A 243,793-nucleotide genomic window follows, 5' to 3' on the forward strand; every position below is an offset into this window, starting at 1 on the left:
GAGCAGTCACCCCTCTGCCTGTGAGCCTCAGAGAGTTTTGCAGCAGAAGGGTGATACAAGGATGCTTTGCTGTTTCCAAGCTCTGATTTGTTCCACCTAGTTCTGAATCACTGAGGGGTCTTGTTTAAAAGGATGCAATAAGGTTTAGGAAAAAAAAAAAAAAAACCAACTTGAAAACCTTAAGGGTTCTATGCAAATTTAATCATAACAGATTTAGGAACATCATGTTGCTTTGGTAGAAGCCCTAGCAGAGACACCAAACAGGTGTCAAGTACCACAGAATCATTTTGGTTGGACAAGACCTCTGAGGTCATTGAGTCTAAACTTTAAAAGTTGGAATACAGTAAGTATTAAAATGCTATTATTTTAAGTATTTGATGGACATGCAAACATTTTGCTTTTTTAGAGCATATAAGCACTCAGTCCAAACATCACTAAAAGACTTGATATAATTTTGCCTCTATAAAAGTGTTCCAAGTGAATTTGAAGCTGGGCAGGGGAATGTTGTGACCATAATCTGCTTTCCTTAAGAGGGAGTAGGTATTTTCAGGAGGAGAGGGATGCACTACAGAGTTCAAAGGAATGCCACAAAACTGATCCTTGGGTTGGAAAACAAGCTCTGCAATATCAGGCTTAAGGAGCTCAACTCAGATTATCAAAGGGAGAGGGGAGAGGTGAGATGATCACTGCATAAGGTACTTAGAAATGTTTGATAGCAGGGAGCTTGTCATCCCTGCTAACAAGGGCATAACAACATCCAATGTCTGCAAGATGAAGTTTACATAAATGCAGTTTATTTAAATAAGTTGGAATTTCCTGGCACTGAGAGGATGTAGCTTATTGGCACCTGATTGGTGCAGATGCACTTGGCTTATGGATTTATTTTTTTTTTAAGTATAATTTGATTTCTGTTTAGCCATATATTTTGATTTAGGTGTTGGAATAATTATTTGGTCTGTGTCTGCAGCAGCAGCAGGAAGAATCCAAATACCTCATTTCAAGTACCTGGAAGTGATCCATGGTGATATGTCTTTTGCACATTCAGGAAGAGCACAGTCTATATTTAGGCAATGCTTACAATTCCAATTCATGTTTCTGAATTTTAGCCTGGTATTTGTTGTGAGAGAATTTTTTTTCAGGGAATATCTTGACTGTTGATGTTTTCCCTTCCTCTGAAATGTAATAGGTTGTTTGCAACTGGAAATGGGATATAAAAAAAAAATTATTTTGATTTCTGTTCTCTACATACTTGCCATCTACACCGAGCTGGATGTTTTGAGTGAGCTTTGTTCAGTTCTTATCAGTTCTTCAAGGATCTGACCTCCCTCAAGTCTGTGGGGTTTTTTAGCACTTAAACTCTTCTCCCAACACATTTTGTCTTCCGCTTGTCTGTGTTGAATTTCATCTGCCATTGTGTTGCCCAATTACCTACAGCAGTTTAGTCAGGTCCACCTGGAGTTCCCACCAATCCTCCTGGGCCCGGATAACCTAAATAATTTTATGTCTGTGTCATAATAGCCATAAAATAATTCTGTGTCAAAACAATTTTGTAAATTGGTGTTTCAACATTTGTCCTGAGTGCAGCTGAACAAAACCCTTTGTGTATAGCTGCAGTCTTTGCGCCTCAAGGACTCCCCTATTATACACCTGTTCTTGACAGATTGAGGCCTAAAACAGGAGAGCTTAGTCACATATTAACCAGCAGGAAGAAAGTCTCTCCTTTTTATTAATGCCTGCCTACCAGTTCAGTGTTTGGAATTCAGTCCTACCTATAAATCAACATCAGAGACTACAACCCAGTGTGTTCAAGAGCTTTGTTTAAACATCAAAAGAAGAACACAGACAAGCACTATGGTAGAAATATAACTAATCACTTGCAAATACATCTTTCCTGTCAGTAGGAGCTTAACCTTTTTGTTTAATGTTACTGCAGGAAAATGCACTTATTTACAGTCTATCTATTTTCTTTAAAGCAATAGACGGGTTTGCTGTGAAAAATGATGATATTTATTATTGCACTGACACAAAGAGGATTTTAGAAGTGTTCAGTTGCAGGAAGATTTATAGAATCTTGGGAATTTCAAGGCTTCAAAGTGTATAATAAGAAGAGGAATTACTGCGATCACTCAACATGTTTGGCCAGCCCATCACTTGATAAAAGGACAGTTTACTAAAAAGAAGAAATACATGTAGGGCTTTTGCTTGTTTGTTGACTAGTAATGAACACAACATGATTGCATGTGGCACATTGATTAGATCAAATTAACTTCACACTCTTCTCCTGGATTTCTTATCTCGTAGGGGACTCCACTAGGATTTAGCCATAGTGTGCAGAAAATCCTAGAATCTATAGACCATTCCCTTTAATTTGAATGCTGCAGATTATGGATAAAAGATTGGTCACTTCTAGGATTTACAACTTCAAAGGAAAGGAAAATAAAGAGAGACACAGAGGGGAAAAATACAAACAAAGAACTCCTGTGAGAAAGAAGTGGAAATGCAGACTCCTACAAGATGTGGGGTTGGGTTCAATAGAGATCCTGAGTCTGATTTTCCACTTACTCATACAAACTACACTGAACTCAATGGTATTACTCCTTTTTTACACATTGGGAAGAGAAAGCAGAATCAACCCCAATTTTTTACTGTTCATTGCCAGCGAACACAAAAAAAAATTAAAAAAATAAAATAAAATAAAAAATGAAAAAAAAAAAGAAGATCACAACATTCCTGGCTTGCTTTCATCTTTTGGGCTTGATGGTGTTTCAGTCAATACAAGTTTGCCATTGATCAGCAGCACGTGCTTTGTCAGTGGGATCAGGACCTCTGTATCCCTTGTAATCTATTTTGTAGATAACAAAAAGTCCTCTTCCCAAAGGTGTGGGTTCTAATGCAAAAATAATTTTTTTTTAAAAATGCTAGTAAATTTGATATAGGACCTTCCTTCAGATGATAAAAGTTTTCTTAGCTCTGCTCAGATACAAACCTTCCAGTGGGATTGGTCAGCTCCAGAGTATTCAGCCCCAAGTGGGAAACTCTGGATTGCACTGCATTGCACTGCCCACCATGGAATCCAAGATTTCACCATCTGCTGTGGTTTAACCCCTGTAGCAAATTGCTCACTCACCTCCCCCTGGTTCAAAAAGAATCAGAGGGGTAAAAATGATACCTCTTGCTGGACAAAATAAAACAGTTTTATAGGTAAAGTAAAATCTGTGGGGAAAAGCAAAGCAAAACAAGGAATTCATTCCCCACTTTCTGTGGGCAGACAGGTGTTCAGCCACATCCAGGGAAACAAGGCTCCATCACATGTAATGCCTGCTTGAGAAGACAAATGCCATAAAGCTGAACATTCCCCACCCTCCCTCCTTCTCCCTGGCAGCTTTTATTGCCAACCATGACACCATCTGCTCTGGAATACCCCTCTGGTCAGTTGGGGACATCTTTGCCCCCTTCCAACTCCTTGTGCACCCCCAGCCTCCTTCCTGGTGGGGTGAGGAACAGAAAGACCCTGACTCTGTGTAAGCCCTGTTTAGCACAGCAAAAACATCCTTGTTCTATCAACACAATTTCCAGCACAAAACCCAAACACAGCCCCAGCTACTGTGAGGAACTTTACCCCAGCCAAAAGGGGAAATGGAGCCCAAATGTTTCTGCTGATGGCAGAAACCCCAGCTTCCCCTTGAACTGAAGGAAAGGACTTCAGAGAGTTCTGCACAACTAAATTAGGCAACAGCCATATTCCTAAATAAATTAGTCTATATTTTCCATTCTCTAAGCCTTTATTTTTCAAGTTTTATTCTTTCTACTCTTTCCTACATTTTTCTCTCCATTCTTAATACCATCAGGTAACAGAGATCTCTTCTTTCACTCACTAATTTCTGACTCTTCATATCCTTCCACCTCTGCTCCACTGTGCATCTCAAAAATGAACTGAAAAGCAAAATTATGACCTTCTATGGTCCTTCATTTCCCAATCTGAGTTTCTCCTAGCATTCTGGCCTAGTAGCTGTTTATTCCCTCTTCCTGTAGACCACTTCAGGCTCCAACTTAAATGAAAGCTGCCCTGACAAATAAGACTGCCATGAATTGCCCCTGTCCTAATGTGAGCTGCAGTGCTTTCATTTCCTGGAGTGCTAATGGTAAAAACACAGCACTAGTGAGCATCACAGGCTGTACAATGCATTATAAATAAAGGTACATGCACTGCAGTATTCAAGATAAAAGGTATTAAGCTTACTGTAGGGGTACTGTAAAATTTAGTGCTCTGTAGAATATGCTAGTAGTCCCTAAAACAGCAGTCAGACACTCACCAGGCACAAAGACAAAGCAAATCCAGGAAAGAAACTGTCAATAGCACAAGCTCTAGAAACTTTCAAAGGGTTCAGGTCTGATCTATTTGCTCTTATTCAGTTACATTTTTTTTTCTTGGGTGGTTTTTTGGTGTTTTTTGGTTTTGGTAGCTTTTTTGTGGGGTTGTTTTGTTTTGTTTTGTTTTTTGAGGTTTTTTTTTTTTTTTCTTTTTTTTTCTTTTTTTTGTGAGCTGCTCCATTGAAATCACGGTGTGGAAAAAAAAAATATTGTGCAATGTGGAAAAAGTCAGCACCTGCAAACTCTGCAAAAGAGGTTGTGCCAAAACTATGCTGTTTGAGACCCCATCAGGCGCAATAATTCTCAATAAACACACACCCTCCTTGGGCTGTGACCCCTCTGGCAGTTTTTGCTCTGGGTTGACGCAGTAACTCACCCTCCAGGATCTTGGGGAACCCAGTTTTCCAAGCTGCTACAGAAAACAAGACTTGTCTGTGGCTTCACTTTATTGACTGCAAATTTTATGAAGAACATCAAGGCCAACCTGGGTTGCAACAGTCCCATGCAGGGCTGCAGGCTGGGACAGAGTGGCTGGAAAACTGGAAAAGGAGCTTGGGAAAAGCAGCTGAACATGAGCCAGGTGTGCTTGGGTGGCCAAGAAGGGCAATGGCACCTGGGCTGTGCCAGCCATGGTGGGGCAGCAGGGCCAGGCAGGGACTGTCCCCTGTGCTGGGCATGGCTGAGGCCACTCCTCAAATCCTGGGATCAGTTCTGGGCTTCTCATGACAAAACAAACATTGAGGGGCTGGAGCGTGTCCAAGGAAAGGAACAGAGCTGGGGAAGGGTCTGAGCACAGGGATGATGAGGAGCAGCTGGGAGAGCTCAGCCTGGAGAAAAGGAGGCTCAGGGGGAACCTTGTGGCTCTGCACAACTCCTGACAGGAGGGTGGATTCAGAGGGGAACTGATCTCTCCTTCCAGGTGCCAAGGGACAGGACAGGAGGAAATGGCCTCAAGTGGTATGAGGAGAAGTTTAGATTGGATAATCTCATTACTTGTGTGGGTTTTTACTGCAGAAAACAAAGTCCAGATGCAGAGAACTTTTTTCCAACAAATGTACTTTGTTATTGGTTTCTGATGTTCAGGTCCATAGCACTACATGAACTACATAGCACACATGAACAAAGCACTTGCTTTTGAATTCCCATCCATGTAGCCTCCTAGAATTTGGTTTTTCCAAAATATCAAGAGTTGCTGACCACTATCTGGACCCTCATATGCCATTACTTAACTCCAAATTTCCTTTAAGTTACTGGAAATCTGCTATTTGCTCTTCACTTCTCTGCACCCTTCCTGCCATGCCATTAAATCTTCAGGCTTATTCAGATGTATTATTCATACACTCATTGCTTCCAAATACAGAATATCAGATATAACTCAGCTGGGCCTCCCTCCTGCAAAAAAAGATACCTGTGTTATTGTCAGCACCCAAGCAGAGAGGAAAAGCTGGAGAGAGCCCTTTGTCTTAAATTGTGCATATCTGCTTGTAGGATCATGGCTCCTGTCAGTAAGGGCTGAAATAGAAAAGTATCTTGATCTAATTTATCACTTTATTATTCCCTTTAAAAACGTAAGTTGATTTTAAAATAAAACATCCTTCTGAAGTGGAAAGTTCAAACATTTAACTTGAAAAAGAAAAGTCTATGCCAAGTCATTTAAATGTTTCATCTTTTCTAAAGCTCTATTTCAATAAAACTATTAAAAAAATGTGATTGAATTTGGGTGTATTTTTGCTCCTTCCAGGAAAATGGAGAATTGAATAATTCCTGCCTCTGAACTGCTCAACTACAAACTTACAAAGTCTGGGGGTTTATAATAGAAAAATAAGTATAAAATAAGGGCAAAAATAGGCTAAGTACAGTGGGGTTCAGTGTTACTTGAGAGCCCTCAGGACATCCAGGTCACCTGGAAGGATGACCAAGTGAGAAATGGGGTTACAGATACTCCCTTCTGGAGCAGCAGGTCAGCAGTTGGCATTTCAAGTGTCATCAAACACCCCTGAGCTGTGGCCAGCATATCTGCATGAGCATCACTGTGCTGGTTAACCAGCTCACAACACTCAGCTTGCAGAGCAGCATCTGCTCATGAGGTCATAGAATAGAATCATTTAGGCTGGAAAAGACCTTAAAGATCATTAGGTCCTCATAGATGTGGATATTAGGTCACCTGCTGGGAAGGACCCATGTTGAAAGTGAAGGTTTCCATTAATTTGTTCTCTATGGCTGCTTGACCACCACTGTCTCCAACCCATTCCCCAGATTCCACTGGCTTTTGGCTAAAAGAAACAGTGCCAGGGAGGTCACACAGTGGAAGAAGTGGTTGAAAACTGAGGTGGAATTCTATACGACCAAATAAATACAGACAAATTATGGAACATGACAGACCTGAGCACATAGTGATCCTCAAAGCTTGGGAGAAAGGATGGAACTCCAGATCCCTGATGGCTTTCAACATATATACATAGATGCTCTGTGCCTCGATTTTATTGATTAAGGGAAATTTCTACTCTTTTATTTATGTCCTTGGAGTTTTCCAATAACCAGTTCAGGAGCTGTGAGCTAACCATGCTTTCCAATGGCCTGTGTGCAGTGAGCCAAGCTCCAGCTGAAAGCTGTGTGCTCAGACACTGATCAGATTAAGGACCTGCCCCCCTCCAGCTGGAGCCCTTCGAGTGCAGACAGCGTGTTCAGAGGCAGGGGCCTCGTGAACAATATGTGCCTGTGCATAAATCCACCTCCCACTTCTGCCTGGCCGTGGGGCAATTGCCCATCCAGTGAGAACAGGGCATTCCCTGCCACTCTGATTACCTCCTGCCCCTGCAGCCACTGGGGCTCTGGTGGATGCTGGAAAGGAGGTGCTGGTTTTATGTGAATCAGAGCTGATGGTCAGAGCCCTTTGGGAAATAATCAGTTACTGTGCTGGAGCAGCGCCTGGTGCTGATGGAGATCTCTGCTGACAAAAGCCCTGCCCTCACAAGGTGCTCAGTGCTGGGTCCTCACTTTGCCTTTCACACCTTTCAGGACAGGGCATCCTGATGCAAACAGACCCAGCAGAGGCTACAGCTGATCTGGCCTTCAGTGCCTTGATTTACTCTTGCTATAACAGGACTTGGCATCAGGACCTTAAGCTGATTTTTTTGGAAATTATCTGGGCACAACATGCTTTAATAGACTCTGTTATAAGGAAATCTATGCAATTGCTCATAATTGCTTCTTATGCAGATTTAGCCATTGTTATAGTTTTCTTTTGTTTTGTTTTAATTGCTGATGATTCTCTTATTTGTGTTTCTTTAGCTGAACTCCCTGATTGGAATATAAGGGCACTCTGGTGAGGCTTTAACACGAAATCCGCAGTGGAGCAACAACAATTCAGCCCTGAGCCCTTTCCCATTAGTGCTAATAAACAGCAGCTAATCCTCAGCAGCACTGAAGGATCGCAGACTGTCACATCCTCTCAAGGTGCTCTCCAGGAGACGGCGAGGGGGATAACGGCACAGCGCATCTCCTCCTAGTGGCAGCGCCGGGGACATCACAAATCCACGGCATTCTACCACTGTGACAGGATGTCATTTCAATTGCCTTATTAACCATATGAAAAAATATATCACAACAGCGAGAAAACTTCTCAGTTATCTATATCTTACCCCTAAGGCTATTGTCATGAGCCAGTGGCATACTAAGGGAAGAGTACTAATTCAGTTGTCAGCTGCCTTGCCTATTAAACAGGAGGAAAAAAATACCAGCAACAAAATTGAAACAAGTAATAAGGGTAAGAGAAAGGTCTGGATACCCTTGTCCACTCGATTTCTTGAATTAAACAAATACAATTACTTCTCCTGTTTGCCCTGTCACATAGCATTGTACTCGGAGTATTATGCTGCCTTCTAATTGAGTATTTTCCCTGCTTAAAATGGTACATGGATTGCACTTTAAAAACGTAAGTGCTGGAATATTATACTCCAAGTTCACGACCTGCATTGTAAACCATAAGAGGATGAGCAATGATCAGCTGAACTAAAGCATGTTCAGGGGCTGGAAAGAGCAGGCTCATTGCTAAGGATTAAGGAAATCTGTTGGTTTCTCTGTAGATAATCTGGGTTGTTTGATTAACCATAGACAAACTCTTCATGGCAGGAGGTGAACAGTCTCCAGGTGCTTGTTCTATAGAGATCAGAGAGTTTTCTAAGGAAAAGGCAATGAGATGATTGTCTGTGTCCCTGCTCTTTGTAGGGGCACTGCAGACAGGCTCAATTTCCTTATTTTGGTGTCACTTGGGAGGACTCTGCAGCTCCACAAGGACACAGATCTCCTGCAAACCCAGTGCCAGACCAGACCACTCTGTGCACATACCACAAATGTCCCTACATGACCATATTGAACCAACTGGAACCTACCATAAAACCCAAACATATAAACATTAAATTTGTTAATATTAGTGACTGGTACTGTTACATTCCAGTTTAGGAGCACCATGCTGGTGTCAGGAGTGGTGCTGGAGGAGGTGTAAATCTTAAAAGTGTTATTTTCAGAAGATATGAATTTTTTCTTCGCAATTTTGGTGGTTGATCTGGTTTGAGACATTTGGGGAAGGTTCAATTTAAGACTAAGCCACCCAGTGTGCAATGTATCTGCTGAGCCAAGAGGAACTGTGGATGTAGAAATGTCTTGAATATTTTCCCAGACAAGCTGTGGCTACCCCATCCCTGGAAGTGTCCAAGGCCAGGTTGGATGGGGCTTGGACCAACCTGGGATAGTGGAAGGTGTCCCTGCCCATGGCAAAGTAATTGGAATGAAATTATTTTTAAGCTCTCTTTCAACATGAGCTGTTCTATGATTCAGTGATCCCTCCTTGCCTTGAGGCACATCTCCAGAAGAATTCAGGAATCCTGTAAGCTCATGGTCCGTAGGATAAGGCAGCTGAGATGTGTTGCTTCCCCATCTTCTTCTCTGAACCCACTTTACCATCACCTTTATTGTATTTTGTCATTTGCAGCTCTGCCAAGGATATGTGCAATTCTACACCTTTGCTGGGGTAAGTGACTACAAATGAAGGGTAGATAGTCCTTTCAGATGACTGAATAAGGTCACTCCATGCCTACAGGAAAGGGAACTATTTCTGGTGATGTGAGCAGGACTTCTGTTCTTTCCTGGGTACCAGCTACTTGCAGAAAGTGCACTGTAAGTTATGCAGGATGATAACTGGGGGAGGAAGATGTTCCAGTGAAGGTTTTTGAGTCTGTAACCATCAGAGGGCTGTTAATTAAAGTCCAGCTATGGAAAGAAGATATTATTTCTCCAGATGGAGATGTGGTCCTGGGTGATCTGCTCTAGGTGGCCCTGCTTGAGCAGGGGGGAGAGGGACCAGGTGGCTCCCAGAGGTCACTTCAGTCTCAACCATTCTCTGATGGAGCAGCAGCTGGCTTGGAGGCCTCTGGCAGGAACTCAGTTCTAGGGCTCTTGTACCTTCTCCACCTCCTGAATCCCATAAGAGTCTCATTTTTACTGAGCATTCTCTGCACCAACTGTCCCTTTGTCTCATTTCTTTGCAAGATGTTTTGGGTCCATCAAGCATCACAGAGACCCCTCTGCCATCACCCAGCTGGTTTTCCCAGGGCACACCTTGGCAGGGGTCCCAGGAGAAATCAGGATGGTCCCTGCTGCAGCTGGCCCCAGGGGCAGAGAAAAGGCCCTCACAAAATTTGTCCTACCAGTAGGAATATCACCTTTAGCCTTCACTGTGTTGTCATCTTTAATATAACCATAACAAATAAAAATATGGCACACATGCCACTCACTAGATTGAAGATATTGGGAGGGAGGATAATTGGTATTTCCAGGGAGCAGGAAGCCAGGCTGGATGGTTCTGTTCACATTATACCATGGTAATGTTGATATCTTTCAGAGTACTGATACCCAGTAACATCAGCCTGAACAAACTCACAGCTCTGGAAACAAGTTTAAAACAACTTCATGGAGATATTTCACTGTATTGTTCTTAGTATTCATGAGGAGAAATATTTATTTGGGTGAAAACATAGATTCAGTTCCTTTCAGTAAATTAGTAACAGACAATACAGAGTCAAAAGGGTATCTTTATTCTCCTTTTTTCTAAAATTTTATTTGTAGCAAGCCTTCAGCAATATGTAATTAGATCTTTCATGCTGAGAGGAAAAAAAAAGAGATAGAAAGAGAGGGAGAGAGACCCATATTTCTGCAAAATCATTAGTACTTTTGGCAGCAGAAGGCTGGATCCTCAGCTGGTGTAAATTGGAGGTAGCTGCAGGGGAGGCAGCAGGGAGATGCTGATTGACACCATGGATGTAATTCCCACAGGACCCAAGGTTGGAGCAGCAGCAAAGGGTGGGGAGCCTGTGTTAGATCAGACATTGGAATGCTGGAGAAGAGGAAGGAGATGAGAGATAAGATAAGCAGAGCAGGGTGCAAACTTGTGGGGTCCTGGAGAATTCAGGCCTGTGGAAAGGCAGGAGAAAATGGAGAGGAAGGGAAGGACTGAGAAATCTGATAGTCACAAAAGCTGCTAGAAATCTAAATGAAGGGGCAGGAGGGTATTGGAAGAGGAAATTTAATTTTTCAAGCGACTCAGATTTTAATAATGGGTGCTTGAAAGAATACTGGGGAGAAAGATATCATTTCAAGCCTTCCAATAATCAATTACTGAGGAGTTAATTTAACAAGCTACCAATAGACTTGGCTAAAAGACCCTTTTTAGATTTGTTGTATTGATATAGTATCTTCTGGCAGTTCTGGTTTTATCCATAAAACTGAGTCAGAAAAAACACTCCAACAATTTCTCTCAACCTCCCAAGTGGGACTGAGAAGGGATGAAATTATTTAGATGCTGAAATCTTTGGGGGGAAAATGGTCCTTGACTACAGTGTTGCTGAAGAATGTCTCATATCTATATATTTATATACATATTTATCTACAGAACAGTTTGTGAAGCAAGACCATTGGACTGTCCCATGCACTGGAACTCAATGAAAGTTGAGTGAATGAATCATGTCCTGGTTCTGCTATAAGTCTGCATTTTTCATGACAAAGACTCATCCACAGCCAGGTATTAATGAAATGCTCCAGTTTCTGTACAACAGAACCATCACTGTTTATTTCTGTTTCTTCAGGACAAATGACCTACTTGGTACCATTCCCAGGAAAGTTAGATTAATTTATATTGTCTTTCATCTCTGTCCCTGTGCTTTGCTTCACACTTCACTGAGACTTCAGCAGCATAAGTGCTTTTCTTTTAAGAGAGGGCTCTACAGCTTGCTAAAGACTGTATCCCAAGACTGCTAAAACTGCCCTTGACCAGTTGACTTGGCAGTCTTTTACTAGGATCTGGTAAAAGATAATCCTTCACCCCAGTTAGTCATCTGGATTTTCCACCATGGTCTGTGGAGGCAAATCTCTCCAGAGGGTGCTTCATCTTCCTGTTGATGTTCCTGTTATTCAGTGTGTCTCAGGCTCATCTATATTTACCTCACAGTTAAAATCCTTGTTTTTCAGGGGGAAAAGGGAACTTTGCTTTTGAGAAATAAGCCTTTGTGTGTCACACACACATTTACTTCCCAGCCTACACAAGCCTGTCTTGGAATGCCCCATTCCCACTTTGAACTCTTCCCATTTACAAGCTGCAGTCTCTGTTCTCTAAACATCCTTCTTCATTTTCTACAAGTAAACTATTTCTGCATATCAAACTATCAGTCCTTCTGTCCATCTGGCTCTTTTCTTCCCAGGTTATTTTTTTGGGGGGGTTCTTTATACTTTTGCATCCCCGTGCTTTTCTCAAGGAAAAAAAAAAAAAAACAAGCCAAACTGCCTGCAGGTTAAATTGCCTGGAATACTTGGGTGAAGAACAGGTCTGAGAACACATGGAAAACATTTTTTTGCTTTAAAATATCGAGTGAATGTCTGTGGGAAAATTCTGCTGGTGTGACCATCTGTGTATTGACATATGCTTGCTGTGGAAGGCTGAATCCAGCACTCAGGGCTTCAGTGGGAATCTTGAGTGCCCAGAGAGTGGAGGGCTCAGCCCTTTGTGCCTTGCACATTTCTGAGTCACACAGCATGACCTAAACATCTGCACAGGTGGGTCAGAAACTCCAGAGGATGTGGAGTGAGTTCTGCTTGGAGCAATCTGTGATTCCTCAAAAAAAAAAAAAAAAAAAAAAAAAAAAGAAAAGAAAAACTTCAACCAGGTAAAAAAACCCTAAACCCAGTGATTATCCTATAATACCAGTAATAAAAACATCACAATCTGAATTGAAGAGTGAAAAGTCTCATTTTGCCCATGAAAGAAGATTGCAGCTTCCTTCAGAACATTATGAAGCATTGAAATTTAGAGTCAACACTTTCTTTTCATTGAGCAACCACTTTAAATCAGCTTGACGTGTAATCCAACAGAATTTATGAGTTTGAGAGGGGCAGGAAAACGAAGGTTCTGCTTTTATGTGTCTGGGGAAAGTCATGGACTGTGTAGCTGCATCTTTGAAAGACTGCACATCACCATTAAAACAAAAGGAGTTACTTAATTTTTCTTCATCCAATTACTGTTTTATGCTGCTCTGTGGCATGAAACTTTCCAAGTCATTGTGCCAGAATTAACATCTTTCTCACAGCCAGTTTTGCCTCAGTGGTTATAACAAAAGGAAGTGGGCTTTGTGAAGTCCCAGGTTACCCCTAAAACACTGGAGTTTGATACAAGGAGCATCAAGAATTGTGTCTTTCACTGTAATGTGTGTCTTTGCCTGTCTGAGATTGGAATTACAGCAGGTGAAACTGCCCAGTGAAACCATGTATTAATGAGTAATAATCATATATAATGATATATTATTTTATTATATTATATATTGTCTGCATATATTATATAATGATATTATATATTATATATTTTATAATGAGATTGTATGTTATATACATATGTTATATATATATATGTTATATTATATATATGTTAAATAATATATTATTAATATAATATATTAATATAAATATATTATATATAAAATTATATATAATATATATTATATAAAATTATTATATAAAATAATATATAATATATAATATATAATATATAATATATAATATATAATATATAATATATAACATATTATGTGATATTAGATATTACATATTATATATTATAATAATTTATTATTAATAATAAATTATTATTATTATTATTATTATTATTATTATTATTATTATTATTATTATTATTAATTATTAATTATTAATTATTAACAATTATTAACAATTATTAACAATTGTTAAACAATTTATTCCAAATCTGGGGTCCCCAGAAAAGGAAGGCTATGGACCTGTTGGGGCAAATCTAGAGGAGTCCACAAGTAGATAGAGAACTGGAGAATTTCTGCTATGAAGAAAGGCTGAGAGAATCCAGTCCTTCCAACCCAAACCATTCTATAATTCTATAAGTCACTGAATTTTCTCTACCAATTTGATAGGTATTTGCTCTGAATGCAAAAGGAAATAACATTAAAAGAGGAAAAAAAGATGTCTTGGTCTGTGGTTTGTTGGGTTTTTTTTAACTCCTATATGTATTTTTAATTATCTGTGTTGAAACAATCATAGAGATATTCCTAATTTTAGCTTTCAATTGTAATAAATAAAAGCATTTTTTCATCATGGTTCTTTGCAAACACCACCATTTACCAAAGTATTTTATTGAAAATGTGGGTATGAAAATTAATGGGAAGGAGGTTCAAAGGCAGGGGATGGAATGGGTGGAAGTCCTTTTTTGAAAAATCAAAGAAAATTTTTTTAAAAATTCACATTCCAGCTAGAAGTTTTCCAGAGAGTATGGCATTTTTCAGGATTGTTCCAACTGGAACAATCTGAATTGATATAATCAGTGATCTGGTTGCCTTACCCTGTTCCAGGATGTCTGACTGGGCTCATGTGCCTAATTTCAGTCTTAAATTTCCTCACTGGGGCTCCTCCTTGGGAATTCTATTGAGAGTGTAGGAGGTAAATCACACAGGAGCCACAAATGCTCTGTGCAAAGCTCTGTTTTTTTCATCTGGTAGTTTGGAGTCATTCATTTTGGAATTAGAAAGGAAAAGGAAGCTCTGGATGTTGATGGGGTTTTTTATTTTTCTGTCACTTCCCTGTGATCCATGAGACCAGATCAGGGATATTTTGGTATCTGGAAGAGGAGGATCATTTCAAAAAGGCTTGAAATTTTTGCCACATATTTCAGCATCCAACAAGCTCTGGAAATTCCCAGTAAGGCATGTAATGAGAAAAAGGGATCATCCAAACACAGCTGATTTCAGTATGTGTTAAATCAATTCTTCTCATATCCTTGTCCTGGTCAAAGGGATTTATTGACTGAGCACAGCAGCATGGAGAACCTTTTGGCAAGAATATACTTTTGCAAACTTGCTGATATGTTTTCTCAGAGGGAATTAAGGGGAGATAAACCTGTTTGGGAAGGGGGATGGTGGACAAAACTTTAATTGTTATAGCTGATACTTTGCAAAATGTTACGTCCGGTCTGTTCTTTGGGCACCATATTTTTTCCCTGACATTACAATTTTTTTTTCAAAAAATTTGCATCAAAAAAGAAAAAGAACAAGTGTGTTCTGCTGGTCTAGGCAATTTGCTGTGCCAGAAGCTAATGAGACATGAATAAGGCCAGAAATGCATATCCTTTCACTTCTTTAAACTTTCCACCTTATAGCTGCTTCTGATTTTTCTTCAGATATCAGCACAACTTCACTGTGCTATCAAAGCCTGTGGAGGATCACATGGCTAAAACCCAGCAAAAATCCTTTATTTCTTTTCTGTCTTTATCCTGGTCTAAATGGATGGCACTGAGTCTGAAAGAGAAACTGCTCTTTCTATAATAGCAATAAAACCTTTTCTTGTTTCCCTTCCCATCTTCTAATGACATATTAAGGCAAAAAACAAAATCCAAACCCACAAAATTCCTCAGGACTAGCAGCTACTTTTTAGATGTTATATATTTACTCATTTGTTTGGTTGATTTCATGAAGTATATTTCCTCACTCACCCACCAGACCATGCACTTCTCCCAACAAACAAGAAAAAATTTCCCTGCTTTGACACCCTGTAGGAGAGTTCAGTGGTAAGAGAGGGGAAGAAAAAGGTGATCAGGTAAGCCATGGAAAAAGCAGAAATCCTTTTGAGGCAGCTCATGTTTATATCATTTGTGAAATCAGGATTGATGAGCTGCTCCAGAGAGAAAACCAATTCCACCCAGAGTAGCTAAATGTACATGCTTGTGGAAAATATTCCAAATGGATTTTGTTGAGGAAAATAATATATATAAATGGGAGAATTAAAAAAGGAAATGTACTTGTCTTTTAGGTAAGCAGCACTACTCATTCTTTCCTACTAGAAAATTTCTAGAAAGTCTAAATTTAGCATTTTGAGTATAAATGCATGAAACAACCTCACATATTTGGCTGCTTATACTCATGCAAAACTCTTACAAGTCCATGGATGTGCATCCATTAATTTTATTTATTTTTACTTAGCCTTACATTTGGAATAGAATCATAGATTCACTAAAGTTGGAAAAGGCTTCTAAGATCATCAAGTCCAACCATCATATAAAATACTTACAACTATAAAGGTGTTTTAAGACCAAAATAGTGACAAATGAATCCTCCTCAGCCTGGGACATGAGGAGGGGTTTTCTGTGCTGAGACAGTTTTGCTATCAACAGGATTTCCATAAAAATAAATAAAAACAAGTTTCTGTAGTGATGGGATAAATTCAGACCAGGACAGTTCCTTATTCTGCTGGTATCCATAGATGCAATTCAAAGAGTTTATGATGATGGTAAATTATATGAATTTAAATGGATTAAAATAAATACTGGAAGTTTGGAGAGGCCTCTCAAAATCATTCCTTGATAATACTGATTAATTGTATTAAATTTTATTGGACTCAATTAAACACAGATTTCTGGCTGTACTGTATTGAACTGGCAGCTGCAGAACAATTGCACTGACTATTTTGTCTTCAAAAGCATTTATTTTAGCAAAAGCTGTCCACATTCAAGACTTCATATCAGGAATATTGTCTTTGATTTCACTGCAAGTAGTACATACAGAAAGGGGAAGCACAAGTGAAGAACTTTTATCATCTCACCCACATTATTAGGATCAGGCTTGAGTTTTCACTTTCCCCAGTGAGATAGTTGAACCCTAGCCTGGTAGGACTGTCAGCTCATTCCTGAGTGTTCCTCATTCAAAATTTGCCATTCAATATTCCCTGGAACCACTGGAAATTATATGGGGAAGACCAAACTTGTGCTAAATGTCAGGTCATCATCTTTGCTTCATATTGGAAGTGGAAACAAATCAACCACTTACTCCTCATTCAGAACAAGCTTGGGCAAGCAAAACCACAGAATCAAGGAATCATTTAGGCTGGAAAAGGTCTCTAAGGCCAAGTTAAACTAGCACTGCCAAGGCCTCCACTGAGCCATGTCCCCAAGTGCCACATCCACACACCCTTTAAATGCCTCCAGGGATGGTGGTTCCAAATCTTCCCTGGGCAGCCTCTTCAGATGCTTAACAACCCTTTTCATGGAGAACTTTTTTCTAATAATCAGCTCTAATTTTTTCTAATTATCAGTTGTGCCCCTGGAAGAACTTTGGGGCGTTTCTTTTGTCCAACACCTATTTGGCTGCAATCTCCTGTCAGGGAGTTGTGCAGAGCCACAAGGTTCCCCCTGATCCCCCTTTTCTCCAGGCTGAGCCCCTTTCCAGCTCCCTCAGCCTCTCCTGGGGCTCCAGCCCCTTCCCCAGCTCTGTTCCCATCCCTGCACACGCTCCAGCCCCTCAGTGTCCTTCTTCCATGGGGAGCCCAGAACTGAGCTCAGGGTTTGAGCTGTGTCCCCACCAGTGCCCAGCACAGGGGGACAATCACACCCATGTCCTAGAGCCCCTGAGAAGTGGTGCCAGCTCCCTGAGCCTGTGCAGTGTGGTTGGGATGGCTGTGCTCTAGGGAGCTGCTGCAGTTTTCTCTGTAACAGCATTGCCACCTAGTGCTCCTGCTGCACACTTCAGCCAGGCCTGGAAATGAAGTGTTTTTGCAACCAAAACAAGCACAAAACTAGTTTGTCTTAAAGGGTGCTTATATTTCAAAGGAATGGACAGGCTGCAAGAAGTACAGTGGGGTTTGGGGGTGATCCAACTTGGTTAAAGTGTGTGTAAAGTGATCCCAAGGATGAGAAACTGACGTAACAACTGCATGTAATAACTGCACACTTCTGAAAAAAAACCCTGGAGTTCATCATGTTGAAACCTGTCTGCTCTAAAGCTATAAATAAAATCCAAACTGGTCATCTAGACTGCTTTTGTAAATATAGACAGGACAAAATACATCCAACCTATATGAGAATTTATTTATTAAAATATTGATTTATTAATAAACATGTTATAAATACAATAATACAACACAACAACTTTGTAATAAATGCAACAAATATCCTCTCTGTGTTTTCATTCTCTCTGCTCATTGTCCAGGGAGCCACAGGGACTCTGACTGCATGCCTGACATACAGGTGGGTAATTTTGGGTGAGGTGAGTAATTCTAGCCTCAAAGTGTAGATTACAGCAAAGCTGGGAAAAGAATCAGAATCTTTATAACCCTGTGTTTTAGCCAGGTTAACACCTCTCCTGTACAGCTAACTTTTAGTGAGAGTGAAGGAGCACTCCACTTCTGAAATAAATCAAAGCTTGCTTGTTTTTGCAGTGATGTGTGAGGAGTATTTTCACACTGCCTTTTGAGGAATTCAGGGTTTTGAACATTTTAAATTGGATCCCAGTAACTATGCTACCATAAAGAGAGAAAGGATACCTGCAGGGGAGAGATAGGATTTTATTCCCAAAAGAAAACAGCATAAGAACATCTATGCTAGACAGTCTTGGGGACAAGGTTAAAAGTTTAGCTCACTGTAACTCTGTTGATTTGAGTTTTTTCCAAGTGAAATCTCTGCCTTTTCTGCATATGTCCAAGTCCTCTGCAGGAGGGAGATTCCTGGCAGGAAAGATGTGGAGATGAGATTGAACAGACTGGCTGCAGCCCCTGCTCTTGAATTGTTCCTACACAGAAATATTTTAAAAGTCACTTAAATCACCTGTACATTTTCATACAACATCTAATTTTGGGACTGTCACGTTGTTTTTGACTCATAGAATTTTAACCAACCAAAGACAAGGTGCTTTAGCTAAAGTCATGTGGGTCTAGAAAGGGTCTGTGAGAATGTAGGTGTCTGGTGCTAAAAAAATGGGATATCACATCTTATTGTCTCATTGGTACCAAGCTGGGGACAATATTTTGTGGAATATCTCTACCACAAAATTACGTAAAATACAATCATCTTTCCCTTGTGTATGCTTTCCCACTGAACAATTATATTAATTGCAACACCAGCATGGATATATTAGATAACTCTCTTGGACTGGTTACCCTTACTGCTACCATTATCCTAACAAAAGTACACACAAAACTATGTTTCTTGCTTCTCTGAGGCAAGATGTGTCTGTACAATGATAACAAACACAAATCATTAGAGTTCTTGTTCAAAATCTCCTGTAAAAGTTGTTCCTTCAGAACCTCTAGGCAACTCAGATTTGGATGAATCCAAATGCAGCTCTATCTGTCAACATGAGATTTCAGGATTGCTCTATTGGCAGTGCCCAAGTTACATGGGAGCAGTTCAGATAGGAGCTGCCTGGCTCAATAATCCCTGGAGACAAAAGTTCTGATATTTGTGATGCTGTACAGTGACATGCTCAGTATCCTATAGCTGTACCTGGAAACTTAAAGAGTTTAGCAAATCTGCAAATTTTCCTTCTGGGCCTTCTTGTTCTTGAACCAGAGGAGTATTCCTCTGTGCCTCAGCTGTCATCACATGCTTGACAGATTTTGGAATGGGATGTAACAAGGTATCCAAAACCATCGGAGACAGATTTTGGTCCTGTACTAAATATACAGTAAGTAGCAACTTGGTCTCTTCAGAAAGCATCATGTGCCTTGGAAAACTGGCAAGGGGAGCCTCCAGCTCTACATATGACTTCTAGATACTTATAGAAGGAGTTTCTACTCCTTTTAATGCTTTTACAATGTGTTTTCCTTTCTTTGAAAAGTGAGAGATGCAATTACACAGAGACTAACCCCTGGTAAAATGTGACTTCTCTGAAATACAGCTGGTGTTCTAAAATTTACTGTTATGTATATAACTGTATATAACTGTATATATATGTATATATACTTCTCTGATACTGGTTCTCTCTGTCATATGGAGGTGATATTTGTCATTATACCATAATCTCCATTTGTGTAAATTACAGATGAACAAAGCTTTGTTTTTCAAGTGGGAAAAATCTGTGTTTAAAGCTAAACTGGAGCATTCCAGTACATTGCATTCATTCTTTCCATCAAACTATGCAGAGTAGGCCTTATCTCAACCAATCTTTGACTTCTAGATTTGAAATCAAGGAAATGTAGAGAAGATATCAGATTGGGATTCATCACTGCTAAATGAAGAGATTTATTTCAAAGACATGGCAGGAGGTTGGAACTACACAATCTTTAGGGTCTCTTCCAATCCCAACCATTCTATAATTTTATAATCCTCTAAATGATGGAAATGTAACCAGATCAGTCCCACTCATAGCAGGTATTGCTGTGAATGGCTTCCTGCAAAGTAAGATAAGGATGAGCTCATCCAATTTATTTCCAAGGCTCATCCTGAAACTCAGAACCATATTCAAACCATTTTCTGACCTCAGAATTATGATTAAAAATTCCTTCATGTCAATGTGCTGACTGTCCATTAAGTTCAGCCACCTCAGTCCTGGTAGCACAGGGCTGTTCAGAAGGAAGATGTCAGATACAATGACAGTGACCATTAATTGTGTCCTCATTTCATAGAATAGAATGAATAACCTGAATTAGACTGTTACAGTTCTAGCCAAAAGTGGAAGTGTTAGAATACCAGTATATGGGAAGTCTTGCTAAACTAAGAAAGAAGTCATGAAAATCTTAATCAGTGCAATTGTTATTGCTGTTCAAAATGTTGCCTTTTTATAGCAGATTCACTGAGACTCTGCTATAAAGATTTGCAGAAATGCCCTGACCATTAGAAAAAGGCTGAATAAAATTCCAAGCTGTCAGTCCCTTCACTCAAAGCCATTTCTTGATCACAGTCACCAAACAAACACAGCACAGACTGCCAGCTCTGAGGTCTCATGTGCAGAGCTGTGGTCTGTGGGGTACCAGAGATTTGGGTTATCCATCATTTGGGGTGCTGTTGGGATCAGTTTACCACATAATATGAGGTGTGCTTCTCCACAGGGAAAGGCAGAAACCAAACTCATTGGAATGAATTTTAAATTGATATTTTACTGAAGCTGGTAAACAGTAGGGTTCCTCCAAGATCCCTAATTCCCAAATTAAGAAGCACAACAGACTGTCATTATGCAAACCTGCTTAAATTCAACTCCAAATGAGTTAGTGACTAAAGGAAATAAAGCAAATCTTAGCTTTGACTGCAAATAACATATTTACCAATCTAATGTTGAAAAAGAAAAGCAAAATAAAAGTCATCTTGGATCAATCAGAACAAAACAAATTTGGGTTTTTTTTTCCTTCTTGTTTTTAAATTTTGTGGGGAAAAAAAATCTTGTTAGGGAGTTTAAGATTGGAAGACAAAATATTGCAGATTGTAAGACCAAGTGAAATGTGCTGATATTTAAGAACCAAAAAATTACTGTACTGGATCAGACCAATATCTTGTCTCCAGTAGGAGCCAAAAATTAATATCTATTTACAATATTTCTTCAGGATTCTCTCCCAGACTGCACTATCTTATTGCTCAGGGGTTTCATGAGCTTGAAATCCTTCTTTTTACATAACACCATAAACTTCTTGTCTACAAAGCTGTATGGGCAACACTTGAAATTATCAGAAGATTTAGCTCTTGCAATATCTGCTATCAGTGTCTGGGAAGAGGGAATTCCATGGGCTGGCTGCCTGTTCTGTGATGAGACACTTACTCTTAGTTGTTTTAAATCTCTGACTGCTCTTTCACTGGGTGCACCTCCCTGTTGCACCAAGACCATGATCAGTGCAGCCCTTCTCCAGTGTGTCCATTTCTCTTGAATTAAAAGAAGAACATTCCCAAACATTGCTAAATAAGTGTGACTCATTTCTTGCTGTGAAATGGAGAAAAAAAATGCTTGTCTCAAAACCACTCTTCCCTCCAGCTGCTGGAAGATATATAAAACTGGGGACCCCTATATTTACCATTGCTCTTGTATGTAGAGAGGAACATTTTTGAACAGAAATCCCCACTGTGAGCTGAAAACTGCTTTGGCATCACAGCAGATAGAGAGCAGGATTCTGGTCATGGCAGCTGTTGCTGGATGGGCAAAAAAAGAAGTTTTTTTAACAAAACCTGTCTCTGACATAATTTTATGGACAATGATGCCAAAGTAGGGGAAAACTGCCTCTGTGACTGAAGTCTTCCTGCATATTTCCTCTGACTTTGCCCTCTTATTTCCTTTCAAATGTCACTGTTTTTATTATGTGTTTACAATTGGTGCTGTATTTCCTATCTGAACCTAACTGGGGACACTGATATTATTTCCATAGCATTGATGTTCTTCCCAGCTCAGATTTGGTAGGTGATGACATGCAAAAATGACAGGAAATATTTCTTAAGAAATTTTTATCTCCCAGCCATTCAAAACCTGTGTGCCAGGTCACACACATGCACACACTGCTGAGTCCTAAATAAGATCTCTAAACTGTAGAATCACAGAATCACAGAATGGTTTGTGTTTGGAGAAACCTTAAAGTTCATCCAGTTCCACCTCTGCCATGGGCAGGGACACCTTCCACTGCCCCAGGTTGCTCCAAACCCCAATGTCCAGCCTGGCCTTGGACACTGCCAGGGATCCAGGGGCAGCCACAGCTTCTCTGGGCACCCTGTTCAAATGTCTCACCACCCTCACAGGGAAGAATTTCTTCCTAATATCTAATCTGAATCTCTCCTCTTTCAGTTTAAAACCATTCCCCCTTGTCCTTGTCTTTTCTGAAGCATAAATTTTCTTACCAATCTGGATTCAGATGTCAATGATTAGATTGAGGTAAGAAGTTCCTCTGAGCATCAGTGTTGATCCTTGTTCATTTTGAAGAGCAAGGAATACTCAGAAAGAAATGAGCTTCTTGGTTTGCAGATCTCACTGGGTGGAGAGAAACTTCATTTAGAAGGTGTTAATTAAGTTCTATTGAACATTCTGGATAAACTGAGACATTAATTCTGGATTTGCAGATTTTAGGAAGGTAAACCAACCTTTTTTTGGTCTGATTTCCAGCAGGTAATCCTCCTGCCTCTGAGGCTCCTGGCCACTGTGTGGACATGGTGCTAGCTCACAGTAGGAGCAGGGCAGTGGAGGGGGTGCAGAAGAACAAACTCCCACCTGGCCATGGATCCCCCCAGTGTTCAGAACATCCCCAAGGCTCAGCCCCAGCGTTGACTAAAACCATCAGCAAGGAGCTCTGTCATGTGAATTTACACAAAGCATATTTCTTGGGTCAGGCACAAAATCAAAATTCCTTTAAGGAAGACGAGACTTTAAACACTTGCTGTGAGGGAAAAAAACCTAAATCTCCAAAGGCCTTATCTCGTGCATGGTACAGCCACAAACATCTGCTTCCGTTTCAGTTTTTCCTTCTGTTAAAAACTAAAGAGAGTGTTTCCAGATCCCTGGAGCAGCTGTCCCTTTTAAGCCACATACACAGCAATACGACACACACTGTTGGCCTGTGGATGGGAAAATGCTGTATTTTATCAAAACAGACATTTTTTATCTCTTTTTTTTGGACAATTGTAAGGCAAAGAAGTGGAATTCTATTACCAGATTTTTTTTCATACAGTATTTTGAATTCTGAATTAGAAGCTGGCAAGTGTATCCAGTGTATTTCAGGAGGGTCTCATCAATAGAAAATGTGAGATGCAAATTCAACTAAAGCCTACAGTTTAATCCTCATTAAGGGACTCATTGGTGTCCACTTTATCAGGATAATGAGATAGAAAACAGGAGTCCTGAGGGAGGCCTTAATTAGGAGTTTTGGCAGGTCTGTTAAAATGAGTGTGTGGTGACTGATTCAGGGGGTTTGCTGTCACTGCATTTTCCTGCTAATATGCTTTTGCAAATATACCTTATATTCTTGTGCCTTAAAATGCATTTGGGGTCTAGTTCAAGTAGCTCCCCTCATTCTGTGATTTTTCAAATCTTTCCTCCAAATTCCTGCAGACCTTCAGTGCCCCTGCCCAGTCAGACTTCAGGACACAGGCTTCATTTGCAGGGCTCCTTACAAATTGGCATGTGTTGATGGCCAATGTGGGAAGCAATAAGCTGAATCTTACAAATCTGATTGAAGGAAATCTAAGGCAAACACAGAGGAAAAAGTTCCTGCTCAGGACACACATATCCTGTTCAAGCTGGGGCAAATCATTTAATCTCTTTATGCCTCTGATCACTGCCTAGAAACAGGAACAGAATATTATTTGCTTGCTTGTGTGACTTTTCTTATTGTTTCCTATTTTAACCTTCCTCAGACAAAACCTTATTTTTATTGTGTGTGCACAGACCCCAAACTCCCAGTGCTGATTGTGGCTGTTAGCTGCTCCTGCAGCAAATCCTCACACATCACTTTCCTGCTGGACTGCAGCACATCTCCCTCCTCTGCTTTCCCCACAGCTCAAGCACTGCCTGGCATCAGACCTGGCTGCTTCTTTGGCCAGTTAAATGCTATTTCATGGGCAGGCAAATTTCCAGAAGCTGAGTGGCTCTGCAGAGCTCTGATCCCATAAGCAAGGAAGGGTTTCCAATACATCAGACTGTGGGAGTCTTTGTGTCAGGACAGACAAAACTCATTCATTCTGTATTAACTGGAAGTTACTGCTATATTTATTGAAAGAGTACATATTGAAAGTACATATTGAAAGTACAAAGAGTCCTACTGAGTGTTGCTAGCTGCAGCACAGAGTAGGACAAGGAGTGAGAGGGGGTTAGAGAAAGAGCAATGGGATAAAAGGGTGATGGGGTAAGAGAAGGGAGAGAGTAAGAGGAAGAGGTAATAGAGGTAAGAGAGGAGCAAGAGAGAGTAAAGAGAGAGAGAGAGAGGGAGAGAGAGCAAGAGGGAGGTAAGAGAGGGGTGGTAGAAGTAAGAGTAAGAGAGGAGAGAAGAAAGCAATTTCCCATTTACAATACAATAAATTTTCTTCTATGATGAATATTCTAATTTCCAAGAAACAATCCAACACAAGATACAAATTCTGTAGCATTTACATACAGCCTATGGGAATCCTTACATTACCATAGTGTATTACACTTTAAAAACTACTACTAGCAAAATCTTCCCTGACCTTTGGGCTTGCTCTCCAGCAGAAGGCATTGTTCTATCAGGAGGGGACTACCCCTAGCTGGCTATCCCATTGCTTCATGGTAATTCAGTAACTAAGGCTTGGCATCTCAAAAGTGGCTTTCACTTCAATCTCCTTCATGGTTTCAGAATCTGAGCATTCATATTTGTATAGTTTCCCTGTTTCCTCTTCCCCAACATCAGACAATCAGTGGGTCAGGATTTCCCCACTGCTGCTGGAGTCTGGAATTTCTGCAGAAATATCTGCCTGTACCAGCCTTGTTCTGCCTTTCTCATGACTCTTTTACTACCCATCAACAGCTATATTTCCAGGCTTTTGTTCTGAATATAGAAGTAATAAATTAAGTTTAACTTGTTATGATTATGCTAGCAATTAAATTTAATAACAATTTATTACTCTACTATAATTTTATGACTATAAAATTAGCCAGTAACTTCTCCCCAAACCAAGATAGAATTGACATCCACACAGATCAGCTTTCTCACCCTTCACAACCAACAACTGCACTTGAATTTCCCCCAGCCATGATTCCTGTGTGCAAACCCCAAGGTGCTCTGTGGTTGCTGCTGTTTGGAATGGGCCAAAAACGAGTCCAGGAATCATTCCAGCAATGAACAGTGCAGTTTTACCACAAGGCAGTGCTTGGGCCAGGGGCTGGCTCTGCCTTGGGAGCACAGCTGCATCTTGAGAACTTTCCCAGTGAAACTTCTTTGAAATCCATTATTCCAACTGCCCTTCTTGCTGTACTGTAATCAAAGTGCTCCAGCAAAGTTGTTCTTTTTTCTTTCTTTTGCAACATAAAACAAAGAAAACTGAGAAAACTCAAGCAACTGGTTGAAAATCTAGAAGATAAAACAGTTACTTTAGCATTTTTACTGTAACTAGACTGAAAATTAGTTTCATTTCCTCTGTGTAGATCCATATAGTACTTAGTACTTACTGTTGTGTATTCTCCTTGATGTAAACAATAAAATGTGTGCAAAAAGTGAAAGAAGTTCACACAATATTTAACCTTTACTTTTAAAAAGTGTAGGATTTTATTCAAGTTCTACTCCTGACTTTTGGACTACTGTCATATTTACAACACCAACAATCTTCAGAGAATTTTTTTCTGGAGAGAACAGAGGAACATGATTGGCATAATTGTTCTCAGGGGAACTAGAACTGACTTGGAAGAGGGTCTGTTAAAATATTTGCAATAAGAATGTAGAGAAAAGTAAGTTATTTTATTGGAGATGCTTGATATGGAGCAGTCAAAAGGACTTAACCCAATACAGACACTTTCTTTATGGGAGAATTTTTATCCTTAATAAAAACAGAGAGAGATGTTCAAACTCCAAAACATTTTGTCTGGAGAGGCTCCTGCTGTTGTTGACACAACTATGGGTTGCTCAGGACCCAAAGGGGCATCTGGAAGAGAGGAAAGTGATCCCATTGGGATTAGGTGAGAGTTTATGCAACCACAGGCAAGGATCTGACCTTGTACCTCCACCTCCTGTCAAGGCTTCTCCATGTAGAAAAGTTTCTTCCCATTAATGCTGTTATTCATAATAGAAATATTAAAAGAAAAAAAAAAAGTAAAACTCCAGCAGTGAGTTTTTCCAGGGAAGGTTTATTGGATAATAGGAAAAAATAATTCACAGAAACAGTGGTCAAGCCTTGGAAGAGGCTGCCCAGGGAAGTGGTGAAATCACCATTCCCAGGGGGATTTCAGAGATGTGCAGATGTAGAGTTGGAGACAGGGTTTAGTGGTGGGCTTGGCTGGGGAACTGCTGGACCCAACAATTTTAGGGGTCTTTTCCAACCTTATAGATTCTGTGATTACCAATCCATGGTTGAAAAAAGTCCCAAAACCACATTGTTTTCATTGGATTTTTTGTTTTGGTTGGCTAAAATAATTCAGCAAAAATAATCCTTTTGTAAGATAACACAACTTGCCTTCTGGATAGGAGATGGGGGGTCCCAGTCCTGGCTGGGCAAGACCTATGGCCCTGCTGGGAGCAGGAAATATTGTGTTATCAATCCCAATTTGCAAAGCAGTGCTGTGGGTGAGATGTTGCATAAGGCCATCCTAAATGTTTTTTTCTTGAAATGAAAAAGTTTGAAATAGCAAACAAAGACAGCGAGGTTGTCCCACTTTTCTGGCAAGGCTCCAGTTTGATAATTACAATTTCACCTTTGCACATTCCCTGTGCAATTTTAATTGCCAAAACTTACATGTGTGTCCCCCCCTTGAATTCATGGGGTGTTGTCAGCTGTGATTCACGTTTGCCACACCAACTCCCAAAATAAAGATAATTTTTCTGGCAGAGCAGAAGGATGTGTGCTAAGGTTCTTTAACTCTGAAATTCCATACACTGGAAAAATGCTTTGTCCACATGTGCCACCTTCAGGAAAAGATGATCTGAGATCACAAGAAATATCTTATATAAATATCTTCTAAGATATTTACATCAGCTTAATCACATCAAATGGAGGTGTAGCTTTTATAACAATACCCAGTTGTCATGATGGGTAATACAAGTCTCTATTAAATTCCATTTAAAATAATTTATAATTCCATATTCTATTTTTCTTATTATTTATGTGTCTGAATGAAGAGAAAAAAATGTTTTATTTTTCTTAATGTCAACTTGCCTTACATTCAATTTCAGGCAGTGTCATGAACATTTCTCTATGAGACAGAAGATTCCTGTGGCTCCTGATAAGGTTCTGTGCATGTGAAATAAAAACTCAGGGTTGTCACTGTTTAGCCTTGGAGATGCATTAAAAGAGGTGGAACTCCCTGAGTTTTCCACCACAAGGATTTCAGTGCTGGCAGCAGCTTTCCACACGATTTTCAGTTTTCCAACATCCTTTTTTAATGTCTAGAGACCCGAACTCAATAAAGTATTGATCTCTCCAGTGATGTTCTTGGAGACAAATTCACTGCTATTTATTACTGACCCTATGCTACATATGTAAGAACATTATTAATTCTCATCCCTTCTAAATTTTTTTGCTTGCAGATGATGAACCAAGGCTTCAAACAGAGCCTTCATATTTAGAGATATTACTTTTCTTCTAGTATTATTTATTTTTAGTATTATTTAATTAACGTTCTCTAATTTTGTATCATTGCTTGGTATTTATTACATCTAATGAAACAGTGTTAATTAGAAACCAAACATTTTAAACATGATGATACTAAATATTTCAAGTCACTGTATTTGCACCAGCCAAGTTATTTTACCTCTGAACAATTTACAGAATTCTTTATGGTGTATCTTTGCTTCCCACTCAGGAACTTGCTGGAATTGTGGTTCTGCTTGCTTACAGGTTTGAGGATTTATTGGTTAATTTGGTACTTCTGGGCAAGCAGCAGGTAGTTAGTCAAGTGTAACAGCTCCTGAATCCCAGCTATGCCTACTAAGCACATTGAAACCTGAGAACATTGGATCTGCTGCAGACATTTATCCCAAAAAAAATCCCTTATCAGAAATCCCTGTGCTACACTGCACCTCTGAAAAACTATTTGTAGCAGAAGAGTTTTATTCAGACCAAGCTAGTTTTCCTCTGCCCTACAAGCCACCTCTTGCCATAAGCAGTTTCTCTCCCTCTTTAAGCATCCCCATTTGAGGGACAATATTGATAAGGTTATGGAAAATCAAGTGTGGAATCACCCAGACATTTCAGATTTCCTGGAGGGTTTCCAGCAATGCTCTGCCTGTCTGCACCACGTTTGACTCCATGGTACCTGCACACCAAGCTGAGTCAGAGGGACTGCAGTGGCTGATGTTTTTTATCTCTGAGAAAATACACTGTAGATGATTTCAGAATTGCCTCAGGGTCTTATTCGTGAAGTTTTAGTGTGCAGCAGTTACAAGGGGAAAACAGTATTAACTAGAAACCAAACAGAAAATAACTAAACTGGGTCATTCCACAGCCAGTTATTAGAAGGGCTTTCTAATCTCTCAAAGGCTTTCCTACTTCTGTCCAGACACTGGTTTTATAAAGTGTCCCTTTGGAGAGACAACTTGCATCTTCATTTTCCACTGCTGTCTTTCACACTTGTGTGGAAACCTTTGCAGTCATTAATCACCAGTTTGCAGCAAAACAAGCAGAACCTCTGAACCTGTCTCACACCAGAGTGCCATTAAGAAAAACAATTTGTCATTTAGCTCAGTGTTGTTCACATGTGAAGTTTATCTCTCCTAATGAGACGTTGTTCTCCATGGGTATTCCCCTCCCTATTTCATTATTACAGCTCCCTTTAGGCAGGTTTCCCTTGAGTTTTAATTATGAAAACAACACCTGTTTTCAATGCCACTGTTGGAGTTTTCATCTGCTCCAGAGAAAGCATTTGCCTCTCTGTTATCTCCCATGTCTTCCACTCTCTGCACTGATTTCCCAGAAAATGCTTTATCAATTTCATCTTGGCATTTCAGTGAATGCTTATCTTCCTCATTCTTCCTGCTTCTGAATTTTAGAAAGAGCTGCTTACCCTCTCTCTGGGCTTCCAATGAGGGGATATTTGTGATTTTCCTTTTGGGTTAAACCCCTGTGTGATCAGACCTTTTTCTGCTGTGCCCTGTGCTTTTTGAACATGCTCTCCAGGACACGAGGGGAATTGAAGGATTTGTTTTTTTCTCTTGGTCTTTAGTCAAACCTTAAGACACATTACAATATTTCTATCATTTTCTCTGCTTTTAAGCTTGACTTTAAGAGTTGTTTTCATCCCTCATATTTATGTTGGTTTGGATTGAAAAGCCTGGTGTTGTGCCATGTCCAGTACATCCATCTAATCATTAAATTATGCTGGTGTTGGCTTCAAAATCTTGGGCAAAATTTTCTCTTAAATTATTCTATATTTGGAGTGTTATTGTTATGTTAGTCTCAGTCTCCTATTAAACAGGAAATAATAAATAGTGGTGAATAATAAAACAGTTCTCACCCTCACTGTCTTCTGCCTTTAGTTTATATCCAATCTTTCATCACTGCTGAGGGGCAAATAAGGCAAAAAAAATAGTTTTCACTATGTAAAAAAAAATTAATAATAATAATAATAATAATAACAATAATTATCCAGTTCCCATCCTGCAGCTTACAGTGAAAGAACAAAGAAAGTTAGTCTTAGAACACTGCTAGGCTTGTAAAATATTACTCTAAGGAGATGGACAGACCTGAGAACTAGAAAAAAAGAAGTATGCAGCAATTTCTGGATTGTCCTTAAAGAATTGGCAGCCACTGTCTCAGAGCTAAGCAATGTCCTGAGTCACAGATCTGGATAAAGCAAAGATCTGGGTAAGTTTGATATCCCAAAGCACAGCTGTGGGTACAGGGAGTTTGGGATCTATTTTGTCCAGCACTAACCTAAAGACCAGGTGACTACTTTAAACCAAAGGCTCAGCTTTCTCCTAGAGCTTATTAAAAAAAATAATTGAAGTATCAAGACACTTGTTCTTAGAAAAAGTTGGATCATCCCCAGATCTGCTCTCTCAGCCTGATATCAGAAGACTCAGACTCAGACTGAAAGTTTATTTTCTTTAGTCAGAGAAAGGTATTTTCCACCATAAATCTTACTAACAAAAGTAGTTTCAGGTGTCATATTCATGTTCCAAATCAGATCTCCCAGCCTGGCACAATAAAATCATCCCTGCAATGTTAATGGAACACTCATCATCACCCCTCCTTCCACGCCTCATTTAACTGTGTGATTTCCCAGTTAACTCCCTGTCCTCCCACTCTCAGAAATCCAAATGTAAGTAAAACAAGAAGCTCAAGCAAACAATGTTAGCAATGTTTAGTTTGGCCATTTTTAGGGTGTTTCCAGATGAAAAGGTTTAAAATAATGTCATGTCTGTTTATTTCTTTCTTCCCTAGTAGTGGGGAGTCAAACCAATTTAATTTTCATCTTGAATTTTTAGGATCAGTGTTACCTCACTGATAAGCATTCCATAAGCATTTCTCACCCCAACTGAAAATAAGCAAGTGATTGAAATTAATCCACTCTTACATTAAAAATAAATAGTTGAATAGATAGAAAAGCATTGGAAGAACGTTATAATAGAAAATTTGCATTAACATCCCTCCTTCCCTATTCTCCACCTTCTCTTCTTCCTTCCAGATCTTGTTTCTCTTGAAATACATACAAATTTCTTGAGGACAGATCTTTAATTTTGGGTTTATTTGCAAAAAACTTCCCTTTGAATGTATGCATATGCATATTTGTGAATGTATATATCTACATATATCTATATATCCCATGATTTCTGGGACAAGCTAAAAATATTTTTGGTTTAATTAGATCTCCATGTCATTAAAATATTCTGCTTCTAAAAATGATGGTTTATTTTTTTCATTTTCTTATTTTGAAGACCAAGAGGAACAAAGGTGAGCTTAAAGAAGAGGAATTCTCACTATAGATAATTCACAGATCATATTTTAAAATTAGTAATGGAAAAAAATAAGTCAAATGGAGAAAAGCATATTTAAATGATCTGCAAAATACAGAATTAGCAGACTTTTCATTTTATTTAGGAATACTTTGTCCCAAGTCTTCTTTGCCATCCCAACTGCAGATGGAAATGTCATTTTAGAGATGGTCATGAGCAGCATCTTTGTATCTTTCCTGCCACTTGAAAGAAATGTGGAAAATTCCCATCCAAGGATATGAATATAGATTTAAGCCTGCATTCTGATTTTTGTCACAGCTTCTGAGGTCTTAAATTCAGGTCAGCAAAAGTAGAATGAGATTTTCCTCACCCACACAGGACTTTCTGAGCAGCCATCACAATTCCTATACTGGTCTGTTTCAGAATTGTCCCAGTTTTCCAAGTCCCATCACAGGTCAACATGTTTCCCCACCATGGTGATTAGGTGTCAAAATTAATTTGGTACCCGAGTTTTTTCTCCTTTGTGTTGTATTTAGCCATTAGTGCTCCCCATCAATGATATTTTTGGGGTAAATGTGTGGTTATCACTAATAGAGAGGTGGTTTAGTGTTACTACTGAAAAAAAAGAGTTTTCAGGGTAAAAAGAAGCCTTAATTACAGCAGAAAATTTTAAATACAGTGAAAAGGCAATGAGGAGTCATAAGGGCCATCTATTGTGGTAATTGTAAGAGTGGATTATGTGGGAGAGGAGTTTGTGTAGCTGCATGATAAAAAAGGAGATGAAGGATCTCACAGTGGAAATTTGTTTTATGGGAAGGTCTGCAAGTTTTGGCATTAGGAGTAATATTTTTCCCCAGGGGGTTCAAAATATGTTCTGTGGCCCGTGGTTGAGGCTTTTCCTAGAACCTGAAAAATGGGGATGTAGTAAAAACAGAAGAGAGACAGAAAGCAATACAGGGAGAAGATTTCTTAGTCTTCCAGAAGTTTTATAAGTTCTGAGCAACTCACTATAAATTCACTTATTCTATTAATATGAATATGACCCTGATCTAGTGGAAGGTGTCCCTGGTCGTGGCAGGGGGGTGGAATGAGACTTTCAAGTTCCCTTCCAACCCAGAAACCCAAACCATTTTGTGATTCTGTGATTATAGGAACAGTCTATTTTGTTGCAGAGAAAACCCCACAGATTCCTATTTGACATGTATTAGTGTAATCTGGCCTTTAACACGTTGTGAATTTGATTTTTATCTTTACCTTATTTTTTAATATGAAAAGAAAAATTCCTATTAAAGTCTGAACAAGGAGATTCCAATGGGTTTGCTTTGGATTTTTTACTTTGCAGCAAGAAAAAGAAAGGAATAACGTTTTCATCTCCCCATGATCCAAACAATTCAGATGACTCACATCCACAAAGTCATATCCCTTGAAGCACTGGCTTGCAGGAAACTTTGCTAAAACAACCAAACATTCATCAAGAGATAATTGCCAGCCCTGGATAAGTGTGCACAAGCCAAGGAAAGCTGAGGGACTTTTTATGTTGGCAAAGGCCATTACTCATCGGGTGGCAGTTGTAGCTTTGGAACTGCAAATGCTGCTGTGCTTTGTTAAATTTGGTATTCACAACAGAAAAATAAATCCACAAACAACACACAAGTGTAACAAAAGCCCTGCTAATGTTTAAATTTTATAGTGAGATACAGCCACCAGGCACTAGCAGAGAAGGATATTTCTGATTGGCTACCAGCTGTTGGAGCTGCACAGATGAGCTGGAAAGCAGCAATTTACAAGCTATTTCATATTTAAAACTGTTAAGTCCTGTGCAAAACAATGTTTTCTTTCTGAGAAAAACAGCAGAACAAAAAAAAAAGATCCCCACAACAAAGGAAACATCCACTAGAACAAGTTCTCCCACCACAACAAAATTCAAATTTCTCTTTATTTTTTTCAAATACTTTATTTCTTTCAAATAAATATTTTATTTCTGCAAGTGAATTAGTGCCTTTTCTTTATGTTAAAAATCAGACTTGTTCCTTAGAAACATTAATTACTGCTGTGTCGTGAAGTGTCACAGTTTGACTTGCAACTCATTTTTTAATCATTGCTGTATCAACAGAGCTATTTTAATACAAAGTCTTCCAAAATTTCTGGATGCAGCTACTTAAATTGTGATTAACTAAGAAAGATTATGGTGCTTAAACTAGAATGGAAGTACTAAGTGTTTATTTCAGGAAAATGTAAAAGATTTGTGCAAAACCATTGCATTCTATATATAGTCCTTCATTTAACAGCTCCACAAACCTGCAAAAGTTGGTTCTTGTTGAAAACTGCCAGGCTACATACAATGAAATCTGGAGTAATAACACCAGAGAGCTGTCAGTCAGCCATCCATCCATCTAATTGGCTTCTTACCATCTTTCCATCATGTTTTTTTTATAACTGGTCGCCTCTGGCTAAAATGCAAATCATGAGGAAGAGCCGTCTAGAAAAAGCTGCTGCTTTCTTAATTATCTGTCAGAGTATGGACCAGTGGACCCTGGGCCGTGGAGTGGAGTTATGCTAAGCAGAAAAGCATCCTGGGAATTGGAGTGACAGCTCATTTTCCTCCTGTGCCTTTTCCGCGTTCGAATGACAATGCAGAAATACGGGTTTTTCCCACACTTTCTCTGAACACCTGGGCCAATGCTCAGGGGAACACAAAGCCAAAACTGTCACATTTCCAGACATGGTCTTATTGCTGTCACTGTGACAGGATTGTTGACAAATGCCAGCAGTCATCTCAGCATCTTGGGAAATGTCTGCCGTGGTTGTGTCAACAGCCTGACAGAAATTGTTAATGTTTAAACTTCTTCCACTGACAGAATCCTGTCTTGCTGACAGTATTTGTCATATGAAACTCAATCTTTGTCAAACTTGCTTAAAAATTAACACTTCCTCCATTTCTTTTGCAGCTAACTGCCTGTGTGCTTTTTTTTTTTCCCTTCCTTAAGTAATAAGATTTCAACAAGGTAATATTCCACAGTCCACAATGAGTCCAAGAGCACAAGCACATTATGAACTTATGGCCAGCTTGTCCTTTTGACCTCTGCTACAATGATAATTATGCTTTTGTTCCTTGACCATTTTTTTGCCTTAGGAATCAAAGTTCTGAATTATTCAAGAGCCATAAAAATCCTATTTCTCAGTGTACAATGTGGAAAATCAATTAAACAGAGTTAGCTTAGCACTTATATAAAAATCAAGTTGCAAGTTTGTAGACATACATTAACTGAGTCCTTCTCCAACTTTGGTTTTGAAGGTCAGTCCAAATGGACAGAGAATCAGGAGCAGTTGAGTTGTACCTGGGAAACTTACCCCAGCTCTAAACCTGGAAGTTCGTCCACACAGAATCACAAAATGGCTTGGGTTGGAAGGGACCTTAAAAACCATCCAGTTCCAACCCCCTGCCATGGGCAGGGATGTTTCCTACTGGATGTGGTTCCTCAGAGCCCCATCCAACCTGGCCTAGGATGAACATGGGCTTGTACCAATGAACAGACAAGCCACATAATCCACGTTGTATATCTGCCAAAAATCTGGCACGGCAATATCACTAAAATTTACTTGTGTGCACAGGACTGTACCCAAAACCACACAAACTAATTAATCATCAATAACTCACTGGGTGCTAAGAATGAACTAACAGCAGGGAAGATTTTTATGCTTAAGGAAGAAAATTTGAAGGACAAATGTGCAGCCAGAAATGTGGAGACCTTCCAATACCATGGTCTTGGAGCTCCATTAGGAAGAATTTTGCCAATGTATCCATGCTGATACCCAACCATGTCCCCAGTGGCATTATGCAATCCATATTAGGATCTTATAAAATCAGTTAAAAACCAAATCCTGTCTGTCCACACAGATTGGAGATTTAGCAAGAGTGATGTCCTGGATACATTTTAAAGCTAGATATTTATACCTTCTCCCAGTGGTTGCCTTCACAGAAAATATTTAGTGAGCACTTCTCTCACCTTTGGGGGAGTAAACCCATTCCATTAGCAATCCTTGCAGAAGCCTGATGTTGTGTCCCAAATGTTTCATTCATATCAAATATTGCTCTAAATTTACCTTCTCAACATGATTTCTGCATGTTGTCATTTTCTGATCACTGCAAAAGAACAGAAGCAAGCCCTAGACAGGCAAAGAGTCACTCACAGGTGGCACTGATATAAAGCAATAAAATCAGAGACACTGCATGTGGGCCAGAGAGCTAAGGCTGCCTTTTTCTTCACTGACTCTGCTTTTCCAGTTTCATGGGTTGAACTGTTAAAACTTGGGTACCTGAAATCAGTTATGCAGCACCACACATAAATTAAGTAAAAGCATCTGACTCTTCCACTGTAGTCAATAGGCTAAAGGTTTTCAGCAACTCTGTGAGACAGGTATTTCCTTAAGCACTGGGTTCCTAAATAACATGGCATTTGGTCTAAAGGTTGAGTTTGGACTTCTTATTGTCACATCTTTCTTCTGCTTCTAGATGGTTTCCTGTACAGGGTATGAGAACAGCTGGATACCTAAGGATGAGCCCTGGAGAAGCCAACAGCAAAGGACTGCCTGTAAGAACAAGAAATGTGAGAGGAAAATGAATCTGTTTTCACAGTTCTTAATCATATGAACATTTATACACTTGGTGCCACCCAGAGCTCTTTCACTTTGAATTCGACTGACAAGAGAGAATAGGCAGTGCATTCTCTGTGAAATACTGGGATTTTAGGTGAAGAGCTATCCAGCATGATATAAGTAGCTCATAATTACTGGAAAAATGAGGTTTTCCTGGAGAACAATCAAGATATCAAGGAGAAGTGGACTCCCATTAAGAAGCAGCTGGGAAAACATTCTTCATAGTCCATGATTTAGCAATTCTTACTTAAGCTTAAGAAATCATTTAAGAACAAGGCCTTATTTTGCCTCTATCTCCACTTTCACACTTACCAGACTGAGGTAATTATATTCAGCTACTCTGACATGTCTAAGAAAACAAGAACTATAAGATAATAGAAAAGTCTGGCATCATTTTGGTGGTTTTTTTTTTTTTATTTTGAAGTGATTTGGATGTTTATAACCAAAGGTTTGCTCTCTTGTGCACCCCAGAGAGTGAAATCAGTCTGAATGTCTTTGAAATCTTGAACTTTTAAAAAACTCCTCCCAAAAAATTGGAGATATTGACTACATAACCATGACCTGAAATTTAAACACTGTTAAATGGATATATATAAAGTATTGCCAAGCTTTCTTGAATTTTGCATTGTCTAATCTCACAAAGATTTGTTTATGCTGCTATATTTGAAGCTGGTTATCAGGCAGAATAAATTCTTTTCTTTGCACAGGAATGATGTCAGATGAATGCAGCAGATGGCAAAATTCAATATTGCCGATGTGATCTGTGATACTAAGAATGTTTCAGTTCAGAGATTTTAAAATTCTTCATAATGCAGTGCCACCCCTATTTACAAATAAATAAACTCAACAGACCAGCCAGAGTTACAAAGGTAAGTACACAGACAACTTGCACAAGGATATGTTTATGGGACTGTGTCAGAGCCAAGAGGTGAACTGATTTCAGACCCAAGTTCCAAATCTCATGTGCTCAGAATCTTACCCTGTGCATAATAGAAATAATCCCATATGTGTCTGTCAGAAAGAGTGCTAGAGAGTTTGAAACAAATCCATCCTGCCATTCCAGAGTTAGCTCTGGGTGAAAGTTATGTATGTCTGTATAAAACAAAACTCTGGTCATAAATTTGTTTGGCTTTTAAGCTATCTCTGTCAAAAAGAAAAGTTTGGAGGTTTAAACTTGGTTTCCAATTGTTCATTTATTAAATTTGCCTGGAGAAAGAAAGGGGTTTGAGTGCTGAAAAGTGAGGAGTGCTCAGCAGTTTCGTACCAGACACGAGCAGCAAAGACTGGAGCTGCGCAGATGGGATCCCACCAGATGCAAGATGCAAAACTCAGCCCTGCAGTGAGAGATTTTGGATCCACACAGGGTTCATCTGGAGGCTGCTGGAGCTGAAAGATAGATAGTGAAAACTTAAACTGGCTTTTTGTGTTCCCTGGCCAGCCTTGCAGCAGCCTGTTCTTCCCCAAGCGTTGGCACATCTGCGCGCAGCTTCTGGGAGTGATCACCTGCGCCGAGCGAAACTGAAAATCCTTCATTCTCCTTGACACAACCAAGATGATGTAAGGAAGAGAGCAGAGCTGGAAAGCCTGTGAGAGCAGAGCAGAGCAGAGCATCGAATATACAGCCTGAGTCCTGGGCTAAATAATTATCTCCGGGTATTGTATTATTTGCATAATTAAAAAGTTTGGCTGAATTTCCGACACGCTGCCTCCTGCATCGGGGAGGTGGTGGGGGCGAGTTAATCAGCAGGAGGAAAGAGAAGGTTAATGAATTGTTATTCAGATGGTGCAGGCCCTGTGAGATTTGTGGATAATTGATACCATTTGGGAGCTAAGGAGGAGTGGAAGACGAGAGAGGAGCTGCTGCAGCAGCTAGACTGGAAAAGAGCAAGCAAATGATAACTTAGCAATTATCATTTTGATGGGTTTGTTTGTCTTTTTTTTATAAACTTCTATCTCTGTCTCGTTCTTTTTAATGTTTTTTTGTTTGTTTTGAGTTCCCTCATAAGCTCAGTAGAATTAAGACGAATGGAAAAAATAATTTTTTTTAAAAAATTAAATATCTGGCAAAAGACAATGGCTTTAGAAATCTCATCTGGAAAATTGCCACATGGAGGGGGTGGAAAAGACAATTTAGTGTGAAGTTTGATAGCAGCATCAGGTTTCAGAGGTTCCCTTAATTTCAGTATGGGACTTTTTCAGCAGGTCAAATCCCCCTTGTGCAGAAGCCCTGTACACCATTAGCTATTGCTGATTGCTCATGCTATGAAAACATTTTGAGGACATGAACTCAAGCACCACTGCATTCAGCATTGTCCAAAAAGCTCACATCCCTCCTGTTTTAACCAAGAAACCAGCATGAGAAGAAACCCCTGAGGTGACCTGTAACACCTAAAGCCACAAAGAGGTGAGTAAAAGCAGCCACATCTGAACTGGGCTGCTGTAAATCAGGAACTTTAAACAATCCTAAACCACATTGCAAGGGGTCACCAAGCCATCAGAATTTGACAACATAAGGAATATATGAGAAACACCACTGAGAGAATTCTGTCCAGGCACAGCTTTAGGATGACTGTGATTAAAGATTGGCAAGAAGGAAGTGTTATCATTCTTGGACATGTGTCCTCTCCAAGAAAATTATTTATAATTTAACTCAGATAAAATTATTTCTAATTTAAACTATTTATTTAAAAATACTTATAATTTAAGCCAGCCAATATCCTAATAATGGAATTTTTTTATATAAAATAAAGCTCAAAGAGATCCTTGACACTGGCTGCCTACCAACATCACTTGGAGACATTTCACAGACACATTTCAAATGCTTACTTTTGGCCCACAATCAAAACCACATCAACAAACAAGTTGATTTTTTTTATCAGTACAGAGACAGAACAGAAAGTTATTTTTGCATCAGTGCTGTTCTTAGATAAAACTGGTAATTTTAATGTATAGGACTTCCTCATCTTTCAAAAAATCATTTTTTGGGGGTCCCAGGTTTCCTGAATGGAAATCTGTCCATTCTCTGCTGTTCCCACTCCAAAATCAAAAGGTTTGGATGTTGAATATTTGGCCCTCAGTGAGTGAGCATTTTGTGAAGGACTGAAATCTGAGCTCCACACAGAAAGGTGGAGAGGAAAGGTTACTCAAAGCAGAGTTGGGATAAATTGCTTCTGTTTGTTGCTTCTTGTTTAGATGGAATCACAGAACTGAGGAATGGTTTGGGTTGGAAGGAACTTTAAAGATCATTTTTTTCCAACCCCCTGCAGGGTCACCTTTCACTAGAACCAAGTTGCTCCAAGCCTGAAGTTAATGGTGAAAATTATTTGTAGAAAATAGTCTCAGAATTAATTTTCTCTACTTCTAGAACATCTCATGATTGCTGTGATAGAAATGTGAGCCCTGTAGATACAGAATTTTAGCACTAAGTTTGAGTCCAAAAGGTTTTGAGTCCATTATATTACATGTACCATATAATAAAGGAGATTATGCAATGGCTGCAATTTAAAGGACTTGGCAAAAATGGGCAAAGCATTGCTCAGACACTGGAACAAGATGCCCAGGGAAGGGTGGAGTCACCACTCCTGGAGCTGCTCAAAAGGTGTGTGGGTGTGGCTCCTGAGGATGTAATTTGGGGCTGACACTGTGATGCTGGATAAATGTTTAGAATTGGTGATCTTAGAGGTCTTTCCCAAATTTAATGATTCTGTGTTTCTGTGAAAGCATTGAAAACTCTGAGATTTGGTCTGATTTTAGGAAAAACTGATGCTGATCTGTAAGACATGCCTAATGTATTAGTAAAATCTAATATACACATCAGCTAATCCAGTACAGACGCCTCTTACTGGAAAGAAGGAGATATTTCCTTATAGTACCATTAATTAATGCCTTTCTGGAAAATCTGTATCTTGCTACCAGTGAAAAATTGTAGCATCCCCCCAAGAATTTGAATTCTCTTTCTAGGTTTTGCAGCAAACCCACACAACTTTTGCCCAAATAAATGAAATCAAGATGATATTTATTTGAACTTTAATAATACTTCCCATCCCTTCCACTGATGTGAGTCTAGAACAACTCCATTTCCCTGTCATGTCCCACAGAACAGATATTTTCCTTTCTACTTTGCCTGCCTGTCTTTGAACTCTTTTTTTTTTTCTTTTTCTTTTTTATTCTTTTTCATTCTTCTTCTTTTTTTTTTTTTTTCATATTACAAGTTCCCACACCTTTGAGACCTTAGCAACTTCAGGAAAGTTTTATTTATTTATTGAATAAAAAATTCAGTGGGAAAAGAACACACACTCACACGTACCTGTGTGGTGGGAAGGGGAGGGGGTGCAGGATCCAGGGCACAGCTTGCTGTGATGAAAAAGATGACAGGTGCCCCCCACTGCAAGCGTGGGACTGAGAGACCGTGGCTTGAATTTAAGGAGGATTTGAGTGACTTCAGGGAGAAATCTCCTACCTGCAACACTTCCTTGTAGTTAAAATACACAGCACTCTGCTGCAGCTAGTTATAGAGACAGGCAAGTGTGAAAATTAATTTAAGAGGCAGTTACACAGATTTTGGGTGAAGGTCTGAATAATGAAAATAGCACTGCTAGGGACATATTTTTGGCTGATTCCAGTGCTGAAATGCACTGTAATGTTGGCTGATCTCAATTTAATACAATCCTGCAAGCAGGTGTCCTTGATGGTGCTTCAAGACTTCTTGCAAATAACTCCTTATGTCGCCACTTTTAAAATATGTGGGCAGTATTGTTGGACAGAGCTCATAAAATACAAAATAAATGAAAAGGGGAAAAAAAAAAAAAAAAAAGAGAGACATGGCATTTTGCACTGAGGAGTGAAGAATGTGAAATAACTGGGTTATGCTCTAACAAAGAGCATGGTGGGAAATGCAGCTCTGCAAATGTATCAGGGAAACTGAAATAAGAGATAAATTAAAACATTCTGGGTTGATAAATATGCTGTGGGTCACACAGCAGTGATCAGAACAAAAGGTTGGATACACAGAGTTACTGACTCATTGATATTTCCCTGCAGTCCATCATACATAAAAAATTGCTATTTGCCCTCTGTGTCTTCTGTTCCTATTTTTTAAATTTTCTTGTCAATATTTTGGTGTTAGTGCTTTTTACTCAGGAGCTGCCTCCATCCTCATAGCAATTTTGGACACAATTTAATTGAATAACCACATCAAACCCCCACACTCAGAACCTGAAAACTGAAAAACATAAATATACAGGAAGATTTCTGAAAATCAGGCATATTAGGCAACAATACCAAAAGACAGGATGAATCCCTATTGCTTCAGCTCAGTAAATCCAGTCACACTGAAATTTTCACTTCCATGTTTAGTTTTCTAATACTTGTAATAATCAATATTTCCTCACTTTTAATAAAATGGGTCAGCTTTAGGGGAATATTCTACAGTAGATATTATGTATTGTGTTTTGATGAATAACTCACTCAGGATGGCTTTTATTTTTCCTCATTGACAACCTCCTTGTTCAGCTTAGCTATGTTATCAATATACTTTGAATTAGTAACATTCCTTCATATCTGAATTTTAGTTAATTAAAACTACACAGATAAATACTATCATTCTACCATCTTCAGTAACAGATTTATAGCTTTTGTTCCTTTCTTAATCACTCTCTATTATTTTTATGGCAAAAAATACCTGGTTTGGAAAAGAAGCAGAATTTAAACCTTGATTTCTCCCAGAAAGAACATGTGGGGTTTTGCTGCAGCAGATGCCACATCTGACCATCGAGTTAAAATCTTTCTGCTTTATGGATCTAGTTAAAAATTGAATCCAATCTGTCTGATTAGCAAAATCCAAGCAGCTGAGAAGCACATTTACCTGGAGTATTAAAACAGAAAGGATTTTAGTGTCTGGAGGAGCTGAGCTTTCCAGGAGCCACCAGGGATCTCTGTCCTTGTGACAATGGAGAGTAGATAATCTTATACCATGACAATTTCTTCTGTTCCAATTGGTGGAAAAGCAGGAGTGGAAGAGATGGGAGCCTTCACAGGCTTTCCTGCCCAGCCTAGTGCTTTACCCCAAAGAATATTTCTTCTGCATCGACAGCTGCACAGCAAAAGCAGCTCCGTCTGTTAAAATATGCAAATGACCAGCACTCATCTTTCCTCCCTCTCCTACTGGGCAGGGAATTCTGAATCTAAATTTATGGTGGAAAAAAATCCCAGAGAATCAGAGTGAAGTGATTCTCAAACCCAGGGAATGAAGCGCATTTGGTTGGATAACGATTTCAGCAGAGAGAAGGAAAAAGATGAAGAGGGACAGACATACTGGTTCTAGTAAGGAAATGCCTCTGTTTAGATGGACAAAAGATCAGTGAATCTGTGGGAAATGAACAATTAAGTCGTAACACTGAGAGCTCACTGAAAGAAAATTTAATTTTGATTTATCGATAAAAGTACACTGAAAGAGAACAAACATAAACTAGTGAAATGCTCTAAGCTGAACAAGAAAATTCAATTTGTACTAGAAGACAACAGATTTTATTTAATTATTTATTCATTCAAATAAGAGATCTACTCTCTGTTTGTTGTGTGTTCATTCTTTTTGCCTTTTGGTCTCTTTGGTTAATGTTAATGCAAGCAATGATTTAGGCAAGGTAAGGAGACCTGGTCATGACAGTTCAAGACACCCAGTGCTGGCCCTAATTGTGGTGTCTAACCTCAGCATTTATTCAAAACCATTATTCAAAGTCTTGGCTATAAATTTTAATATTTTCTGAAAGAAGTGAAGATTAAAGATTAACACATTACAACTACGGGGAACGTTTCGTCTCTCTCTAATTCAGATTGTTGTGGTACTTAGCATTACAAATTCACATCTTTATTCAAAGAATAACAAATTAACAAGCTGGAACATGTTAATGATACATCTGACCACTCAGTGTAAAGTTATATCACACTTGATTTCATAAATAAAGAAGTTCATTTTTCACTGTTCTTTATTATACCATTCAGAATTGACTTATAAACCCTCCACAAAATGAATTTGGGTCTTATTATTATCCCCTTCAGTCATATCCCAGAAACTGCTTCCCAGAGTCCTATTTCTTGAGTCTTTTTGCAGAGTTCACCAAGAAAATCCAAAATATTTTTATTAAAATCAGATTATACTCTCTTTATTTGCAGTAGTTGTCTTGTTCCAATTTCTTCCAGCCCCTCTAAGCTTTCCCTTACCATGATTTTTAGAATATTATTTTAGAATATTATTACCCTAGGTCTCAGCAGGTGAAGGGGGAAATGCCAGAGGTTTCTGGTTTTGTTTCCATGGTCATTTAGACACCTTGGTGAGAAGAAATAGAAAGAAAGAGAATATTTTTACAGCAATATTCAGTGCTTTCCTAAGACAGTGATCTTAGGCACATATTGCACCCTGGATATGTCACTCCCTGAGAGAGCTTTTCTCTGTTCCTTACAATACTGAACACACTGTAGTTCATTCTCTGTCTTTGGGGTATTTTTTTGCTTGAATCAGTAAAGTTCTAGATCAGAATAAAAGGTTCTGATCCCTACAGTAATAGGTAAACTAATGCTACTAGTTTGCACTTTATTAAATTTGTATGAAAAAAAAAAAAAAAAAATAAAAGCAGTGAAGATAACCTGAGAAAAATAATATTTAAGCACTTGTTTCAAGATATAGGTCAGGCCCTTTTTTAAATCCCCCAACAAATTTCCTTTCAACTTTAGTCCAGTCATGAAGAATTGGATTTGTGGCCCTGTTTTACTGATGGAGAAGCAGTGGCACACAGTCTATACAGCTGTGCATGCAGTACCTGGCAGAGGCTCAGCTGGTTTTTCACTTGCCAGCAAGCCACAGTTTTGGCTGGAAGAACCAAAGTTGTCCCAACTTTATTGGCCCTAATCACACCAATAGTTCTACATCACAGTGAGTGGTGCCAAAGTCATTTCACTCCCTAGCAATGACTTTGTGATCTAAATTTGTTGTCCTTAGAAATTATTATGTTCATAATGCTGACAAAAAAAAAATCTTTGCTGACATATAGCATTTTCTGTCAGCAGATCTCAAGGATCTTTGCAAAAGAGGTCAGGAGTTTTATGCCCATTAGCAAAGGGGGAAACAGACATTAGCAGGTGGAGTGTGTTTACTGAGGTTTTATTTCTTTGTAAGATATATTAAAATTAAAATTAAAAAAAAAAAAACATAGAGAAGAACAGAACCCAATTCTCCAGAGTGCATCTATGCAAACAGAAGACCAGCTCCACAGCACAGATTTGATCTGGGTCCCACAGTCTTCTCACCATTTGTTAGCAGATTCCTGAGCACAGCTTTGTCTGGAAGCAGCTACCATTCCATAATGCCACATCCTTCTGGTGAAATCCATTTTATTTGCTGGTACTGATTCACCCTTAATAGAAATAAATCCATGCCTCTCCATATGATGATCACAATTTTCTCTACATAATCAATGGATTTTTTTTTTTTTTTTGTTTGGCTTGAAATAAGCACAAGAATGTTTACAACTCTCCAGTTCATAGAATCACAGCATGGTTTGGGTTGGAAGGAACCCAAAAAATCATCCATTTCCAATATCCCTGTTTGTCTTTGATAAACATGATTTTCTGTGACAATGCTGTCACACCTTTGTATTTTTTAAACTCAGGTTTTAATCAAGAGCAATGAATTTTAGGATAAGAATACTAAAATGGAATTAAATAAAATATAAACTATTGTTCATGCCCAATGTGTAAAGCAAGAATAAAAGACTGATCAGCCCTGAAAGGGTGAGATCCCATGAAAATTCAGCTCCCTGTTTTGCTGAGGAAGCAAGAAGTGTGAATAAATCTTCCATGTGGGAAGAAGGCAGCAGGCAGATTTAGAAATGAAACTGGAATACCTGAAAACAAGAGCTAAATAGACAAAACCAAGTGTCTTCTCACTGAGAGTGGCCAAAGCAAAACTGGTGAAAAAAATAACAGGAAAAATAAGCTGCTTTCCAAACCTTTCCTGCCACCTTTCCCAACAGCCATATAGTTTTAGTCATTTTGTTCAGAAATCTTCCAATTGAAGCTTTTTATTTTTTCCCCCTCAGAAGAATATTAGAATATGCCAATTTCACAGAAACAAATTTTTCAGGGTGTGAGAAAGTACAATTTTCAAGGATTTTTCTATCTCAAGAGCATTCCAAACTGTGAGTTAACATGCCACTTAAGAATGTGTAAAAAAAAAAAAAACAAACCTGGTTTGGAAACAAAATGTTTTAAAAGGATGAAAACAAACATTGTTTTTGACCTGATCCAAAATAGTATCTATTTTGTTGTATTTTGTCTAGTAAAAATCTTTGCTGTTTCACTCTCTCATTTTGTACCAGAACTGGGAATAAAGTGTGAAAATTTAAAATTATCGTGGTTTAGAGGCATTTTTCTGCCAGTTCTGATTTTGAGTTATTCACCTCTGTCTCACTACCATCACAGAGAGCATAAAAAATCCCCAGGCAGTCTTAAATGTTCAATATATTTTATATGGATTCAATAAATTTCATATGGAATTAGGAAAGTGCAGGCCAATTCCACCTGCTGGGAACAATTCCTCCTGGGATTTCCATAGAGGTATCACTTCATAAACTGGGAGCAAAGTCCACTGAGGCTGAAGCTCTGCTCATGCCATCATCAAAATAACCCCTGAATAAGGGAGACAAATAATCCTGAATTGCTCCTTTGAGATGCTGGGGAATCTAGAGAGACCAACCAACTTTGAATATCTAATTCATTTTTTTTGCCCTACAGAACTGCATTGGATGTAAAATTAATTTTCTAAATCTGAAAGATGCCTTCAGTCTGTGATTCTTCCAAGCCTTGATTTTGTAGATAGAAAAGCTGATGATTCCTTGACCTTACCTAGAGTTGATATTTTCTATTCTAAGAAAAATATTGTCATCAGAGCTGACCTTCAATGATTGCCCAGTCCCAAGGACACCAATACAAATACAATTACAGAAGTGTTTAATTATATCTACTATAAAACCCATAATTCAAACTTAGAATTATAACAGTAAAATATTTTACCAGCTCAGTGTTAAACTAAGATTATCAAGTTTGCTTGATTAAAGTGATGCATTTAAATCTACAGAAAAAATTCTTTTAAAATATCCCTTCCATCCCTGGAAGTGCTCAGAGTTTTGTGGGACAGGGCTTGGAGCAACCTGGAATAGTGGAAGGTGTCCTGCCCATGGCAGGGAGTTGAAACTGGAGGATTTTTAAGGTCCTTTCCAGCCCTAACCATTCAGTGATTATATAATTCCATGTTCATACAGTTTATCAGCATCTTTCAAGATTCCATGGATGGTGGATAGTTTCCTGTACAACACTTCTATTTTGTTTTTGAGATATTCTTGCTGGATAAATTAAACTGTAAGCACTGTAAATTGGTTGGCTAGTATAAAAGTTTAAATGCTTGAGGATAAAGATCCAGATGCCAGCAGAAAGAAATTCTGGTGGTACCCCTAGCTTTTTATCCTGCTTCAACCTTTTGCCAACTTTGTTGATAATTGCAGGATTAAATAAAAGTCAGTTTTAGAGGCTTTAAGAAAGACAACAATCTCAATAATAGGAAAAGAACTTTCACTATTTTATACATTGATAAATACTTATTTGCATAAATCAGACACAGTGCCTTAGATGTTAGGGTTGACACCTATTTCTATTCCTCATCAGAGACATTTGTTTTAGATAGATGTGAAATGTGTGTCTAATGCTGAATCATGTCATCTCCACTTCCCAAATCATGTCAAGGTACAGATTCTTAGGCATACAAAACACTGTGTGTGGGTTTTTATTATTACTGTTGATTTAATCTCAATTTTTTGTTATCAACAGGCATCTTGCCATTGAATTTCTTGAGCATCACATCAACCCCTCAAGGAATGGGAGTGTGTGAGTCCTTTCTGAGGTTAACCCAAACCTCCCATTTCTATGGCCTATTAACCACAGGAGACATAAACAAAAATACAAATCCTTCTCACAGTTCAAAGAACTGCTTACACAGGGCTGATTTTCCAGAGTCTCAGTTGCAGCTAAATGCCCCATGAGATTAAGAAAAGTTTTTTCCCCAAGCAGTTGCTGTGCAGGTGCTTCCTCCAACTGTGACTTGGCAAACTTTGCTGTAGGTTTACACAGTCCATGGTTTTAAGTATTTCTCAAATACTGCACAGCAATAATTAGCAGCCAGAGGCAAAATAATCATTGCTAGATTCATTTAATGCTAAAGCCAAAACTAATATATTTTGTGTTGGTTGAAATGTCTGACCTTATCTGTGTTATTGTAAGATCAGGAAAAAAAAAAAGTGCTTTTAAACATGGTTCATAATAAGCCTCCAGTTTATAAATACACTAATCAGAATGTAAGGTGTGCCTTCTAGTGGATAGAGAGGGGCATCTGAAATGAGCAGGTTGAGCTACTATATCAGCATTACTGATTTATGAGGGAATGCTAATAAATAAAACAGAATTAAAATTAATAAATTGAATCAATGCTGAAGTAATTTGGGTAAACATTAATATTTTAGGTCAATTACAGTCATGGGAATTTTTTAGCAGAAAGAGGTTGATAATGCTTCTGATCAAAATTTTTTAAAGAGTAAAAATAAACCAGAGCAGATATTTTCCTAAGGCCCATGATTTCTTGTGAATTGTTTCACTTTCTAAAGCTTTCTAAAATTTAAGCCATTTTTTTGCATCTACAGAGTCTTAAAAAGTTGTGGTTTTTTTTACTGTTTTATGAAACTCAAAGTTTCATCCACACATGTTAGAGAAGCTACAAAGGAGTGGAAATCTTCCCCCAAGTGGATCCAAAAATGTGTATGACTGGTTGTCCTGCCCATCACACCACAGGAGCAATTTCATAGAATTACAGAGTCTTAGAACAATTTGGTTTGGAAAATACTTTAAAATTCACCTGTTTCAACCCCCCTGTCATGGGGAGGGACACCTTCCACTAGAATTTGCCATGTTCTACCTGGCAAGAAGACTCTCCTCTGAATTATGGTAAAAGGACACTGAAGGATGTCAAACAGCCAAATTCTGCTTGGTCACTTTTTTTGTTGGTAGATTTGGAACATTAGAAGGGGCTGAACAGCTCTAATTTTTTTTTCTTTAAATTTTGAAAAAAAAAAATAAAAAGTATGTTCATCTCAGACCTTGTATGCCACATTTCAACAAGGAGTGAATTTTTATGGTGAAATTACAAGACCCTGAAAATAGGAGTTTATAATGGAAAGGCTGATACAACCATAACTATGGTGTTGCAATTGCATCACTATAAGAAAATTGGTTTAGATAATATACCCTTCTGGAATGACTGCAGTTCTAAATGATCCTGCATCTCCATAAATCTAAGCTAACTCAGTAATTCAAAATTACTAAGATTTAAGTTTAGTACCAATAAACAATAAACTTATGGCTATTGCTATAATAACTGCTGGTCTGTGCTCCTTTATTTCACAGCAGGTGGTCTTTGGGCTGGTTTGCAGTCAGAATGAAAATACTTCCAACTAATTGAAAACTAACTCCTGAAGTTGAGCAGAGGCACATTTCCAAACTTTCACACAATTCCCTTTCCCTAACAAAAAGCTTAGTTGTTTGGAGTTGTTTTTTTTTTTTTTTACTTTCCCCTTTTCTCTTTAATCAGTGCCTAAGCATATTGTCCCTTTTTACACTGTTTTATACTAATATATTATATGATGACAGCTGACTCACTGTATTTCTGCAAACTGTCAAGGGAAATGCACTGAGGAACATGTAAGTTCCTCTAAATACACTGGGTCCCTTTACATCATCCTGCTCCCCCCTCCACATCTCCTATACACCTGAAATTCCAAATGCTAAAATCTCATGCCTGAGTCTCCTGTCAGACTGATCAGCTTCATGCAGGCATGACTTTAGTGACTGATTCAGGCCACCAGCAAATGAGAAGAAAATGAGGTTAATAAAGTCTAATTCCACAATTTAGCAGAGTTTGAAATCTCATTTTCTTTGAGCTGTGTCTGAAAGACATAGAGGGGCTGGAGCATGTCCAGGGAAGGGAAAGGAGCTGGGAAGGGGCTGGAGCACCAGGAATGGCTGAGGGAGCTGGAAAGGGGCTCAGATGGAGAAAAGGGGGATCAGGGGGAACCTTGTGGCTCTGCACAACTCCTGACAGGAGGGGACAGACAGGGAGGGGTCAATCTCTTCTCCTAGATAACAAATACCAGAATGAGAGTAAAAAGCCTCAAGCTGTGACAGGGGAGGTTTAGCTGGGATATTAGGAAAAACAAACATTCATGGAAAGTGTGGTAAAGCACTGGAGAGTGCCCAGAGAAGCTGGGGAGTTGCCATTCCTGGAAATGTGCAAAGAATAAGTGGATACAGCACTTAAGGACATGGTTTCACAGTGAACACAGTGGGCAGTTGGACTGCATGATCTTAAAGTTCTTTTCCCAACTTAATTCTAATGATTCTATGACAGAAGAACCACCCATCCTTTCATGGCAGTGAGGCATCACAGAATGGTTTGGGTTGAAAGGAACCCTACAGATCATCTCATTCCAACATCCTGCCATGAGCTGGGACACCTTCCTCTAAACCAGGTTGCTTAGAGCCACATCCAGCCTGGCCTTGAACCCTTTCAGGGGTGGGGCATCTTCTTGCTGGGATCCAGCAACAAACTTTTGATAAATTGGCTCAGCTATTTAATCCTGCAAGATTCAACAATTAAAAAAAAAAAAAAAAAGGAAACTTGTTCTTCCATTCATCAAACTGGTGTATGTTTGTTTTAAGTGCTCCTTGCTCTGCAGCCACAATACAATCCCCCAGGAAGTAAAATGTGAATCAGTGGTCTTGCCAAAAAATAATTAAAAATTGAGTTTTATTTGCTGCCAAGATTACATAGGACTCTGTGAAAGACACTTAACAAAATCCTGTTAGCTGTGTCCATCAGGCTAAGGAAGGTGATCCTGCCCCTCTGCTCAGCCTTGCTGAGGAACATCTGGGGTGCTGTGTCCAGTTCTGGGCTCCTCAGGACAAGAGAGACATGGAGCTCCTGGAGAGTGTCCAGTGCTGGGTGACAAAGGTGATGAAGGGACTGGAGCATCTCCCTGCCCAGGAAAGGCTGAGGGAGCTGGGGCTGTTCAGCCTGGAGAGGAGATCCTGAGAGGGAACCTCATCCCTGAGTGTCCCTGAGTGTCCCTGAGTGTCCCTGTGTGTCCCTGTGTGTCCCTGAGTGTCCCTGAGTGTCCCTGTGTGCAGGGAGGTCAGAGCAGTCCCAGGCTCTGCTCCAGGGCCCAGCAATGGCACCAGAGGAACGGGCAGGGACTGATCCCAGCAAGTTGCAGCTGCACAGGAGGCAGAACTTCTTTACTGTGCAGTGACTGAGCCCTGAGCAGAGACCAGAGAGGGGCTGGAGTCTCCTCACTGGGATATTCCAGAACTGTCTGTACACAATCCTGTGCCCTGAGCTCTGGGATGACCCTGCTTGAGCAGGGAGGTTGGACCAGATGGGCCCCTGTGATCCCTCCCAACCTGACCCATTCTGTGTTGGGATGAGCCAGTAACCAACTTCTGCCAGAGCTCTGCCTCTCAGCCTAGCTAGAAACCCTACAGGGTCATTATTATTTCATCTAATCATTGATTTATAGAATGTGCTGAGTTGGAAGGGACCCCCAAGGATCATTGATTCCCACTCCTGGCCTTGTGCAGGACACTCCAAATCCCACCATGTGCCTGAAAATGTTGTAAAATTGCTTCTTGAGCTCTGTCTGCCTTTGGCCATGACTACTTCCCTGGGAAGCCAATTCCAGTGCCCAACCATCCCTTAGAGTCCCTACCCAGCTCTCAAGGAGCCCTTTTAGGTACTGGAATGAGCTTTAAATTCTCTCCTAGGCATTTTCTTCTCCAGGCCTGACAACCCCAACTCTCTCAGCCTGTCCCCACAGCAGAGACAGCCCTTAAATCATATGGGTGACCTCCTCTGGCCTCCTTCCAACAAGTGAGCATCCTCCTTGTGCTTGGGCCCCAGAACTGGATGCAATATTCCAGGTGGGGTTTCACCTGGAGCTGAGCAGAGGGAAGAACTGTTGGGCTGTAAATGGAAAACCTTGTCAAACAGGGCTCATTCTCTCCATCTGCAAAGCCTTCCCTTGTTGAAGAACCACAGTAAGGCTTTATCCTTCTCTCAGAGCCTTTTTTCCCCTCCTCTAGAAGGATGAAAATGTGGGGGGGAGGAGTTTAAATAGAGAAAACACGACATAGTTTAGAAGACAAGCACAAAAACACAAGTAGGAGATTTGTGTAGAAATGAAACTAAGAGTCTGCATAAGAGCCAAGGTGAATGGCAGAGAAAGTCCTAGGCTGGTGAATCATCTTCCTGTTCTCAAAAACGAAGATATTTGCAAAGCCCAACTGTCAGTGCCTGGTTGGTGAGCAAAAGAGTCTGAATTCATCAAATAAAAGGACCAGTTCTCTACCAATGGAAAACCACCATGCTGTTGACTTCAAGTCAAACTCTGCCAACTTGTGAATTTATCCCGAACTGGTAGCTCAGTTCTCTTTGGTAATGACCTTGAACAGATTCAGATTGGTGTGAAATAGATGGAAAATGGTCTGTAGCCTGCTATCAGTGCATTTCCCTACTCCCAGCCTTTAATCCCACGAGAGTAGCAGAAGCAAAAAGGTTTCAAACTTCCTATGAAAATATTTTTCCACCATGCCTGTTCCCTAGCCCTGTCTGTTCTCCTTTCTCTCTGCATAAGCAGTTTTAGACTTTATTTAAGTGTCGCATTTCCAAGCGTTCACGACTCTGTACAAAGCTCGTCACACATCACTCATGCCTTATTTCACGGGTTGAGCTGGTAATTAGCATATTTCACAATTAGCCAGTGTATTTGCTTTGCTAATTTCATTCCATGATGAAGGTGCTAACTTGGCGTGAAGCTGTAATGTACTGGTTGATTTATTAAGCTTCCTCTGATGGATGAAAATCACATGCTGTGCCTTTACTGTCGGGGAAAGTTAACAACATCCATTTGTAAGAGATGGTATTTGAAAAGTGATGTTGGTGTGATTGAATGTGTGAATCTGTAATGAAGCCAAGTCAGATAGCTCCTTCCCCATAAAATAGTATTCAACTTCTGTGGTGGCTCCTTTTTGAAACTGGGCTTTTCTGCCCAGATTCCTCCCCTGAACTAAGCAAGTACCAAATACTCAGCAGGTATTTAGCACTCAGATTTGTTTCCAGCTCCTGTTTTCCAACAGCTGCAGAGGAGTCAAGTGCCTAAACCCTCTAAGAGTCAGAATCCTACATTGAGTGCTGACAGGACAAAGCATTTGCTGTTCTTTTCTTAACAAAGCTGCACATAAAAAGAATAATTGACCAATCAGTCAATTTATCTGTTAGACCACATGTTTTCAAGACATATTTTTGAAAGAATACTCCCTGATCCATGGCCTTTGGTTGTGAAACTTGGTATAGTTATGGCCACATAACTACATACTCTTAAATACATACTCCACATAACTCTTCACCTTTCAAAAAAAAAAATTAATTTAAAAAAAATTAAATAAATTTTGTAGTTTTAACTATAATATTAAACTAATTTTGGTGAGTCAGCTCTTTGTTCACAGAGCCAACATGGGTAGACAACATGGGAGAGGGCTGGCACAGGGAAAGCTTCTGTGTTTTCATGACCAGTGTGTGCTGTGATGTAGGAACACACGTGATGCTGGGCAGTGATGATGGGAGGAGCAGCTGAAACGGTTTTTTCTCTGATAATTCTGCATTTTGCTTTTTTTAGGATTCAAAGGATCTTTTCTTCTCCAACCTGCATGGTTAGCCAGTCTGTATGTGATAACATTTTTTGTCCATACTTTAAATATCCCCGATTTTAGCACATTCCAGAGAAGATCCACAGTCACCTGAAGTGATGTTTCCTGTAGAAGGATCCCACCTAACTTCACACTGTTCTGTGGCTTATGGTTGAGCTATATCAAGTCCATCCTCTTTTTAATATCCCAATATTTTCCTTGATTTTAACACCTCTAAAGATTGTGTTGCCTGGAGAAATGTTTTTGAGAGAGCACTTTGAAACTTCAGATGTCTGTACACCCAGACACAACAGATAAAGTTCAATCTTTCTCTTAAGCCATCACATTTTGTTTTATATCTGTATTTTCTCTGTGCATCAGATATGAACTATTGACAAATCAACATTAACCTGTCTTGTCAGCAGAGTTTAGGGTTTCAAAGAAATCAGATTGCTCTGTATCAGAATTTGCATGTGTTTCACTACAATGGGAAAGCAGAATGAAGGAGGAAAGGGAGGGTTGCTAAGGCAAGGATCACAACAATTAAGCTACATCAAAATGAGGATTAATTTAAGTGTTAAGTAAAATTCTGCAGATGAAGCCAGCATGAACTGATGATCTTCATATTTTGCTCTGATTTTTCTGGTTCTCCATTCTCTCTGTGCTGGGTTCCTCTTTGCTTTGTAAAGCTACACACATATAATATTGCAATAGTACTAACAAAAGCAAAAACTTGGATTCAGGAAAAAAATCAAAATCTAAGATCAGTGTATGCTTCTAAGGATGTGTGCACCTCCCCAGTCGAGCCTGTGCTTAACTGCTGTCCCCTTCAGCAGCTTAAAGGCAAACACAGATTTGGAGCAGGTTGTTTTCCTGAATAACATGTTTGCTCCTTCCTGAATTATATTAGCAGGTTTGGGATCCAGGGTTTGCACTGCTCTCCTGCACAAGTGAAAGCAGTTCAGCTGGGTCATATCCAACCTTTCCCAGTGAAAAGCCAGGGAAATATATTGTATTAGGAACATTGTTGTCCTTACTGATTCTGGAGCATTCTTCCACCAAAACACTTTCCTGAGTCCCTTGCTCCCCCTTACTCCTCTCTCACCACCCCACCCTTACCCCTTCCAGCTCCTTTTATTTCCTGGCTCAGGCTGATTCTGTAACTCAGCAGAAGGCAGGAGCTGCTGTTTCACACAAATGTCACCCTGGTTCACACTTCCAGCTGGGCTTAGAGACCACAGCCATTAATTACTGTTACTCATGTTGTTGTTTATGCTCCAAGACCTGCTTTTTCACCCCAAAAAGAGTTACAAGGAGATTAAGAGATGCCACTTGGCCAAGCTTATATCACCAAGGATTGTATGTGTCTCAGTACATTAAAGGTACCTTGACTGCTTTTTTCCTGATTTTTGCACTGCTGGTTAGATTTAGCTGGCCAAAAACCTAACCCACCTACCAGATATGGAGTATTACAGAAAAGAAGGAAATAATTTTCTCTAGGTTAGGGTAAATGCAACCTTTTAAAAATATATAACCAGGAGTTGCTTAATTAAATCAATCTGTTAAAGTGTTAACTATGTGCTGTTGAAATTATATAACAGTCATATGGAGAGAAATATTTTATTTAAATATTTTTAGATTTAAAACTACTCTAAATATTTTTCTGCAATTAGGAGGCAAGCAAGGTATATTTTTCCTGCATTTTATATGAAAAATAAGGACTGTTTATATTCTTAACTTACTTATTACAACTGATTTGTTATCACAATTTCAAATCACATCTCCATAAAGGAACTGACCCACTAAGGCACCCAACAGGCAAGAATCAAAATTCATGAATTGTCAGGCCTGAAGGTCATCACTACCTTTCTTAATTCTTCTTAGTTCAGTAGCTGGACATGGATTACAGAAAATAAGACATTTTTGCAGTAGAATTTCCCTGGACTGGCAAGACCAATAATTTCCATTAAATTTTGACATCTTTTGCTGAAGAAATGAAGCCCAAGCCATTGAAATGAGGCTGACTCCAAACTTCTCTGTGTGATCAGGTGAGGAATGTGCTGGATCTCTTACTGAGACTGAAAATGACTGGAAGAAAAATTTCTGGAATTACCCCACAGCTTATACTTGAAGAAGGACTTTATAACTACTCTTAGCATTCCAGCACCAAGCAAAAGTTCTTTTGCATTTCTCCTACACAAAATATAGTTCTTGAAAATGCATCAGAGAATGAGGGGGAGGATTTCTGAGATCTCATTAGTTTAATAATGGTCCCAACTGCAGGTTTGTTAAAGATTTGAAGCTGACCCTTGATGTTTCTAGTCAGCAGGAAGCAAAGAAGCTGAAGAAGGAGAGATTTAGATTAGATATTAGGAAGAAATTCTTCCCTGTGAGGGTGGTGAGGGCCTTTCACAGGTTGCCAAGAGAAGCTGTGGCTGCCTCATCTCGGGAAGGGCTCAAGGGCAGGTTGGATGGGGCTTGGGGCAACCTGGGGTATGGAAACTGTCCCTGCCCATGGCAGGGGGGTTGGAACTGGATGAACAGCTTTATTTAAGGTCCCTTCCAACCCAAACCATTCTATATGTGTTCCTAGAGAAGGAGTCTCCTGCAAGACAGGTGAATCCATAAGTCTGCTGGGGTAGAAGTGGAGGAGTTTGGTCACTCAGGCTGCCAGCTGGGGAAAGGTGCAGACCAAAGCTGAGTGCTGTGTCTGAAGATATGTCTTGCCACCAATAATAACTGTTGTTCACAGCTTCCTGTTATGAAGCCAATATGAAGGTTGGACCTTATGATCTTGGAAGACTTTTTCGACCTGAATTATTTTGATTTTAGGTTTTATGATCCCATGACTGAGTGAAGGCTTGTGGGATGGGATGAGGAGGGAGAGGGCACTGGTGAGTGGGCAGAAAAGAGCAGGACAATTCATTTGGCTTGAAATCTTTCCTCTCTGCAGTATCTAAGTTCTGACTGAAGGATTTACTGACAGTTTCTGGGAGAAAAGCATGAAACTGTCACCATCCTGGTTGTGAGGAGGCAGAAGAGTGGCATGGGGGACAGCAAAGGTGTAGAACCTGCAATGAAGCAGGTCTGCTCTTCTGTGCATCCTGCAAGCTTGTCTTTCATGAAAGAAGCATCCTTCAACAGCAGCCATGGAGAGAAACACCAGAGGAAGGTGATGAAACTTCTGCTGTCTCTGACTTCAATTTATGGACTGCAAATTGCATGAGATCCAACAGGGAGAAATGTCAGGTTCTGTGTTTGGGTCACAACAACCCCTGAAGCACTACAGGCTGGGACAGAGTGGCTGGAGAGCTGGAAAAGGAGCTGAGGGTGCTGGTGACAGCAGCTGAACATGAGCCAGGTGTGCTTGGGTGGCCAAGAAGGGCAATGGCACCTGGGCTGTGCCAGCCATGGTGGGGCAGCAGGGCCAGGCAGGGACTGTCCCCTGTGCTGGGCATGGCTGAGGCCACTCCTCAAATCCTGGGATCAGTTCTGGGCTTCTCATGACAAAACAAACATTGAGGGGCTGGAGCGTGTCCAGGGAAGGGAACAGAGCTGGGGAAGGGTCTGAGCACAGGGATGATGAGGAGCAGCTGAGGGAGCTGGAGCTGTTCAGCTGTGAGAAATGAAGATTTTGGGGGGATCTTCTGGCTCTGCACAGCTCCCTGACAGGAGGGTGGATCCAGGTGGGATTGGACTCTACTCCCAAGGAACAGGAGACAGAATGAGAGCAAATGGCCTCAAATTGTGCCTGGGATATTTAGATTGGAAATTGGAAGCAATTTCTTTCTTCACTGAAGGGGTGGTTAAGCATTGGACCTGACCAAGGGAAGTGTTGGAATTCCCATTTCTGGGAATAGATGTTACACTCGCTGATCTTAGAGGCCTTTTCAAACTTTGTCGGGTTAGTGTTTCCAAACGAACCAGAATTGCTCCGTTCCCCGGCAGCTCCCCCGACACCGCTAGATGGAGCTTTCAGCCTCTGCTTAAACCCGCAGCGCTCGCACAGCATCGCACAGCAACCCAGAGCTTTGGGGAACAGGGATTTTTGCAGAGCAGAAAATGTATCCCGCGTGAAGACAGACAGCCAAAAACGCAGATATATCCATAGGGAAAAAAAAAAAAAAAAAAAAAAAAAAAAAAAGGCATTGCACTGAGTTCTTTCAGCAATATTGGTACAGCCTGGAAAGGCTGCATGTGTAGATTGCCCTGGAAGTGCAGTCCCCGTGCTGTTCCAGGCTCCCAGACCATCTGGCTCCCTGCTCGGACAGCAGCCAGCGGGATGCAGGGGCTCGGGCAGCCTGGGCTCGGTGCTGCAGCTCTGGGGAGCCAGCATGGCACAGAACCACCAGGCACACACCCCGAGCAGCACAGCCATCCCTGGGGATGCATTAGGAAAAGTCCCCAGTGCTCCTGCTGTGTGTTCGGCAGTTGGCAAGGAATGTGTAAAAGCATCGCTGATTTTCCCTCAACTTTCACTTCTCTTAGTTGTGTCCTGGCCTGGCTGATGCTCCTTCTCTCACTGGGCTGAAGAGAAGATAAAATTGCAAAGCTGGTATCAGAAGGCTGATGTTTCCTACTGTGTGGGCCCAGCAGTTTTTATTCAGATTTCACATCTGAACAATATATGGCACCTTTCTTGAGAGCCATCCCTTTGCAGAGAAGAAGTCTGGATTTGTCCAGAAAGTTTAATAAACCTGGTTGTAAAACAGGGCAAGCAGATACTGTAGTCCAGTTTAATCTGATTAATGTCTCCTGGAGACAATAAGGAGCTTCTGCTGTAGCAGTGGGGCTGCATTGACTACACTGATGGAGGAACAGCTGCCTAAAGGCTTCACCCTTCTCAGCTGACACTGTCTAGCATCAGATCACCTCTGCTAAACCCAGGTAATTCTGTTAAATAATACACAGCATGGCACTGGAAGTTGTGTCTGCCCCATGCCTGGAAGTGTCCAAGGCCAGGTTGGATGGGGCTTGGAGCAACCTGGGATAGTGGAAGGTGTCCCTGCCCACAGCAGGGGATTTGGAAATAGATGATCTTTAATGTTCCCTCCAACCCAAATCATTCTCAGTTTCTGTGATTTTTGGGATTCAATGATTCCATCATGGTACACACTGGCTAATTAAGTTACTATATTTTGAAGATAATATTAATTTCCTGTTTCAGGAGTAAATATAAAAAAACACCTTCTTGGTGTTCAGTACTTTTTACTCCTTTTATTGAAGCAGTTCAGTTGCTGCAGTGATACATTGCTTTCTATTTCACATCACTTTTCTCCTTTCATAAAACCTCCCCAGACAAACTATGGAGAAAAATAACATTTCTATAAGAGGGTCACAAACAATCAGAAAGTACTGCTATTTTACAGATGTCCTGAGCACAATTCCAACAAATTAAGATCTTTACTGTTGACTCTGGAGTTTTCTAGATTTATAAAGGGATGGTCACAATTTCTGACATCTTTTGTGCAATACATCAGTAATACGTTAAATACCACTCTATTTTCCTAACCCACCCCCCCACCCCGAAGCTGCATGAGAATAGATATTTCATAAAGACAACCTGATTTAAAGGCACCAAGATGAACTGTTAGGGATGTTCATCCCTCTTTGTTAAATACATGTGCAGTGCTCTGCTGTGATTTGTCTGGCTTTGTCATGCACCCTTTATTCATTGTAATTCCTTCCTCTACTGAAGAGAAAATAAATTCCATAAAGGAACATGGAACATTCATATATTATTTATTTTTTTTATAACCGGGTTATAGACCTCACAAGATATTCAAGCCAACTTGCTAGGACAGCAACAAAGGAAGCCTGAAGGAGAGAGATATTTTCTCATGTTAGACTTTTCTACAACAGAAGAAACATTTACATGGTAAAGACAAAGCCACCATTTACATTCCAAATTCAAATAACAGTAATAATATTTTCTGGCTCCAAATTTATGTTTCCATCTGGCTGAAGTGACTTGGCAACCAAAAGCATAAGCTTTGTTTCAATTCTTGGTATCAACAAGTACCCTTAAGGCATATTAGGGAGGTATGACAAAAATCTAGTGAATGCCAAAAGCAGTGAAGCTTAGTTATTGGCTTGCCAGCATGAGAGAAATATAATCTGCATTTTGTAAGTATGAATATAGAACAAGCCCTGGCATTGCAAGCTGCTGTCACTCAGGAGGAACTTCCTACTTCTTTTCAGAATATATTTTATTTTATGCCAATTTATTTTTGCAGCATGATTTACTGAACAGAGGATTAAACACAATGGTGTGGCATGAAACAACTCCTGTGTAGGCTTTGAATACAGATTTTCTTATCCCACACCACTGCACTTAGCCCAGCATTCCTTGAGGAATGGATAACTAAGAATGAGTTAATCTCAGAGCTTTCTTGGGCATTAAATTTTTTGTCCTAAAAGAGACTTAAGAGAATTTAATTGATTACAATACCTTCATCCAGGGTGTCTGTGTATCAGAGGCCATGGAGACACAAATCTTCATTGATGCCTTTGGCAGAATTTTAATCAAAATGTGATTAAATAAGAAATGGAACCCATTACTGTGAAGTGGACAAAGGGCATTGTGCTCTGGGATGTCCCTGCTTGAGCAGGGAGGTTAAAACCTGATAAACCCACCAGTGGTCTCTTCCAACCTTACCCATTCTGTTCCTTTGTGATTCCACACTGGATCTTCTCCCTTTGTGTGGGTGTGTCTGTTATTTACACCATTCAGTTCAGTTCTGCTTCCACAACTTTCTACACCAAGTTTCCAGTGTTAAATAGGTGTGTCCTGGTTTCCAGTGTTAAATAGCTGTGTCCTGGTTTCCAGTGGCTGTGGGAGCAGGCAAGAAGTTGAACTGAGGCTGGAAGACATCAGTGGGTAGATGGAATTTGAAATATGGGTATTGCCACAAATCTTCTGAGACTTTTTAAAGAGAAACCCATCAGCTGTCTGATCTGCCACTCTGTGGCTGCTGAGCAGTGCTGGATGAAGACATCACCTGATCTGCCAGGGATTTGTGCTGGGTGAGCACTGCTGATCAATCTGGCTCTTGTGAAATGAGCCAGTGGGAGCTGCTGAAACTACCACAGCCAAATAGTCAGGAATCTGGCTGCATAGCCATGTTCTGATCCCATGATGGGAAGCTGGACCCATGAATGCTTTGGTATGTGACATGCTGGGCCTTGGAGCTTGGCTTTAAGAGAGTCAGACCTGAAATTGTTCCAGATGCTGATTTTTGTTTGGGTGTTTTTGGGTTTGTTTGTTTTTAACTTTAACTTCCTCTGAATTACAGAACTGATCTGTAGAAGGCCTTCCTTGTCTCCTGTGATTCAATGCAAGTTTTCCACGTCTTTCAGCTGAAGGCACAATAGGAAAAGCTTAATACAACCATTTGACCAAATTTTTATTTTTTTTTTCAAGATTCACCTCAAAGGACAGTGATGAGATCACCTATTACACCAGGAGCCTGAGCTATGTTTGCTGCCATTTCCAGGCTGTGGCCCTGAATGCAATGAAACTTTTGGGGGTTATTATTTTCTTATTATGCCATTTATCAAATCCCAGTGAATACAGACAAACTCCAGTCAATTTTTGAGTTCATCAGGTCTGAGCTGGTTTTCAGCCTCCTGAACTGTTTGGAGGTAGAAATTATGGAGGGAAAAAACAGAATTCAAACTCAGACAAATGTCTCTTTCTGCTGCCTTAGAGCAGAAATAGTGTTTGGAGATATTTCTGTGTCCCTCTCAGCAGTGCCATTGTCTTTGCCATGCCTTCCCCCCCTTAGCCCAGTTTCCCAGGGCTGTTCCAGGCTTTGCCTACAACCCTTCTCCCCATTCCACTGTTCTAAGTTAGGACCAGGCAGATCCTTTCCCAGCCATCCCTGGAGTGAGGGAAGCTCAGGAGTCCCAGGGAGTCAGTCCTGGCCAATGACCTTCTGGGCTACACCACAAGAAGTGTGGCCAGAGGGTCGAGGGGGAGGATGCTCCCCCTCTACCCCACTCCTGTGAGATCCACACCTGGAGTACTGCACCCAGATCTGGGTTCCCTGGTACAGGAAAGACAAGGACCTGTTGGAGTGTGCCCAGAAGACCTCTTCCTGCAAGAAAGGCAGAGAGAATCACTACACAAGGTTCTGTAGTGACAGGACAAGGAGCAGTGGACAAGGAGCAATTGTTTTACACAGAGAGGAAAGCGTTAAACAAAATATGAAAAAGACATTTTTAAAAATGAGAGTCTTGAGGCCCTGGCACAGGTTGCCCAGAGAAGCTGTGATTGCTCCATCCCTGGAAGTGTCCAAGGCCAGGCTGGATGGGGCTTGGAGCAGCCTGGGCTAGTGGAAGGTCCTGCCCAGGGCATGGGGGTTGTCACTTGATGATCTTTAAGGTCCCTTCCAGTCTCAATCATATTATGATTCTACATTCCTATAAAGGAATATTAGAGATCAAAGGTACTTTTTGGAGACAAAGACACTGCCAGAGTGTTCTATGGTCCCATTGCCACTTCACAGTGTGATCAGCTGTCAAGGGGAAGTGGAAAGGAAAGGAAAGGAAAGGAAAGGAAAGGAAAGGAAAGGAAAGGAAAGGAAAGGAAAGGAAAGGAAAGGAAAGGAAAGGAAAGGAAAGGAAAGGAAAGGAAAGGAAAGGAAAGGAAAGGAAAGGGAAAGGAAAGGGAAAGGAAAGGGAAAGGAAAAGGGAAAGGAGGGAAAGGAAAGGGAAAGGAAAGGGAAAGGAAAGGAAAGGAAAGGGAAAGGAAAGGGAAAGGAAAGGGAAAGGGACGGGAAAGGGAAAGGAAAGGGAAAGGAAAGGGAAAGGAAAGGGAAAGGAAAGGGAAAGGAAAGGGAAAGGAAAGGGAAAGGAAAGGGAAAGGAAAGGGAAAGGAAAGGGAAAGGAAAGGGAAAGGAAAGGGAAAGGGAAAGGAAAGGGAAAGGAAAGGGAAAGGAAAGGGAAAGGAAAGGGAAAGGAAAGGGAAAGGAAAGGGAAAGGAAAGGGAAAGGAAAGGGAAAGGAAAGGGAAAGGAAAGGGAAAGGAAAGGGAAAGGAAAGGGAAAGGAAAGGGAAAGGAAAGGGAAAGGAAAGGGAAAGGAAAGGGAAAGGAAAGGGAAAGGAAAGGGAAAGGAAAGGGAAAGGAAAGGGAAAGGAAAGGGAAAGGAAAGGGAAAGGAAAGGGAAAGGAAAGGGAAAGGAAAGGGAAAGGAAAGGGAAAGGAAAGGGAAAGGAAAGGGAAAGGAAAGGGAAAGGAAAGGGAAAGGAAAGGGAAAGGAAAGGGAAAGGAAAGGGAAAGGAAAGGGAAAGGAAAGGGAAAGGAAAGGGAAAGGAAAGGGAAAGGAAAGGGAAAGGAAAGGGAAAGGAAAGGGAAAGGAAAGGGAAAGGAAAGGGAAAGGAAAGGGAAAGGAAAGGGAAAGGAAAGGGAAAGGAAAGGGAAAGGAAAGGGAAAGGAAAGGGAAAGGAAAGGGAAAGGAAAGGGAAAGGAAAGGGAAAGGAAAGGGAAAGGAAAGGGAAAGGAAAGGGAAAGGAAAGGGAAAGGAAAGGGAAAGGAAAGGGAAAGGAAAGGGAAAGGAAAGGGAAAGGAAAGGGAAAGGAAAGGGAAAGGAAAGGAAAGGAAAGGAAAGGAAAGGAAAGGAAAGGAAAGGAAAGGAAAGGAAAGGAAAGGAAAGGAAAGGAAAGGAAAGGAAAGGAAAGGAAAGGAAAGGAAAGGAAAGGAAAGGAAAGGAAAGGAAAGGAAAGGAAAGGAAAGGAAAGGAAAGGAAAGGAAGGAAAGGAAAGGAAAGGAAAGGGAAAGGCAGTTTTGTTCATGAAATAATTCACCACTCTTCAAATTTTCATTATAACTTCTTGGTCTCACCCCTTAGCCCCATTTCGCATCCTTGAAACTTTCTGCAAACCCACATCTTCATTCAGAACCCCACTGATCCTTCTTGTCACCCATCATCACATCTATCTCCATAAAAACCTTCACACTTCTGTCACAGCCACAAAATGTGATTTTTCTCCTAAGACACGTCAAATCAGCTGCGTACAAGGCATAGGAAAAAGATTTAAGATGCCACAACAGCCTTAGAGAAATCACTAACAGTTGCAAACACGGGATTAGGAGTGAGTACAAGTGCTCCTGAACATCTGTATTTGTATGTGTGCACACAGTGGGGTGCATTGTGCAGCCTATGTGGTAGAGACTGACACTGCTCCAAGACTTGTCTTACCTTTCTAATTAAGTATTGAGCAGTAAAAGAATTAAATTACAATGGTTTCTGCACCTGTTTGACTTTCTTCTTTATGACAAAACCCAGATCAATGCATGTGGGTTCATTGAAAAAGGGACTGGTGTCAGTGAGGAAGAAAATATGATTGGTGAAATCAGAGTTTTCTCATTCCCTTTGTTTTCGGTCTTTCTGATGAATTTTCTGCAGCTGGACAGAGAAATACAGGAAATAAATCAGATGTGCTCCAGGAAATATTTTTTTCACAGTGATACTGCAGCCAGTCTACTGGAGCTGTTTTCTGAATGCTTGCTGAACTAAAACTGAGAGAAAAATTAAATTGATGTACATAAACTTTATTAACCATCCAGTTAGGATGAGATTAATTGCAACCAGGAGCTCTCTCTCCCTGACTGTAAAAAGAGTTTAGATGAAGAACTTAAAAGAGCTTTACAGTCCATGTCTAAAGTAGAGGAAATGAATCTTGCCTTCAGTGACCCTCCAGATGTTCAATTCTCAGTCTCTATACCAGGGATATATGCTTAAAATCATGCTCCAAAAAATATGAGCTGAAATTTAGCTATAGCATAAATATGTTAAAATGGGAGAAAAATGGGAGGGGAGAAGAAATATCACCAAAGTCATAGGATATGATTATTATTTTATTATATGATTGATTATTTTATCTTAGATTTAATAATGATGGAACTTCTAATATTCTGGTTTTTATTAATATAAAACATATTGCTTACTTTTTTTAATAGAAAGAACTATTCATTCAGACTTCATTGTGCTGAAGAAATATTTGAGTTAATTACAGTAGTTGTCAAAAACTCCCTCTCTCTTGCTCTCCCTCTTTCTCTCATATATTTATGCATACACAATAGTTTGTTGCTGTATAAAGTGATATAGGCACAGAGTATATGGCTACATGGAAGTAAAATGACATTAAAATAAAACAGCTCTTCCAGAAAGGAGAAGGTCATTACAGATTAACCAAACTTAACAATTAAATGGAAAGCCCTGGTCAATGATCCCTATTTCCCTTTCTTTCTTAACATCCACCCACTCTGCTGAGCACCTTGCTGATGTTAATTTATTCATCCTTACTAAATAGTAAATCCCCTTAACTTGAGTGGGCTCTGAGCAAGAAACAAAGGGACAAGTTTCTACAGGGACACCAGGATGAAAATGAAATCAGGAGTCAAAAGCAGAAGTTGTTTGTGCTGAGATTGAAAACATCAAACATTTGACCTTCCATTTAGGAGGAGGAGAAACACAGCCCTTCCCTACACAATTTTTTTCAATGTATTTTAGTCACTGAAGTGCCATGGGGAAGTGGAACATTGCCAGCTGCATCCAGGAGCTTCTGTTGTTGGTATTTATTGCATTAATTACACTTTATTTCATTAAAATAGCACCCAGGGTTCCCTGTGGAGTGCAGTCTCTGTGTTGCACACAAAGCATGTTCAGGGGATGATGGTGACAGGGCAAGGGAATGGCCTGTCTGTGAGTCAAACCTGAACCTAGCCAGGAATTCCAACACTGACTCTCTGTCCTTCTATGAAATGGACATTTATCTGCTTATTTGTAAAATGTATGGTGTACCAGCCTCTGGGGAATTTTATTGTTACAAAACAGAGACATCTACAGCTCTGAAATTACTTTGAGGTTAACTAGAGGAGTTGGAAAACAGAATTTTTAAAAAATAACCACTGCTTCTTTGTAAGTTCCAATTTATATATGCAAAATATCTTCTCAGTTAAACAAAGTGTGTGCCAACACCCACTGGCTTTTTCTAAAACACAAATGAGATTTTGTTATCTGTGGACCAGGATGTTATAATGGACCAATCCCTTAAAAAACCTCCTAGGGAAGTTTCAAGGAAGTTTCAGGGAAGTTTCAGGGAAGGGAAGGAAGGGAAGGGAAGGGAAGTTTCAGGGAAGTTTCAGGGAAGGGAAGGGAAGTTTCAGGGAAGTTTCAGGGAAGTTTCAGGGAAGGGAAGTTTCAGGGAAGTTTCAGGGAAGTTTCAGGGAAGTTTCAGGGAAGGGAAGTTTCAGGGAAGTTTCAGGGAAGGGAAGTTTCAGGGAAGGGAAGTTTCAGGGAAGTTTCAGGGAAGTTTCAGGGAAGTTTCAGGGAAGTTTCAGGGAAGTTTCAGGGAAGGGAAGTTTCAGGGAAGGGAAGTTTCAGGGAAGTTTCAGGGAAGTTTCAGGGAAGTTTCAGGGAAGGGAAGTTTCAGGGAAGTTTCAGGGAAGTTTCAGGGAAGGGAAGTTTCAGGGAAGTTTCAGGGAAGTTTCAGGGAAGTTTCAGGGAAGTTTCAGGGAAGGGAAGTTTCAGGGAAGGGAAGGGAAGGGAAGTTTCAGGGAAGGGAAGTTTCAGGGAAGGGAAGTTTCAGGGAAGGGAAGGGAAGTTTCAGGGAAGGGAAGTTTCAGGGAAGGGAAGTTTCAGGGAAGGGAAGGGAAGGGAAGTTTCAGGGAAGGGAAGGGAAGTTTCAGGGAAGGGAAGTTTCAGGGAAGGGAAGTTTCAGGGAAGTTTCAGGGAAGTTTCAGGGAAGTTTCAGGGAAGTTTCAGGGAAGTTTCAGGGAAGTTTCAGGGAAGTTTCAGGGAAGGGAAGTTTCAGGGAAGGGAAGTTTCAGGGAAGGGAAGTTTCAGGGAAGGGAAGGGAAGTTTCAGGGAAGGGAAGTTTCAGGGAAGGGAAGTTTCAGGGAAGGGAAGGGAAGGGAAGTTTCAGGGAAGTTTCAGGGAAGGGAAGGGAAGGGAAGGGAAGGGAAGGGAAGGGAAGGGAAGGGAAGGGAAGGGAAGGGAAGGGAAGGGTCGGGGACTTAAAGGGAAGGGAAGGGAAGGGAAGGGAAGGGAAGGGAAGGGAAGGGAAGGGAAGGGAAGGGAAGGGAAGGGAAGGGAAGGGAAGGGAAGGGAAGGGAAGGGAAGGGAAGGGAAGGGAAGGGAAGGGAAGGGAAGGGAAGGGAAGGGAAGGGAAGGGAAGGGAAGGGAAGGGAAGGGAAGGGAAGGGAAGGGAAGGGAAGGGAATCATAAAAGCTGGAAAAAACCCCCAAGATCACGAAGTCCTACCTTTGACTGAGTATCACCATGAACCATATCACATCTGCTCATTTTTCTGAACACTCCCAGGAATGGTGACTTCACCACTTCCCTGGGCAGCCTGTTCCAATCCCTAACCACTCTTTCAGTGAAGAAATTAATATTATAAAAAAATTCCATGGTCTGCAGCTGGAGAGGTTTATCCAAACAGTTTTCTGATGTGTTTAAGCAAGGAGAGATTCTGTTTTCCCTGCACTGACTTTGTAGAAACCAAGTTAATACTTAAAAATAAACACAATTTATGTTTTCCTGTCTCAAAGTCATTGACTGGTCAAAGTTGAAAGCATGCTCAACACAGAGGTGAGGTAAAGTCAATGACCAGGATAACAAGTTTTTACCATTTTTGTTATTTCCTTGAGGGTTTGAACACATTTTCACAGGTAGTGAAAGCTGTTAGCTTTGAACATAGAATAATAGGATGGTTTGGGTAGAGAAGGAACCTTTAAAAGTCATCTAGTTTATTTCCTAACATTACTGTTCTGATTATCAAACCTTGAGCTCAACCATATTTCATTTCCTACATAAAAGAACATCATAACATCTTGAGGATCTTCAGATATCAAATATGTGGATGATATTTTTGTGTATATAGAAACAGGAAAGAGTAATAATATCGTACCAAAGAAACAACTTTTTGAACAGAAACAATTAATTATTAGAAGTTTTTATAAGGCTTTATTAGAGTCAAGAACTCCAAGAGTTGGGTCAGATACTAATTTTTCTCATTGAGAAAACTTCCTGCTTAATTCCACAATGAGTAGGAGGTTGGATTATATGACTGCAGAATTCTTTCTTTGTGACAATACCTCCAGAGTTCATTCATCCAAACAAGTAGCCAGCATATCTGATGTTCCTTTTCTACCTCAGTGATTTAGTCACTGCTCCTACCTCATACTTGTTCCTGTGTCATAGAAACACCATGCTGCTGACACAGATGATATCTTCTTTTAAATTGTGTTTCCTTGTTTCATGTTTTTTATAAGAAGTGGCATTGGTAGTTCCAAAATATACCAATTTAGTGGGGATTTTAATGTTTTTTCTTTCTTCCTAGCAGCAGAATTTTAAAAAATTTAAAATCAAGAGTCTAACTCATGGTGCTTGTTCATCCAGAAATTTCCCACATCAAGAAGGTTTCTTGCCATGAGGGTGAATGACCTTTTGCTGAGTGTGTCATTGCAGTGACTGCAGCCCAATTAAAAATAAAAATTAAAAAAAGCATGTTTGGGAAGGAACTACTCTCCACATTAAGGTGATGAAGAATGGTGGTGAATCTGGAAGGAAAGAAGGTCCCTACCAAAAACAATCTTGAGGATGTGGTTTAAGAGGTTTCTGGGGTTTTTTTGGGTTTCTTTTGTGGGGAGGGAGGGTTTCAATTTTGTGGTTACATTTTATAAGAAAAAGAATGTTTGAATTAAAAGATTTGAGATTAAAAGGACAAAAAATCCCATTTAAAATGTCAGTAAAGAGGAAACTGTAAACTCCATGTATGTGTATTTACTTGAGTATATATATACACACACAACACACCAACATATTAGTGACTATATTTAATTTATAGTTAGTAGGCTGATGTTCAATGAAATTTCTCTTATAGACAAAAAGAACAGCTAGTTCTTTAAACTTCTGTCCTTTTGCTACATGATTTAGAGGAAAGCACAAGAGAGTAACTATTCTCCACTCAGATTCTACTCTGCAAGTAATTTGCTTGCACAGCAGCCCATTGAAGTAAGCCCTGAAGTGCAGTTCCTGCAGTTCTGGAGAACAACAAAGTGAAAATCCCTTTGGAAGCCCACTAGTCTTCCTATCGTGGTCAAAAGAGGAAATTGGTAATTCTGGATTTCAGTTCATCTTATCCTTCAGGAAATACTAAAATCTGCAGTAGCATTCAGGTCTTGCCACCTTTTTTTCCAATTCACTTCTAAGAGAAATCAAGCAACTACAAGGCAGGCATCTGTATTTGCAGGAATGCCATAATAATTCACTTGGGAGTTCTGTTGCTGTGTCCTGTTCCACTTCAAGTGATTTTATCCCACTCCTTTTATCCATGATGATGTCAATGTTTTTGGTGAAGTCTACAGTATTTACACAGATAAATCACAGAATTGCAGGATGTGTAAGGTTGGCACAGGGTGCCCAGAGGAGCCTCATCCCTGGAAGGGTTCAAGGCCAGGTTGGATGGGGCTTGGAGTAACCTGGGACAGTGGAAGGTGTCCCTGTCCATGGCACAAGTGATGGTCTAGATGACCTTTAAAGGTTTCTTCCAACCCAAATTATTCTATTATTATATTGTAAAATGGTATAGCCACTTAAATATGGGTGTCTTCATCTGCCATGCTTCAGTTCCACTGCTCCCAAAATTGTTTAGTAGTGAAAGTGCTGCAAGAAAAAGTTGTCAGCTAGCAGTATCACTCTCAGTTTGGAGAGATATTACAAAGGTGACAAAAACACCCTTCAGATGTCAATATAGTGTTTCCCTGCCCAACCTCCCAAGCTCCAAGTCAAGCACAAGCTACAAAAATCTAGTTGTGCTATTGCTTCATTCAGCATTAAAGCTGCAATTGATAAATCTAATTTTTATGGTTTGGATGTGTTTGCAATAATAAGCATAGTAGATTGTAATTAAGCACATTCAGTTCTGCAGGATCCAGGGGCTGTTGGTTAATGAAGTTCACTGTGATACTGTCAGTAACCAACATGATAATTGTTACAGAGAAAAGGCAATTTCAACAAATGCTCCTCATGCAGGTGGCTGGGAGAAATTGCTTTCACTCAATTATCTCCTCAATTATTTTGGATGAATGAGGCAGAATCCTTTAGCTCATTATAAGCCCAATTCCACAATAAGTAAGTAAATATTTTGACACAGTGTTGAAACTTCTGCAAAAGCATCTATAATATTTATAAGCATTGGAGTGGTCACATATTGTATTATCATCATTTGGTACATTCAGTGCCAACTAAAGGAAATTAATGGTTTCAGTAGCCAATATCACTGGAGCAATATTTTAATACTGTGAGTAGTCAGTAGGTTTCTGGAATATTGTCAGAGATTTTTATGGCTTATAAATACCCATGTCTGGTATAATTTCTAAGAATGGAGCACTAAGCAACAGGAAACATTTGTCCTTTGTTATGGGGTACCTGTATGTTATCATACACTGTGTTGGAAAAGCCATATCCATCAATTTAGGAGTAGAATTTGATATTAATTTACATCGGAGACAAGACTACATAAAAAAAAATATAATATATGAAATATCTGAAGACTCATTTGATATGGTTGAGATCCAAATTGTCATCTTCCTTTCACATCCCTGTTCATCCTGAAGCAAGAACAGGAGATTTCCACCACTCTGCTGGCTGCCCAAAAAGCCAACTGTAACATTTGACTGGAGCATTTCAGAATTAACATTCAGTCAAAAATTCTTGCCAAGATTTAGGTAATCCCTTTCTGCATTTGCATATGTTTTGTCATTCAATAAAATCACACTCTTTGATGCATTAACTCTGTGCCTTTGTCAGAGGGTTTTATGGAAGCTTCCCAGGTGATTCAACTTGCAACACATTAGGGAATTCAATTTTTTTTCCCTTTTCAGAGATGAATCTACCACCTGTGTTCATCTAGCCAGTTGCTGGATCTCTTCTACCTTGCACAGGTATAAAATTCAAATTTGAGGTACCCTCAGACAGCTCAGATTTCCTTAGAAGTTTTTGATAAGACCCAACATGTGGCCATGAGAAACACTTGTAGCAGGGAAAGGAAAGGAAAGGAAAGGAAAGGAAAGGAAAGGAAAGGAAAGGAAAGGAAAGGAAAGGAAAGGAAAGGAAAGGAAAGGAAAGGAAAGGAAAGGAAAGGAAAGGAAAGGAAAGGAAAGGAAAGGAAAGGAAAGGAAAGGAAAGGAAAGGAAAGGAAAGGAAAGGAAAGGAAAGGAAAGGAAAGGAAAGGAAAGGAAAGGAAAGGAAAGGAAAGGAAAGGAAAGGAAAGGAAAGGAAAGGAAAGGAAAGGAAAGGAAAGGAAAGGAAAGGAATACAGAACAAAAAGTTCTCAGAAACAGGGGCTCCAATTTGGATAAAAATTAAGTCCTTTTTATATCATAGAGACATAAGAAGGCACAGGACGTTACCACTTCAAGGAGCCAATTGATGTTTTTAATTTAAGTTTTTCACCTGAATCAGCCAGTAGACAATAAGTTTGGCTCTTTCAGGCCATGTTTATTTCCCCAGACTGTTTCCACTTTTTCAGCTGATAAATGGCTGTTGCAATTTCTTGTGATTATGGATGGTGTCTCAGGATGTCTCTGGTTTCTGGGAACCCCAGCTGTACTTTAAGCAGGCCAGATGCAGTTGTCAGGGATATTTGCAGTATGAAAGTTTAGTTCCCAGGCTCACAGCTGCCAGGCTGGCTGGAAATATCTCTGCCAGTATTTTCCAGCAGACATTTTCTTCTGCTCAGTAATTTTCCCTTTCTAACCAGGCCACCTTTTAGGCTGCTCACATTGAATCCTCTGCACAGAAGATCCAGTCTGATTATCCCACCTATCTGCTTTTCTTTTCCAGCTGAAAATTCAGTCCCTCCTGAAAGGATGCTGTTCTCTTAGTGTAAATATCCACCTCTTCCAGTGTGAGCACCTCCATTCCTGCCAAGGAAAAGGAAGACTTCCTGAAAAAAATCAAACTCAAATTTAAGCAGAATTTAGGCTGGCTATGCTACATATGTATGTATGATGCTGTGGAACTGAAAAAGATCAAGAATCAGAGGTTTTAAATCATCATTGATCCTTTCCATCAGAAGAAAAAATAGTTGTGGTGATGATGAAAAAAACAGAAAATCTGGAGGAAAAAAAAAAGCAAAAGGAGAGGAAGTGCAGAAATTAAGGACTGAAACTACTTTTAGCCACTGAACAAAATGTCAAGAATAGGAAAAAACAAAAAGCCTTATTTTGGACTCAGTAAAACCAATCTGCTTTCAGAGTGGTCTGAGGAATTCCAGCATTCTTTGAGTTTTTCCAACTATTAGCCTGAAAATATTTTTCTGCAATATGTATTGCACATGCACACAAGGCTCAATTTGCTCTTAGGTGCTCATGTAACAAAAGCAAGATCATTGCAAACAGCCTTGGAAAAATCTGTGCATAAAACAAGTTTCTAAGGTAAATTTTATTTTATCCTGTTAAATGTTTTGCCTCTGCTGTGAGCTGCCCTGAAGCACTGTCCTCATGATGCACAAGGGAAATCTTATCTGATATTTATGACCAGTTTTGAATTATCCACAGTGAACATGACTGCTTCCCCCACATTCCCAAGGATTATAAACCAAGAATCTGCTGCTTCATATTACTTAACTAAATGTTTAGGTGAATCAGTTCCCTTTACAGCACATGAAAATTATCTTTTTTTAGCAGCTGATTGCGAATTTTCTCTTTTTCCTGAGATTTTCTGTGCTTAGGGGTGACAAAAAGAAAAGAAAGGATTTGTGGGAGCTGCAAGAAGTCAGAAACAAGGACTTTTGGGACTGCAGCAGATCGATTTGTAGTGCTTACAGATTGCATGCCCAGATAATTTCCAAGCACATGGTATGAAGGGGTCAGATCAGCCTCGTGCCAACATTTTTTGCAGCATCAGGCAAGACTGTCACTTAAGACCCAGCCAAGAGATTTACAATGTAAAATGGTTAGTGCATATGGGCATGAGATTGCCTAAAGTCCCCAGCTGCCAGCGTAGACAAAGCCTTAATTAGCCAATAATGCTGGAAATTTGTGCTTCTGTGGAAGTTTTCTTTATTCAATAAGCAGCTCCCCAAATAGTACTGAATTGAAAACAACAACCAGCTCGACAAGGAACTGAGGAATGTGGCTTTAGGTCAGTGTATATTAACTAAAAATCCAATCATCTACTAAAGATAAAAGTTTATCGTTCTATCTCATGGGACATTTGGTACATAAGTGACTGAGAACATGTTTCTTTTCAAAGATTAGATATCTGTGTTTGGGGATCTAATTCCTCAGCAAGAAATCTGATTATGTGGCCAGTTTTATAGATCCAGAGAAATGCAGTTTCCATGAGGGATAAAAGAAACTTGTTCTGCAGACAAGAACTCTGTCCACATATCTGATCTAAGAAATTCAACAGGTTCTAGGGATTTAGACTCAGTTCCCAGTAGGTAACAAAAATAGCAGCTTCTTTATTCAACTTTAGTTAAAGCCACCAAATGAGACAAAATCCCTTCAGTGGTTTCTTTTATTGTTTGAATTAATAGTATTTGTTATCCTTTATTTTCTTGATGTATGAAATGATGCTGCTGCAAAGGATGTTAAACCTTAGGCAGAGAAGTGCACTTTATTTTGTAGTTTTAAATATGCAAGACAGTACAAATATTAGTTAGTTAGTTAGTTAGTTAGTTAGTTAGTTAGTTAGTTAGTTAGTTTGTTTGTTTGTTTGTTTGTTTGTTTGTTTGTTTGTTTGATTTCCTCAAGTACTCCCAAATGTGTCTCAGATTCTTTACATTCTTTTGCATGTAGGAAAAAGAAGAGCAGAAGTATAGAAGCATTATTTCCAAAAATACAAGAATTCTGAATTGCTTGCTGTGCTGGAGCAGAGTCAAAGTGTGTAAGGTACATATAGGGATGCAAGACAGATCAGCTTAATGCTGATAAGAATGATTGAGATATCTCCAAAATGGTACTTTGAAACACTGGCCCTCTCCCATCTGTATGCTATGCTCTTTAATTCTGGAGTGGTCTCAATGGTTTCAGAAATTTTCCTTGACAAAAGCAAGAAAACTCCCATAATATTTATCATCTGTATTTTTCATATAAGTAAAAATCCTTAGCTGCAGGTGGACACATCTCATGATCATCTTCAATCCAGGACTGGTTCTGAAACTCAAACCTTCATGTTTAATGGACAAACATCCAGGACAGTAGTGAGAAATCAATCCCAGGTATTGTATGAACTGCAAAAATTATCCTGTATTGGGAGAAAAAGCCTTTCACTGTGTCAAACCTTTTTTGATTTTACAACAGCTGTGTGCTGCTCAGTACTATTAATACCCACACTTGGTTTCAGAACTTGGTGGGTTGTGCTGTAGTTTAGCTCTCCCTACAACAGATAAGGCACAAAAATGAGTGAGACCAGAATTTCTCTTCCAGTCCCAACACTTTATGGAAGTTAGAATTCAGTCTGAAAATTAGATAAGTACTAGATACTAGTTTCTCTCTTTGGGTTACAGCTGCAGTACCAGAGAAAAAAATCACTTGTCCTCTTTGGAACAGATATGAAGAAAAGATTTTGTTCTATTTTATATCACTTCAAAATTTCAAAGGGTAACTTATGAACTATGCCCTTGAACTAATGAACACCTTGCCCCAAAAGAGCCCTCTGCAGAAACTGTCCTCACATTTGCAACAATGAACTAAGCAATAAGTGAAGAGTTGATAGGAATTTTTGTGGATATTTGATGTGGCTTTAGCAGTGATGAGCTGGTGAATCCATTACAGGTCCAGGGAAGGGGATTTGTCTTCCTGTTTGCTTTAAAAATCAAGTGTTTGTATTACCAAATGTGTTCATATTCAGTGCACAAAGAGCTACCTGACACACTGACAGAGATGGGATGTACTGTTATGGATTTTTAAACTGGAAGATATGTGAGTTTACATCTCTTTAAGGAATAGAAATGGTAAGTGGTAAATTCAATATCTGGGAGTGCAATGGCTCCCCACTGCCCAAATGTGATGGCTTTCAGCATTGGTACAAAAGCAGAGTCAAACAGCCAGTTTCAGTGGAGCAGCTGCAGACATTTTGCCAGTTATGTTGTCAGAACAGAACTTTGTGAAGTAAAACCACACCTGTGTCTGAAAACACTGTGCTGGTTCCTGTAAGTCATCACTGGTAGAAAAACACCAAGAGTGCTCTGCAACTGACATGCAGGAGGTTCATTCTTGTGGTGCAATGCAAATTATCTGCATTAAAAACTCATTTCCAAATCTATAAAAACTATGTCTGCTTTACTCTGTAGTTACACTATGACCATATTACAATCTTCCAGTTGGCTTTTCTTTTCCATTAAGTCTTGCTGCCTGTTAAGTAGAAATATGCCCCCTTCAAATCTCCTTGCCAATCTAATTCCTTACTGAAATAGCTAGACCCTTATAATATTTTTTTCTCAATGTTATTTGCCTTGACACCACTTGAGAGAACTCAAGAAGATGCTAATAACACAAAGTTGCTTCCAGCTTTTAATCACCACTGAATTCTCAGAGAATCTGCCATGTCTTGTTTTCCAGTTTTCTGAACACCTGAAGAAAATTCAAGGTATCCTCCCCAACTCCAGATTTCTAAACTTTAAGGAGATGATCCAGTGTAGCCTTTTGATTTTCCCTGGATAAAAATAATCTACTGCAGAGAAAGTTTTATCCTATTTTTCAGACATCTGCAAAGAAATGATGTAGAGCTCTCTTGCAGTTGTCCATTTCTCTTCATCTACTACATGGGGAGCCCACAGAACCTGTTAAACTGGACATTTAATGTGAGAAGATTAGGTTGGGTCAGATCAATTCTACTCTCTGCTGAACTACTGTATACTTGGATTTCAATGGAGTAATTATGAATCAGATAAAAACCAGAACAAAGAAATATGATCCAATTTCTTTAAAAAATTCTTCAAATATATAGATATAGATGATATAGATTAGATAGATATAGATATATATATAGATGATATAGATATAGATATAGATATAGATATAGATATAGATATAGATATAGATATAGATATAGATATAGATATAAAGATATAGATATAGATATAGATATAGATATAGATATAGATAGATATAGATGATGATATAGATATAGATATAGATAGATATAGATATAGATATAGATATAGATATAGATATAGATATAGATATAGATATAGATATAGATAGATATAGATATATATTAGATATAGATATAGATATAGATATAGATAGATATATATATAGATATAGATAGATATAGATAGATAGATAGATAGATAGATAGATAGATAGATAGATAGATAGATAGATATAATATCATGTTTGTAATTCTGGAGGAGCCAAATTAACCAATTTTCATACCATATAGACAAATGTTGCACAGGAGCACACTTCTAACTTTTGCTCAGGCAAAAATTCAAGGAGTTGAAGAACAGGAAAAAAGAGGAAGCCTGACATTTAAGCAAACTGACATCTGTTTCATTAACAGACAACCTGGATAACTGGGGTTTGTGTAAGAGATTTTCATTTGTCATAACTCTTCAAACTGGAGGAACTGTGTAATCAGCTTCAGCAGAGCATAATCCCTTAGCTTTGATACTTTCCCCTCACAGCACTTAGCAATGCAAACAATGTTTTGAATACCTGGAAGCATTGCAGCAGATTCACAATAGCAACCTGTCTTAGTCTGCCCATGTGAAATTGTTCCTGAGACAAAAATAAACAAACAACAACAAAATAAGGCACTACCAAGAGAAAATTACTGTCATTTGGGAAACTTATTAATTGCCTACAGTCATAGTCAATGTGAACCTACTCAGCAAGGAATATTCAACATTATGATTTGAGTAGTCCCCAGAAAATCAACTTCTCTGTTTTAAGTCAGCTGCACACTTTAACAACTGGCAGAAGAGGATTTTCACTGAGACAGTTGCTCCATTGATCTGGAAATGACAAGATTTAGGACATGCATTTACATAGAACAGAGGTGGGGACAGCTTGAAAAGTTAGCAGAGTATGGAAATTTTCAAGAATGTAAACCTGAGGTTTCCATCATGGACCAGATGTGTGCCCCCAACAGGCACTGGCAAATAGGTTATCCTGGGTAACTAAAGCTGTTTCAGGCTGGCAGTAAGAAAGTCAGAAAAATGAAAAGTAGAAAATGTTGAGAAGAAATGCAGGAGTTATTCAAGCAGATAAAGTTTTTTTTAAAAAAAAAAACTTTTACAAAAAATAAACAAAAGCAGATCTCATCCTCTGTGAACATTTCTAGAGTGCAAGAGAATCAAGTTAATCAACCTCTCCTCAAGATATCTGGGGGAAAGAGGGGCATGGAAAAAAAGCAGAATGGCCCAAATCCTTCCTATTGATCCCTGTGATCTCGGTGATTGTCATGATGCTCTGATTTCCTCAGGAAAGCCAATATATGACCAATGTATTCCTGTTGTTACTGAAGCTTTCCCTTATCAGTGTAGGGAATTGTTCTCTTCCACAATATTATTGCTGATGAAAATCTCATTTTTCTTCCTCATAAGCGTCACACAACACATAAACCATGAGATGGAACCTTTTTTTCCCACATCTCTTTGTCCCACCTCAGTTTACAACATTTTTACCTTGTGCATTTTTTCCTGTTTAACTGCATACTTGCAAGAATCAGAGGAATTGTGGTAATCAATGCAGAATCAATGGCAATTCCTGAGATTGTACTGGATTTTTAAGAAATCAGTCATCTGGAAGGGTTGTAACACCAAGAGAGTTCCCCTTGACACATCAAATCTCGTGGAGATTTATCTTACTGAAACTATGAACTATTTCTGAGCAGACCCACTGCTTCCTGAAATAATTCACTGTTACACTGCAGCTGAATGACACAAGGTTGTGCAACTACTTAAGTGCAGAAAGTGTCAGGAGCCTCAGAAGAAAAGGGGACATTTATCAGTGCTGGCAGGACTGGCATGGAAATGGTACAAACAGTAATGAGAAAAATGGTGAAAATGTTTCATTCCACCTTTAAATAACTATAAAACAATGTTGACATGACTATTTAATCATGAATGTGATTTTTCTTTGTTTCTCTGTTTATAGATTCGTTCATAACCTTGTTCAAAATTTTAATTAATTACTCAGTAAACATTTTTATGAAAAGGAGTTTCATCTGGTTTTAACAAAAACAAACAAAACTACAGACAAACAAAACCTCTCCAAACCTAAGTAGAAGGAAAAAATTTCATTCTGGAGTCAAAATTTTGAGAGTTCAGAAGAAATTATAGTTTTTTACACTGTGATCTGTGTCCAAGAGCTCTGCCGTCAATGTAGCAGTGCAAGTAATTCCAAAAGTAATAGTCTTTAGTTATCCAAATGAGTTAAATCCTGCTCCAATGATGTATCTTTCAGTCTGATCACTACAGGACATCTATATGATTATCTTAGATCAGACACCAGACCTTAAAATATGAAAACTTTATTGAAAAATTATCTCACCATTCATGCCTAAATATGGTTCTGTTATCCTTTGATATAAAAAAAGGAAAATGCCATCTGTTTTGCATAACTCTGATCAGTCATAAACCCTTGTTCTTTTCTAAATGGAGTGAAAACTAATATGAAGAAGCATTTTCAGTGCAATGTGACCTATTTCTAGGAAGGTAATTTTGGGCTGCACGTGCAGATCTGGTGAGCACAACGAACCTATTGAACGGTGGGACAACAGCAAGCGAGACTGCAAAAAATTAATAGTGAAAGAGCACACCTTTGCCTGTAATTTAATTCCAAAGTGCAGTGTTCAGTAGCAAGATTAGGGCATGGTGAATGTGCTGTGTTATTTTCTTGAGGGTGGGCTTTGAGCCAGGGAGTCATTCTGCCCGAGAGACAAAAGACACTCTGTCTGCGCAGAGATCCTGCATCTTCCCGACACGTTCCTCATGCATTTTGTGAACTGTCTCTCCCCTCCCCTCTCCCTCTGTTATGTGAGCTGTGAACTGCACTGAAAATCTGTCTGTGACAGACACTTGCAGTACTTGGTCAGCTGTCAGACAAGCATGAGGTGAAAGACTTCAAATATGGCATTGGGCTCACAAACACACACACACACATAGAGAGAGAAACAGGCATCACTGGCTACTGCTCGTGTCCAAGCATGGAAAAAACAACAACACACACCAAACCCCCCCAGAATAAACCCAAGGGACAGAGTGCTTCTATATAAGTCTGAGATCTTGCAAACAAAGAAGGCATATTTTATGATTTTCAGAGAATCACAGGCACAATGGGCCAGGTTGGAAAGGCGCACAGTGGGTCACCTGCTCCAGCCCCCCTGATCAAGCAGGGTCATTGCAGATCACTTCTTAGTTTGTGCTCAAAGTGAAATATCCTCTCTGGGCCCTGTACCTAACAAAAGGATGCTGTCTTCTCCTACAGCACCCTGCAAGCACAATGCAGAACCCAGGCAGACCAAAGGAAACATCCCAGGTGGATCCAGTCAGAGATGAGATCCTGAAAAGCCTTCTTTGTTCCAAATCTCACCAAACAGAGCATCTGGGTTGGAGTACACAAATCACACAAACTATTTGATTTCTTTTTGATTCTGAGAGAGATTCTTTAGATCCCCTGGGCTGCAGGATTCTTTCAGTGTAATTTATAAATCTAAAAAATCTGAACTACATGAGTATGTCTAATATTGAGAGATATTCCTAATGCCTCTGGATGCCTGTAGAAAAACCAAATTTTACTGCCAGGGATTACAGGGGTAAGGATATGTTCCTCAAGTGTAGACATCTGCAATTAGATGTGTAAATTTGAATCCTGCCATGGGCTCACTCCCTGTCACTGCAGAGATATAGACACCTGTAGGGGGTGGTTCACCGTTTTTAAAATTGAGAAAAAACATGTCAAATATAAATTCGAGAGAAGTGTCTGAATTTTATCTTCATTGAGCCCTAAAGTGGACTAAATGGCTACCATTGAGACAGCTGAGTGTCCATTCCTCTTCCTGAGAGTTATTCTTGGCTTTCTGAGATGCCCTGTCAAATCTGAGACAGCCACCCAGGCCACATCAGTGGGGAAAAATTTCTGAACCAGTAGCTAATGTTGAGGCAGAAGAGTTTATAGCATCTGAGGATGGAGCCAGGCACTGAAGTGGAGACAAATGAAACCAAATTTGGAGGGAAGTGACTAAATAAGTGGGCTGCACTCAGCTGCCCAAACTTTGGTGTTTTGAATCATGTACCCCCAAAAAAAGAGCAAAGCAGGCAAAAACACCAGAACAATTAGTTCCTGGATATACTCAAATAGAAAAAGGAAGCAATTGGCAGACAATGCCTGGTAAATCCCCAGAGCTGGAAGCATAGCTGAGGCCAGGTAATTTGACTTACCACACATGAAATAATGGGGATGTGATTCCTTTGCCTCCGTGGAGACATTTAGGGTTATTTTAAGTACTGCAGGATGTCCCACCTTGCCTCCATCTGACACTCCAGAAGGGGAGTCTCCCATAAGTGCTGTGTAATACCTGTTAGTACCATGCATATGTCTCAAATGTGCTGCAGCAAAATTGGCAACAGACATCCATGTTTCAGCAACAAAATCCCCTCCGAGGCGCCCGCGCTCCCAAATTCCCCGAGCATTTGGAGATCCCACCTTGCAAGTTGTCACCCAAATAGCACAGAGCAGTGTCAGCCAGTGATGGCACAGACCAGAGCAGTCTGGTGTGCAATGCAAGATACTCCCATTCCCAGCACATGGCTCTGTGAATGGAGACTTTTGTTCTTTCCTTTCCAGCCACGAGCGGGTCGGTTTCTTCTCCCGAGTAACCAGCAAAAGAACAATAGAAAATGGCTTCAAATTGTGCCAGGAGAGGCTAAGATTGGATATGAGGAAAAACATCTTCAGTGGAAGGGTGGTCAGCATTGGAACAGGCTGCCCAGAGAAGCTGTGGGGTCACCAGACCCAGAGGTATTTAAAAGATGTGCAGATGTGGCACTGAGCATTAGTGCTAATTGATGATCTGAGAGGTCTTTCCCAGCTTAAATCACATCAGTTCTGTGATTCTATGATTCTTGCAAATAATCTAAGCTTATCCAATCCAAATCTCTACATTTAATGCTGAGGACATACCCAGAGAGGATGCTCAGACCCTTTTGGTGCATGTTCAGCATTCAGGGTGAGATCTGGATCATGAAGTTCCCATAATGACATTTTTTCAAGAGAAGGTGAAAGGAAATCCTGGGATTTTTCTGTGCAGAAGTTGAGTTCCATCTATGACTGATCCACAATCTTCCTGGGTGTGACAAGCAACTCTATTTTCTTCCATCTCATCCTGTAATCAACATTACTTATTTTCTGAGATTACTTGAGTGGACACATCCATTGATGTTTATCAAATATGTCCAGAAATATCTTTACCACTGAAATTTTTAGTATCCTTGAGGGTCCTTGACAGAAAGATAATGATCAGAATTTCCTCCTGACAATGCTGAACTTTTTCACTTCACTTCACTTCTTTGTTCCTTCTTATTTTCCTTTGTGATGAATACCAAGAAGCTCCAGTTAATCTCCAAAAATTCAGCCCTCATGTAATAACAGAGTTGGCTTTCTCTTCACAATTTAGCAGTTAGTATTCTCTTCTCCAGCATGAGAAACCACACAAACCAGAGAGGAGCTACAGGATTTCTCTGTGAAGAGAATAGAAAAGATGAATTCTCCAGGGATGTTCATGAGTTATTCCCTTCCTTCACCAAAATTTCCTCTGCTTCTACTACACATTTAGCCCAACAAGGTGAACTTTTAAGTATCCTTTTCATTAATAAGTTAAATATAAATAATTAAAATTAAAAGACAGAATTAAAACTTCATGAGACTTTTATAAGGCCATTCAATAATCATAACATTATGATTACTTTGGGATATTAACTTTGGGATCAAAGGAAACATGTCCCAATGATAACTGTTAATTTTTAAAGTCTGTGAAAAGAGTCTTCCTCAAATGTAGATGCTCATGGTTATTTAAATTAAATCCATTTCAGGTGCATAAATGACCCATAGAAAGTGATCTTGATGGTCTTTTTAATATTCTTTTCTTCAGAATGTCTCATAATCTTTCCTGTAACATTTGGTTTTAGGTGTATTCAATGGAGATGTGAATATATAAGTTATCAATGCAGGATATGGCCACAGATATAATGTATAGACTTCAAATACTTCTAAAAAATCAAAATGCATGGTTTTGTAGAATTGTCTCTATTTCTTCTTTACACTGTTATCACAACTTTTGACTCAGAATTTTGACTCAGAAGCTCTTTAGATCTGTAGGTTGATAGATAATGTTTATTGCACTTTGTGTGTCTGTTAACATAGAATATCAGGTATAAAAGGTTTATTATCTTTATATGCATAGGATTTAGCCTGATAATGGAGACAATATTACTTCAAAGCCATCAGGAATTATATCCAGGCATTTGATAGCAGGATATGATTTCAAACTGTAGAGTAAAAGGGAATTAGTCCCAAATATTGTGGGATTTCTCAATAAAACTGGAAGCACATTATTCATTGAAATAATTATTAAGCTCCCCAAGGGTGGAAAACTTGTATTTTAACATTTCCTGTGCATGGTGTTAAGACAAGGTCTTTTTGTGAGAGGCAGATCAAATATTTTGGGTGTTTCCCTTCCTGTGACAGGCCACAGGGTGTAATTCTGCACTGCCATTAAGAAGGACCTAAATGTGTTCACTGCTTGGAGAACTACAAACAGTGGGGAAAAACAGATTTGCACTGTGAACAAAATTCTCCCTGTCCAGTCACTTTCTTCTCTAAGTCAAGGAGAGTTAAATAAACACACACAGGGATAAAGAAAAACAGAAATGCAGCTTGGCAACAAAATTTTCTGCCACTTAGATGCCTTAACAGAGTAAATTCTTAAAATCTATTTTTTAAAAGTCTATTTTCTTTTTTAAGCCTTTTTAATAAAGTCTACTTTCCTTATAAGCTGCATTACTACTCCTAAATACAAGACACTGCTGCTCCTGTAAGGACTCTTGTTTTAGACTACCTCAGGGTTTGATCAGGCTAAAGAGCTGAAAAATCACATCAGAAAGAAGAGAAACAAGGACTCCACCAGTCCAGTGCAGCAATCAGTGATGAAACTGAATTTTGGAACTTTTCCATGGATGCACTTCAATGATCCATGCTCAAAATAGAGTATGAAATACATATCAGGCATTTATAAAAATCCACAGGATGCTTCTGTTCTATCCTTTTTTTTTTCCCAGGCACAAAATGCTTCTCATAAACCTTGCCTTCCATGACATCTAACATTTTCTTCTTGACATTTTAAAATCAGAATTGGTAACAGCAGGCATGCTGGGAATTAACTCCACCAAAGATCTAAAGGAGACATTATAGAAAAGTGTGGTATGGTATAAGGATGTGACACAGCCTTGCTATACTGCTAAGATAGTGGCAAACAACATCTCACCCTAAACACAGCAACACTTCTTTCAGATAAATTATGCAAATTTAATTTCATATTTAGCTGCATTTCTCTTGTGATTGCCTCGTCAAGTAGATCCTTGAAACAGAATCCTAAATAAATGCACTGTTGCTAAATGCATTTGCTATGGCAGAAATCTGAAAATACTGAAAAAATTTAATTTTCAGAGTCCTGCTGGCTTAGAGCTACTAAGAAGAGCTACAGAAAGCCTGGGGTTTGTGCCCTCAGTCAAAATTAGGGATAAAAGAACCACTGACCCTTGAAAGAAGCAGTATCATTTTTAGGATGGAAGCACCAAACCTCAGTGATTGACTTTGCAATCTGTCTGCTCCTAGAGATGGACAGTGGAACCTTCAGGCTGCTGTTTTCCAAAGGTTGTGCTGATGTCACAGTGTTTCCATCAGTTTACTCAGAGAATTAAAGCCCTGGGAAACACAAAACTGAGGCATTAACTTTCTTTAAGGATTATTAATATAGTTTGGAATCTCTGTAATGGACTCAAAGTATTTATCAAGCCATGTAATCTGAGGCTGCACTGAATTAACTCCCTGAGATAAATGCATATGATACATGGAAAAAAACACACTTTTGTTCAGGCTAATAAAAAATTATACACTTTAATAATTGAGAAATTTTTTTATCATATGGAATATGAGAAAATAATGTGGCTGATTATGTCTCAAATTCCAGTGGGAAAACTGCCAAGAAAGTCTTTAAAACAATACATTTATTGACCATTCCATTAGTGTAGCAGGAGTGGAAGTCCAGCTGAGCATTTGGGTTTTCAGTTTGTGGTGGACAGAAAATGAGAGAGCTCCACCCATTTATAATGCAGGACTGAGGAGCAGAAAAGGGGTATGGGGTGGAAAATGTAAAATATCTCAAATTTTTTGACATCTTCAATTCAGGCCTCTGCTTTATTCAGTGAACAGGGATGTCACAAGGTTGGACTCAAAGTAAGATGAACCTGGAAGTTACCCACCACTTTAAAGACCTAAAAATAATATTTAGATTGATAAATTCAGTTTAGCTTAATCCTAACCTATGATAACAAGTATTTTTTCCTCCACTGGAAAAAAGCTAATTATTTCTACCTCTAATTTTCTCTCTTTAACCAAGAAGTAGAAAAACACCAGGAGAATCTAGATTATCTAGAGACTGCCTCCCACATACAAAAATAACTTAGCAGAATGGAGTTTCAGAGGCTTTTGTGACATTTATTTTAAGTCAGGGTCACTGTGTGGCCAACAAAAAGAGAACAATACTCTCAGAAGTTAATTTACTAAAATGGGAATCTAAGATAGGAAAACAGAAAGGTGTCACTGTCTATTGAATATTGAGAGAATTTGGACACCTATATTGTGCTAGATATGAATCATTTGGAATCTACAAATAGCTGAGAGAAATCTAAATTTTTATATAGTTTATTAGTACTTTTTGTTCTTGGTGAGATAGGCTCTAAGACCCTACTATGGGAACTCTAGAAGATGCTGTAGAAATCAGAATGAGTAGATGCTTTTTCTCCTAGATATTGGATGGATGGATGGATGGATGGATGGATGGATGGATGCTGGTTGATGGATGGATGTGGGTGGATGGATGGGTGGATGGATGCAAAATAAAAGAGGGGGACAAATAAATAGGGATAGTAAATGGAGAAAATAAAAACAAAATAAGTTTGATCCATATATAAGATAATATCCACAGACTAGATCTAGTTTACTGCACTGAAATATTTTGTTGGCATCAAAACAAAGAAAATCCAGAAGAAACTGCAAATGTTTATTGATCACTCTCCCATAACAAAACTAAAGATGTTGAAAATATACCAATGAACAGGTTAAATCCATCACCAGTTGCTGAAGCAGTCATGGTCAAAATCTGAAGAGTGGGTGAAATATGAATGTCAGGAGACAAAGAGGGGCTCTACACACCTGAAAAATGGAAACTGTGGCTAATGACTGATGATTTGGAGCTGGCATGAAAATTTAAAGGCAAGGCATTGAATTCTTATTAGCAATGCCAGGCATGAAGTTTCTGTAAATACCTGAGACCTATTGGGATTTGCTAGAGAAGTGAGGTTTACATGATGAGCCTGGTGCAAACCTGCAGGGAGGGGCTCCTGCACCAGGGGCTGAGCTGCTGCTCTACAGGTGCAGAAATGATCTGAGAGCCCTTCCAACCTGAGATGTTCCGTGATTCTGTGAAAATTAACTACAGGAACAACTCCTGAAGTGCCATGACAGACTGTTCACAGAAATGTTATGGGGTACAGGTTCTTGTTCTGAATCATTCTCTCAGGTTATAGGCAGCTCTTACAATTGAATGGGAAGGTGATTCACGAGGTCTCAGGGTATATTAGGCAGAGAGATGACTGAAAAACACAACAGGATGCAGTCTTTACCTTTGATCCATTGCTCACTGATCACCTGCACAAACCTTTTCATTAGTAATGGTTATGATGGTTATGCTAATAACACTTGTTTTCTCATACAGCAAAATTAGAGGTTCCCACTGTAATGTGCTGAACTGTCATATCTGTCAATAGATAAAACAAGTCTCACTTTGTTCCTCTCCAGTGCAAACAACATAAAAACCCCACAACCTTAGAACAGTTTTGGTTGCACAGGATCTCTGAAGCTCATCTGGTCCAGCCTCCAGTCTGTGCTGTAAGAGTCAAGCTCTGCCTCCTCCCTTTCCAACACAGCAGCCCTTTGCTGGGCGTACTCTAAATGCCTGCTGGGGACTCTAAAACTGGGCAAGCAGTCCCAACACCATTTCAGAATTACTCAAAAGTGGGTTTAATCACTATTTTCCATTCATGCACTATGCACTGGCTAATCCACTGAAGTTCATGGTTTGTGGTGACTCTTGTGCAGCTTCTCATAGAATCATCTACCTTGGAAAAGATGTCTCAGATCATTCCTGGCTGTGGTGGGAGGGTTGGAAAGAAATGATCTCTAAGGTCCCTTCCAACCCAAACCATGCTATGATCAAGTCCAACCCCTAATGTATTTTTGTAGAGCTTTTCCCTCAACAAGTGGTGTCTTTCAATTGTTTGCTTTCAGATCTTTTTTGTTAAATCACAGCTCCAGCTTTTTGAGACTCATCTGAATGAGATCCTTTTTATCCAGCACATGGACTGCTCCCTGCAGTTTGGTGTCAACCCCAAACTTGCTGATGATGTGCTCCTCTCCACATAATTACAAACCACCCAACCACCCAACCAGCCCACTGTCATTTCCTCTGGCAGAGCCAAGGTGCTGTTTCCCAGGTGTGGAAAAGCAAATTCCTGTTCTGAAGGCACAACATGAGGGCTCAGAGAGGAGCTGAGTGACTATGAAGAGAGGAGATCTGAATTTAAATAGAAAAACAGCAACATTTGATATAAAAGCAGACAATGACAGCTGTTCTGGTCAGCAATTACTGGAGACAACGTGGGTAGGAGCAGTCAGTGCACATGCAAAAGCCCTTCTGATCTGGCAGTGTTCCCATCCATCCCATCTCACCCCATGCACCCAGAAATGCCAGAACAAATGTGTGTTTTAATGTTAGTGCACATGGCAGTCTCTAAACTTTATTCAATATTGGTTAAAAGTATAAATTACAGAAATATCCTTGTCTCCTTCTTTGGCTTTTACTTTTTTCTGATGTAAAGAAACCACAGCAGGAACAGGAAGACTTGGTGCAAGACTTTTTAAACTCCCATGGAAAAATCAATGGACAAGATTCCATCTTGGTAACAACAATGGCAGTCTGGAGGCATTGATTATTATTATTATTATTATTATTATTATTATTATTATTATTATTATTATTATTGTTGTTGTTGTTGTTGTTGTTGTTGTTGTTGTTGTTGTTGTTGTTGTAATAATAATAATAATAATAATAATAATAATAATAATAATAGTAGAAGTAGTAGTAGTATAACAGTTCAGTAGCCAGCTGAGTTTATTTGTATTGCTGGAGATTAGGATCAAATATTACTAAAACTTCATGTGTCAATCATTAACAGAGAGCATTACACCTGGTGATCCCATGGACTGCAGATTTCAGATTTAAGATATAATACAGCCAAAAATCATTTCAGAGTATTCCACCTCTTCCAGTACAAGAATTAAGAGGAAATTAAAATGGAACACAGGCAATCCAGCTCCTTTTTGGATGAATTTGCACTTGAAAAATACGCTGCCCTATCTGGTCATTACCTGAATTTTGTAACACCTGTGACGTTGGATCACCCTGTCCTATCAGGAAACAGGAGAGCTATAAATCACCCTCCAGTGAAGAACTCCAGCCAATTCCACAACCAGAAGAAACTTCTGATCTTCCTGGAAGAACAAGGTAAGATTCGTCTTGGTTCGTTGGCTTAAAATATTGTGATTTTTTTTTTCATGTGTTAAAATTCAACCTATTGTCAGAAGACTTTGTGAAAAATTTAGGACAGTCACAGAACATTATCTCATTCACAGAACATTATCTCATTCAGTGAAAAATAAGGATTATATAGGCAATAGTGTAACACAAGCTAAAAGAAAAAGGTAGAGAACATGGATGAGAAATCAAAAATACAAGTAAAGCCACTTATATCAAGATAACAGCATCTTAGTAAATGATGTGTACATAGAGAAAGGGATGGAGAGGCAGTAGAACACATTGAATGGGATATATATTGAGCCCAGTAAGTTCTATTTCATATTTCTATCACCACCTATTTTCAGAGTGGGGAAATTGCCACCTTGTTTAATTGGCTTCTCTTCTGCAAAGTGGCTGCTAAGCAGCCTTTGTACAATAATGCTGTACAAGTGCAATGACAGAACATTATTCTGTTTCAGATCTTTTTCAAGGACAATAAAAATTAATTTGGATTTTTTTTTTTAATTTTGAAATGGTTATTCAATTAAATGAATAATTTAGGATGCACCTTTTTCATTTTTTATTTTAGAAGGAGAGACGGGGGAAAACACATTCACATGAGTTTGCCAAACTCATACAAACTAGGGATGCTAAAGCACCATCTTTCAGTGGCAGATCCTAGTATACAGATGGATTTGCAGGAAAGTCAGTAAGACTTGGCACATGTCCTGATTTATGTTTGATTGAGGGGGAGCAGGGGAGGGGGAGAGAGAGACTGATTTTAGGACCAGTGCCTAGAAATTAATGCAGAGCAATTAAATTTACATCTCATAAACTGTAAGCATTTGGTTGAAATCAGTGGGATTGCCAAAAGTATGTTAATATCTTGGAGTGGGAAACCCACTGGGTCTTAAAAAGCATTCCAATGGCATTTTGAAACTTGTATCATGTATTAAATTACCAATTATATTTAATTGTAAGTTAATTCATAGAAAATATTACAGTGAATGAATACTTCACCCATGTCTCTAAGTTAGCTTCTTCAGCTTGATTTGCAAAATAGAAAGCTTCACAATTTCAGTGAAGAGTTATTTTTCCTTTAAAAAGTGCTTTACATGCAAAAAGAGCTCTTTTTATTTGCATCTCATCATATCTTGCACTCAAAGACATATTTTTGCTTGTAACGTGAGTATAGATAAAAATAACCTCAATTCTATTTACTCTCTAGTTAGAAATTAGGTGAAAAGCATTATTTTACATTATATTGGGAGTGTAACCTTTTGTTGCTAAACACCTAAATCAAATAAAGTGCAAAGTTTTGTAATGGCTCTGAGAAATACACATTAGAGAAGTTAGTTAATAAGAAAAAGAATTCTGTGATTCTAAAGCACTTCAAAAGGCACAGGTGATGTCAAAATTAAAAATAAGGGATATAAAGCAATACTAAGAACAGGAATGACTTATTCTATTAAGTATCTGTATGTTTTCCCCTGGATTAACTAGACCTTCCCCCAAATACAAGTGCTTGGAATAAGCCACCCTGTTTTGAAGGCTGGGAGAGTTTAATTGGGCAGATGTGACCAGTCTTTCCAGTTTTTTGGCCTCTGAGCTCCAGCTGCCCATAGTCACAGTCCATGGGCTTTGCTGTTTGGCAGAGCTGGAGCAGCATCCCTGCCTAAGGCTGAGCACTTTGGGTCACCCTCAGTGCAAGGTAAGAAGCTGGTGAAAAACTGGTGCCTTGCTGTAACACCTGGAAAAAAAATAGATTTTCTTAACCACATGTTCTCCAGAGCACCCTGTGTTTTATATAAACTGCTTGCCTCAAGGTAAAGGGGCTTTGCTGAATATGAAAGGATCAGCAAATCCTACTGGATTCTCCCCAAAAATAATTTAGAACTAAAATCAGCAGCCCCTCTAAACCAAATAAGCTGAGGTAATAATACACCTCTGTAGTAACATGTCCAGAACTTTCCTCAAGTGGGAGGCTGGGAAAATTGCCAGGACAAGTAAATTCCACTCTAACCACCTGTTTGCCTGCTGGAGGTAGGGGAGCAGAAAGGAGCTGAATGTAACTTGTGTGACTGATTGCAGATACCTGAACCTTGCAGTGACCTCCTGGGTCACTGGATGGTGCTTTGAGTCCCCAGGCAAGTGGAGTCTTGGAGTCCAAGTTCTGGTGGATGCTTCTTCAATTAGAATCAGATATTTGTAGAATAACCTGAATTGGATGGGACTCCCAAGGATCATCAAAGTTCTACTCCTGGCCCTGCACAGGAAATACCAAGAATCACAATTTTAGGGAAGGCTCTAATTTTTGTTCTCATTTCTTGATACTTTCAATATAATCAAGGCTTGTCTTTAAACAGATAAAAACAAAAAAAAGCTTCCTGAAACAGGTCTTTCCCAGTTCTGCCCCAGCTCCCATGCAAGGTTTCACAGTGCTGGTCATCAAGCTTTGAAAGGGTTTTGCATCCTGACTCCCACACCTGAGTGCAGAGATCACATGGACCCAGTGCCTAATTCCCCTTTCACTCAAGCACTCCAGTCAGAGCAGCCAAAGGGGAATTTTCAGACTCACCCAGACACAGGAACGAGCCAAGAGCAGCATCCCATCCCATCCTGCAGTCTGAAAATGAGCAATAGGATTCCTGCAGGAAGGGCAGCAAAAATACCTGGGAACACCTGTGGAGATTCCATCAGGGCCACAGCAGGAAGTGTGAGATGTAAAAAGCAAAAGCAGCTGGTTCATAGAAATTTGGAAGTGAGAAGGGGGAATCAATTTTATTATTTTAGTTCTAAAAATGGATGAGGAGGGAGGGAGGGGGAGGGAGGGAGAGGAAGGAAGGAAGGAAGGAAGGAAGGAAGGAAGGAAGGAAGGAAGGAAGGAAGGAAGGAAGGAAGGAAGGAAGGAAGGAAGGAACTTGACCAAAAGCCAGCAAACACACAGGAGAAAGATGTATTTTGTATTCAGAGAAGTGAAAGCTCTATAAAAAATTAATTTCTAATTCTCACCTTTTCAGAGATGCTTCTACCAGTGGTGTTCCTGTGTTTCACAGCTCTGCTGTCTCCATTCCCTGGACAGGTAGAATATACATCTCTTATTTGTAAAATTTGAGTGAGTCCTGAGGCACTTGTAGACCAACTGAATATGGCTTTTCTTGTGCACACCAAACATGGCAGAAAGAGTCTGATGAGATATTTAGGACCTGGAAAGCATTTATCCTTGAAGTCTGCTTTATTTCAAAGCAGTTGTCTGGTTCCACATTTGCACAAAAAAATCATCTAAATATTCAGCATTGCATGTAAGTTGGGTCAGAGATAACTGTGTTTTCCAGAAGTTTCCATACACATATCCAATAATCTGGACCTCCTAAAGATCCAGCACTTTTCCCATTAATTCCACACAGGTTTACAGACATCATTTTCCTACCTCTTTTCCTTTCTCATCCTACAGTTCCTGAGGTATTGCCTCTCCCTTTCCTCACAGTCCCATCTGCTCAGCCTGTATCCCCAATTTCCCTCAAATAGCTCAATTAATTCTGGATGCACACATAGATTGATTCCTCCCAACCCAAACAGTCTGAAATCTGCAGTGTGTTACTTCTGCATCAGAAACAGTGGATGTGAGTGATGGCTTGACTGCATTTCCCCCTAATTCTTTAATTTCTCCTCCCAGTGCTGCAGTCTAGACCAGTTGAGAATAGATGTAAAGAGGAGGCTGAGTTCCTCACAATGGCTACTTTTTAATTAGAAAACATCTGAAAAGCATGAGAAATTTTATCAGTTATGACAGAATTAGAAGAAAATCTATGGCATGAAAGGTATAAACATTTTCTGTTGAGTGGGTGTCCTGATGAAGTACCACGAGAGGCCTGAGATGATCCTGTGATTAAACAACATATTTCTTCAATAGAAAAACATTGATAGGGATAAAACTACACAAAACATAAACACAATTCATATATTCAGATGATTTCTAGATCCTCTTTCCATAAAACCTCATCAGGAAATTATAATAATGTTAATAAATCTGGTTCTGTTGCCTAAGTGTACAAGTGTGCAGGCACAGAGGCATTCCAGGATATCTCAGTCCTCCAGGGAGGGTTGGAAGGCACAATACAGGAATCAGTGTTATTTTTCCAAGCTCTACACTGTGGAATCCATGGAGACACTAAGGAGACAAAGACCACAGTCCTTCCACCCCCACAGGGATCATCTCCTTGGCTGATAGTAAAATTTTGGTATTTTAACATTTCCTACACAGGATGCAGGATTTAGTAACATACAAATAAAACAGAAATACAACTTTTCTTTTTTTTTTTTTCAATTTAGGGAACTGATACTCTCAGTGCTCTGTCAAGCAGCAGAGCAGAGCAGCAAAAGCTGATTGTTGACAGACATAATGCCCTCAGGAGAGGAGTAAAACCAACTGCCAGCAACATGATGAAGATGGTAAGTTGTGTGCTGCAAATCTATTTTAATGAGTAGTGGATTCTATGAGAGATACAGGACTGCATGCAGGGTCACATTATTTTGTTTAGCTACAAATTCTTTCTCCAGACCTTTCCTAAGGATTGAGCACCACCAGCACAGAGAGAACCATAAGGCTGGGCAGGTGGAAGAAAAAAACTGGAAAATTTGGTGGTGTATCAACAGTTATGTCTCTTTTGAAGCAAAATTAAAAGGAGAAGAAAGATCCATAGCATAATTGATTTCTTTCTGATGCATTCTTCATCAGGTTTCACTATTTCTATTCCCTTGGTGCAGAGTAACTTTGCTCCTACCTACTCCTCCCCTCAACAAATGGGATGAAAAGGATTTTGCATTTGTCTTTTTTCGTATTTAAATGTAATTTCTAAATGCTGCTGCTTTATGAGGGGTTATTCATAGGTATGTGACTGATATTCTCTTCTTTTGTTAAGGAATGGAGTCCTGCAGCTGCAAAGAATGCCCAAAACTGGGCCAATCACTGTTTTTTAAGGCACAGTCCTCCTCATCTGAGGAGAACCAGTAAGTGAAGCATGAGTGGAACTGAACAAAGTCACAAGTTATTGATGTGACCAGTTTGGAGTTTTTTTTTTTTTTTTGTCATTGTGATAAAAGGAAATTTCTAGGTAGAAATCTGCCCAGTGAGTGAGAGAAGTTCAATCCCATTCTCATCCCAGTTTTACATAGGTATATCCCATTTTCTACAGCAGATGAAAAAATTAAATCATAGTGATGAAGCATATTCTCCTAAAATATCCATCAGAAAAAAAGCAAATCCAGAGATCTAGAGCCAGTTAAATGCAGAAATCAGTTTACATGTGCTGGTTTGAAATGTCTGGGAAGAAAGAGGCAAAACTGGCTGGTGGTGCTAAGCATAGTTTCTCAGACCAGACTTAGAATTTTTAAATCCCCTGGTAAATTGAACCCCAAACTGTCTTTGAGGTTCAGATTGACACTTCAGTCAGTCACTGGATATTGAATTTACAGCTGTACCATGTTAACAGCCCAGTGGGCTGCAGTCTGATTTCTGCCCACACCATATCAAAAATGTGGACAGTCCTGTCAATTTTTTTTTTTCCTAAAATCCAAATCCTCTTTTTTTTGCCAGGGTGAATCCCATTTGAGGACCAATGCAGTGGGGTTAGACCTGAATAAAAACAGTAGATAAGGGCAGTATAAACACTATATTTCTTGTGTGCCAGGAGTAAAATTTACATTATTGGAATTTTCCCAAGATTACTGGGCTGTGACCTGGGTAATGATTATGTTGGCAACTTCCAAATTACAAAAAAATTACAGTAATGAACCTGTGAGACATCTGTGCAGGTGTTTGTACAGTCACACAGAATTATGTTCTACCAACAACCACCCACCAGCCAAACAGGCCATGCTGCAAACTGGCCAAGTGACACCTTCAGTATTGACAAAGGGGGATGTCACCCAACTGAAATAAAAACCAACATCCTGCTGCCCCATTTAGGATGAGAATTTCTATGGAAATCATCCCACCTTTTTCTGGTTTGTCTTGTAGGGATTTTTTTTCTCATGCTTGTATTCTCTGTGCATTTCTCAGCACCACTCTCTTTTCAGATGTGCCATGTGGTGAGAATCTCTTCATGTCCTCTACCCCCCTCTCATGGCCAGGTGTTCTTCAGGCCTGGTACAATGAGGAGAAAAATTTTGAATATGGAACTGGGGCAAAAACAGAAGGTGCTATGTTTGGCCATTACACTCAGGTAGATGCATATATATATATATATATATATATATATATATATATATATATATATATATATATATATTCATTTATTCATTTATTCATTTATTCATTTATTTATTTATTTATTTATTTATTTATTTATTTATTTATTTATTTTTATATTTCAGGCTGAACAAATACATGTTAGCTAAGCAAGTTTTACCCTCTCATCTTTAAAGCAAATAAATACAATGGAGACATGAGAGTTATTCTAAGAAAACCAGATTAAAATTTCCAAAGAAACAGAATTAGAATGAAAATAATAGGTAAAATAGCAAAATTAAAATCAGAATAATAGCCTAAGTGCATGTAGGAGTAAAGAGTAAGGTTACTGGTATTTCAAGACTTCAGGAAGTAACAACTTATTTGTTTGTTTAACATCTGAAAATTGCCCAGACACTGGAAAAACAGGGTTATTAATGTATCAGCAAGGAAATACAAATAGGTTTGTTGCAGTCAACACAGTTCTTTTGACTCAGAGGAGTTGAACAATGGCTTACCCTAAACTTCTATGGTACCTGTACAAAACACAGGATACAAAATTTTACATCATCATTCCCATATTAACAGTTTCAATTGAATTAAGGCATAAATACAAAATCAAAGGTTTTATAAAAATGAGTCTTGAACTATCATTGTTATATTCCTAATTTTCTTTGTTTCAATAGAGGTAAAAGCAGATTTTCAGTAAAATGAGGCTCATATTTTTACTATAGAGGGTAAATAAAGTGGCTCAACGTCATTGCAAGCATTTCTATGGTGCATATTTTATTTAAATGATTTTCAAATTTCTCTTTTTCATCCTCCCATGATTTTTATCCTTATACCTACAGATGGTTTGGCACAATTCTTATAAAGTTGGATGTGGTTTGGCTTTCTGCAACAACACTAGGTACAGCTACTTCTACGTCTGCCACTACTGCCCTGCGTACGTATGGATTCTGATTTTGGCTCTTCTTACATTATCAAAATTAGCCAGGGGTTGGTGAAATTTGTAACAGGGCACATCACCAATAGCTGAGAAACAGGTCTGAAGACTGTATTAGGAATGTGAAAGGATAGAAACATACTAATGAAAAGAGTTGTCAAACAAGAAAATGCATAAAATATAGAAAAGGGACACTGGTTTTCAGATTAAGTGTCACTTGCCTAAAAATCCTAATTTTTATAATAGTTAATTAGAAATAAATATTTTGCATGTTCTATTTGAAGTCTCAATTCAGAAAGGCATAGCAATATGTACAGTACAGTGAAGACAATAATGACTACAAAAAAAGAATTAATGGGAATGCTGAGGTAAAGTGATGATTCAAATAGTACCTAAAATTAATTTCCACATTCACAAATCTTTTTGTGGGTTGACCTTGACTGACCATCAGTATGTCACCCAGCCTCTCTGACTCTTCTCCTCAACAGGATGGAGTAATTAAAAAATATGGCAAAAAGTTCATGGGTCAGGATGAGGTCAGGGGAGTTCACTCACCAGTTGCTGTCATGCGAAAAAGACACTTAGCTTGGGAAAATTTATTACTAATTTATTACTAATCAAATCAGACTAGGATAATAGGAGGTAATACCAAATCTAAAGCACATTCTACTAGCCCCTGCCTTCTTCTCAGGCTCAGCTCCTGATTTTCTCTCCCTCCTCCCCCTCAGCAGCACAGTGGGATGGGGCTGGGGGCTCTGCTCACTTCATCATGTGCCATTCCTGCCACTCCTCCCTCCCATGCTCTTCCCCATTCTGGGTTCCTCTCAGTGGCCACAGTCCCCCATGAACCTCAGTGTGGCTCCTTCCCAAGGCTGCAGTTCTTCCTGAGCTGCTCCAGCACAGATTCCTCCCACACTTCCATTCCTTCAGGACTGGGCTGCTGCAGCCTGTGTCCCCACAGGGTCACCAGTCCAGCCAGGAGCCTGGTCCAGTGAGGACTTCCCATGGGATCAGAGCCTCCTTCAGGCATCCCTCTGCTCCAGTGTGGGTCCTCCAGAGGCTGCAGGTGGATCTTTGCATCCCAAGGACATCCAGGGGCTGCAGGGGCACAGCTGCCTCTCCATGGGCTGCTCCAGTGCCTGGGCACCTCCTGCCTGGGTGTCTGCAGAGTGATTGCTCTCACATATTCTCACTCTTTTCATCTGGTTGTTGTTGCATGCATCCTTTCTTCTGCTGCTGCGTGCAGAATTCACCCTCCCTTGAATGTGTTATCACAGAGCCACTATCACCATCACATGGGTCCAGCTTGGAGCTGGCCAACACTGGCCCTGTCTGGAACAGAGACAGCCTCTGGTGTCTTCTCACAAAAGCCACCCCTCCAAATTCCTCTCCTTTCCTGCCCACTGCCAAAGCACCTCCCAATAAACTCAGCACATGTGCAAAAATTGATTGACATGTAACCAAAGACCAAGGGTAAATGTCAGCTCCATAAGTAACTGAGTGTAAATCTAAACATCTTTAGAATTTAGTTTTCCTCTCAGGTATGGTGTAGTGACTTCATAGCTGATGTTGGTAACATTGATGTTTCAGGGGAAACCTAATAAGTTCAATGAAAACACCCTACAAGGAAGGAGAGCCCTGTGGGGATTGCCCCAATGCTTGTGAGGATGGATTATGCAGTAAGTTCCAAGCATTTTAATTTTGAACTGGGAAAATTTGATGCTTAAAAAAAACCTTAAACAGCAATTAATTTATGCAAACTGATTTTTTAAAAATTATTTGCTGAAATACTAGGCCAAAAGTACTATCAGAGAATCTCATTTCACCATGCTGTTTGCTTTACCTATGTGAGATAATGCTTTTCCATGCTCAGGAGAGATAAATCTCACCCTTGAACCTAAGAAATTCTAGGGAAGGAGGGATGACTTTATTTTTCTTCTTCATGCTTTGAACAATGGTGGCAGATCAAATAGAAGTAACAACACAATTGATAAGAGCAAGTGGCAAACCTGAGTTTTTGGAATTCTAATAGGAAGTGAAAACATATGGGCTGAGTTTCACAATGCAAGATTTAATTCCTGTCTTGTGTTATGGAATTAACCAAATTCTCACCAGAGACTGCCTTTATGAGTGAGAAATCTCCTTGAAAGAGCCACTTATTTTCTATGTCTGGTCAAATTAGTGGTTGGGATGCTGCTGGGAGTAAATGGTAACAGAGAGGAAAACATTAGAGAGAAAATAACATTGATGAAATTTATTCTGAAAGGACATGCTGCAGGTTTTCACTTCCCACTCATGATTAATTTTGTGTTTCAAATCATTTTCAGCCAGCCCTTGAAAGTTTGAAGATGTACCCAGAGCTTTGTCAAGTCCACTGCTCTACTGCTCTGCTCCTGATACTGGAAAACTGGAACTACTTTTAACTTAATTGAAAATTTAAACTATTGTACAGATAACAGGACCAGAAGACAAACAAAATTGCTTGAAATATGTAATTCCTAAAAGAAATTAGGAGACCAGAGCAGTTTCCTCCAGATCTATTCTGGTTTAGAATCTGTTGCTGACATATGTTCTACTGTAAAATGCTCAGTTGTGAAAAAACACAAAAAATACCCCAAAAAACCAAACCAAATGTAGTTAATTCAAAATAAGAATCCTGTTTATAGCATAAAATTATATTTAAATACAGGTAACCAAACTTGCCTTGTAAAGCAAAATGACATCTGAGGTAAAGACTTAATGCACAATAAAGGGAGAAGGGTCAAAAGGGAGAAGGTCCCTACATAGGGAAACTTTATATTTCATAACACAGGTCTCTGTGTTTCAAAGATTTTAATATCCTATTTTGCTATATCAGTCATTAAATTACCCATTTTTACCAACCAATTCATCATAATTTTCATTCTTTCTTATTACCATGAAATAAAATTCTCTAAACTTCACCAGCATTGTGACTTTATCAGCATTAGGTGCTGAATGGAGCCTAAATATTGAGCAGCATGAGCAGAAACAGGTTATGAGAGAAGATTTCCTAGGCAAAAACAGAAGTCAGGCAAGCAACCCTCCATCAGACTCCTTTTCAGAGAGAAATAACAATTAACTAAACAACCTGCAATCCCCTCTCTGTGACCTTTGGGAAATAGGTGTTCTGTGCATTTAACAATGGGGCTGAATATTATTTCAGTCTCACCTTACAAAGGTTGCACTTTCCTGTCCTCTTTTAGTAAAAAAGCTGCTGTCATAATTAAGATTTCAAGTCCCAGAGTCCTTGGCACAGAATAATTTCATCACACATTTCTGACTCCTTCATTCCAGTGTCATTTCTTTTAGCGTGAAAGGCAAGTATTAAGTTAAAGGTTCAATTTCACAACCCAAAGTGCTTGTTATTTGGGTTGGTTTTTTTCCTTATTCATCTCCACCACTTTTTCCCTCCATGGCACACTGCCCTCTCACCTGGAGACAGGTGTAAAAGTAAATTAAGCAATGCCAGGGCATAGGTGTGAGTGCTGGAATGTGACTTACTACACTCTGAAATAATTAGCAGCAGTCCTTGCATGTCCTGAGAATGATTATATTGCAATAGTTAATCCAGTGTTGTTTTCAATAAGTAAGGAGACTCACAAAAAAACTTCTTCACCATGAATAGTGGGTCCAGAAATCACAGAACCATTAAGGCTGGAAAAGACCTCTGCAGCATTTAGCCACATAAGATATTAAGCCACTTTTTAGAGAGGTGTCATACAATGAAGAAATGAACATTGTACTAATTCTAACTGGGCTATTTTCAGATGGATTTCTTGGCTTTATGTCACTGTCCTTCTGTTCTGCTATATCAGTCTGCTGAACAGGTAAGAAGGACAACATTTAAAGAAAATAGAAATAATCTATAGATTTACATGTTTGTAGTTTATTATTTTATCATTTTGTAGCTGGAAAAGAAAACGTCAGGTCTATACCCAGGAGATGCATGTTGAGATCACAGAGATGCCTGAGAACATCTGATACAAGAAATGCTCCAGAACCTGATCTTTTGCACCGTGAAATCCAGCTGTGTCACCCAAAATCCTCTGTTTGGCACCCAGGCTGCCCACAAAAGAGAGAGAAGTGTCTCCAAATTAGATGCTAATTGCAACAAATGACTGAGCAAGAAGTGACCTATTTCAATTTAATAAGAATCAAAGTTTTAATCCTCCCCCTCTCTCCATGCTGGGGTATACACAAGGGTTAAAGATTTCCCTGGGCATGGCAGAGTGCTATCAGAGGCAGTTAGGACCACACATTTGGATTTAAGCAGCTGTATTTCTCCCTGAGCTGTCTGTAGGGATCCTTTAATCTCAGTCTCAGCCTGTCCACAAACCAGCCCTTGCTGTAATATGTTAAAAACCCTCTTACTTTCTCAGATTAAAGTGTCAGGCACTGAGACAGCCACCCACAGAAAGAAAAATAATTCAGAATAATTCATGACAAGAGGAAATGTTGTCACTTTGTGCCAGGGTAGGTTTAGATTAGATGTTGGGAAAAACTTCTTGACTGCAAGAGTGGTCAGGCATTGGAACAGATTGTCCAGGGAAAAGATGGAATCTCAAAAAATGTGAAGATGTGGTGCTTAGGGCCATGATGGTGAACACAGAGCTCCCAGGATCAGGTGCAGCCTCAGATGAGGGACAGATGGTGAGTCTTTGGGCACACAAGGCTCACACCATTACCACCAGTACTAAGATGCTCCCTTTCCCTAATCCACTCTTCTCCCTTCTTCCTCCTCATCAAATCCACCTCTGGTTGTGATGAGAAGTAACCAAAGCAGTTTTAGCCATCTTCAAGAAAAGTGTACTTGTGCCTGATGAACCCTTGCTGACATAAACCAGGACACAAACTCAGCAGAAAAATGTTCCCCTGGTTAGTTTTCTCTTAGAGAGGGTAACTGCTCTCCTCCAATCACAGTGCCAAAGCTAAAAGCAGGACCTAAAGCAGCTGAATGTGCTTGACTTTCCTGTACTGTGTGCTGCTGGAATTAAACACCCACTTTAGCACAAAGACACAACACTTGCTGAGGTATGGGGAGCAGCTAAACAAGATTGTTTCTGGTTTAAACATGCCTTAAACAGGTCAAAGAAGCACTCATTAGATGAAACCCCTCTGCAGAGCCACTGCTAGGATTTTAGTGCTGGGGGAATACTTTGCAGGGTCTGCCATGTGTTTATCTCCCAGCTTATCAGAGGAGGGTGTCAAAGGAAGCAATAAGGAAAAGATAAGTTAGTCTGAGACTGACAAGAACGTGTTGTCTGGGCTGCCTGAACAGAGACACAGCAGCGTGTTAACCAGCATGGTTAGCAAAACCAGGGACAGGAACTGCACATCTGATGGCACTTGTGAGGAGCAGCCACCATCCAATGAGTGCCACGGGTCTGTGGTTAGTGCTGTGTACATCTGTGAAACGAGGTGGGGATAAAAGGAGAGGAATCATAAAGTGGGGTGTCATTAATCTGCTTCTACAGAAGGAGTGTATCAGGGATAGCATTTAATAATGCATTGCCCCAAGCAGCTCAGGGTCTGAGCCTGATCTCATCCTCTGCACAAAGCATCTCCCCTGAGCCCCTGCTGCCTTTGCTCACTTCAGCAGCTGCAGCATCAGTCCTGCTTTGCCAGCAGTGGGTGGGAGCAAGAGGCTCATGCTGCCAGGAGGTGATGCACAATGCACAGGGTGCCCTTCTGCTCAATTTAAGGAAATAACAGCAAATAGCAATGCCATCAGGCTAAACCATAATTGCCAGTGGCCCACCCATTACCAGTTAACATGAAACAAGATTGTACAGGTTGAGCAGTGAAAGCTCTGCTTAGCCAAGATGGATCACACAGCTGCTGGGTTCAACCAAAGCAAATGGGTTTGCCCATGAAAACCTCAGGAATATCAATATGAGTGAGTCTATCAGCTCAGTTCTGGGGAAACAGCAGGCATGTTTCAAAGACAAAATTGCAGTTCTGCAGCATGCCTGAATATTCCACCCACATGGTGATTTACCAAAATAAGAGTATTGGTCTAATACCTATACTCAACTCTGACAGACAAAAGACTCTAACAATTTAAAGTTAGAAAGTGAATGTTTATTCAGTGCTGGGCAGCAGCCTGAGGTAATCCTCTAATACATACTGCAATATCACAGGTGATCACAAAATCTATTTATTGACAAAGGATTCAAATAAATACATATTCATAAAAACAGCCCCTCCCATCCCCCTCTTCCTATGGTAATTAGCTTGAATTAAGCATGTGTAATTGACTTCTTAAATTAAGTCTGGGGTAGTTTTCATGGGGAGGGGTCTTAAAAGGAGGAAGTAAGGCAAGCCTTCCTCACTCTAAACTCTCAACCTTTTCTATCACTGACAATACAAATGATTTCTGGGGATAGTCCAGTTTTCCAAAGAATGGGTTTCTGGTTGCATTGTCCATGTTCCTTTGGATCTGCTCACTGGTTTCGTCTTTTCCCATTGTAAGCCCAGCTGAGCAAACATGAAATGACAGACAATCAATTATTAAAGTTTCAGATAACTACCTCCTTCTAACTGCTAAGTTTTAATTATTTTCAGCAAGGTAACTAAAATGCTAATTCTCTAAGATTAGGTTTCAATGGAATACATATGGTGTGTGCAGTGTTGCCCCTCCTCATGACCAGAAAACACATCAACAACTGCAGTGCACACTCAGGAGAGCCCCAAGATCAGGCAGGAATGGGAGATGTGTGAACACCCGTGCCCATGAGGTAGTTGTGAGCAGCTGAAGAATGGAAAGGTGTGATTTTTGCATTGCTTTTTCAGAGGAAACATAGCCCATTTTAATCCTTCCTCCAGACCCTGTGGAGACACCATCAAACAGGCTCCAAAGCTGAGACTCTGATGAGGAGATGAATCATGTCCACTGCAGTCTAACACCTTCCTGTATTTCAGAGGATACCTACACACTGATGGTACATCACTGATGCCATTCTACAGCAGGACAAGTAAATGTTTTCTCCATGGCATGACCTGAATCTCTTTTTAAATTCAGGCCTTTTTTAATAGATTTGCCTCTGAAACCTTTCCATCCATTCTTTTTTTCATGTCTCTCTGTAGTGACAGGTTGCACAGAGCCGGAACACAGGTCTGAGCGCTGAGGAGGTTTTCTGTCCCTTTATAATCTTAGTCCTTGGCACAATTTTGGCTTAGACCAAATAGCATTACCTTTAGAAAAGCCTTGGCATGTTTGGCAGGTTAATAACACCAAGGGCCCTTCAACATCTTGGAAAATATGGCTCAAGAAGCAGAGTTCAACTCTACTGACCAGAACCAAACCTTAAGAGTGGCCTTAAGATATAAAAAGTTATCACAGACAAATTGTACCATCCATATCCTTACACCTCTTCCCCAATTGTTTTCCTCAACCTTACCAGGAGACAGTTATAGAATAGTGACTGACTTGATCCATATAATGCTTTTTAAAAAAATTCTTGGTGATGTCAAGGCAGTCATTTACCTTACCTGCTCATCCAGCCTGTCTCAGGCATCTGCTGCAAGGAGAAGAGGTGAAATGCAGACCTGAAGTACCTCCATTACCTCAGAAAGCAGCATAAGGAGAATGGCTTTGAAGCAGAGCCCTGTGAGATGAATGCCACTCCAGCAGTCTGGATCATGCTCTGGCAGGGACAGGTTTTCCTCACCTGTAGCTATAGGGAGGTTGGTTTTGATGGCAGCAGGTCTGGCTGGGGTGGAGCTGGAAGGTGAGGGGTCTGCAGAGAAAAAAGGTTCTGGATGAAAACCAGGAAGGGAATAATGGAGATGCTGTCAGCTAAAAACTGAGACATTTTCTGCAGTGGGTCTGAAGAAGTTTAAGAAATACTTTAAGATAAGTAATCACAAAACACTGCAGAGAATTGAAGTGACTGGTCCCATTGGATGAACCAGGTCCCTCACATTAAGATCCTGAAGGCACAGAGGTCATCTGCTACACCACACATCCATATTCTTGATCTCCCTTTGATTACATTAGGAATGCTGGATTTGGCCAGAGAAGACAGTGGCTGATGAATTTGCTGGAGTACAGGGGAGAGGAGTCACCACATAACCAGGCAGCCAAAGTCACCTTTATACATAGAATACAGTCATAGAATGCAGAGCTGTAAAAATCCAGGGAAAAAACAACCAAACAAACACACACACAAGAAAACAAAACAAAACAAAACAAAACAAAACAAAACAAAACAAACAAAACAAAAAAAAAAACAAAAAAAACAAAGAGACAAACAAAAAAAAAAAAAAACAGACAAAAGAAAACCAACCAAAAAAGAAGCCAAAATCAAACAAACAAACAAAACAAAAAAAAAAGAACCGTGGCAGACAGAAACTGTGCCAAAGGTGTCTATTGAAAAAATACAAGTGAGAAGAAAGATTGAAAAATGACATGTGTTTACACCTGTGTTAGCTCAGCCTGTCTCTGCCCTGAGTTGTCTCATCTGGGTGAGGTTTAACAGAGTTGTTTCCTTGGAGCAGAGCTGAGTGTGACAGTCTGATTTCAGGCTGTTCCTCCACTCTGACTTAAGAGGAAGGGCAAAGTATTTACCTGATCAGTTTATGAGTAGCTGTGAGAATCTGTCACTTTTGACATGGTGCCAGAAGAGCTAAGCTGCTCAATGCATCATAATTCCAAGCTCTGCTTACTCTGTTCATCTATTTTTTGGTCAAATTAGCAGGAAATCTTATTTCTTCTTTAAACTACCTTTTCCAACTATTGCAGTAACTAAAGAATGAACCTGATTTAATACATATTTAGGAAGTAATTCAGACTATTCAGAAATTTGGTTTGCTCTTGTGTGCATAAATAAAACAAACTACATTTTTTCTGAAACATTTTATTCAGAGCCTTGCCTTTTTTATTTTTATCTCCATAAAATCATGCTTTATCTTCTGCCATCAATAAACAAAGTGCCTGGGTTTTCTTCATTCAAGTACATTACTGAAAATCATTCTAGGTTTAAAAAGCTAAAAAAAAGGGTTTAAAAGGCCTGCAATATATGATAGGGATATATATATATACACACATAGGGATATACATATAATATATATTTCTGGCAGGGACACAGTCCAGCTAAACCAACAGATTCTTCATTTTTTTATAGATTAGGCTGCAGATAGTTGTTTTGCATTGTATTTTGATGTAAACTGCTGAGTACCAAAATTGCACAATCAACCCAAGCTGCATCAACTGTGGAAGTGATTTAATTTTGATAACTGTGCATATTTTTATTAGTAAAGATAAAACCCCAGCACTGTGTATGGAATATTCCATGGAAAATACTGAAATCTGGTGCCAGCTCTGGTGACACAGGTGGCCCTGCTGCTCTTCAGGAGGAAGACACAGATCCTTTAATTAAACAGAGCATATCAGACACTGTGTGTATGAACTGGTTATTTATTTTGTGTGCATCAGCCTGACACACACTGAGTTTTGAAGCCTGGCTGTGCCCCATCAGGTGACAGTGGAGGGTCCCAGATGTGCAGAAATTCATTCTGCTCCTGCATTTGTCCTGTCACAGCTGGAATTGCACTGCACACACAAAACTGCTCAGCCTTGTTCTGAACCTTGCTTTCATTGAAAATATAGGAGTGCCCTCTGGTGGAAAACTGAGCACTTGAGGCTCCAATATCACTAAAAATAAGCATTTCTCCTCAAATGCAAATACCAATTTCTTGCTGGTAGAGCAAAAGTTCTTAATTACATCACTGAATACTTCAGGGCCAGATTGGTCATTTTGTGGGATGGAGCAGCTACAGCTTCTCTGGGCACCCTCTGCCAACTTTGAATTTTCCTCTAAGAATGAGTTTTAAAAATCCCATTGCTCAGCAATCTGGAGCTCCATCCAGATGTGTGCCAGGGCTTGGCTGCCTGTCCCCTGATATTCAGGGCTCAAGCACTCACACTTGACTCCTACTACTGGGAAGGAGCAGATGGGAAGTTTGCAGAGGGTCAGCAAAGTAAAAACAGAGAAATGAAGTACTGTTGAGATTTGTGTATTATGAACTCAATGATTTAATAAAGGAAAATATCAACATTTAAGTGTAAAAAGGAAAAAAAAATAAAAGCCATGAAATTGGATTAGCAGCTAATTGGTAATCCCCAGGTTTTGGAGGAGCTATCAGAGCCATCTGTGTCCACAGAGCTGGTGGAAATTGGTGTCACAGCAGCACTGAAAGAGAGAAAGAGAGAAAAATGAGAGAGAGAAAGAAAGAGAGAAAGAGAGAAAGAAAGAGAGAGAGAAAGGAGAAAAAAAGAGAGAAAAAAAGAGAGAGAAAGAGAGAGAGAAAGGAAAGAAAGAAAGAAAGAAAGAAAGAAAGAAAGAAAGAAAGAAAGAAAGAAAGAAAGAAAGAAAGAAAGAAAGAGAGAAAGAGAAAGAGAAAGAAAGAGAGAAAGAGAAAGAAAGAGAGAAAGAGAGAAAGCGAGAGAAAGAAAGAAAGAAAGAAAGAAAGAAAGAAAGAAAGAAAGAAAGAAAGAAAGAAAGAAAGAAAGAAAGAAAGAAAGAAAAAGAAAAAGATCAAGAAAAGGAGTAGTAATTTGCTAAAAGACTCAGGCTCTCAGATGATGACGTTCTTTTAAGGCAAATACACGTTAACTTGATTATTTGATTAACTGAACAGAGCTTGTGATTTGTTGCTTGGCACTAAAAGTATCCTTGGAGCAGATGAAAAACTGCCCTGCTTGTACATTATGGAATATTAAAGATAAATTTGGCAAACGACAAGTTTCCTGGTAAACACTCTGTGGCTCTGTAGGAGTGGTACTTCACTGACCCAGTGTTTGCTTTCCACAGAGAAAGGACAAGCAAGAGAAAGGTCTGTGAGACTGAAATCTGCAGTTCTGTCATATGAGAATGTCACAATGTAAAAACTTTCTTATATTTGTCTTCTAAAGCCACACAGACATGGGGATAATCCAGGCAAAACCTGGATTAAACCCCTTCTTATTCACAGGGAAATGCAATAATGGTTTTGGAAAATGCAAATGGTTTTCACTACAATAAAACAGTGGGATGACAGAGGGGGAGCCAAGGCTAATGAAATTCTCCACCAATACTAAAAGAAGTAATTGAATAAATCTTTGAACCATGATCAAATTTTAAGGCAAGGTTGGATGAGGCTCTGAGCATCATGTCCTAGTGAGTCTCATCCCTGCCTATTGGAACTACAGGATCTTTGGGGTCCCTTGCAATTCTGTGATTTTAACAATCAACTTCATGAGGACAAAAGTCATTTAGAGAATTGGGACAATGGATACTGAACTTCTGCCCAAAAAGAGAACTAAAGGAGCATTTGAATCACTGACCTCATCTGATCCAGGGAAAAAAATATGAATGAAATTATTGAAAAAGTGATGTATAAAACTGTGGAAGCTATGCTGATGGCAAAACACATTTAATATTTCAAACTTCCATCAAGCAAGCCTGAGATGAAGAGGCCTTATGGTATCAAAGTCCTTAAAAGGGAACTTCTACATTTCTCTTTACATACCCAATGCAGAAATGTGAAACAAGTTACTCTGCTGCTCTAGTATGCAAACTGCTGCACAAAAAGATAAGAACTTGCTTGTGTTCAGCTGAAGGAATCAATGCTAAAATAGAATAATTATGTCAAGTGGCTGAGTATGGTAAAGTAAATACAAAAAGTATGACCTGGAAAATGGCAGAGGAGGTTTGGGTTGCAGTGACTCTCACACTTACTGTGTCAGTAATGCAATATACAGACAAGAGTGCCATGAGAATGATCAGAAGTATCATGGTCTGGACAGGCTGGAAACAAAACTAGGTTCAGAGGGGGATATGGAATTAGGAAAAGAGATAATGGGGTGAGAGGGAAGAGAGGAGATGGGCTCAAACTCAGAAAAATGAAAATGAAGTCTAGAACCAAAGAACATTAGGAAGTGAATCATCTCTCAGCAGGACATCAGTGATGTCAGTCCTGGAGAGCTGAGGGCACCCTCTGTGAAACCCAACATGCTTTCCATGAGGTCAGGATCTGGGTGAGTGCAATAGAACTGGTCACAGGATTTATATCACTCTAATTGGCAAGTGAATCTACATCTTAATTTACATTTCTGAGATACAATCAATTGCTTTGTGGTTGGACATAAATGCCTTCATGGCAGTCAATTAATATTCACAGAATTGCTAAATCACAGAATGGTTTGGTTTGGAAAGGACCTGAAAGATCAGCTCATTCCAACCCCCTGCCATGGGCAGGGACACCTCCCACTGTCCCAGGTTGCTCCAAGCTCTGTCCAGCCTGGCCTTGGACGCTTCCAGGGATCCAGGAACAGCCACAGCTTCTCTGGGCACCCTGTGCCAGGGCTCCACCACCCTCTGAGTAAAGAATTTCTTCCTAACATCTAATCCAACCCTGTCCTTAGTCAGTTTGAAGCCATCACCCCTTGTCCTGTCACTCCATGCCCTTGCCAAAAGTCCCTCTCCAGCTCCCTTGGTACTCTTTAGCTGCTGAAAGGTCTAAGGTCTCCCTGCAGCCTTCTCCTCTTCAGAGTGAACAATCCCAATTCTCTCAGCCTTTCATATTCCTGAAATCATTTAGTTCAGTTGTGGCATTCCTGACATTCCCCAGGGTAATCAGGAAGCTCCAGATATCCTGGGCTCCAGATAAAATCTCTTCCATATGCACTCACAACATCCTTAGCACCACAAAGGTGTCTTGTTTTATATGAGATTGTTATGGGCTGCTACATTGAGATTTAGGTCTTCACTAACCTCCAAGATCTCTCTCCTTCTAATGAGATAAGTTACTCAGATATAAGTAGAAAATCAATTAAAAACCTACATTTCAGGTACCCTCTTTTAGCTGGACAACTGTATAATTCAAATGTATTTTATGACTTATCTCAAAAGAGTTAATTCATTGATTTATTAAGAATTCTATTGTATTTGCATTTCCCTGACATGACCACAGGAAAGCACTAACACAAGCACACATACTGAGATATCATTGATACTCATGGGAACAACTGGATCCTTTCCAACAGCACAAAGCTGCAAAAGTTGTGTATCAGTTTCAACCAGGAAATATTTTTCTGTTAGCAATCATTTTCACTGCTGGCCATTACAGAACAGTGTGTTCTAAGTTCATCTTTCTGGACTGTGTGTACATTTTTTAATACATCACATTGCATCTCTCTAAAGGGAAAAATATTGCAGGATGCAGAGACCAGGAATCTCTGTCTGCCTTTGCAGCACCTTTTCTCAGGGCCTTTCCCAGCAAATAAATGCCTCCTCTTACCTTCCTCCCCATCCAGCAGCTCCTGGATGTCAGGCTGTGGAAAGGCTCAGCTTCAGTGAAGTGTATTGAAAGCTCCTCAGTCAAGATATGCTTTGAATGGGTATTTAAAATACCCTCTGGTTATGCAGCTTCTATTCATCTTCTATCAAGTAATTGTTGTCAAGTCTATGCCACTACCAAAAAAAGGTAAAAAGTCACTCCACAAAGAAGTTTGTCTGTAGCCAAATGCAGTTGGTTCAGGAATTATTGAGTCAAAATGCATTTAATAAACAATATAATCTCCAAGTGACTCTTCAAACTGGGATTCTGTGATTTTAAGTGGAGTCTCTACTTCTTTTCATAGCTCCAAATATTTCTCATTTACTTACTGCAACCAGTCCAATAGAATGTTCTGTGTGGGACTCACTGACTTGGAAATCAGATTTTCCTGTTTTCTAACACATTTTAACATTAATTTTTGTTGCAACAGGTTCAAGGTGTTTTCTACTGACCAGACAGCATTACAAAAGATCAACCTTCTTTCTGCACCCTCTACAACAACTGTTTTACTTTTATCTCAAATGCATGAAAAGACTAAAATGCTCATATATAAGCATTTATGGAATATAAGCATTTTAAGGAATTAATTTCACACCCACACTTTTTAAAAAAAATTCACAGTAAAAGGCCCCACATTGTTACTACTGCTAAATTACAGAAAAACTTTTTCCAGCAAATACATGCAGCAAACAAAGAGGTGTTCATAAAAAACTTCAATTTGGTAGCCTGCACTTTTCAGACAAGTATGTCTGAAGTTATTACCATGTAAATTGAACATAAAACCTGTTTTATCCATGAGTAATAAATGCCTCCAGATGATCATTACAGGTTTGAGAGATCTGTGACAGTTTGAGTCTGCACTGCTTTGTGTCTTTCACACAGACAGAAAGGGGTGTATTCTCTCTTCCTTTAAAATACAATAAAAATTAATAAATCACTTATATCAAAAGTCAGTTTAAATACTAAGAAAAGTCATTATGGTTTGTTTGCTCTGTTTCCTGCTGGCCAGATTTAGTTTAAATAAGGGATTTGTTCTAGAGGATCAGCTGGGTTTTTGTTTGGTTACACCTGACTCTCACAGAGGAAGACATATCTGAAAAAAAAAAATTGTATTGTTCTAATGGTTTCCACACAGAATTGTTCTCTGTTCAATTTCTGTGTTTCCTTCCACACTGTTGTAATTCACTTACAGCAAGCATTGGTTTATTTGGTTTATAGGAGAAATATGATTGAAGGGATCAAGGGATATGATTGAAGCTCATCTCTCTCATTGACCTGTATCTGATATTTGTTCTTATTCTAAACTAACATTTAAAATATATTAGACAGATATGTTCCTTCTCAAAGGGGACTTCAGATGTGTGATTTATCCATTTGCAAGAAAAAGTCAAGCTAAAATGTAAGGGCTTTCACTATTGGGTTGTCCCAGGAGATGGAATGAATTTTATCCCAGGATTTTTTTCTGGGGTTGGATTCTCAATGTCCCATAGCAGAGATTTAGAAAAACGTTTCTAATGACTTACTAGATCTAAAGTGAAGCTGAATTGACAATCCCTCTATGCTTTCAAAAGGACAATTATGCATTTTTACAGTGCTCAGCTTTGCCACACTTTAGCAAAGACTGAAAAGAGCACGAACACAGGCACATATTGAACTTTGATATAAGTGTATGATTGCACTGATTGAATCAATTGCTAATCCATTTTGGGCCTCATGAAAATGACTTTCACACACATAAAAAATGCAATTTTGTATATTAGACTTTAAAAGCTTTCTGGAATAGAAGTACCATACAAGAATGACATTTATCACCCAAGGAAACCATGAAATCTCCTTGCTGCAAACTTTCTAGAAACATACAGAAAAACATCTCTAAGGAACAGTCTATTTTTCACAGATCACTTTCTGGGAGCACAAGAGAAGGACTAGGTCTCTAAAAGTTTTTGGATAACATTTTCTTTTTTCCTTATTTCATTATACTGTGCTTATGTACAGTTACTCTGAAAGCAACTTTTTGATTGACTCTGCTACCTCTCTCTATAATAATAATAATAATAATAATAATAATAATAATAATAGTAGTAGTAGTAATAATAATCCAGAGTGGAAGGTGAGTTGGGTTGTGTGGAAGAAATCAATAATGTTCCTTTTTGCCAAACAAAGTTAGGTCTGCTAGGTGTTCTGACAGCCAAAAAAAAGGTCTGTGCAATGTTCTGAACCACAAGGAATTGCATGGATTTTAATCTAAAGTGCTACTTTAACTGTCATTGACTTCAGTGGAAACAAAGATTGAAGAAACTGTATTTTTGTCTTCATTATTTGGGATAAATCAGATGTCTACAATTCAGGTTTACACAAGGCCTGGAGGAGAACTTCCACAGTCAAATCACTCTAGTTGATCTTTTCATAACTTTCCATAGATCTTTAAAAATATACATACATTTGCAGAACCCCATGGAATAAATTCTCCTTTTTTTTTTTTTTTTTTATTAAATTACCCCACCCCTTCAGGTAATCCACAAGGGGAAGTGGGAATTGCTGTGCTAAATTGTTCTTTGTACCATGGTGCCGGATGTCAGCTTTATTAATCTTTTATTTCTTCCCAATTATTTCACCCACAGACCATGAATTGTAGCATATCTGACAGTCATCCTTTAGAGAACAAATGGTTTCCATTATTCAAACAGGTGGGGCAAGCTCTATAGAAATACTTGTAGTAGCATAATTTCATTTTAACAGTGCAAATAAAGCTCAGGTGACTGTAATGAATTAATGAAAATTGTTGAGTACAGTGGATGGGGTAAAAGAATGGAAGTATTTCCCAGGACACTGGTAATCTGGAGCTGCTGGACTGCTTCCTCTCACAGCCCATAAAAATATACTCTAATAACTCTGGTAGGTGTCTCATGAGGCTTTCTGATGGTGATAACCCTGGTCTCATCAAAATTGTCACAAGCACTTCAGATAAAAAAGTACCTTTGCCCTTATCTGAGAGCATGGAAGGATATGGGAGACCTTATCAGAGGCAACTTCCCCTTAGTGCTGCACACTATACAATGAAAGAACAAAGGCAGCTGTGTTTCCCAACACAGGGATTATTATACAATATTAGTATTCTGGCAACAGCAGACAGCTGCAGGAATTCTGCAGAAATCTGGAAACAGTGAGGCAATATTGACTTGCAGCATGGGCAGCAACCTCCATCCAGTGTGGTGAAAAGGGTGCTCAGTGTGCAGCACACCACAGCAAAGGAGGAGGAAGGGAACCAAGAAAGGAATAAAGAGATGTGCAGATGCTAAATGCCTTCTGATGGCAAACAGACTGCAAGAAAGGTTGTGATTGAGCAACAAGGACCTGTCAAAGCTGCATTTGTGATATTTTACCTTATAAGAGAGTGGAAACAAAGATTCTTCAAAAGGAAGGATGAGCAGAGTGGACAGGGCTTGGAGCAACCTGAACAGTGGAAGATGTCCCTGCCAATGGCAGGGGGTCAAAACTTGGAGATCTTTAAGATCTTTTCAACCCCAACAATTTTATGCTGCACTAGAGCACAGCAGATGCCAAACATCTCTCCAGACTGAAGACAGAAGACGTGAAGCTTCTGCAGCCATTCTGCAATAACTTAATCTTGAGCAACATCTGGGGTGAGTTATGGGTACAAAAATCATGGAATCACAGAAGCACAGAAGCACAGAATGGTTTGGGTTGGAAGAGACCTGAAAGATCACCTTGTTCCACACCCTGCCATGGGCAGGGGCACCTTCCACTACACCAGATTGCTCAGAGCCCCATCCAACCTTGCCTTGAACATTTCCAGGGATGGGGCAGCCACAGCTTCTCTGGGCAACCCCTTCCAGTGTCTCACCACCTCACCACACTCAAAGTCAAGGATGTCTCCCAATATCTATCCTAAACCTGTCCCCTTTCAGTTTAAAGTAATTCCCTTTTGTCCTATCACTACATGGGCTGGTAAAAAAGGATGCCCAGTGCCACATGAAATGTAAGTTTTATTCAGCAAATGAAAGTTCAGGAGCCACTTGGAAGAAAACCTTGCTGGAATGCCCACAGAACAGGTCACTTTGTGTACAGCTAAGAAGTTTATGTCTCTGCCACAAAATATTTATCCCACTCATTTGCCAGAAGCAGAAAAGAAAACCATCTGGGAGCTCAAGCTTTTATTTTGTGAACACATTAGCACTGTAGCTTGCTGATCTAGAAGTTGAAGTTCTGCAAAAGGACAGGTCTTCTGTCTTTCTCCTTACCCTGGGGACAAGGAAAAAAAAAAAAATCCAGAGCAATGCAGCTGGATTGGTTCATTTTCAGTCACCTTTTCCTCAAGAAAAGTTCTTCTTACACAATGGGCAGCCCCAAAGCTAATGTCATTTATCAGCAATAAATATTGACAAGGAAAAAAAAGGGGAAATGTATGTATATATACAAGCCTGGGCTAGGGAGAGCCTTTCACTCTGCTGCCACTTCCTCAGGTACAGGAGGATTCTGGTGGATGAAGGTAAAGTATGCAGTTCTGAATTTCAGCCTTAGAGATTTTATCCATACAGTCCCTTGTTCATTGTGCTACAAAGGTTAGTGGAGTTCATAGCTAAGTTGTACCAAATGTGATAATTGAAAGCAAATCTTTGCATATAATATCTCAGAGGAAGAATGTAAAATAATGTAATCTCTTCACACCTTCCATGAGTAGAGCTGAAAAATTGCTTCAGTGGAGTCTAATTCCTGTATTTCTTTAGATCCAAACGTAACACTTGGACCCACTTGCTTCCTTCTTGAAATATGAACATAAAAGAATCCATTCTGCATGGGGTCATCAGTCATGGGAAATGCTTTTATAATGTATTTTTAATTGTTTTGGTGTTGAATTTATTTCACTTGTCTGTTGGGATATACCAGCACAGCTGAACTCAGAATTTTGTCATCTCTAAATGTTAATTATCTGTCCAAACTTTCATGTATATATACTGCTGAAATGTCTAATATATATTATAATATGCAATAAGCTGATTGCCTTTTTTTAATGGAGAGTTAAATTATTACTACAAATAAATTTAAAGAGGTAAACTTGGAGAAAGTTAAAGGAAAAATACATCAAAATAACTGAAAAGACAAATATTCCCACTCTGCAAAACTTTAAACCTGCTATGCTGTGAAAGCTGTATCAGATGGCAGGAGAAAGGTTCTGCTGAGGAAGGAAACACCAGGATTAAACATAAAGACTGTGTTTTTCAAATAGAAATTTGTTTACAGTTTTGAAGCTATCAATGTTTATTTTATTTGTTTTTACACTCAATCAAATTTTCATCAAACCTCAGGTTTTCAAGTGGAACCTAAAGTGCATTGCTGGCATCTGTTTTTCAGAAGCTGGAAGTGATTTAGTGGATTGACAGGGAAGGATAATTGTCTGGGAATCATCAACGTTTGACTTTGAAAGTAAAGCCCAGCACACTTAGTCCAAGAGACAGATTTTATGGTAGAATCTGGAAGGTGAAGGTGTGCAGCAGTATTTAATAACTTTAACTCTGGATCTAAAAATATTTAACATTTCCTTTGCAACACTCAGTCTGGGAAATCCCAAAAAGTTTTTGTTTCTTGGAGGGAAAGACAACTCCTCCATCTCTAAAAATACTCCAGCAGCTTAAGAATTTATTATTCATTAGTATCAGTGAGATCCCTGCCTCTAACTCATGCAAATGATTTCCTTATGAAACCACAGGAAAACAAGATAAAGATCAAATTTCTTCGGCCAAAGATGATTCTAAACTAAAGGGGGAACAATTTTTTATGGGTTTTTTTTTGTTTTTTTACAATGATAGTTTCCCTGTCAAGCAGCATTTCCTAGATTTCTATTGACCTGCCCTGCTCACACCATGGATTTTCCTCAGAGGCCAGCTCTAAGGCATTTTATATTTGTTGGGTTTTGTTATCATTATTTCCCTCTTGCCTGTTTAAGGCAACCTGCAGAGCTCAAAGCTTGTCTTCCTTGGCATTTTGCCACATCTTTTTAACAGCCAAAAAGACCTTTCCCCCCATATATCCTCATCAATACAAAGATAGGTAACTTTTGCTTCTTTTGATGTGCAGAAAAAGCATCCTGTACATATGAGTGAGTTTCAGAGTGTCTGTGTGCACCTGCATGAGGTGCCTCAGAGTCAGTGCAGCAACATTATTTGTCAATAACATCATATTTTAAGGATATTTTATGTCTAGGTGTCAGATGAAACACGAGGGTGATCACCACCATTTTCCTGAGCTGATTATGATGCTGATTTAATGAGGAAACAGGGAAGTGGGAAAGAAATGGAAACAACAGTCCATGTTTTCAGTGCTCCAAAACACCAAATCTCACTGTGGATGATGCCTGAGGAGGACTCTGATGTGACAGCACTGAACCCATTAATGAGCTCCTTCTTATATACAGGGAGGCAAACATGAAGGAAATGCTGCAAATTCAAGATATCTTGAATAAAGGAATACAAATAACACAACTTTATGCTGTTTACAGTCCCTGCTCCCATGCAAGGTGCAGTCTTCTCTCTGTAGGAGGCAGTGGTGCCCATGCACAGTTTCAGCACATCCATATTCAGGATCACCTAAAATAAACTTCTTTGTGCAGGCTTGACTTTGCAACAGTTTTGTATCTTGCTCACATATCAATAATGCCATAAAATATATGCAAGAGACTGATGGATTTTGGGGGTTTGTTTTTGGGTTTTTCTCCCCTGCAGAAATGGATCTACTAACTGCAATTATTTTCCTGGCTGCTTTGCTACACCAATCTGATGGACAGGTAGGAACATTCATCTGTGCAAAACACCCATATCTGACTCCTTGTATAGAAATCTGACCTGATTTAGTCTGATCTTGTGATCTCTAGAGAATTCAGAATTTAGGATTCAGGGGTGCAAGTATAGCTAATATGTTAATGTAACACATTGAAGATGCATTCTCATTTCATACAGATGTTTGTATATTATTATTAGTAGTAGTATTAGTATTAGTATATTAGTATTACTATTATTACTATTATTACTATTATTACTATTATTATTATTGGTGTATAGTCTGGTCAAGTGGAAGGTGTCTCTGTACATGACAGGGATCTTTTGCAGCTATTGGCTCTTCAAGCTTTCAACCCAAATAATTCTGTGATTCTGCCTATAAAAATATTCTTCCTTTCTCAGAACTAATTTTAAAAAGATATTTTTCATAAATAAATAAATAAATAAATAAATAATTTAAGACTCAGAAATCTGATTCACAAATCTCCTAGAGATGATTCAGTTTGTAAGATATCTGCCATGCAGATACTTGCATGAGAGCTATTTATCAAGAACATCTCATTAATGAATGAAAAGAAACAAGTACTTTAAGAAAGAAAATTATAATTTTCCTCAATAAAACTGGGGTGAACCATGTTGTAAGTTGATGCTTTCCTTTACCTGAGTATAGCTGCAGCCTAAAACAACTGGCTGAGATGTTATTTCTATCATCTTAAATGTCTTAAGTTAAACAAGATTTATGAGACCAATTATTGGAGTAGGTTCAGCTTACCAAACTAAAGGGACAAGAAGATCATAATTTATCTTGTTTATTATAATTCTGTTAACTGGGACCTTCACTGTTGTTTTTTTATTTTTCCAGGGCTTTCCATATAAAAAAGTGAATGCTTTCTCCTTTCCTCATTTTAAGTCTCAAAATGAAAAACTGATCCTTGAGCTACACAATGAAATTCGGAGATCTGTAATTCCCACAGCCAGGAACATGCTGAAGATGGTGAGCTATGAGCCACAGCTGCTTTTCCCTTAAGGGAAATGATGGGACAAGCCCTGCATCCAGGGGAACTGTGGGATGAAGGGATTAAGAGCAGCCTGATGGGAAGGACTTGGAGGTGTTGTGGATGAGAAACTCAGCATGAGCCCCTCTGCTGGGAGAGCTGGGGGTGTTCACCTGGAGAAGAGAAGGATCCAGAGAGCTTAGAGCCCCTTCCAGTGCCTAAAGGGGGTCTATAAGAGTGAGGAAAAACACTTTATCAGGGCCACTTGCAATAGCACAAAGTAGCACAGTGGTTTTGAGGAATCAAGGGAGAATTCATTTAGATTAGATATAGGAAGAAGATTTTTATGATGAGGGTGGTGAGGCCCTGGCTGTGGCTGCCCCATCCCTGGATGTGTCCAGGCTGAACAGGGCTCTGAGAAACCTGGTCCAGTTAAAGATGTCCCTGCTCGTTGCACAGGGGTTGGACTAAATGACCCTTCAAGGTCAATTCCAACCCAAACTACTTCTGATTCTCTGAATCTAAAAAGAGAAAAAAACCCTGGATGAAGGAAAGAGCATGAAGAGCAAAGAGGGGGTGGGAGGCCAAGCAGCAGCTTCTGAATCTCACACTGCCAGGAGGGCAAAAGAGACCTGGATCTGCAAAACTTCTCCATCCCTGTCACCCCTGGCAGTCCTTGCTACCCCTGTCCCACGAGCAGATGAGCTGGTCAGTACTTTGTGGTTAATCTTGCATAGCAAGATCTGCAATTTTCCCCAGGACCAAAGCCCAGCTGATGTTAATCACCACAACTCAGCTGCACCTGGGCTGAAAATCAGCTTTATGCTGTTTAGTCCAGTGCACCCTGCAGTGCTCACTGGGACACAAAGCTGAAAGAACCCAGCAGTGTGCTATAAAAACCCTTTTAATCTGCACCATCTGGAGATCAGGGCTGTGTGATAGAACTGTGCAGAACAACCTTCTTCAACCAGAGTTGAAGGAAAGTGGTTCCTGTGGCCCAGGAGATTAAATCACCACAACTCCTCCTCTTTCTGTTGAGGGCCATGGGAGCATTCAGTGCTCAACACCAACCCACTCCCTATTTATTTTTCTCCTTCTCATGGCCTGCACTAACCTCTCTGTGACCTGGATGCTTCTTCCTTTGTGTCTTTCAGGTGTGGAGTGACAAAGCTGCCAAAAATGCTCAGAAATGGGCAAGTCAGTGTGGAATGAGAGTCAGTCCAAGAGAGAAGAGAGTTATTAACGGTACTGCCAAGGATGGAGCCTCAGCTGATGGGTTAATGACAGTTTGCAGATGACCCCTGTCAATGTGAAATAGAAATAAGGATGATTTTAATCTGTTGTAGAACATCTTTTTAGGATTATTAGATGGAAGGTGTCCCTGTACATGGCAGGGGGGTTGGAACAAGATGATCTTTAGGTCCCTTCCAACCCAAACCATTCTGTGATTCTGTGATTATTAAACACAAAAACATCATTTTTGTCAGATGAACACTCTGAAAGGCATCTTTTTACAAGTCCTTAAAATCACAGGGGAAATTGAGACGCATCAGGAATTTTTTTAGAATTTTTTTAGAATTTTTATTTTATACATTTATATATATATTATATACTTATATATTATTTATATTTATTTATATTTTTGAGAGTATAGTTACAGCCCCTCTGTCCCACCTCCCACCCTACAGTTTGCTTCTCTCCTAGTAAAATAGATTTACTTCTACTCCAGGTGTCACCTGTGGTGAGAATGTGTTACTGTCATCCTACCCCAGAACATGGGCTGACACAATTCAGGTGTGGTACAGTCAGTCCTCCAATTTCAAGTATGGATATGGAGCAACCTCAAAAAATGTCAATGTTGAGAGCTACACTCAGGTATGGACTTGAAACAAACTGCAGGGATACACCAGAATCACAGGAGTGCACTTAAGTCAGCTGGGAGCTATTTATAATCAGGAAAAAATTATCAGTGTCATTAAACTATTATCTATAATTCATACTCTGATAGAAAGATGAATGAAACTCTTTTCTATCTAATCAAGAGTCAATGAAACCAGTGTTTTGGAAGAGCTTTCCAGGAAGGAAATATTCGTCTATAGAAAAACATTTAATTTAGAAATAAATATTTTCTAAACAGGGATTGAAATATGGGATTAAGAAGTGTCAAAACAAAATACCTGTGATGAAAATATTTGAATTTCAGCTTTACTGTCCTGCCAGAAACTGTGTTCAAAAACATCTGGAAACTTGAGGACACTCACCTTTCTATGTATTCATTATGAAGTTAAACTTTAAATTTAAAGGCTGATTAGGAAAAAACAAAAAAAAACAAAAAAAAAACAAAAAAAAAAAAAAAAAAAAAAAAAAAAAAAAAAGAAGAAAAAAAATTATTTTCTGGTTCTGTTACTTTGTGAGTGTTTTTTTTAAACAAGAATTCAGTCTGAAATAACATGTGTTTTTTTAATCTGCAGCTAATCTGGTACAACAGTTACAAGGTGGGATGTGGAGTTTCCTACTGTCCCACAGGACCTTACAAGTACTTTTATGTTTGCCAATACTGCCCTGCGTACGTACTGCCTTCTTACTCAGCCATGATGATCATGGACAGGTTTCCAAAACATCCTGGGCTATGGGATAAAACAATTGCAATCTACTTTAACCATTCATACTTCTGAAAATACCAATGTGAATTGTGGGTTTAACAGCATGCTGAATATCAAGATTTGTTTTATTTCACGCTGAAAGAGATATTAGGGAAATTGTAGCAGATGAACTAGGGTTTATCTCTGTCAGAATCAGGCATCAGGCACAGATCGTGCTGTAATTTTGGCCACAAAGGAGAAAATCAGGTGTAAAGTGGAAGCCAAGAGCAAATGAATATTCACAGAGGCAAAGAGTTGTATTTCAGAAGGGATTTGCTGAGTTTGGAGCAGCCTGGTCTATGGGAGGTGTCCCTGCCCATGGCAGGGTGTTGGAACTAAGGGATTTCTAAAGTCCAACCCAAACCAGTGATTCTGTGATTGTATGATTACCTCAATCAGCTGAAATCTATTAGAGAAGTAGAGCTAGGAAGCACATGGATTTTTTTTTACCAGATAATGCTATACATGTACAATCAATCAATTAATTTTGTTTCTCTAAACCTTAGTGTCCCTCTTATTTAAAATCTTTTTTTTTTTTTTTTTTTTTTTTTTTTTTTTGTATTCTATAAATATCTGAAACTAAATCATGATTGCCTAGAAAAATATTTTTATCCAAAAAACTTTGGGATGTCTTTCACTGCAATAAATAACAAACTCCTGTTAATGGCTCACAGCTTCATGTTAATCTTGTTTTGTCTTGTAATTATTTCAAATTTCAGAGGAAATAACCCAATGCAAATAGCTATGCCTTACAGAAGTGGACCAAAATGTGCTGACTGTCCTGGCCACTGTGACAAAGGACTTTGCAGTAAGTCACTCCATTCTCTTTAAAAAAACCCACATTCTATAATATTTGGGCCATTTTAATAGCAGAGAAAAAGTACAAAGTTTATATAGGCATGAACAACAGGAATTTCTGGAAAATGCAGAAGTATCAAAGCAGAGCTCAGCTTCCAAATAATATTTCATGTGTTTTGCTTCTCTCTTTTATTTTAGCCAACCATTGCAAGTATCAAGACCTCCTTGGGAACTGCAAAAACCTGAAGATGTTGTTTGGCTGCAGCCACTCACTGGTGAAGAAGCAGTGTCCTGCAAGCTGTAAATGCACCACTGAAATCATCTAAAGTCCTGCTGGGTGTCATCACAACTGCTGAGAGATTATAAGAAAAGAGTAGAACCACTGTAAAGTGAATTCACTCTCAGTGCATCTACTCAGATTGACCTATAGGTAATGATTTTATCTGAAATCTGACCATTACTTCAGTCTTAAATTAGATTAGTAGCTCAAAATAACCTCTGATGTTATTTTAGGTTTTGTAGAAATCATGTTTAAGCTACTAATGTGTTATTTCATGTCTTTCCTTGCAGTGGATCTGCCACTGTTTTATTTCTTTTTAATGGGAAGCCCATTTTTAAAACACTTCAGGTATTTTTGCATAATTTGTTAAATGCCACTAAATTTTCTTCTGTTAATCTTTTGTTGATTATCAATGGAATGTCTTCCTCCTAAATAAACACATTATTTACCACCAGTTCACAAACAGAGCTTCTAATTAAAGTTATTTATAAATCAAATGTTGTTTTTTTTAAATTTGGAAAATTCCTTATGGATATTTTGAGGTTCTTTTTATATTTCATGTGAGTGTGGATGGGAAAGGAAAAGATGTGCAAAGCAAAAAGGAAGGTAATTTTTTGTACAGACAAAATAAGAGGCACACATTGTATCTACAACTTTTCCTCTGACCTAATCACAAAAATTCTGCTACATCTGCCTGCAGGTGATAAATGACAACTTTATTCCTGTGGCTCTTTCCCACTAACCTTGCAGCACACTGGGGTGTCCCACCAGACCTCCAGCTGCTCCTGAAAGGGTTTTCCACATCCCTGGAATCACATAAAGCAGCCCTGAGCAGGGCAGAGCTCACCACTTCCCCTTCTTGTTTCAGAACAGTAAAAATAATTTTCTCCACCAGACTGCAGTTCTAGATAAAGACACAAGAGGGTGAGCCACACCCGGACATGAACCTGCATTGCTTCTTCATTTTTCCACCTGTAGAAAGGGTATCTCTTTTTATTAAAGTTCTAGGACTAGTCCTGCCTGATTTTAACACTTGCTTGCACAAGGTTTCTTAGCTAATATTGGCTCAATAAATAATCAAAACATATAGAAACAGTTTGGCAGTGGTTTCCTCCCTTTGATTGTTTCATCCTGTTTCTGCTGGTCAAATTGCCATCATATTAAAACAATTGAGAGTGCCAAATTGGGGAAGTTTATTGTTTCCAGGATGTAAATTCCCAATTCTGGTAGCCTTGTTTTTCTACCTTCCTGAAGCTGAGTTTCACCTTCATGATCGCTGCCACTGTGCAAGGCTCCAAAGAAGCTGCAGAGAGACTTTTTACAATGGCATGGAGCAATAGGACAAGGGTGGGAGGCTTCAAATGGAGACAGGGCAGGGTTAGATTGGATATCAGGAAGAAATTTATTTCTCTGAGGGTGGTGAGACCCTGGCACAGGGTGCCCAGAGAAGCTGTGGCTCTCCTGTATCCCTGGAAGTGTCCAAGGCCAGGCTGGATGGGGCTTGGAGCAACCTGGGATGGTGGAAGGTGTCCCTGCCCATGGCAGAGAGTGGAACAAGATGATATTTTAGTTCCCTTCCAACCCAGACTTTGATTCTATGATTTGTAGAGAGTGTAATTCAAATTAAAATGGGTGAAAATTTCCTACAAAACTTATGTTTTCCTCAGAAAGCACTAACCTATAAAATCCCAATTCCCTTATGGGAGGGTGCACAATTTTGGCAAAACTCTCAGGTGTTTTCTGGGTTATTTTCCAAGCCTTTCTTCTTTCTCCCCCTTTATCTTGGCCAATGAATATTTAACAAGGAATTTGTTTGTTATCAGAGATTTCTGCTAGAACTCCCTCCCCAGAGAGCCAAGTTTCCTGCTCTGGATGTCCAGCTATGATGTGTGAGCACAGCAGGAGCTGGAAGGGATCTCCTACACCTTGAAGTGCCACCCTGGAGCACAGGCACCTGCTGGGTTCCTGCAGGGTATCCAGGCACAGCCTTTGTGCTTTTGCAGGAGATTTCAAAAGATTCTGCTTCCCTACTGATGTGGAATAGAACAAATAGGAGGTGAGATGAAATGCTGCCTGGGTGTTCCTGTTTCTCAGAGCTGGCACAAGGAGTGCTTGGGATACTTCACCTTGTTGTTCATGTCCCTGGAAAAGCTGAGATGCTGCTGAATATGGATTTATCACACACAGATGGGGTAAAAGCAACGTGACATTTGCTGAGATCCACCATGCCAAACATTCCTCTCCTTTACTTGCCTGTATTTTCACAAAGTTATTTTTCATACTGATGTCTTGACAGTGCTTTCATTTTTGATACTAGGATGTGCTTTTTGGTTTTATGCTGAATTGTGCTACCTTTTAGGTGTTAGTCCAGGCAAGAAGCAAATAACACCAGGAATTTCTTACAATTTCTATTCTGGTTCACCAGAAGTACATATGCTGAGAGAAGATAAGAGCAACTACTACAGAACAAGTCTAAGCCTTATCTGTGGAGAGGGGTGTAAGAGCTCTTCAGCTGTTAACTCACATGACAAGGGCCTTAAACACAGTTTTGAACAAAGGTTATGAACTAACTTAACAGTTTCTGAATGAAAACTGTTTTTGATATTTAAAATGCAGCCACAGCAGTAGTTTCATTACCAAGGTCATCCCTCTCAGTATCCCAATGTCTTGCTGAGTGTCATGGGCCTGTACCTCCCTTGTTTTTCTCCATCTACTGCTGGGTTTGAACAAATCTTCCACAAAACTTGCCTCACTCTGTTCTTGACAAATCCCACCAACAGGTTAACATGAAATTACAGAATCATTAAGATGGGAAAAGACCTTCACCATTAAACCATGACCTTAAGTGCCACTTCCATATGTTTTTTTAAACATTCCCAGGTTGGTGACTTTACCACTTCCCAGGGCAGCCCATTCCAATGTCAGACAACCCTTTCCATGAAGAAATTTTCCCTAATGCCCAATTTAAATCTTCCTTGGCACAACTTGAGGCTACTCCCTCAAGACATACTAAATAGAAAGCAAGGGTTGGAAACCTTCACCTGACATTAGAAATTTGTATTGTCAGAATATCCAATTTATTCCCATAAAATAAAATCATGGCAAGGTGTCTGAGCAAGCCCAAGCAGAAAAGGTCCATCAGAGCAGGGACAGCAGAGGATGTTCCCCACCCCTGGGCTGCTCCCATCTTTAGGCCAAGTGCCAAAAATGGGATTCCTCTAAATGTAAAGGCCGTGGTTAAACTGGGAAAAACAGGAGATGGACTCTTTGATTAAGAACTTTCTTGACAGCTCCTGTCTCCACTCTGGGCTCTGAGCAAGACTTTTAATCCCAAGCAAGACATTTGACCTGTGAGCTTCAGCCTCACCGACTGCGAGGCAGAGATAAACCCACGAGGAAGATTAATTAGTGAAAGAGCCCACAGAGCACCAGGTCCTGTAAATTATAACATCACATTTGATAGCCACACCTCCAGCATAATTATATCTGAGTTTAACCACAAGGCCAAGGGGACAGGGGGCACTGGGAGATAGAAGTGAGGATGGGACACTCCCTCCCAACCCACCGGTGATGTCTGAGGGTTCATGGGCTGGGCTCACCCCTCTGCTCTGGGGCTGTGCAATGCCAGCCTCAGACTGCCCCCAGGACTAGCAGATACTCTGACACCAGCATCAGCAACAATGCTGCAAGAATGGCAAATTTTAGGAAAAGTTGAGGAGGCAAACTGGCATGGAAAAGGGGCATGTTAAATATTCATTCAGTCACTGATGGAGAGCCCAAGGCTCAACTCATGTAACCAGAAATTACTCTTTAAAATCATTATCTTCAGATTCTTGGGGAATTTTCTCCACAGAAATGACCATTTGAAATCAAATTTTATTTTTCACTTGGTGTTTTGCATCATTAACACCTCTTCTCTTCTCTTCTCTTCTCTTCTCTTCTCTTCTCTTCTCTTCTCTTCTCTTCTCTTCTCTTCTCTTCTCTTCTCTTCTCTTCTCTTCTCTTCTCTTCTCTTCTCTTCTCTTCTCTTCTCTTCTCTTCTCTTCTCTTCTCTTCTCTTCTCTTCTCTTCTCTTCTCTCTCTCTTCCACTACTCCACAAGGTCATGAAAGTAAAAGAGGAAAGCCCTGAACACCACACTAAAATCAAATTATGGCTTTTGTTTATTTTGTTGAATGAACCACAAATTGTTTATTTCATTCACTGACTTTAAACCACCAGTGTTTTTTAGGGCATTCAAAACCATTCACCTATCCTCTTAAAAAAGTCTTTTCCCAATGTAAACAAAGTCCAGAAAACTAGACTAAAAATAACAAAGGAAGTGTTATATTAAAGGTGTTCTTTTTATTTAATGATATTCAGCTTTCTTTGTGCAGGCACATATGGCAAGTTTCCCACAAAGTGATGGCTGAAGGGTCAAAAGAGGCTTTTTTTGGCAAAAATGGAACTGTAGCCCTTTTGATTTTTGCACAGGACTGACACAATGAGGAGTCAGGGACAGTTTCTGAGCACTACATCTTCTGAAGCACAGAAACTACAGAATTTCTGTAAATTCAAAACAAGAATGGATTCACCTCTTAAGTCAGATGATGGAGAAGATTTTTCACATTCACCCAACAATTGATCAGAAAATGTCTCCTAAAAGAGACTCTTAAGTTGATGCTTTTTTCTATGAGTGGGTTCTGTGTAGATGCCACTATTTCTTATGGAAGGAGATATTTCCCAACATCTTGCATTTTAGTCTTTATTTTCAGCACAAAAAATAATGAAGAGATATATATATATATATATATATACACTTCATTAAGAAATTTAGTGAAAAAAGTCAATTTCTAAGCCTTAAAACTGGAAAGGTCAGCAGCAGCCTTCCACCTGAATGCAGAAGAACATAAAAACTTTAGAGCAAAATATTTACTGAAGATGTTATGTGGCAACCTATCTCCAATTGCAGGAAAAGTCCTCAATGACCTAAAAATTCCATGCTCCTGAAGAGACAAATGCTGGGTGATTGAGGAGGTGAAAAATGTCAGCAGCAATAAATTAGGTGTTGGAAACAGTGATCATGTTTCTTCCAGAGACAGCAGTGGCTCAGTGCTCAGGAGGAAATCAGCTTATAAATGGGAAAGGAGAAAAATGGCAATGGAAAAGAAATGTGTAAAGAACCTGGAGGGGAAAGGTGAAAAAAAAAAAAGAGTTGTACTGTGTGAAGGCAGGGAGACAAACCTTGTGATAAGGGAGAAGCCACCCAAAGATGTGGAAATTTGCTGGACAGGTAAAAAAAAGCCAGAAATATCAACAATCATCTGAGCCTGGTATTAAATAATGAGCTTTGAGGAGGTTTTAGCCTCCTTGAAGCCTCTCCCACCACCTCCCATGTCCCAGGATCTCCATTTGGGCTCATCTGTCTCTTGTCTTTCTTTTTGCCCTGCCCCCTGAAAGAGCCTTGGGCCATCCTTTCTGAAATCAATCAACATAAGGGTGGGTGCATTGGAAACAGAAAACCAATCCAGACCATTTTAACACAAATTAACCACAACATGTCCTAAACCAAGCTGAAGTCTTTGGATATTAGATTATTCCAGTAGCTTTGCACTAAGTCATTGCAGATCTAGACAGATCAGCTGAACTACCCAGAATAAAGGTTTTTATCCTTTTTTATAAAGGTTTTATTTGTATGAGTTATTTAAAACTCTATGCATGTTTTAGAGGTAAATGAGAGGTGTCTAAGGAGAATGCAGCATCTAATGAGCTATAGCACAAAAACTTGTACCTTTCACAGCTTGGTTTGAACCTCTCAGAGACTGGGTTTTTCCACTGAGGTAATTTTTCCTTCCCTACTCATATTTATTTGCTCCCAATTGACTGTAGTACCTCCTGCCTCGGCTTGTCCCGGAAGGGGTGTTGTAGTTTAGATAGTAAGTTGAGTTGTAGTTGTTCATTGAATTTGTCCTTGGCCCATTGTGAGGAAATAATAAATTCATCTTGTCAGTTCAATAGCACAGGACTACTTCTGGATATTCAGTGATTTAGCACCTACTTCCTGACAATTAAATAAACAGTCATATAAATTAATTATGAAGGTCCCAAATCATATCTTCCATCAGGTCAGCATTCAAACTGCAAACAAAGCCCCCACTGGCCTGACATTCAGCCAGCTGGAAATGTTAGTTGTACACAGGAAAAACAAACAATATGGGAGTTTCTTATAGGAATTTCTTATGTACTAATTGTTCTACCCACATTTGCAACTCGTGCCAAGGTCAGAATGATCAGACCTTGTGGGTCAGTGTGAGCACATGGATGAAACACACAGCTTATGTTGGGGTTTAACTTGTGGTGTGGCTCAGAGTTTACAGCACTCACTGAGTCATAGAAATTTTATATTTATTGTCTCTCTCTGTCTTGACAAATCCTTGTGTGGATCAGACCAACTATCTTATGCCACCACTAAACCACTGAATGATACCACTGAGAACATCACAGCTCAGCTCCAGAGGCTGGTGGTTGTATAAATGATGGAAGAGCCACACTTAGCAGGAGGTTTTCTGGGATTGCCCAGATTGACCTGTGCTTGTGTCTGCTGATTTAAGTAAGGAGTGCATCATGAAAGGTCAGTGAGGAGCAAAAGTCTTATGGAATCACAGAATACAGAATGGTGTGGGTTGGGAGGGACCTAAAATAACCCATTTCCAACCTCTGCCATGGGCAGGGACACCTTCCACTATCCCAGGGTGCTCCAAGCTCTGTCCAGCCTGGCCTGGGACACTTCCAGGGATCCAGGGGCAGCAACAGCTCTGAGCACCTGTGCCAGGGCCTCCCACCCTCACAGGGAAGAATTTCTTCCTAATATCCAGGACTCAACACAATTCTCTCCAGCTCCCTTTACAAGTGTCCTTCCCTAGTGCTCTTGTGGTGTGATGTGAAGAGTGAACACAAATCCAGGTGCACTCACTGCTACAGAGTGGATTTTGAACAGCTGAGATGATTCACTGCCATGCCATCTGGAGTCATCTCCTTGTGCTTTTTCAGAAGCTGAAGACCTGCTTGCCTTTAGAACCAGGCTCTGTAAGGGATTTCACACAGGCAGAAACAGCCACATCAAGCACCCTGTTACAAATAAGCACAGGGGACTGATGGGGAGCAAGAGAAGCACATTAACTTAAGAAAAGTCAGTAAAAATACATGACTCACCACCCATACCATCTGAGACTATAACACAGACATCTAATTGTTATCATTTCTTGCTGCTTTCACAGAATAATAGGTAGAGCTTCTAGGTGTTGTGCAAAGCATTCATCTTAGCTGAGGTTCCTTTTTATCACAAGAGCAGCTCAGACAGGCCACTGGCCCTTGTAGAAGGGAGCAGAACCCTGTTATCTCCAGCAAACAGCTTTCCTGCAACTTTGGGATACACCTCCACCAAAAGTTTCTATTTCAGCATTTAACCCCTGCTTTGCAGCAATCATGCAATAAAAGCAGAAATGAAAGAGTGAAGTTTTTAAGTGAAACATGCTCCCCTTCAACAAGTCATGCTTTAGCTGAACACAGCCTGACTGGATGTAATTATTTGGCCTAGCCTATTTAGAGGAAAGAAAAAAAAGCTCCTTTTTTTCTAGTATTACCTTCTATTGATGTACTGGAAAGATTAAAAATACTGTCTAGCAACCAAGCAAGGTCTTAGAGAACAAAGTCTGTGATATTTCAAATGGAAAAATAAAACACATTTGTTTTAGAAAGAGACACTGCAATATCAACCCACATTTACAGGATATCAGTTAAGAGGCTGGTGGGGGTGATTTGGATCCAGTGAAGACAAAGAGGGAAAGGGGAGAAACTGATGAACAGAAAGTTGCAGCTGCACAGGAGGCAGAACTTCTTTACTGTGCAGTGACTGAGCCCTGAGCAGAGACCAGAGAGGGTGTGGAGTCTCCTCACTGGGATATTCCAGAACTGTCTGGACACAATTCTGTGTCCTGAGCTCTGGGATGACCCTGCTGGAGCAGGGAGGAGGGACCAGATGAGCCCCTGTGATCCCTTCCAGCCCAACCCATCCTGTGATCCTATTGTTGCTATCTAAGGAATCAGAAAATCCACTGAATGTTACTTCCCTCTTTTAGGTGAAGGAGGTTATTTAAGGACTGCATGGGCAAATTGCATTTTCTTGGCTGAGCTTTCAACTTGAGGAGAAATAGGGGTCTGCTGACTCAAAGAATTGAAATTAATATTTAAAGAAAAAAATGTTTCTACTGCAACAATGCAGAAATGGGATAAATGTTCTCAAAGAAAAAAAAAATGTAGCTCAAAATTCAGGAGATCTAAGAAATATTTGTGTCCCAGTGTGGAGGCAAGATGCACCTTGTTCCACCTTCCTGGTCTCCATAGCTGTGTCTACAAGAAGAGCATGCACCAAGAAGAAAATTGAAGATTAGTGTGCACCCAAGTCATGCTTTGTAAATCCAAATTGACTGAGGAATCCTTGTAGCCCAGACTTGAGTGAACTGAGCTCAGTCTTAAATAACATCAGCCTCTTCCAGGAGACATCCTGAACCTGATTTGAAGCTGTATCAGCCAACAAACATGACCCAAAAGGGCATTTCTATTCACCTGTTTAGCCAGGTATTTTAGGTAACTTCCTTTAACATGAAAACAACTGCCCTTGGAAGTTTCTATTTCTTCTGAAAAATAAAAAGAAAAAACTTGTAGATATAATGCTGAAGGAGTATAGCTGGTGGTGCTGGTCTAGTGATGAACATGGCAGTGCTGGGCTAATGGTTCCCAATCTCAAAGACCTTTTCCAATCTTAATGATTTCATGAGTCTGTGATTTAAAAGGAAAACATTGCAGGTTAGGTAAGGTACAGAAATGCACAGAGTGTGTCTGGTCAGTTGAATGCCACTCTTAAATGATGCCAGAGGGCATTCTGTAAGCAGACTATTAAATGCACATTCTTTCTCATTCTTTAGGTGAGATACTGCCTAAGCAACCCCTTTATTTATTGTTTTTATCATTCCAGAAGCTTGAAACTCTGCCATAACTGGTCACATTTATTTACAAAAAGTTTGTGATATGCCACCAATGTGACATATTTAGATGGAAAGCTGGATAAAAAATCCAACAGCTATTTAAATGACAAATATATAACATTACTTAGATTCAGGTGTGCAGCAATATTTGTCAAAGAATGTACAAAAGAACACCCTCACTCCTTCTTTTGCATCAATAGCCACCAGGATTGGGATAAAGCAAATTAGGAGACATAAGGGAATTTCCTAAAGAGGAACAGTTCAAGATGTGTGCATTTTGATTGCTCTATGCAGCAGCTGGATGGGCACATAAAGGCATTTGAAAGGAGATGTTGGGCTGCTCCCCATCACCTGGAAACAAGGCAATCAGGAAAAAAAATGGGAATGGCAGACAGACATTGATATGGCAGCTGCTTCTGCTGGGAAACACATCAGGACAAAATGTTGGACCTCCTATGAACAGGGTTTGCACTGTGAAGTTGGGCTGAAAGATCCAGACCTTGTTCTCATGATTTAACAGGACAGGCTCTGTACTCTCCACAGATGGTGTGACTGGGGAAGTGTGTGCCCAGGGGATGGCTGCTCACAATTCCTCCCTTGGAGAGGCTGGAGGAGAATACCCAAAGCACCTGTCACTTCCTCAAGCAATGCCCAGACTCAAATATGACACCCAAATATGACACATGCCAAGGACCATCTCAACAACCAAAAACTGAGGCAGTAAGTCAGGCCAAACTGGGTTATCCCAAAAGATCCAGTGAGCAAAAGAGTCCAGCACCACCCTTTGGATAAAGCATCTTCTTCCTGGCAGTTTGTGTTGTCAGTCCTTTTAGCTTAAATTTGGCAATGTCTGAAGATAATTTGAGACAGATTCAGCCTTGTTAGTGGTGAGAGAGAAATGTTTCATTTATTTAGAAGAACAAATATTAGAGCGCATCAATATTGGAATATAATTTCTTTAATATTTGTGTGTAAAACAGCTGTACATGTCTAGGGGCTGCTGGGTATTAGTTCACCTCACTGGGAAAATAGCTAAGTTATTCTTCCTGGCCAAGGAAAAAGGAAAATAATTGGATAAATACTCTTCCAACACAGATTGTGTATCCCTGTGGGTGTTTGTACTTGCATAAGATTTAAGATGTAAAATAATAACCTCAGAAAAAGCCCTGATTGAATGGACTTGACCCATTTTAAATTCTAAACACTATTAAAAGGCTCTTTTCCTGATAAGATTTCAGCAAGGAAACTTTTCTGCACCCCTGAAAGATCTCAACATAAGGATTGCACATATGTCATGTGAGATCCTCACTAGGAGAAACTTTATGCCATGAATACACAAGATATTCGTGTCTGAGCTACGAGGGAAAAAAAACCCAATGAACTTTGCTCATGAATTTGTCCTTTTTTAACCAGCTCCAGAGCAAATGTAGGAGCTCACAGGTGCTCACAATCAAACCTGGCTGTGTGTCCCATCCTGTGGTGCACTAAGGATGAGTGAGAGCTTTTGAACAAAGCTCTGTTTCCTCTCTTGGAGCTGCCCAAATGAAATACAGTTGCTTTGAAGGAAAAAAAAAAACCACATATGTGCTTATTTTAGTTTTGCCACTCGCAGGCTTGATTATGTGATAGACAAGTTTTTTTCTTCTAAATACTTTGGTTTCCCTTCCAAATGCACAGATTCATTTTCAGGGAGAAAAAGCTGATAATTTTAAAGTGATAATTTTAAACTTAGTTTGGATAATGTAGGTACATGAAAGGTATAATCTAACTTTATATTAGAGAATTGTTAACTGGACTTTGGAACAGAGAAAAGGTCATGACACTGCCATGTACCAAAATAGAAGTACCTTAAAAAATAACTGAGTTTTTAAAATAAATGGGAGCAGTTTTCCAGCAGTATTTCACCAGGACAGCAGCCCAACTTAGCATCACCTCCCAACATCTCTATATTTAACTGGTTTTTATACCCAAGGACTGACACAACATTTTATTGCTGTACCTGGCACTACTTCTTCACAGCCAATTAGTCAACTGCTACAATATCATCCCTCTTTTTAATAGAAACAATTTTTCATTAAATAAAAGCTCCTGATGTACAATTTTGCCATGTTTTCTGACTGCTGGATTAACAGAGGTGAATTTGCTCACATCAATACAATATTTTATCCATAAAACTTTGAACAAGCAGGACAAATTTTGACAAGCAATGTGACTTTCAAGAGCAAAATGATCATCCAACAATAAACTAAGTGAAATTTAATTTTCTCCTTCATTTGTGAGAAAGTTTACAAATTAAGCTTTTTAAACCATGTAATAGATTTGGTCTCTGACCTATTTCCATTGTCTGAGCTAAGGAGAATGTTAAAAAAAAGCAATCATTCAAAATGAAAAATTGAGCTATTCTCTTTAAATTCCTCTTTTTAGTAATTACAGCTTTTCTTTTTTCCAACTATGAATATCCCTTTTACATATAAAGAAGTACAATAATTTCCTTTTTAAATAATAGTTTAAAATGAGAACATGTGCTCTGAGAGAAATACTTTACTGTGAAATTAAAAAAAAAATTTCTTCAGGTTGTTAAAAAGATTCTCGTTCCTTAGCACAGCCTGTATGAAGAGAGCTGATTTTCCACATTTCATTTGCAATGCAAAATTATTTACTTTTTGGAAGAAGAGCTACAACTTGAAAATATTATTGACAACAGGAAACACAACTGAGAGTCACTGTTCCTTACTATGTGCAGCAAACCAGGCTCTGTGAGATTTTCTTGAAGGCTATTTCCTTTTTAAAATTCATACAGACAGTGAAAAGTACAGCTGAATGGCTGAATGAGTTGGTTGGTATTACAAACTAGAAATAAAAAAAATTAAAAAAAAATAAAAAATAAAATAAAAAAAAACCACATGCATGCCAGCATTTCACAGACAGAAGTACCCTGGGAAATTGAAATTGCTGTATTGACCTGAACATTTTCCCTCCCATAGTGGGTGTGACTGTGTGTTCACGTCTCTTTTTTTCTTTTTTTTTTTTTTTCTTGTATCACCCAGATCCACAGAATTAGTTTGCTCCTCTGAGGGCAAACACCCATTATCAAGCTCTCACAGCCACCTGCTCTCCAGCAATGCCTCCAGACTTTGACACCAACATGAGGTTCAAGTTCTCCATCCTGGCCCTTTTTCTGGAAGTGGTTGTCATTGTTTTGTATGGGATATTTGTGGAATATGACACAAATTCTGCTACAGGCTTATACCCACGTAAGTATTTCTGTCTATGATTTATAGAAGCTGAAAGTTCTTTAAATTGATCCTAAGCAAGATTTATGAATAACTTATGAGACCTACTGATAAAGAAAAGAAAAGAAAAGAAAGTTGTGTTTTGGGGTAAACATTTTTTTTTTCTGAGGAGTGAAAGCAGCAGGCTTCAAAGACAAATCCAAATTGAGCACATATAAAATTCTTCAAGTACCTCACTGCTGAGAAGTTTACAGTTCTGGGAGAGAAGAGCCTGGGAAATAGTTCTAGTGTTTGCACAGCAGGTTAGGACTTGGAGAACTGTGTGTTACTTTGAAAGATTCCAGCATTTTCCAGAGACAGATGGGGGGTGTTTCTTGCCAGACCTTCTATTCTGATTGCTGTATTTAATAATTAAAATGAATAGAATGTTTCATTACTACCATCCAGGTTTGGAAAATGTGTCTTGTGAGAATGTGGAAGTTGAGGTGCATATGCACCATTGTTATAAAATGTTTGTGAAAGCTGGACTCCAAAAAGGGCCAGTTTTGGTGACAAGGTGGATGACACCCTGCTATCTTCCAAAGCAGTGGCTCCATTAGGTAGTATTGGTTCAGCCTGAAAATGTTTCTGTTGGTTTGTTGATCTGGAAATACTTGGTGAAGATCAGGAAAAGCTCTTGGCCTGGGAAGTAGTTACTCACTTCTCTCATCTCCTTCTCTCCATGCAAAGATAAGGCTATTGTGAATAAATAGAAAACAAAATTTGCAGAGCTGCAAACTGTGTTTTCCTGGCAGTATTGAAGGTTTGTTGTACAGTTTTTTGGCTCTGGGGTCTCAATGACTTGCAAGGTAGCCCTGGCTGCAACGTGCTTGATGAGGATGCTGGAGTACAGAGCTCCCTTCCTGCAGGCAGCATCTGTGTAATTTTGAATGTATCCCTCTTTTCCTCTCATTCTGACTGTCCTTCCCATGGCTGTTCCAGGGGGATGTGATCCCAGGTTGGAGTAATCCTGTGCTGTGTATTCTCACAGGGAGCATTGGCTGGGTCAGAGAACAGGGAATGAGGCATTATCCAGCTCCAGGTGCAAGTCAGCTGGTGGACCTCAGGGGCTAGTTACATTTGGGTTAGCTCCACTGAGATGTGGCAGAACCCCTGAGATATGGCAGTTTAGGCTGTGCCAGAGCCCCCTCTCTGTGACACAGCTTGGCCATGTCAGTGGTGTTCATAGAGCCAAAGGGAGAGACCTTGGGTTTGGGCTGGAAGGGACTTTAAATCTCATCTCATTCCACCCCCTGCCATGGGCAGGGACACCTTCCACTATCCCAGGCTGCCCCAAGCCCCATCTCCAGCCTGGCCTTGGACACTTCCAGGGATCCAGGGGCAGCCACAGCTTCTCCCTGTGCCAGGGTCTCCCCACCCTCACAGGGAAGAATTTCCTCCTAATACCCAATATAAATATCTCCTTTTTTAATTTAAAACTTTCCCTCTTGTCCTATCATTATCTGCCCATTTAAGAAGTCACTTTCACTTTTTTATAGCCCACTTTAAGTACTAGAAGGTGTTCTAATTCTCCCCAGAGCCTTCTTTTCTCTTGTGGTGAGCCAGCACAGCTCTCTTAGCTGGTGTCATATTAAACTATACCAATTGTATTGACCTATCCAAGTTCCCAAATTAGGTAGCCTTATCTAGACAGTGCATTGGGAATTATTCTTGGTCCCCTGTCACCCAGGAGGTGATTTTTGGTCTAGAGAAAATTATGCCAAAACCCACATGAATAATTTGACAGCACAGGTAATTGTACTGATCTTGAAATGTAACCTACCCAGTTACAGATCACTTTTGCTTATTTTTAGATGCTTACCTCACAGAGGTAATTCCCAATAAGGAATGAGAATAACAGTAAATTTTCACAATACCTATATTTTCACTTTTAGGACCCCTTACTCTCAAATTTATCTGTACAAAGTGCAAACAAAAGTGCAGTTTGCCTGAGGACTTGGCAGAAATTTAATGCTATGGTTTTATAGGTGTATTAGGACATACTTTGAGCCAGGACTTCCCTTGAGTCCCTAAATTGATGGGTTTAAACTGCTTCCCATGCTATGCCTTAGGATGTTAACCTGTCTATACCTCAGAGATTTAGTTCTTTTATCCAGGAGGTCATTTATATTCTCAGGACTGCAGTGCAAGGCCTGATTTTGTATGCCTTAGGCACCTCAACACCATGAATTCAAGCTGTTTCAGTGGTTTTGGACAGAAGAAAAATTAAAATAATAGTGGAGGATCAGCACAGCTTTGCAGTCAGGGAGGGCTAAGCTGAGATCATTCCCAAAGTGTAGCTTTGCATTATGTCTATTTCTGGTGGATTCAAGGACAGGCATGGCCAATTGGATGGACAATTTCAGGTGTGCTGTGCCACTGGAATGGGAGAATAAGGAGGTGTGGTGGTTCTCAGAGCACTGCAAAAGGATTTCTTTGATGTTGGCATCCTGTACACATTGCCCTGTGAGCATTCATGACTCATGGCTTAGGAAAACTTTTGCATCCTTCTTGTTCAGGGCTCTATGGTTTACAACTTTAGACCAAGCAAGATCAGTTTTAGAGTATGTCACAAGCATCTTTGTGTTGAGACTGGCCACCTTGCAGTGGAGTTATTTACTGGTCTTGGCCAGCCTTGCAGAATTCTTGCAATGGCTTTGTTCAGGATCTGCTGAAGTTTTTTTCCCAATCTTTATTTTCCTCTCTCACATAAGTGCTATGTTTTGTCAAACACAACTAGTTAATGAAACAGTTCAGTTCAAATCATGCTGTTTTCTTCATCATTTAAAGTCACTCCAAACCTACTCTTCTTTAAAATCATGAATAAGAAAAAGTTCAAGGTATGGGCTAAACTAGAAGGAATTTGTCCTCAACACCCATGAATTAATCTATTTTTAACCAGGACTTTAAACCATTTGTGTGAATTAGTCCAGGCAGCTTTAAAAGGTCCAGCCTGAAGAGGAAGCAAAAGGGTTGGAGGTATTTGCATTTCTGTAGAATCATAGAATGGTCTGGGTTGGAAGGGACCTTAAAGGGACCTTTATAATCTAATCCCAAGCCAACCAATGATGCTGTGTCTTAAATGCAGAGTAAAAGCTCTTACTGCTTATTTCAGGGCTAGGGCAGGGCTGGAGTACAACAGTGGAAATAGAAAAGAGTTTATTAGGAATCCCCAGTAACTTCTTGTACTTCTGGGCCCTCTTTTGACCAAGCCTGGTAATGCAAAAGTGAGGAATGCTTCAGGTAATGGGAATTACAACGTCAAGCCAAATGTTATACAGCCAGCTCAAGTTTTTCATGCTTATTGGCATGCAAGAGCAATGAAATGAAAATTATTAAAAAAGGTCTTTCTATACTGGAGGTTCTTACTAACAGTAAAATCAGACAAAAAGTTGCAATTACAGGACTCAAATCTGTCTGGTTTAGAGTCAATTATATCACCTAATGCTTAAAAGTAAAAAAAATTTTTTTAAACATGAAGTATCCAGGTTGTGGTGATGTACTCAGTTTGTATTAAAAGAAAAAAAAATTAAAGTAATAAGTTTAAAAAGTTGAAAATAACTAACTATATTTAACAAAATTCATATTCCAAATAACAACCAAATATTTGAAGGAATAATTGTATGCTGATTAACTATATTCATTCTTAAATTTAAACTTTGCCTTAAAATTAACTTTTCTTTTATCCATGTAAAAAGATCAATGTCTTGGACAGTAATTTTTAAGGATCCCAAGCATTCCTTTGCACTGGGACACCTAGCACTCAGCCAGACAAATTTTGGAGTTAGTCAGGACACACTGGCTCTGAACACCTTTATTGGAAGGGGAGCATAACTTTTCTGTAAGGACATGAAGCTGTGGTGATGCTCCAGGTAGCTTCACAAAGAAATGACAGTGCCAGACAAGTAAATTTGCAAGTACAGAGATCCAGTGGCTTTCCATAATAAAATAGGAATCAATATAATCAATAATGAGGTCTGGCATTTCCCAGACATTCAATTTTCAGCTGGTAGACTGGTCATGAAGAATGGGTCACATCATGGCTGGAGTGTGGAACTCTTCTCTACTCCAGCTGCCTGTGTCCACAGCTTTTCACCCTTCACAGCCTCTACATAGACATGTCTTCCCTTCAGACTTTCAGGATGTCCATGTGATGATTTTTGTTGGATTTGGTTTCCTGATGACCTTTCTGAAGAAATATGGATTCAGCAGTGTTGGTTTCAACATGCTCATTGCTGCCTTCGGTCTCCAGTGGGGAATTCTGATGCAAGGATTTTGGCACATGAAAGGAGGGAAAATTCCTGTTAGCATCGAAAGGTATATGTGAATTTACAAAAACTGATATTTCTATCCCTGTAGACATAGGAGAAACCATAAACCACAACATCTATGGGGTCAGACTTCACCTAAATTTCATTAAGCCTTGCTGTCCACCTCTCCACATCCTTCTGCCCTTCCCCATTGAGGGGGCCACCCCTGGGCCAAGGTAACCAAAATTTGTGAAGAAATTTGAGGTGCTACACTATGTGTGGGAGGCGTGGGTCCTGTAGAGAGATTGCTTTGACTCTCTGAAGCTGTGGAAGCTGGAAGATTTCCAGAAGTAACACAGTGCACCCTGCATCCATCAGGCATGGGAGGATCTGTCTTTCCATGACACACCAGGTCACAGAATAAAGGCTGGAGCAGCAGGTCTATGCAGTCACAAGGTTTTCTTTAATTCTCAAGGAATGATTTTGATGAGCATCACACTCCAGCAGGGTCTGAACAGCCATCACAGAATAAGAGACCTCATGGGCAAGGTCTCTAAGCACATTTAATGCCCCTCCTGTTCACCTGCCCTGCCTCCACCAAGGTCTCAGAGTGTTTTCCACATCTGCAGTTCTGTTTTCTCAGACAACTTGTAAACAATTTTGAAATGAACAGCACCCAAACATTACTGAGGTGAAAGCAGGAATGATAAAAGCATCTCCCTAAAGCTTGCAGGCAGGCATTTTTAGAGGGACCCACAGGTTAGTGCCTCTCTGTGCTCTACAGTTTTGATAAATTTCTGGTTTTATTTACCTTTGCCAACCCCCAAAACATGTTAACACTGGTTCTGCCTGACAGCTCATGCAAAGATGATGCACAGAGACAGACAGGTGGGCAAGGCTTCCCATCTTTTATAGATATATATAGATATATATAGATATATATATATATATATGTAAACCATCTGTCATCTTTGAAGCCCAGGTGGCAGTCAGGGCTGGAAATTGAGGGGCTGGAGCAAGTCCAGAGAAGGGACCAGAGCTGGGGAAGAGTCTAGAGCACAGGGATGATGAGGAGCAGCTGAGGGAGCTGGAAAGGGGCTCAGCCTTAGAGAAAAGGAGGCTCAGGGGGAACCTTGTGGCTCTGCACAACTCCTGACAGGAGGGGACAGCCAGGGGGGTCAGGCTCTGCTCCAGGGAACAGGGACAGGACAAGAGGAAATCACACCAAGGGAGGTTTAGTGAGGAAAAATCTCTTCCCAGAGATGATGGTCAGGCATTGGAACAGGTTGCCCAGGGAAGCTGTGGAGCCACCATCCCTGGAAGTGTTTTAGAAAACCTGCAGATGTGGCACTGAGGGATATGATTTAGTGGTGAACTTGGCAGTGCTGGCTAAAAGGTTGGACTCAGTGGTCTTAGACCTTTTCCAATCTAAATGATTCTGTTATTCCATGACATCCCTGCACATCCCAATACACTTCTCACCTGCCTTTTCATCATAATTTCAACCAGCTAAGCACATTTATTGTGTAAGAGGAAACCTTCTACACTTACTCTTCACTAGCTGGTAAGATCCTTACAAGATCCATCTGGAAAGGTTTGATTTAATTTTTATTCCCAAAGATAAGCTTGATAATTTTGTATCTGAAGAGTTAAAGCTATATAATTTTTATCATATAATTTTAACAGCGTGTTGGATATTACAGTTTTTAAAACTAATTTCTTTTTTTTTTATGTGTTTTGGGGGTTTTTTTTCTTTTTTCTTTTTCTTAACTTCAGCATGATAAATGCAGACTTCAGCACAGCAACAGCTTTGATTTCATTTGGAGCACTCCTGGGGAAAACAAGTCCCATTCAGATGCTGATCCTGACTCTTCTGGAGATCACCATCTTTGCATGCAATGAACATCTAGTAACCAATGTATTACAGGTACAACTACTTAGCAATCATTGTTTTCTCTTTATAACAAATTATTTCACTTTGTAATACTTCCAGTTTGCTTCTGCTAGGCTCTGGTTTCTACCACAGAATTAAACATAAAAATTGTCTTTATGCTATATAAAACCTGTGGCATTATTTTGGGTCCCTATTACAGGCCACAGATGTTGGAGCTTCCATGACCATCCATGCTTTTGGAGCTTATTTTGGTTTGGCTGCAGCTTTCGTCCTGTACCGTCCTGGTCTGGCAAAAAAACATGAAAATGATGAATCCACCTATCACTCAGACATGTTTGCCATGATTGGTAAGTGAAGTAATACTGAGAGCTGATCAGCTGCTCATCCCTCTTCCATCTCCATTTTTTTCTGATTACCTATTATTAAGCTACATTCATTTTCCTAAGGACACTTCTGGAGGCAAATTCCTTTTAGTCTCATGTATGCACCATATTTTCAGTAGCACACATATTTTTCCTTGCTTCCAAGGATGGAAAGATCAAATTAAATACATGTTTTCACTGTGCATTAATGGTGGCTTCCTTTCTGTTAAGTCTTGTGCTTTTCAGCAGTATTTCCAAAGCAATTGTCCATAATTAAAATAATTGAGTTGTGGCTGTCATGGTAATGAATGTCAGAAACCATATCTCTATCTGCCCATGAGAACTGTTCATAGGCCAATTCACCAGCTAAAACTTTCAGTTGTACTGCTGGATGATAAAGGATTTATATGTGAATTGTGTTACTGTGCCTCCTGCTCTGGCTTTTCACAGGGGTGATGAGCTCCAACAGTGAGGGGGGGTCATTAAAGCCTTCCAGTAAGATTTCACAAGAGACCATGTGTCAAAATCCCAGCTGCCAGTGTCAAAAGCTTCTGCATATTCTATTATTTCTTCCAGAATTTCGTCTATTCCATGTTTCTCATTAATCATCTCATCATTTCTTGCAGATCACTCTGTTTTATTGGCCCTTGTGACTAAACAGCTTTTGTTTTGACTTCTGTTCATCCAGGCACCCTGTTCCTTTGGCTTTTTTGGCCCAGTTTTAACTCTGCCATTGCAAATGGCCCAGAAGGCCAGGGAACAGCCATCATCAACACTTACTACTCCTTGGCTGCCTGTGCTGTTGTAACATTTGCCCTCTCCAGCTTGGTGGATAAAAGAGGCAAATTCAGCATGGTAAGGATCACACCATAACCCTCATTAAATCGAGTCAACCCTCTCTGATAGGGATGAGGAAGCAGATTCCCAGTGTCCATCTGTCTGTCCAGGCTATCTGGAGCCTTTCCCCATACTGTGGCCAGAATTATGCCTGTAAAACCTGTAAAGTCTGATGAGAAGTGGCTGAGGGAGCTGGGGGGCTCATTCTGGAGAACAGGAGGCTCAGGGAGGATCTTCTCACTCTCTACAACTCCCTGAGGAAGAAAGGAGAACCAGGTAGAACCTGGTGTCTTCTTCAAATACCAAGTGACAGGATAAGAGAAAATGGCCTCAGGTTGCATCAGGGCAGGTTTAGACTGGAGATGAGGAGAAATTTCTTCACAGGAAGGGTTGGAAAGCAGTGTAGTAGGCTGGGAACATGGTGGTGGTACTGGTTTGATGGCTGGATTTATTAATCTCAAAGGTCTCTTCCAGCCTTAATGATTCTCTGATGATTCTCTCTTGTCCACAGAACCTGCAGGACCTTAGAGACATTAGTCCAGTGTTGAGGTGGACTTTTGGATCTTATTCCAAAGATGTTCCTACTTGAGTCTCCTTATTACAACAGCCAAAATAGGTGTCTCAGGGAAATGACCTGGAAATCTCAGTGCAGCTGCACAGCAGACAAAAACCAAACCAGCTTCTGTCCCCTTGCCCTAAAATCCAGCTGTTTTCACCCACTCCTTTCCATCAGCTCAGTTATCTGTGTGAGCCCAGCATGTGCAAGAGGCACTCAGCCCTAAAACAAACCTCTGCTCCTCCTGTGTCAGCTCTGCCCTGCTGTGTCCCCTCTGCAGGTTCTCATTCAAAATGCCACCCTGGCAGGAGGAGTAGCAGTGGGTACCTGTGCTGACCTGGCAATCCACCCTTTTTCTGCCATGTTCATTGGGGTCATTGCAGGAATTGTCTCTGTCCTTGGATTCCAGTACCTGACTGTAAGTATTGGAGACCCAGCTCTGCTCCCATTTTTTCATTTCTCTTTGGCTTTCCTGGAGCTCCCTTGGTTTGCTACAAAGGGAGGATAAACAATAAACTCCAGGTAATGGTGACTTTTAATAATTATTTGATTCTTGTACTTCTGCTCTTTCTTCTGCATATCCATCTTCCATATCCAGAGATCATGGAAGATATAAACTCACTATAAATTTCCTATTTCCCTTCATTTCAGCCTGTGTTGGCATCCAAGCTGAAAATCCAAGACACTTGTGGGGTTCATAACTTACATGGTTTACCTGGCATCCTGGGAGGTATTGCTGGCATTGTAGTAACTGCAATAAAAAGGGAAATGAGGTGAGTCATAGAGAGAAGAAAGGATTTTTTTTATTTTTTAAGGTCTGTTCTGATTTGCTACCTTATAATTTTTTTTTCAGAAATGTGTCATTGATTTGATGTCAAGCACTGTACTCTCATTTAATGTGGGTTCTTCTTGATCTCCTGCCTTTAACACACTGTTTAAATGCCAAGCTTGTTACAGATTGAAAGCTCAAGTAAAAATAAATGAATTAAAATATCATAAAGAAACAGCACACCAAACCATTAAAAAAATTAAAAATATTTTAAAATATAATAAATAAAGATTAAAAAAGTATTTATTATGACTCTACAATTACACTTCTGGTATTTGTAAGATTTAAAAAAATTTTAAAAGGCAAAATGGGTTTTTTCCACTATCTCATTAGACTCCAAAAAGATGAAATGCTGGTCTTTTTGACAACAGGGAGTACCCTCTAATGGCTTTCAGGACATTAATAACCTTCTCAAAGAACTTGTTTTCATCTGCAGCCTAAAACAAAGCTAAATTAAAGTCATTGTATACAGCAATGGCAGGATTTGTTGGACTCAATGATCTTTTGCAACCATAAAAATTCTGGATATTTTCCTATGAGTCACCTTTTCCAGCAGGCAGCAAGTACAGTGCTGTAAGACTGATCATCAGTCTCAAAGTGTAACAATTTTTTAATGGGCAATGGTTTGATTTTCTACCCTTTTCAGGAATGGTCACCTGCTCACTCCTGCCATGCAGGCTGCTGCCCTGGGAAGTACACTTGGCATTGCACTGGTGGGAGGAGCACTCACAGGTCAGTGGGAGCCTATAGTGACTAAAAACTCGTGTGAATTTAGAGGTTTCTCCATGGAGAACTTAAATGTATCAACAATTTTCTGTGAATAATACAAAATTGAAATAATAGGTCCCGGTGTCTGCAACTCAAACATAGAAAAGCAGTTTTCCAATGTTTTTGTCTTCAAATGAAGTTCAGGTTCATCAGGAAGAATTTCTTCAGTGCAAGGGTGGTCAGGCATTGGAAGGGGCTTTCCCAGGAGGTGGTGGAGTTCCCATCCCTGGAGGTGTCCAAGGAGTGACTGGATGTGGCACTCAGGGCTCTGCTCTGGTGTTTGGTTCAGGATTGGACCTGATGATCTTGGAGGTTTTTCCCAACCTAAATGTTTCTATGATTATTTGATTCTATCTATCTTACTGAGTACATGCCCCAAAGATACTGAGTTTTATATCAGTAGGAATAATAAGGTGTTGTTCCAGAAGGAATTCTTCTCTAGATTCAGACACTTCAAATTCTGAGCAGTAACTAATTTGAGATCAAGACATGCTCAATGAGGTGTCACCAATTTCCATGTGTTTGTGAATACTTCCAAACAAACAAACAAAAAACCAGGCTGAAATAGAAAATTTTGGTCTGAAATCTGGTCAATAAAAACCAAGCATTTATTTATGCTCTAATTCATGTTTGTATGAAGAAATCTGCATCACCTCTCAGAATAATTTACCTGATGCCCCAGGATGGTTGGGCATCTCTGTAGATGAGGAAATCAGTCAGAAAGCTTTGCTGGCTGCCTTAGGCACATCTCAGGGACATTTATGTGATTATTTTCTCCCTTTTTCAAACCTCTGATGCTGGTTTTCCTGCAGGTGCTATCCTAAAGCTGCCCTTCTTGGGACAAGTATCTGACCAGAACTGCTTTGATGACTCTGCTTACTGGGAGGTAAAACACAATTTTATTTTATTTTCATTCTGTTGGAGGATGTACAGCCACTGCAGCCCCTCTCTCCTGGGCTTTGTGGTTTGCACACGAGTCAGAAAGGCTGACTCTTCAAAACTCAAAAATGCTGATCTACCTCAGTCAATTTATCAAGGCCTCCTTCAGGATCATTTTTGGATTTCTTAGGTAATCATGCCTTTTTCATTGGACTCACCTTGAACAAAAAAAGCAGAAATAGAGGCAACAAATTGATATCACAGTGGAGGCCTTTATCTCTCTTATGTTCTCACTGTGTTAGGAATCCTCTTCCTTATCAGAGACTGATGACATATTCTTAATTTAGGCAATCTGAACTTTATCCTTTATGCCAGGACAAACCCAAAAAGGCAAGGCAAGAAGTAATATATGATATAAATTCCTTACACATCAAATGTGAAGTTAAAGGAAATTTTATTAGTTTTTTTTTTAATGAATTAAACTCCTTCTGCTATGAAGAAATCCTGAGTTCACCCCTCAGTATCCAGAACTGATGGTTCATATCAGGTTGTGCCAATGTTAATAAACAGATATATAATAAATGCAAATAGAATTACATTCTTGGCACATTTTAGTCTTCTTTTATGGCAAAAGCAAATCTAAATATCCTTAACTGAGCTCTTCTTTGTTTCTCATGGCAGGTTCCAGAGGAGGAGACAGTACCTGAAATTCACTCCAGCCACCGTGATGAGCGCAGCAGATTTGAAGCTGCCATGTAGAAAAATAATTGATCTGCAATATTTGCCCTAATGATGCTCTTTTCTGTTCATAACAATGAAACAACATCTAAGTATTGTCCCAACCACACCAGGTTTTTAAGAAAAAGCTGAAGTTAGCTATAGTTTTGTAAAAGAAAAGAAGCTTGATTTTAGGTTATTTGGTCATTATACCAAGCTCAGATTAATAAATTAGGTCCTTCTAATATATTTATTCTTCAGAAAAAGGCACCACAAACTGCTCTTTAAAATTATCTATATTTTATATTTTATTGTCACTGACAATATAGCTGTTGTAATAAACTTTGGGTTTCAAGATTATTACAGGATAATATATTTAATTGTGAGATTTCTGAGTTACATCCTTCAACAGTATAGGGGTAATCAAGAAGAAATGAATTTATATTTTTTATATGGATTTGAACAAACTTTTCACCAGAGTATCCCAGCTTAACTTTTTAAGAAAGTGTATCCTCTTTTCTGATGGAGGAGAAAATGTGCAGTATTTTGAAGTTTGATTATGACAGGAAGCAAAATGTTGAAACAATTCTTATGGCAAAGCACAGAATACAATGATTCATTAGGCAATATGAGTATAGATTAATTGTGAATATGCTTATTAAAAGGGAAAAAAAAGTGAAATTGTTTAAAAAAATCTTAATTGTCATAGATCTATTTATTTATTGTCATAGATTTAGTTAGTTTCAAGAACATAATAAGGGAACTGAGCAGGAGCTATGAAAAGCAAGTGATTGCATAATGTTCTGTTCAATAGTGGATTGTAATATAATAAGTGTAATAATAAGTGGATTGTAGCAGTGTTAATGTCGAGAAATATAACCTGAACTAATGCCAGCTCCAGAAAAAAAAATAATTGTTTGGAACTGATGGGGAAGAAACCATGTTCAACCTACAGAAGACACAAGTCACTGACTCTGAAGTCACTTTCTCCTAAAAAAAGTAAAAGCAAAAGAAGAAAACTGAAGTTAAATTAAGGAAAATTAACTTAATCAGAGAAGTGATGACAGTGGCTGCTCAGTTCAGAGACAAAAACTGAGGCAGCTGAAGGAACTCCATGAGGTGCCTTCCTGCATGGGATAATCCATTGAGAGACAATGGATGGGAAGTGGAAATCCAACAAAAGGAGCACAGTGCCTCAGTCCATCATCCAGGGAAAGCTACTGCTGATATCTCTGAATAACAGGCCAAAGTGGGTCAACTTTCAACTTTTTTTTTATACTAGGATTTTATTTCAAGTCTTACTTATCAGACTTAACAGGAAAACTCCTCTCAAATTTCCATTTCTGCTGATGTACTTGTCCTCAAAAATCCTTAGAAAGATACAAGGCAGGGCTGTCCCATATGTTATCCCTGCTGTATACTGCTAGATATGTCAGATTTCTGTCCATGAATAAAAATACATTTGTTGTATCACACTTTAGTTCAGATAAGCTCTTTTGCAGATGTGCAGTGACTGACTCTCTTCTACCTTGTGGCTGTAAGACATCCTCTATCCTCTCCAAGTTGTCACACATTCATTTTTGTGAAAACTGGGGAAGCATTTCACAATGTAAATATCATATTTGTAAATATTTTAGAAGTATTTTGTGCATAATTTACGAAGTGTTGAAGTACTTGAAAATGATTCCATCTGTGGACAGCCTGTAAAAACCTTATCTTCAATACATGAATTTCTCCCCTCAAATTCCTACTTGGGAATTCAGAGGGTCTTCCATTCACTCCTTTCAGGGGGTGAGGTAATTTCACTGGTTTTGAATGCTGGCCACAGAGGAACATCTGAGTGAGGAAGCACCACCCACCGACAGTAAATCTTTGAATTATAGAATCCTTAAGGTTTGAAAATATTTCCAAGATCATCAAGTCCAGCCTTGGATACATTGTCATCATGGCCAGTAAACCACATGAAGAATGCTGTGTCTTCTCACTGCTTGAACACTTCAGGGATGGTGATTCCCCTGCTTCCCTGGAGAGCCTGTCCCAATGTTTAACCACCCTTCCAGAGAAGAATTTTTCCTAATATCCAACCTAAACCTTCCCTGGTGTTTGATGCTCTCAATAATAACATTTAGGGGTTTTTTTAATCCAAAAGGGAAAGAATAACTATACAGTTTTGTTCTTCAGTTCTCCTTATAATCTTTCCATAGTAATCCATACCCTCATCCTCTAAGTATTCTTATTGTCTCAGAACTTCTTTTTCAGAAAATTCCTCCCCCAGAGAAATCAGTCCCTTTGGTTCTCTCAAGAAACAGAGCAAGGAGATGAATCCCTTTGTCTAATCAGAGCTTTAAATGTTATTTTCTTTTCCATGTGACTATGCCTTTAAGGTATGCAATTTGTTTCTCCAAAGGTTTTTTACCCTAATTGCTCATCTCCATGTTGCAGACACCAGTGGCATTTGGTTCTCTAGCTTAAGGTATTTTCTTTGGTTGGTTGTTTGCAATTAATCAAAGCTTTGAATACCTTGAATCAGCAGAGCTTCATTAATAATCAGTTACAACTTCTGTGTAATATGTGACTGGACACTTAAAAGACAGAAGCTTAAAATATTTTGCTAAGAACCCTTTTGTTCCTCCATGAGGAAGTCTTACACTGGCAGGAAAGGAAAGTAAATAGTTAAACAAGACACAAAGTGGAGAATGAGTTTAAAGGATGGGACTGAAAAGCAAACAAAAGTTAAAGTACAACTACTCTAAATCTGAGGATCACAATCATCAGCATTTCTTTTCTTTCTCATGAAAGGCTGGCAATGTTTTATCCCTTCCAACAACCACACAACACTCTTTGTGTCTTACCTTTGTTCTCACTTGGACTTATTTTTACATTAAAAGAGCTTACATAAGGTGTTGTGGACTTTTTTTGGGTTTTTTTTTTAATGAATAAAAACTTTAATGATATCTCTTTTAAATTAACCAAAGGTCAAGCTTACTGTCAGCCCTTTTCAGAATGCCAGTGGGTGACCATAGCTTTGAAAGTTGTCTTATAGTTCTCCATTTCTGCCTGTCAGAGCAGTATCTTTGTATTTCATTACTAAAAAGAAAATTTTTTTGAAAGCCCATTGCCTGAATATTTGCATACAAAATTTCTTTTAACATTTGTGCTCAAATCTGAATAAATGCATTAATTGAATGATCACATGACCAGCTATATTTCTTTGACATTTCTTAGGGATGTCTTCTTTCTCTCTTACTGGGATCAACCTTTTCTCAAAATATTTTAACACAATATGTCTTCTCTTGCCAAAGGAGAGCTCTTCCTGTTCTTCTCAAGCCTCCTGCAAAATGTTCACCTTTCAACCTCCTCTCAGTTCCTTGCTATTAGTTAAATTCCAGATATATGTGGAAAACTCAACACTTTCAGTGCCTTTTTACCCACTCTGGAAGGGTGAAGTGGAATCAGGCTAACTGGAGCACAGCTGGAAATTGTCCCAGGACTTTTTCCAGGACACCTTCCAGGTAGGTGAAATGTCCTGGTCTGTCTGGAGTCCCTGGGCACAGCAGCAGGCTCAGGGTGAGCCAGGCCAAGAGCAGGATTGCTCCAGCCCCTCTCCCAGGCTCCAGACATGTTCTCCTTTCCTCTAGGTCTCTGCACCCCCATTCCCTGGGGAGTTCCCCCATTCCCCCCTCTCCTCTGGTCATGTCTCTGCAGGGATCCTGACACTTTTTGGGAGAGAAGGATGAGGGGCTCAGCCTTGAGGCACTTCACACAACCTTCAGCTTCTGACTTTGAGGCCAGATGCAATTTAGTGTTCTAGATTTCTGCTAAAAAACTCTTCCAAACACTGTTCTGTGTTCTGTGACTCAACTTTTCTGTCCAGTCTTCCCCTTGGCTTCTTCTTTCAACACCTCCTCCTGTGCTGTTCGCTCTCTGAGACACCTGAGTCAGGCTGTACCTCACCCCCTTTCCCAGCCAGGACATCATTTCCCAGTGCTGTGTCCAGTTCTGGCACTCCCAGTACCAAAGAGAGATGGACAGACTGGACAGAGTCCAGCAAAGGGCCACAGAGGTGCTGGAGTGATTGGAGCATCCCTTATATGAGGAAACACAGAGAGGTGGGAGTTTTACCTGGAGGGGAGAAGGCTCAGGGGATCTTTCCAGTTTAAACACCTGGGGGAAGGATCAAATAAGTCAGAGCCAAATTTCTCAGTGTGTGCCTCAGGACCAGATGCCATGGGCACACACTGAAACACAGGAGGTTCCCTCTGAACATCAGGAAACACTTTTATATTGTGAGAGTGACCAAGCACTGGCACGGGTTGCCCAGGAGATGTGGAGTCTCCCACTTCAGGATTATATAAATTTTAGGTCCTTGGAGATACTCAAAACATGTCTGGACATAGGCTGGGGCATGTGGCTCTTGGTGGCCTAGCTTGAAAGGGGATTGGACCAGACAAATTCCAGAGTCCCCTCCAACCTCAACAACTCTGTGATTTTAAATTCCCAATGAATTCAATGGAATCAAAGTTATGCCACCCATCAAGAGTTTTGTGAAGAAACAGCCATGGGAAGAATGGGAGAAAGCAAATTACACACAATCTGAAAACAGGAAAGGTGTCCTGTTTCCTCAAAGCCTGCAAACCTTGAGAAGAATAACAGACTGTCAGGCCAACAGATTTATTAGAGACCTGCACCCGGGTTGTGTGGGAAGAACTGAAGAGAGATTCTGACACTAAATGTGTAAGTACTGCCTCAACCCTGCAACAAACAGATTCATTTGCTCTCAGCTTGTGAGTCTCACATTCATACATCTAACACCTTAAAATAATAAATGTGTGTGCTACACCTCTGGGCAGTGGAATTTTGGTTTCTCAAGGGTAGCAAGGATATCTGTGCTAAAGGCAAAAACGTGATTAATCAGTAACCTGGGCAGTGTGCAGAATTTATGGTTTTATACCAAATGTCAGGTTGATGACCTGCAGTTACCCATGTTCTTGGACTTTCACACTCACACAGTGACCTCCACTTTCACCCAGTCCCACTGGTTAGCACACACTTATAAACCCCTGTACCCATCCGAGGATTCACTAGGAGCACACGGGAAGAGAACAAATCACCAGCTGCAATTAAAACATACCCTTCCCTGGAAAAGAGGTTTATGGACTAACACAAGAGCCTCTCAAGTGAAATTATTTCAGGAGGACAGAGATCCAGAGTCCACATTTTCTCTTTTCTGTGGCAAATACTTAGCTGAATAGAGATGGGCTGGAACAGCAGCACTTCCATTGGTTTTGTGTTCATCCTGGCTTTTCTGTTCATTTCAAAAACATTAAGTTTGTGGAACAGCAGCACTTCCATTGTTTTAGTGTCAATCCTGGCTCTTTTCTCCATTTTGAAAACAGCAGGTTTCTGGAGCAGCAGCCGAGGACAGAATTTTCCTCCAGGTCCAAGACCATTACCCATAATTGGAAACCTTCTTTTGTTTGACTTGAAGAGACCCTACAGGACTTATCTGCAGGTACTCATTTCCTCTTCTATTGGTCCTATCAACCAAGCTCCATGGTCCAAGATGTCAGAGAGTTCCTCCTATTCCACCAATGTATTATATCCATGCATGAGCCTTTAGCAAGGAGAAGGTTATTTGAGCAGAAAATGTTGAATGCAGTATGTTTTTTCTACTGTAATATTTTCTCCATGCATCCAGGTTTTAGCCTCCAACAACTTTCAAATTAATAGCAAGCATCCACCTTATTTTTGTGGTAATTTTGAGAAAAAGGCAACTGAATATAGAATGATTTTGATATGTGGTGTAAACTTTTATTTCCACTGATTATTGATGTACCTGAAGCTGTGACTGTAGCATCTTGGCTTCACTGATTTATCAATGTTCTCATCTCCCTTTCCTGTTTTCTTCCCCAAAATCTGTAGATATAACTATATACTCTTAATATTCAGGGCCAACCTTTGCCAAAATAATAAATCTTTCCATTTTCTTCTAGTGCTTTCTTTACCTAGTTTATTACAGGGTTTTGCTGACTTTGAGTCAGAAGAATTCTATGAACCTGCTCCTTTGAGTTTTTGCTGCTTAGACATTAAAATTGCACATCTTCCCTGCTGATGATTTTGAAAGGGATGTTTGTACCAACCAACCTGTATGGATGTTGTCCCCACAAATCAAAGGACTGCTTAGATGCAATATCTGGAATATCACTGTGGCTTTCCAATTGAGCTGACAAAAGCAAGTTCCATCTGTTTTCAGGCCTACAGAACCAACATGTATCTGCTGTAATTCAGTGATTCCTCTCTGATGCTGGATATTGGTTCTCTGACTTGAGCATAATTCAGATATGGGTCACAGCTCCTGTTATTTCAGCTGCCTGTATTAGCTTAACAATTTGCATCTTGATGTTAAATAGATTCCTCCTGTTTCTTTTTGCAAATCCACAAAAAAATAAGTGCAGTCAGGAAACCCCCCTCCATTGTCAGAAGAATCAGGAACACCAAGTTACATAACAAAGAAATCTACCTGTACCAGCTAAAAAGGTACCACAGTGTCTCTGAGACAGATTCATGGTGCATGTAATCATGTATAAAAAGTTCAAATGTATCTAATGCTAAATCCTGGCCCAGAAACAAACTGATTTATTTTTAATAAAATAATGGTACCAACCAGTTGAACAGGTTGTTCAGGTGTAGCCTGTACACAAAAGAAACACAATAGCATAGAGGTAAGTGTGAAAACATGTCAAAAATTAAATTTACAAGGGTTTCTTAGGGAAGATAGAACTCTCAGTGCATTCCTTTGCTGACCTGGGGTTTCAGATGTGGACACTTCTGCTCAGTTTAGCATAATGGAATTCTGCTGCCAACTGTGCCATTTAGTCATTATCCACCACAATGTCTGGCACATTCCCATTATTTAAATCAAATGTCTTTCCCTGTACTCAGGAAAATATCTTCCATGTTAGGAACCCAAGCAGCACTGGAAAGGGTGATTAATTTCATTGTAGGCTGCAAAAGTTGTAAATCACTGTTCTCCTCTCCTGACAGCTGTCCAAAAAATATGGTCCAGTCTTCAGTGTTCAGCTGGGGCACAGGAAAATCGTAGTGATTTCAGGCTATGAGACAGTGAAGGAAGCTCTTGTAAACCAGGCAGATGCATTTTCAGAGAGACCTAAAATCCCAATCTTTGAAGATTTAACCAAGGGAAATGGTAAGCTGGCCTTATTTTTCCTAGTCACTTTTTTTTTCCCTTATAGACAAAGCAGGAGCTGGGACAGCACTTTGGATCAGAGACCACAGAAGGCATTGGAAAAAGGGAACAATTTCATTGACTTCAGCACACTTATTCAACTTTGAAACTACTGACAGTGGCAACAAAAAAACCATGACTCTAAAAATAACCACAGCAACAGAGAATGGATAGAGACACAAGTGTGTCAGGATCTAGAACAGGGCATTCTTGCCAGAGAAGCATTTCTAGCTCTCATGATATGGCCCTGGACTTGTGGGTTTTTGAGCTTATCATAGAACCAGCTTTTCTGAAATTACTATTCTATTGCTGCCTGGCATTTCAGTGGTAAATAGTGCTTTTAAATTCAGAATGTGACAATAGATAGCATGTAGCACAGAGAGAACTGTGGATTTATTTTAAAAACGGGAATACTGTCTACTGTGCTGGTTTTCAAAATAAGAATTTCATACCCAAACATCATTCTAATTTAGCATAAGAATTTCATGTTTATATCTCCAAAGATCCTTGGAAAAATTCAGGAATAATTTTGTGAACATTTTAACAGCTGAATCTTTTGATCATATTATTGCATAGAAGCTTATGTTTCACTTTATTTTTTTATTTGGAAAAAACCCATAGGTTAGGTCATCAATTAAATTATGCAATAATTTCAGTGAAAAAACCTGAAGATGGAGGTTTTAACACATTACCAAACTTTTAAGACATTTGTTCCTACTTATTTTTTTTCCTGCAGTCATCAGAGATCTCAGTTCAATTCAACTTCCAAATTATGATAACCAGCAGTTTGAACTTGAATTTCCAATGCCCACTTTCTTTCAGTGACATGAGTCTTTGAGCATATATATTCTAAGTTTTGATTAAATAAACCTTAAATATTTATCCTTTTCTTGTGTAATACACCTATTGCTGAGGATTGAAAATACTTAAGGCACAGTTGCATTTTTCCTAATCTGATGCAATTTAACTTGTTTTAAGCGACTGCCACTAAACAGCTCCATTCTATGCCTACAAAATTATTCAAAATCTTCTGCCACATTGAAACGTTCTTTTGGTCTCAGGGGTTATTTTTGCTCATGGAGAAAACTGGAAGGTGATGAGAAGATTTGCCCTGACAGCCTTACGAGACTTTGGGATGGGCAAAAAGGCCATTGAGGATCGGATTGTGGAGGAGTACGGGCACCTGGCAGACACCATCGCCTCCCACAAAGGTGGGTGCATTCTTCACTCCTCAAACCTGTAGAATCACAGAGCCACAGGCTGGATTGGGTTCTTAAAGCTCATACAGCTCCACCCCTGCCATGGCAGGGACACCTTCCACTGCTCCAAGCCCTGTCCAGCCTGGCCTGGAACACTTCCAGCAGTGGGGCAGCCACAGCTTCTCTGGGAAACCTGTGCCAGGGTCTCACTGCCTCTAAGGTTTTGTCCAAGTCTGCAGAGGCTTTTTGAACCTTCTCAAGTTCACACCTTTTTATGAAATGCACATCAGTTTGATTAGTTTGGCTTCTCTGGCATTTTTGTGTCTCGGTATGGTGTTCTGACCTTGGATAATTGTTGTGTTTGTTGTTCTGTTTAAGAGAGCTGAGCAGTTGTTAGTTGCTATTAAGTTGTTTATTGGAAAGGCCCATCAGTCTCAAAGCCAAAGAGTCCCAAGAGTTAAAGTCTGTGCTGAAAGCTTTCAGCATAGAGCCCCAAATAGAAGTAAAGTCCTGACTAGAAGCAGTACAAGGTTCTGACAGGACCAGAGTTGCAGCCTAGTGCAGAGTCCTGAGCAGAGACAGAGACTGTGGGATTGTGGAGTCTCAAGAGGCAGATGCTCTCTGGTATTTTCTTCTTTTGTTCTTTTCTTCTTTTTATTCCTCGTCTTCTTCTTCATGTGGTGGTAGTGATGATGATGATGGTGGAGGAAGAGAGAGCAAGAGAGGGAGAGAGAGGGTTTCTCTCCAATGCACAGATTCGTATTTAGAAATTACCCAATGAGCTAAAAACATGAACCTAAAGCATTTATTCTTAATCTGTTAGAACTCTAGTTTTTTAGTATGAAAGTTTACTTATAATCTATGCATATGGCCTACCTGTTCTACCTGAAAAATGTAACTATATTTTTATTCTAAAACTATGCTTTGGAGCTCACACTGAGACTTGTTTTTGAGACTTGTTTTCTACACTGATGTCTAGGGCTTTTACTTTTTAAGGCACTTAAAATATATTCTTACTTACTTAAAATTTAAACATACCTCTATTTCATATATGTGTGGCTTAATATATTTTAATTTCTCTAAAAACTTTAATTCAAACCCTACATTTTAATCTCTCTCTGAGGAACTCAGACAGTCCTCTGTTTTTCAGACTCCAACAGATAATAATCAATGATAGCAATCAATCATAACAAATAAACAGCAACATTTAATAATAAATTTACATATACAAATGACATCTCTTTATTACAATGTAATAAATTCTCTTGTTCCTTGTCTAGGAAATCCCATCGATGTCAGCAAAATGATTAATGCAGCAGTTGCTAATATAATTGTGTCAATATTGCTTGGAAAACGATTTGACTACAAAGACTCCAGATTTATAAGACTTGTAAATCTGACCAATGAAAACATGAGGCTTGCTGGGAAACCTGTGGTTACAGTAAGGACTCACATGTTCATGTTTCTGCTTCACTGGATGCCACAGGAAAATAGCAATACTGGTGATCAGTTTCTTCTATTGAACAGGAAAATCTGAGACTTTGAAATATAATAGATTTACTTTCTCAGACAAAAACAGCCTTGAGAGACAGTTTGAGAATCATGAAGTCAACAATCAAGCCCCCAGTCTCTCAAAAACATATTTAAGATCTAGTTTGAAGAGTGCTAGTGAGTGAAAAATACCTTTGGATACTTGTATGCAATGCTGCCACACCCTGGATTGAATTATGTCTATCTAGGTAAAAAGGAAAAAAAATACTGGTGGAAGAGCTGGCTAAAACAATAAAAAAATTGCTGGCCAATATTTCCATCTGTCTGGTGACATCTTGAAGCTGTTTGAGCCTGACACCTACACTACTCCTGAGAAATAGTAATTTGGGGCAAGATTTTTACACCTATTCCTTGGTCCTTGATGAATTTTCGACCATGAGTTCATCCAGTCACTTTTTCACGTTCCAAAAAACAAAATATTTGACTTTGTACCTGTAAAGAAGGCCAAATGTTGCTAATTAGTTTCTGTAACATTTCCAGAGCTCTGGCTGATAAACTCTCTCTATCAACTTCCACTCTCTAGGTGTACAATATCTTCCCATACCTTGGATTCTTCCTAAGGGCCAACAAGGCTATCCTCAGAAATAGAGATGAATTACATGATTTTTTACGAGTTACTTTTGTAGACTCCCTCAAAAACCTGGACAAAAATGACCAAAGAAGTTTTATTGATGCTTTCCTGGTTAAACAGCAGGAGGTAAATGAGTATTTTCTTGCTGATTCCATCTCTTATGGTTCTGTGAAGACATTTGCAATTTTCTTTCAGTCCTTGCAATTACAGCTGAATTTCTTTAGGGAAGCAATCTTTGTGGAAATACCTATGGCAAAGTGGTAGACAGTGGTAGAGTTGGATAGATACTTCACTCTGTTGAAGTTCCAACCTCTTTTAATCAGTGAACATTTGCCCTCATTTATTTTCTTTAGACTGTATAAATGTATTTACCAAGCCTGCATCTTTTTAGCTGCTCCCTCTGTTGTCCCATCCCTTCTGGCTCTTTTGAAAACATAATGCATTACAGAATGGAATCACTACCTGGGCTTTACTGGGACTTATTTGGGGTCTCTGATATGTCTGGGTTACCTTCCCTCATGGGGATGCAGCTCCCTTTGCAGATGGTCCCAATAAATACAAAGATATGTCAGCACTCTCCTCCAGGCACAAGCCCAAAGCTTTTCCTTTGTCTTTCATGCTTTTTTAAAATAGAGGATTTATATCTTAGCAAATGTTCATCTACATAAATTGCACTTTCACATGGAAAGCTTTGAGTTTTCATCCTTTTATCTCAACCGCTTTTTTTCAGGAGAAATCCACTACCAATGGGTATTTCCATAATGACAACCTGATAAGTCTGGTGAGCAACTTGTTTACTGCTGGTGTTGAGACAATTTCCACCACGCTGAACTGGGGCTTTCTGCTGATGCTGAAGTACCCTGAAATCCAGAGTAAGTGATTTAAAAACAGATACTGTTACACTCAGGGTATTAGGGACCAAAGAGGAACCTGGAGTTTCCACCAAGCTCTTAATAGGCCAAGTTACAAAAAGGCTGAGATTTCCAGCCAATTATTGTCTCTGTGCCCTGTGGTTCAGAGCCAGTGAGGGTCACACTCAGCCAGCAGCAGAACACAGTTCATACAGGCCAGGCCCTTTGCTTAGGGAAATCTCATTAATTAATGAGTAAAGAGCTGTCCTGTGTTGATCAATGAAATTGTTCCAGGTTTCCCTCAGAAACTGTCAATAAACCAAAGGCTTGTGCAGGTGTTAAATGGACTGTACTGAGGCTTTAGGGATCTGAGAAGTTTCATGGAATTGCCCTTGTCTGGCATCTCCATTCCAGCTGATGGTACAGGGTTGTTTAGAGTCAAATGGGGGTTTCAACCCACTGGGCAGAACGTGGGTCTTTAGGCAGAAGAGATGGCAGAAAAAAAGTCTTTATGTTTCTTATTGTTAAAGAATCAATCAAACGCTGTAGTCCTGTTCACCTCCCCTTATTTCTGAAAGGATAACAAGATTTTTGGAGAATTTATGGTTTGCACTCCATATCTGTTACACTTTACATTAGTAAAGCACACTGTGTCTCAGGGCTGAATGAGTCCTTGTACCTTAGAGCTGATCCTCTCTTCAGGAAAGGTCCAAGAAGAGATAGAGCAAGTGATAGGGAGCAACCCCCCGCGGGTCGAGCACCGAGCCCAGATGCCGTACACAGACGCTGTCATCCATGAAATTCAGAGGTTTGCCAATATCCTGCCGCTCAACTTGCCTCATGAGACTGCTGCAGATGTCACCCTCAAAGGCTATTTCATTCCCAAGGTGAGATGCCCACAGGATTGCTTCCTTCAACATTTCTTCTTCCTGAATTTGTCCAGGAATTCATTCCTCTGTCCTGTTTTGCAGGGAACCTACATCATCCCTTTACTGACCACAGTCCTGAAAGATCAGTCGCAGTGGGAGAAACCAGACATGTTCTACCCTGAGCACTTCCTTGATGCCAATGGGAAATTTGTGAAGAAAGATGCTTTCTTGCCTTTTTCAGCAGGTGCTTTCTCCTTTACATTTACACAGAACACACAGCAAAGATGGTTCTGTGCATTTCCTGCTTCATTTTTCCATGTCCCTTTTAAAAAGTGACAAAAAATGTTGGCTGGGTCAAGATTTCATATATTGTGACAAGGAGGTGCCATAGAAACCTCAAAATTCTGTGTAAAATCAAAGTACAGAAGGGGCTTGCCCTTTGGGGTTTCCCCAGAGTGTGACATTGACCTGAGTTTACACACCTGCACCATTTGCCAAATCATGGGATTCCAATCCTGCTCCTCCTCTGGCATTTCTCCTGCTTTTCAGGATGTATAATTGCTCTTTTTAAGTTCCCATATATCAGTCACTGGCTAATTCATTCACCATATCCACAACACTCCTTTTTATTTTTTAATTTTTTTTTATGACACTTCCAGTTCCCAGATCTTCCAGACTGGATTCTGGATGTCCTAGCTGAAAGCACATCCAGGGAGTGTCAGGTCTGGGCAATCCCTGGAGGGCTTATTTCATATCACAACCATGGAATAGCTCTGTTTTCCACTTTCTGTCACACAAGGGTGTTAAAATCAAATTTTAGTTCAGATTTTTGTTAGTTATGGCCTTGAGTCATGCTATGACTAAGACAGTTTACTAACTACTGGATTTGACAAACTGATATTTACAGCACTTTTGAATATCCATGGAATATCTCCTCCACCTTGCTTTTCAGTCCCGCTCTGGCCAGCATTTGTGAATCTTCAAAGAATTCGCTGGCAAATTTCAGTATAAAATTTGCCTATGGGTTGACTAACAGACCTAAAGTCTAGACTTAAGCATTTGGTTTGGGATCCAAAAATTGAGCCAAGTAGAGGAAAAATGTGAAAATGAAGTAAAAATTCAGATTTTATTGAAAACTGGAGTGAAGGAATTCAGACTACATTTCCATACATTTCTCTCTAAATATAAATATTTAGACAAAGGAAAATAAAAAACCATCACCAGCTGGCTTTGGTATCATACCACTGAAGGTCAAAATTCCTCTCTCTGGTAATTTGTACCCAACAGAATTTTAAAATCTACTGTTTTCTTTATTCATACCTAGGACATAACATTCAAATGCTCTGGATTCCCACTGACCTTTTTCAGAGCAAGAGCTGATAAAAGAGGGTTTTTTTCTTCCAGTACTGAAGAAGCAGCTCTCACTGATCTTCCTGTGGTCCTTTTGCATTTTGTTCCAGGGCGGAGGATCTGTGCTGGGGAGACTCTTGCCAAAATGGAGCTCTTCCTCTTCTTCACCAGCCTCATGCAGAGGTTCAACTTCCACCCTCCACCTGGAGTTTCCAAGTCAGACCTGGACCTCAGCCCTGCCATTTCATTTAATATCATCCCCAAACCCTATAAAATGTGTGCTGTAGCACGTTCCTAGAGCTCTGGTTCGTTGTGCTTCTAAAATGTTTAAATCCTTTTTCCATGACATCCATCTTCTTAATTCTTTGACCAAAAGAATCCATATTTCAATTAAGATTTCCAGTACTTCTAAAGCAAAGTGGTGCTCTTTAATTTTTTATTCACTGGGAAAGGGCAGAAATGGAGGAGAAGTGTGAAGTAATTGATGGCTCATGGATTAATCTCTTAGATCACCTAACCTTGGCTAAATAATACAGATCTTCAGCTCCCTTATTCTTGCTGCCATTTTCACTGAGTGTTTGCTGAAAGCACATCCCAAAAAATACTCTGAAGTCTGGGTTTCTCCCAAAAGACATATGGGCCACAAAGCTGTGCTTAGGCTGTGAAAGGAGATAAGTGTGGGATGTTCAGGCTGTCAGAACAGAAGGGCTGTCTGACCTCAGCAGCCAGCTGGGTTTGAAGCTGGGCTGGATATCCTGATGTTCCCCAGTGCCTCAGAGCAGCTTCTTCCCTTGGCTCTTCTCCCTACTCCTTCCATTTCCATATGCAAAGAAATCACAGCTCTGTACTTATTGTAGGTCACTTCTGAAGGACAACTTTAAGCCAAGTTCACCTGAATTCAGAGGCTCATTAAGATCTTCCTTGAGTATTCTTTAAATGGATAAACTCATAAAATAAAGCATACACACTGAAAAATGTCTTTCCTACTTAAAGCCAAGGTTTGTGAAATGGAAGTTTCAGGTGCTCCCAGGTCAAATCACACAGCTGTGGTCACAGATCCACAGTGAACCTCCTGGAAGAAGCCTCAAATCTCATCAAAACCAACAATCTGATCATTCTGCAACTCTGTCCAAGACTATCCACTGTCATGTTGAGCTAAGACCACCTCCTAAATGTCTGGATTTATGTTCCCTGGATCATGTTGCCCTGTTTATGTGGGTATAACAACCCCAAAGTAATAACACCCACAGCCAGATTATTGAAAATCACCCAGTGTCAGGAAAAAAAAAATTAAGTTAAATTAATAAATAATAAATTAATTATGGCTTGCCTCTGTAACTATCCAGCACTGTAATGCAGAAGCTCATTCTTCAGTTACTATTTCAACTTCCTTGTGTGGAAGCTGAATCTGACTCCTACTCACTGCCCTTCTCCACACTTTCTTTTCAAAATAAAAAAATTTTAAAAGGAAAAGAACTCTATGTGGTTCAGGAAGTTCAAAACCCACACAGTAAATCACCCTTAATGAAAGCAAAGGAGTATATCTTTACTTAACCTTTTCCTGGCATGCAGGAAAATCTTTAACCAACACTCTGGATTAAATTATTTTGGTGTAATTGTTATATCAGTATATGCTTCCCTTGTCAAGTGATCACAAATTTGAGAAATATTCTAAATAATTATATTCCTTTACCTGTAATTCAGTGTAAAGCAAGCACCTTGGTTTTCCTGATCCTACATGGTTTAGGCAATTCTGTGAGGTGTAGAGAGCTGGACTCAGAGAGCACTATAGGTTCATTCCAACTTGAGATATTCCATTATTCTAACTCCAGAGAGGCTTTCAAGCCCTCATGGAAGAGAGATAATTAGGTTTTGTCTCATTAAGAGTAGCAGTAGCTTTTAAACAGAAAAACAAGTTTATGAGGTAAGTCATTGTAAAGAGCACTGCTATCTTCCAGCAGCTAATTGAACCTGAGAAAGTACTTGATGTTGTTTTTATGTATTAAGTAATGAAAACATAAAAACAATTTTGTACATTTGATAAAAATTTTTCGATTTTAACTGAGAGCTCTATATTAAAAAATAATAAATTGAACAGGGTATTTACAACTGATTATTAGATAAGTTTATTTTTACTACCTGTTTAAGGATTAAACCCGTGATAAATCTACTTTGGTAAAAGGCACTGCCTTCAGTGATTTACAGATATAGAAGTGCAAATCAATGGAACAGTTCCCTTATTCTGTAAAAACACCAGCATCCATTTCCCTCCCTTCTCCTAAGACAGGATATATCATTATTAGATGCCATCACAGTTCAAAAAAACCCAAAAAAACCTTGACAAATGACTTAAATCTCGAGTCCCAAAATGTATGTACAGATTTCTATACCAATGTAAACAGAAAATGTTTTAACAGAAATTCAGCAGTCACAAAAGGAAGCCCATTAGAAAGAAAGCAGATTCCAAACTCAGCATGGAGACTTCACACATTTTGGCTTCTCAAAGCAAATCCACCTTCTCATAGGTCTTTTCAACAAGGGTTAACAAGTTCTTCAAGTCAGCAGATTGCTGAATAGCATTCAAATCCTTTAAAAGGCCCTTCTGATTCTTTACCTTCAAAATTTCCTCCTAAAGAAGGAAAGAATGACAGACAACAAATAAAAAAAACCTAGATTTTGTCAAGTGGAACAGGAATTTCACCTTCATGTAGCCCAGATACAGCTAAACAAAAAAAATTCCAAGTCACAGAACAAGTCAGAACATATTTCAGAAATTACAAGTTCCCTAGGGCCACAGGATTTCTAGGAAAAGATACACTATGTTTAAATCATAAGATCACAGAATGGTTTGGGTTGGAGGGGACTTTAAAGACCAGCTTGTTCCAACCCCCTGCCATGGGCAGGGCACCTCCCACAAGGTTCCACTATCCCAGATTGCTCAGAGCCCCATCCAACCTGGCCTTGAACAGTTCTAGGAATGAGGTGTTTTTTAGGATTTTAAAACATAAGGATATAGCTCTCAATGAAAAGAAAAAAAATTAAAAAGAAAAATGAAAACCTATTCAAATTCTCTGAATTTTCCGAATTGCTCCCTCTGGCAGAGGTTAAGGGATAAAAGCACATTCTGTTGCCTTCCTCCTCATAACCAAAGTGTCTCTGAAAAGATAAACAGATATTACACACTCACCTGCAAAGTGGGTGCCTGCAAACTGTGCTTGGGGAGTTCTGGGAGGCGGAGTGCTCCCCTGCCATTTTCCTGGAATACCTAGAAAAAGAAGAGAATGAAAAAACAATCCAAACTCCCAAATATCAGGCACACAAGTAGGAAGATAACCTGTCTGCCATTGTCCAACTTCTAAAACCAAAATTTTTAATTCTGCAACTGAAATTGGAAAGATTAAGAAGATCCATTCCCAAAGGCAAATGAGGCCCTCCTTAAACGACACTGCCTGAGAAACAGTTGGTTTGAGAAAACTCTGGAAGTCAGGAAGTCAAGTATTTATGAAAAATACCTTCTTGGCCTCTTTTTCTTCTTTCTCTAACTGGTTCTTGAGCACCTGGATTTTGTACTGCAGCTGCTGAGTATTTTCCTCAATGCGCTCTGCTGATCTCTCCGCTTCAGTTATTTCCTCCTGAAACGAAACAGACACAAAACCAGAAGAAAATTTACTTTACAGATGGTGAGTCTTTCCCACAAAACACACTGAGTCATTGAAAAAGCATCCAGAAAGAGACAGAGCTTTGCAGCAACGGTGGGTGACAATGATAGACACTCCTCCACAACAGCACAGGCACACCCAGCAGTGTGGTGAGGTAATTTTTTCCCTTCCTTGCTTTTCATACCTCCAGTTGTAGCAAACACTCCTCATTTGTCTCAAGCATTTGTTTCTCTGCCATTTGAAGGCTTGAGATATTCTTCAGGTTGTCCAGCTTCCCTGGAGGCACCTTTAAAGTCTTGACACTTCTCAGCACCCTTTAATTCCAGAAAAAAAAGAAAGCATGACTCGCTTGGAGTTCTTTGCAAAGCAAAAAGAAAATTCTGGAGAAAAACTAATTTCACTACAATTTTAAATTTAATTGCTACCAGTGAAGTAGAAAACTGCAGAGAGAAGGAAAAACTGCCTTGTTTTCCAAAATCATGTGGAAAAGGTGTCCAAGGAAGGAATCAGGAACAAGAAATCCCAAAAGTCTCATGTTTGCTATTGCACTGATCTTGTGATTTATATTCCACTGGCCTTGACACTCCCTTACTATAAAATGATATTAATTAATATTTTCCTAATATTTTCCAATTCTGACCCTTCTGCTTTACAAATTAAGTTCTAAGAGGAGGATTTTTAGCTGCTTCCAAATGATGATTATTTTAGTAAAACCTGAAAATGCTTTTATGAAACATGATACATAGCTTTATATATATATATATATATGTGTGTGTGTGTATATAAATATGTATATATATATATATATACAGATATATAGATATTGATATATATATAGATATATTTAGATATGTATATGTCAGAGAGAGAGTTTCAGCTCACCCTCAAAGTATGGTACAAAACAACTGGGTAGGAGACATCTCTTTCCTTTTTTTTTTTTTTTTATTTATGATTTCTTACCTTTCTTTCAGTACATTGAGGTGCTTCTGAACATCATCTTTTCCCTCCCTCTGTTGGGACAAAACAGATCTGGAAAGAAAATAGAGGCAGAATTTCCATCATAAAGCCTGCAAGCACAAAGAACATGCCAAAAACCATGCTGACTTCCATCTCAAGTAATACTATGATTTTTACTTTGTTCCTTGAGGAAACAAAGAAGAACCACCAGGATATTTGGCACTTACAGTACTACTGAATCCATTATATTTTCCAGGAACAGCCTACTGCTCTCTGAGAGAGGCTGCCAAGATCCTATTGCAGCACTGGACAACTTCACTGTTTTTGAAGAACCATTTCCTCCTGTTATCACAAAGGAAAAAAGGGAAAGGTATGACTTGTCAAACCTGGACAGACAGCTTTGTGACTCAATTCAGTCAGACTGGAGTCAAAGGTGTAAAACAGCTCAGATTTAACAAGAAATAACAGGACCCTACCTGCAGGAGAACAGTCCTTCAGTTCCTTAACTTCCCTTCTGACTGTCTGACGGACCTGCTGAAGGGAAAAATCTACATTGAGGATGTGGCAATTTTGAAACATCCTCTGCTGTGCAATCATTCACCTGCTCCTATGAACTCACTATGCCAGCATCATCTGACTAAAGTCTTTGACACTGACCACAAACAAAAAAAGCTTTATTGAAGAGCTCAAAAGAACTCTTCATATTGGGCATTTCCTCAAGATGACTGTGCTTAGTTAATGAATTCTTCTCTGTAAATTCCAATTTAAAAAATGGGGGGAAAAAAACCTCTTTCCCCTTCCCCCCCACACTCCCCAGTTACTTTTCTACTTTGTTTGATCCAAATAATGAATACCTGCTTTTTTTTACTTTGCTTTCTTTCTTGTTCATCTGTTCCCTTTTTTTTCCTAGAAGGCCCTTGTTGATTTTGTGGCTTCAAAGGATTTTTTGCTGATCTTCCACCAGTTGGTTTCCCCATTTTATTGGAAGATGTGTGGCAAGGTTTCATTACCTGTAAACCAAGGGTAATAGGAGGAAACAAAGACAAAATTAAAACCCAGCAATTACAACCCATACAGTGCAAACCATACTTTAAAAAACAAAATTATGGAAATTGGCCTCAACCCAATAAGCCTCAAATGAGCCTAAATGAGATGAAACGTTTGAATATTTGCTAACCTGAGCCCAAATCCTATAAATTTACCTAAATATAGGACCACTAAAAAAGCATCCCTATTAGGAAGAAGTCTCTGCCCATGGCAAGGAGTTGGAAATAGATGATCTCTAAGGTCTCTTCCAACCCAAACCATTCTGTGATTTATCTTTCTAATCTTCAGTGCAGTCATCCAATTACCAAGAACTTTTTAGCTTAGCACCTTAACACAATGGTCTCTGATGCAGTTTAAACCTAAATTTCTTCTATTATTATAGAGACAGAGAGAAAGCAGTCACACAAAAGGGAGCAGCCACAAACCCCACCACCCTTCTCGTCTCTAAAGCACCATGACTCAGATTTATTCAGCCTTTCCCTCACCCTCTCAGGCCACTTTTTCCCTCACTCAGGTCCTGTCACTTCCCACCAGGCAAGTGTCGAAATTTACACCAGACAAATAAGCCCCGACCGAGTTAGTGAGGTCTAAACAGATAAATAAACCTTATGCCAGGTAAATAAGCTCCACACCAGCTAATAACCAGGTAAATAAACCCTGCCCGTCCCCACCTCCATAACTACGGATGCTGTGGGACAGTTTTCACAGCGGACCGCAATAAGGCACATGGACTACAACTCCCGGCATGTATCGCTCCTCCCCCCCCCCGCAACCAAAGACTGTCTTCCCGTCGCAGTGCATGCTGGGAGTTGTAGTCCTCCCCACCCATAACCCCTTACATCCCCAAACGCCGGTGCTGCCGGATAGCATGGCGGATAACACCTCCACAAAACCCTTCCCTCATCCTGGCTCCCCTCGCTCCAAGCCTCACCTTCCCGGCGCTGCCTCCCCCTCCTCAGCGCCGCCGCCGCTCCCGCCTCAGCCCGCCGGGACGTTACAAAACAAACCCGCGCTCCCGCGGCGCACGCGCAACGCCGCTCCCGCCCACCGCGCGTGCGCGGGGTCCGCGCGCTGACGGCGGGGCCGGTGGCAGGTAACGGGGGGAGCCCCATCCCTGTCCCGATCCCGATCCCTTTCCGTGTCCCTGTCCCTGTCCGGACCCCCGAGCCCTGCCCCTGTCCTTGTCCTTATCCCCTATCCCAGCTGCCGGCCCGGGCCCCCGTCCCCATTGGCCGCCCGAGGGGCGTGTTGGGGGCGGAGAGCGGAGCGTTCCTGTCCGGCTGTGGGCGCTGAGGGGGGAGAGGTGCGGAGAGGGGCTGACAGGGCGGCCCTGGGGTCCCCTCGGGGTGAGGGGAGGGCAGATGGGCTGAGAAGAATTGTCTGAAACTGAACAAGGGTAAATGCAGCGTGAAACACCGGGGCAGGAATGATCCCAGCGTGCGTTAGGAAGAGCATTGCCAGCATTGCTAGCAGCTTTGCTTGGCTCTCTGCTCAGCCCTGCTGAGGCACATCTGGGGTGCTGTGTCCAGTTCTGGGCTCCTCCGGACAGGAGAGACATGGAGCTCCTGGAGAGTGTCCAGTGCTGGGTGACAAAGGTGATGAAGGGACTGGAGCATCTCCCTGCCCAGGAAAGGCTGAGGGAGCTGGGGCTGTTCAGCCTGGAGAGGAGATCCTGAGAGGGAACCTCATCCCTGAGTGTCCTTGAGTGTCCCTGTCTGTCCCTGAGTGTCCCTGTGTGCAGGGAGGTCAGAGCAGTCCCAGGCTCTGCTCCAGGGCCCAGCAATGGCACCAGAGGAACGGGCAGGGACTGATCCCAGCAAGTTGCAGCTGCACAGGAGGCAGAACTTCTTTACTGTGCAGTGACTGAGCACTGAGCAGAGACCAGAGAGGGGCTGGAGTCTCCTCACTGGGATATTCCAGAACTGTCTGGACACAATCCTGTGCCCTGAGCTCTGGGATGATCCTGCTTGAGCAGGGAGTTTGGACCAGATGAGCCCCTGTGATCCCTCCCAAACTGACCCATCCTGTGACCCATGCAGGGTGTGGGCACAGGTTGCCTTCCATCCTGGCTGCAGCATCACATCCCTGCAGTGCTCCAGTGCTCCTCAGCAGCTCCTCTGTGCTCCTCAGGTTATAGGCATGCCACACTTAGCATATATATTATCAAAACACGTTTGGAGGGTGTTGCTGCAGTGATACAGGTGCTTTCCAGTTTTATGCAGGATTTCTCATAAAGGTGTCAGGGAAGTGTGTGTTTCTTAGGAGTTCTGAAAGAGATGAGGCAGTGAAGAGGTGACTGACCCTTAGATCCAAGCTGTAAAGGTTTTGTTTTTGTAAGGAAGTGCAAGGATAAGGTATGGAGAGCAGAAGCAAAAGAGCTTACAGCTTTTAGGAGTTACTGAACTCAGACTGGTTTGAGTTGGAAAGGACCTGAAAGATCATCTCATTCCAACCCCTGCTGGACAGGGACATCTTCCAGTGTCCCAGGCTGCTCAAAGCCCTGTCCAACCTGGCCTTGGACACTTCCAGGGATCCAGGGGCAGCCACAGCTTATCTAGGCAACCTGTGCCAGGGCCTCCCCACCCTCACAGGGAATTGTTGACATTATTGCCCCTATCAGTCTCATGTATTGTGGGACAAGCTCTGCAGTTTGTATTATCCCTGTGTTCTCACGTACCACTTTTGTTTTCTCCTTTCTTTTTCAACCTATATCTAGTTTCCATCCAGCCCAAGCCATCTTCTCCAAAGTGTATGATTATATCAGCAATTTTCTGACTGCTCACTTCTTGCAGAGCACCTCCTTGATGTTGGGTACTGGCAAGAAATTCTTCCCTGTGAGGATGGTGAGGTACTGGCATACATTTCCCAGAGAAGCTGTAGCTGCCCCATCCCCGGAAAAGCATCACTTTTTGACATTATGGAATTCCTAGATGAGAGAGATGTGAAGGTGAGAGGGCAGCTGGCCATGCCATCTTCATGCTCATGCTGGCTTTTCAGTGGCTGATTAATGACGGAGATGCTGAGGGACTGAAATGAGTTACACATCTCAGATGTGCATGTAGATAAGTTGTGGGAATGTTTTCCTTGGTTAGAGAAAAATATAGTATTTTCCCTGAACTCTGTTCCTGATTGAAAGGCAAGAGGAAAGGCTGTCTGTCAAACCAGTACGTGAACAACGTTTCATTTATCTTCTGAGGGATTGTTTTGGCTTTAGCAAACTACTTGACCTCTCCATCCTCAGATCTCCTATAATATGCATATGCTAATGGCAAATGCTGTTTTTCCTTTTGTCCAGCTTGGCCCAGGCTGCGAGGAGAGCCATGCTGAGGGCCGGGGGTGCTGCCCTGCGGCTGCGGCCGCGCCGCTGCGCGCGCCTGGCCTGGCGCGCCCTGCACCGGCAGCCGCTGCACCCCGAGTGGGCTGCCCTGGCTCAGAAGCAGCTGAAAGGCAAGAACCCAAAGGATTTAATTTGGCACACCCCAGAAGGGATTGACATCAAGCCTCTATACTCCAAAAGGGACACAGAAGACTTCCCTGAGGAGCTGCCAGGGGTGAAGCCTTTCACTCGAGGGCCCTACCCCACCATGTACACGTACAGGCCATGGACCATCCGCCAGTATGCTGGGTTCAGCACAGTGGAGGAGAGCAACAAGTTCTACAAGGACAACATCAAAGGTGGGGCAGCTGGTCTGGGAAGCAGCACTGCCTTGTGAAGCAATGGGGGACATGAATGCAGTCAGTTATATGGCAAATGTGATTAGTCTGCATTGTGAGTTTGGATTTCTGATAAGGTCTTCCCAGTGGCACTTGCTTTATTCCTGGGAAATTGGATCATTTCTGGAAGTGCCTTTGTTTCATTTTGCTGTGGAGAATGAATGTGGTAAATGCTGGTTTTAGCTATTGCACCTTAACTCATAGACATAATTTGGATCCATGCCGGGGTTCAAGCTGCTGAGATCACAGAGCTGAAGCAGAAGTGATTACCTGGGGCTCACAGAGGGGAATGCCTGGGGACAGCGGAGTTTTGGGTTCTGCTTTCAGGTTGCATCAACAAGAGCTCTGGCTGTCCTGGTCCCTACTTGATATGAATAATTTTCTCTTACAGCAGATTTACAGATAGCAACATGTGTCAGTAGAGCCAGGGAACAGGCTGTATGTGTTTAGTTTGTGATAAAGAGAAAGTAACTTGACAGAGGTTATGGCACTTCTGTTCCTAGCTAAGCCAAGATGAGTTACATGTATAAATTCTTATACTTCCTGTCTAAGCATATTTATAACTTGTGAATAAGCTGTTATTCAGCAATTTTTAAAGTACAGTAAGGACTACCTTTTTGGCTTTTTTTTTTCCCAGTTAAAAACTTTTTCATATAAAGTTAAAGACTACTAGGCCTTGGACAGATTTGGAGAGGGAACAGTGTTTAACATCAAAATTTAGTTTGCCTGAATCATCATCAATCCTGAATCATGTAAAATAGAGTTAATGAACTTAGATCCCATCCTAATGCAAGTCTGTTCAAGCCTTCTGACTGTCTCTCTTTGTTGTTTTTTGGGTTTTTTCCTTTCTTTTTCATGTAGCTGGCCAGCAGGGATTATCAGTTGCTTTTGATTTAGCCACCCACCGTGGGTATGATTCAGACAATCCCCGAGTTCGAGGAGATGTTGGAATGGCTGGAGTTGCCATCGACACAGTGGAAGACACCAAAATCCTTTTCGATGGAATTCCTTTGGAGAAAATGTCAGTTTCCATGACAATGAATGGGGCAGTCATTCCTGTGCTGGCTACATTCATTGTGACTGGGGAAGAGCAGGGAGTGCCTCAGGCCAAGCTGACAGGGACTATCCAGAATGACATCCTGAAGGAGTTCATGGTCAGAAATACCTACATTTTCCCCCCAGAACCATCCATGAAGATCATTGCTGACATCTTCCAGTACACCTCAAAGGTATTCATTGTTTAAATGTATAACTGCTATTATTAGGTTAACTGTTTTTGAGGCATTTGAAGAACAGTCATAGAGAATAGTAATGTGGTTGTGGAAAGGGCCAGCAGGAGAAGTTAAGATCCAACATCACTTATCATATAAATGTGAAGTTTGAGTCAGACCAGATCTGCAAACACATCTTTGTAGAGATGGGTTGAATTTGCATTCAACAAGGAATTCAGAGAATGGGCTGGAGCACCTCTGCCCTGGAGACAGGCTGAGAGAGCTGGGGATGTTCAGCCTGGAGGAGGCTCCAGGGGGACCTCACTGCAGCCTTTCAGTATCCAAAGGGGGTTTATAAAATAGATTGAGAGCAACATTTAACACCAATAATGACAAATTTTTATAAAGATAGTTACAGAACAAGGAGGAACATTTTTAAACTAAAAGAGAATTTAGATTAGATGTTAGAAGAAATTCTTCCCTGTGAGGGTGTTGAGGCCCTGGCAGAGAACCCAGAGAAGCTGTGGTTGTCCCATCCCTGGAAGTGTCCAAGGTCAGGTTGGATGGGGCTTGGAGCAACCTGGGATAGTGGGAGGTTTCCCTGCCCATAGCAGGCGGTGTTGAAACTAGATGACCTTAACTCCCTTCCAAGTGAAACCATTCTGTGATTCTGTGCTAATGTTGATAGAATAAGTATTTGATCCTCCCTTCTGCTGTTATACCCTGTTGTGTCTTTTTTTTTTTTTTCCCCAGTATATGCCAAAATTTAATTCCATTTCCATCAGTGGGTACCACATGCAAGAGGCAGGAGCTGATGCCATCCTGGAATTAGCTTATACCATAGCAGATGGCTTGGAGTACTGCAGAACTGGACTTAAAGCTGGCCTCACTATTGATGAATTTGCACCTAGGTGAGCTCAAGAAATTTGCAAGTATAAAACTCTTTTTTGGTAAAACCTCTATAGAGTTTAATATCAAATTCAATATTTTTACACATACAAGCAAATAGGAACATTCCCATCAACTATGAAAGTACATTAATCAGAGACCTTGCTGTAGGGCTTCTCCATTACTGGTCCAGAGTTATTAAAATGATTCAATGTTATATTCTGTTCATGTTCTCCTATTACAGGCTTTCTTTCTTCTGGGGAATTGGCATGAACTTCTATATGGAAATAGCCAAGCTGAGAGCTGGGAGGCGGCTGTGGGCTCACTTGATTGAGAAAATGTTTAAGCCCAAGGATTCCAAATCTCTTCTGCTGAGAGCTCATTGTCAGACTTCAGGCTGGTCACTCACTGAGCAGGTTAGAAATTATACTCTTATCAACCTCCTTACTTAAAGGTGTTCTCATGCTGTGTGTCTTAAAGGGGGCTACTGGTGTTACTCACAAAGGTGCAGCAGCTGTCCTCTGAGTCTGACAAATGCACATACTGGCACCTTTATGTCAACTCAGGACTCACAGGATGAAGCTCTCTCTTGGATTTGTCCAGTGAGTTATCCTTCCAAAATGCAGTGCAGTCAGCAAGTAGAGGCACTTTTTTCCCAGGATCACTGGCTTGAGAATTCATTTGAGCAGCCAAGGGAGTCACTCAGGCCCCTGATGCTCAGTGCTGAAGAGAGAAGTCGTGGTTACAGCTCATCTGCTCCTTTGAAACTGGGTGCATTCTGCTCTTCCTGCTGAGTTACATTACAGCAAGGAGGTTAATCATTGGAGTGCACACAGTTTCCCAGCTCTGATCCCAATGCCTGCTGCTCAAAGTCATGCAGTAGGAATTATTTTTATTTTTAGGCTGGGATTGCAATCATTGTTGACTTCTGTGCCTTGTTTTTTTGGGTTTTGTTTTTTTGTTGTTGTTGTTGTTTTTTTTTAAGTAAATGTAATGTTTACTTACACTGTAACAACACAGTAAAACTAAAACAATGGAATCTTCAGAACAGTCCCCTCTATGGGTCCTCCAATTGAAAGTATTGTGGGAGTGTAAAAATGTTATTATTACCAAAACTATATTCAATTGTCTTCCAATGTCCATCTGGCTAGATCATAACTGTTTCTTTTTGTCTAAACATTGTGATTTATCTTAATATATCTTCTCAGTGTGCAGTATTTTCTCCTTGTAGGTTTCAGAGGGCAAATACACTTAACATGTTTTCAGATAGGTATCTATTCATAAATTATGTTTTACATTCTTACCTATCCAAATCACAGGTTTCTGTAATTACCTTATGTGATGCTGTCATGAATGAAAATATTTAAGCACGTTTAGTTCCAAAACACATCTTGACTAGTAATTTGTCTGACACATGTTAGACAGTGGAATTCTGGATTTGGAGGCCTACTGTTCCATCCTCTCTGATTTGGAGTCACTGAGTTCTTTAAAACTCTACTAAATATAAATTAGACTTTGATTTGTTACTGTGAACAGTTTACTTGCACAGTCACCATTTTGGCTTTCTTCATGGATTAATCTCTTTGTTAACATATCGACAAGTGATAAATCAGTTTGATTTGGGGTTTTTTTCAGCTATTGTTCTGATTACAGTGTTTCAGTGGGCAATTCTGCATTTGTTTCTTTGCAATAATGACTAACCTGCCTCATCTCCGTGGCAGAACCACTGAGTTCAGAGCTGCCCTTTTCCTTCCAGGATCCCTTCAACAACGTGATCCGCACCACCATCGAAGCCATGGCTGCGGTGTTCGGAGGGACGCAGTCTTTGCACACCAATTCCTTTGATGAGGCCCTGGGGCTGCCCACAGTCAAGAGTGCTCGCATTGCCCGCAACACACAGATCATAATCCAGGAGGAATCAGGGATTCCCAAAGTGGCAGATCCCTGGGGGGGATCTTACCTCATGGAGTGCCTCACCAACGATGTCTATGAAGCTGCTTTAAAGGTCAGCTTGCAAAACCTTCTCTGGGAAAATTTTAGGAAAATAGGAGTTTTGAGAAATGTCTTCTAAGGGACTGCTTGATAAATTGGTAATTTCTAATCAAGGAATTATTTTACACTTCTGCTTCAGTGATGTCTTTGTAAAGAAACTGTACAAAACACAGTTTAGAGCACAAAACTGTATAAATAACATTTCATGAAAATGTGGGTGGTAGCACAGGTACAAAGCTCAATTTTTAAACCTTGATACTACTCACTGTCTCAATCCTCTTCATTTCTCAGCTTATTGAGGAGATAGAAGAAATGGGTGGAATGGCCAAAGCTGTCGCTGAGGGGATCCCCAAACTTCGTATTGAAGAGTGTGCAGCCCGGAGACAAGCCAGGATTGATTCTGGTATGAGCAGGGGGATTAAAGAAGGAAAAAGTGTCAATGGGATACTTCAGTATAAAAGTTTTTTACACACGTGTTCATTGTGGTTTTTTAATTTCTCAGTTTAGGAGTAGCAGATTGTGAGTGATAGAACAAATGGTGATGGTTTTATGTCAGAGAAAGCTCTGGAAAGAGACAAGCATGTACAAAACACAGCACCAGTGTGAAAAGTCTTGCTTGATATGTTCAAGATCAGATGACAAAGCAGTAGAAACACCATTTTAAAGGAGTGTTTGGAGCCTTCAGTAGTGAATTGCTTATTTCTGATAGGAGCTTTAAACTGTGGTTCCCGAGCTTAAAAGCAGAAATGCCACCAGATGGCGATACTCACCATAGCTGCCCAAATTCCTGGGTTTTCTGGAGAGCTGCCCGTTTTTCCTGAATGGTCAGATCATAGCAGAGGATGATGCAGCTTCTTGTCTGCCATACATACATATATTAACTCATAGAGTAAGTATTTGGGGAGATACTTATACGTGTGTGCTTAAAACTCTATTCCTCTTTTTGTAATCTGCATTCCAATAGTAATTCAGGAACAGAAACTAGGGATAACTTAAACATGAAAGAAGTAATATGGACTTCTTTGTATGGTGGATAAATTTGAAGCAGGTCTTAATTAAGACCAATAAAGAATAATCAGTGAAGTTCTGTGTTTTCTCTCAGTAGGTAAATTACTTCATGTTGTTTCAAAGAGCATATTAATGTTATCAGGCACTGCAAATAAAAATAGCTGATAAATCCATACTGATTGAAATCTAAAATAAAATTTTCCAACATGATAAATTAATTTTTATGCACATGAAGTAGTTTTAGGTAGGAACTTCACTTTCTTATTTATCTGTTAAATCAGAAAAGTAAATGCAGAGTAGGAGACCAGCACTTCTGCTTAGTTCTGTCAGGCACTTATATAAGCTTAAAAAGATAAAAATAGCCAATTTTAGGGACTTGTTACTAAATCAATTTGCACGATAAATATTGTTCCATTTAATTTTTTTTTTCTGCTGCAGTATTCACTGATTTGAATGTTCATGCATTTAATCTCTCATCATAAAAAAATCTGGAAAATGCAGACTTAAATCAATTCTATAAGAGCAGATATTACATATTTGAAATGTATATGGTGATGTAAGCAAAGCAATGCATAATAATGCTCAAAATCTTCTTGTCCTGTTAACATTGTGTCTTTTCACAGTAGTTTGCAAATGTGTTCTGAGTTTCTGGTGTTTCCACTGGAAATAGGTTCTGAAGTAATTGTTGGAGTGAACAAGCACCAGCTAGAGAAAGAGGAGACAGTGGAAGTTCTGGCCATTGATAACTCTGCAGTCCGTGCCAAGCAGATCGAGAAAATCAATAAGGTGGGAGCAACTTTCTTAAAAATGAGTTTTATTGTGACTGCAGACAGAAATTGAGTAAAGGCAGCTTGCCAGAAGTTTGACTTTCCAATTTCTGAGAGTCCACTCTGGTCATTAGTGGAGAAACTGGAATTTATATCTGTATATCCAACCTTTGAAAACTGAGAGTTTTAAATGTTCTGAAAATAAGGTAGAAACCATCTATGCAATGTTTTGCTCTAAAAGCCTTAGATTGCTTAATCACTCACTGTTGGGTGCTTCAAGAGTTACTAGGGTTACAGAACCAGAAATCAATATCCAATTTCATAATCAGTGAAAATGTAGATTAAATTGTTTAGGGTTATGTTATAGACTTGTTCACATCCTAAGGTCCGAGATGCCTTTTGACTTCTAATCTCATTGAAGTAGGAAGTGGATATTGACAATTCCACATCCAGAATTAATATTTCAAATTAGACAGTCTTCCACACTCTACTTCCCATTTCACTTTGTGTGTCTGAACTGAATGTCTCTCTCCTGCACTTTAGGTGAAGGCCAGCAGGGACCAAGCAGCAGCCCAGCAGTCCCTGGCTGCTCTTACACAGTGTGCTGCCACTGGGGAAGGCAACTTACTTGCTCTGGCAGTGGAAGCAGCACGTGCCAGGTACTGGGGGTGGGGTTGAACAGCCAATTCTTATTTAAAAATTAATGGTTCATTTTCACCTTTTAACTTTTCTTGGGTGTGGTGTCAGTAAGATCGGAGTTTTGGGGTTTTTCTTTAGAGGTGGAAATAAATAATGGCTGCACTTTCACATTGTAAGGTACACTATTATTGTATTTTACAGCTTCTTAAGGCATTGCTTTGATTTCTCACAGGGAACACTACAGATATAAAGAATCTGATATGAAATGAGGCTCTTCATACACATTCTGCTGTTTAAACTCCTATTCTTACCAGTTCCAGGACATAACTGGGTTTCTCTGTCACTCAGCTGTTTCATGGGTCAAGGAGTTTAAGAAGTGTCTGCGATGTGAAAATGGATATTCACAGTCTTATCATGCTCTGTTGCTTTTCTTTCCTTGCACCACAGATTGGTGTGAAAACATTTTTCAGCTGAAGGAGAAATCAGTTTGCTTAGTCAGGCAAAGTTGTAAGAAATGTTCTTGAGCAGTGTGAGGCATCCTTAGAGTCCAGTGGAACAGTTCCTTTTTTCACCGAAGGTGCTTCTGAGGCTGTTTTCTTTCCTATTTCAAGGTCAGCATCAGTCTCTAGAATAGATCCTGTCTATCTGTTCCTTAATTAACTAAATGACCCAAATATGAACAAACCAAATTCACTCCTTATTGGGGTGCTGCTCTTTTTTTTACTGTCATGTCTCAAATTCATTCATTCCCATTCCTAGAATACTTAAATAACTGTATTTTAAATACATTTAACCAGAGCCTGTCAGGAACCTCCAGCAGTATGTGTACATTTCTCTTTGAACTAGGAAGGTCACAGGAGGGCAGTGTTAGATTTACAAGGGATTCATATCTTCTGTACCAAAATTGACCAGTTAACTCCTAGTTTCTCCCCTTGGTGACCTCGTTTTTATTAATTGCAAAAGCATTAATGGACTGAAGGTGCACTTTGTAAGTTCCAGACAAAACTTAATTCTGCCCTAAAAGTATATATGGGATGTGACCACAGAGAGAAACTGTTGTGGCATCTGACACTGAATCCTCTGAAGGAGGATTGTGAGCTCTAGAAACATGGACAGGGAGCCTTCCTGTTGGGGGCAACATGGGAAAAGCTTTCAAAATTAACACATTCACCCTTCACAAGTAGTAAACAAGTGGGCCAGTATCACCAGCATGAGAGGGAGAGACGCCTCTTTCCTGCAAAATGGAAAAAGATGGATTTTGAGCATGATGTCATATAACTCACTTGGAATAAAGTGAGCAGCACAAAATTGTCAGTGCTGGCTATGGAAAAGATTCTGTGTACTAGCACAGAGATTTCAGTGCTGACAAACATGAGTAGAAAAGTTAATGTTGTTATTCTAACTCAAGAAATAAGGCAGATCTAAAATTACAGGGAATGAGAGCAGTACCTCCCTTCTGTGTCTCATGTCTCATGAGAAGCCCCATTACAGGAAAATGGGACAGGTTATGCCAAGTTCTTTCTCTCCTCCTTCCTCACCTGCTGTGCTGTTTTTGTGTCCCTCTCCAGACTTGCAGTTCAGTGATGGAAAGGGAAGGCAGAAATGCAGCATTGATTCTTGTGCTACTGCTTTTTATTTTTCTTCCCAGTGTATCCTTGTGGTACTTCCTCTGCTGATTTCACACTGCTGCTTCTGCTTACTGGGGAAATGTAGAGAGGAGCAGCAGCAGCTGAGGCTGAGCAGACACAGGGTACAAGCTGTAACAGGCACACTTCTCCAAATTGGTATTTAGGCTCTGCAGCTGGGTGTGAACCACACACAAATACAGACTGATAAAAAAAGACTGTTAAAAAAAGAGGCTGTATTCCTAGCTCCAGACACAGCTATTCCATTGTGGATGCATATGAGGCAGAGATTTTAAAAAATGTTTCTTGGTTAACAGCAGGAAAGTATTCATGAGAAGTTTAAAAGCAAAACTCCTGTTATTACTTAAAAGCTTTAGATTTCAAGGTTTGCAGAGATTTGGGACACAATTTTCGAAACACAGGCTGACCTGGAACAGAGACTAGACAGAGCAAAAGGAATAAAATAAGTATTTATTGAAAGGATACACTTTGGGCAGTGCAAGAGCCTGGCCAGGGCTGCACCCAGTCACGAGTTTTATGCTTTTATAAGATTTGGTTCATCTACAGGTTGGGGTCAATTGTCAACCACAGCCCCAGGCTATGAAATCTCAGCCCCCTGGCTTGCCTCCATTCCCTTAGCCATTGTTTCTGCTCTTTGGGTACCAATTGTCCTTAATTCTCTGTCTAGAAAGGAATTGTTTTGTCTAACTACCCTGTGAAGAGAACTCATTAGCACCTAATGTGAAGTTTCAGAGTTACACACTAAGCAGCAGAGATTCTGAAAAATATAAAAGCTAAAACCCAAGGCATCATTTTGTATTTTAGCATGAGTCCAAATGCTAAAGTCTAAGCCCTCCCAAAAAAATCCCCATTCAGAAAATCTGATTTAATTTTCTGAAGCATTTTGCCATTCCCCATTGCCTTGTCAGTTGTAAATCAATTCTCACATGAGCAGTAAAGTATTTTCTTAAAAATGCCTTTGCATGTTCTGTTGGTGGCAGTGGGGTGAGTTGGATGTTAAGAGCTGCAGCACTGAAAGAGAAACCAATGTAAGTAAATTTGTCCAGCAGCAAGGCAGATGGTTGGGCCAGTGGTGTCTGTGTTCTGTTTTCATTTCAGCCTGCTGATAATAGAAGTGTTTTCTGTCTGTGCCTCAGGTGCACCGTGGGGGAGATAACAGATGCCATGAAGAAGGTGTTCGGGGAGCACAGGGCCAGCGACCGCATGGTGAGCGGGGCCTATCGCCAGGAGTTTGGGGAGAGTGATGAAATCCTTCATGCCATCAAGAGGTGAGAACTCTCCCCAGGTAGCCAAACATGAATGGCCTCTTATTTAATCCAAGAGGTACATGTGCTGCTGACTGTGCCCTAAATAACCATTTCCCAAACCTGGGTGACATCCCTGGGAAAACAGTGACCTGCAAAAGCACTCTCCTAAGCAAGGAAGTAGAATGACAAGGATTAAGTACAATAAGACAAAGTCAAATCTTCATTGAAGTTGTATTTGCTTGCAAACAAAATTCACTGAGGTGAAGTTATGATATCAGGGTTTTTTTCAAATAGCCTAAGCAGCCACAGGATTAAGAAGCTGAGAAACATTGCCTGAAATCCCTGGACATTTGGTTTCTTCTTTTAAAGGCTGTGTAACAGTCATCTCTAAAATATTTCCAGCACTTCATAGTACAAAACCTCGTTTTGATCTACCCTTAAATTGTTCTGCAATTTCACTCTTACTGTTGCTGAAACTTGCTAAAATCTGTCTGGATATCCACTTACAACCTCCAGTCTTTGGGTGTTACTCATACCCCGATGGAGAAGGCATCCAAAGATGTTGGTATGTGTGAAAACAGTTACCTCTTGGGCCTTTTCTCAGCTTCTGCCTTTACTGCTGCCCTCGGGGGCACAGAGCCTGAATTGCTGCTGTGGGAGATGATGCAGCACAAATCGATGCTCATCAGTCCCTGCTGTGTTGGGGTTTATCCATTAAAGAGTTCAGGCTCTCCTCAAAGGGAATTACTGATGGCTTTGCAGTGGGGATGATTAGATTGACTTGAAAGTAGTTGTGCTAGGAAATGTCACCATTGTTCTTTTACTGTAGCTATTTAAATTCAACTATTTTTAATTAGCTTTTTTGTGAAAGAGAACTGAGCTAACCCCTTGAAAATCAAGATGTAGCTCCTTTTCTTACATAGAATCACAGAATCATTTAGGTTGGAAAAGACTTTTAAGAGCAGTAAGTCCAGCCTGTAACCAGAGAGAGATCCTGGTGGTACTTGAATAATGAGCAGTAAGGTGGCAGGTTAATATCTGAGGCTGTGATTACACAGTAGCATCAATACAACAGAAACATGAACTGCCACTCTCCAAAGAAAGAGGGGCAGTGAAATGAGTGCACAGAACAGGAGATACAATAATCCTTCCATGGACAGATCTTTGCCCAGTGGAATGATAATGCACAAAGTGATGTCTAGGACCCATCTATGTGTGTGTACTTTTGAAATAAAATAATAGGTCATAATTATTCTTAAAAACTAAAAAATGTGTTTTAGTGAGTTGCAATTAAGGTCTTTAAACCCTCAGAGAATTCAGTATTTTACCTGTTAGAAAGCAAAAGAATAGTGGAAGATTTTTTTAAATAAAGGGTATTTTATTTTTGAGGCTGGTAAATACAAGAAGTGAGTTGTTAATAACATAACATGAATATTAATGTAGTGTGCAGACTGCACAGCCAAACCATGTCTTAGAAGATCTTTTTATTTGATGACATTACCCTACACTTTCAGCAAGTGCCTTTTTTATGTGTGGGAATACTTCCAGCAATTCTCAGTGGCTTTCACTGACAGAATGTGTGTTTTCAACCAGAGTTAACAAGTTCATGGACCGTGAGGGTCGCAGGCCTCGAATCCTGGTTGCCAAGATGGGTCAGGATGGCCACGACAGAGGAGCCAAAGTCATCGCCACGGGATTCGCAGACATCGGCTTTGACGTGGACATCGGTCCCCTCTTCCAGGTAGGACTGGGCATTCCCGGTGCATCCCTCTTCCCTGGAGTGCGTGCTCAGCCCCCGGGCTGTGGCTGTGCCGTGTCCCAGCCCTGTTTGCTCACAGACCCCGGTGCATCCCTTGTCCCTGGATCCCTGTCCAGCCCCCGGGCTGTGGCTCCGCCCTGTCCCAGCCCTGTTTGCTCGCAGACCCCGCGGGAGGTGGCGCAGCAGGCGGTGGATGCAGACGTGCACTGTGTCGGGGTGAGCACGCTCGCCGCGGGTCACAAAACGCTGGTGCCTGAACTCATCAAGGAGCTCAGTGCCCTGGGCCGGCCCGACATCCTGGTCATGTGTGGAGGAGTCATCCCCCCTCAGGTACGGGCAGCAGCATTTCCATCGAGCTGAGAGACTGGTTTCTCTCTGTCTGAGCTGTTTGAGCTGTTTTCTCTGTTCTGAAATGTCAGAGCAGTGAAGGCTCTTCTGTACAGTCCCTATGGCCTGCACAGATCTGTAAGGTGGGATCCCCCTAATCTGACTTTCTGTAAACCATGCCCTGGTTTAACTTAGAGTGTTTGTGGGATGGGATATGCAGCTGTGTTGTGAAAAGATGAGTTTCAGGGACATGTTCTTTATGTTCTGTTGTCTTTGCATATCATTGGTACAGGCTGGCTTCTGTTTTAAGAGACCTTTTGACTTCAGGCAATGGTTGGGAAGAGCCACAGCCAGTGACTAAGGCCCCTGACAGGTTCCATCATCCATAGGCTGCACATTTCACTCACTTTTTTGCCTCTCTTCACCTTCCCCATCATCAGGGATTTCCTTCATTCCCTCTGCTTTCTCCTAAACTGCTGAGCAGTTTGTTGAATTCCCTTACAGTCAGATCTGTGTTTTCATCTTCAAATTTTCCTTAGCTGATGCAAAATCTGCCTGTCTCCATGACCTTACAGCCATCCTCTGAACACAGTGATCCAAACTGATTTTGCACGTAAATCTCCTGTTATTTCCTTTTTCCACACCTCTCCCTTTTCTAGGCAGTTAAGTAAGTACTCGGAATGATAGAATTCTAAACTGAGCAAAGAAAACTCAGTATTTTTCTAGGAGATAATTTGTGTTCTGTCCAGTATCTCTCAAAGGGATGCTACTACCCTGTGGTTGGTAAAGGTGTAATGTATCCTATATAGAAGAAAGAGAGAATACAGAGCTGGTTCTCAAGTATTTTTGAAATTTCAGGATAGTCATAAAATTAGATTAACTCAAGAGACCACTGGCAATCTCCAAGCCCTTGTTTAAAGTACTATTTTCAAAATTAGAAGTTAGATCAAATTTAGGTTAGGTTAGATTATTCAGACTCACTTTTGAATACTTTCCAAGGATTGCCATTAATCTGACTCTAAAGAAATAAACCCTTTCCTACTGATTTTTTTTCTTTTTCTACCTTCTTTTACCCTTTTCCCATTTCCTTGAAGCTGTGCTGCCTCTCTCTGGGACTTGTTGCTTTTTCAGGCCCAGCATAGAGGACAGAGCATGCCCCAGTTATAAATCAAGTATCAATTGTCTGTTTCACCATTAACTATAGATCTTAAATCTCTTTTCCAACAGGATTATGACTTCCTGTATGAAGCCGGCGTTGCCAATGTGTTTGGCCCAGGCACTCGTATTCCAAAAGCAGCTGTGCAAGTGTTGGATGATATTGAGAAGTGCCTGGAGAAGAGGCAGCAGTCCATGTGACTCTGAAATGTCACACCTCAGCAGCCTCACACTGACCACTTGATTGTCACCAAGGGACAGCCAAACACAAAACTCTGCTCCCACTGCCCCCCAGCCTCGTGTTTTGTGCTTTCTGAGAAAGTTCTAAACTCTCTGCTTGTTCTATTTGAGGATTATTTATATAGGTACCCACAAGAAAATTTTATCTCTACAACTATGACTTCAGGAAGGGAAGGGAATTTAAGTGTGTTTGGGTTTTTTTTTCCCCAGATATACTGATAAATAAAATAACTGCTGCAGCTCTTTTGTTGGTCTGGAATTATAATTTGGCCATAGATTACCTCCTCAAAACCTTAAAAATCAACCACACAAACCTGGTGTTATGGTTCTACTGAATCAGCAAACCCAGTTCTCAGCTGCAGTTGGGTCAGTGCCCTGGCCAGGGAGGAATTTGGGATCTCAGGAGCTCCCATGGAAGCCATGAAAGCCAGGACTGCTGCAGGGTGACCCTGCTAGGAAGGTTCCTGGGAATGCCTTGTGTCATCTACAGAGAGCAGCTGCAGGGGAAGGGTGGTAAAGCACTGGGACAGGGAAGTGATGGAGTCACCATCCCTGAAGTGTCCTGAAAATAAGTGACCGTGGCACTTGAGGACATGGTTTAGTGCTGAACAAGGTGATGATGGGTTGATGCTTGGACAGGATTTTAAAGGTCTTTTCCAACCTTGACTATTCCAATCCTAAAGTGCTCCATGGCAGGAGAGCTGTTATACCTCAGCCAGCAGCAGCTGAAGGACACAGCTCCTCCTGCTGAGAGCTTCCTTCCCTTCCCACTGTGCCATCTGGGGTACACAGAAGGCATCCTTCACTGACTGCCACATCCCACAAACCTCATCCCACCAAGGCTGCTCAGCTGCTGGGACTTGTGCTTGGAGGAGCTGGAGCTGCACCTCTCAAAGAGCAAGGAACCACAAATCTCTGCATCATTTTGGGAGCAGCCACATTCTCGCCTTCTCCTGGCAGTGAACATTTCTTGCTGCCCATATGGTTTTCAGTCTGTATTGCTGGAAAACTACACGCTTAGCTGTGTTTATTTGGTAACACTGTGTGCAACCTATGGTTTACTCTGGTGGCTTTTTTACTGATAGAGCCAAGAGTTGTAAGATAGCTTGCATTAAAGAAATTAAAAGTATAGGGGAAAAAAATGAACAAAAATAATAAATCTCTGTTTACCTGAAAATAAGTTTAATTTATATGATTTTATGTTTGGTACATAAATCTATTTTCCCTAAAGTGGAATTCCTTGGGGAAAAATAGATTTTTTTTTTTTTTTTTTGGTGAGACCTAAAGACAATATTTGAGAGCTGCTTAAAAATATATACTTAAACCTCTGTATTGCCATAAGATACGCAGTGACAGCCTCATTTGCTGCATCCCTGCTGCTTTGGGCTTGAGCTGGGCTGTGCCCTGCCCTTCAGGGAGCTGCAGCCCCCGGGCTCTCCAGCTTGGCGGACAGACGGACGTTGTCCCCCCCACTCCACACGGACACGGCGTTCTCGGCCGAGGCGTCGGAGCTGAAGGAGTGAGCCCTCCAGGCACAGCAGCTCTGCAGCTGCCTCACCTGGCAGCGGAAAGTCTTGCTGAAGACGTAGTAAATGAAAGGGTTGTAGGCGGTGGAGGACTTGGCAAACAGGCAGGGCAGCAGCGTCACCACGGGCTGCAGGGAGTCGCTGGAGTTGAAGATGGACCAGAAGCTGGCGGCTGCATAGGGAGTCCAGGAGCTGAGGAACGCCACGGAGATGAGCACGGCCATCTGCAAGGGAACAGCTGTCTGGAGAGGGCAGGCAGGGCTGGACACCCTGGCACAGGAGGGGCGTGGGGGACACACCCAAAGCTGTGCTTGCTGGGCCCCCACGACAGGAGAGACATTGAGGGGCTGGAGCGTGTCCAGAGAAGAGAACAGACTGGAGAAGGGGCTGGAGCATGAGTCTGATGAAGGAGCTGGGAGGGCTCACCCTGGAGAAAAGGAGACTGAGGAGGGACCTTACCACTCTCTAGAACTCCCTAGAAGACAGAGCCAGGTGGGGCCAGGCTCTGCTCCCAGGTAAAAAAGGAAAGGACAAGAGGAACTGTCCTCAGGTTGCACCAGGGGATGTTTAGGTTGGATATTAGGAAGCATTTCTTCATGGGAAGGGGTGCCAGTTGTTGGGACAGACTGGTGGAGTCACTGTCACTAGAAATATTAAAAAATGTGTTGCTGTGGTGTTAGTGCCATGGTTAAGTGGTGGCACCTGTCAGTGCTGAATTAATGGTTGGCCTTGATGATCTTAGAGACGTTTTCCAACCTTAATGATTCAGTGATTCTATGACTGGCCTCTAGAAAGCTTGGATCAATTCTGCTTTTCCACAAAGAAATGCACAACTGAAGTGCGTATTTGGAAAAAAAGAATATATTAATACTTAATATATTAAAAACTTGTTTCCATACAGAATTTCTGTGTAGGTCTCTGTAATTCCATGATTCTGTGAGCTGTGCAGGAGCAGAGGCAGCTCTCTGCCAGCTCCTGATTACTGCACACTCTCCCCATCACAGGGATCACTCACCAGGGTCAGCTTCTTCTCCAGTTTGGCTGCATTAGGGATCCTGTCAATATTCTGGATCTCTTGGTATGCTTTGTGAACCTTCCAGGCAATCCCCAAGTAACAGGCAACGATGGTCAGCGCAGGCAGCACCGTGCACAGGAGGAACATGGTCAGGATGAAGGAGAAGCCATTGGAGGAGTTGTGGAACTTGCTCCAGGCTATTGTGCAGGAGATGCCAAAGGGCTCAGGGCCGTAGTAGCCCCAGCCCACCAAGGGCAGGATGGCCCAGAGCAAGGAGTAGAGCCAGATAAAAGCAATCAGGATGCAGACAGTGTTCTTGGTGATTTTGTTACCTGCAAGAAAGAGGAAGAGCAAGAATATATGGATCCCATCCCAGCCACATGGGGGTTTGCCATAACTTCTCCTTAGACAGGAGGATGGTGGAGATATACAGATACAGATACAGATACAGATACAGATACAGATACAGATACAGATACAGATACAGATACAGATACACCTGGGCTGCTGCTGCAGGTCCTTAATCTTTGGGCTTCTAGAGAAACAGAGTTTCTTCTAGAGGACTGCATGAGACATAAACACAGCCCTCAGTGCTCCACTAGAGCTTAGTAAGGCAGGGAGCTTTATAAAATCAATTTCACCTTGAATGTGCTCCAGTCCCAGCCCAGGAATGCCAGGAGAATATTCCATCCTTTTAAATTCCAGTGTGTCTGCTTGAATACAAACAGGAAGGGAAGGCAGTCTGGTCCAGGAAAACACTTGTGCTCTCCATTTTCAGGCAGTGTAACTTGGTAAAACCGAGAAGTGAAAAACCTCCCTGTTTCATACAGAGTTTAACCAGATCCTTCTGGGAAGAGCAGGATTTGATACTGCCCTAGAAGCTGAGGCTTATTCTGCTGTTACTGACCTGATATTCCCCAAAGCACCTCCCAGCCCAGCCCCAGCACAGCACTGCAGGTGCCAGGCTTTACTCACTGTTGGATTTGGAGGAGTTGGTGACGAGGAAGCGGATCACGGCCATGGCACACAGGGTCATCATGCTGCAGACCCCGAACAGGAAACCCATCAGGGCATAGTACACACAGGAGGCATCTCCCCCCAGCCAGGCGTGGTTCCAGGCAGAGGCAATGGCCAGAGGGTACATGCTGAGGGCCATCCCCACGTCTGCCACTGCCAGGTTCACTGTCAGCAGCTCGGGGGGCTTCAGCAGGCAGGAGCGCTTCACAGCCGTGGCAAGGACAGCTGAGTTCCCCAGGATTGTCAGGAGGGCTGGAAGGGAAGCATCAGCACAGACCAGAATATCACACAGTGAACACTTCAAGTATCCACTGCAAGTATGTGAAGTGCCTGAGAGGGGCTACAACAGAGCTGAGGAGGAATTTCTTACAAGATTGTGTAGTGATAAGGGTGAATGGCCTAAAACTGAAAGAGAGCAGGTTTAGATTTGATATTAGGTGTTCTTCCCTGTGGGGGTGGGGAGGCCCTGGCACAGGGTGCCCAGGGAAGCTGTGGCTGCCCCTGGATCCCTGGAAGTGTCCAAGGCCAGGCTGGACAGGGCTTGCAAGAACCTGGCATAGTGGAAGGTTGACATGTTTTGCAATGTTCTAGCAGGGTTTGGAATGTCCTGTCACTGTCTGCTCAGGTGAAAAGTCCCTTTCTGTCTTTTTTATAAGCCCCTTTTAAGTACTGGAAGGCCACAATGAGGTCTCCCTGCAGCCTTTTCCAGAGAGAACCCCCCAGCTCTCCCAGCCTGTCCCCAGCCCTCAGAGCATCTTTGTGGCCTCCTCTGGACCCACTCCAGCAGGTCCAAGTATGTCTTGTACTGAAAAAGAATATCCCCACTTCTCCTTCCTGCTGAAGTTCTCCAGCCATCCTGCCCATGTGTCCCCAAAGCTTTCCCTCTGTTTGACTTCCTTCAGTTTCAACTGGAGCCTCAGCACTGGGCTCTGGCTGCCTGGGTGCTGCCTGGGCAGCTCAGAGTCCCTGCTGATCCCTGAGAATTAGCATGACTGTTCTGGTGGTCTCAGGGTAGTGGGACCATGGGAGTTGTTTAGCCAGGGGCATGCAACAGACCCAGAGCTTGCTTTGCAAAAGGAGCTGTCACACATGCATTATTCAGGTGTGCCACAGGGCTTCAAAGTGCTGGTGACAGCAGTGTCAGAAGTACATGCACCAAACAACTCATTTTCTCTCTTCTTTCAAGTGAACATGGTGCTGTAGCAGCATTTTGATGAAAGGTTTCCCTGAGAAGGTGTCCTCTAAAGCCAGATGTGAAAGAGGCAGACAGAAAAATATTCTGTCATGTTCCCTTGTGGCTGTGAATGCAGGAAGGCTGTATTTGCTCACAGGTACCACTTAAAAGTGCCCACAGAGGACTTCATGGAGGCACATGCAATGAAATGGAATAAATAGATGGGTGTAAATACAAAAAACCTCAAAGGTGTTAAGAGAAAGGCTTAATGAAATGGGGACACAAATGTGAGACTCATGTCCCTCCTTCATTCACCTTCTGACCACACATGTCAATTTGCCACCTCTGGATGCCCTTGAAGGGTTCCCTGAGCTCTCAGGATCTGTGTCTGACACAGGGGATGATGCCCAGGGGGGCTTGGCCCCTTGCTGACAGAGCAGCCTGTGCTCAGTGGGCAGAGCACTCTCCACAGGCTGGGACATGGAATCATGGAATCAGAGAATCCTTTGGGTTGGGAAACACCTCTAAGATCATGGGGTCCAAGCACTCCCCAGGCCCCCTCTAACCCATGTCCCCAAGTGCCACATCCTCTCAGCTTTTAAATCCCCCCAGGGATGGTGACTCCACCACTGCCCTGGGCAGCTTGTCCCAGTGCTTCACTGTCCTTTCCATGAAAAAATGTTTCCTAATATCCAATCTGAACCTGCCCTGGTACAACTTGAGGCCATTTCTTCTTGTCCTGTCCCTTTTCCCTGGGAGCAGAGCCTGAATCCCCCCTGGCTGTCCCCTCCTGTCAGGGAGTTGTGCAGAGCCACAAGGTTCCCCTGAGCCTCCTTTTCCCCACCTGAGCCCCTTTCCAGCTCCCTCAGCCTCTCCTGGTGCTCCAGCCCCTTCCCCAGCTGTGTTCCCTTCCCTGGAGTCACCCCTCATTCTGTTTCTCAAAGTGAGAATCCCAAAACAGAACATCCTCAGGCTTCAGGAGGAAAAATGAAGCCAGTTCACTTTCTTCTGTAAGAGCCCAACCCCTATTCAAGGTGCAGGAAGCAGAGGTCACCAGAGGTGACCTCCAGCCCAGCCTCTGTTTTTCCTTGACAGGAGCTCTTCCCCTCCACCCCTCAGCCTGTGGGCTGCTGGCTGGCTCAGGACAGAGCTGTGACTGTGGGATGGTAACCAAAGAGCTGGTGGTGAGTGCTGCCACCCATGCCCTGGCCTTGTTCCTTACAAAAACATCATTTCAGGGCACAAACGTGCAGTCCCAGTGAGGTGGCAGAGCTATGGATAAATAATACCTGCTTCCAGTCCAGCTCACTGCTTTGTTTCTGAGCATCCCTGCAGGATGCAGTGAGCCTGGCTGCCACTCAGGGCTCTGGATCCAATGCTGGAAGCTCTGCCTGGAGTTTCAGTGCCTCAAAGTCCTTTAGGAGAGGCGTGAGACTGCAGCATGGTGGAACATGAACACGGGGAGCTCCAGCCTCCAGCCCTTTTTTGCTGTCCCTTCCCATTGCCTTAACTGCATCCATGTATTTACATTTCTGAGAGAAGGGAGCTGGCATCCTAACTTGAAAAAGCCCTTCATTGTTTTGTCAGCAGGGATTTTCTCACCCTGAGTTGTGCTCTGCTGTGCAGAACAAGAGGAAATAGGAAGTGCTTAAGTCCAGCACTTCTGTCCAGAGCCTCAGTATTAAAGCACATGAAAATATAAGCTTGTGTTTCTTATGTCAACCAGAGTTTTCAAGGGAGCTGAAGGAAGGAATCTTAGGAAAAATTCAGGTGGAAAGCATGCCTAAACAAGTTCCATTCCTTCCCAAATCCACGAGGGCAGAAAACAAATGCCTGTGCACATGCAAGGAAGAAAACACTTAACTGAATCCATGGGCTGGTAGCTATCACCACTTGTATTTCATTTCCAATCTGCCTGCAGTAGGGCATACCCAGAACTGCTATTTGGAAACACTTTGCTGTTCTGTTCATCCTACCAAGACACAGCAGAACAACATTTCCCCACCAAGGATCAGCCCCCAGCTGCCTTCCCCTGATCAGCCCCATGGATTGAGCTGCCCTGGCTCACTTCTCAGGGCTGAGATGCCACAGAAAGTGACAGACAACTTATTTCAAACACTTGTGATGCCAGAGAGGCAAATTTGTGCTGGCCATTCTTCAGCATCAAAATAAAATTCCAGATCCAAGAGTGGAGATTAATCCTGGCTGCCAACCAACTCCAAGGCACTGAAGCAGGAGAACCTGTGGGGAAATGTTTGCTGTCATTTCCCTCCAGGTTCTTCTGCCTGACCATGGCACAGACAGGAATCCCTGTATCCCTGCTCCCTGGCTCCAAGCAAAGCTGTGAACTCACCTATGATTAGTAGGAAGACTCCAGCTCCATAATCCACTACTGGGTGGAGTTTGGAAATGTACTGCTCCTCCATGGTGCCTTGTGGAGATGGGTGAAGGTTTTCAATCAAAGGTGGAGATGCAGGAGCAAAGAGCTCGTCCTCATGGTTTGCCTGCTGCAGGTGAGAGCTGGTGTTGGGTGCTGGCAGGGCAGGGACTCCTCTGCTGCCTCCTTGTCCTGCCTCTGGTGTGGCAGGGGAGAAGCCTGGAGTGAGAGGGAGGATTTTCCCCGGGAGGCAGAGTGAAAGCCAGGCAGAGCTGCTGCCAGTGATCCCGCCTGCCTGGCTGGCAGAGCATCTCTCCTCCCACCCTCCTCTCCCACCCTTCTGCTCCTTGGCTCGTCGGGAAGACTCACAATGCAAATCCCCTCAGATGAGCAAAACCAATTGTTCTTCAACCATCAGCAGCCCTGGGAAATAAAGCCAGGCTGAGGGGGCAGGCAAGGGAAGGAAGGTTGGGAGGTTTGTTTTCTGGCTTTGTGGCTGAGTATGGGAGACACGAGGCTGGGCAGGAGTCTCTGAGCTGAAGTGTTAAAGGAAAGGTGTTTGCTGCAAGGCCCCAGCAGGGTCAAAGCCACACCACTGAGGACAGCACTGAGCTGCTCCAGTGCAGAATGAGAGGATGCTCCAACCAGTGTAGTGCACCAGAAGAGAACCAAGCTCTGAGGTCACTCTGTGACACTCCAGAATTCTGATTTGGCAAGCAGCCCCAGGAACAACTCACCTCCATGTAACATCTGAGCCCAAAATCACCATAAGGAACAACCTGGTTTAGTGGGTTTATTTAGTTTAGTGGGTCCATCCCTGCCCATGGCAAGGGGTTGGAACTAGATGGTCTTTAAAGTCCCTTCCATCCCAAACCATTCTGTGATTCTGTGATAAGGAATTTTAAAATTCACAAGAGCATGGGGGCATCTCAAATGTCATTAAGGTGGAATTTAGGTGCTCAAGTATAGCAGAAACAGCCTAAACTCAGGAATCTGGGAGACTTTAAAAGCCTTTCATTTCAGCAGGGTTTTGTATATCTCCAAGCATGGAGACTCCACAACAGTTGTTCCAGTGCCTTTTTGTTCAACATCTCACACAGCTCTGGAATAAAGACACCACCCAAATGGGATGGAAATCCAGCAGCTGCTCATGAGCTGTTCAGTGCAGGTATCCCTCACTGAACGTTCCTGAGCAGAGGAGATCCAGCTGAATGAATGTGGGTGGTTGTTGCAATGCTCTCGAGCCATGGGTGTAGAAACAAGACTCAGCATAGGGAGTAGGATATGTACAGGTTAATCATAAAAGGAAGTTATTTTACCAGAATAGAATAAAAAAGGGAAGAGGTGATGTCTCAAAACCATGCCCAGTACTGAGAGATTCAAACAGCTTGGTCAAGTCAGTGTAGTCTGTGTGAGAAACAGAGGTTACCCTTTGATAGCATTTTGGGGGAGTGTGCTGGTTCTGGCCAGGACAGGGTTAATCTTGCAGTAGCCAGGAGGGGCATGGCCAGGACCTGGAGGTGATTCCATAGCACCTGGGCAGAACAAGGACAGGGAGGAATATCTGCTGGTGCAGCAAAAGACACAAATCCTGTGGCAGAAAGCAGAAAATTAATGCAGTGCACAAACCCATTGCTGGTTTACAATTAAACAATGCCAGATCACCACAAAGAGCTGGGATCTGACTGCTCACCTTGCTAAATTCACAGAACAGTTCCTGGCACTGGTTTGGGCTGGGCCAGTTGGCACTGTCCTGGCATTCCCAGGCACGGCCCAAGATTGTTCCCAGCAAGCAGTAACATCAGCAGCTTTGAACACAAAGTGTTTTGTTCCCTGGTACAGATGTTGCCCATGGGTTTTGCTCTTATCCTGAGTGCAAACATTTAGATTCTCAAGGTGCAGCCATTGGATGAGGATTCACTGCTTTAAAGTTCTCAAATAGAGCTTTTAATTCTGATAAAACCCTTTCTTGATAAAATTCCTGGCCTGTGTTATGCAGTCATCTCACCTAATGATTCTTTTTGGCCTTTCTTGGTGAGACCATGGCAGAGGGCTCAGTTCAAGGAGCTGATGTCACCCAGTCCCAGCCAGATCTGCTTTCCCACTTGGTGCATGTTCCATCCTCTCTCTACTGAATAATAAAATTCTTCAGGCAAGCAAGGAGACCAAAGGCAAGATTAAAACGTTTTGCTGATAATTTAATTGCTAATTATTATTTAATTACTGGAGACTCCACTGCTGCATCAGGAGCCCAGTCCTCTGCCAGCTCTTGTGGGCACCTTGGGTTACACTGTGTGGCTCCTTCACACTGGTTTAGATGGCACTCCATTTATTGTGAAACCCTCAGCTTAGCATTCACATGGGGTGGGATTACATCAACAGCCCAGTTACGAAATGGAAGAAAAGAAAATGGATGATTAAAAGCAGAAGAGCTGAGGGATCCCAAACCCAGTGCATTATTCATGTGTTGTTTAACAATAGCAAGTTGTGCTCATCACCATCTTCCTGCTCATCAGATCAAGCCATATGATCTGTTCACAACTGGCCAAGGTTATACATCTTGGCAGACCCAGATTTGGGGGGGAAATCATATTTTAGAATTGTTTTGTGAAACTTATTTTTTATTTAATAAAGTACTCATGAAATGAGGCAGATGGAAGGATGAAGTCGATACCTACTCATTTCTGAAAGGTTATGTGAAACTTCAAGCAAAAAATGAGCTCACCATGAAACTATTAGACATACTTGAGGTAATTATGGACATATATATAAAACAAGATCCAATTGTTGGCATAAAACACAGTATGAGTTGAGGAATTACTTGGTGCTGCCAAGTGAGAATGTCCTACAACTTTATTTTTACTTTCCAGAGGGGAAAAAAAATAAAGAGTATTCTGAATCTGTAGGAAAAAGGAGTTGCTCTGAATTATCAGTTTGCCTCTATGTAGTGGTTCACTTTGGGAGATAAAATGTTTCAATGTGTGGAGCTGTCTGGGACATGAATACTGGGTTGTGTTTGCTACCATATATCAAAATCACTGATATTTCCTGATATGTGAGGAGGACCTATGAATCTGGGTCATTATCAAAGTGTCCATCAAAAATAGTCATGTATCATTTAGAGGAGGACATGAATTTTTTATTCCTGTTTATCTCTGGCTGCTCTGTCCAGATCTTCTCTTTGTGAAGACTCAGATCTCAAGTGAGCAGAGCATCTGCAAACACTCTGTGGGGACAGCCCCTCTTGAGTGACCTCTCCTTGCTAAAAAACACCTCTGCCATGATGCAAACTCAAGCCTTTTCATTAAAAAATGCCACCTTTTCTCCTCAGAGGAGACAACTTCATCATACCCTTCAGAAATTCCTACAACTTCCCTCAGGTGAAATATTCTTTTATTTCTGTAGTTTTACTTTTGGAAGCTCATCTTTGAGCTGAGACCTCTAGCTGAGCTTCTCTAGCTTTACCTCTATTTATGAAAACCAGAACCAGCACTTAAGTGGAATTCTCAGAGTCTCCTCATGGAGTTGTATGTTTTCAACAGCTAAGTCTTGTTTAAGCTGGTATTTGCAACCTCAAGCATAGTAATTTTAAAATTGTTTTCTTCTGGCTGCCTGCACTGACTTGCATGTTATTGCCTGAGGGGTTATTTACAAGTCTAAATTCAGTCTAGGGACACTAAACTCCCTAATTTCCCTTGGCAGGAACTGAAGAATCCAGTTGGATCAATACATTTTGCTCTTTCAACTACAACAGTTTATTATATAATACTTGTGTGCTAGTGAACCCAGTCCAAGTGATTAACTTGGGTCACAACAACCCCTGCAGAGCTGCAGGCTGGGGAAAGAGTGCCTGGAAAACTGGAAAAGGTGCTGGGCATGCTGGTGACAGCAGCTGAACATGAGCCAGGTGTGCCCAGGTGGGGCAGCAGGGCCAGGGCAGGGACTGTCCCCTGTGCTGGGCATGGCTGAGGCCACACTTCAAGTGCTGTGCTCAGTTTTGGGCCCCTCAGGACAAAAAAGACATTGAGAGGCTGGAGCATGCCCAGGGAAGAGCAGCAGAGCTGGAGAGAGGTTGTGGAACTGAAGCCAGATGCTCACATTTATTAAAGTCATTATTTGTTGTAATCATTATATTCATGCTGCACTGGTGAAAAAAATACCAGGTACTCAGTGAGGAAAGTCAAGTAAAGATGTCCCTAACATGACAAACCAGCTCTTTTCAACTGGGCAATAGGCTGCCCTCTCAGGGATAATATATTTTTCCCCCAGCATTCTCAAATATGCAATGAAAGGCTCTAATTTGAGAAAACAAGGCAAAGGAGAAATACAGCAGGAGGTGGGAAAGGAGAGATTGGAATGAGATGTGAAAAGGTTATTTCAACATTCAAATATGAAGCATATTACAGCTGTTTCAGGGGTGTGAGGAGACAGACTCCAATACACTAAGAATGGAGAGGAAATGTGACCACAGAGCTAAAATAAAATGAAAGCTACTATCATGTCAAGAAAAGAGAAGAATGAAATGTATTGCCCATGCAATACAATTTGTCATTGCAAACCTGCTCATATTTAATATGGTGACCCTGTTCCCAGATCTCAGTTTAACAGTGGCATGAACAGCAATAACTCTCATTTTCAAGGGCTCAAAGACAAAACCTCTGTTATGCTGGATATTGCACAAATAATCACACAGGGACACTTTCTTACAGGTTTTTTTCAACCACTTATTGACATGTAGGTTTTGGTAGCAAGTTCCACTGACTCTTTGCATTTTGGTCCTGCACTCCATTTATTCATGATTTCTTTGTGTCATTCAGACAATGGGAAAACAAACAAACAAACAAACATTATTTGTAGAATGGAGCACCTGGGACTCAGCCAGCACAGGAATGTTGCTGTGCAGCAGCTCTGCCTCATCATCCTCTGCACACCTCTATGGTGAGCACATCTCTGGGCAAGCATGAGTGTGGTACAGGGAGGAGTCACCTGGGAAGCAATGCATTCCAGCCACTCTATCCTCTAAAAACCCAGATTCAACAGATTGAATCTTTTAAGACTCTCCAATTTTATGTTACTGTAGCATGATGGCAACAAGTAATTGATTGTCTGTGATCCTAAGATCAGAAGTGTTCTGGAAGCAGCAAAACATCAAATTGGACTGTGAGACAAGGGATCACAGTGTGTAGGGCTGGGACCAAACCTGCCCAGATCCTCCCAGCAGTACTGGGAGCAGGAAGGCCAGATCTGCAGGAGTCTGCCCAGCTTCAGGACTAGTCCCAGCTCTGTCTCCTTTGTCTTTTTTTCATTTGATCTAGTGCTGATTTGGGCTCACCCCTTCCTCTTTTGAATGACAAAACTCAATCTTCTCCTTTTTGCTAGGAAATCCAGAACCATGCTGAGAGGGAGCATCCCTCCAGCAGCACAAGTGAAATGGGTCCTTCTCTTTGCTCCTTAACTCTGATAGCAGGACTAGGATCTGGCAGAACTGAGACAGGACCAAACAGGCTGTGGTGGGATGTTTGGGATGCAGGGTCATATGGGCAAACACTGCAGGACCCTCCCAGACACTGGCATGGGGACAGTGAAATCCTCCCAGTGCTGCCTCTGAAAGAGTTCACTGGCTGCAGCTGGTGCTGCTGGTCCTTGCTTCACTCAAGAGGGGAAAGGGGATTTGTTTTGAGGGAACATTTTATTTTAAGGCAGTCAGAGAAAAGGTTACCAGAGTGGAAGAAAAGAGATCAGGGTATTTATACAACCTTTGGGGACAGAGCTGATTATATACTGATAATCTTTACCCAAATGATGTAACCCAGTCGTGTTGACACCATGGGCTCTCTGAACACTGTTTGGGTGCTCCCACCTCTATTCCCTGTCCCAGTTTCTCTGCCAAGGCAGGAATAGAGCAGCCCAGGGATGTGATCCCAGGGCAGGCATGGCTGTGTGTTCAAGGGTGCAGTCCTATGGCACTACAGATGAACTCAATGGCACTGCCCTGGCTCTGCTGCTGCCTACTGTGTGACACTCCTCAAGTCACTTCCTTCCTCTTGCTGCCTCTGACTGACCCACTGAAATTGCACATTTTCCAAGGTCTGACCCATCTCCAGCTGTTTCTGCCCAGTGCCTGGTAACAAAGCAGCGCCGTTGTTGGCTAGTGCCTCTCAGCACCATTGTGACACAACAATAGCTTAAAGAGGCCAATTTTCTTTCATATTAGAATTACTCTTACTAATTTCTAAATAGACCCATGCTGGGAATTCAAAAATGCCAGGATTACAACTTATTATTTAGAGAAAAGAAAAATAGCTGAGACTGAATCCTGTAAAAATATAGAGGTAGATAAGAGTGGAAATTAATGGAGATGCTTCTCTTGGATGGAAAAGAGCAGGTTTCCTTGTTCAATCTGGGACACAAAGTTTAATGGAGAAAGAAAAAAGATTGAGAAACAAGGGCACGACAGAGGCTTGATGATAACAAATCTCTTATCATGTAGAACAAGGAAGACAAAACTGCTCTGCAATAAACTGTGGTGGCATCACCAGCTCTTTGACAATGACCCTGTTAAGGACAGCATTGAGCAGAGCTGCCTGACTGACAACTACCACAGCAACCTACTGCTAAGGCAACTTCCCTGGATTTTAACTTCCAGTGAATGACATTGCTTGGAGTTCAAGGGTCCCTGGCAGCAGGGAGAGTACCAGAATCCTCATGTCAAGACTCTCTGTCATTTTCTTCAGCAAATCATGTTCAGGTCTCTTTTTCAGCCTTCAGATTATAATCATATGAGTAAGAAAAGTCACAACTATTCTGTTTTGACTTCCTTTCTGAGGTCTTTTGACCCTTTAAGCCAAGTAGTGGTTAATTCCCCTTATACAAAACTGCCAGCTCAAGATGCTTGTAAATATGAATAGGACTGAAAGAAGAAAAACTACTTTCTCAAAATTACTATTTCTTAGTCACTTGCATTTTAATTGCTTGAATTTTCAAGGCTAACTGAGCTGCAGCAACACAGTTTTCAGAGAGCATTTTCCACACCTTGGAAAGTGCTTTAGGTTTTACTTCTTTGCACTTCACTCCTTTGCAGTGGTGTGGAATGCCCTTTGCAGGGATATAAGAGATCATTAGACTTAAACACACACAAAAAAAGAAATTCTCATTTGTAGCCGGGTCCTCTGCTCATTGCTCTTGATAGGAAACAAAAGTGGGAGTAAGTTAAATATTTAGTGGATATTCCCTGAATTCACATGGAGAAACTTCCAGCTCTTTCCTCCATGTTTACACAGTGCTCAGTTTGTTTTGCTAATATTGAGTTATCCCTCTGCTTGCCTTTCCATGGCCACTCTACAGTGAAAAACTCAAAAGACAAGGAAGAGCCTCAGAAAAGCATCACTGCCACCTTCATCTCAGGTAAGGATGGCACCAATTCCTCTGTTGCCCACATTATCTGCTGCACATCAGAAAAGTACTGTCTTGCTTCTAAGAGACTGGTTCAGATTATTCTGTAATAGACCATGCTCAAAAACAGCAACAGTGTCTGTGATTACTTCCTGCACTCAATTACACTGAAGAAATGGAGATGAACCGACCCTCAGAGAAAAAAATGTTTTGTGGTCAGGACCCTGGGGCATTCTGGGTCCAGATCTTTGCCTTGCCACAGTCTTCCTGTCACTGCTTTTTGGCCAGGAATTAAATCTTTCTGTGCTTTAATGCCCCAGAAATGAATTATGGATGCAAATAAAAGCTTTCTTCTTTATATCCTCTAAATCACTGTCACACATTCATGGGAATAGAATGGTTTGAGTTGGATGGAACCTTGAAGCTCATCTCATTTCAGCCCCTGCCATGGGCAGGGACACCTTCCACTGTCCCAGGCTGCTCCAAGCCCCATCCAGCCTGGCATTGGACACTGCCAGGGATCCAGGAGCAGCCACATCTTCTCTGGGCACCTTGTGCCAGGGTCTCACCACCCTCACAGGGAACAATTCCTTCCTCATATTAAACCCAAATATAAACCCTGTCAGTTTGAAGTCACTGTCTTCTGTCCTGTCACTAAATACCCTTATAAAAAATCCCTTTTTGTTTTTCTTGGAAGCCCCCTTTAGGCAATGGAAGGGGCTCTATGGTCTTTCAGAGCCTTCTCTTCTCCAGGTGAACATCCCCAGCCATCCCAGCCTGAGGAGAGGGGCTCCAGAGCAGAGGGGCTCCAGCCCTTGGAGCATCTTTGTGCCCTGCTCTAACATGTCCCTGCCTTTTCTGTGCTGGTGCTCCCAGAGCTGGATGCTGCACTCCAGGTGGGGTATCTCAAGAGCAAAGCAGAGAGAGAATACTGCCCAGGCTGGGTTTGATGCAGCCCAGGACACAGTTGGCTTTTTGGGCTGCAAGTGTAAGAAATGACCAGTCATTGCCAAGTCATGCCCAGCTCTTCATTGCACAGCATCCCCAACCCCTCCTCAGCAGGGCTGCTCTCAGCCCATTCTCCGGGCTGATACCAGGGGTTTTCCTGACCCAGGTGCTTGCCTTGGCCTCATTGCATTTCATGAGGTGCTGGGGGCTTGTTGAACTCAGATCAGGACATGGGGAAAAATGTCCCCACGGCTCACTTGGGCTTGTCTGGAAGTGGAGCAGCATTTTCTCTTTCTCTTCTGTATTGCAAATATTTGTTTGTTTGTTTGTTTGTTTGTTTGTTTATAGACTCCATGTCCTCATCAGGAGAGAATTTCTGTATTCATACAGAATGGTAAATTCTAGGCCATCTCTATTCATTATGGCTATTTAGGAAAACTCTGAATACAGTATGAATACAACAGGCACAAAAACCATGAGGTAAATAAAGAAACATAATTATGACCCTTTTTTCACTCATCATTGCTGTCATACTGACTTGTGACCATTTTAATGCATGGAGTAGACAGGGTAATACCAATCTATTTTTGCCTGTAGCTGAATATATTAAAATATTTTCCTGTCACACATGTTGAAATGGTTTTTATAACCTGAACATTTGAAGCAAACATTTATTGGCTTGTAACTGAATATATTAAAATCTGTCACATGTACTTAAACAGATTTTGTAGTCCTGACTTCACCAGAGAATATATTTCAGCTAAATAAAACCATTTAAAAGTTTCAGATCTGGTTGAAACTGGTCATCCAGACTTCCCCTGGAGTCAATAGTGAAAGACCATTGAAGTGAAATACACTCTTGGTGGAGAAATATGCACCTTCTCTGGATGAGATCAGTTGTTACTTGGAAGTGATTATTTACATTAAATTTAATAATAGAAATAATAGCAATAATGACAATAATAACAGTAATATAATAATAATAATAATAATAATAATAATAATAATAATAATAATAATAATAATAATAATAATAAGAAGAAGAAGAAGAAGAAGAAGAATACCATCATTATTCACTGTGAGGGTGGTGAGGCCCTGGAACAATTTCCCAGAAAATCTGTGGTTGCCTCTGGATCCCTGGAGTGTCCAAGGCTGGATGGAGCTTGGAGGAACCTGGGATAGTGGGAGGTGTCCCTGCCCATGGTAGGGGGTGGCACAAGATGATCTTTATGATCCCATCCAACCCAAACCATTCTGGGATTGCATTAAGAGAGGTGTCTTAAATAAACCACTTGAGTTAAGGCTTTCAATTGTGTTATATTCTCCTTATTTCCATTACTGCCAAAACTGAAATTCCTCAGAGCATGCAGTGCTCATGAAGCCTGCTTGCTATTTAAAACAAAACAAAGTATTTTAGCTGTCCAACTTTAATACTATTTTCCCAAAGGTTTTTAATTACCACTTCCTTCCTGTAGAAACATGACCAGGACAATGATGTTATTAGTATTTGCATGATCTGGATTTGACTGTGAAAGTTACATCACACTGACCTGGACAATGCAGTGAACTCAAGTTTGCCCCTCTTTTGATGCAGAAAATTGTTAGTACCTGTAAGGCAGTAGTGTGTTCTCTGAAACACTCTGTGGGCTCTAAAAGAATAATTTTCCCCAGATACTAAAAAGGATGTTTGGGGCAGTGGAGTGAGTAAAAGTATAAGTATTGCAAAGCACCCACAATACCACAAAAATAAGACAAATACTTAACTTAATACTTAACTGTTCTGTTTTCTCTCCAAATCTTCACTTGCCCCAAAAGCTATAATATCTTTTCAAGTTATTTAATCATTAATTAATGAAGTTTCAAGCTTCAGAAAATTCACTACTGAATTTTCTCTTAATAGTTTTCCTTCAAATAAGCAACATCTCTGCCTGCCTGGCAGAAAGGAAAAAAGTCCAGTTTTTAGACAAATTTTTTTGTCTGTCTTGGATGTTTATCAAAGGTACTTTCAACCCCCTCTTTATCAGAGATTAAATCCACCAGACTTGCTACTGAGATGCAGCTTCAAGGTGGTCAAAGGCTGAAGGGACAGGGATAACATGTCAGGGAGTAGGGATTAGAAAGCAAAGCTGTTCTTTGTAAACCACAGACCACTGACAGTCTTGGTGGAGATAGACAAAGGGATTAAGTATGGATTCCTATGATGATGAAGACTATGAGCCAGATAAACCAAACCAGGTACCAAGGAAGACTCAGGTACCAAAGGAAGGAATATTCTATTAGGAGTAGCATGTGCCCAGCCTTTATGACCAAGTGAACCACTGTACTAGTCTGTGGATAACTTTGGTCTGAGTGCTGACCTTTTGCAAAACATTGATAATGAAACCCAGGAGAACTATGTTATCTTAAATTGTGGCATCCAGCTGCTAAATTAAAGTATGCTCAAACCTTGGGGTTTGCAAAGCCCATTGAAGCCAGTGGAAAGTTCCTGTTGACCTCAGTGGGCTGTCAATCATTCTCGAATGGAAATGGAGCTCCAGTTCCAGTGGCTGGTCTCATCTCCATGCAGACTTGACCTGGGAGAGATCCCATATCAGCCATGGCATTTGCTGGGTGATAAAGCTATTGTTGATAAAGCCATATGTTGTACCCTGAAGTGAGGATGGGATGAGTTCCTCCAATCCCATCAGTCACCTGCATCTAAACTAATCCCTCCCTGGCCCTTTGGTACTCAACAGGGAAAAATCAGTGTTTCATCTGCAACTCATCACTCCAAAATGGACATCTAAAATAGGTCAGATGACTCACACTCTAAATTCCTGCTTCTTCCCATCAACAATAAAGGGAATAAAGCCTGAAGTAATTTTCTCAGATTCAAACGTGTGGTTGGAAGAATATCACTCTAAGTATCTTCATTAGACTGGCTTCCAAAATGTTGTCTTTTATAGCTGATTGCTAAATCAAACAGCAAAGTCAACTCAAGATCCTAATGGAGACAGGTTCAGATAAACCAGTTGGTTTTGTCTTGCATGAACTACAGAGCTTTGCCTCAATGAGATTTTATATTAACAACTTAAAAATATTCCAGTGACAAGACAGCCTTTGATGTACTCTGCTCTGATTACATGTTCTGGATCCTAGACCCAAAATGGCCTCATGCATATTATAAAGATAATAACAAAAAATGGACAAGAGACTTCAAGTTATTGATGCTAATTAGCTCTAAAGGAGCTTTTACCCCACTGCTGAACAGAATGGGGGGAAATTCAGCACCAAAACCAAACCTAAATGGACATGGCTACAACAGTCCAGACTCCCATTATGCTTTGAATGCACTGAATGCAATCATTAACCCAGAACTGCCAAGCCCATCACTAAACCATGTCCCCACATGCCACATCTACATGTTTTCTGAATCCATCAGGGATGGTGTCTCTACCAGTGCCCTGGGAGCCTGCTCCAATAACTGACAACCCATTTAATAAAGAAGTTTTTTCCTAATATCCAATCTAAACCTCCCCTAGTGCAGCTTGAGGCCGTTTCCTCTTGTCCTGTCCTTTGTTCCCTGCGAGCAGAGCCCGACTCCCACCTGGCTGTCCCCTCCTGTCAGGGAGTTTGCAGAGCCAGAAGGTTCCCCCTGAGCCTCCTTTTCTCCATCTGAGCCCCATTCCCAGCTCCCTCAGCTGCTCCTCATCAGACTTGTGCTCCAGACCCTTCACCAGCTCTGTTCTCTTCTCTGGACATGCACCAACACCTCACACTGAGATTAGAAACCAAGAAAAATAAGCTTTGAACCAATAATTTAATTTTGAAGTTTCTCTCTATATGTTTATTCTTTAAAACAACACTCTTCTAAATGGGCAGGAAAGGTTTTGTACTTGTGGGTGCGTTCACACTGAGAATAAAAACATACTGAGAAACTTGACAGTTGCCATGAAATGGAAATGGTGAGTTTCAGACAGCTCAAGAAAATTCAGTAATGCCCTGCAAAGCATTCAAGATCTTTAGCACAACTAAACCCATAAAGTGGCTCCATAAGGGGACATGTGAGTACCACTGCCAGTCTTTGTTGTGCCAGTCTGATCTCCTTCCACCAGATGTTTCTGGGATGACAGTCCAAATTACCTCAAAATAATAGAGCCCTTGAGTATTTGAAAAACTCTATTCAGAATCACAGCTTCTAACTTGGCACTTACCTCACAATATTCCTGACTGTCAGCAGCTATTAAAAACAAGAATAACAATGGCTATTTCCATAATAGTTGTATTTTGAAATCTCAGAGCACTTTGTGAACTTAACAGACATATCTGAGATGTATGGACTCATACCATCCACCATGGAAAGCAGACCTGTTTGGGCAAGATCTGGATTTCTGTTTTTAAATATTCCATAAAGAAATACAGATGAGGAATGAATACAGATAAGGAATGAGATACCTGAAGGGATGAACACCTTCCACTATCCCAGGTTGCTCCAAGCCCCATCCAGCCTGGACTTGAACACTTCCAGGGATGGGGTAGCCATAGCTTCTCTAGGAAACCTGTGCCAGGGCCTCACCACCTTCACTGGGAAAAATACAAATATAATGTCTTTAGACTGCTCAGTCACCCTGGTAATATCCTACTTTAATGAGAAATCCATACCATTTGGTGCATATCTCAATCACTTCCAATGTCCTGTGTAACTGTCACTTATGCAAGGCAAATTTACAGAAAAAAACACAATGTTTTGCACTTGCTAAAAGTGAAAATAGTACTAAAAATATTTTAAGATGGAATAATCTAAGCTGGAAGGAAAATACAAAAGTAAGCTAAGAGAGACCTGATGTGTTTAGCTGAGGAAAAGGTTGCAAACAAAAAAAGCTTTGGCTTCTCCTTTTCCATAATTTTTCAGCATTTTCAATCTTGTCAGCATGAATAATATTGTTGATTTTTGCTGTGATTTAGAAGCAACTGCAGAATACAAAACAAAGTTGAAAATCAGTTGAAAGGCCATTCATCTATTTTGTTTTTAGCTGAAACACTCCTCTCAGCTGCAGACAAGTAACCAGACTGACTATAATTCCATAAACTACATCTTATCACCATACAGTTCAAGTCTGGGGGGACTTTTCAAGAAATCTTTTGAAACACACACAAAAAGTTACTTTCATGCTATAGCAAACATCTTTCTAGATAGCATCATGAGTGCCAGAGGTTCTCATTTGATTTTGTACAGGCATTAATCTTCTCTGCTCATTCCTTCTGTTTATTTCTGTACTGGGAAATTAGCTCTGGCCCATGCTAACTCCTAAACTGTACCTGGAAATTGTGTAGGAGAACTTTGGTTTGCCTGGATCCATGTCAGAGTCACCTGGCTAGTGAAAGGTGTCCCTAATCACCCAGTTTGGGAGGGTAACAGGAATTCACAACAGGGCATGACCAGATCACATCAAAAGGCTTCCAATCTGCAGAAAAGCCCTGCCACACAAAATCACAGGATCATAAGTGCTTTGGGCTGAAGGGACTTGAAAGCTCATCTCGTTTCAGCCCCTGTCATCTTAATTAGATCAGGTTGCTTCAAGCCCCATCCAACCTGGCCTTGGACACTTCCAGGGATGGAGCAGCCACAGCTTCTCTGGCAACCTGTTCCAGGGCCTCACCACCCTCATAGAGAAAAAATTAATGCAAAAACCATGTGAAAAAACAGCTAAACAATCAATTAACATCCAGATAAAAGCAAATAGAATGTTCTCTGTTTTGAGTGAGGCACCTTTGTCTTACTCTATTAAAAAAAAGAGTTTATAATGTTTTCAGATTGGCCTCCAAACCTTGTGCCTAGGAAGCAGCTTTTTCACAAACTAATTATGCTATTTTATCATATCTAGTGTGGCTGTGTTATTTTAAGTTAATTTAAGTCCATTACAGATACAGAAAAACTAATAAGATAACTTTTATTGCTATTCATATTCAGACATCTGAATTAAGCTTGCAGCCAACATTATCAGTGGAGTCTAGGGACAGACTAGCTGGTCAAATGGAGCAGGTAGACTTCATTGTCTAAATAAAAATCTTACACACTCCACTGAAGAAAACTTCAGCCTGATGGTGAATCATTAAATTCCTGCCACTAACCAAATGCACTTCTCTTCACCTGTGGGTTACCCAGCAACTGGCAATTTGGCAGCAATACTCTTATTTTTTATGATTAACCTTGTCATTCCACAGGCACTTACTTTCCCAAAGAGCTGACCTTTTCCTACATATTTTTTTTTTTAACAAGCAATGGCTCATTACTCTCCTTATTGTCAGTACTTTAACGTTCACTTTTCAAATTATTATAGAAGGCAGAGGAATCAACACCCTCTGTTAAGATTTCCTCACACTTTCCACAATGAGATCTTGCTATGCTGGAACTTTCAAGCTGAAATTTCCCTTGCCTTTGCCTTTGCTTTCTTTCCTTTGAGTTTATTTCTCTCTAAAACTGCAACAAACTCCATACTTCAGTTTTGGGCTAACTTTGTTCAGATCAGTGTGGCCTCATAAAAAGCAATCATTTTTGATTCAGAATCCTCTGTCTTTCACATCAGAAAGTCAAAAGAGAACTGCCCCACCCCTGGAAGTGTTCAAGGCCAGGTTGGAAGGGACTTGGAGCAACCTGGTCTAGTGGAAAGTGTCCCTGTCTATGGCAGGATTGGGACTGGATTCAATGACCTTTAAAAGGTCCTTCCATCTTAAATTATTCCATGATTCTGTGAAGACAAAAGGAGCAATATCAGTAGAATGGACCATGCTCAAATTGCCAGAGAAAAGGCTCTGTATTTACAGGTTTTCCTGAGTTCTACCTTAGATATATGTCTCAAGATTCAGGGAAATGCTGCCTATGGCAATAAATCAAACTCTGCTTCCAGAACTGAGAGCTGAAAACATATGAAAGCACTGTTTTGTTCTCTTAAAGCAACGTGAAGAGCTTGAAACACTCTGCAAACAATAGGGATTTTCACAAACCTGCAGAAGAAACAGGAATGGAAATCAAACTTCCTGGCTCCTGTGCTCTAATCATAAGACTGAATTTTTTTCCTAGTCCTGCAGTTCCCACGAGTTCAAGGTGAACTCAGTGATAAGGAGATCTGCTTGGTGCAGAAGGTATTGGAAAACAGAGTGAGCTGAGACACTGTGTGACTCTCAATCCTCAGCTGCCTCTCTCTGTGGGTATTTGGTGTGAGAAAGCTCTGTGCCTAAGTGCTGCTCAGCTCTTTGTCCTCACTGATGTGTTTTCTTCTCTTCCTGCTGGAACAGACTTCAGTGGAGCTGTTTTCAAAAAAAGACAAAAAAAAAAAAAGTCAATGGCAGTGTGAGAATGAGGAAAACAAACCAGCAGGTTTTACAGTAAAATAATCCATTTAGTTACTAAGCCTTGGGTTGTTACTGCAACATCTGGGCTGTTAAAAAGCTCCCAGTCCCTGTAGCTCACAGTCCTAATACAGCTGAAACTGAGCTGAGCAGTCCTGGAGATAAAGAGGGAGATATCTCTTTATATTAGCTGATATTGACCAATAACTTCATTTACAACTTACCCAGCCTCTCTTCTCTGCTTTCCCAGCTGGATTTGTATTCAGCTACCACTTCTGCTCTTATTGCCAGACCATATGCACTTATATTATGCACCTACAAAATGTAAGTGTCCCAGGAGTAATTCTCTGGCTCTTCCTGGTCTAAAAGTGACATTATCTTTTATCCCTCAACTTTCAGGCTTTTTGTTCAATATTTCCAGCTTGATTTTTTATGATGTGTCCTGGCTGGTAAAGTGAAGGATACTGATGTAAGACCTTACAGAACTTCTGGCACAGACCCTACAGAATTAAATGCAAGAGGATAAAACCCACTTGCAGCCTAAGGTGACTGCACTCTCAAATTATACCTTTTAGGTCAATAACTTATGTTAGTTGAAGTAACTCTGTGCCACCATTCTGGCCACAAAGATGCCAAAATCCACGCTTCAAATAATCACAATTTATTGTAGTTGCTTCAATTTCTCATAGTATCTAATATTTCACTTAATCACAGAATTGTTTGGGTTGGAAGAAACCTCAAGGATCATCTCATTCTAAGCCCCTTCCATGGGCAGGGACACCTTCCACTATCCCAGGTTGCTCTAAGCCCCATCCAATCTGGCCTTGAACATTTCCAGGGATGGGGCAGCCACAGCTTCTGTGGGCAACCTGTGCCAGGGCCTCACCACCTTCACAGGGAAGAATTTTTTTCTACTACACATTCTAAATCCACCCTCCTTCATCTTAAAGCCATTTTTCCCGCTGTCCTACTCCTTACAAGATACTTCCCACAACTTTTTTCATGTAGGAGTGTGGACACAAGCACAGTTGCAAGCAGGCTGAACTCACTCCATTGCAAGCTGAATTTGCAAAATGTAGTTTTGTGCAAAGGACTTGTAAAGACAGATGAAGCCCAGACTGACTAGATGCATTCCTCAGCCATTTCATGGTCACTTTATTCACTGGATGATGGCATCATGAAGTACTACACTGAGAGTAACAGTCTGTTCCTTTAAAAAAGAGTGGAAAGAGCCACTTTTGAGGAAAAAGGCTTGGATTAACATCTTTGTAAAGTTTTGCAGAATTTTGCAGGTTTTCTAGTGAGGGAGATATCTTACATTTTTAAGCTAAATGCTTTAAAAAAAGAGAAATAACTGGTATTTCCAGGTTCTTCCCTTGCAGAGCCTGTGACTGCAGAGCCCTCTTGTGGGGGAGACAGACTGTTCTGCCAGGAGATTTTTTTTTACTTTTGTTTTTTCATATGGTGTGGCCTGCTCTGGCAGCAAAAAGTCTGTGCAAGAAATGCTGCTCACCCTAGCATCTGTTTCACTCATCTTGGAGTATCAACAGGTCTTTCCACTCTGCAGAGATTCCCAAATTCCCTGAGAGCTGAAATATTAATCTCTCGTATTTTCCCAAGTTAATACTCCCAGCTAGGAGGATTTTGGAAATGCTGCTCCCTTGAGGTTTCCTCAGTTCCACTTGAAAATAAAAACATGCCACCTAAATTTCACAAACTGAACAAATGCTCCTAGAAATGGGTGTAGCTCAATATACAAGAGGTGCAAGGCTCTGAAGTTAAGGCAGATAATTGGTTCCATGATTTTATTGGGGGAAGAAGACAGGGAATAAGGAAAATTCCTCTCATTGGAATGGCTAAATGTTCCATCCTCTTCTGGAGACACCACAACGGAGTGCTGAGCCTGGAAAATGAGAACTGGGAATCCTCTAGCAGTGCAGAATGTGGGATCACAGCTGGGGGTGCAGACAAAATAATGTCAAGAGCAGGGTACTGGGAGCTGGGGGTATTCCTGGAATGGTAGAACAAGGAGCTTCTGGAGACACCACAAAGGTGATGAGGCCTGTGAAGCATCTCTCTTGTGAGGACAGACTGCAGGGCCTGGTTAGTCTGGAGAAGAGAAGATTAAGAGGGGATCTCAATAATCCATGTAAGCATCTCCAAGACAGTCACCAGGAGGATGGTGCCAGGCTCTTTACACTGGTGCCCAGCAACAGGACGAGGAGCAATGGCCATAAAATGAAACACAACAATTTTCACCTCAACATGAGGAAGAACTTCTTTACATTGAGGATGGCAGGCTGCCCAGAGATTTTGTCTCCCTCTGGAGACATTCCAAACCCACCTGGCCACAATCCCATGTCAGCTGCTCCAGGGGACCCTGCATTACCGGGGGCAGATTGGACTTGATGATCTCCAGGTCTTCCAGACTCAACTCACAGAATTACAGAATGGTTTTTGCTGGAAGGGACTTTATAGACCATCTCATTCCAACCACCCTGTCATGGGCAGGGACACCCTGCATGCATATAAATTTATCTGTGTATATAAGGACCTACATCTCTACACATGTAAATACGTACACACACAGGTTCATCTATTTTCCACTTTCAGCCAAGACCAGGATGAAACCAGAGATGCTGTCTAGAATTTCCAAGAATTTTGTGACTCCTGCATTGGATTATTTTGTGATTCTTTCTGTTTCCCCAGAAAGGGAATGCCTTATTTATGCTATAATTCCGATCTTAAGAGTATGATCAGAATTAGCTAAGATCTAATTTTACAGGAAAAGAAGTAATAAACGATCAAAATTGGGAATAGGTTTCGCAGAGCATTCGAATAATTCTGCGCACGGCTGGAGGCTCCGTGGCCCAGGTGGGTGATTAAACGGAGTTTTGAACCACTTCGGAGCCCGTTTAAAACAGAGTTTTAAGGTGCGTTTGAAAGCCTCGCGAGGAGCCCCACACACCCCTCAGGCCGCGTCCCCGCCTCCCCCTCAAATCAGGAGGCGGCAGCGGCGCCGCCCCCGCCCCGCTGCGCAGGCGCGCAGGCCCGAGGTTCGAGTCCCGCGGCAGAGGGGTGCAGAGATGCCGGCGGAGCCCGGAGTGCCGCAGGCGGCCGCGGAGGGAACCTCGCAGGCGGCCGCAGACAGCGGTAAGAGCCCGCCGGCCCGGGCAGGGACCCAGCGCGGCTCCCGCGGGAGCGGCCGTGCCCGAGAGAACGCGGACAGCGGGGACGGCGGGAAGGGGGTGAAGTGGCCGGGCCGCGCGCGTGCGCACTGCGAATGCGCGGGGATTATGGTGGACGCGGTGCCGTCGGCGTTTTGGTTTTTTTTTTTTTTTTGGTTTTTTTTTTTGGGGGGAATTGCGGTAATTTTGTCTGTTTCTCCTCGCAGAGCCCGAGGTGTTTGAGACTGTGCTGCCAATCACTATCTTGGTGCTGAGCGATGAGGATTTTCTCCAGGATGATGATGATAAGGAGCAGGAGGTGTCCATTCCCGAGGTGGAGCAGGAGTTTAAATTCAACAACGGCCTTTGCCTAAAAAACGAAGTAGAGCCTTCAAACGACACTAGCAGTGTAGGCAATTGGGATGCAAACAAGACTGTTTCAAATGAAGATAATTTTATTAAGTGCTCCGAGGTTAAATGGCTTGGTGAGAGTGTGTGTAACACATCAAAATTGTCACATTTAAGTGATGGGTGTGATGCAGACTCGGATAAATATGGCCAAAATTGCGTGTTACCTACATCGTCTTGCAAAACAGAGCTTCCAGAGATAATCAAATGCAGTGTTGGAGAAGACTGTGGTGATGATGGCTTTCAGAAGATTCCTCCTCTCCTCTCTGCTGACAGTGACAGAGCTGACACTTTTGAGACATTGGTAGTGGAACCCAAACATGAAGAAGAACCTGTCAGTATTGCAGATGTTCTTTTTGATGGCAGTCCCCAGAAACAACCAGAAATCCACAAGGAATTTGAGATAATTGTTAAAGCGGAAGGTAATATATTAATAAGATTATTCCAAGTTTAAGAAATACAGTAAACTTCAAGTTTTTGAAATAAAAAATTGTAAAGAAATACTATGAAACCAGGTTTTTTCAGAGTAAGCATTTCAAATTAGATTCATAAATGCAGCAGAAGGAAAATATTGCCAGGAGTATGCTCTGTTTTTTCACAGACTCCTGTGAAAGGCAATGAAACTACAAAAAGTTGGTACTTTGTCATTCTCCTCCAATGAGAAAAAGGGTGGTCTTTCATCAGGGAAATGTTCTCAAAATGCAGAAAAAGCATGGTATTTGTGAGAATGGAGCTTGAGAGAACTTTGTTGTTAGTACTCTGATAGGAATTCTGGCATAAAGATGTTCCGTTAAAAACTGGATGTGGTGGTGTCCTGTGAAATTCAGAGTCTTGAGTGAAAATAGAAAGTAGCAAAGAAGGTGGCTTCCAGCTGGGAGAAACATTTAAATGTTGGGGGCAGAGAGCAACATGAAGAGAGGTATTAGGGAGATGGAGAGAGAGAAATAATAAGGAAGCAGAAGTAGTAAAGAGCAAGCAAATCATTAGGCAATTTGAGATTATTGCTGTGAATTAATCATGAATATTTATGATTGTCTGAAATGTGATTTTTTATATCTCCTTGTAGATCCTGATTCCTCAAAGAATGAAGATAATGAAATTGATTACAGGAAAATAAGTAAATTTGAAGAAGATACTCTGAGTTCTCTTTTGGAACAAGACTTGAAAGAAGAAGAGAAATTTACCTTACCTTTTAATAATTGTTCTGACCCATTTCTTAATGGATGTTCTCCTACTTTTAAGGAACATCTAGAAGATGTAGGGAAACCTGATATGAATGCTTTCACTTCTGCTGAATCAAATACTACTGGAGAACATATTTACAAGATGTTAACACCATTCCCTAAGAAAAGATACCAGCAACAAAAAGTTGTTTCTTCCCATGCAAGCCCAAAAGAGTTCCAGAGCCAGAAAGAAGGTTTAACGTGGCTGAAGGACAGTGTGACCATCACACCTCTTTCTAAAATGTCTTGTTTTACAAAGGAGAATGAAAGATTGAGCTTCAAGTGCAGGTTTTGTAGTTCTGTGTATAAATGCAGTGCACTCCTGAAGAAACATATTTATTCAGCTCATAAAGATAAGAAGACACATAAATGCTGCTTTTGTAAAAGAACTTTTTTCTTTTCTTTCAATCTTAAGAATCACCTTAAATTTCATAAGAAGATTGCTAAGTTGCAAAGGGCAAGAAAAAATAGAATAAGTGCGAGAAAAGGGAGGCAGAAAGGATCTGAAGGAGAATCTGAGACCAAGAAAAAAGAAAGTAAATACAAGAAATTTTTCATTAAAATTGAAAGGGACTTTACACCTCTGGATGTGCCAGTTAGCTTTTCCTGCAGAACTTGTATCTTTGCTTCATCAAATCCTAGGAGTTTTATTAATCACATGAAGGGACACAAGGAGAAGCCACCTTACCAGTGCCCTCAGTGTGAATATTCCTGCAACAGCTTGTCCTACCTGTTAAATCACATGTACTGGCATGCTGGCTATAAGCTCTACCAGTGCAGGTTCTGCACTTTTTTTTCATTGTATTTTGCAAGCATGGTGAGGCACAGCCACATCCACACAGGGGATAAACCACACTCCTGTGAGCTCTGCCAGGCAACGTTCACCAGCACCTCAGCGTTGCAGAGACACAGGAGGATACATGCAGGGACAGAAACGTGCCAGGCACTGCAACCTGACTGCCTGAGTGGGAGGAGAAGAACTGAAAGACCTCCAAAGAATTACCCATGTAATGAATGTAACCTGGTGTTCTACACTAAAGGACATCTCAGCTTTCACAAGAAATTTCATGGACAGTTAAAAGCTAATGCTTATACAAGTCAGAGCAATAACTACTTTAAAAGCAAAATATGCAAAGCTGATGGTGATTCTCAGGGCCATGTTTCTCACTCTCATTTTGGTAGAGAAAATGATTGTCTGGGTGGGGGAATCCTGACATCAGAAGTGGAGTTTGAGCAAGCAGGTGATGTGTGGGACAGTAAGAAAATATGCCCTGGAAAGAAATTCCTTGAAAACAGCCAAGGAAGCAACAGCCTAGCTGTTACTGGAAATAGAGCAGAAGTTCCTCAGACCTCTTACCAAAGGGATTACAAAGAGGAGCCTTTCTTCAAATCAGAGGCCTCTAATTCACAAGTGCAAGATGATGCTTCATTTTATAACTTTGTGAAAAACTTGGAGGATACATATCCTTCCAATTTAAATACAGTCCAAACATACAGATGCCAGCAGTGCAGTTATGTTACTGATGTTCCTAACAACTTCAGGCTGCACCTAAAGATACATACAGATGAAAGACCATTTGTGTGTAAAGAGTGCAATGTGGCATTTAAAACATTAAACAATTTGCAGAAACACAGCCTTCTTCATGTGAAAAACGGACAGGAGCTTGGAAGTTGCCTCTTTGTAGAGAGGTGTTTGGAGAATCTTGAATTGCATCGTGAAATCCACGGAGGGACATATCCAGAAAGAGATTTTGATTTCTGCAAAGGCTCAAGCACAGCAAATGATGTGCAAGCACAAAGTCAGTCACTATTATATCAGTGTGCAGAGTGCAACTATGCTACTGGCATTTTAAGCAACCTGGAACTCCATGTTAGAACTCACACGGGTGAGAAGCCCTACAGCTGCACCGTTTGCCAGAAGAAGTTCCGTACTTCCAGTCACCTGAAGAGGCACAGACTCACACATTTGAACCTGGAGCATTTCAAGTGCACGAGCTGTGACTACTCAACCAACAAATGGCTGTCCTTGAAGCGGCACCTGGCTTTGCACACGGGAGGGGAGGGAACCTCCTCTCCTGGCTGCCTCTGCGAGCACAAGGAACTGCCTGTCAAGACATACAGGTGTGAGGAGTGTGGCTATTGCACAGCCCACAACGGGAACCTGAAGCTCCACCTGAGGATCCACACGGGGGAGAAGCCGTTCCAGTGCGGGCAGTGCTCCCTGGCTTTCCGCACCTCCAGCCACCTCAAGCGCCACCTGCTGACTCACCTCAGGCTGCACTGCAGGAGGTGCAGGTATTCCACCATGGATAAAAACGCTTTCCAAAAGCACATCAAAACGCACAAAAAGAAGTACAGGTGTGCAAAGTGTAACGTGGTGCTGCCCACCAGGAAACTGCTGGAGAAGCATAAGCAGCAGCACGAGCTCGGAATGTGAGCTTGGAAATTGGAAGTTGGCGCTTGGTTTTGGACAGGTTTGCATATCCTGAATTTCTTCATGCCTTTGTGTTCCTTTGCTGTGCTCGCAGCAATGGCTGGTAATGGATGCATCCAGCATTTTGTCTGGGAGAGTGAATCTTGGGGTATTGATTTGCTGCAGGTGTTTCTGAGAACATCAGTTCTAGCACAGGCTGTACTGAAGATCTTGGAAACACTTTTTCATTCCTGAGTACCTGCTTCAGTTGAGGTCAGTTATTTTGGTCAGTGTTCATTGGTGTTTAAACAGTTATTCTGCACCACTTACTTTCTTGTAAAAATTTAAGAAGAAAAATAAATCTTTTCTAACTGAAAGAATGTCTAAAGAGAGGGAAGGAAGGGCATTTTATATTTTATAGTAATAATTTTCATATAAAAGTGATCAACATATCTGGAGGCTTAATGCTACCTCCCATCTGCTGAAAGTTGCCTCCTTTACTCCCAGGTGCTTTTCAATATTTGTAAGAGGAAAAAAATAATAGTATCTCACCAAATTATAGAAACAAGATATGCACATCATCACTGGGTAACTGTGACATGAAAATGTTTTACATATGTCTGTATGTATAAGATGTTTATTAAGCTGTTACCTTGTCTGAAGTTTTTTGATAATTTTTTGAGAAATTAATTACCAGAAATGGTAATGTCCAGAAATACATATTTTATGACACTGAGAATCTTTAAATCTTCAATTTTATGTGAATGTCCAATGTTAATCTAGCCTTACCTTTTCTCAGGTTGGTAGTTACTGTGTTGTTTGTTAAAATAGATGATTCACTTTTCAAATAACTTCTGTTAATATGAGCAGTTGCTGATAACTGTGAATGCTGTTTAGTTACATTGAAAACCTTAGCAGAATTTGAAACTGTTAAATTTATTTTAAGAACTTGTGTAAGAACCATTGTACTGTGCAGTAGTTGGTGCAGGGTGTGGTGAACCCAGATGGATGCTGCTTCCAATTTGTATTCTAATCCAGACAAATCTTTGTTTGTTTTGGGGTTAGGCAGTGCTAGGAACTCTGGAGTGTGGTAAGTGGTTTTAATAGTGTGTTACCCCCTTGTGTGAGGAAAGACAACAGCAAAGGGCTGGTGCAAACTGTGCAATGCTACAGCTCAGTCCACAGAGCAGCAGAACAGACCTGTGTTTTAATTTAGAGAATGTAAATGTGGAACTCAGTGCTTTTTTTTCCTGGTCCTGGATGTCTGCCTTTCTGTAGAAATACACATAATGTCTTGTGGAGGAGACAGGCTGGGAAGGGCTGCCCAGAGAGGTAGTGGAGTTCCCCTCCATCTGGATATAATCCTGGACAACTGGCTCTGGGTGGCCCTGCCTGAGCAGGGGCTTGTCATCTAGAACTCCTGCAGCTATTCTGAGATTTGGAAGACAACTTTCCAATAATTAATTGAAACTAATTGATAGATGCATGTATTTAAGGCCAGATCAGCAAAGATATTCAAGTGATCCAGTTCTTTGGAGCTCCAGTAAAGTCAGAGAAGTAAGTATCTGTGCCTGAACCGTGGTGGTTACAGGTGAGTGATTCAGACCTTGGAGCCACCTAATCCAGTTGAGAGAAAGAAGATGTTATCCTGTATGAAGAAAGAAAAGCATTTCTGGGAAATATTAATGGTTATTCAAGCTTGGGGGAGTTCTTACCTGTGTTACAGTTCTGATCACTTATTTGAAAAGAACAGGTACAAAGAGAAAACAAAAATATTGAAGGAATTGTGAGCCCCTGTATCAGATGAGAATAGAAAGGCTAAATCTGATGGAGCACAGTTGTTTAAAAATATGGTGTACAAAGCTGATGAAGAGAGCCTGGTTTAGGGGAATAAATTAACTGCAATAAATTTTTGGAAAAGTTTGTAAACATAAGTTTCTTCAAGTTGTAAGTAAGAAAAAGGTCTTTTCAGTTGGATGATTTTATAAAAATAATTATTGATGATTGTATAAAAATAATTATTCCTAGTCACTGCCTCTAATAAAAATAAACAGTTCAATGACTCCTGACATTGCTTTCTGTTCCTTATGCACTGCATAGGATTTTTGGGATTTCAAAGGTATTCTCAGTCTGCTAAGTCAGTGAAATGTAAAGGTTGAGGCATACTCAGTTTCAAATAAGACACGGGCTATTGTTGGTAGCTAGAATTGTAATATTTTTTATTCCTGCAGTTTAAACAAAAATCAAAGCCTTTCTTAAATCATACTGTGAAGCTTCCTATTTAAATAAAAAAAGTTCCATCATTTTCTCCATGTACATACCCTGAATTTGGACGAAACAGGGAAATATAACAAGAGAAATTGAGCATAAGGCTGTCATTTTACCTGGTGTGTATCTGATAATTAAATGAATACAAGTTAAACAGGAGGTGATATAAATGAACAATAGTCAGACCTGTTTGGTGTGGTGGTGCATCTTCCTGTTTGGGCCACACTTGACCTCAGAAATGCTCATTAGGGCTTGGCCTTGACGAGCTGGGCTGAGCTCCTCTTGAGCTTATCCAGAACACTCTGCTGCCAGGAACTTGTGCTGGCTGAGGAGCCCCCTGGGTTTTAACAGCCTTTGGGGACTTAATTTTCTTGCCTGAATAACCACCCAAGTGGTTATTCAAAGTTATCAACCTGAATTGCAGCAAGGGTGGAAAAATTGCTATGAGCAAAGGCAAGTCTGTTGTGACTTTAAGCAGTGGCATTTGAGACCCTCTGAGCTCTCCAGACTGCAGTGGGCTGAACCAGCACCTCTCTTTCAGTGGGGCCTCTCTGAGCCACACAGCTCCCAGGCTGGGTGTACCTGGGCACCACTGAATGACAGTGACAGATCCTGAGCTGAAATCCTCACTCCTTGAGACTCAATCCTTCACCTGCTGAGAGTGACACGAGTACTTAGCTGTGAAAATTTCCCAAATTCGGGTATGCACCTTGTACACACTCCTTTAGTGCGTGTGAGTGTAAATAATGCAAATGCACTATTGATGCTGCTCTCTTGTAGAATCAGAGTAGTTTTGCATTGGCACCTTAAAGGTTATCTCTTGCCATGGGCAAGGACACCTTGCACGGTCCTAGGCTGCTCCAAGCCCCATCCAACCCGGCCTTGGACACTTCCAGGGATGGGGCAGCCACAGCTTCTCTGGGCAACCTGTGCCAGAGCCTCTCCACCCTCACAGCCAAGAATTTACGCCACACATAAACGCGCGGGGCTTTTTCCTGAAATTAACAAAATACCGTCTAAACGGGGCACTGGAAGATGTGATTTCCTTCCGCTGTCCCTTTGCTCCCTCAGGGAAACTCGAAGAGTTGAATGAACGCTCCGTTCCTCCGCTGGGCGCCGGCCGTGCGCTCCTCCGGCCGGCAGGGGGCGCCAGCGCGGAGCGCCCCTCAGGACGCGCGGGGGGCTGCGCATGCGCGGAGCGGCCGGACCCGCTTCCCTGGAGGAGCAGCGGCCTCACTTCCCTTGGAAAAGCCGCCGGTCCCGCTTCCCTGGGAAAGCAGCAGGACCCGCTTCCCGCTTTTCTGGCAGAGCAGCCAGCCCCGCTTCCCTCGCCCTCGGCACCCGCCGCCGCTGAGGGCGACCGTGCGCGGTCTCGGCCGGCCCCGCTGACGCCAGCCGCGCTCCCGTCCCCTCTCCATTCTCTCGCTCCAGGGGTTCGTCCCCGCCTCCCTTCGCCGCCAAGATGCCGCGGATTATGATTAAAGGCGGCGTGTGGCGGAACACCGAGGTAGGACTCGGCGGGGTTTGAGCCCGTCCCCCCTGAGGGCCCGGGCAGTGGGGGGCCCTCGCTGTGCGCAGGCGCGGGAGGCGGTGGGAGGGTGGGTGTGCGCCTGCGCGGGGGTTCGGGTTTTGGGGTGTCCGGGGCAGCTTGGGGTGCGCTGGAGCCCTGCTGGGGAAGGGTCTGGAGCACACATCTAATGAGGAGCGGCAGAGGGAGCTGGGAGGGCTCAGCTGGAGAAAAGGAGGCTTAGCGGGGACCTTCTGGCTCTGCAAACTCCCTGACAGGAGGGGACAGCCGGGGGGGGTCGGGCTCTGCTCCCAGGCAACAAGCGACACGGCAAGAGGACATGGCTTCAGATTGCATCAGGAGAGGTTTAGGTTGGACATTAGGAAGAATTTTTCCATAGAAAGGGTGATTAAGTACTGGAATGGGCTTCCCAGGGAGGTGGTGGAGTCTCCATCCCTGGAGGTGTTTAAGGATAGACTGGATGTGGCACTGAGTGCCATGGTCTCATTGACATGGTGGTGATCAGACACAGTAAACTCAGTGATCTGAGAGGCCTTTTCCAACCTAACTGATTCTGTGATTCCTTGGCTCTCTGTTGGGCTGCATTCCCCAGCAACCTGTGGCTTCCTCCTTCCTGTTGCCTCAATGGGCAAAGGTCATGTTAGTGGTGGTTTGTTTTTTGGGAAGCTCAGCCATGGGTGTGTTATGTCCTTCTCTCCCAGAGAAACTGTTCCCACTGCCACTGGAAACATGGGACATGGGCTGGGCTGTGCCTGGAGATGTCCCTCTCACAGGCTAGAGTGTGGCTTATACTTCATAGGCAGGTTTCTTATGCTCTAGGGGATTGAGGCAGCAGGAATCTCTTGCCCTTGAAGATATTTTCAAATGTGGAAATGGCAAAGGCAGAAATAGAATTTTTAGGATTGGAAAAGACTTAAGATCACCAAGTGTCCAGCCATCAACCCAGCACCACCACTATGTGCATCATTTAACCTGTCCTTAAGTGCCACATCCACGTGGTTTTTTTATCACTTCCAGGAATGGTGATTCTGTTACCACCCTGGGCAGCCTGTTCCAATGCTTTACAACCATTTCCATGGAAAATAAAATCCTAATAAGTGATCTAAACCCCTAGTACAGCTTCAGTCTGTTTATTGTCAGTGTGTGTGGGCTCTTCATCTGCAGCCCCAAGAATTCTGTACACAGCAATTTTTGTTCCAAAAAAGAGCGATCCCCTCCAATTTTGCTGTTGCAAGCTTTCAATGGTCACGAAGAAGAAATTAATAACATGAGAAATCAAGGATGTCAGTTTTATTAGATGCATGGTCAAAAGGACCTGGCACTGTAAAATACAGAACTCTGTCACTGCATGCTAGGAACACCAGGCATGGTGGTACGTGGTTCCAGGAAACAGTAATGTAATAGAAGGTAAAATGTGCTGTGTGTGCTTTTAAGCACTTGTGATATATCAGTGATGCCAGGAAGCACCTAAATTTGGGGTCAGCAGAGGACAGGAGAAATTGCTTTGTCTTCACCCTTTTCTTAGGGTGTTCCATACTTGATAAATTTTGGTGGCTGTTGAAGAGAAAGAGCAGTGCATTAAATGGAATCACAGAATATGCTGGTTGGGAAGGGACTCACAAGGACCATCAAGTCCTGCTCCTGCACAGAACAGTCCCAAGAATCCCACCCTGTTCCTGAGAGCATTGTCCAAATGCTGCTTGAAGTCTGGCAGGCTTTGGGCTGTGGCCACTGCCCTGAGGAGCCTGTTCCAGTGGCCAAATATATCCCTGGTTCACCAGGCTTTGTGTACCACAGATAAAAGAGGTGTTTGGTTTGTTTGGGTTTTTTAAATTAACGTTTTTATTATGCATACAGCATTAAAAGCAGGGGAAGTGAAACCAGGTGATACCTGTTCATAAAATGACCAGTTACATGCAAAAAAAGCCTGTTAATGTCACAGCTCCTGTGTGCCATAGAGCACAAAGTAAGTTAAAAAAAAACCCACAAGGAAAGATTTATTATATATTTCAGAACAGTAATTACATGAATTGTTGCCTGTAGCAGCTCAAGCTAGATCAAGAGCTGATCATAAGCTTACAGTTAAAGTTATTGTTCTCTGAACACTCACTGGGTATAGGAGAGGGATATCTGTGGTTGACAGGGCTTCAAGAATAGCTTCAATGCATTTAAACTGCCACGTACTCTGAATAAACCAGAAATAATGAACCAGAAATAATTAATAATTAATATTGAGGAAGAGAGAGAGGCATGGATGCATGGATGCATGGATGAGTGGATGGATGAATTGACAGACAACTGATAGCGCTTCTGGCTTTTGATCAAACTTGGTGCACACTTCAGTGTATGTGAACATGGCTCCCAAGCTGAATCTAAAATATTTTTATTCCAATTGTATTAAAATGTGGAAAATAGATAATTTTATGGTATTATTTTAAAAGAAGGCATCCAGAAATATTTGCCAATTCTATTTTTTTTCTAATTGTGCTGTCATTACCAGACAAACTCTTCCTTACCTCTGCTGCTGTCTTTTAGGGAAGACATACAGAGCCTTTAAACAGTAGTGCATTAGAGAGCATTGAAAGTAGTAATTTGGGAAGTTCTGTTGGATATATGAAGTTTTTGGAATAATAATCATGTGTGTTTTTCATTTAATCTTTATGGATTTCATTGACCTTTGAAATACAAATCCTGATTTTTCTTGAGAATAAAATGGAACAGAAGTAGCAGTGTTATGCTGTTTCCTCTGGGCCAGCCTGTGGAATTTACCATGTTCTCCTTTGCTTGAGCTCAGACTTTCTGTTTTGCAGTCCATAAGAGTATTTATTTGTGTTTTTTTTTTTCAAGGATGAAATTCTGAAAGCAGCTGTTATGAAATATGGCAAAAACCAGTGGTCTCGAATTGCCTCGTTATTGCACAGGAAATCAGCAAAGCAGTGCAAAGCCAGATGGTAAGTGAGAGGTGCTGTGCCTGGGAATATGACCTTCATAATAAGTGGAAATTTAGGAAAAATGTTACCACAGACTTAATTTATGTCCACAGAGCAACAACTTTTAACACTGTTTAATTTTATCATGGAAACTTCAAATTCTTATTGCTTGAAAGTAGTTGAACAAAAGTAGCCAGATGTTCTGTTTGCCAGTGACTGCAGTGCTAGCAAATGCAGGATCACTTTAAATTATAAACATTAGTTTTTATCCTTTATTTAAACATGTTTTAATGGGTGGATATTGCCAAGTAGTAAAATTGTAAGATACTAATCTCTTTGATGTATAATTTTCTAATTTCATGTAATGGGAGTTTGGCTTGAGAGTAAATGTTTAGAAATTGCACTGTGAAAATTAATATTTTATAAAAAATGGGAGCTTTAAACTGGTGCAAATACTGATGCAGTATAAATGTATTTGAGAATCAGACTTGGTTTCTCAAGTACTGAACTGCACATATTTAATAGAATATTTATTGTAAAGATAATAGTACTGGCACAGTTGAAGATTAGTAAGATAATTTTTGAAGGCTCCAGACTAAAGAATTCTACCATTTCTCTGTCTTTGATAGTTGCAATTTTTCAGGATTAATCCTGTGACTTTCTGCTTTGCCAGAATAGAGATGGGAAAAGGAAGAAGAAGCAGTATCTGTATGAAAAGGGCTGGATAAACAATACATTTTAAAGCTCAAATATATATGTCATGAAAACACTCTTGAAGACAAATCAATGGATACCTTGGATCTATCATCCTTATTTTTTTCCCTTACTACAGGTACGAATGGCTGGACCCGAGTATCAAAAAGACAGAGTGGTCTCGGGAGGAGGAGGAGAAACTGTTGCACCTGGCCAAGCTGATGCCAACCCAGTGGAGAACCATTGCCCCCATCATTGGGAGAACTGCTGCACAGTGCTTGGAACACTATGAATTTCTGCTGTGAGTTTCTGCTTGCCTAGAGGAAAACCTAGACAGGAATACCCAAAAAATCTGTGCAGAAGTAGCAATGGATCATTGCCTTCTCCCATGGTGGTAAATTAGGGTGGTTTCAAGTTGACTGAGTTATTTTGTAAGCAAATCTTAAAAGATTGTTTTCAGTCACTTTTGTCTAGCTTGAAAGAAGCTACTGGAACCTGGAGAGCAGCTTGGATAGAGATAGGTGTATCTCTTCTTGCTCCTGGTCACTCTGGCTAAGGGACTGTCAGGTTTTATGCTTTTATTAGGCTGTTTTTTTCTGGCTGATCAGCAGGAGTGGGTATGTGAGAAAGAAAAGAGACATAAAAAATGTGTTGAAATGGCTGAATGTGCAGATACCATCTCTCTGCTGCAAAGAGTTTCTTTAGGCCATGAGAACAGAAAGAGTGTGCTGTTTTCCATTGTAACTTCCTTAGTTCTGGTGCGATTGGTTGAGTAGAAAAAACGTAATAGAAAACTTGATTTTTTAGTTTTGTCACACTGCTTGAATTCTTGGTTTTATTGTTAAAGATTACCTGAGGAGATTCGTTTACTACTAACTGTATCAGTATTGTATTTTATGTATAATTTTATTGCTGTAATGTTATACTGTGTTGCTTTCTTTCTCTTGTCTTGTTTAAGATTATGAAACTGTCCCAGGCTTGTGAATTGTATAACAGATTTAATATATTGTACAGAGTACAAGGTTTTTGCTGTATGATGAGTCTTTGGAGACATTTAAGGGATGGTTATTATGGGGAAAAACAAAGAGCAGGTGGTGACACCTACAATGTGTTTTAGGGACAAAGCTGCTCAGAGAGACAATGAGGAAGAAACTGCTGATGATCCTCGGAAACTGAAACCTGGAGAAATCGATCCAAATCCAGAAACCAAACCTGCCAGGCCAGATCCCATTGACATGGATGAAGGTGAGTTAGGGGTGTGTTTACAATTTTTGACAGAAATCTGATCTGTTTGATTTTTCTGTTTACACAGCCAGTGTACCTTGGTTTTCTTTTTTTCTACCACTTACAAATTTTGTCTTATTTCTATATCTGACCAGTCAGTTACACTTTTCCAGTTTTCCTTTTCTTGTTTTTTTTTTGCCTCCTTATCTGTCATCTTCATCAATAACCATGTCTGGCTGTTCTTTGCTTGACATCTGCTCTGCTTGTTTGCATTCTGTATCTTCATCATTTTCCATCAGCTTACAACTCTCAGATGAATCCATGCTGAGGCACAGAAGAGCTGCCTGACTTCTTTTTTTTCCCTTGCATAAAGCAATGTTATGAACTAAAAAATGAACATTGTTAAAATTCCATGAATGAACCATTGGAGGTTTTGAACAGTCACAGGTTCACAAAAACAATGCTCTCAGCTCTGGAAGTAAATACAATTAACAAGTTCTCAAGATAATACTCTGAGATAAAGATGTAAATGAAGTTTTACTTCCATTAATATGGTCAGTTTGCCTATTTATGTAAATATTTTAATTTGCTGTTGATACTTATTGATACTATTTTCAATATTAGGCTTTTTTTCTAAAAGTCTTGATGACACAGAAAGCCTGTGGTTGATTGTTTCAGCTTTTAAAGATGATTTTCTAATCTTAATGTCACCTTTTTCCCAACTCTGATCTTTTAAGTGCAGATTCATTGCTGTATTTATCTGTACTATTGTAGATGAGCTTGAAATGCTGTCTGAGGCTCGAGCACGTCTGGCGAATACACAGGGAAAGAAGGCCAAGAGGAAAGCCAGGGAGAAGCAGCTGGAAGAAGCTCGGTAAACTTTTATTTGGTTTCATATCCTGGGACTGCTTTTCTTTATTCTACACTTTAAATCATGTGGTGGTGTTGTTTCTTTAGACGTCTTGCTGCTCTCCAGAAAAGACGAGAACTTCGTGCTGCTGGAATTGAGATCCAGAAGAAAAGAAAAAAGAAGAGAGGTGTGGATTACAATGCAGAAATTCCCTTTGAAAAGAAGCCTGCCCCTGGTTTTTATGATACATCAGAAGAAAATTATCAGTCCCTGGATGCAGATTTCAGGAGACTGCGTCAGCAAGACCTGGATGGAGAATTAAGATCGTAAGTGTGTGTTGAATAAAAAGCAACCCTATGTGTGTTAACTTCTGGAAACATAACGTGGGTGGGAGTTGTATTTTTTGTGGGACAGATACAAGTGCAAGTGGCCTCTGCCTTTTCAGTTTTCTGTGTTTTTATCTTTCCAAAAGGTCTAGTTCACCTGCTGGGTATGATCACCTTTTTTCTTTCCTCTAGTTCACCTTATATCTATCAGAATAAAGTTTCTCCCACATGTTCTTGCTCTTTAAGTCAAAATGGTAATTTTTTGAGGTTTTTTTTTTTTTTTTTTTAGCAGTTCATTTGCTTGTGTATTTAGTGTCCTTTAAGTAATAATCTTATTAAGATTGCTTATAGGAGTAAGTTTGTAGTATTACTTTTGATGGAGTTGTTCTTAAGGTGGTGTCCTTAAATGCTTAATTTCTCCCCATCCCCCCAAAAAATTCCCAGAAGTGTGGGTGAGAAGTTAAATGCCACTCTTGGATACATATTTAATTGTATAGTTTGCATTTTCCAAAACTGCTTTTTACTGAGAGAGTCCATGTACAATTTGGTTTATTATCTCATGTGGTGTTACTAACTCATTCTTCTGCATGGCTCTTCTTCCAGAGGGTCAGGCAGGAGCTTCAGACTGAAGCTTATGATTTCACTGACTGCCTCCATTGCTGTTTGAAGAAAATGCCATTTTTATTAGAGACTGAAGAGAAATTGGTTCCCACTTTCCACAAAAGAAAATGTTCATCTTCCCTTAGCAGCTGCCAGAGAAAACGGGACTGTTCATATTCCCTTATTTTTACTCTCTAAATTCTTGGTCTGACATTTTCTTATTGATCCAGTGACTCTGTTGATTGTAGTTATTCAGCCTAAAAGCTGAATCTGTTGGCTAATTCCATAATTTAAAAGCATTACACTGCCCTGCAGTAGGTTCTGCTCTAAGATGTGCAGATCACATCTAATCACCCACAAGTTGCTCCACTCTCCCTGCAATGCTTTATTTCAGCATATCCAGCATTGGATAAGGATACAGCCTTTTTGCTCTTGGCTTGTTTGCTTTGCTTTGCAGCTGCTCTGTGTGTTCTGAAATGATTCTGTTTTCCATCGCAACAGTGAGAGGGAGGGAAGAGAGCGCAAAAAGGACAAGCAGCACATGAAACGGAAAAAAGAGTCAGACTTGCCCTCAGCTATTCTGCAGACCAGTGGCGTGTCAGAATTTACCAAGAAAAGGAGTAAACTGGTGCTTCCAGCTCCTCAGGTGAGGTGTTTACTGATAATAAACAACTTAAAAGGCCAATACCAAACAGTGCTTTCTGTTTTATCAAATGGATCTCATAGTTATATTGTATCTTACTGTGCCTTGGGATTTTCTCTTTCAAAGATATCTGATACAGAACTTGAAGAAGTTGTGAAAGTCGGCCAGGCAAGTGAGATTGCACGGCAGACTGCTGAGGAATCTGGAATCACAAACTCAGCTTCCAGCACTCTTCTCTCTGAATATAATGTAACCAACAACAGCATAGCTCTAAGGACTCCCAAAACTCCAGCAGCCCAGGACAGGATCCTGCAGGTAGAGTATAAATGTACAGGATGGGTTTAAATTTTGGAGCAGGAGTCAACTGAGTAGAAGGTGTAAGTGCCGGAGAAACACTCCTTAAATTATGTGCAATTTTGGGATCTGAAACAATCCCAATCTTCAGGACACACTGAAGGGCACAGAAGCAGATCTGCTCCTATTTGATCAATTGTCACCGTGTTTCAAAACATTCTGAATTTATTTTTTAGTCATATATTGTGTGAAGACTTTAACCATTCTCCTGGTGTCTTGCATGATTTTCCCTTCTCTTGTGTGTCTCTCAGTGTTGAAGATGTATGAGTTCATCTCTTTAAAGCAGTGTATTTTATGTTCAATTAACAAGTAGTAATTAACTTCAAAAATGCAAGAATATTTTTTCATAGCATTTTATTGGCTTAAAACTTAGGTTGGCCTAATTTAGGTTAGTTTTCAACTTCTAATTGCCTGGATTTTTCAAAAACTGATAATGTTAAGTAACATTTTGTTGAGTGTGTTGTGTTGAGTGTTGTGTGTTGAGTGGAAATGGATAGATTAAATCAGTGCAGCTAGTGTGTAGGACAAAACAAGACCCCAGAAATCCCACTCCAAAACAAAAAAACTCAAAAACCCTCTGAGTTGACCATGAGCTGTATTTCAGCTGTTCCATGATAGCAGAAAAGAGAAAGTTCCTGGCTCTGCAGATCATGACCTAAGTCTGTGCAGTGTTTGCAGGATTGGTCAGGCTCACCATCAAATAGAGTACTCTGGCATTATAAATGCCACAGTATTATGCATATACAAAGTTCTGTAGGTGAATTAGTGGTCTTTGGGGAATATATTTGCTATTTGCAGTAGTAATGGTCTCATTTTCAGAGAGACTTAATTCTCCACTGTAGTAAGGAAATATCAAATGAAAAAGGGGGCTATTCATTAAATCCCCAATTGAGTCATGGATCAGAAATCTGAATAGTGACCATCTCTTTTGGAGCATTCTCTTTGAAGTGCAGTTTGGATAAAGTTGAGTGAATTCAGGTTTCAGAGTTAAAGTGTGCTCTTCCGTCTTAAAATCTTCGTAGGATTACCTGAGTGTTCAGTCAGTAACAAATCTTGGAGGTTTATGAAGTCTGGCAAACTGAAGGATGCTGAAACAATAAGTAACTCACTCATTTTTGCAACTCCAGTTTATAACATATTTTACTGGAAATGAAGTTCAAATGCCTCTCAGTGGAATAGTAGGATTTATAAATACCAGTGTATGGGTGTTAAAGCTGAAAAGTTTTAAACATTTTCCGTGAGCTGATATTCAAATAACTCTTCAGCTGTTCTTGCTGCTATGGAATCTGTTAAGTGTGACTGTGAATGTCTTGGTGAAGCACTGCTTGTGTTGTGTGTTACACAGGAGGCCCAGAATCTGATGGCTCTCACAAATGTGGACACCCCCCTCAAAGGAGGTCTTAATACTCCCTTGCACGAAAGTGACTTTTCAGGGGTAACGCCACAGAAACAGGTTGTTCAGACTCCAAATACTGTGCTTTCCACACCTTTCAGGTAAACAGACTCATTGTGTGATGGGTACTTGGGTGGGTATGTGTCTGTTTGGAGGTGGGTGAACAGAGCAGATTTTAATGTGTAAAATACTACCATGATTAGAGCTTCAAAAGAAATCTTAACTCACTTTTATTTCAAGCCCTTGTACAAATTTCTCCTTCTCTGTGTCTTTAGAAAGCTCAGCCATGTCCTCTTCATCTGTGTTGATACAGTGAATGGCTCACTGGAGATTTGATCCAAAATGTGGCCTTCTGTGGTCTGGAGCAGTAAAAATTATTCTGGAGTAATGCAGAAGTATAAATAGTAAGCTGGAATGTCATTCTGTATGTGGATCCTGGCCTTTCCAAAGTATTACCTTGGAGTCAAAGAGGTCCCTTAGCCAAACCCACACTGAATTTTTGAAAAGCTGGAGTAAATATTTTATAAGCCATATATATCCAAAATAAAATATTTCTTATATTGCCAAGCTAAATAGTACAGAATTGCTGGTTTAACTCTTACAGTGAACAAATATATATCCCACAAATGTCAAATACCATACAGCTAAAACATGTTACAATTGGTACATTTTGTGTTTCAGGTTTTTCCACTTAGATTCTAATTTTACTTGTATCATGTTAGTAGGAAAAGTGGAGAATGAAATAAAAAGGACCTTTATGGCAGCTTTTCCAAAGCAGCTTTATTTTGTTTAGAAGCTGTGTGCAAAAGTCCTGATCTTTTAATTAAAAGAGCAGGTCCAGCAATGAGTGCTTTTTTGGAAGATCTGTTAGTGTCAGTGTGGTGCAAAATGAATGTAGAGTTTGACCTGGAGTGATCTGGCTGTTGATCTGGGTCATTTTATATTTTTAAAAGTAGAGATACTCTTTATTTTGTTGTTTGAGTTTTTTTGTGGTGTTTTTTTAGCTTCTGAAGTTCAGATTTGCACATGTAAATATGGTACCTGTGGATCAACTTTTCTTGCTTGCCGAAATTCTCTGTCAGTGGGAAAATCCAAGTCCTTGCACAGAGGGAAAAAATGAATCATTCTATGAAGTATCCCCTTGTTCATGTAGTAGGTGATTGGGATATAGAACAATATTCTTTCCCAGTCTAGAGGAGAAGCAATTGGGGCCAATGAAATCTAAGACTTAATCCATGTTGCTTAACCAGAGATGCTTAGAAGTAATTATTGTAATGTAATTACTTCTTCAATAGTCAGTGAAAGCAAAGAGGCATTTTAAGGATGATCCATTCAATTGCAACCTGGGACAGCTGTTGGGCCAGATGATTTCAGAGTGAATAACTTGCCCAGGTGGTGGGGAAATCAGAGGTTGCAATTCAGTCCTGATTACTGTATCCCAGAATAATGCCTGGTTACTGGATAAGATCTTCTCTCAAAAGCAGCAGTAGGAGTTTGTGTTGGTGGAGTTCCTGAAGCTTCTCTTAAAATGATGATGTGCCTAGATTTCAGCTTGACAAGACCTTGGTTACACCTTGACAGGCTTCAATAATTTATTTTATCATTCTTGTAATTGCACTTTACCATTTCACCTCCTAAGAAAAAACTTTAGATTGAATGTATAGACTGTGTTCATCTAACTTTTCCCTCCATTCAGACTTTTGTAAGCAGAGTTCTATAGTAGAAAACTAATGACTAACTGCACTTCACTAGAACACCCTCTCAGGGGTCAGAGAGCTTAACTCCTCGAGGAGGACTGACTCCCAAACCTGCACTTGGCACAACTCCTGGGAGAACTCCCCTGCGGGATAAACTGAACATCAACCCAGAAGAGGGAATGGCAGATTACAGTGACCCATCCTATGCAAAACAAATGGTAAGTAGTGCTTAACAAGTGGAAATCAGTGCTCTATCAATTTTCAGGTTTTTAATTCTCATCTGCTGAACAAAAATTTATCTTATAATAAATCTTTTTTCTTTCACCTGTCTACAAATCTGTCCTCACACATAATAAAATACATTATTTAAAAGAACAGAAATTTTGCTGCTTAGAATGGCTTTCAGTGTGCTCAGTAAACACACTCTAAAACTGTTTGTTGGAGAAGACATAGTTAAGCTTCCATCCTATTTCTGTCTTTGAAGCTGAGCAGGAAATGCATCTTGAGCATTTTTCTTGCAATGCTACACAATCCTCAAATTCCTCATCATCTTGGCTTCCTGATTTACCTACAGGACCTTTTCATCAGTCTGTCGTGTTGACAACACTGAGCTAAAGGAGTTCAGTTTTTGCCATTAGGAGCACTGGGGTTTGAGATGTTCAGAAATCTGAGTCCCATCCAGACTCTTTCATCACCTTTGGCAACAGATGTTTCCATTCTTGGAGATTCAGCCAGATGGACCCTGCCAATTAGACATGGTATAAAGGGGCATATACCTAATAGGTAGCACCTTGGGAACTCCTTTTATGTGGCTGATTCTGCAGCCTCGACTGTGGCTTTGAATATCTCCCACCTGAGCTATCAACAGTTTTCTTTTTGGCCTAGCTAAGATATGCACTTCAAGTGTTTGGCTTGTTCTCACAAAAATAACTCTTTAAGGTCAAAATTCCAGAGTTCCTCTTAGCTTGAAGGAGAAGGTTTATTTGATGTACTCATACTTTGGTTCTGCCTTAGCCTTTTCATAGCAAAAAGACTTTTTACTGCTAGAAGGGAAACTTAGGCTTCAAACTCCTGGTGGACTCCACTGGTTTCCAGTTCTGGTGCTTTCTGTCTTTGAAGCAGACTGTGACCAGGGGATAGTTAGTGTGTTGTTCCTGTCTGTTAATGCAGATGCATGGAGTCTGATTGTGTTGCACTGAGAGTATCACACTGCATTCAGGGTATGAATCCAGAGACATCACATCTCCCTGCTCTTCCCACAGGAGAGGGAGTCTCGGGAGCACCTGCGCATGGGGCTCATGGCCCTCCCTGCTCCAAAGAACGACTTTGAGATTGTTCTGCCTGAAAATGCAGAGAAGGAGCTTGAAGAACATGAAGTAGATGAAACCTTTGTAGAAGATGCTGCTGATATAGAAGCCCGCAAGCAGGTCAGTGTGTGAGATATGGATGGTGCCTTTTGTGTAAAATAAAATGTGTTCAGTGGAAGAGATTCAGCTTCTACAGGATAGCAAAGTAAAATGTACCTGCTTTCTTTGCTGCTATTAGAGTATACACACACAGAGGCCAAGTCAGTCTTGTCTCTAAATAATTTTCTTAATTTCTTAATGTTATGTATCATATAATTTTCTACCATGATGTCCCTAAGAGTGCCTGTGTCCTACCTCCTGTGTCTGTCCCTCAGAAGATAAAAATTTATTTAAAAGCTTTTTTTTATAGAGGCACATGATTGATTTTAAGCAAATAAGAACTGTACCTTTTTTCAGTTTCAGCTTATTTTCTCAATGTTAAAAGTTTCTGTTTGTGAAGGGTCAGACAGGTATATATGAACTCAGGCAGGGTGGTGGCACACAGATAAAAATCTGCCATGCAGGGAATTGGTACCCTTGGCCAGAGGATTGGTACCAGAGAATTACCCAGACAGCCAAGTTGTGAATGGGTCCCTGTTGTTTGGTTTTGGTTTAGAATCAAGGAAGGCTGGATAAAGTACAAGCCTAAATTCTGCCAGTTAAATGGCTGTACTGGCCAGTAACCAGAGACACTTTAAAAATTTCTAGAAACAGTCCCTTTTCTATGTATTGCTTAGCCTAAATTTTGTGTTGCAAATCTCTTTCTGTTATATACCTTATATAAATACAAATTATTTTTATAAAAATAAATGGGATTTTTGAGTCCAGAAAAGTTTTTGATGATGGCTGTGCTTTGACAAGTGAACAAAATATTTTTGAAAACTCTGTGCTTTGATATCTTTTTTAAATGGGATAAACATTTTCCAGAATTTGATTCCTAGTGTGTCCTGCTTGAGGAGGAACGTGCTTTCTCCATGTATATGTATATCTTATGCATGCATACATACCCTAATAAGAAGTCTGAATAAATACAAGTAATGTATGTGTTTAGAATAGAGGAAAGAAACTGAGTTTTACTGTCATACCAGAGAAGAGCATCCTGCCTTTCAAGTGACAATGTGACATGATGGGATTAGGATGTGCAAGATGTTGATCATTGTTCCTGAAGTTCCTGACAACACTAGTTTTTCATGTAATTTTTTGCTTGAAAGTGTATTGTTAAGAGAACTCCCACGTTTTCCACTTTCCCTAGTATTGTTTTAGTGAAATATGTGCTTTTAAGTCATTGAAGATGACAGAGTCATGGCTGCTAATTCAGGAGTCTTTCTTTTCCTGGTGGATTTAATGTCTGAAGAATTAGAGCAGTTGTCACACATGGAGAAATGTGTAAAGAACAAAATCTTGCTGGAGTTGAGATTGAAGGAGAATTTGATGCCTGGGAAAGACTTTTGAAGATCTCCTTTCTCTTGGAGTTAGTCTGCTGTGCTCTTCCCATTCACTTTAGAGACAGTAAATTATGTTGTCATCACATTATTTAGCTCTGACTTAGCAACATGAAGTCTGTATACTGGAAGGAATCTTTACTGCAGTAATCAATTAGTTTTTATATCACATACATTCCTAGGCAGCATCTGATTGTGTTGCAATGGCTGGAGTGACACTTGGCTTGTTTGTTTAGGCTCTCCGGGAAGCGGAGCGTGCCAAGGAACTGAAGAGAATGCACAAAGCTGTGCAGAAGAATCTGCCACGGCCCTCAGAAGTAAGTGGAAACAAAATTCTCTGTTAAAGAGCAGAAATTAAAAATAAAGTCTTTAACTGTTATAGGAGGAAATGCAGCCTAAGGAGATTATGAGAGAGTGAAATCTTTATTTGACTATGCTGATTTACAGGAAACTTCCCCACCAGAGTTGTCATGAGATATTTCATCTGCACAGATGTTGAGATTGCTGCACGTGTCCCACCACAAGGGATTTTGGCACCTGCTCTGTGGGGTTTAGCTGATACGTAAAATTCATACTTGAGTGCAGATATATGAATTTAATGTTATCTTTGGTGTTTATGATATTTACAAACTTTTTTTTTTATTTCTGGCAGGTTAATGAAACAATACTGAGACCCTTAAATGTGGAGCCACCTCTAACAGACTTGCAGAAAAGTGAAGAACTCATAAAGAAAGAGATGATTACCATGCTTCATTTTGATCTTTTACACCATCCATTTGGAGAACAGTTTACTGGCAAGAAAGGGAAAGGCCCAGGATTTGGAAGCAACAATGCAGAGCACATGGCTTACTTGGAACAAAATCCTTATGAGAAGTTCTCCAAAGAGGACCTCAAGAAGGTGAGAATTGTGTGGCCTGAGGAGACCCAACATCTGCTTAGGGCACAGTTCTGTAATACTGAGGGGGAAGAGCCTGCTCAAAATTCAGCTGGGAGGTCTCCAGAGTTGACTGAAGAGCTGTAATCATGGAGTTATTGAGGTTGGAAAAGACCTCTGAGGCAATCAGGTTTGATGTTAACCCAGCACTACCAAGCATTAAGTAAGGATGATTTAAATACACATTCTCCTTTCTGTGAGCTGATGTTAATCTGGGCTTTCAGCAGGATGATGAGGATGCTGTATTTGCCCATAGACATTGTCACTGAGATACAAATTTGAATGTGTTGTGGTTGCTTATAATTTTAAATAAGAGTAAGAGCAATAATACCCTAACAGTTACCAAATTCTACTTTGCTGTTTCTGTAAATTGCTGTTAAATCATTGAGGCATTAACCAGGTGTGATACTCACCTTCTGCTGCCTTTGAATTTCATTAATCCAGAATTACGAAGCATTTTCTTCAAAGCAGTGCAGACCAAATAGGACAATGGTAGTCAGTTTGTACCTTGGAGCAGCAAATCAAGTTGTTTAATTATGCTTGTCAAGCTTGATCCAGGCAAGCTGTGCTGGTGCAGAGCCTGCTGAGCTGTGGCAGCTGATCTTAGAGTCATATCTGGTCCAGAAGTGCTGAACAGGCAGATTGGGCCGTGGCTGGCTGCAGTGAGTGGGCGGCCTGGGCACTGTGTCCTGTTTTGCATTGTAATCCCAAGTTAAACAGCAGCTCTGGACCAGGGTTCCAGTTCAGGGTGTTCATTTATTTAAGCAGCTACAGATGTTGCCTTTTGCTGCCAAGTGACAGATAGGCAGTTCTGTGGTTTAGCTCTTTCAAAGAGCTTCACCTGTGAAGCTGTGCCAGTAACCTTTGACCAAATGCCTACAGGAATAAAAATGAGTTAAAAAAACAAAATGACATGCCACCAAGTTGTCTGTCTCTCTAGACTTGTCCTCTGACAATACCTGTTGTATCTGTGCACCTAAATCCCCTACTCCTTTAAGGTAACTCTAAGGATACACAAGCAGATTTTAAATCCTTGACCATATCTGACCAATGAATGTAGAGCCTAAAAGGAGAAAGACTGAACAGTATGTACTTCCAATTTGCTGTTAAATGAAAAATTATACTTCAAGATCTCTTACCAGGAGACGTTAAAGATGGAAAATACAGTTAGATCATGAATTTCACTGCCCTGCCAGTGTCAGATTGTTCCCTTAGGAATGTTCTCCAAGTGCTTTCTCTGGTTGTTTTGAAGTGCAGCGAGAATCAGGTTTGCTATCACTTCCCTTAGAGAATATTACATGGTCCACTAGGTTTTGTCTGGAAACTTTTCTTCAGAGTCCCTGAAAGTTTTGTCTCCTAACTGATGGGCAGAAGTTTTTTTGCACCCGTGCTCCTGCTTGCTCTCTTAACATCCAACACGACATTCCCTCTTTGTCTAAAATCCAGTTCAAACCAGAAAATTTTCCTATATGTGTGATCTCATCTGAGGTTTGTTTATTTTGCTTTACTTCATTTGTTTTTAGAACATCTTCATCCTAAAACTCCTTTGTAAAATACTCCTTTCTTTTCCTGATGTGCAGTTCTCTTTTGGGAAGGATTAGCAGTGGTGCTGGGCACAGTGTGCTGAGCTCCTGAAGCTGGGAAGCACTGCTGGTGCCACAAGTAAATATACCCTCAAGTAGTTCCTCACAGTGTATTAACCTTGGGTAATTGAAATGTATAACCTTTAGCTTTGTCAGGTGTGGCTGTGTTACTCCTATGTTATCTGTCTTGACCATCAAGAACAAGCAATTAACTTTCCTTTCCCCAGTATCTGTGGAATCATCTAATGTGGTGATACTTGAATTTCTTCCTGGCCAGTGTGCAGTTACAAAACATAACATCTGCTTGCATTAAGATACCTACTGCTGATAGAGAAATTTGTGCTGCACCTGTAAATGCTATTGAAATAGAGGACATGGACATGCTCATAACCAATGAAGTCTAGATTGGCAATGATATTTTATTTTTTTAGTTATTATTTATTTAGAAGGACCTGGGTGCCTGTGTAGTTTTGTGGGCCAGGCTTTTTGTCAGAAATATTAAGAGTTGTGAGACCAACAAGAATCTCTTCAGTTCATTGCAAACTTTTTAAACTAAACTGAAAGCAGCAGAGTGCTCCTATCTCACCAGTTCTTCAGCTACAGAATGTGTTAGTTACAGTCAGAGTTGTATTTCCTGCAGTGGAGCTTACACAGCTTGCTGAGGAATGTTTAGACTTGACTTTTCAGGTTGTGTGGAGAAGGCAGGCAAAAGGAAATGAAAAGTGATTTTTGTTTCATGGGACAGCTGCTTCTGTCTGTACCTCAAGGTCCCTGCTTTTATCTCCATTCTTGTGCAGCAAGATGAAGTATCTCACTGTGCCACAGCTTTCATTAGCCACGCCAGGGTGATGTCAGGTTTGGCCAAATTATATAAAATGAGGGATAGTTGTGCTGTGAGGAGCCTTCTAGCCTGGGTTTCATTTGTAATCCACAGCATCTGTGTTCGATTTCATAGTTAGCTTAACCTGATGGTGAGCTTTGAGTATGAGAAGAAAATCTGTCCCCATGAATTGCACACTGAAGGTTTGAAAAGAAGAGGAATTTCCTTGTATCCTGTGTATTGTAACTGCAATTTCTCTCATCCTTCCCAACAGGCACAGGATCTCTTGGCACAAGAGATGGAGGTGGTAAAGCAAGGAATGGGGCATGGAGAGCTGTCAAGTGAAGCTTATAACCAGGTGTGGGAAGAATGCTACAGCCAAGTGTTGTACCTGCCTGGACAGAGCCGCTACACAAGGGCTAACCTGGCCAGCAAAAAAGACAGGATAGAGTCACTTGAAAAGAGACTCGAGGTCAGTGTCATTTTTTTCTGCCTTTTGCACCTCCTTTTTTTTTAACTTCCTTGTGTGTTTTTTGGTGTTGATTTGTTTTGGTTTGTTGGGGTTTTTTTTCTCTGTAGGAGCTCAGTCAGGTCTTTTGAAGGGATTCATTTGGAAAGGTTGGTTGGTGAGGAGTTTTCCTAGGGAGTTTATAGATCTTCTTGAGGCACTTAAATCAACTTCTCTCATCTTCCTTCTTAAAATATCCTACACAAAGTATTCCCACACAAAGTTTCTCTCTTCACTATTAGCTGTAATACAGCTCATCCACTCCATTCTCTACTGGAGAGAAGGTCAGGTTCTGCTGTCTCTTAATTACATGTGGATTTTTTGATGTTTTCTTAATCTCTGCTGTGACTGGATCAGATCTTTCTCGGTTTGCACTTGATTGTGGCCAGTATGAGGAGAAACCTCAGACAAAGATGCTTAAAAAACCCTCTCTGTCCCAAAGTTGTTCTCTTTCCAATTTAACACTTGGTTTCTGACTGATGGTTATGTCCATGAAGATGAGATAGTCCTGAATACTTGCCAGGCTGGCATCTTTTCCAGTTTCAGAGATTCCCTCCAAAAAAGAGAACAATGGATATTTGTGATCCCATTTCACTTTCTTTATCAGACCCTTTGACACTGATGTCCCTTGCCTAGTCCTCTCCTTTTCACCCAAATGCTCCATTAAAAAAAAAACCAAAAATAGACAACGTTCATGATAAAAAGTAAGCTGGTCTGAAACAGTTTCTTCCCACAGAACATGTTTGTTCTGACTTGCAGTAAGTCATTAAATGTTTTCTAAAATGCTGCCTAAAATCTCTCTAAATTATGCAGGCATCAGATTATTTTTTTCCCATGGTAAAAGGAAACTTTGCAAAAAGAGTTTTTCTGTATTTAACATCAACATAGCTACTGTTGCTAGAAGTAAACCTCTCCAAAAAGCTGCTACCCCAGAAATAACCAGAGAGGCCAGAAAGGCTGGATTTTCACTTGATCCATACAATGAAATACAAGGTGAGTGTGTGTTTTGTAAAGTCTCAGTCAAAGCGTTGTCCGGGTGCAGATCCCGCAGTTGTCAGCCCGGCTCCGGGCCAGGAGCAGTTCACTGCGCGTAGCCTGGGAGCAGGGCTTTGGTTTGAGCTCCTGTCGTGCTGCTGCTCACCCGGCAGAGAGCAGCATTGCCCTGCCAGCGCTGCCTGACAGACTCGCTCTGCTTTCCCAAACCTGCCTGGGAGCTCAGCCGCAGCCTGGCCGTGCATGGCAGCGGGGCCGGCAGGCAGCACGCCAGCAGTCGGAGGGCTGCACCTAATTTGTGTACAAATGCTTTTGAAATTTAAATATCTTAGGTCCAAAACGACATTAGAAGGGCATTATTAAAGTTGCAAAGTCAAACAGTCCAAGTTAGGGAATGCATGAACAGCCTTAATTTGCCTATGCATATGCTTTTTGAGACAGTCTTTAATTTCATGATTGCAACCTAGTTTTTCCACAGACTCATTTACTGCACAGGGTGGATGGTACTTGCTTAATGAGTAGCTCTTGAATATTTTGTTTTCTCTTAATTGTTTGGTGTGTGGCCCTGTGCCTTTATCCTGTGCACTGTTTCTGCAGTCTAAATTGGTTACTTCTGTGTGGGCTTTCTTGTGCTGTTGATTTCTGTTCTTCCCAGTATTTGAATGAGTAGTTGGTGGTGGAGTGCTTATTAAGGATACTGAAGCAAAGTAAGGTCAAGTTTATCATTTATCAAACTCGTGTATGTTTGTTCTAAATGGTCTTTGCTCTGCAGTCACAAGACAGTCACCCAGGAAGCAAAATACAAGTCAGAGGTCTTGCCAAAAAAGAAATTTAAAAAAAAAAGGGTTTTATTTGCTGCCAACATTGTGTGGCACTCTGTGAAAGACACTTAACAAAATCCTGTTAGCTGTGTCCATCAGGCTAAGGAAGGTGATCCTGCCCCTCTGCTCAGCCTTGCTGAGGAACATGTGGAGTGCTGTGTCCAGTTCTGGGCTCCTCAGGACAGGAGAGACATGGAGCTCCTGGAGAGTGTCCAGTGTTGGGTGACAAAGATGATGAAGGGACTGGAGCATCTCCCTGCCCAGGAAAGGCTGAGGAAGCTGGGGCTGTTCAGCCTGGAGAGGAGATCCTGAGAGGGAACCTCATCCCTGAGTGTCCCTGAGTGTCCCTGTGTGTCCCTGTGTGCAGGGAGGTCAGAGCAGTCCCAGGCTCTGCTCCAGGGCCCAGCAATGGCACCAGAGGAACGGGCAGGGACTGATCCCAGCAAGTTCCAGCTGGACAGGAGGCAGAACTTCTTTACTGTGCAGTGACTGAGCACTGAACAGATTGTCCAGAGAGGGTGTGGAGTCTCCTCACTGGAGATATTCCAGAACTGTCTGGACACAATCCTGTGCCCTGAGGTCTGGGATGACCCTGCTTGGGCAGGGAGGAAGGAACAGAGGAGCAACTGTGATCCTTCCAACCTGACCCATTCTGTGTCTGTTATCAGTCACTGCAGCCATGAGACTATGGCTAGTGTAGCTCCATCCCCTGGGAGCTCAGAGTGCTGCTGATGAAACTGCTGCCTTGGTGCAATTGCACACACAGTCCTGCTCTCCCATTTTCCTGTGTTCCAGAATACCACCCCCCAGTCCAGGCAGGCACTGGGGCCAGCAGATCCCTGTGCCTGCAGGTGCAGTGAGCGCTGTGCTTCCTCTCAACTCACTGTTGTTGAGTGCAGGTGGACTGTGTGCAAAGTTAAATTTGACCTGAAAAATCTCTCCCAAGTGTGTGCAAAATGCAGTTTAGTGCAGCTCTGTGGCCTGACCCAAAAGGGCCCTTCCTAAAAGGAAGATATACAAGTTTTTTAAGCATGTCACCTGCTGAATCATTTTTTAAACATTAAATAAAAAGCATGACAGAACAAATGAATATGCAATAAAAAAGCACAGTTGTTTTTTTCCTACCCTATTCTCAGCAATGACAAAACCCACCTTCATTTTAATGTTTTTCCAATGAAAATTGTCTGAAAGCAATATCAGCTGAAATAGATATTTTAATGGGAAGTATCAGACAAACTTAATGAAAAGCAGAGATATTAGCTCAGCTTTCAGTACCCCAAGACACTTGCTTGTACTCTTAGCTTTTTTTGAGAGAAGAATAGAAACTGTAAAACAGAGTTTGCCAGCAACAGCAACTGATGTTGGTCAGTTTTGGGGGCTGCTTCTTCCCCTTTATAGTGCACTAAGATTATTAGGGGAAAAAAACCACGAGAGTGTAGTGATATTTGGAACAGCTGCACATGGGGAAGTCACTGTCTAAAACTTCCATATGGGACTGCTGACACCCTGCAGATCCTGTGCAGAAAAACCAAGTTATTTCTGGGTCTGTCTTTGTCATTCAGAGATTCCTGGCTGGATTGATGGTGTGGACACACACTCATCTTCCTCTAATTGTCCTGTTCTCACTGCCTGAGTGGTTTAGTCGTGGCAGCCTATGTTGACATGACATTTATCTTTCTCAAATGGATGCTGATATCACAAACAGATTTGTGCTGTTATTGATGAACTTGAGGAGGCAAAGTGGAGCTGTTGTGGAGAGCTTCTGTTTGGCTGGGTATCCTGTCCAGGCATCATCAGCAATGCATGGCTCCTCAGTAGTTCTGATGTTGGAGTGTACTGCTGTGTATTAGAAATGCTTCTCAATGCTTTGTTTTGAGGGTTTTGAACTCCTTGAATGTATTACTTAATGTGGGTTAAGAGTGTTAGAGGATTAGTATGTGAACTTTCTTACATTACAGATGGGTCTGTGCAAGTGAATCCTCTAGTACACCTTAGATTTGTGGAATTTTCTGATCTTTCCACTAGCCTCTAGAAGTCCAGAATATTTTTTCCAAGGCTAGGTTACACTGCAGAGCAAGTGATTTCAGAAATTGAAGTTTTCTGATGCTTACGGTTATGTTGAGTAACTGCTTTAGCTCTCTGCAATACCTTTTGCTCCCTTCCAAACAATACATTTATAAAGAAAAGCATTCCTACTAACATATGCTAAACTGGAACATTATAAGATGAAATGAGATAGTAAAGGCATCTATTTAACAACCTAGTTGCTTCCCTTTGTAGCTCACAACATAGAAACTTCCTGCCATCTTTACTTTTCCTTTGAAGACAGTTAATAAAGTTGGCTTTCAAAATACAAATACTTCTATTAAAATTGTGGTAGTTAACATTATCATTTCAGTTGATTACTAAATTGTAAACTCCATTGGAAGCCTACAGGGGGAAAGTTCAAGGTACACTGTATATGCAAATATAGTAAATTATCTATTCTTTGCAGTATCCAAGATGCATCTAGGTGATGATTTACCAAAGTGTTAATGTTTGCTTTTGATTGCAGCTCATGTCCTCTGAATTAATTCAGATTAAAAACAATTTACTTAGCTGGAGTTTTATAGGTTACATGGTACACTCTGCTTCAGGGTATATCACTTAGTTTATTGGAGATTGTCTTTGAATTTCTCTCTAGTTTATGTGCTAAAGTTTGCAGTTTCTTTTGCATTTCCAGGTGTGCTGGTACTCAGAAAGCACCTGGAGAAAATTAGAGATTTTATAGGACTAGGAACAGAGAAATAACTCGCAAAACTAAAATATGGTGAAAATCCTGAGTAGCTTTGCTTTTATGGTCACATGTTTTATTTTGTGCTAATGTCTTGCATTGTGGAATACACTTCTTTTAATAAGGTCTGTTGGGAATGTAGTTGGCACCATAGGATCACAGCAGAGAGTTATCAGGGGTCTTCACTGTCAGATTGTTCACAGTGTGGTGACTTCATTGTGCTTAGAAATAAAGTTCAGCATTGACAAATCTCTCATTGCAAAGGCCTTTGCACACCCTCACTGTTCAGAGCTGACTGCTGCAGGATCACCATTGGGCTTCTGTTGTATTGAGAGGGAGCCAGGCTCTTTGCCAGCTCCTTTATTGCCTGAGCTTTCACAGCCTTGTCAGCCTCTGGAAGGGGCCAGTGCAGGCACTCTGGGTGTGCAGGGGTAGTGTTTGAAGTAATTACACTGTGCTGGCTGCCCTGTGACCTCATCAGACCCAGCAGTAACCCCTGTTTGCCTGTGGCTAATCAAAGCTCTTGGCCTCTGGTGGATGTTGCTGTCTGTGATCTTAATGAAAGGTTTTTCTTTCCCAATGAGTGGTAGAGAGTTTCAAAAAAAGTTTAGTAAAAATAAATTACTCGTTTTTCATCATAATCTACTATATTCTAGACATGTTTCTGCTGTGATTGAGATAGGATCCTTGAGTCATTAAATTTGGAAAAGACCTCCAAGGTCACCAAGACCAGCCATCAACCTTATACCACCATCTTGTTCACCTCTAAACCATGTCCTCCAGTGCCATATCCACATGCTTTTTGAACAGTTACAGGGATGGTGACTTCACCACTCCCCTCTGTAGCTTGTTCCAGTGCGTGGCAACCCTTTCCATAACAGAATTTTTTCCTAGTATCAGTGTAAACCATCCCTCATGCAATTTGAAGCTATTTCCTCTCATCCTGTCATGACACCCATCTCAGTACAACCCCCTTTCTTTGTAGGGAGCCTATATGGGTATCACTCATAAAACTGCTGGTCTTAGAAGCAGTTTTCAGATAAAAATCTTCAAAGTGGACTTCATTGTCATGGCTGTAGATCAGCAATGACTGTTGACTTACACAGTAACTTTTCAAGATGATTCTAGTTCTAGGTAGTTGCATGCTGTGAACCCCTGTAGGAACACTTGCTTTTCATATACCCTATATTGTCTTTACTCAACAGTGACTCATGGTGTTTGAAGACAAGTCAATATAATTTCTGGAACATACTTCAGGGGGAGCATGCTCTTGGGTCATTAGATTTGGCTGTGAGTAGAGAGAATAGCATTCTGCAGATATCAGTAAATAATAATGATACATGATCTGTATGACAAAGTACAAGATAGGAGTTTATCTGGGGCTCCCCTATTAAACTGGGAAAGGCAGCTTTATATTGCTATGCATGCTCTGAGTATCTGGCCTAGTTTCAGTTGGGAAGTTGCAGTGCTTACCAGCAATGCCTTAAATTGAGGATTTTTTAAAGTGACTCTTTCCATTAAAAACTTCATGTGATCCCAGTCAATTAGAATTAATTTCTGCTTTTGTATATCTTTACAGCTACAAGCTCAGTCCCTCTGACTGCTCTGATCCTATTCAGTGCCTTTGTTTCATTTTCCTCATTGTCCCTCGTACATTAAGTAAAGCACTTTACTGGAGGTGAGGTGTTCAAGGCCAGGGCTTGGAGATACCTGTTCTAGTGAAAGGTGTTCCTGCCCATGGCTGGAGAGTTGGAATGATTTGATCTTTCAGGTCCCTTCCAACCCACCCCATTCTCTGATTCTGTGATCTTTAGTGTCACAGCAGAAATACGAAATTGTGTCAAGCCCATGGAGTGGTTTCAGTGGATGAGCTGAGTTAATGTTTAATAGATTAAGACCACATTGTTCTACACTAGACATGCAATTTTGGTTTGATACTAACTCCAAGCCTCAATTTCCAGCAGAGTTGACTTATCTTTTACTAAGTTGGGGGTAACTCAGGCAGGGCTCTACAGAGAGTTTTGCCTGGTTGAATGCTAGACAGATAAAACAGTGATTCAAGCCAAAAATGTTGACTTCTGTGCAAGAGCTTAGAACTAAAAAAGCATTTTCAAGTACAGAAATTAATGACTTTTTTTTTAAAACCTGTTGTTGTTGAGTGCACCATAAGTTTGTAAAGGCAGATGACCCCAGTGTGGCCAGAGGATTCTGTAGTGTGGGGGTCCTTGTCCCTGTGGTTGGAAATGCCTGGTCTGGAGCACAAGCTGCTGCCGAGCTGAGCGCTCTCACCCAGACACTGCAGCTGAGCCAGCACGAGCCAAGCTCACACACCTGCCATTCCAATTAAGTCAATCCATCTCCTGCCAGCAGAACTGAACTTGGGAGGGCCACATGTGGGTCTGAGGTGAGGAAGGAAGTTACAGCAACGTTTAGAGTAGTCCTATGTATGTTCCAGGAGCGCTCTGCTCAGCCGGCGTGGCTGAAGCTGGCAGAGGATTTCTCTGCACAAGCGAGCAGCTCTGTGATGATGTTGATTCTCCAAGGTCATGGAACAGGTTGGTTTACTTTGACTGTAGCTCTGTTCTGAACATGCAGCAGTTTTTCTTCCATGTTTGTTTAATCCATCCAGCATGATTAGGAAGATCAATTAAAAGACAAGAGAGCTTAATGCTGTTCAGGGATTACCAGAAGCTCCACATTAAAGGGAAGGAAAACAAACCAGTCAGTGCAGCGAAAAAGCCCTTGGAACTGAGGAGGGGTGTCCTCAGTAGACCTGGTGAGATGAGAATTCTGAAAATGCAGTTTTTAAGGCAATTGAGCTCTTCCTTCCTCAGGGTCAGTTTTTCTTAGATCTTTCCCAGTGGATGTTTGTTCTCATAAGGAGTTCTTCCCTGTCCTTCGTTGTCCTTAGTTAAACCTTACAACTAACATCTAAAATTTCCTTCCCAAATTTAAGTCCCTCTTTCTTTCTCAGTAGCCATAAGAACAGATGAATGTTTCACAATGAACTTAGTGATATTTAAAGGAGGGTGTTGTGTCTTTTTCTCTTTTTTTGTTAGGCAGAGGAAAAACAAACCAAACAAACCCTGGTTTTCCAGTCAGTCTCTCTTTTCTAGATCATGTTTTATAAACCTCTGGTTATTTCTGTTGCTCTTTTGGCTCTTTTGTCTGCTGCTTGTTTTGGTTCCTCTTCCTTGGTTCTCTAGTGCAGTACTGAAAACTGAACACCACTTTATGAGTCATGAGGGGAGGCTTTTACATCAGAGATTTGGGATGGGATGAGGCTCTCACACTTGCCTTAACATCATATATCATCTTACCCCGTGTCTGTACATGCTGTTCTCATTTTGCTGTAGCTGGTATAAAAGTCAGCAGAACCAAAGCTGGCCAAGGAACAGTACAAAATAAATAAGTGGAGAAATCTTTCAAATGTCTTTACTCTTTCTGTTAGGTTCAGGGGGAAATGGTTGTCAGATTTTACTCAAATCTATTTCTTTGCTTTAAGCAAATAATGTAGACTACTGTTTAAACACACCTCTTCATAACTGCTTGGAATTTTTAGCTTGGTATCTGAGCCTTAAAATTTTATGAAGCTTGAACTGAAATTATATGCAGTTGTTGGCACTAATGCAGCAGTCAGCAATTTTTAATAAATAGTATTTGTTACAAAAGCTGAGACCTCCTTTTGACCTTTTTGTATTAGGTCCTAAAATTTTGTAGTTGGGAGGGAGGGGAAAAGGTGGTGACTGTTCACATTTCTCCCTAAGCAGAGAAGGAAGAAAGGGCTGTTATTTCTGGTTTTAGATACTTGGGAGGCTTTTTTCTTTTTCTTTTTCTTTTTTTTTTCTTCTTCCAGCAGTGAGGTCTATGATAATCCAAGATGGACAAGGAGCTGAGGAAAAAGGCAATATAGAAGCATGTAACCTAAGGAGCTCTAGTAGTTAAGAGTCCAGTATCCAGACCAACTCAGAAATATTAAGTGCAATTCTCATTGTCTGAAAATTTCAAAGGTGCTTAAATAATCAAGGTCAGACACTATAATAAGTATTAGACTGAAACTGGCTTTGTTAAAAGTTTTAAATTTAAAAATGCTTTATTATATCTAATTCCTTAAGGCAGTATACACTTAGGGTGGGATTGATGTACCTGGTCTTGGATAACAGTATCTGAACAAAGAGTTTGTGCTCCCATCACCATCAGTGAAGGGCCCTTCACTGAGGTGTTTGATCTTGTCCTGAGGCTCTGGATCAGATGAGCCATGCCCTGGAGTTGCCAGTTTCTCTCCTGATGACAGAAGCATCTCCTGTGACAAACTCAGATATTGATGCCTGAAGCCAAGCAAAGTGAATCCCAACTGAAGGGTGTGAAAGTGCCAGACCAAGCCAGTACTGCCACTGCTGCTGGTAATACTTGGAACACGGGGATAATTCAGTGACCACAGTGCCCTGATCCAGTCCCTTTTCTGTGTGGTGGGGATAGTGCTGATAACTGTATTTATGTCCTCAGGTATGCAGTGTTTAACATTTTATTAGAAAATTAGGTTGTTGAGAGATCATGGAATCACAGAATGGTTTAGCTTGAAGGAATCTTCAAGCTCAGCTCATTCCAACCCCCTGCCATGGCCAGGGACATCTTCCACCAGAGCAGGTTCCCCAGAGCTGCATCCAGCCTGGCCTTGGACACTTCCAGGGATGGGACAGCCACATCTCTGGGCAGCCTGTGCCAGGGCCTCACCACCCTCACAGTGAAGGGTAAGATCTTCACTCAGGATGACACAACAGTGCAACTTCTCTAAATGGTCTTTTCAGCCAGCTATGAAGAGTGACATTGTGATGGGAGTTTCATTTCACACCAGCCGTGCTCTATGTTGTAATGCTGGGAGCAACATGGACAATTGATCTTTGTTACATTAGGCCTCTGTTGCAAATGAAATTCTGTTTGCCTGTGCATCCATCTATTCCATGATGTCTAAATGTCAGTGGCCCTCAACACACATTTTTCATCCAAGAAACAGTAATTGGAAAATAGTTCATTGACCGCACAGCTGTATTTGTTGTTGCAGTAATAGCATATTATTTACCAATGAAGACATTTAAAGCTTTCATACTTTTCCATCAGAGAGTATCCTCACAAATCCCTAATCTATTTATTTAATTTTCTCTAGATTTATATAAATATTGAAAAAGAGGCGCCTCTCTGTATGCTTAAAGCACCTTGGGCATAGCTTAGGTCTGCATTGCAAACAGAGTTTGAAAAGTGCAGCAGTCTGCATCGCTCTCCCCAGGAGCAAGCTAGACAGCTCAGAAAGTCAAATTTCTCTTTCACTCACCCATTAACAGTTTGCTCCCTTGACCATTCACTCTGTTTATCTCTGCACCACTAACTAAAACTGTTCTAAATGAGTGAATAAATTGTTAAGGAGTTACAGAAACCTGCAGCTGTGTAACAGAGGGTACTTCAGTGCAGTTGGAGGGCTGGAAGGCTGATGAAATGCACTTTGCAGTAGCTCAGTGTGTAAGGCTGTGATGGCTGATCTAGTTTGAAGGGCAGATCCCTCTTCAGTAGTTCCTTCCCAAAGGAGTTCCGTTTCATTGGTAATGATACATTGGGTAATTGTAGCAATGAAAGATGTTGCATTTTGGTTGATGGTTGTTGATTTCTTTGTATGTGGGAACCTTCACCAGCAAAGCTTTGATTTTTAAAGAAACAAGGCAAGGATTGGTGATTCAGACACTGTGGTTCTGAATTAGTCTTTTATATTTTAACACTTTAGAAACTTTCATGTTATATTTAATGTCATGCACTAATATATCATTAACTGTGGCAAAAATCAAAATCTGAGAAGTTTGATTCCTCTTTTCTTGGGCTTGGCATTCTTCACACAGTTCTTTCTAAAAAGAGGATTTTATTTTGTTGGGTTTTTTTTTGGGTTTTGTTGTTGTTGCTGTTGTTGTTTTTTAGGAAGTAGCATTAAAAAAGCCTCAACAGGGAACCTTATGTTCCTGTTCAGAGGTGTGAGCTGTGGCACTTCTCCACAGTTGTGCTGGAAGGGACTGTAAATCTCATCTCATTCCACTGCCTGCCATGGACAGGGACAGGGACAGGGACATCTTCCACTATCCCAGGTTACTCCCAGCCCTGTCCAGCCTGGCCTTGGACACTGCCAGGGATCCAGGGGCAGCCACAGCTTCTCTGGGCACCCTGTGCCAGGGCCTCCCCACCCTGACAGGGAGCAATTTCCTCCAAATATTTAATGTAATCTAATCTTCATCTTTAGGCCATTTGTGATTGGGATCCAGTGTTATAGATTTCTTTGATGCCTTCTTCCAGGCTTTAAAAATTCTGATGGCTATTTAATTATTTTAGTGCTCATTTACTTTGACCCCAGATGCAAAAATACACAAAGACTTCTGTTACCTTTGCTATTTATAAATGTTTTATACAAGATTTATAACGTATTAACACAAACATTTGAAATTATTTGTGTTGTGTTCCAGTTCACAGAATTTTATAATTTGTGTAACTTGTCTGATAATGGATTATGTTCTCAATTATGATTTTAGAGATGTACTATGTCTATTATAAAGATTTTAATCCAGCAGTCTAGCTTGTTGTAAAATTTGCAGTGTGATTATTTTAATAGAAATCAAAGAACTTGATCAACTCAACACAATTCCACAGATACATTTTTACTTTTTTATTTCCCCCTCTTTAACTTTTGAGTTCTGGGTAACTAAAACAACTCTTGGGTTCCTTCTGGCAGATCAACAGAGGCCACATGACCACTGAAGCCAAGAGGGCTGCCAAGATGGAGAAGAAGCTGAAGATCCTTCTTGGTGGGTACCAGTCCCGAGCAATGGGGCTCATCAAGCAGCTGAATGATCTGTGGGACCAGATCGAGCAGGCCCACCTGGAGCTGCGCACCTTCGAGGAGCTGAAGAAACACGAGGATGCTGCCATCCCTCGGAGACTGGAGGTGAGATTCCAGAATCCAGTGCCTGAGGTCAGACTCAGCCACCACATGGAAAAAATGTTTTAGCTCTGAGCTTCACAGCCTGAGTTGGTGTCAAGTTTTTAATGTTCTCTTAAAATCGTATTTTTGGCTGTTACCAGATTCATCTGCCTTTTACTTCAGTATCAAAAGTTCTGTGATACACATATTAGAGGCTGGGACTAATCTAGCAGTGTGTTCTCTGACATTGGGGTTTTTTTATTTCCTTGTGTGGTTTATTTTATAAGTCTTCTGCAATGCATATCAGCACAAGTTCCATCTCTCTTGGTTTGGTTTATTTCAGTTTTAATTACCATTAAAACTTTGGGTAAAACTTATCTAAAATCTCCTTCTTCCTTAAAAGTCAGTGGATTAAATGCTGGTATATACCAGAAATCACTGCCTTAGAGCCACTTCTCTTAGTTTAAGGATTTTCAGGATATTCTCACTTTATTCAGCTAATGAGACAACCCTTAATCAAGACTCAGTCCTATGTTTGAATGAGTGCCAACCTTTCTTTCCAAGGAATAAGTGTTCACCTGAGCACAATTTTTATTGTAATGTGGTTTTCCTCCAGAAGAGAGGCTTCCATTGAGGCTTAGATACTCGCAAGCACTTGCTAGAAAAGAGATAAAATGCATCAGTTCCTAATACTGATTTTGTGAAGATGATTTAGAAATGTGATAGATGTGTCTACAAACTCAGAAGTGATTCACTGATTTAGTGAAAGATAACAGTTAAAACATTAAATCACTTGATAGCTGCTAATAGCACCTGTTTTTACTAAGTGGCAAGGTTCCAATTTGAAATCTCTCCTTTTGAAGCATTTGATCTTAGCTGCTGTCAAAACCAGGGTGAGCTACCTGACTTCTGAAGCAAGATAACTGATTCTTGATACGTTGCATCCACTGCTCTGTTTTACATTTATATTTAAATTAAGTAATTTCAGCAATGTTCTGTCTTAATTCTGAGCTCTTCCTCTGGAGGAACTAAAATACACCCTTTGGTAGTGATCTTCATGGGTGTGACTGGTGGAAAACTGACTGGCTGTTTAATGTTTTCCCTTACAGTGTCTGAAGGAAGATGTGCAGCGACAGCAGGAGAGAGAAAAGGAGCTCCAGCAGAGATTTGCTGATTTCATGTTGGATAAAGAGACTTTTCAAGCAAAGTATTAAAGCACAAAATTCCATCTGTCACTGATGTAACATTTTTAAAGTGTGCAGATACTTCTCCAGCAGCTTTTGCCAGCAGTTGCAGAAATCAGGTGTAGTAGTCTGCTGTTTCCATCTTGTCAAGTTTTGTTCCTTCAATGGACTGTTCCAAATGCTCTAGGTATGAATAGCTCTGGCCAGTGTTAAAAATGGGATTGAAATGTCCACAATTGTATTGAAAGAAAAGAAAAATCACTCTGGTATGATTTTAGCCATGTCATCATTTGCTAGGATTATCACGTTATTGCTAGTGTTTTACCAGTCTTAAGACCTGTAAGATACATGCAGAATAATGTCTTTTAATAAACCTGGAATGTTAAAAACCAATGAAGTAATAATGTCTGTCTTTTAATGAAAATTGAATATTCACCTATCCCAGCCCTCCTTTGTGTTTCTGGTGTTCCCTTCCTCCTGCTGCTGCCTTTTCCATGACTAATTTGTAATAGGAATTACCTGTGCAGGATAGTTGTTGTCCAGGTAATAAATACCATGTTCCCAACTCTTCTCTGTGCCTGTGAATAAACACTCCCAGCTTTATCAGGGTGCTCTAATGGTCATAGTGGCATAATCTCCCCATCCTGGGACCATGGTAGCAATACATTTTATAAAGACACCCAGCATGGCCTAATGGCTAATGGAACCATAGATTTCAGCCAAAAAAATGCACTGTTAAATTTTCTAAGTATTAACTTTTATAAATCATCTGCTTTGTTCCCATGGTGTGGGAAAGGAAAGAAGCTCTGTGTTTTCTCTTCCTTTCACCATATCTCAACAGGATTTAATTGTCTCATTACTTTGTCTTGAAGGGTAAGGATAGAATTAGGCAAAGGTGGGAATGTGCCTACACTTTGGGTCTTTTGAGCTGTGGCTTGTGGAAAAGCACAGGGAAAAAGGCAAAACTGTTGTTAACAGCACAAAATTCAGCAATTAAATACATCCAGTAACATGCATCATGCAATTATGTTTGGATATATTTGAAATTTAAATGGGGATTTTGCTGTCTGGAATTTTACCAGGTTACAGTGTCACTTTGCTTAGGCCTTGGAAATGGTACTGGGGAACACTGTCAGGGTAGTGCCTTGTGTCTGTCAATGACCCATAGAGATCAATGATTACCAGATTTTTAAAAATGTAATCTGGGTGAGTCCTGCTGATCACTGACAGGAGCAGGGACACAGCCAGCCTTGGAATATCTTTCCCTTTACTCACCAGGACATCATTCTTCTGAAGTATTAATGCAATTATAGACTACATTCTTCTAGAAATGTGTTAAATATTTAACTAAGCCAGAACACATCTGGAATGAGGTACTAAGCATCAATCTTGTAGCATATGGGGTATTTTAGCTTGGATGGTTATACCCAAAAGGAAAAATCATGGCATATCATGTCAGTTCATGTGGTTGTGTGGTAGCTGGAGATATTAACAGAGAAACCCTTGTAGGTTTACCAATACCACAACTACAATTGTTTCCTTTCTTTTTAGGGCTGCAGCAGAGCCTCTTTGATGTGCCCTGTATTTTTGACAGCTTTGGAGCTAGACAGGTATTCAAACACTGCCTTAAATTGTTTAAATTACAAATTCAGAAGGACTGACTGGTCACAAAAGGCTTTTCTTTCTTGAAATGCATACAATTACCAATCATTAATTGCAGCAGGCACGAGGTGATTCTGTTTGAGAAGTACCTGCAGGAGGTGTGCTCAGTGTTTCTGCAGTACAGTTTGTTCACACAACACTGAAGCAAGTTCACAGTTTTCTCTGTCTTTAGTCAGAATTTTTGTCCTGAAGTTTCTATCTCAATAATGAAAGAAAACTAATAAAGTCTCTTTCCTTACTTAGAGCTTGGCTGTGCCCTGCTTTAGCTTTTTACCTGCCCTCAGCTGCCTGTTCTAGGGCAGCCAGTCATAGATCTGCTGAAATTAGTTCACAAAAAGTTCACACAGGATGTTCTGTGCATTTGTTGGTTCCAGAATGCTGTGAATG

At 40.7% G+C, this 243,793-nt stretch overlaps 9 protein-coding genes across 13 annotated transcripts; 7 read left to right on the forward strand and 2 right to left on the reverse strand.

The window, feature by feature from the left end:
- Positions 1–86,340: 86,340 nt before the first annotated feature.
- On the forward strand, positions 86,341–107,755 carry LOC130251707 (cysteine-rich venom protein kaouthin-2-like). 4 transcript variants are annotated; one of them, XM_056488568.1, is made up of 9 exons: positions 86,533–86,577; positions 89,610–89,671; positions 90,922–91,041; positions 91,512–91,599; positions 92,668–92,813; positions 93,670–93,764; positions 95,355–95,443; positions 97,553–97,612; positions 107,536–107,755. In XM_056488568.1, the coding sequence occupies exons 2-8, from the start codon at positions 89,612–89,614 to the stop codon at positions 97,606–97,608; spliced, it is 654 nt and encodes a 217-aa protein (XP_056344543.1). In that variant the 5' UTR covers positions 86,533–86,577; positions 89,610–89,611; the 3' UTR covers positions 97,609–97,612; positions 107,536–107,755. The 4 variants fall into 4 exon arrangements, with proteins under 4 accessions (XP_056344540.1, XP_056344543.1, XP_056344542.1 ...); XM_056488567.1 differs by lacking the exon at positions 107,536–107,755 and adding an exon at positions 102,911–102,968 and having other exon boundaries at positions 86,536–86,577; XM_056488566.1 differs by lacking the exon at positions 107,536–107,755 and adding an exon at positions 97,694–100,485 and having other exon boundaries at positions 86,536–86,577.
- A 3,830-nt stretch (positions 107,756–111,585) lies between these two features.
- On the forward strand, positions 111,586–119,108 carry LOC130251708 (cysteine-rich venom protein-like). Its single transcript, XM_056488569.1, has 8 exons — positions 111,586–111,615; positions 113,846–113,907; positions 114,762–114,893; positions 116,049–116,139; positions 116,624–116,769; positions 117,366–117,460; positions 118,256–118,344; positions 118,533–119,108. Exons 2-8 carry the CDS (start codon positions 113,848–113,850, stop codon positions 118,658–118,660), a joined length of 741 nt encoding a protein of 246 aa, XP_056344544.1. The 5' UTR covers positions 111,586–111,615; positions 113,846–113,847; the 3' UTR covers positions 118,661–119,108.
- Positions 119,109–130,672: 11,564 nt separating this feature from the next.
- Positions 130,673–143,475, forward strand: RHAG (Rh associated glycoprotein). Its single transcript, XM_056488539.1, has 10 exons — positions 130,673–130,890; positions 135,042–135,225; positions 136,935–137,085; positions 137,252–137,399; positions 138,103–138,269; positions 139,088–139,225; positions 139,459–139,580; positions 140,283–140,368; positions 141,217–141,290; positions 141,965–143,475. Exons 1-10 carry the CDS (start codon positions 130,758–130,760, stop codon positions 142,040–142,042), a joined length of 1,281 nt encoding a protein of 426 aa, XP_056344514.1. The 5' UTR covers positions 130,673–130,757; the 3' UTR covers positions 142,043–143,475.
- A 3,573-nt stretch (positions 143,476–147,048) lies between these two features.
- On the forward strand, positions 147,049–156,957 carry LOC130251547 (cytochrome P450 2K6-like). Its single transcript, XM_056488250.1, has 9 exons — positions 147,049–147,512; positions 149,045–149,207; positions 150,308–150,457; positions 151,726–151,886; positions 152,520–152,693; positions 153,298–153,439; positions 154,121–154,305; positions 154,390–154,531; positions 155,748–156,957. Exons 1-9 carry the CDS (start codon positions 147,255–147,257, stop codon positions 155,933–155,935), a joined length of 1,563 nt encoding a protein of 520 aa, XP_056344225.1. The 5' UTR covers positions 147,049–147,254; the 3' UTR covers positions 155,936–156,957.
- A 122-nt stretch (positions 156,958–157,079) lies between these two features.
- Positions 157,080–162,412, reverse strand: CENPQ (centromere protein Q). The gene is given in 12 exon segments (XM_056488253.1): positions 157,080–158,266; positions 158,825–158,902; positions 159,150–159,269; positions 159,481–159,610; positions 160,257–160,325; positions 160,481–160,595; positions 160,730–160,787; positions 161,108–161,263; positions 161,832–161,887; positions 162,232–162,318; positions 162,321–162,363; positions 162,365–162,412. Coding segments are annotated over 12 exon segments (1,089 nt in total). The 3' UTR covers positions 157,080–158,137.
- Positions 162,250–178,132, forward strand: MMUT (methylmalonyl-CoA mutase). 2 transcript variants are annotated; one of them, XM_056488249.1, is made up of 13 exons: positions 162,250–162,603; positions 164,596–164,975; positions 165,876–166,243; positions 166,979–167,136; positions 167,358–167,529; positions 168,870–169,118; positions 169,397–169,508; positions 170,784–170,899; positions 171,424–171,539; positions 174,302–174,433; positions 176,006–176,153; positions 176,334–176,501; positions 177,726–178,132. In XM_056488249.1, exons 2-13 carry the CDS (start codon positions 164,621–164,623, stop codon positions 177,852–177,854), a joined length of 2,223 nt encoding a protein of 740 aa, XP_056344224.1. In that variant the 5' UTR covers positions 162,250–162,603; positions 164,596–164,620; the 3' UTR covers positions 177,855–178,132. The 2 variants fall into 2 exon arrangements, with proteins under 2 accessions (XP_056344224.1, XP_056344223.1); XM_056488248.1 differs by having other exon boundaries at positions 162,250–162,393.
- Positions 178,133–179,059: 927 nt separating this feature from the next.
- LOC130251548 (opsin-5-like) lies at positions 179,060–185,148 on the reverse strand. Its single transcript, XM_056488252.1, has 4 exons — positions 184,979–185,148; positions 181,410–181,703; positions 180,435–180,766; positions 179,060–179,643 (listed from the first exon to the last, which is right to left on the reverse strand). Exons 1-4 carry the CDS (start codon positions 185,049–185,051, stop codon positions 179,305–179,307), a joined length of 1,038 nt encoding a protein of 345 aa, XP_056344227.1. The 5' UTR covers positions 185,052–185,148; the 3' UTR covers positions 179,060–179,304.
- Positions 185,149–203,704: 18,556 nt separating this feature from the next.
- Positions 203,705–209,951, forward strand: LOC130251493 (zinc finger protein 28-like). The gene is made up of 3 exons (XM_056488149.1): positions 203,705–203,824; positions 204,066–204,668; positions 205,313–209,951. The coding sequence occupies exons 1-3, from the start codon at positions 203,758–203,760 to the stop codon at positions 207,904–207,906; spliced, it is 3,264 nt and encodes a 1,087-aa protein (XP_056344124.1). The 5' UTR covers positions 203,705–203,757; the 3' UTR covers positions 207,907–209,951.
- A 1,358-nt stretch (positions 209,952–211,309) lies between these two features.
- On the forward strand, positions 211,310–242,137 carry CDC5L (cell division cycle 5 like). Its single transcript, XM_056487565.1, has 16 exons — positions 211,310–211,657; positions 214,526–214,629; positions 215,441–215,602; positions 216,419–216,546; positions 217,300–217,399; positions 217,483–217,701; positions 218,803–218,947; positions 219,071–219,259; positions 220,644–220,792; positions 222,444–222,606; positions 223,651–223,815; positions 225,413–225,493; positions 225,829–226,074; positions 228,788–228,985; positions 240,372–240,584; positions 241,670–242,137. The coding sequence occupies exons 1-16, from the start codon at positions 211,613–211,615 to the stop codon at positions 241,772–241,774; spliced, it is 2,412 nt and encodes an 803-aa protein (XP_056343540.1). The 5' UTR covers positions 211,310–211,612; the 3' UTR covers positions 241,775–242,137.
- Positions 242,138–243,793: the final 1,656 nt, after the last annotated feature.

Source organism: Oenanthe melanoleuca, chromosome 3 (assembly GCF_029582105.1).
Source record: "Oenanthe melanoleuca isolate GR-GAL-2019-014 chromosome 3, OMel1.0, whole genome shotgun sequence".
NCBI classification, from domain to species: domain Eukaryota; kingdom Metazoa; phylum Chordata; class Aves; order Passeriformes; family Muscicapidae; genus Oenanthe; species Oenanthe melanoleuca.

Coding starts and splice junctions, on each gene's coding strand:
- LOC130251708 (XM_056488569.1), top strand. CDS start 113,848: ATGGATCTACTAACTGCAATTATTTTCCTGGCTGCTTTGCTACACCAA. Junction 113,908..114,761: donor TACACCAATCTGATGGACAG/GTAGGAACATTC, acceptor TTATTTTTCCAG/GGCTTTCCATATAAAAAAGT. Junction 117,461..118,255: donor GTTTGCCAATACTGCCCTGC/GTACGTACTGCC, acceptor TTCAAATTTCAG/AGGAAATAACCCAATGCAAA.
- LOC130251707 (XM_056488565.1), top strand. CDS start 86,367: ATGGAACACAGGCAATCCAGCTCCTTTTTGGATGAATTTGCACTTGAA. Junction 89,672..90,921: donor TGTCTCCATTCCCTGGACAG/GTAGAATATACA, acceptor TTTTCAATTTAG/GGAACTGATACTCTCAGTGC. Junction 93,765..95,354: donor GTCTGCCACTACTGCCCTGC/GTACGTATGGAT, acceptor TTGATGTTTCAG/GGGAAACCTAATAAGTTCAA.
- LOC130251548 (XM_056488252.1), bottom strand. CDS start 185,051: ATGGAGGAGCAGTACATTTCCAAACTCCACCCAGTAGTGGATTATGGA. Junction 181,704..184,978: donor AGTCTTCCTACTAATCATAG/GTGAGTTCACAG, acceptor CTTCCCTTCCAG/CCCTCCTGACAATCCTGGGG. Junction 179,644..180,434: donor TGGAGAAGAAGCTGACCCTG/GTGAGTGATCCC, acceptor GTTCCCTTGCAG/ATGGCCGTGCTCATCTCCGT.
- CDC5L (XM_056487565.1), top strand. CDS start 211,613: ATGCCGCGGATTATGATTAAAGGCGGCGTGTGGCGGAACACCGAG. Junction 215,603..216,418: donor GAACACTATGAATTTCTGCT/GTGAGTTTCTGC, acceptor AATGTGTTTTAG/GGACAAAGCTGCTCAGAGAG. Junction 217,400..217,482: donor AAGCAGCTGGAAGAAGCTCG/GTAAACTTTTAT, acceptor TTGTTTCTTTAG/ACGTCTTGCTGCTCTCCAGA.
- MMUT (XM_056488249.1), top strand. CDS start 164,621: ATGCTGAGGGCCGGGGGTGCTGCCCTGCGGCTGCGGCCGCGCCGCTGC. Junction 170,900..171,423: donor AGATCGAGAAAATCAATAAG/GTGGGAGCAACT, acceptor CCTGCACTTTAG/GTGAAGGCCAGCAGGGACCA. Junction 171,540..174,301: donor GTGGAAGCAGCACGTGCCAG/GTACTGGGGGTG, acceptor TCTGTGCCTCAG/GTGCACCGTGGGGGAGATAA.
- LOC130251493 (XM_056488149.1), top strand. CDS start 203,758: ATGCCGGCGGAGCCCGGAGTGCCGCAGGCGGCCGCGGAGGGAACCTCG. Junction 203,825..204,065: donor GCAGGCGGCCGCAGACAGCG/GTAAGAGCCCGC, acceptor TTCTCCTCGCAG/AGCCCGAGGTGTTTGAGACT. Junction 204,669..205,312: donor GATAATTGTTAAAGCGGAAG/GTAATATATTAA, acceptor ATCTCCTTGTAG/ATCCTGATTCCTCAAAGAAT.
- RHAG (XM_056488539.1), top strand. CDS start 130,758: ATGCCTCCAGACTTTGACACCAACATGAGGTTCAAGTTCTCCATCCTG. Junction 130,891..135,041: donor TGCTACAGGCTTATACCCAC/GTAAGTATTTCT, acceptor TCTTCCCTTCAG/ACTTTCAGGATGTCCATGTG. Junction 138,270..139,087: donor AAAGAGGCAAATTCAGCATG/GTAAGGATCACA, acceptor TCCCCTCTGCAG/GTTCTCATTCAAAATGCCAC.
- LOC130251547 (XM_056488250.1), top strand. CDS start 147,255: ATGGGCTGGAACAGCAGCACTTCCATTGGTTTTGTGTTCATCCTGGCT. Junction 149,208..150,307: donor AGATTTAACCAAGGGAAATG/GTAAGCTGGCCT, acceptor TTTTGGTCTCAG/GGGTTATTTTTGCTCATGGA. Junction 151,887..152,519: donor CTGGGAAACCTGTGGTTACA/GTAAGGACTCAC, acceptor TCCACTCTCTAG/GTGTACAATATCTTCCCATA.